The sequence below is a fragment of the Miniopterus schreibersii genome (genome assembly GCF_964146895.1).
Source record: "Miniopterus schreibersii genome assembly, chromosome: X".
Classification (NCBI taxonomy): Eukaryota; Metazoa; Chordata; class Mammalia; order Chiroptera; family Miniopteridae; genus Miniopterus; species Miniopterus schreibersii.
Window position 1 is genome coordinate 56,189,276 of NC_138104.1, and position 218,836 is coordinate 56,408,111.

A 218,836-nucleotide genomic window follows, 5' to 3' on the forward strand; every position below is an offset into this window, starting at 1 on the left:
TGAAGTTGCGGGATACAAAATAAATGTACAAAAATCCACTACATCCCTATATACTAACAATGAAATTCCAGAAAAATGAATGGAAAAATAATTCCTTTTTCTGTTGCCACAAAAAGGGTAAATACCTAGGAATAAACTTAACAAAGTATGTGAAGCATTTATACACTGAAAAGTATAAGACGTTATTAAAAAAGATTGAAGAAGTCACAAAGAAATGGAAAGATATTCCATGGTCATGTATTAGAAGAATCAACATAGTTAAAATGGCCATATTACCCCAGCCAATATAAAAATTTATTGCAATCCCCATCAAAATCCCATGGCATCGACCAAAAAATCATTAGAGTTGTATGTAACCACAAAATGTCCCAAATAGCCAAATCAATCCTGATCTGAGCCAGAGGTATCAGAGTTCCTGACTTCAAATTATACTGTAAAGTGACAAAAATCAAAACAGCATAGTATTGCCTTGGCTGGTTTGGCCCAGTGGTTAGAGCGTCAGCCCATGGACTGAAGGGTTCTGGGTTCGATTCTGGCCAAGGGCACATACCTTGATTGCAGGCTTGATCCCTGGCTCTGGTCAGGGCTTGTGCAGGAGGCAACCAGTTGATGTGTCACTCTCACATCAATGTCTCTCTCTCTCTCTCTCTCCCTCTCTTCCCCTCCCTCTCCCTTCCACTCTCTGAAAAGCAATGGAAAAAGTATCCTTGGGTGAGGATTAAAAAAACAACAACAGCAGAATATTGGCAGAAAAACAGACACACAGACCAATGGAACAGAACTGAGAGCCCAGAATTGAAAGCCCAGATGCATATGCGCAAATAAGTTTCAACAAAGGAGCTAAAAATATACAATGAAGAAAAGAAAGTCTCTTCAATAAATGGCACTGGGAAAATTGGAAAGCCAAATGTAAAAGAATGAAAGTAGACTGCTGTTTGTTCCCATATACAAAAATTAAATCAGAATGAATCAAAGATCTAAATATAAGACCTGAAACAATAAATTACAAAGAAGAAAACATAAGTACTAAACTTTTGGACCTTGGTCCTAGAGGGTATTTTATGAATTTGACCCCAAAGGCAAAGAAAGTAAAGGCAAAAATAAGTGAATGGGACTATATCAAACTAAAAAGCTTCTGCACAACAAAAGAAACCACCAACAAAACACAAAGGCCATCAACTGGATAGGAGAAGAGATTAGCAAATAACTCCAACAAGAGCTTATTATCCAAAATATATAAAGAACTCATACAACTAAATATTAAAAAAAAAAAAAAATCCAATTAAAAATGGGCCGGAGACCTGAACACTTTTCCCAATAAGACATACAAATGGCCAATGGATGTATGAAAAGATGCTCAGCTTCACTGGCTATTAGGGAAATGCAAATCAAAACTACAATGAGATGCCACCTGTTAGAATGACTATTATCAACAAGACCAGTAATAACAAGTGTTAGAGATATTATAGAAGAAAAGGTACCCTCATTCACTGCTGGTGGGAATGTAAACTGGTACAGTGACTAGGGAAAACAGTATGAAGGTTCCTTCAAAAATTAAGAATATAGTTACTTTGTGACCCAGCAATTCCTTTCTGGGTATCTTCCCCCAAAATTTGAAAACATTTATTCATTTATTCACAAAGATATATGCACTCCTATGTTCATTGCAGCATTAATCACAGTGGCCAAGACATAGAAACAACTGAAGCATTTCCGGGTAGATGATTGGATAAAGAAGCTATGGTACATGTATACAATGGAATACTACTCAGCCACAAGAAAAGATGATATATTGCCATTTACAACAACATGTATGGACCTTGAGAATATCATGCTAAGTGAAATAATTCAGACAGAAAAAGCTAAGAACCATATGATTTCAATCATATGTGGAATATAAAACTGAAAGCAACAAATGCACAAAGAAAAACAAACAAACAAAAACTCATAGACACAGACAACAATATAGTGGTTATCAGAGGGAAAAGGGGTGGGGGTAATAAAGGGTAAAGGGGGTCAAATATATGCTGATGGAAGAAGATTTTACTTTAAGTGGTGGGCACATGATGCAATATACAGATGATGTATCCTAATTATGGGTAAATGTGCAATATCCCTTTTAGATTTCTTTTTTTAAAAGTTAAAATCCAGAATACATAATTTTAAAAATTTCTATAAATCAATAAGAAAAAAGCCCAATAGAGAAATAACTAAGTATATAAACACTCATTAACCAGAAGAAATAAAATTTTTAAAATAATATAATAAAATAAAAATAAATATAAAAATATGCTCAATGAAGAGCTCAAAATTAAAGTTCAATAACACCAAGTATTTGTAAGGATGGGTGAAATGACTTCCACACAGTACTGGTTGGCACAGATAATTTGAATGGCTTTATCATTTAAATGCTTGTTTTACAGTTTTAAAATATATATATATCTTTATTGATTTCAGAGAGAGGAAGGGAGAGGGAGAGAGAGATAGAAACATCAATGATGAGAGAGAGTCATTGATTGGCTGCCTCCTGCACACTCCCCACTGGGGACCGAGCCCACAACCCAGGCATGTGCCCTGACCGGGAATCAAACCTCGATCTCCTGGATCATAGGTGGATGCTCAACCTCTGAGCCATGCTGGCTGGGCTGTATTAAAGTTTTAAATGCCTATTTCCAAAATATCTGCATGCATTCACAAGACATACATGTATGTTCACTAAAGTACTGTTTTCTAACCTGGAAAGAAACTAAATGCTCATCAATAGAGGAATGCCTACATAAACCATGGTGTGTGAGGTAGATGTCTATTTAATAACATGACTGGATCTCCATGACATAATTTTGGGTGAATAGGGCAATCTGCACAATAGTAGGTACAGTATAATATTGTTTATATTTAAATAATACATGGACAACTATTTTAAAAGCATCTGGAAGGATACAAACCAATCCCATAACAGTAGTTGCCTTTGGGAAAGAAGACAAAGGAGACTGTGATTGTGGGTGGTAGACAAAGGGAACTTTAACCTTATTGGTAACATTTTAACTTTTTTATGAAGAATATGTTCATATATTACTTATATAATTTTTAAAAATATATGAGCATGAATGGAAAATAATGAAAAGGAGCTAGCGTATGAACTATTTTCAAGAAAATTAATGATAAAAGATTTATTACAGTAAACCTCCCCATCGCCTTATCCACAATTTCCCTTTCTGGGGTTTCAATTTCCCATGGTCAACCGTGATTCCAAAAATATTAAATGGAAAATTCCAGAAATAAACAATTCATATGTTTAAATCATGTGCCATTCTGAGTAGGGTGATGAAATCTCAGGCAGTCCTACTCTGTCCTTTCCAAGTCTTGAATTATCCCTTCGTGTGGTGCATCCATGCTGTTTATGCTACTTACCCATTAGTCACTTAATAGCTGTCTCTGGTATCAGATCAACTGTCACAGTATCATAGTGCTTGTATTTAAGTAACCCTTATTTTATTTAATAATGGCCCCCAGCCCTGCCGGGTGTGGCTCAGCGGTTAAGCATCAACCTAGGATCCAGGCGATCAGGGTTCAATTCCCGGTCAGGGCACATGCCCGGGTTGCGGGCTACAGCCGATCAATGACTCTCTCATCATTGATGTTTCTAGCTCTCTCTCTCCCTCTCCTTTCCTCTCTCTGAAATCAATAAAGATATATTAATAAATAAAATCAGTTATTTAAAAAAAATAAAAAAGAAAAAAGAAATAATGGCCCCTAAACCATTCATATAACTTTTGTTCCAGTATATTGTTATATTTGTTCTATTTTATTAGTAATTATTGCTGTTAACCTCTTACTGTGCCTGATTTATAAATTAAATTTTATCAAAGGTATGTATGTATAGGAAAAAAAACATAGCATATTACTGTTCAGTACTACCTGTGGTTTCACCTATCCACTGGGGGTGTGTCTTAGAATATATCCCCTGTGGATAATTGGGGACTACTGTATTAATAATAAGAGAATAGTTAAGGAAACTATGGGATATCTACTAGAAAAAAAATATTAATTCAGACATTAGCATAAGATGTAAAACCATGGAAAATACTTGCAAAATGTAAAGTTTAAAAATTTTTGGATATTTGAAAATTAGTAATTAAAACTTCCAAGTAATATAAGGGAGCAATAATAAAACATTCCCAGGAACTTTGAATTAAAATTTTATTTGTTAAACTATAAAATTAATATACAGTGAATCAAATGGAAAAATCACCCTCAAGAAACAATGGCTTCTAGACTGGTAAGACTTGAATATGGCTTGATTGATAATTTTGACATATCTAAAGAAAGAATGTGTCAGTGAGCCATAGAAAAGGGAGAGTCACTGAAGCCAACATGTACAAAGCAGACTTGTTAGTTATTTAATCCTCAAGTACCTTAGTTTCTCCATCTGTGGACAAAAAAGGGGCCACATGCTACCTGACTAGCTCAGGGAAGACTGTGTGGCAGCCTTGCAAACTCAGAGACCTAAAGTAACCACAATGGATGGTCTGAAATTAAAACTTTTTAACTAAAAGCAGTTTATGGTGGGTAGTCATGTCCTAGGCCATGACAAAGGTATCTTCCCTGACAAAGGTCAATCTTTACCTTAACTGAGCCTACCTATTGTCTTTTTGCATCTACGATAACATATCATTGGAATATCAAAGTAATTTTCCTTTTCCTCCCTGGACCCCTCAAAGCACAGGCACCACTCTGTGGAGACCACAAATCCCCTTATTGTTATTGAATTAATTGCTGACTGTTAACTATCCTGCACCCACCCAAGTAAAAGAAGTGTCTATCATTTTACTTTTTATCCAATCCCCAGAGGTCCCCCCCTTTGCTTTCTCCCACCTCCCTAATCTATCACCAATGGATTTCATATAACCCACTTATGTCTCCCTCTTTGATTGTAATGCATAAAACAAAGTGCAAAACTAGCAAGGTGTTGACAGTTTGGCTCAAATAAACTCACAAAAATTCTTCACAGGTTTGAATGTTTCATACATTAACACATCTCTAAAATGGAGTTAATGACAGTATTTACTTCATAGGGTTATTGTATAAAACAGCACTTGGTAAAGAGTGAGGTTTATATATTATTAAAGTGAGGAATGTGGTGATCAGGCTAATATAAATTTTCACAGTTCTATTTCTTATTATCAACCAGTATGCTGGATTTCAGATAGTCTCTTGTGTGGTAATCTGCATGAGTCAGCCTCCTGAATCTGACCAGTTCTGGGGCCCTAAGGAGATCAAGTTTCTGAGATCGCACGACTGAAGGCCCAGCCTGGACTGAGGTTGAAAACACCAATGTAATGCCATCCAGCAAGGCCTCTTGATAGTCATCAAGTTACCTTTCTTTGTGACACCCTACCTCTGGCATTCCTATCTATTCATATTTCTAAATAACTTGGGGGGGTGGTCTGTACAGAGGAATAAAATTATTAGAAAAAATAAACTAAAATATTAACTGGTGGTCGTGTGTGTGAAGGAATTATGAGTGATTTGCTTTAATTTTCTAGACTTTCCAAGTTTTCCTTAGTGACCATATATATACTTTAATATTTTAAAAACATTTAAAAATGATGGTAAGGTAAAGAGAAGGCAGTAGGTTGAAGTGGACAAGGATAAAGGGCTTTTGAGGCTACAAACTGAGGGGAAGATGTCATGGAGTTAGGTGCAGAGCAGGGCTGGGGAAGTGTTCTTTCCTCCAAAATGAGCTAGCTTTCTGCTGAAAGACTTTTTCTCCCCCTGCGCACCCAGGCCTTGAAGTAGCTTGTTATGTACCAGTTACAGTATTTGCATAGCTAATGATTGCAATGGAAACTATTTGCTTGAGAATTCTATCACTGTGCCTAACTGTATCACTGAGCATTCCTTCCTTCTCCAACATCACCAGATCTTTATGGTCACCTCTGAGGTGGCTGCCTTTATGTTAATTTGGGAGAGGGTGAGGGTGGGGTTTGGGATGGAGTAAGCTTAGAAGAGACTAAATTTAGAGAAATAAAAGTATAAACAAAAATGCAAAATCACTGTGACCTGGGTGAGGTGGCTAGGGAAGGCTTAGGATCACAGATTATCAGAGTTGGAATTTGAAAGGTCTAATTCTCTTAATCCAACGATTCAGAGAGCAGGTGTTACTTAAACAGGGCCTCCCAAGACCTGCGGGGTCTTTGGAAGTGGAGCTCAAGAAGTGGGGTTTGGGGGCAGTGAAGCCAGGGAGCTACAGCTGACACCTGGCGCGGTGCGGAGTTACAGCGGGCTTCTTTTCTACCCTTCCTTTTTCCCCGTTATTTTCAGCTGAGTCTGTTGCCTGGGCCTTGTGACTGACGTGTGCACGACGGAGCCTTCCAAATCAGTTATAAAACGTCTTTCAGCTCCTCGCCGGCCAAGGCCATCCTGAGGCACCACTCCCCACCCTACCCCAGAGCAGATTTTCACAGTCACTGGTTTCCTCAAACAGCACCACTGCACACGCCTTCCCAGGCCCACGGATTCGCCAGTTTCTAAGGAAGTAAGTACCAGAGGGAGTTCTTTAGTGTTTGGTCGAGTGAGGAATGTAATCTGAGCTTTTAGTCAACAGTGTAAAATACAATAAAGACTCGGAAATTACCTTTCTGGAAATTTCAATTCTTTAGGCCTTCAACACAAATGTGTCCCTTTCTTTTTAGGTTTGAAGTCACCGTGGGTTCCTAAAAGTTCAACAGAAAAAAAAAAACACAAAAAAAACAGCCTCATCAACATCCTGACAGCACAGCAAGTGGGGAAAACAGAAATACTCATTCGAAGCGTCGAAAATAAACCTCTGAAATCACATCGCCTACGGTGACACTGTCTCCGCAGCTGGGCGGACTGGAACGCAGAGGGTGGACGCGGGGGGCGGTGAACACGGAGGGAACAGTGCGCAGCTGCCAGGATCCCAGGCGCCCGCCCCGCCTACTGCTCGCAGCTCCTCAGGCAAGGTGGAGGAGGCGCTGCAGCGGGTGACCAGCTGCCCGAGGGCCCAGAGGAGGGGCTGTGGGCCGCAGCTATCTCCTGGAGTTGAGCCGGTCTCCCGGAGTTGAGCGGAAGCTGCAGGAGCCACACGCGGAGGCCTGACGGGTGTAAGGGTGGGTGAAAGCGGCTCTAGGGCCCCAGACCGCGGGAGGCTGGGTGAGGCGGTGTGGTGAGCTCCAGAGGCCGCCGTGGCCCAGACAGCTGACCCAGGCCTGAGCGTTTGGAGCGCTCTGCTGGGGCCTGGCACTAGGGCTTCCCACAGCGAGGGTGCAGCTGCGTGGGAGCCTCCTTCCCGGGAGGATCGAAGGCCCCTGCGGCACCCCGGCCGTTTCTCTGAGGGGATTGGAGACGTGGAGCGATGAGGAGCCGGAGTAACTCGGGGGTCCGGCTGGACGGCTACGCTAGGCTGGTGCATCAGACTATCCTGTGCCATCAGGTAAATTAAGTGTCGCCTGTAATTACCGAGGATGTGTGTGGTGTGATAGCCTGGACGGAGACCCTCGGTGAACCTATGCTGTATGTGTGTCCGTGTCCCTCGGTGAACCCGTGTGGTGCGCGTGTGTGTTTCTCCTGCCCCTTAGCTGGGAGTCAGGCACCCTTAGCCACAGGCCCTGAGTCATGGTTTCTGAGCCCCGTGCCCGCAAGCCACAAATGGATTCCAGGGGACAGATTTGAAAGATGCGTTGAAGTTTGTTTACTGACAACCCGCCCCAGGTTTGGGCATCATTTCCTTCCCCTCCTGCCAAAGAAAACAGGGAACGTTTAGCCATCTTAAGACTAGACTATTGTGAAGATCTGAGGTACCTTGTATAGACTGTTAATTATATTTTTAATACTTCTTTAATGCTGGTTTATCGTTGGTAGCTAATTCTAACTGGAAAGTTAAAACAGGGCCTTTCTTTTCAAAAACCCACATTTCAGACTTCTAAGTTTTCAAACAGCTCTTCCCCCTTGTTCAAGGCAACGTTTTCTTGCACTTGTTCAGAAGAGGTGGTTGTAACTCTCAGGAGTGCGGAAGTAGAAATAAGACCAAAGTCCCCTAAGTGTGCCATTTGATAGATTGTTTCCTAATATTAACACCCTATGGTTACCTGCCTGTCCTCTTTTTCTTGGCATTGCAGAATCCAGTGACTGGCTTGCTTCCAGCCAGCTACGATCAGAAAGATGCCTGGGTCCGGGATAATGTGTACAGCATCTTGGCTGTGTGGGGTTTGGGCCTGGCCTATCGGAAGAATGCAGACCGGGATGAGGATAAGGCAAAGGCCTATGAACTGGAGCAGGTACTCAAAATAAAAATACAAAGAGATCTGGAGCTGTGTGGTGTGTATGTATGGGAGGGGAAATTGAAAGAAACTTGTAGCCTAGCCCACAGGAGTTAAGAGAACTGTATTTTTCCTTTTTCCCCTTTTTTTCACCTTCCTAAAATTACATTCCAAAAGTCTTTCCTGTATTGTACTGAATATTTTTACAGTGGAAACTTGAAACTTGCTGATTCAGGGCAGAAGGTACAGTCTGTTCTTTTACAGTGGAAAATACTATCATGAGATCTTTGCTAAAATGTATATCCTCTTTCTAAGTAAATGTCTTTTGTAGTCTCCAGCATATTTATTCTCATTAAGAAGAATGTTTGCTGGCAGGTACATACCATTTTACTTCATTTTTGAAGATGATAGTGATGTTTGTTTGAAGGTAAGCTTCTCAACTGAACACAAGTAAAGACTGTTTATTTGTTGATTTTTATACTTATGACCACTGTTTCAGAGACTATTCTTCACCCCATCTTCCCTGGAAAAATAAGGTCAGAGTCAACAGATGCCTTTAAGCCAACTTTTCAGGCTCTTCCCCTGAGTAAAGAAGCATCCTTTATAAAGCTGTTTAAACACAGGGTGCTTCGTCCTTTGAATGACCAAGAAAACAATATTCTGGGCTAATGGGACTCTTAATGTTGAGATACTCTGCTGTCAGTTGTAAGTTGTATGTAAATTCTTTTCCATAGTGGGTAAGATTCTCTTTACACCAGCCATTTTCTCAACTGCCATCCCCTCAGATTTAGATAATCTGAGCTCTAGTATTCATCTATAAGTCAGAATATTGAGATGTGGTTAATTTAAAGGCACCGACATGTTGTGGATTGCAGTCCTTGGCAATAGGGAGGTTTCATTGTGTTATCCTCCGCAATAGCGGGCATTTGTTATTCTTTCAAGCTACTAATGAGAAGTGCTTAGGTCCACCAGAAAAAATTGTTGGAGTTTTTGCTCTAGCTCAGAAAGTACAGATATCAATATTTTTATAACATATACATGACCATTGTATAAATTTGGGAAATGTAGAGGACTGTTAAAAAATTACCTGTAATACTATCCTTTCCTCCACCCAAATCCTATATCCTACTCTAATGTTTTGCTACATTGTTCTCAGTATTTTGTTTATTTTGTTTTGCTAGAAATTAATATCAGTGGAATAACACCCAAGATTCCGTACTTGGTACAATTTGACCAATTTTTTTCAGTACTATTAGAAGAAACCTGATGTCTCCTTGTCGACCAATCATTCTGCAAAGTTGACATTTTTCCTTAAGTGCCCCAGGTAGAAAGAATTTAACAGAGGAAGGGGTACAATTTAGGGAAACATCAAATTGTTCATTCTAAAATTTTAATGCTCTGTTAAATAATTTTTTACATAACCCCCAAATATTTTGCATACCACCTCAAAAATAACTTTGGAATGTCTCAAAAACATTATGGCAATAGGAAACATCTTCAAAAAAGAAACATATTCTCTGGGAATTGTAAAATTTTGATTTTTTTCTCAAACCTGACTTAATTCAGACCAGGGATTACAAAACCATCTCTGTAAAGGTCTAGATAGTAAATATTTTCAGCACTGTGAATCACATGTGTCTGCCCAACTACTCAGCTCTTCCATTAATGCACAAAAGCAGCCAGAGGCAATACATACATGAACGAGCATGGTTATGTTCTAATAGGTATTATTTACAAAAATAGGCAGTGACCTATATTTGTCAATAGTCTACATGAGTATTTCTAACCTCTGGATGTACAATGGAATCATGTGGGGAGCTTTTTAAGAAATATCCTTACTGCAGCCCACCCTAGAATAATTTAAATAAATCTCTTAAAGTGGAGTCCCAGGGACGCAAATATTTTATTTATTTATTTATTGTTTTTTTTCAAAACCCAAAATGTATTTATTTAATATATTCACAAAAGTGATGAATATATTAAATATATAGACCAGACTTAAATATATATTCAACCAGAGACAAAGCAAATATGACACCACAGCTGAAGGTACAGAGTCCTATACAGAAATCAAAGCAAGGACAGTCTATCTAAGGAAAAAATAAAAAGACAGCACAAGGAGAGAGGCTGGACAGCCCAGGTCAGGGCTCTTGGCTGGAGACCTGCTTTACGTAGGTTTCTTGTAGGTACTTCTTGAAGGCTGTCGGGTTTTTCCAGAGCTCCGTAGCATGTGTGTTCAATGGGCTATCGATGTTATTTTCTCCTAGCAGGCTCTGGATGAAGAGCAGGATGGTCCTGACATCATATAAGGCACACCACTTGTCCTTTAAGAAGTCCAGGCAGATGTTACTCTGTGTATCTGTGTTGGGGTGGTAGCAGAGTATGAGGAATTTTACCATGTGTGTATTGTGCGGGTAGCCACTGGGAAACTCTAGGGAGAGCTTTATACCTCAGGTCTTTGTATACTGTTCCAGCTGCTCCATGGATGGTCCCCACCCATTTGAAAAGGTTGTCTGATTCAGGGAAGGCAGAAGTTCGAGGGTCATCAGCTCCTGCTGTAACCTCTTGCACATGGGGCCCCGGCTGTGCCCCTGCTGGGTTCGGCTCCTTTATGAGCTGCGGCCAGGCTGGTGGTGTCTGGGTCGCCATTCTGGGAGGCCACCCAGGCAGCGCTGGCAGGGACACAAGAACTTGGAGAACACAACTGTAACTCATGAATATTTTAAATAAACTACCCAGGTTATTCTAAAGTACAGCCAGGGATAATAACCACTGATGTATGGACAATAAATGAGCATAGATTAAACCCAATAAATCCAAGGGTTAAATTCCCATCTACTGTCAATTTAAAGCAGATTTACCCATTACTGTGTGGATTTTCCCAAACCATTGATTGTTAACCATTTCTACCCTTCCTTCCAACTCTCACCTTGGTTTCACTCTGAGAAATAATGTCAGAACTAAAGAGAATTCTGGATGAAAAGGGCTCAAGGGTTTAGGTGACTATCTCATCCTAGATTGAGAATAGAATTATGCACATACATGTTTTCCAAATGTCCTTTTTTCTTAGCTGTAAATATTCACTCACACCCATAAAAATAAATAGTAAGACAAATAGAGATTGCTCTTTGGCTGACTTCAGTTCTACTTCTGCCTCAGTTTTATTCTCTGTGTAGTCTCTCATCTTTTGCCATGACTTTAACTGTTACCTTTATGAGAATGACTTCCAAAGCTTCATCTTTAACTCTGACCTCACTTCAGTGTCAAACCCTGATTTTCATTTGTCTTCTGATCAGTTGTCCCTGCATATCCTGTAGTTTCTCAAACTCATTATGACTGAAATGCCACCTTCCCCGCTAAAAACAAACAAAATGGACTATCAAACAACAGCAATTCACTAAACATTGCGTTTTCTTTTATTGGTGTCTTCAGTGTACTGGTCACCTGAACAACATTACTTAGAGTATTTCCCATAATGTGTTCCATGGAACACTAGGTCAGTTAAGTTTGGGGCTATGTTAAACAGCAGGTTTCTTTACTCCATAATTTCTTAGAACCTTTAATGTACTAAGGTGTAGTAAAGTGCATTTTGAATCTAAGATAGGAGTGAATTTTACAGCCTTTTAAGAATTTCCTAGACTAGTATTCTATAAAACAGTGTTTGAAAAGTGCTGCTATTAGAGTGATCTTTGACTTGTCCCTTTTGCCTTTTGATACATGCAGACCAAAGTCTGTTGATTCTTATAATTTTTCTTGAGCCCATCCCCTCCTTTCTTGTCCCTTCTGCCTCAACTCTAGTCTAAACCTTGATCATTTAACACTGTTGTAAAAACCACACTTAAGTTATATTATTTCCATACACAACAATCTTTCTGTGGCTCTCATTCCCCAACAAGTAAAACCTAAATGTTTTGGACTGATAGACAAGGCTCTCTAGGGTTTGGTCCTAGCCAGTATTATCTCATGCTGGTTCCCTGCATTATACCTGCAGTTCCAGCCAGATAGGTACCTTTATTACTCTAACAATTTCTTAATAAAAATACCTGACATTTATGTAAATACTTTTCATGTCCTACATACTTCCCCATAACTGCTAGCATTTATTCTCACAACACCCTGTAAATTAGTTATTATTTTCCCAAATTTACAAGTGAAGGGATTGAAGCAGGCTGGAATTTAGTGGTGATATGAATACAACCTCAGTATAATGACTTCAGATTGAGTCTTTTAAAACTTTTTCCCCCATGGAAGCCACCAAATCTTTTTATGAGTTTCTTCCATTTCTGATGCATGTTCCCTTCTGTCTGAGCTAATACTTTTCTTTCAAAGCCCATCAAGAGTGCTAATGTTGCTAAGGGTGGAAAGAAACAATTCTCACAGGCAATTGAAGAGATAGAAAAACCGCTGTTGATTTGGATAAATGAAGTAGTTAGCCAGTGACAGCAAGCGAAGATGCTACATGCTGACCTCCTGAAAGACACCCCTGGAAGGAGTGCTGAAAGTGATTCGTTTAAGGCTAGTAGAAGATGGTTTGATAAATTTAAGAAAAGAAGTGTTTGTTTATAGATTAAATAATACATTAGATGTGTACTGTATAAAAGAGAGGTTAAAACAGAATCATTTGGGGGTTTGGAATGAATTAATTCAATTTACATTATTTCTAATAGGAAAAGATGATTTGGTTTTCAAACAATTTGCTTCTTGAACAGCCTTCTAGGATGGATTGAGTTCGAGAACTGAGGTTCCACTGTATACCCTTATATAATCAACTCACAAATACATAGATATATAGCCTCAAAAAGAGTAGGTGAAAGGAAGGTATCACTTGGTATGGTTAGAAGCCCTGGTATATTAATAAACATGTATAATCAATGCCACCTAGTGCACCTGAATGAGAATATGGCCAGTTTCGGGGAATGCAAAGTACAGATACCTCCTCTTATTTTTACCTCCCCATGCTTCCTATTAATTTTATCCTATCCTGACTTGAGAGTTGGAACTTGAAATGGCTGACAGTGGCCATTTCAGGAGGACAAAAATGGATGGCAATCAGGAATCCTCTACTGGGTCCAGGACTCCCTAAGTTTTCTGTTTAAATTAAAGAAAATGTAGGTGGGAGTAGCAGGGCTGGATGGAAAAGAGATTTGAAAGGATGTGATAACATGTAGAAGATAATTCAGAGTTGAATGAAGTCTCCCCACAGAGTGGGGAGGGTGTGTTAAGTGCTTTCTGTAACGGTATATTAAAGGATGATATCTTTTATTAGGGTTAGAATAATGATAGAGCTTTTTTTACAGGAGTTACAATCAGTTTCATTACTTTATAATAAATGCCTCATGCTTTAAAAGGTGACAAGATCATGCACTGTGTCCCCCTTCTCTTTCTTTCTCTCTCCTTTTTCTTTCTCTGTTTTTCTCTGTCTCTTATTTCTTCATCTGTAAGGGGAGGAGACCATTTATAGATAGAAATTATTTTTAAAAGATACTCTCTCAAGAAAACACTTTTTATTTTTTCCTCAATAAAATACTTCATAAAGAGTTGGAGGATAATTAATAGGTACTTATCCTTATCATGCCTATTGCTTGAATGTTTTGGAAGAATAACAGAATGATATGTCTCCCAAGTAGATTATTTACAGAGGTGTCCTGAAGCCACCTCTGAGCCAGCATTCCCTAGAGTAACCTGGTGGTATTTCTTCTAGACTGTGACAAAGAAAGCTTAGAGAAATGGAGAAGCTATTTGGTGATGTTCTTCCAAAACATATTGCCTATCCATGCTACTGTTGATGGGCCCTTCTAGTTTCCTGTAGTATAACTAGTGTAGTATGTATAGTATAGTATAGTATCATATTGTGTAGTATCGTATTACTATACTATATTATAATTAAATATAATTATTATTACTACATTATAGTATACCAAGTAGTATAGTATATTGTTGGTAATCAGAATTTTGGAGTACCATGATTAGAAAACTACTTTAGAAATTGCAAGGCCCTAGTAAGAGAAATAATGATTTAAGAAGTTTGTGGTTTTTTTCTTTTTCATAGAAAAGGTGTTGAGTTGTATTAACAATTCCTCTTTACAGTTATTCTGAACTGAAGATCATTTTATTCTTTAGGGAAAATGTCCAAAAAAATATTGGTGTGGACTCTTGAAGATAAGAATTGGCTAGTTTAGAAAAAATAAAAGTGATAATGTTGGCTTTTCTAGGCCATAGGGTGTATTTTAGAATATCCTTATAGCTTTATGATTTTTGAACTGACTTGCCCATTTTCTCTAGGTGGCATGTCCTCTAATAGGATGGTTGGCTTAGTTTTATATAAACCTGTTGGAACCTGGAATTTTTAACTTGAAGGAGTAACCAGCTGCAGCTTTTGATTCTACTTTGACCTGCAATCTGCTCTTCTGTGTACTTATAAAGTAAATGCCATGTAAATAAGAACCCAGGATAGGGTTACTTGTTTTCAAAAGGTCATGTACCAACTGCAGTTGCTGAGTAAGTGTTCCTGCATCCAGTGATGTTTATAATAGCCTTGTTTCCATTTATTTCTGCAGAGTGTAGTGAAGCTGATGAGAGGACTGCTGCACTGCATGATCAGACAGGTATGCCATTGTTAACAGCTTCCTCTCTAATAAAAGCACATTGTAATAGTATCTTTACCCCTTAGGGAATGTTTATAGTATATATATATATATATATATATATATATATATATATATATATATATACACACTATATATATATACTATATATATATGTATTATATATATTATATATATATGTGTATATATATAAATTCAATTTCACAAATAGTACACACTAATTTTAGAAAAGTTGTAGAATCAGGGGAAATGTCACCCATGATTTTACCACCCAGTTACCACTGGAATGCTTCCTTATATTCCTTTTTAAACCCCTCTACAAATGATTTTTAATATACTTTGTCATTGCTGTACATGCAGTTTTGTATATTGAGCAAATATGATACAGTCCTATAAGCCATCATCTGAAACCCTTGGGACCAGATAAATTTTAGAATTCAAAATTTTTCAGATTTTAGAAAGTACTACAGTGCATATACCATGTAGTATGTTATGCCCTCAACAGGTCCAGAACAGCACTCTATTATGAGAAATATTAATCTCTCTTTAGGGAAGCAAGCATTTTTACACTAATAAAATTAATGAAAACTACAAATAGCCTCATATCACAATAAATTTTGGTTCAAAACTTAGGGATAAAAACCTTTACAAGTGTTTCATATTTTATGATTGGAGATAAAGCACTAAGGACTTACATCTCCTTGCATTAATTTGCATTTCCCTGATCTTGAGTTAAGTTGAACATTCTTTCATGTGTAGGTTAAAACTTTGCATTTCATCTTCTATTAAATTGTCTGTTAGGTCTTTTGACTGTTTCCTTTGGGCTATCTCTTTCTTGCCTATTCGAGGAGCTCCTGAACATTATGGATATTAATCCTTTGTTACATACTGCAAATAATTTTTATCAGTCTTTGATTTATCTTTTAGGTTGTTTATGATATTTTTTAATTCAAAAATGTTTTACTAAAAATGTGCTTTCCCTTTATCTGAGATCTTTATACAAGTTTCACACCTGAATCTGAACCGATTTTCTTGAAACCAATATTATATTTTATTAGAAGAAGAAATTGAAGCCCAGATTAATAAAATGACCATTCACAGGCATTCAACAAGTCTAAAATAAAATAAATCAACTCTAGACTTTTGAACTTTTGAACTTTTTTTACTTGTGCTCTCTCTATTGGGTTATCTCACAGCCATCATTTCTTTTTTTTTTTTCTCCCTTCTTTGTTACTTTAAAAAAATTTTTTTAGATATTTGCATTTTCTACCTTATCAAATAAGTTTAAAGTCACTAATTTAATGAACCATATTTAAAGATATAGTTACTATTGTATATCAGGTGCACACATAATCAAATCTAAGCTTCAGGAACTAAGCCTTTCATTTTCAGTTAGAGCACTACAGAAGTATGGCATATGGGTTGCTTTTTCTTCATAGCCGCCTTTCATTCTTTTTGTTTTCTTCAGGTGGATAAAGTAGAATCCTTCAAATACAGTCAGAGTACCAAGGATAGCCTCCATGCCAAGTACAACACCAAAACCTGTGCCACTGTAGTGGGTGATGACCAGTGGGGACACCTGCAGTTGGATGCTACCTCTGTGTATCTGCTCTTCTTAGCACAAATGACTGCCTCAGGTTAGTACAAGGACAGAAGTAGTGGGAGCCACAGCAGTGTGGAACACTTGCTCTATCACATGTGGTTTCTCCAGAAAACAACATAGCTCTTTACATTGCTAAAAGATGCACATTGGAAACAATATTTTGCCAGTTTTATAAAGAGAAACAATTTTTTGAGATTTAGTTGGTATTCTTTTCCATTGAGAAACAAATCTGGGCGTACTAATTAATATTTTTTCACTGAGAACCATGAAATCTGGGGTAGATTTTCTTTAGACGAGTATTTTTATCTTTTATGAATCCTCAGATACCATGAGATGGGAAAGAAAGACTAGAGTTTATTGCTTATTCTCATACTATGCACTGAGAAGTTTATTGTTAGTATTAACACAAATCGAATTACCTTCTTTATACTACTCTTTATCAATATATTATGAACAAGGTATCTGTCTATAGGCATCTAAATTGTATTAAGGGAATTAACTTAGGAATCAGAATTTAAATGTTTACTTTTTATTATTGAATAATATACCCTTTTCAGATGGTTTTGTTATTACTTTTAGATTCTTTACCTGAAAATGGAAAGCATAAGAACCAACATAATTCCCTTTTATTTCTCCTAAATTGGAGAAGACAATGAATCTGATTACATTCAATCTGTAAATTAAACAGGACCTTTGCCAGATTTTCCTGAGATAAGTAAATACACTTGTCATAATGCCACATTTTTGACATTTTTATTTATCTTCCTATCTGGTTACAGAGCTCCTTGGTGCTAAAAGCATTCAGGATGAGAATTACCCCCAGAATACTCTTCTTTTCCCTTTCTTGCATAAATATATATTTGATGATAAAGCCTCCCCCCCCCCCCAGAACAAACAGCTCAGAGGCTGAATAACCTTTTCTTAAAATTATAGTATGACTACCTATATATTCCCTTCTTTTGTAGGGGTGGTTTCTCCCTAAATAAATATATTTTTAGTTTCTATCACTTAAATAGAATGGCAGTTATAACTCTATTTCTAATGTTCTTTTAATGCCAACTCTGGAATTTTTTTTTTTTTTTTTTACAAAGAAAAAAGTGTCGAAATATTCCTTGTGGTTTTTCATTCTGAGCCCAGAAAAGAAGCAAAAACCTATGAAAGAAGCTTATAAAAGATATAGACATTCATCCAATACCTGTCATTTGTTTGTTCCTGACTTAACATTTGATTTTCATTGCAATGAGCTAACTTTGATAGGTGCTTGGAATAAGGTGGATATTTTTTATCAGACCTTTAAGAAATAAATAGGAATAGGTAGAAATGAACAAGTCGGAAAAGGGAAGGGAATAGCATGACCATAAGCACAGAAGTTTGAAAGGCACTTCTACATTTGGAGTGTAAGATAGATCTGGAAAAATGGCAAAAGGTGAAGCTAGAAAGTTGGGGCTAGCTGTTTAAGTGCCTATGTATTGTACTAAGTAGTTTAGATTTTATTCTATGGCCAGTAGAGAGCCACTTAAGTTAAATAGTTAGAAAGTTTTAGATAATTAGTTCCAGTAGAAGGAGGATAGATTGAATGGAGAAGAAAATTAAGATAAAGGACTGCTTAAGAAGTTAGTGAAATACTTTAGGAAAGAAATGATGGAAAACTTATGTAAGGCAGTTGTATTTAGGATGAAAAGGATAGATGTGAGAGAGAATTTATTGGTAGAATATGAAAGATCTTCATGGAAAATTTAGCAATTCTCTGTGCATTTTTGAATTCTTAAAAATCTCAACCTTGTTTAAAGGAGACGCTTAGATAGAGTTGACTGCAATTTATAGAATGGTAGCATGAAGAGATCCACAGAACCTGTCACCAGCAAAATAATCATAAGTAGTGAAAAAAATTTTTTTAGAAGAACAACCATTTAAATTCACTGGAAATTGTCCTAAGGACATAGATAGAGCAAGTAGAAAATCATTTATTCAAGAACATCTAAATTTTGGTAAAAGCAGCGAGAAAGTGTGGTATTTGGGCCCTTCTCCACCCCAAATACACCATGACAGAAGCAATACTCAAGGTGGATGCGGACAAGAGTACAAACATCCATCTCCCCCAGATCCCATTTTAGGGCTATGAGATCTTACTGAGAGAGGTAGGTTGCCAGCATTTTCCCCAACTCTGTGTTGCAGAAGCTGTAGTCTAGCCAAGAATAACTAAGTGGTCTGAAACTCCCTTCCTAGCCCCCAGTCCCACTCATAGAGTAGAAGTTTAACCCCATGTAGAACAGGCATGAAATACTAGTCCTGGCCCAACTTGCTAGTAGCATTGGGCGGAGAGTCAGGCCATAAGAACAGAAAGCTCCATTGCTGCCCTTCTGAAGAGAACTGACATTATTTGGAACATAGTGTGGAAAAGTTCAAGCCTAAGGGCACTCACAAAAAACAGGAGATTTTGGCTCGAAGAAATTAAGAGGAGGCTGATTGCTCAATAAGAGCAGGAAGCTAGCCCTGGCAGTACTTCTGGAAGGGGTTAGCTGTCAGGCACCCCAGGGTCAGAGCAGGAGCCCTACCACAAAGCCTGGAGGGCCCTGGCCGGGTAGCTCAGTTGGTTAGTACATCGTCCCTATACACCAAGGTTGTGGGTTCAATCCCTGTCAGGCACATACAAGAATCAACCAATGAATGCATAAACAAGTGGAACAACTAATTGATATTTCTCTGTTTCTGTCTTTCCCTCCTCCCCCTTTACTCTCTAAAACCAATAAATTTTTTAAAAGGCAACAAGCTAACCCATAGACTATCTAGAAGTTGTAACAGAGAACCAAGGAAAGGATCAGCCAAAAATAGCCTTTCCTAGGGCCAGAAGAAGTATCAAAGCTGGGCCTCAAAGATCACCTGAAATGGCGCCTGAATTTAATTAGATGAGACTGTAGAGCAATTTATGCCTCAGGGCACTATAAGATTTAGTAGAGCAGTCAGCTGGTAATTAGGGGAGATAAACAACTGGGTATACCAGCAGAGGCAGCCACTTAACAGATCAGGAAAAGAGACAGTTGCTAAAACTAAAACTTCTGTCTTCATGGGGTGACAGTGTGCATTCACAAGGCTGCATACTCCTCTGAGGAATAACATCAGAGGCTGCATACTGTGGAGAAAACAGATTTCACTGAAGTTGTCCAGCCAAGTCACTAACAAGTAAACAAGTAAAGAAAAGAAATCCCCATGAAGGAGAGGGTATCAATATCTATAGAGTTCCTATAACATTATCTACAATATCCAGTTTTCAAAAATTTATGAGACATGCAGAGAAACAGGAAACTCTGAGCCAACACAAGAAAAAAAAGCAGGTAACAGAAACTGTTACCTTGGAGAGAAAGAGTATGTTGAACTTAGGAGACAAAGATTTCTAAGCAGTTACTATAAAAATGTCCAGTAATCTAAAGGATACCATGCTTAAAGAAGTAGAGAGTGTATGATAAAAGTATTTCATTAAATAGTGAATATCAATAAAGAGATAAAATGAACCAAAATGAAATTATAGAGTTGAAAAGTATAACTGAAATAAAAAATTCACTCTAGTAGCTTAACAGATTTGAGCTGGCAGAAAAAAGAATTAGCACACTTGAACATAGATCAACAGAGATTATTCAGTCTGAAGAACAGAGAAAAAATAATAAAGAAAAAGTAACTGAGCCCCAGAGATAGGTAGGGCACCATTTAGAACACCAACTAATGTGTAGAGAGTACTACAAGGAGAGTAAGGAACAGAAAATATATTCAAATAAATAATAGTTGAAAATGTCCTAAATTTGATGAAAAACTTAATCTATACACCTGAGAAGCTTGATAATTTCCATGTAGGAAAAACAGAGATAAGCACCCTTCATAGTGAAAATGTTAAAAACCAAAAAGAAACGGGACATCTCAAGAGCAATATGAGAAAAAGTGAGTTGTCATGAACAAGGAAAATCAAGTAAGATTGTCAGCTGACTTCTCTTCAGAAAAAAAATGGAGGCCAGCAGGCAGTGGAGTGATGTATTCAAAGGACTGAAAAAAAGGACTGTCAACCAAGAATCTTATATCCAGCAAAACTATCTTTAAAAAATAAAGTGAAATAAAAGCATTCTTGGATAGACAAAAACAGAATTTGTTGCTAGTGAAACTACCTTACAAGAAATGCGAAAAGATTTTTTTTTGGACTTTAAAATTTTTTTTTCTTTCAATTACGTTCAATATTATTTTGTATTAGTTTCAGGTGTACAGCATAGTGGTTAGATAATCATAAACTTTACAAAGTGTTGCCCTCATATTTCCAGTACCCACCTGGCACCATACATAGATATTACCATATTAGTGACTGTATTCCCTATGCTGTATTTTACATCCCCATGACCATTTTGTAACTATCAATCTGTAACACTCATTCCCTTCACCTTTTACACCTAGTCCCCCAACTCTCCTCACCTCTGGCAACTATCTTAATACTGCAATCAGGTGACCCTAAACAGTATTTTTAATCCCCACAATAAATCCCCACTGTTAAAAGTAATTATAAAATAAAATATAATTTTATTTCTTTTTCTTAACTGATCTAAAAATCAGTTGTATAAAACAATATAATTGTATTGTTGGGCCTGTAGCACATAAAAATGTAATATATTTGATAATAACAGAACTAAGGAGGTGGGTGGAAGCAAAGCTGCATTTAATTAGAGAAATTATACCAAATGGTAACTCAAATCCACAGGAACAAATAAAGAGAACCAGAAATAGTAAAATAGAATGTTAATATAACAAAGTATAGATATATAATTTTTCTCCTCTTAGAATCTTTAAAAGATATAAAATTATGTAAAGTAATAATTATAACAATGTATTGTCAAGTTTGTCATGTACAAACATGTAAAAGTATTTTAAAAGTTTTATCATGCCTCAAACACCCATAAGAAAGCTGGAGTAACTAAGCTAACCTCAGAAAAAAAATAGACTTTAAAACAAAAAGGGTTGAAAAGGGACATTTTAGAATGGTAAAAGGATCAATCCATTAGGAAGGTATAGCAGTTGAACAACAGAGCCCCCAAAAAGCATGAAGGAAAACCTGTCAGAATTAAAAGCAGAAATATAATTTAACAATAGTTGGAGACTTCAATACCCCACTTTCAATAATGCATAGAACAGCTAGGCAGAAGATCAACAAGGAAATAGAAAACTTAAAGCAATTGGACCTAACACACATCTGTAGAACACTTCCTCCAACAACAGAATATATGTTCTTCCCAAGTACACTTGGAACATTCTCTAAGATATACTTTGTGGTAGGACATAAAACAAGCCTCAATAAATTTAAAAGTATTCAAATCACACAAAAGTATCTTCTATGACCAAAAGGGAATGAAATTTGAAATAAATAACAGAAAGAAACTTGGGAAACTCACAGATATGTGGAAATTAAATAGACTCCTAAATAACCAATGTTTCAAAGAAGAATCATAAGAGAAATTAGAAAAACTGAGCTGAAGGAAAAGAAAGTACTACACAACTTACAAAACTCATGGGAAGCAGGGAAAGCAGTGTTTAGAGGGGGAGTTTATATCTGTAAATGCCTATATTTTAAAAGTACCTCAAATCAATAATTTAACCTTTCATCTTAAGGCACTGGAAAAAGAAGAGCAAACTAAACCCAAAGCATGCAGAAGAAATGAAATAATAAGCATTAGAACAGAAATTAATGAAATAGAGACAGAAACAACAGTAGAGAACATCAGCAAAAATAAGTTTGTTCTTTAAAAAGATCAACAAAATTAGCAAACCTTTAGATAGACTGACCAAGAGAAAAAAAAGAGAACTCAGTGTACTAAAATCAGGAATAAAACATTAAGACATCACTAGAACCTTACAGAAATATAAAGAATTAATACTGTGAACAAATGTTTACCAACAGTTTAGATAACTTTACTGAAATGGACAAATTCCTAGAAAGATGCAAACTACTGACTCTGACTCAAGAAACAAAGGAAATCTGAATAGATGTATCATAATGAAAATGATAGAATTAGTAATATAAAAAGAAAAGCACAGGACTAGATAGCTTCAAGGATAAATTTTACCAGTATTTAAAGAAGAATTAATACTAGTTCTTTACAAACACTTCCAAAAAATAGAAGAGGAAGCAACATTTGCAAACTCATTCTATGAGGCCAATATTACTCTGACACTAAAACCAGACAAAGCCATCATAAGAAAAGAAAACTATAGACTAATATTTTTTATGAATATGTATTTTTAAATCCTCAACAAAATACTAGCAAACTGAATTCAGCAATATATAAAAAGGATTATACACCACAACCAAGTAATATTTATACACAGTTGTTTTAACATCTGAAAATCAGTTACTGTAATGTATCATGTCAATGGAATAAAGGAAAAAATCTACACAATCCTCTCACTAGACACACAAAAAGCATTTGACAAATTCAGTACTTTTTATGATTAAAAACACTCAACAAACAAGCAATAAAATAGGGAACATCTTCAACTTGATAAAGAGCATCTACAAAACCTACAGCTAACATCATATTTAATATTTTTTAAATATTTTCTCCTCCCCTAAGATAAGAACTAGACAAGAATGTTAATTCTTGTCATTTGTACTTAGAAGTCTATTGGCAGTTTTGGCTAGGGCAAAGAGGCAATATAAAGAAATAAAAAACATCAGATAAAGGAAGAAGTTTAACTCTCTGCATTTGTAGATGATAAAGGTCTTATATATAGAAATCTTAAGGAATCCACTTAAATGTACAAGTTCAGGAAGGTAGCTCGGTAAACTCAATATGCAAAAATCAATTTTATTTCTATACACTAGAAATTAAAGTGAAATTAAGAAAATAATTTCTATTTACAATATTATCAGAATGAAATACTGAGGGATAAATTTACCAAAGTAGTATAAAACTTGTACTTTGAAAGCTATAAAATGTTGAAAAAATTAAAGATCTAAATAAATTGAAAGACATCTTATGTTCATGAATCAGAAGACTTATTAAAATGGCAACATTCCCCAAATTGATCTATAGATTCAACACAATTCTTATCAAAATCTCAGCTGTCTTAGGACTTCACAGAAATTGACAAACTGATCCTAAAATGCGTGTGGAAATTCAGGGGACCCAGAATGGCCAAAAAAATTTTGAAAAAGAACAAAGTAGGATGATTAACACTCTTTGATTTCAAAACTTATTACAAAGCTACAATAATTTAAACTGTGTGGTTCTGGTCTAAAGATAGGCATATAGAGAAACAGATTAGAATTGATAGTCCAGAAATAAACCATCACATTATGGTCAGTTAATTTTTGACAAGAGTGCCAAGATAATTCAATGGAGAAATAATGGTGCTAGGAAAACTGCATATCTGTGTGCAAAATAATGAAATTGGACTTCTTCCTCACACCATAGACAAGTAACTCGAAAATGAATCATAGACCTAAATATTTTTAAAGGGAAAACTATAAAACACTATTATTCTGCTAGGGCCGCCATAACAGAATACCACAGAATCTGTGGCTTAAATAACAGAAATTTATTTTCTCACAGTCCTGGAGGCTGGACATCCAAGATCAAGACATTGGTAGGGCTGATTTCTGGTGGGCCCTCTACCCTTGGTTTGCAAGCAGCTGCTTTCTTTGCTATGTTCTTAGATGTCCTTTTCTTCTGTGTGGGTGCAGCTCTTATATCTCTTCTTATAAAGATACCAGTTCCTATTGTATTAGGGACTCACACTTGTGACCTCATTTAAACTGAATTGCCTCCTTAAAAACCTTATCTCCAAATACAGTTAGGTTGAAGGTTTAGACTTCAATATATGATTTTGGGGGTGGGAGACACAATTGAGATCATAAAATACACTTAGGAAAATACAGCAGTAAATCTTCCTGACCTTGGGTTAGACAAAGTCATTAAATATGACACAAAAAGCATAAGCAATTAAAAAATAAATAAATTAGAATTTGTCAAATTAAGAACTTTTGTGCTTCAAATTACCCTTTCCTTGCAATAAAGTAAAAAACAACCCAATATATGATAGAAAATATTTGCAAATTGTTTATCTGGTAAAGGATTTGTATCTAAAATGTATAAAGAATTCTCACAACTCAATACTAAAATGATAATTTGAAATGGGCAAATAACCTGAATTGACATTTCTCTAAAGGTATTCAAATTGTTGGTAAGTACATGAAAAAATGCTGGATATCATTAATCACTTAGGAATTGCAGAGTCAAACCCTAATGCGAGAGTGACATCAGAGGAATGGTGGTGTGAGAGATTCCCTTGGTCTCTCCCCATGAAATTTCAACAAGTTGATCAGCTATAACGCAACAAAGGATTCCCTCCTCAACATACAGGAACTCCTGAGTGATCCACACATTGAGGCATCTAAAGGTGGGCAGACAGGAACAAACACAGGAGGTGAGAAGGGAGGAGAGCTAAAACTGGCCACAGACACAGCCCTGAAGCTGGGAGCTTGCAGTGGGCTTGGTCCTGTGAGGGGAGGAAGCTGGCTTCCTTTGCCCAAGAGGAACAGAGAGTCTCTGTGGTCACTCCAGCAGGAGTGAGCAGTGTGAACGGTGACTGAACTAGCCAAGAGACTGGGACAGGGACACAAAGCAGGGGTTCTGCTGCCACTATGTCCTGTTTGGTGGTTAGTGTTCCAAACAAAGAAATGGAGCCACAGAGCCCTCCTGCCCCTAGACTCCTAAAACTCGCCTCCAGTTGCCCTTGGTGTTGGATCGAAGAACACATTATCTGCAAACCAAAAACTACTACCACAGGATCACTTTTTTCCTCTGTGACTGATTCCTTGTTGGGGCATGTGTGGGGGGACCCCGTGGAGGTCTGGGGTCACCATTACCAAGAGGGCAAAACAAATCGCACTCCCAAACAGTGAGGTCAGCTTTGGGATTTCACAGGGCTAAAAAACTTGTGATTCAGCACCATCTACTGGAAAATAGTAGAAAGACCTCTTCATAGAATTCTGCTAGAGAAAAACCAATATATAGATGCCTAAACCGAGAAGGAGCACAACCAACACCATGAATAAGCAATTAGTGAGGCAGCTCGGAAAGAAAATGAAAAATTTTGAGAGAGAAAACTGCAATACATGGAAATATGTGATATAGATGACAGAGAGATCAACATTGCAGTTTTGAAAATACTCAACAAGGCGTGAGAAAATTCAGACAGGCGATTTAATGCACTCAGAAAACAAATTAATGAACAAAATGAGTACTTTACCAAAGAGACTGAAACTTTAAAAAAGAATCAAACAGAAAACCTGGAAATGAAGCATTCAGTTAAGGAGATTAGTGAACTACTGAGCATAGGAAACAGAGCCAACCAGATGGAGGAAAGAATTAGTGATATCAAAGATAAGAATCTAGAAATGATGCAGAGGGGAAAAAAGAGAGACCAGAGTATAAAAGAAAGAATGAAAGAGAGAGAGAGAGAGAGGAAGGAAGGAAGGAAGGAAGGAAGGAAGGAAGGAAGGAAGGAAGGAAGGAAGGAAGGAAGGAAGGAAGGAAGGAAGGAAGGAAAAGAAAGAGAGAGAAAGAGAGAGAGAGAGGAAAGAAAGAAAGAGAAAGAAAGAAAGAAAGAAAGAAAGAAAGAAAGAAAGAAAGAAAGAAAGAAAGAAAGAAAGAAAGAAAGAAAGAGAAAGGAAGAAAGGAAGGAAGGAAGGAAGGAAGGAAGGAAGGAAGGAAGGAAGGAAGGAAGGAAGGAAGAAAGAAAGAAAGAAAGAAAGAAAGAAAGAAAGAAAGAAAGAAAGAAAGAAAGAAAGAAAGAAAGAAAGAAAGAAAGAAAGAAAGAAAGAAAGAAGAAAAAAAAAAAGCGAGCTCTACAAGAGCTATCTGACTCCATCAGAAAAGGCAATATAAAAATTATAGATATTCTGGAAGAAGAAAGGGAGAAGGGAACAGAGATTCTATTCAAAAAAATAATGGATGAGAACTTCTCAAACTTTTGGAAAGAGCTAGATCCTTGACTCCAAGAAGCAAACAGAACAACTAATTATCTCAATTCAAAAAGTCCTTCTCCAAGGCACATTGTATTAAAACTGTTAAAAATTACAAAGAAAAAATTCTCAAAGCAGCCAGGGAAAAGAAGGAAGTGACCTACAAAGGAAAACCCATCAGGTTATCATCAGACTTCTCAGCAGAAACTCTACAAGCCAGAAGAGATTGGAATCAAATATTTAAGTTACTGAAAGAGAGAAATTATCAGCCAAGAATAATACATCCAGCAAAGTTATCTTTTAAATATGAAGGAGAAATAAAGACTTTCCCAGACATACAGAAGCTGAGGGAATTTGTCACCAGAAAACTTCCATTATAGGAAATACATACAGAGGTCATTCTACCTGAAAAAAAAAGAGCAAAATGTCACAAAACTATGAGTAAGATCACCAAAAAACTTGCATCATAAAAAAGGGATAATTTGTGCCAAAAGTCTAACTTGGCAAAGGAGGATGGAGATCAGATGTATTCAAAAGAAAAAAAACAAAAACTATTGTATATATGCAACTTTCTTTTTCATAAACCTAATGGTGACCACACACAAAAACCCCCAAACTGAGACATATAGTTTTAAAAAAAGAGGAAAGAAGTATGAAACACCACCAAACAAAAACAACAGAAGCACACATGTAAAGAACCAATGGAGACACAAAGCTACCAGAAAAAAAAAAAGATCAAATGGCTATAGGAAATCCTCATACATCAATAATTCCCATAAATGTAAATGGATTGAATTCAGCAATAAAGAGGCACAGAGAAGCAGATTGAATCAAAAAACCAAAACCTAGCCATATGCTGCCTTTAAGAGACACATCTAAGCTGCAAAGACAAAGGCAGATTCAAAATGAATGGGTAGAAAATGATTCTTCAAGCAAATATCCACTGAAAAGCAGGTGTAGCTATACTTGTATCTGACAAAATAGATTTCAAGATAACAAAGGTAATAAGATACCAAGATGGACATATCATAATGATAAAGGGGACACTACACCAAGAAGACATAACACTCCTTAATATATATGCACCCAGTCAGAGAGCACTGAAATATATAAATCAGCTACTCACAGAACTAAAGGGAGACACAAACCAAAACACAATCATAGTTGTGGACCTTAATACCAATTGACAGCTCCAGATAGATCATCCAAACAAAAAAATCTATAAAGAAGTATTGTCTTTAAATGACACAGTAGACCAAATGGACGTAATTGACATTTACAGAGTCTTTCATCCCAGAACATCAGATTATACATTCCTCTCCAGTCCCCATGGAACGTTCTCAAGGGTAAATCACATGTTGGGTCACAAAATTAGCCTTATCAAATTCAAGAAGATTGAAATTATACCAAGCATATTCTCTGACCATGATGCCTTGAAATTAGAAATCAACTGCAAAAAGGAAGTAAAGAAACCCACAAATATGTGGAGGTTAAACAACATACTAAAAAATGACTGGGTCAAAGAAGAAATAAAAGCTGAGATCAAAATATAGAGAGAGACAAATGCGAATGACAGGACAACATCAAAACTTCTGGGATGCAGCAAAAGCAATAATAAGAGGGAAGTTTATATTATTACAGGCCTTTCTCAGGAAACAAAAAATCCCAAGGAAATAACTAAACATGACTTAAAGTACTAGGAAAAGAACAAAAACAACCCAAAGTCAGCAGACAAAAGGAAATAATAAAAATTTGAGAACTGAATGAAATAGAGAACAAAAAGAATATACAAAAAATTAATACAACAAAGAGCTGCTTCTTTGAAAAGATTAATAAAATTGACAACCCCCTGGCTACACTCACTAAGGAAAAAAGAAAAAAGACCCATATAAACAAAATCAGAAATGAGAGAGGAGAAGTCACCACAGACATCGCAGATATACAGAGGATCATACTAGAATACTATGAAAGACAATATGCCACCAAATTCAATAAACTAAAAGAAATGAATAAGTTCCTAGAAATATATAACCTTCCTAGACTAAATCATGATGAATTGGAAAATCTAAATAGGCTGATCAGCAGCAAGGAAATTGAAACAACCATCAGAAACCTCCCAAAAAATAAAAGTCCAGGACCAGATGATTTCACCAGTGAATTCTACCAAATGTTCAAAGAAGATTTAAAACCTGTTCTTCTCAAACTCTTCCAATAAATTGAAGAAGAGACAGTACTTCCTAATACATTTTATGAAGCCAATATAACCCCAATACCAAAATCTGGCAAGGATAACACAGAAAAAGAAAACTTCAGTCCAATATCCCTGATGAATACAGATGCAAAAATACTAACCAAAATACTAGCAAATCGAATACAACAATACATAAAAAAATAATAATAATATATCACAATCCAATGGGGTTCATTCCAGGGGCACAAAGATGGTTCAACATACATAAATCAATCAATGCAATACACCACATTAACAAAAGAAAGGATAAAAATCATATGATCTTATCAATAGATACAGAAAAAGCATTTGATAAGATATCCATTTATGATTAAAATACTCAATAAAGTAGGAATAGAAGGAAAGTACCTCAAAATAATAAAGGACATACATGAAAAACCTTCAACCAATATCACACTCAATTGGGAGAAACTGAAAACTTTTCCTCTAAAATCAGGAACAAGACAAGGATGCCCACTCTCGCCACTTTTATTCAACATAGTTCTGAAAGTCATAGCCAGAGCAATAAAGCAAGAGAAGGAAATAAAAGGCATCCAAATAGGGAAGGAAGAAGTAAAGGTGTCACTTTTTCCAGATGACATGATTTTTGTACATAGAAAACCCTAAAGTTTCCACCAAAAAACTATTAGAAACAATAAAAAAAATATATAGTAAAGTTGCAGTATACAAAATAAATGTACAAATAAATATCCACTGATTTCCTGCTAACAATGAAACTTCACAAAAAGAAATAAAAAACAACAACAACAAAAAAACGAAACACCACAATTCTTTTTGCAATTGCAACAAAAGAATAAAATACCCAGGAATAAACTTAACAAAGAATGTGAAAGAGCTATATACTGAAAAGTACAAATCATTATTAAAAGAAATTGAAAATGACACAATGAAATGGAAAAATATTCCATGTTTATGGATTGGAAGAATCAACATGGTTAAAATTGCCATGTTACCCAAAGAAGTATACTGATTTAATGCAATTCCCACCAAAATCCCAATGTCATTTTTTAAAGAAATAGAACCCAAAAAGCATCGGATTTGTATGGAACCACAAAAGACCCTGAATAGCCAAAGCAATTCTGAGAAAAAAGAATGAAGCCAGAGGTATCACACTACCTGACTTTAAATTAAACTTCAGAGATACGATACTCAAAATAGCATTATATTGGCACAGAAACAGGCACACAGATCAGTGGAACAATATAGAGCCCAGAGATAAAACCACATGTACATGGGCAGATAATTTTCTACAAAGGAGCCAGAAAGACACAATGGAGTAAAGACAATCTTTTCAATAAATGGTGCTGGCAAAACTGGAAAGCCACATGCAAAACAATGAAACTGGATTACAGTTTATCCCCATGTACAAAAATTAACTCAAAATGGATCGAAGACCTAAATATAAGATCTGAAACAATAAATTACGTAGAAAAAAACATAGGTACCAAACTTATTGACCTTGGTCATAGAAAACATTTTATGAACTTGACCCCAAAGGCAAGGAAAGTAAAGGCAAAAGGAATGGAATGGGACTATATCAAACTAAAAAGGTTCTGTGCAGCAAAAGAAACTGACAACAAAACAAAGATAATATTTGCAAACAGTAGCTCTGACAAAGGTTTAATTTCCAAAATATATAAAGAACTCATAAAACTCAACACCAAACAAACAACCCAATCAAAAAGTGGGCAGAGGACCTGAACAGACACCTCTCCCAAGAAGATATACAAACTGCCAACAGATATATGACAAGATACTCAACCTCACTAGCAATTTGGGAAATGCATGTCAAAACTACAATGATACCACCTCACACCTTTTAGAATGGCTATTATAATAAATCAAGTAATAACAAGTTATGGAGAGGCTGTGGAGAAAAGGGAACCCTCATTCACTGCTGGTGTGAATGTAGACTGGTACAGCCACTATGGAAAACAGTCTGCTGGTTCCTCAAAAAAATTAAGAATAGAGTCACCATATGACCCAGCTATCGCTTTTCTGGGTATCTACCTGAAAAACTTGAAAACATTTATTTGCAAAGATATATGCACCCCTATGTTCATCGCACCATTATTCATGGTGGTCAAGACATGGAGACAACCAAAGTGTCCTTTGATAGAGGATTGGATAAAAAAGATGTGGTGCACATGCACAATGAAATACTACTCAGCCATAAGAAAAGATGAAATACTGCCATTTGCGACAACATGGATAGACCTTGAAAATATTATGCTAAGTGAAATAAGTCATTCAGAAAAATCTAAGAACCATATGATTTTACTCATGTGGGATATAAAACTGAAACCCATTGACATAGACAGTGGTGGTTGCCAGAGAGAAGGTGGTGGAGGGTGGAGGGTGGAAGGGGCCTATATGATGAGAGAAGGTGGTTTGCCTTTGGGTGGTGAGTACCCAATGTAAAATACAGATCTTGTAACATAGAAATTTACACTTGAAACCTATATGGTCCTATTAACCAATGTTACCCCCAAATTTTAATAAAGGTATTGAGAAAAAAACAACAACATAATGAGATACCATGGCACACTCAGTAGGATGGCTATGATCAGAAAGTTGGAAAATAACAAGTGTTGCTGAGGATATGGAGAAATTGGAACCTTTATACGTTGGTGGGAATGTTAAAATGGTGCAGCCACTTTGGAAAACAATCTGTCAGTTTTCAAAAGGTTAAAGAGAGTTACGATATGGTCTAGCAATTTCTCTCTTAAGTATATACTCAAGAGAAATTAAAAAATATTCACTGAAGAGCTTGTGCACATATATGAGTGCTCATTTTAGCATTATTTATAATAGCAAAAATTCAAACTGAATGTCCATCATTGCATAAATGTGATACATCCACACAAAATATTTTTAGCAATATAAAAAATTTAAGTACTTATATATGCTACAACATAGATGAATCTTGAAAACATGCTATGTAAAAGAACCCAGACATAAAATGCCACATATTGTATGATTGCATTTATATGGATGTCCAGTATGACAAATCTATAGAGACATAAAGTAGATCAGTGATTGCTTAGTTGGCAGAGGCAATTGTTGAAGGGAAATGGGGAGTGACTTCTAATGGGTTTCTTTTGGGGGAGATGAAAATGTTCTAAAATTGTGGTGATGGTTGCAGAATACTGCATGCCCTAAATGATTAAATTATATACTTGAAATGGATGAACTGTATATGTGAATTATATCACAATAATGTAATTTTTAAAAATGAGGGAGAGACTTAATTTTAGGTGAGCGCAAGTCAATCTAAGTGGAGTAGACCATTTAGTTGGCCTTATTTCTGGAGCCCTGAATGTTTTAGTATGCTTTGTGTAGAACTGCCATCTTGGGCTTTGCCCTCCCTTACATGATTACACCTCTGTGTATTCACCTCTGCACCCTCTGTTCTGCAAGCAGTGCTTTGGCTCCACAGAAGGGACAGGACCCAGATGTCCTGCAAGTATTTCTTCAAGAGACAGGTTTTTCTCCTGTGGTTAACATAGTTGTTTCAGATCATTCAATAAATAATTATTGACCGTCTACTGTTCTATATTATTTAAAACCATTCACAATGCTATGAGATATTTTTAGGGACTATGTGAGATATGTTTGTGGACTGTAAATATAAATAAGACATGGTTCTTTTAATTGAGATACACATTTATCTGTAGTACAGACTAAAAACAAGTTAATAAGAGCAGGGAAATTAAAATTAAATGAAGCACAGAAGAGAGAAATCAATGACAGCATCATAGAGGAGATAGAATTTGAGCTGGAAGAACAGTTAGGATTTCAAGATGTGGAGAAGACCTTTTAGACAATATCATGAGCAAAGGGACATAGGGTAGACATGTGTGGCTTTTATATGATTGAGTGATTAGTTTGCTGTGATAACAAATTTACGACATAGACAAATTCAGTATCACACCTTTTGCCTTCTCTCAATCTCAGTAAAAGCACTTCGGCACACAAGGGTGACAAGATGAAGTTGTGAAGCTAATGTCCAATATTACTATTTTTCTTCTTTTTTTTCTATCTATTCAAGAGGTTAAAGTCACTACTGCTATAAGAAAGATCCTTTGCTGCTGCTGCTGCCCTGTGCTGTGCTTGCTGCTTTGACAAAGGCATGGATCAGGAGGAGCTTGCAATCTGATGATATGGATCATATGGTCCTTTTTTAATTTTAAAGTTACAGTTCTGATTTAAAATATCTGCCAATAGATCGAAGATTTAACTATTAAAAAAACGAACCTATAAAAGTACCAGAAACATTCATGGGATAAAAATTTTTAGTAAAAGTTTCTGAGAATAAAAATGTACTGTAAATAAAGTGAAGGTTCAAACAAACTAGGAAAAATACTTGTAACACATATGATGGGCAAAAAGCTAACTTCCTTAATATTGATTAATACACCAATAACAGAAAGACCAGCGATTTAATAGAAATTGGTGGACATGAAATTGATGGATACAGTTCATAAGAAAAGAAATACAGATGGCTTATAAACATATAAAAAGACGCAAAATCTTATTCATAATAAAAGAATTTCAAATTAAACAAGGAGATTCTATTTCTCATCGATTAGAGTGGCAAAGATACAACAAAACTTATTAGAGCAAGTGTTGATGAGGTGCAGGGAATAGGCAGGCAGTGCTGGTTGTTATGTAAACTGTAGAACTATGCAGAATAACTTGGTGATAATTATCAACATTTAATACACACATGGTGAAGTATTTATGAAGTATACTGATATTTGCAACTTACTTTGAAATGTATCAAAAATAAGGTGGAGCCTAGCCAGGCGTGGCTCAGTGGTTGAGTGTTGACCTAGGATCCAGGCGATTGGGGTTCGATTCCTGGTCAGGGCACATGCCTGGGTTGCGTGCTTAATCCCCAGTAGGGGGTGTGCAGGAGGCAGCTGATCAATGACTCTCTTATCATTGATGTTTCTATCTCTCTCTCTCCCTCTCCTTTCCTCTCTCTGAAATCAATAAATACATATTTTTTTTAAAAATTAAAAAAAAATAAGGTGGATTAATGGATGATAGATATGTGTTGAAAAAGTATAGTAAGCCCTGCCGAGTGTGGCTCAGTTGGATGGACTGTCATTCTGTACACCAAAAAAGGGTGGGTGCAATTTCTGGTCAGGGCACATACCCAAGTTTCAGGTTTGATCCCCAGTCAGGGCACATTTGCAAATATCTTCTTGCATTGGGTTAGTTGCTTTTTTGTTCTCTCTCTTGCTCTTGTTCTTACTCTCACTTTCCCTTCCTCTCTCTAAAATAATTTTTTTTAAAAGAAAAAGTATAGTAAAATGTTAATGGTTGAGTCCAGTTGATGTGTATACAGGTGTGCACTGTAAAATTCTCTCATTTCTTTTGTTTGTTGAAAAGTTTCATAATAAAATTTTGGAAAAATATGCATAAATCTGTGTCTTAGCAATTCTACTTCTAAGAATTTACCTTGATATACTGGTACATGTATACAAAGATATATAAATATACAGATATTCATTGCAGCACTGATTGTGGTGATAAAAGATTAGATACAACTTAAATGTCTTTCAATAGTGAACTGGTTATATGAGTAGCCATTCAGTGGAAAGCTGTGTAGCTGTTAAAAAAATGAGGCAGATATATTTAAAATTGTCTCCAAGTAATATATGAAAAAAGCAAGGTGCAGCATAGCCTGATATTACTTTTTGCATAATTTTTATATGTGCATAGTGTATATCTGAAAAGATATAGAGGAAACTGGTAAGATTTGTTTCCTCCAGAGAGATTTGGTAGAGTAGGAGTGACGTGAGTCCAAGTGGAAGACTTTCACTGTATACCTGTTGGAATTTCCCTCATTAAAAATAAGAGATAGGGGAACAGAGAGGAGAGAAATGTTATTTTTAGAACAAAAGTGGATTGTACTGTATATATTGGAAAACAGTATTGCATCTTGGAGGATCTTTGTCTCCAAAATGATGCAGAAGTTGATAGTCAATTGAGTCCTATTTATTAGTTATATGACCTTAGGTAAATAACCTCTCTAAGCCTCAGAAGGACCTGCCTCTTAGGGATGTTGTAAAAATTAAGTGGAAAATTCATATAAAACTCTCTATTGTAAGCTGTAACTATCTTTGTGTAGCTTACATTTAGAACAATTCTCATTTTTACTCCAAAAAATATGGTTTTAAATTCTCCTTAGAATCATAATATTTATCTACTTCTTGCTCAGTATTTAGACTCTCTCCAAATCTTTTATGAAATATTTGTCTTTTTCCAGATGCCTAGGTTTGTACATTTAAACACATTATAAATCAGTTACCTATAGAATTAGGAGTCTGAGACTTTCTACTAAAACCTACAAATAACAGCCCTGGCTAGTTTTGCTCAGTGGTTAGAGCGTCAACCTGTGGACTGAAGGGTCTCTGGTTTGATTCCCTGTCAAGGGCACATACATGTGTTGTGGGTTCATTCGCCACCCCTGTTGGGGTGCCTGTGGGAGGCAACCAATCAGTGTGTCTCTCCCACAACGTTTCTCTCTTCTCCTCTCTTTCTCTCTCCCTCCTTTCCACTCTTAAAAATCAATGGATAAATATCCTCGAGTGAGGATTAACAAAAAAATAAACCTATAAATAACAGTTAAAATTATTCCATGTTAAAATATGCTAGTATCTCACTTAGTTGAAGACTAGCCTAAAACTGATCTGTGATCTTATTTTTATGGTTTAAGAATCAAAGTACCTTCCATTATTCCTAAACAGAGTAGAATTACTTGGGAGTGGTAGGACCATCTCACCATTATGGGTGCTTGTAAAGCCTATAGTGATGATTTGTTATCCGTGGAAGTGGGGTTTCCTCCACTGGTGGAAGTAGAGGATCCCTTTCTCCACTGGGTGCTGGGTGTCAGGTTCTTATGATATCTTGAGAAAAAGAATTTTCTAAGACTTGCAGAGGAGAATGAGTGATTTTTATTTGCGTGCAGTTATATCCCTCGGTTTCCAAAGTACCACTTCCCTTAAACCAGTCCTGGAAAAGGTGCAGCTGGGGATTCAGCAAAGATAAAAGCAAAGCCAGTGTCCAGAGTTTCCATCCTATGGTGGAGTTGAGTCTGGTGTAGTATCAAACTAAAGTCCATTGGTCCATTGAGTGCAGAGCATGAGAGACCCACAAGCTAGGAGTCAGGAAGGAACAGCAAGGGAGAGAGAGCAAGAGGGAACCTCTTTGTTTAGGAGCTTAAATGTAAAATCTTTCTGTGCTTGCAGTGACTACTCCTATATGCCTCTTCTGGCCAATGCCCTGTTCCCAGATATGTCTGACAGGCAAACACCCTTTCTATGTCATTTTGACTTTACTGGGCATGCGTCTATTCTTTCTTTGCCCAGCCCCTTTCTTTGCCCAGGATTTGTGGGGAACAGACCTGGAGAGTGTTAAGCTGTAGCTTACTAGCACAAATGGCAAGTTTATATTGTCCGGCCTTCCCTTTGCTCCTTTCCTGTTAATTAATAACTGGGTTAATTATAACAGTATCACACTGACCAGCTCTATATCTTTATTCTCTTTTTCCTCAGGACTTCATATCATCCACAGCCTAGATGAAGTCAATTTCATACAGAACCTTGTGTTTTACATTGAAGCTGCATATAAAACTGCTGTAAGTACTCATTCGGTAATGCATTTTAAAATATGGTGTTTTTAAAATTCTAGACAACCCATTCTGTCTCTTATAACTGTCCCTCATAATGAAGTAATCTATAAGGCTTATTGCAGAAATTGCCTTTAGCCTCTTTCTTTGCTAAGCTCTGTCAACTTCTGTTTACCTTCTCCCCAAGGAAATTACAGAGGCGAGAGAGGCAAGATGCTATGCTTTCATTTCTTTCAAACTGTATAATATCTGATGGTATGTATTTGGCAATCTGGGGCTAAATTGTAGTCTTTTATTTTAATATATCTTTATTGATTTCAGAGAGAGGAAAGGAGAGGGAGAGAGAGATAGAAACATCAATGATGAGAGAGTCATTGATTGGCTGCAGCTTGCAACCCGGGCATGTGCCCCAATCAGGAATCAAACCCCGATCTCCTGGATCCTAGCTCAATGCTTAACCGCTGAGCCACACCCTGCTGGGCTAAATTGTAGACTTATTTAATTTTTTAATGACTTATGGTCTTAAACAGAAGCAAGATGGCTAGGGAATATTATGGGTCAATTAGCTACTTAGAAATAACATTTAGTCATGTGTAATATTATCTGTAGACATTGATTCAGTATTTACAGTACAAAATAGTTACTGTTTTTTATAACTACTATATGAGGTAAATTTATATTAAATCATAAAATATTTAACATCTCTTCTCCCACGGATGACTGTTCTTCATTACATGCTGTTCATTGTACGGAAAATGGATGTGTCATAAATAGCCCAGTTTTTTAACTTAACTGTTTAGTTTGGTTTTTTTTTCAGCTGTTTTAGGTGGGAAGGTAAATCTGGAACCTGACATTCCATATTTGCCAGAAGGATAAGTCTAACAGAGACATATTTGATGCAATCAGACATTATTTGTTGACTGATCACTTTGCCTTCTGATACCATAGGCCTGTTGTGGTCCAGGGTACAAGTCAGGATTCTCTGGCCTCTCCACTGCAGCTAAGGATTGCAGCAATAGAATTAATGGTATTTGTTCCTTCTGATACTCTGATCTTTGCTGCACAAACTAGGGTACAGTTGAGTTTAGGAGCAGGTGAGGCTAGCCATGGGATAAATATGGCTTACCTTCCTAAAGCTTTAACTCAGAGACTTGACATGAAAAGTAATTTAAGGTGCATACAGAAATAAATATAGGTGTGAGTATTGTGTGTATGAGTGTTTGTATGCACATGTATGTGTACAAATGGATATTTACAGGTTCTATTCAGTGAGAGGCCCTAGAAGCAGTGACACCACAGTGACAACGAGCACCATTGCTCAAGTCTTGGATTGTATAATTCTCTAATGAAAGAAACCAGGAATCCTTATAGAAGTGGTCAATTCCTGGGCTGGTGTATGAGAAATACAAAATGAGACTGGAGCATCATGCAGTGACAGAAGTGAAGAAGTGTTCAGAAAAGAATGGGGCATGTCAAACCTGGAAGAACTCCCTAAGACCAAAGTTGGAATAATTTGAGTAACAAAATAAATAATAACATTTCATTACAACCCAGACAATAACCTAAATATCCATAAGTTCATACTGATATAAACAACTGAATACATAAATGGAGGAGAAAGGTTAGTCTTCCTTAATGATGAATTGCAGAGGTAATGAAGAAACCAGAAAATCACCATTGAAACACCACTAATAATTGTTGCAGGCAAGAATCACACTAATGGATGCTATCAACTGATGGTTGTTGGCACCAATTTAACAACAGGAATCCCCAATTTAGGTGCAGTGAAGAAGTAAACTTTATTCAGTGTAAAACAGCTCAATTGTGATATAGCACGGCCTTACTGTGGGGCCAGGTCATCTCAGCTAGACAGCTGTGGTCCTCAATGGTCTGCTCTGCACTGCACTGGTCTGCTCTGCTGTGCTTTAGTCTGCTTTGCTCTGTGCCAGTCTTCCCTAGCCTGCACTAGTCTGCTATGCAAACTCCTGTGAGACATCTTTGGCGCGCCAGCTCAGCCAGGGAAACAGTCTTCAGTCTTCGGTGGAAAGGGAAAGTGCAATCCCAGAGCCAGAGGGGAGCTGGCTTATATGGACAGAAGTCCCCACCTCTAGTCTCTGATTGGTCTTTCCTCATGCAAATGAGGACTCAAAATTCTCACTGTTTAATTTGCCCAAAAAGCACTGTCCTGATTGGTCAGAATAGAGCCACTCTGGTTGGTTGGAGCTGTGTAGCTCCAATTGGATAGAGAAAGCCTTAGTCCTATTGGTTAAAATAGGATTCCAGGAATTCCTTTATAAGGGCTGACTCAGAAGGCAGAAACAGTCCAGGCAGGCAGTTCAGTGCAGGCTTCTCCCTGAAGTATAGAGTGAGGGGTCCCTGTGTAAAAATGGCTCCTAGGCTCTGATTTTGATTTTTGTTTTTAAATTTGAGCCTAGTTAGCCACCAGGAGCCCTTCTTAGTAGATATTTTCTTTCTCAGGGTTTACAATGCTAAATTAGTGGATGGGTGTTGGAGAAGAAACAGGATATTTGCAGGTGTCAAGTGTCTCAAGATATTTATTAATTACAAGGGAGAACACAGTAACAGTAGAATGGAATAACCCTGAAGACAACACCTTAACCAAGTGATGAAAGTTAACATCACCAGAGATAAGACATAACAACATCATGTACCCCATGATATAATGCACTGAGAAGGGCACAGCATAGTGTCTGTAGTATTCTTGCTCAAAATGCATAACCTCAATCTAAGTAAGAAAAGATATGAGGCAAACCCAGATTTAGGGAAATCTATAAAACTCTTGACAACTAATCTTCAAAAAGTGTCAAGATCATGAAAAACAAGACTGTAGGAATTGTAACTGATTGGAAGAGACTAAGGAGGCATGACAAATGTAGCCTGGTATTCTGTCCTGGATCCTAGAATATAAAAAGGCTATATTAGTGGAAAAAAGTGGTGAAATCCTAATAAAGTCGATAATTTGGTTACTAGTATTTTTCTGATGTTAATTTCTTAGCTTTGATAGTTGTACTATGGTTATGTCAGGTGTTAACATTAAGGAAAGCTGAGTGAAAGGTGTATGGAAACTCACTATACTAGTTTTGTAACTTCTTTGAAGTCTAAAGTTATTTCAAAATAAAGTTTATTAAAAGTAATTTTAGATAGTGCAAGTAGGGAGACCTGAAGAAAAATCATAGAGTCTGGTAAGACAGGGGGGTTGTAGAAAGGGGGAGTCCCCCCTGAAGCCTGTGCTGGGCTCCAAGCCCCAATGCTTGGAGGCTGCGAAGCTCCTTCCCCTCGGGAGTGTGGACCAGAATCCAAAAGCGGGGATCTCACACCTGGAGCACAGGAGAGGGGAAGGAGTGCCCCTCACTGAGAGCAGAGGGACCCAGGGGAGCGGTGAATCTGCTAGAAAGGGACAGCTCCTTCCTAGGAAACAAAGCTTTTAATGGCAGATGCGACCAGACCAGCATCTAATGCTCAGGGTGCCGACCATAAGAAAGGCTGTCCCAAAGTGTGTGGCACGCGAGTAGTAAGGGACCAGAGGTTAGGACTCAGCAGCAGCACACGGGGACACTGCCTCCTTGTAAGACAGTGTGTTGAGCCCCAGAAAGCATTGAATATGCGTGGTAGGGGGGACGGGAGGGGGAGAGCCCTCCCTCCCCGAGCTCCTGGTGCTAAGACTCGGATTTGTGACCAGCCCTGAGGGGCACCATGGTGGAGCATGGAGCTGCCCCAGCTTTACTGAGATCAGTGTGCAGAGGAGCTGCATGTAGCTGACTTTGGGTCCCCTCCTGATGGGTTCCTTGGCATGCGGGCAGCGGGACATTGCTGGGCAGACTCTCTGCCTGTGTATTGCTTTGTGCATTTTTGAGTTTTTGATCTCTGAACTGGCTCCCACCTTCCCGGAGTGCACTGGGCTGATAGGCCAGGGGAGGCTGGGATTGGTGTCTTCAGAGTAGACTCTTTGACGGGTGGGCCTGGTGAGGCCAGCCAACCAGAGCAGGGAAATAAGAGAAGCCTATCTGCCTCTCCTTCAGACTGGGAGCACCACCCCCAACAGGAAAGGGGCTTGTCCAGCTCACTGAGGCCCCAGATACACCCCACAGGACACAGTACTGAGAGGAAAGGGAGAACAGCTCACAGGAGGACATTACAAGAATAAAGCTCTCAAGGACTGTTGTTTGGGAACTGGAGGAAAAGCTGAAAACCCCTGCTGGGGGTGGTACAGGCAAAGAGCTCACTGGAATATTCTTTAATCAAACCCACTGATCGTAGGCTGCTAAAACGGTCCATACAGAAAAGGCAACAGACTGAAGTCAATCTGAAACTGCAGCAGGCCAGTGTATGGGCAACTAGAATCAGAGGACAGGGTAGGGACTGAGGAGCTGGCTGTGGAGCAGAGACTAACTCACTCACAGTGAGTGCCTGACAGTGAAACCTCTAAGTAAGGGGAGTGATACCCTGAGCTACACTAGCCATCCTGCACCCTAAAGACTCTACAGAGACTCTAGAGTAAGACCAGGCAACTACAAAGTTACAAAATAGCTGACAAGAGAAGGTGGTCCACGGAGAGCCTCAGGCCAACCATCTAGCTAAGGACACCAGAGCCAAACCTAGAAAGCTCCTCACATTGTCTGATACACAGGTACCTCCCAGGAGAACGGAAATCAGCGTACAAAACAGTGAGCCGCAGACAACACAAGTCTCCCAGAAGAAATTCACCTGATTGTCTTTTGTTGGTTTTGTTTGTTTGTTTTTTCTCTTTTTTCCTTAGGAAGAAGAGAAAGGGGGAAAAAATCATTTGTTTTTTTCTTCATTTTAAATTTTATAATAACTTTTAAATTTTTTTTTAAATTTTTTTAATTAATTTTTTTTATTTTATTTTTTTAAAGAATTTTGCTTAGCTTGTTTTTTGTTTTGTTTCTTTGCTTCATTTTGTTTATCCTTCTAATATCAGGACTTTCTTGATATTCCTGCTTAATGGCTACGACTTTATCATTATAACCAACAACTTTACTGCTTTTCTCTATAGTTTCCCCCAAATCTCTTACTGGACTCATTCCCTGCCCGGGTTTATCTCTTTCTCTCTCCTCTTGATCCATTCGTATAACTTTTTTTTTCTTTTTTTGTTTTATTTATATTTATTTATTTATTATTTATTTATTTATTTATTTATTTATTTTAAATTTATCTTTATTGTTGAGAGTATTACAGATATCCCATTTTCCCCCAAAATTGATCCCCTCCACTTCTCTCCTACCCGCTTCCCAGGCCTTCACCCCATTATTAACTGTGTCCATTGGTTATTCATATAACTTCTTCGGTTAATTTCTTCCCACCCTCCACCCCCCTTGTTCTTTCCTCTGAAATATCATCGTCTGTTCCATGTGTCAATGTCTCTGGATCTATTTACTTCATGAGATTCTTTTGTTCATTAGCTTCTTCTTAAAGAAGACCCTTCAATTTTTCCTGTAGTGCTCGTCTAGTGCTGATGAACTCCTTTAGCTTTTTCTTATCTGTGAAGCTCTTTATTTGACCTTCAATTCTAAATGATAGCTTTGCTGGGTAGAGCAATCTTGGTTGTGGTTCCATGTTTTTCATCACTTTGAATATTTCTTGCCACTCCCTTCTGGCCTGCAAAGTTTCTTTTGAGGAATCATCTGACAGTCGTGTGCGTGCTCCCTTGTAGGTAACTAACTGCTTTTCTCTTGCTGCTTTTAAGATTCTCTCTTTGTCTTTAACCTTTGGCATTTTAATTATGATGTGTCTTGCTGTGGGCCTCTTTGGATTCCTCTTGTTTGGGACCCTCTGTGCTTCCTGGACTTGTAAGTTGATTTCTTTCCCCAGGTAGGGGAAGATTTCTGTAATTATTTTATCAAATACGTTTTCAATTCCTTGGTCTCTTTCCTCTCCTTCTGGCACCCCAATAATATGAATGTTGGGCCTCTTGAAGTTGTCCCAGAGGCTCCTTATACTATCTTCATATTTCTGGATTCTTTTTTCTTTTTGCTCTTCCGGTTGGGTGTTTTTTGTTTTCTCATGTTCCAAATTGCTGATTTGATTCTGATCGTCCTCTACTCTACTGTTGATTCCATGTAAATTATTCTTCATTTCATTTCCTGTAGCCTTCATTTCAAATTGGTACTTTATTATGTTATCGATTTTCTGTTATTTTCCTAACACTATGCTTAAACATCCTTATAACCAAAATTCTGAACTCTCTATCTGTTAGCTTGCTTAGATCTATTTCATTTAGTTCCTCTTCTAGAGATTTCTTCTGTTCTTTCCTTTCTGACATGTTTCTTTGCCTCCACATTTTGGCTGCTTCCTGGTGTTTGTTTCTATGTATTAGGTAGAGCTCCTATGTCTCCTGGAATTTGTAGAGTGGATTTGTGCAGTAGGTGTCTTGTAGGGTCCAGTGGTTCAGCCTCCCCAGTCACCTGAGCTGGGCCTTCTAGGTGCTCCCATGTGTGGACTGTGTGCTCTGTCCTGTTGTAGTTGAGCCTTGGTTGCTGTTGGCATCCCTGGGAGGAACTGACCCCCAGGCCAATCAGCTGTGAGGACCAGCTGCAACTACAGCCAAAGAGCTGCTATGCTGGAGACACCCCTATGGAGCAGGATTTACTTCAGTGGAGCTTTGGTGTTCACCAAGTGGGCCCCATGAGTGTCACTCGTGGATGTGGTAGGGTTGTAATCCAGCTTGGTCAAGTCTGACCTCCAGGTACACTGTCTCTGGGGCTTCCAGGGAGGTGCAAAGTCAGCCTGTTCCAGTGCCTTTCCCAGGGCCACCCAGCATGAGCTACACAGCAAACCATAGTTGGCTTCTACTTGTGCTGGGCTTTGCGTTGTCCACGAGAGGCCAAGCTATGAAACAATGCAGGCTGCCGCTAGTGCCAGGCCTGGGGCCTCTTATCAAGCTGTATGGGGCCCACTGCTGCTTGTTTGAGCGATTTTAGGAAATTTCTAAGCATGAGGCTCGAGAGGCCACTTGCATAGAAAAGCCACTAGAAATGGCCTGGATGAGCTTGCAGTTTGGAGGGGCAGGGCCTTCGGGAATCACGGGGCAGGGCCAAAGGTGTGAGTCAGGTGCTGGTGATTCAAATATGGCGCTTGCTTGCCGGGTGTGTGAGGCGGACTCGCCACAGGAGCAATGGCCTCCGGCAGCTCTTCTGCCTGGGAGGAATCTGACCCTCCACCTCTCACCCAATTTCAGGCAGGTTAGTTCCTCCCCAAGTGTCCCAGGTTTGTGCAGACTGCTGCCCGGCGCTGGGGCTCAGAGGGAGTGCGTCTGAGTGAGTCTATGTGCGGTCCTTTAAGAGGAGCTCCCTGGGGCTCCTGCAGCCTCCGCATCCCTCAGCCACAGTCCCCACTGGTTTCACAGCCTGAAGTTGTGGGGACACCTCTTCCTGGTCTTGGATCCCTGGACTGGGGGCCCGCTGTGGGGCTGGGACCCCCCACTCCTCTAGGAAACCCCCACAGCCAAGATTCCCTCCTGGCTTTAAAGCGGGGAACCGGGTGTGGGCCCCTGGCATGCCTCCAATTCAGCCCCAATCCACCCGCATCTGCGCCCCTCCTACCAGTCTCGGTGCTTCTTCAGTTCCCTGGTTGTAGGGCTTCTGTTCAGCTGGATTTCAGGAGGTTCTGAGTGATGGTGGTTCTGTATTTTAGTTGTAATTTTGATGTGGTTGCGGGAGGCAGCGGGTGCAGCTGTTACCTATGCCACCATCTTGCTTCTCCCAGCCTTTTCCCTCTTTCTTTTGCTTTCCTCCCTTCTGTTTTCCTGTCCTTTTATTCGATTGTTAGTTTCTCTTATTCCCTTTAATGTATTTTTAGTTTTTCATTTTCAACTATTATCCTATTCCTATTCTTTCTCATAATTGTTTCCTCGCCCTTCTTTCAGAATCTTTTCTCTGCCTCTATTATCTCCCAGTAGTTTCTCTATTTTTTACATTTTAGTTTATTATTATTATTTTCTAAATTTTAGTCACTATTAACAACAAAATACTTTCTCTAAGCTTTACTTTTCTTTCTCTTTTTTTTAAGCTATTTTTTTCCCCTCTAGAACTTGTGTTCTCCCTTCAGTCTCCCAGTTCTCTTTTCACTTGAATTATTTTCATTTTGACTGTCAAGATATTTTGTGAGATAATTGTTGTTTCCTGGAAATTTAGTTGGGTATTGTACTGCCTTGCTAGCACCCATACAACAGCTTACACGGTGAGGTTGAGGCTGAGACACACAGTTAGCCAACCTGAAAGGAGAGTCCACCCAAGGACTGGTGAACAACACACTAGACCCAACCACAACAGGAGCACCCAAAGAACCCACAAAAGGGACACCCACAAAAAGGACATGCCTAGAGAAAAAAGCTCAAAAGTATAAGGAAAACACACCTCTGGGATCCACTGGTCTCACACTATGAAATCCCTTCCCACAAGACTGGGATACAGCAAATATACCTAATATATAGATACAAACACTAACACCTACCAAAATGGGGAGACAAAGAAACAACCGCCAAATTGAAGAAAAGGGAAAATTGCAAGAAAAGGACTTTGATGAGATGGAGTTAAGCAAGTTATCAGAAACAGAGTTCAGAGTATTGATTATCAAGATGCTCAAGGAACTTAAGAAGACACTAGATGATAAGATCGAGGACCTTAGTGCAAACATGAAAAGAGATACATAGCATAAACAAAAATCAGACAGAGATAAAGAATGCTGTATCTGATATAAGGAATGCACTGGAAAGAATTAAAAGCAGGCTTAATGAAGCAGAGGATAGAATAAGTGAGTTAGAAGACAAGGTAGAAATAATCAATCAGAGCAGCAAAAATAAAAACACTTAAAAAGCATGAGGACAGTCTAAGGGAGCTTTGGGAAAACATGAAGGAAAACAGCATTCTCATTATAGGAGTGCCAGAGGGGGAGTAAAGAGAGCAAGGGATAGAGAACTTGGTGGAGGAAATAATGACAGAAAACTTCCCTATGCTGGAGAGGGAGAAAGCTACACAAGTTCAGAAAGCACAGAGGGTTCCAAACAAGAGGGACCCAAAGAGACCCACTCCAAGACACATCATAATTAAAATGGCAAATGTCAAGGACAAAGAAAATATTAAGGGCTGCAAGAGAGAGACAAGCAGTGACCTACAATGGAACCCCCATAAGGCTGACAGCTGATTTCTCAATAGAGACTCTTCAGGCTAGAAGGGAGTGGCATGAAGTTCTCCAAGTAATGAAAAGAAAGACCATGCAACCAAGATTGCTTTATCCAGCAAGGCTATCATTTAAAATTGAAGGTGAAGTAAAGAGCTTCTCAGAGAAAAAAAGGCTAAAGGAGTTCAGTACCACCAAACCAGCATTGCAAGAAATGCTAAAAGCACTGCTCTAAGAAAAAGAAGGAATAGTGAGAGAAAGGTACATCAGCATAAAAGGGGAAAATGGCATTAAATAAGTTTATATCAATAGAAACCTTAAATGTAAATGGAATAAATTGTCCAATCAAAGACATAGAGTAGCTGAATGGATAAGAAAACAGGACCCAAATATATGCTGTCTACAAAAGACCCACCTGAGAGCAAGATTCACACAGGCTAAAATTGAAGGGATGGAATAAAATCTTCCATGCAAATGGAAAGGAAAAGAAACCTGGAGTAGCAATACTTATTTCTGACAAAACAGACTTCAAAATAAAGACCATAACAACAGACAAAGATAGTCACTACATAATACTAAAGGGATCCATCCAGCAGGAGGAAATAACCCTTATAAATATATATCCACCCAATATAGGAGTACCTAAATATATCAAACATCCCTTGGAGGACTTTAAGGGGGAAATTGACAGCAACAAAATCATAGTGAGGGACACTAACACCCCACTGTCAGCACTGGACAGATCATCAAGACAAAAATCACGGGGAAACACAGACCTTAAATGACCCATTACACCTAATGGATTTAATTGACATTTACAGAACATTTCATTCTAAAACAGCAGAATACACAATCTTCTCAAGTGAATAAGGGACATTCTCAAAAATAGACCACATATTAAGGCACAAGGCAAGTCTCACAAATACAAGAAGATTGAAATCATATCAAGCATCTTCTTGAAATTGAGCACTATAAAAATAAACCTTTAAAATATTCAAACACATAGAAGCTAAATAGCATGCTATTAAACAATGAATGGGTTACCAGTGAGATCAAGGAAAAAATCAAACACTTTATGAAAAAAATGAAAATGACCAGACAACCACCCAAAATCTATGGACACAGCGAAAGCAGTTCTGAGAGGAAAATTCATAGCATTACAGGGCTATCTCAAGAAATAAGAAAAACTCTAATGAACCATCTAGCACAACGATTAAAAGAACTGGAATGAGAACACCAAGAAAATCCCCAAGGAAGCAGAAGGAAGGGAATAATAAAGATCAGAGCAGAAATTAATGACATAGAGACTAAAAAAACAATACAAAATTCAATGAAATCAAGAGGTGGCTTTTTGAAAAGATAAAAAAGGTTGATGCACCTTTCACCAGACTCATCAAGAAACAAAGAGAGAAGACCCAAATAAATAAAATCAGAAATGAAAGAGGCAATATAACAACCGACCCAACAAAAATACAGAGGAGTGTAAGAAAATACTATGAGCAAGTATATGCCAACAATTTGGACAACATGGGTGAAGTGGACAAGTTCCTAAAAGCATACAACCTTCCAAAGCTGAATCAAGAAGAGGCAGAAAACCTGAATAGGCTGATAACAATTAATGAAATTGAAGCAGTAATAATAAAACTCCCAGCAAACAAAAGCCCTGACTAGATGGATTTACAGACGAGTTTTATCAAACATTCAAAGAAGAATTAACACCTATTCTATTCAAACAATTCGAGAAAATCCAAGAGGAGGGAAAACTCCCAAACTCTTTTTATGAGACAAGTATCATTGTAATCCCAAAACCAGATAAAGACACTACAAAGAAGAAAATTACAAGTCAATATCCCTGATGAACATAGATGCTAAAATCCTCACTAAAATACTAGCAAACTGGATCCAGCAATACATTTAAAAGATCATACATCACAACCAAGTGGGATTTATTCCAGGGATGCGAGGCTGGTATAACATCCGCAAATCAATAAATGTGTTACATCACATAAACAAAATGAAGGACAAATATCATATGATCATATCAATAGATGCAGAAAAAGCATTTGACAAATCTAGCACTCATTTCTAATAAAATCTCTTAGCCCAGTGGAAATAGAGGGACCATACCTCAATATAATAAAGGCCATATATGACAAACCTATGGCCAACATCATACTCAATGGTGAAAAACTAAAACCATTTTCCTTAAATCAGGAACAAGACAGGAGTGCCCACTTTCACCACTCTTATTCAACATAGTACTGGAAGTCCTTGCCACAGCCATCAGACAGGAAGAAAACATGAAAAGTGTCCAAATTGGAAAGGAGGAAGTAAAACTGTCATTATTTGCAGATGACATGATATTGTACTTAGAAACCTTAAAGACTCCATCAAAGTACTACTAGATTTGATAAATGAATTTGGCAAGGTAGCTGGATACAAAATCAACATCTAGAAATCAATGGCATTCTTATACACCAACAATGATATTTCAGAGAGAGAAACTAAAAAAACAATACCATTTACCATTGCAAGTAAAAAAATAAAATACCTAGGAATAACTTAACTAAGGATGTAAAAGACCTGTACTCGGAAAACTACGGTACACTGAAAAAAGTAGAGGAAGACATAAACAAGTGGAAGAATATACCATGCTCATGGATTGGAAGAATTAATATCATTAAAATGTCCATATTACACAAAGCAATTTATAGATTCAATGCAATTCCTATTAAAATACCAACAGCATATTTCACAGATCTAGAGGAAACATTTTGAAAATTTATATGGAACCAAAAAGACCCCAAATAGTTGCAGCCATCTTGAGAAAAAAGAACAGAGTGGGAGGGATCACTTTCCCCGACATCAAACTGTACCACAAAGCCATTGTAATCGAAACGACCTGGTATTGGTACAACAACAGATATGTAGATCAATGGAACAGAACAGACACCCCAGAAATAGACCCAAACCATTATAGTCAGTTAATATTTGGCAAAGGAGACAAGAGCATCCAATGGAGTAAATCCAGGCTCTTCAGTAAGTGGTGCTGGGAAAATTGGACAGCTACATGCAAAAAAATGAAACTAGAAAACCAGCTTTCACCACAAAAATAAACTCAAAATGGATAAAAGACTTAAACGTAAGTCATGAAACGATAAAAATCCTGGAAGAAAACATAGGCAGTAAAGTCACAGATATCCCACGTAGAGGAATTTTCACTGATACATCTCCTACGGCAATAGAAATAAAAGAAAAAATACACAAATGGGACTACTTCAAACTAAAAAGCTTCTGCACAGCAAAAGAAAACAGCCTCAAAATACAAAGGAACCCCACTGTCTGGGAAAACATATTTACCAAGGATGTATCTGATAAGGGGCTAATTTCCAAAGTGTACAAAGAACTCATACTACTCAGCAAGAGGAAGGCAAACAGCCCAATTAAGAAATGGACAAAGGACCTGAATAGACACTTTTCCAAGGAGGACATACAGATGGCCAAGAGACATATGAGAAAATGCTCAATGTCGCTAATCATCAGAGAGATTCAAATTAAAACCACAATGAGGTATCACTTCACACCTCTCAGAATGGCTACCATCAACAAATCAATAAATGAGTTGCGCTGGCAAGGATGTGGAGAAAGGAGAACCCTAGTACACTGCTAGTGGGAATGTAGACTGGTGCAACCAGTATGGAAAACAGTATGGAGGTTCCTCAAAGAATTAAACATGGAGCCCAGCTGGGCATGGCTCTGCAGTTGAGCGTCAACCTAGGATCCAGGTGATCGGGGTTCGATTTCCGGGCAGGGCACATGCCTGGGTTACAGGCTCGATCAATGTCTCTATCATCATTGATGTTTCTATCTCTCTCTCCCTCTCCTTTCCTCTCTCTGAAATCAATAAAGATATATATATATAAAAATTAAACATGGAACTTCCTTTTGACACCGCAATCCCACTTTTAGGAATATGTCCTAAGAATCCTGAAACACTAATCAGAAAGAAAATATGCACCCCTATGTTCTTAGCACTGCAATTTACAATAGCTAAGACCTGGAAACAGCCCAAGTGCCCATCAGTAGATGAGTGGATAAAAAAGCTGTGGGACATATACACCATGGAATACTACGCAGGTATAAAGAAGAAGGATCTCATATCATTTTGGATAGTATGAATGGACCTGGAGAAAATTATGCTAAGTGAAATAAACCAGACAAAGAAAGAGAAATATCACATGATCTCGCTTATGTGTGGAATCTAAGGAGCTTAATAAACTGATGAACAGAATAGATTCAATGACATGGAGGCATAGATCAGACTGACAAATGTCCGAAGGATGGAGGAGAGTGGGTAGGTGGAGGGTGAGAGATTAACCAAAGAATTTATATGCATATATGCACAACCCAACGACAGGGGCAATAGTGGGGAGCGGGACTGGGGAGAGGGATGAGACGAGGTGGAATGAGTCATTGTGGAGAAAAAGGCACATTTGTAGTATTTTAAACAAAAATAAAAAAAATTAAAAAGTAATTTTAACTGTTATCTGTATATTATAAAGAGGCCACAAAGAGCTATGGTTAAAAATGTAAGCTTTGGAGTGAGAGTACTTGAATTGTAATCCTAGCTCTGTCACTTATTAGCTGTGTGTTCTTGGGTGAATCACATAACCTCTCTTTGCTCCTCAGTTTTGTCATCTGTAAAATGTAATGATTAAGGAAGATAATAGTGTAAAGTGCATTGGTTAGTGCATGGAACATTTTCAATGCCAATATGAAGTAAAATTAGAATGGAAATTTTAGATAAAATATCTGGGTGTGGTTTCGGCTTCATTTCCTAGACCCCTTCGGTATCTGCTTTAATGGAAATTTTTGAGAGGTACCTCTCTAGATGGACTGAACTAGAGGTTTTAGTACAGGTCAACTGTCCAGGAGTCCTCCAACTTCTTGGAGGCCCCACTAGAATTCAAAGTTACTTGAAAAATATCTATGGGGTCAACTGAACTCATTTGCATATCCTTAGTGAGCATTGTGGGTACATATAAGTATGGCAAATTAGCTATTATGTGTGCCTTTTATTCAAGTGTTGTGCATCTGTTAAACATTTAGTAGTGATGATTTGCTAATGGTATATTGGTTATTTTATGCCAGGACTTTGGAATATGGGAACGTGGAGACAAGACCAACCAAGGAATCTCAGAATTGAATGCCAGTTCAGTTGGAATGGCAAAGGTAATTTTCCTTGCTTTGTTTCTCCCATGTATGGGGTAAGGAATTCTGGTACACCTTTGCCATAGATAAAAGCTTAATGGGAATATGGACAATCTCCAAATTAATTGTTCTTTTAAACTACAGGTAAAATTCAGATTCTCCCATAGAACTATGAACATGTAGGTGAAGACTTCTTTCATAAGCTCCAGGTTTATATGTCCAAACTAGTTTTGTACCATATTTCTACTTGCATACCCTACAAGGACATCAGAGAACATATCTTAAACTAAACAAATCATCTCTACCTTTACAAAAACAAACAAAAGAAGGTCTTTGGTTTTTCTGTATACCATTTGACAAAGCCTGATATCATGAAACCATTTCTCTTTTTGTTGTTATTGTTGTTGCTGCTTTAATCTTTATTGTTGAAAGTATTACAAATGTCCCCGTTCTCCCCCCAGTGACCACTCCTCCCTATTCCTTCCCTCCTGAGGCCTTCACCACATTATTGTCTATGCCCATGGGTTATGCATATATGCATATAAATTGTTTGGTTAATCTCTTCCTGCCTCCCCCTGCCTTTCCCTATGAGAATCATCAGTCTGTTGCATGCTTCCATGTCTCTGGATCTATTTTATTTGCCATTTTATTTCGTTCACTAGATTTCTCATATAATTGAGATCATGTATTACTTGTCTTTCTCTGACTGGCTTATTTCTCTTAGCATAATAATCTCCATAAGGTTCCTTCCATGTTTTCTTAAAGGGTAAGAGATCCCTCTTTTTTATAGCTGAATAGTATTCCATGGTGTAAATGTACTACAGCTTTTTTATCCACTCATCTACTGATGGGCACTTGGGCTGTTTCCAGATCTTATCTATGGTAAATGACACTGCTATGAACATGGAGATGCACATATTCTTTCTGATTAGTGTTTAAAGTTTCTTAGGATATATTTCTAGAAGTGGGATCACTAGGTCAAATGGCATTTCCATTTTTAATTTTTTGAGAAAAGTCCATACTGTTTTCATTCACACCAGGAGTGAACGAGGGTTCTCTACATCCTCACCAGCACTTGTTGTTTGTGGATATTGATAGTATCCATTCTGAAAGGTGTGAGGTGGTATCTCATTGTCATTTTAATTTGCATCTCTCTAATGATTAACGACATTGAGCATTTTTTCATGTGTCTCTTGACCATTTATATGTCCTCTTTGGAGAAGTGTCTATTCAGGTCCTTTGCCCATTTTTTAATTGGATTGTTTGTCTTCCTTTTGTTGAGTTGTATGAGTACTTTATATATTTTGGAAATTAACCCATTATCAGATGAACCATTGTCGAATATGTTCTTCCATACAGTGGGTTTCCTTTTCATTTTGATGCTGATTTCATTTGCTGCACAGAAGCTTTTCATTTTTATATTTTTTATTTTTTAAAAAATACGTCTTTATTGATTTTAGAGAGAGGAAGGGAGAGGGAGAGACAGAGATAGAAACATCAATTATTAGAGAGTCATTGATCTGCTGTCTCCCACATACCTCCTACTGGGGATCAAGCCCGAAACCTGAGTTTGTGCCCTGGGAATCGAACCACGGTCTCCTGGATCGTAGGTCGGTGCTCAACCACTGAGCCACACCAGACAGGCAGAACTTTTTATTTTGATGTAGTCCCATTTGTTTATTTTTTCCTTTGTTTCTCTTGCCCTAGGGAATGTATCAGTGAAAATTCTGCTACATAAGATGTCTGATATTTTGCTGCCTATGCTTCCTTCTAGGATTTTTATGGTTTCACAACTTACACTTAAGTCTTTTATCCATTTTGAGTTTATTCTGGTCTATGGTGTAACTTGGTAGTCCAGTTTCATTTTTTTATGTACCTGTCCAGTTTTCCCAACATCATTTATTGAAGAGACTGTCTTTACTCAATTCTATGCTCTTGCCTCCTTTGTCAAATATTGATTGAGCATAATGGCTTAGGTCAATTTCTGGGTTCTCTGTTCTGTTCCATGGATCTATATGCCTGTTCTTGTGCCAGTACCAGGCTATTTGGATCACAGTGGCTTTGTAGTATAACTTGATACCTGGTATTATGATCCCTTCAACTTTGATCATCTTTCTCAAAATTGCTGCAGCTATTTGGGGTCCTTTTTTTTTTTGGTTCCATATAAATTTTTGGAGTATATGTTCTACATCTGTGAAATGTACCATTGGTATTTTAATAGGGATTGCATTGAATTTATAGATTTCTTTGGATAGTATGGACCTTTTAATGATGTTAATTCTACCAATCCATAAACACAGTATATTCTTCCACTTGTTTGTATCTTCTCTGTCTCTTTTTTCAACATTCTGTAGTTTTCTGAGTACAGTTCTTTTAACTTCTTGGTTAAGTTTATTCCTAAGTATCTTAATTTTTTTTGTTGCAGTGGTAAATGTTATTGTTATTTTTAGTTTCTCTTTCTGAGAGTTCATTATTGTTGTATAAAAATGCCATTAATTTCCAGGTGTTAATTTTGTATCCTGCTACATTGCTGAATTTATTTATTTATTCATTTATTTTTAAAATATATCTTTATTGATTTCAGAGAGAGGAAGGGAGAGGGAGAGAGAGAGATAGAAACATCGATGATGAGAGTCATCATTGATCAGCTGCCTCCTACATGCCCCCACTGGGGATTGAGCCCACAACCCTGGCATGTGCCCTGACCTGGAATCGAACCACAATCTCCTGGATCTTAGGTTAATGCTCAACTGCTGAGCCATGCCTGGCCAGGCCTGAGTTAATTTATTAAATCTTATAGTTTTTTGGTGGAGTTTTTAGGGTTTTTTATGTATAATATCATGTCATCTGTGAATAATGAAAGTTTTTCTTCCTCTTTTCCTTTTTGGATGCCTTTCGTTTTTTCTTCTCATCTGATCGCTACGGCTAGGGCTTCCAGTACTATATTCAATAAGACTGGTGAAAGCAGACATCTCTATCTTGTTCCTGTTTTTAGGGGAAATGGTTTTAGTTTTTGCCCATTGAGTATGATGTTGGCTGTAGGTTTGTCATATATGGCCTTTTTTATGTTGAGGTATGATCCCTCTATTCCTACTTTGCTGAGAGTTTTTATCAAAAATGGGTGTTGGTTTTTGTGGAATGCTTTTTCTGCATCTATTGATATGATCATGTGATTTTTGTCTTTCAATTTGTTTATGTGATGTATCACATTTATTGTTTTGGGAGTATTGTACCAACCTTGCATCCCTGGAATAAATCCCACTTGGTCATGGTGTGTGATCTTTTTAATATATTGCCAGATCCAATTTGCTAATATTTTGTTGAGGATTTTAGCATCAATGTTCATTAGGGATATTGGCCTGTAATTTTCTTTCTTTGTAGTGTTTTTATCTGGTTTTGGAATTAAGCTAATGCTGGCCTCATTAAAAGAGCTTGGAAGTATTCCTTCCTCTTGGGTATTTGGAATAGTTTGAGGAAGGTAGGCATTCATTCTTCTTTGAATATTTGGTAAAATGGCCCTGTGAAGTTGTCCTGACCAGGGCTTTTGTTTGCTTGGAGTTTTTTGATTACTGCTTTAATTTCACCTGTTATTGGCCTATTCAGATTTTCTGATTATTCATGATTCAATTTTGGAAGATTGTATTTTTCTAGGAATTTGTCCATTTCATCCAGGTTGTCCAGTTTATTGGCATATGGCTGTTCATAGTATTTTCTTACAATCCTTTGTATTTATGTGGTGCCAGTTGTTACTTCATCTCTTTTGTTTTTTAATTTTATTTATTGGGGTCCTCTCTGTTTCTTGATGAGTCTGGGTAGTGGTTCATGAATCTTCTTTATCTTTTCAAAAAAACAGCTTTTGGTTTCCTCAATCTTTTGTATTTTTTATTTATTTATTTTTAGTCTCTGTGTCATTTACTTCCACTCTGACCTTTATTATTTCCTCCCTTCTACTTACTCTGGGCTTTTATTGTTGTTCCCTTTCTAATTCTTTTTTTTTTTTTTTTAATCCTCACCTGAGGATATTTTTACCATTGCTTTTTCAGAGAGAGTGGAAGGGAGAGAGAAAGAGAGGAGGAAAGAAACATCAATGTGAGAGAGACACACTGATTTGTTGCTTCCCACACATGCCCCAGACAGGGTCGAGCCTGCATCTAACCCGGGACCCTTTACTCCACAGGTGGACGCTCTAACAACTTAGTCAAACTGGCTAGGGCTCTTTCTAATTCTTTAAGATGTAGTATTAGATAGTTTATTAGAAGTTTTTCTTGTTTTTTGAGGTAAGCCAGTACTGCTATAAACTTCCCTCTTAGGACTGCTTTCACTGTGTCCTGTATATTTTGAGTTGTTGTGTGTTTGTTTTCCTTTGTTTCCAGGGAGTTTTTGATTTCTCCCTTGATCCCTTTGGTAACCCATTCATTGTTTAATAATGTTATTTAGCCTCCATGTGTTTGAAAGTTTTTGAGTGTTTTTACTGCAGTTTATTTCTAATTTCATGGCATTGTGATCCGAGATGCTTGATATGATTCCAATCTCCTTGAGAAGGATGTATATATATCCTGCAGCTTTGGGGTGGAATTTTCTGTAAATGTCCATTAAATCCATCTGATCTAGTGTGTCATTTAGGGTGACTGTTTCCTTGTTGATTTTTTGTCTGGAAGACATATCCAGTGAAGTCAGTGGGGTGTTAAATCCCTACTATGACTGTATTGCTGTCAATCTCTCCCTTAAAGTCCTTTAGAAGTTTTTTTTATAAATTTATGTGCTCCTATATTGGGTGCATATATGTTTGCCAGGGTTATATCCTATTGTTGGATCAATCCTTTCAGTATCATGCAGTGACCTTTCTTTTTGTCTTCTTCTTCTTTTTTTAATATATCTTTATTGATTTCAGAGAGAGGAAAGGAGAGGGGGAGAGAGAGAGAAACATCAATGATGAGAGGGTCATTGATCAAGCCTGCAATCGGGCATGTGCCCTGACCGGGAATCGAACCTCGATCACCTGGATCCTAGGTCAACGCTCAACTGCTGAGCCACGCCCGGCTGGGCTGCAGTGACTTTTCTTGTCTCTCGTTATGGTCTTCATTTTGAAGTCTGTTTTGTTAGATATGAATATTGCTACCCCAGCTTTTTTTTCAATTCCATTTGCATTGAAAATTTCCATTTCTTCACTCTCATCCTGTGTGAGTTTTTTGTTTTGAGGTGGGCCTCTTGTAGACAGCATATATTTGGGTCATGTTTTCTTATCCACTCAGCTACCCTATGTCTTTTTATTGGAGCATTTATTCCATTAACACTTAAGGTTATCATTGATAGGTATTTAACTATTGCCATTGTAATTCTTTATGCCTGTTTCTCTCTATATATATTTCTACTTATTAAAGTGGTCCCTTTAACATTCTTGCAATGCTGGTTTGGTGGTCATAAAGGTTAAATTCTTTAGCCTTTTTTAGTCTGAGAAGCTCTTTATTTCACTGTCTACCTCGAATGTTTGCTGTGCTGGATAGAGCAGTCTTGGTTTCAGATCCTTGCTTTTCATTACCTTTAATACTTCATTCCATTCCCTTCTTGCCTGTGGCGTTTCTGATGAGAAGTCAGCCTTATGGGAGCTCCTTTGTAGGTAGGTGATTGCTTTTGTCTCGCTGCCTTTAAGATTGTCTCTTTTTCTTGAATTTTTGCATTTTAATTATTATGTATCTGGGCGTGGGACTCTTCGGGTTCTTCTTGCTTGGGACTCTCTGTGCCTCCTGAACTTGTGTCACTTTTTCCTTCACCGGGCAAGGGAAGTTTTCTGCCATTATTTCTTCAGAGAAATTCTCTATCACTTGCTTATTCTCTTCCCCTTCTGGCATTCCTATGATGAGAATATTGTTATTTTTCATGTTGTCCCACAGCTCCCTTAAACTTTCCTCCTGTTTTTCAATTTTTTCTTTTGTTTTTGAATCTCTTTTTGAGTGATTTTTTCTACTGTTTCTTCTTATTCACTGATCTAATCCTCAGTTTACACTAATCTGCTATTTTTTCCTTCAAATGTACTCTATATTTCTGCTATGTCATTCTTAATTTCCTTCATAATTTCCCTATCTTTTCTCAGCATCCTTACAATCAGTATTCTGAACTCTATATCTGATAAATTGCTTATCTCCATTTCACTTAGCTCTTCTTTTGGAGAATTCTCATTTTCATTTGGGGCTTATTTTTTGTCTCCCCATATTGGCTGCCTATTTGTTTCTATGTATTAGATCTGCCAGGAACTTCAGTCTTTTTTAAGGGGTCTCTGGTGAAGGCCAGTGTCAGCTACTGTTTGTGACTGGCCTTGAATGCCTTGCAAATCAGGCAAAGAATCAAAGCACCCAGAGGCTGATTGTTATTCAGTCTCTTTATGAGGCTCAGGCTGTACAAACTCCACAGGGTGGGGATGTTGATTGTTATCAGTCTCCTAATGAGCTGCAGCTGTGGAAATTCCACAGGATGGGGTGAGAAGCTTTCCAACAGGGTAGGGCTGTTGCTTTCCTCTCCAGGCAAAAACTGCTTGGACAGTAAATGTCTACCTGAGAAAGATGTCCTGTGCTGTATTGGGGAATGACTGAGCACAGAAATCCACATGGCTGCCCTTTGAACTCCATCCCCCAAGCCAGCATCCTTAGATTCTCCTCACACATCTCTATTCCACTCTGCCCGCCCTCTGCCAGAGCCCAAGGTGAATGGCTACACACAGACCTTTGTGCATTGTCCCTTTAAGAGCATGCCTGAATTTCCAGCCATCTCTCCTTGGCAGATAGAAACCCTGCTGCTTTTCACAGCCAGATGTTATGTGGGCAGCTTTCTCAGTTGTGGTGCTCTGCGCTGGGAAGCCCAACTTGGGGTTTAGGCTCCAGAGTTCTCAGTAGAAACCCCTCATCTGAGATATCTCTCAGGAACTTTAGCTTCTGCCTCTTGGTGCCCAGCCTGCCCTCTCGTGTCCACACACTTCCTACCAGGCTCTATGCAGTCTTGGCTTTATGTCCTGGGTTATTAGGGTGCTTTCCAACTAGTCTTCAGTTGGTTATTCAGGATGGTTTTTCTATATTTTAGTTATAATTCCAGCTTAGTCCTTGGAGAGTGTCAGTGTAGCTTTCATTCAATCCACTGCCATCTTGGAATCCTCTCATTTGTTTATTTTTGCTTTTACTTCTCTGGTCTTTGAGGTCAAATTCACTAAAACTCCTCTATAATCAAGGTCCATAAGTTTAGTGCCTGTTTTCTTCTATGTATTTTATTGTTTCAGGTTTTATATTCAAATCTTTAATCCATTAGAGGTAATTTTTGTGTATGGCATCAGATAGCAGTCTAGTTTTATCATTTTGCATGTGGCTTTCCAGTTTTCCCAGTACCATTTATCGAAGAGACTTTCCTTTCTCCATTGTATGTTTGGGTTAACTTTTTTGAAAATTAGTTGCCCATACACCTCTGGGTTTATTTTTGGCCTTTTAATTCTGTTCCATTGGTTTGTGTCTGTTTTTCTGCTAATACCATACTTTTTAAAAAATATATATTTTCTTTTAAATATGTCTTTATTGATTTCAGAGAGACTGAGGGAGAGGGAGAGAGAGAAACATCAATGATTTGAGAGTCATTGACTGGCTGCCTCCTGCACTCCCCCCAATGGGGACTGAGCCCACAACCTGGGCATGTGCCCTGACCAGGAATTGAACCTTGATCTCCTGGATCATAGGTCAGTGCTCAACCCCTGACCTACACCAGCTAGGTTAAATATGTTTTTACTGATTTTTAGAGAGAGAGGAAGGGAGAAGGATAGAGAGATAAAAACATCGGTAAGAGAGAATCATCATCCATTGGTTGCCTCCTGCACGCCCCCCACTTGATATGGAGACAGAAACCTGGGTATCTGCCCTGAATGGGAATCAAACAGGTAACCTCTTGTGTCATGGGTCAATGCTCAACCACTGAGCCACCTCGACCTAGCATACTATGTTTTTTTAAAATTTAGAGGCAAATTTTATTTAAGATCTTTTTTTTAAAAATATATCTTTATTGATTTCAGAGAGAGGAAAGGAGAGAGAGAGAGAGAGAGAGAGAGAGAGAGAGAGAAACATCAATGATGAGAGAGTCATCGATCAAGCCCACAACTGGGCATATGCCCTGACCAGGAATCGAACCCCGGTCACCTGGATCCTAGGGTGATGCTCAACCACTGAGCCACACCTGGCCAGGCTTATTTAAGATCTTTAATACAGTTCCTAAAATACCAACTTCTCTAGAAAACCCTGGCTACACAGTAATGCACTACCTCTGTCATATTAGAATGTACATTAGACTCAAATCCCAAAACCATCAAACAAGCCACCATCCTTCAACAATTTGAGCAAAGATTGAATGCCTGAAGAACAACAGAGCTGGACTTGCAGAGGATAGGCTGTTTTACTTCATGCACCATTAAAAGGAGCATAAATGCATGCGTTTTCAGTATATACATTAAATTGAACCTTTGGCACTAGGAATCAGTGCATTTTGTCATGTGACATTAACACATAATTAGAAAACTGTGTAGTGTCAAAGTGATAAAACCAGCAGCATTCAAGCAACGTTGTCAAGGAGGAAAATGTTCTACTGAATCTTTCTTCTTTTTCTCATTACTGCATACACTGGTAGCAACTTCGAAATGAGAAAAGGAGCTTGCGCTCCTTTTATTTTCTGTTTAAAACAAAGCAGAAAACAAACAGAAGCATAAGCCCTGATATACATTAACCATTTTAAAGAACATCAATTATAGAAGAAAAAACAGAGTGTTTACAGATACCAGACATAATAGTGAGCGGTCAGTAGACCCTCATAGGGCATTGCTATGATATTCAGCTGAAGCCACTTGGTAATCACTGCCAGTAAACAGAGACACAGCATTCTTTGCCAGATATTTTAGGAAATCATGCAAGTAGCCCAACAATCATCTAAGGCTCTTCCTGTCAAGGAACATATACACTAACATTGTTCTGATTCTTATGAATAATCTCTTTAGGTATGAATGGCTCACCATAATCCTGGAACATCAGCACATTGAGGATTTTGCCATACTGGAGCCTCTCAAATTTGTAGAGCAGCTGAGTCCCAACATCACTTTGAAGTATTCTTTCATTTCTGCCACAACTTTATTCACTGCAAATTCCTTATTATCAACATTCCTTGCTATTTCCTGCAATTTGCATAGTCTTCCAGAATGGCATCTACATTTTTTTTTTTTTAGCAGGGAGTGGAAACAGCTGCTTCTGCCTGGTAAATAAGTCTTAGTTCTCAACAAGTCATGGTTTGCCCTAGCTAGTTTGGCTCAGTGGTTAGAGTGTTGGCCCATGGACTGAAGGGTCCCAGGTTCAATTCCGGCCAAGGGCACGTACCTTGATTGCAGGCTTGATCCCTGGCCCTGGTCAGTGCATGAGCGGGAGGCAACCCGTCGATGTGTCTCTCTCACATGGATGTTTCTCTCCTCCGCTTTCACTCTCTCTGAAAAGCAATGGAAAAAATGTCCTCAGGTGAGGATTAAAAAAAAAAGAAGAAGAAGTTATGGTTTAATTCTTCAGAAATCTTCACTTTAACTTTCATTCTGTTCTTAAATACCTCCTCACTTTCAACAGTGGGGTCTGCCTAGGCCATTTTCTTCTGAGCTGGCTGAAGGGCCTCACTGCTACAGTCACCATCTCCATTTCTAGGAGTCTTCTATTTGGTATTTCTTGTCTTCTTCACAGATCTTGAAGGGGGGTTCACATTGCAACCCCCCCATTTGCCCAGGAGGGCTGGTTCCAGATTCTTCTGCTGTGGGCCAGCTGTCTTCTTTCCTGAGGAGGCTCCTCTCATCTTACTTCTCTGCATATTTCTTCCAGTTGGTATTCTGAAATTGTCATTTTCTGCAGATGTCCAGGAGTTTGAGAGCCCTGCTTTCTGGTACTCATCCAACCCTATTTTTATTTCAATCCACAATCCTCTAACTTCTTGCTCTTCCATGAACTACCAGTATTTTCCCAGATGGAATCTTACAGTTCTTCTGGGATGATCGGGAAGGATGAAGTGGGAGACACAGTCCAAGATTCTGTAATCAGGATCAGATCTTCTGATCCTTACTATACAGCAAACTAAGCATTTCTGATAGTGGCCTGAAATGAAAATCCAGCTCCTTCCAGCAGCTTACGTGTGATTACTGCTGTCCCTCCAACACTGTAGTCAATGACATACTGTTTTTTATTTTATTTTAACAAACATTTATTCCTTTAATTGAACAACTTCTACATGCAAAATAGATTGCTTAAGATTTTTGAGTGGAAAGGAATTTAGATCTCAAGAGGGTTTATGAGTCTGCAACATGTTTTCTGGAAATCATATAACTGAACCTTTTAAGACCCCTGAAAAAATAAGAAAAATTGGTTTAAAAGGAAACCAACAATTTGATTTTAAAACCTATTAAGTCATCAAACCCAGAATTGGAAATTGGGGACAGTTCCTCTTTTACATTTTCTACATGCTCAAATTTACCCTGGAAAAAGAAGCTTAGTCTACTGGAAGACAAGAGGCAAACAAGATGTGGTGGTATACTGTAACATTAAGGTGGACACAATTTAAGGCCTGGAAAGTAATGTGGAATGGTATGGATTTTGAGGCTACTTTGAGCAGGGATGAGAAAAATAACTAGACAATGCATAAGGTTAGACTGGAAACTATGAACTTGTATTCACACCAACTGCATGACATTTCTCGGTAGCCTTATAAGAATAATGGATATAGTGGGCTGACTTGAGAGGACTGATTGGACTAAGCAATAAATTACTTTTAAATAAAGCCAACCATATTCTACCCCCTCAAGGTGGCTAGAGGGTTCATAATGGTTACTAATTAACACAACACACCTTAAAGTTAATTCCATTTTCATTTACTTTATGTACAATTTCCATCAGTTTCAATATACACCAGTGTAATTACCATTACTACTTTGCATGAAATTCAATATTCTACACATCCCATGAGTCATGGGATTGAAGTGGGAGCGTCCACCTTTTATGTGAAGGTCAATGGTACTGTGGAGACCAAGGCTATTTTGTTTAGGTAAACCAGGATGTTTAATTTTTTTAAAATTATCTTTACTGTTGAAAGTATTACAGGTGTCCCATTTCCCCCCCCCCACAATTGACCCCCTCCACCTCACTCCCACCCCCGCCCCAGGCCTTCACCCTGTTATTGTCTGTGTCCACAGGCTATGCATATATGCATATAAGTTCTTTGGTTAACCTCTTCCCACCCTCCACCCTCTTCCTTCTTTCCTCTGAAATATGATCGTCTGTTGCATGCACCAATGTCTCTGGATCTATTTACTTCATAAGATTCTGTTGTTCATTAGCTTCTTCTTAAAGAAGACCCTTCAACATTTCTCGTAGTGCTGGTTTGGTGGGGATGAACTCCTTTAGCTTTTTCTTCTTTGTGAAGCTCTTTATCTGACCTTCGTTCTAAATGATAGATTTGCTGGGTAGAGCAATCTTGGCTGTAGGTCCTTGTTTTTCATTACTGAACATTTCTTGCCACTCCCTTCTGGACTGCAAAGTTTCTCTTGAGAAATCAGCTGACAGTCTTATGGGTGCTCCTTTGTAGGTAACTAACTGCTTTTATCTTGCTGCTTTTAAGATTCTCTTTGTCACACGGCCAGGTGTGGCTCAGCGGTTGAGCATTGACCTAGGATCCAGGCGATCAGGGTTCGATTCCCGGTCAGGGCATATGCCCCGATTGTGGGCTCGATCCCCAGTTGGGGGCATGCAGGAGGCAGCTGATCAATGACTCTCTCATCATTAATGTTTCTCTCTCTCTCTCTCCCTCTCCTTTCCTCTCTCTGAAATCAATAAATATATATATATTTTTTAAAATATCCTCTTTGTCTTTAAGCTTTGGCATTTTAATTATGATGTGTTTTGCTGTGGGCTTCTTTGCATTCCTCTTGTTTGGGACTCTCTGTGCTTCCCGGACTTGTAAGTCTAATTATTTCACCACGTAAGGGAAGTTTTCTGCAATTATTTTTTCAAATAGGTTTTCAATTTCTTGCTCTCTTTCTTCCCCTTCTGGAACCCCAATAATATGAATGTTGGGCCTCTTGAAGTTGTCCCAGAGACTCCTTATACTATCTTCATATTTCTGGATATTTTTTTCTCCTTTTTCTTCTGGTTGGGTATTTTTTGTTTCCTCATGTTCCAAATTGCTGTTTTGATTCTCAGCGTCCTCTACTCTATTGTCAATTCCCTGTAAATTATTCTTCATCTCAGTTCATGTAGCCTTCATTTCTGACAGGTACTTTATTAAGTCATCGATGGTCTCACTTATTTTCTTAATAGTCTTACTAATATCCTTGAGCATCCTATAACTGCAATTCTGAACTCTATATCTAGTAGCTTGCTTGGTTCTATTACATTTAGTTCCTTTTCTGGAGATTTCTTCTGTTCTTTTCTTTGTGACATGTTTCTTTGCCTCCACATTTTGGCTGCTTCCAGGTGTTTGTTTCTATGTATTAAGTAGAGCTGCTATGTCTCCTGGAATTTGTAAAGTGGCTTTGTGTAGTAGGTGTCCTGTAGAGTCCAGGGGCTCAGCCTCCCCAGGCCTCTGAGCTGGGCCTTCTAGGTGCTCCCCTGTGTGGTCTGTGTGCACTGTCCTATTGTAGTTGAGCCTTGATTGCTGTTGGCATCACTGGGAGGAATTGACCCCCAGGCCAATAGGCTGTGAGGACCAGCTGCAACTATAGCCAAAGAGCTGCTGTGCTGGAGACACCCCTATGGAGCAGGATTTACTTCAGTGGAACTTTGGTGTTCACCAAGTGGGCCCTTGAGCGTGTCACTCATGGATGTGGTAGGATTGTAATCCAGCATGGTCGAGTCTGGCCACTAGGTGCACTGTCTCTGAATCCTCCCGGGAGGTGCAAAGTCAGCCTGTTCCAGTGCCTTGCCCAGGGCCACCCAGCATGAGCTACACAGCAAACTGTAGTTGGCTGCTACTTGTGCTGGGCTTGGTGTTGTCTAGGAGAGGCCAAGCTATGAGCCAATGCAGGCTGCCACTATTGCCAGGCGTGGGGCCACTTATCAAGCTGTATGGGGCATGCTGCTGCTTGTTTGAGAGATTTTAGTAAAGTCCTAAGCATGAGGCTCGAGAGGCCACTTGCATAGAGAAGCCACTGGAAATGGCTTGGATGAGCTTGCAGGTAGGGAGTGATAAGCTCTGCAGGAATCACCTGGGCAAGGTGAAAGGTGTGAGTCAGGTGCTGGAGATTCAAATATGGCACCTGCCTGCTGGCTCTGTGCGGGGAGGGCTTGCCAAAGGAGCAATGGCCTCTGCCAGCTCTTCTGTCTGGGAGAAAGCTGCTCCTCCACTTCTCTCCTCTATTTCAGGTAGGTTAGTTCCTCCTCAAGTGTCCCAGGTTTCTTTCAAGCTGCTGCCTGGTGCTGGGGCTCAGAGGGAGCATGTCTGAGTGAGTCCGTGCTCCTGCCCTTTAAGAGGAGCTTCCTGGAACCCCCCCCCCCCCCCCCGCACCCTCCACAAGCCTCCTCTCTAGTTTTTATAGCCCAAAGTTGTGGAGACTTCCCCTCCTGGCCCTGGAGCCCTGGGCTGGGGAGCCTTATGTGGGGCTAGGACTCTCACTCCTCCTGGAAACCTCCATCGCCAGGATATTCTTCCCAGGTTTAAACTGTGGCTCTGGGTGTGGGCCCATGGCCGCATCTCAGGGATTCAGCCCGATCTGCCCACATCTCCACCTTTCCTACCGGTCTCATTGCTTCTTCAGTTCCCTTGTTTTAGGGCTTCTGTTCAGCTAGATTTTAAGAGGTTCTAAGTGATGGTTCTGTGTTTTAGTTGTAATTTTGATGTGGCTGTGGGAGGCAGCTGGTACAGCTGTTACATACGCCGTCATCTTGTTTCCCTGACCTCCCTCTCCAGGATGTTTAATTTTAAGAGAACCCTCTTGCACAGGATCATTCAGTTCTAAAAAATGTTGGTATTCTTTTAAACTTTTATCATTTCAGAAGCAGCAGTTATACTGGGTTAATCTGAAAATGTGAACCACCTAAGTTAACTTTCATTTTTCTGCATGGGGTCATGAGAATGGATTAGGATATATTTTCATTCCAAGCAAAATTAAATTTAAAAATGTTTGTCCTTGCCAAACTCCAAAAAACAGCCCCTTGAGAGTAAACCAGGAGAGCATTGTATTACTCCAGTAAAGCTATAGGTTTTATCATGTGCACCAGCAAATCTACTTGGCTAGCTCTGCACTCCTCTTTAACAGAATTTACCTTGGGCCTATTATATCAAACAGCATTTTTTTTTTAAAGTTATATCTTTACTCATTTCAGAGAGAGGAAGGGAGAGGGAGAGAGAGAGATAGAAACATCAATGATGAGAGTTATCATTGATCAGCTGCCTCGTGCACACCCCCAACTGGGGATCAAGCCCTCAAACCAGGCATGTGCCCTGACTGGAAATAGAACCATAATCTCCTGGATCCTAGGTTGACACTCAACCACTGAGCCAGGCCCAGCTGCGCCCAAACAGCATTTTAAACACTGACATAGAAAACCCTCTAATATGAAAAAGCAAAGACAAAAGTGTTTATCTTATGACAAATGAACTACACCATCACTTATAGTCTTCAAATGTTATTGCACTTTAACTTCCATAATTTCATAATGGATTTATGAAACAATCTGCAGACAACTAGTTTTAACAAATTAATTAACACTTTTAAGCAGACATGACTGTCCTAAGTTGTTTTATTAGGTGAGAATTTTACAAACTTTACTTATATTAGCAGTAACAGTGGAGCTGGAGAGTATTGAGCCTTCTCCAAGCTGCAGGGCAAGAACCAACAATAGTGTGGTGGAACTTGTGGCCCTTGCCAAGGCCACAGCTCTCACTGCCTGCAGATGTCAGCCCTCTCATCTCCTTGTGCTTGTGGACTGTTTGGTGGTCCACTGGATGTCAGGATTCTTTCTGATAGCTTTATAGAATGGATCAATGAGGATAACCTCAAAGAACTTGTATGTGGAATCTTCACCAACCCAGTAAGAATTCAGGACACTCAGAGCCCCGCAGTGGTGTTTGTCTCACTCCTTCACAACAAGACTGAAGGCTTCAAGCAAACCTTAGATGGTTAACACTATGGTGGACAGGTTTCCGTAGGTTGCACCCTCAGGTCATCTTAGGCCACCACAGTGCACACAAATCTGATATATGACATAACCTTTTTTGGCCTTGTATCCTGGCCTGTGCATTTTATTGGGCCAGGTGAGGCAGGGGGCCCTGTGGAGCTCAGAGAGCTGGTGGTACTGCCAGCAGTGCACCCTGAGAAGGAAGCACATTACATTGGACTTATTCTTTCTCCATAGCTCCTGGATTTACTTGTATGCACCCATCTTAGTTTACCTGATGGCTGTGGCTAGACAAAAAGAAAGAGCCTTTCTCCAGTGCCATACTGTTTTGATTACTGTAGCTTTGTGGTATAGTTTGAAGTCAGAAAGTATGATGCCTCTGGCTTTATTCTTTTTTCTTGGAATTGATTTGGGTATTTGGGATCTTTTGTGGTCCCATATGAACTTTGGGATGTTTTTTGTTCTATTTGTGTGAAAAAATGTCATTGGGATTAAGGTAAGGATGGCATTATATCTTTATATTGCTTTAGATAATATGGCCATTTTAACAGTGTTAATTGTTCCAATGCATGAACATGTAATATCTTTCCATTTCTTTATGTCTTCAATTTCTTTTAACAATGTCATGCAGTTTTCATATACTGCTTCTTCACCGTCTTTGTTCAGTTTATTCCTAGGTATTTTATTTTTCTGTTGCAACTGTAAATGGGCTTTCTTCATTTCTCTTCATTGTCATTATATAGGAATGTAACAGATTATTGTACATTGATTTTTTTTTTAAATCCTACACCATTACTGTATTTGTTTATTGTTTCTAATAGTTTTTGGTGGAGTCTTTAGGGTTTTCTATATATAGAATCATGTCACCTGCAAATAGTAACAGTTTCACTTTTTCATTCCCAGTTTGGATGCCTTCTATTTCTTTTTCTTGCCTAATTGCTCTGGCTAGGACTTCCACTACTGTGTTGAGTAACAGTGGTGAGAGTGGTTATCCTTGTCTTGTTCCTGATTTTAGAGGAGAAGTTTTCAGTTTTTTACCCTTGGGTATAATTCAACTGTTAGTTTGTGATTATATATATATAGCATTTATTATGTTGAGGTACTTTTCTTCTATACCCATTTTGTTGAATGTCTTAATCATAAATGGATGCTTTATCTTGTCAAAGGCTTTTTCTGCATCCATATGATGTGATTTTTATCTTCTATTTTGTTAATGTGGTATATCAAATTGATTCATGGATGTTGAACTATCCTTGTATCTATGGAATGAACCTCATATGATCATGATGTATGGTCCTTTTAATGTTTTACTGTATTTGATTTACCAGTATTTTGTTTAGGATTTTTTATCCATGTTCATCAGAGATATTAGCCTGCAATTTTCTTTTTGTGTGTTGTCCTTGCATGATTTTTGTTTCAGGGTAATGTTGGCCTCATAAAATGAGTTGGGAAGTAGTCCCTCTGCTTCAGTTTTTTGGAAGAGGTAGAGAGGACTGATATTAAGTATTTGAATGTTTGTTAGAATTCACTGGTGAAGTCATCTGTGCTGTACTTTTGTTTTGGGGAAGCTTTTTAAAAATTTCTTATTTTTATTGACAAGGTTTATAGGAACAAATTAAATATTTAAAGTCAAAGGCCAATTCTTAGGTCTCATTTAGTTTAATCCATTCATTTGTACTAAGTGTAACTTTCTCTAATATCTTAACTTTATCAAGAAGCAAGTCAAAACTGTGAAAATACCTGTTCACAGTCAACATAGTTTTACATATTTGTTCCATGGTGCAAAGATATTTTTATTTTAAACACAGGAGGGTTATTTTTTATTTTTTTAAATTTTATTTAAGAAAAAATTTTTTTACTTAAAATATTACAAATGTCCCTTTATCTCCCCAATGACCCATTCCACCCTGTCCCACCCCCCTCCCCAGTCCCCCTTAGCACCATTGTCCGTGTCCTTGGGTTGTGCATATATGCATATAAATTCTTTGGTTACTCTCTCCCTCTCCACCCACTCACCCCCCTCCCTCCCTCTGACATTCATCAGTCTGATCTATGCCTCCATGTCATTGAATCTATTCTGTTCATCAGTTTATTAAGTTCTTTAGATTCCACATATAAGTGAGATCATGTGATGTTTGTCTTTCTCTGCCTGGCTTATTTCACTTAGCATAATTTTCTCCAGGCCCATCCATACTGTCCCAAAGGGTACTAGAACCTTCTTATTTACAGCTGCGTAGTATTCCATGGTGTATATGTCCCACAGCTTTTTTATCCACTCATCTACTGATGGGCACTTGGGCTGTTTCCAGATCTTAGGTATTTTAAACTGTGCTGCTAGGAACATAGGGGTGCATATATTCTTTCTGATTAGAAAGCATGGGAGGTTTTTAATTAGTTTCAATTTCCTTACTAGTGATCCATCTATTTAGGTTTTCCACTAATTCTGATTCAGTGAAGGAAGGTTGTATACTTCTATGAATTCGTCCATTTCCTTTAAGTTATTGAATTTGGTGGCATATAGACTTTCATAGTATTCTTATCTAATCCTCTGTACCTCTTGATGGTGGTGTAACTTCTCTTTCATTTCTGTTTTTTTAATTTTTTTTTATTTAAGTCCTTTTTAAGCCTATGTTTGTCTTTAGAGCTGAGATGAATCTCCTGCAGGCAAATTAGAGGTGGGTCTTGTTTTTTAATCCATCCCTCCACTCTGTGCCTTTTTATGCGTGTGTTCAATTAATTTACATTTTGGGTGATTATTGATGTATGAGGATTTCCTATAGCCATTTTATCTTTTGTTTCCTGGTTGCTCTGTATTTCCATTGTGTTTTTTCCCCCCTTGTGATTCTTCTGCTATTTATTTTGATGGTCTTCTCTGATTTTTTTTTCTCTTTCATCTCTTTTTCATGTTCTTGTCTCAGCACTGATTTTGTGTGTGTGTGTGTATGTGTGTATGGTACCATTAGCTTTGTGTAAAATGTCTCATATACAGGGGTGGGCAAAGGTAGGCTTATAGTTGTTCATATGGAAGATAATTCAATAACTGATAAATAATAATACAGAATAATCTTTGTTTTATGTACTTGCAACTGTAAACCTACTTTTGCCCACCCTTATATATAATAGTCCTTTTTCTTCCAATTCCCCCTTTATTAACCTGTACACTTTCAGATAATTTCTTCCTCCCCTTTTATGATTTTGTTGTCACAAATTATCTCTTTTTTATGCTGTGCATTTATTACCAACTTACAGTATAGTTATTTTTACTGTCCTTTTCCCCCTTTAACCTTTATGTTATAATTAAGTGTTTAATGTTATTCTAAAGTAGAGCTGTAATCTCCTGCTTCTGTCTGTGTTACTCATCTTACTCAAAGTTTTGTATACTTTTGTAATTTTGTTTCTGGTAGAAGAGCTACTTCCAACATTTCCTGTGATGCAAGTCTTATAGTGGTAAATTATTTCATCTTTTATTCATCTTGGAAAGCCTTTATTTCTCTTTCATATCTAAAGGACATCTTTCCTGGATATGTTACCCTTGGCTGATAGTTCCTCTCTTCCAATATTTTGAATATCTCCTTCTACTGTCTCCTGGCTTATAATATTTCTACTGAAAAATGATTATTAGCTAATGGTGTTTCCCTTGTAGGTTAGTCTTTTTATCCCTTGGCTCCTTTGAGAATTTTTTCTTTGTCACTAATTTTTGACAGTTTGAATAATATGAGTCTTGGAGAGATCTTTTTGAATTAATATAATTAGGTGTTTTGTTAGTGTTCTCTATTCTAAAGTCCAATTCTTTCCATTGGCTTTCCATCCCCTCCACCCTGCATCAGCCCCACCCCAGGCCTTCCCTATACTATTGTCTGAATTCCATGGGTTATGCATTTAAGCATATAAGTTCCTTGATTAATCTCTCCCCACCAACTCCCACACCCATGCCGTCTCTCTGAGATTCCTCTTAAAGTCCTCCAGAAGTTTTTTTTATAAATTTAGGTACTCCTATATTGGGTGTATATATGTTTATCAAGGGTTATATCCTATTGTTGGAATGATCCCTTTAATATTACGTAGTGACCCTTCTTGTCTCTCGTTATGGTCTTCATTTTGAAGTCTTTGTTGTCAGATATGAGTATTGCTACCACAGCTTTTTTTTCATTTCCATTGAATGAAAAAATTTTTTTTCCATTCCTTCACTCTCATCTTGTGAGTCTTTTGTACTGAGATGGGTCTCTTGTGGACAGCATATATTTGGATCATGTTTTCTTATCCACTCAGCTACCCTATGTCTTTTTATTGGAGCATTCAATCCATTTACATTTAAGGTTATTATTGATAGGTACTTATCTATTGCCATTTTAATTCTTTATGCCTGTGTTTCTCTCTCTGTTTCTTCTTATTATTACAGCAATCCCTTTATCATTTCTTGCAATGCTGATTTGGTGGTGACAAACTCCTTTAGCCATTTTTTGTCTGGGAAGCTCTTTATTTCGCCATCTATTTTGAAAGATAGCCTTGCTGGACAGAGTAGTCTTGGTTTCATATCCTTGCTTTTCATTACCTTGAATACTTCATGCCATTTTCTTCTGGCCTGCAGAGTTTCTGATTAGAAATTAGCTGACAGTCATTGTAGGTAACAGATTGGTTTTCTCTTGCTGCCTTTAAGATTCTCTCTTTGTGTTGGATTTTTGGCATTTTAATTATGATGTGTCTGGGCGTGGGCCTCTTTGGATTCTTCTTGCTTGGGACTCTATGTGCCTCCTGAACTTGTGGGACGTTTTCCTTCACCAGGTGAGGGAAGTTTTCTGCCATTATTTCTTCAAACAGATTCTCTATTCCTTGCTTATTCTCTTGCCCTTCTGGCATTCCTATGATGTGAATATTGTTGCATTTCATGTTGTTCCACAGCTCCCTTAAACTGTCCTGTTTTTCAATTGTTTTTCCTTTTTGGTTCTCTGATTGACTGATTTTTTTCTACCCTGTCTTCTAATTCACTGATCCGATCCTCAGTTTCCACTAATCGGCTGTTTATTCCTTCCAATGTATTCTATATTTCTGCTATGTCATTCTTAATTTCCTTAATAGTTTCCCTATCTTAGCATCCTTACAATCAGTATTCTGAACTCTATATTTGATAGGTTGCTTATTTCCATTTCATTTAGCTTTTTTTTTTTTTTTTTTCTGAAGACTTGTCTTGTTCTTTCATTTGGGGCTTGATTTTTTTTGTCTCCCCATATTGGCTTTCCATTTGGGTTTGTTTCTATGCATTAGGTACATCTGCTAGGACTCTTAGTCTTTTTGAAGGGTCTACAGTGCAGGGCAATGCCAGATACTGTTTATGATTGGTCTTGAATACCCTGTTTGGAGCTATCAGCAATTCATGTTTTGTGGTTCCTTCTGCTGAGGTTGGTTGCATTTGGACAGGACCAAGATGCACACTAAACTCTGCTTTTCAAAAGCCAAGGTCTATAAGCAGATCGGGAAAAGACTCAAAGCACCCAGAGGTCCTCCTCTGCCTGCAGGCTGATTTACCTGGAACTCCTGAATTCTATTTGGTTATTTTTTATAGTTCCAGTCTCTTTCATAAAGTACTCATTTTGCTTGTTAATTTTATTCCTGCGCTCATTGAACTTTCCTTCTGAGTTCTCTTGTATCTTGTTGAGGTTCTTTATAACTGCTACTTAAATTCTGTCAAATAAGGCACAGTCTTCCGTGACTATGATTTTGGTTTTTAGATACTTTTCCTTTTCTTTCTGTACTCCCATGTTACCTGGTTGTTCATTGTATTTGATGAATTTTTTTCTCTGCCTGCACATTTCAGGTAGGGAGTTCTGTTTTTGTTTAGATACTGTTTTTCTCTTGACAATTCAGTAGATTGATAGGTAAGGTACTTTCCTTTGTTTTCCAGCAGATGGTGGTATAGCACAAGGTTTTGTTTTATCTTACCTGTACTGGAATCAGGGTGGAGCTGCATTGCTTCAGTTAAGGAAAATGCCATGTACCCACTGGGATGGTGGATGTCCCTTCTATGACCACTTTCCATGATTATTGTGCACTACCATTTTGGTTGGGGAATGTGGCTGGTGGTGTAGAACTGTTTTTTCAAACTCCCTGTGCTACCTTCTTTTTACTAATAGTTACTAGCTCTGCTGTGTTTTCGGAAGTGTCTCCACTACCTCTACTGGGCTCTGCCAGGTTGGGTGGGTCAACGGAAACAAGTGCATCATCTTGTTCCAACCCCTGCCAGCAATGACTGTCAGCATCACTACACTGTTAAAGTCCCAGCCACCTCTACCGGGATCTGCCATGATGGGAAGGGGGAAGGGAGATACCTTTTCCCAAGAGACCACTTCTTCTGCCGCTCTTAAAATCCAGGAAATAGTGTGAGGGCTGCAGCCCTACTTCTCCATAGCTACCACCATCTCACTGGAGCTGCATTGTGCACCCAGTTACATCCATGGCCACCATTCCTGATCTTGTTCTTCATGCCACCTTCTCACTTGTCCCAATCTGCTCACATTCAGATGTTCCAATGAATGTATTTTTCAGGTGTGTTTTTGTGTTGAGCAGGGTATCCTTTGTTGAGTTATAGTTGTCCAACTTGTAAATTTAAGGGGTGAAACAAAAGAGTCTTCTCACTCCACCATGATATGGACATCATTCCAATCCCTTAAATTTATTTTCATTAAAATTTAATTGACATTTATCATTGTGTATATTTGAGACATTGATTTGGTACATATATTTATTACAATATGATTACCACCAAAGCATTAGCTAGCACCTTTATTACATCATATAATTATCATTTCTTTTTTGTGGTAAAAACAATTAATATTTACACTGTTAACAATTTTGGAGTTTTTAATACAGTGCTTTTCTCTTTAATCATTGTGTTGTGAATTAGATCTTCAGGACCTATTTATCTACTGGTTGTAAATTTGTATCCTTAAACAACATCTCCCAAATTCCCCCACCCTCCAGCACATGGTCTCAACTATTCTATTCTGTTTTTATGAGTTTGATTTTTTTAGCTCCCACATTGAGTGATATAGTATAGTACATGTCTGTGTCTGACTGACATCTCACTTAACATAATGTGTTCAAGGTCTGTCCGTGTTGTCACAAATGGCAAGATTTTTATTTCTCATGGCTCAATATTTCATTATATATATACACACATATATATATGTGTGTGTGTATACATATATATATATGTATATAACATCTTCTTTATCGATTAATCTGTTGACACTCAGATTTTTTCTACATTTTGGCTTTTGTGAAAAATGTTGCAGTAAACAAAGCATATATCTTTTCAATGTCTTGTTTTCATTCCCTTTGGACATATACCCAACAGTAGAATTACAAGATCATATAGTAGTTTTATTTTTAATTTTTTCAGGAACCTTCATATTGTTTTATATAGTGGATTAACCAATTTGCATTTCCACCAAGAGTGTACAAGTTTCCGTTTTCTTCACATCCTCACCAACACTTGTTATTGTCTGTCTTTTTTATGATACCATTCTAACAGGTGTGAGGTGATATTCTATTTTGGTTTTGATTTGCATTTCCCTGATGATTAGTGATGTTGAACATATTCTTATGTACCTATTGGCCATTTGTATGTCCATGATTTTTGCTTTAGTTGCTTGTGCTTTTGGTGTCATCTAAAAAATCATTGCAAAAACCAATGTTTCTTCTGGGAGTTTTATGGTATCAGATCTTATGTTTAATCATTTTTAAGTTAATTTTTATGAATAGTATAAGGTAAGGATCCAATTTCATTTCTTTGCATGTAGTTATCCAATTTTTCCAGCACCATTTATTGATTTGTTGAAGATACTATCCTTTCCTCATTGAGTGTTCTTGACTCTCTTGTCAAATATTAATTGACTATAAATGGAGGGGTTTATTTCTGAGCTCTCTATTCTGTTCCATTGATCTATGTGTTTATTTTAATGCCCATACCATACTACTTTAATTACTATACCTTTGAAGTATAATTTGAAGTTAGAGAGTGTGATGCTTTCAGCTTTGTCCTTTTTTTCCATGATTGCTTTGGCTGTTTGAGGACTTGTGGTTCCATACAAATTTTAACATTTTTTCCTATTTCTTTAAAAAATGTCATTGGAATTTTGTTAGGGATTCCATTGAATCTGTAGATGGCTTTGGGTAGTATGGACATTTTAACAATATTACTTCTTCCAATCCATGAACAAGGAATATCTTTCCATTTGTTCATGTCTTCAATGTCTTTCATAAAAATGTAGTTTTCATTGTACAGATCTTTCACCTCCTTGGTTAAATTTTTTTTTTTTTAATATGTCTTTGTTGATTTCAGAGAGGAAAGAAGAAGGAAAGAGAGATAGAAACATCAATGATAAGAGAGTCTTTGATTGGCCACTTCCTGCATGCCCCCTGCTGGGGATGGAGCCTGTATCCCTGGCATGTGCCCTGACCAGGAATCGAACTGTGATCTCCTGGATCATAAGTCAATGCTCAACCGCTGAGCCACACTGGTCGGGCAAATTTATTCTTAAGTATTTGATTGATTTTGATACTATTGTGAATGGGATAGTTTCTTTTTTATTTCTTTTTCAGATGTTTTGTTAGTGTGCAAAAACGCTACTGATTTCTGTATGCTGATTTTATATCCTTCAACTTTATTGTATTCGTTTATTAGTTTTTGGCTGAGTCTTTATATATAAGATTGTATCATCTGTAAATAATGACAGTTTTACTTCCTTTCAAAATTAGACGCCTTTTATTTCTTTGTCTTGCCTAATTGCTCTGGCTATGACTTCTAGCACTATGTTGAGTAAGAATGGTGAGAATGGGCACCCTTTTCTTGTTCCTGACCTTAGAGAAGAAGTTTGCAGTTTTTACTGTTGATTATAATGTTAGCTGTGTGTTTGTCACATATGGCCTTGATTATGTTGAGGTGTGTTCTTTGTATATTGAACTTATTTAGGGTTTTTATCATGAAAGGATGGGTACAACCTTCATCTTAACTGCCTCTGGGACAATATGGAAGCAAAGAACAACTCAGAGGCCCCTAGCAATAAAGGACATTACTGTATTTTATGTTCTGCTGAACATATTCAAAATGACATTGTGTGCAATGATATGATACTGAGGTACAGGGAGTAGAAATATATATCTTTATAATAATAAACTTGGCCTTTCCTTCTTTGTTCCTCACAGGCAGCCCTGGAAGCATTAGATGAACTGGATCTGTTTGGTGTGAAAGGTGGGCCTCAATCAGTTATTCATGTCCTTGCTGATGAAGTACAACACTGCCAGGTAAGAAAATAATGGACCACATTATAGAAAATTTTATTCTTATCCAGATTCAGACTTAGTATGGATTTTAGAATAAAGAGACCTGATTGAGACTAGATAATCTTATTTATTACTATGTGCACAAAATATCTTATCAAACATCCTATACTAAGATAAGCCTGATATAGCATTAGCTGTAACATAGATCATAGTCCTGTTCTCTCATCCAAGGTTATAAAGGGATCACATCCTAGTATATGGAATTCCTCATTGTTGTCATATCAAGTCTATGGACTATGCTCTTAAGTATCTCCCTTTCTAAATATAGCAAGAGAGCAAGGGGTGATTGATTTTGAGTGTTGATAGTGGCTCTGAAACATTCACTTTTCCCAGGTTGTCTGTAGGGTTAAATGTTTGGAGTTTAGACTGTTTAAATGGTAAATGCCTATCTTTAGTTTTGTATAGGATTACTCTGTGTGTTGAAAGATTAAGATTCTTCTCATTGGGAAGATTTTATTCTTTTCTTCAAACCCTGATTATGTATCTATATTGTTATAGTGAATATGAACTCATCTTCTAATTGTAAAAACGAAATTTTTCATGGAAAAGATAAATATCAAGGACATATGAGCTGGATCTTCCATTTCCTACTTTTCTTTTTTAAATTTATCTTTATTGTTGAAAGTATTACAGATGTCCTCCCCATTGATCCCCTCCTCCCCACTCCTGCCCCCTCCCCAGGCCTTCCTGGCACTATTGTCTGTCCATGGGCTATGCATATATGTATATAAATTCATTGGTTAATCTCTTCCTGCCCCCCCTTCCCTCTGAATTACCTCACTCTGTTTCATGCTTCCATTTCCTACTTTTCAGCAGCTACATTTTCTCTTATCTTTATGCTTAAATAGTTACTCATGGAGCAATGGGAATGTGGATGGGATAATGATGTTAAGAGTATTCTGTATCCATTAGCAACTGCTTAACAATCAGGATTGGAAAACATTAAGAGCGGGATTGAAACAAGGGATAATTTACAGAAATAGCTAGTTTTTAAAGCTCTCTATTGAGTGATGTTTAGATTTTCTTCTGAATGATCCTCTTCTACATAAATCTTTGGAAACTAAATCTGTTAGTTTTATAACCGCGAGTTATTCACTGATGTGCTACATTTGATTTCCTTTCTTTTAGTCTATCCTTAATTCAATACTCCCCCGGGCTTCAACATCCAAAGAGGTTGATGCTAGTCTACTTTCAGTTATTTCCTTCCCAGCCTTTGCAGTAGAGGATAATCAGTTGGTGGAGGTCACAAAACAGGAAATCATCACCAAGCTTCAGGTATGTCTACATGTGCCTTTCTTTCCTTTAGGGTTCTTATTTTAAGGAGAAATTATTATCTTTTTGGGCCTTCCGTATGACCTGTGTCAGTGATTTAATCAAGTGATCAGGGTTAATATCACCAGTAATAAGGCATATTGACATCATGTGCTCCCAGTACAGTGCAATGAGAAGTGCACAGCACCTCTGTGACATCCTTCCCAATAATGCATAACCTCAATCTAATCATGAGAAAATATCAGACAAAATCAAAATCAAATTGAGGGACACTCTACCAAATAACTGATGCACATTTCAAAAGTGTCAAGGTGACATTTTTTAAACAAGGAAAGACTGAGGAACTGTCACAGATTCAAAGAGAGTAAGGAGACATGACAACTAAATGCAGTGGGATCCTGAAATGGCTACTAGAACAGAAAACAGCCATTACTGGAAAAACTGGTGAAATCCAAGTAAGTTCTATACTTTGGTTAATAGTGTTGTACCAAGGTGAATTTTTTTAGTTTTTGATGAATGTTCTACAGTTATATAAGGTGATTAATATAAGGGGACAGTGATTGAAGGGTATATGGAGACTCTCTATACTGTTCTTGCAACTCTTCTGTAAGTCTCAAACTATCACAAAATTTTAAAAATATGTTTTCTTTTTTTTTAAGCCTAGGGTCTCTTATGAGCTCTGTGAGCAGGAACAAATAGATCAATAATTGGGCTATCACAGACTTCCCTAAGGTGGAAAGCCATGGAGAGGATAACATTAGGAACTTTGCTTTAGGGAAGAGCCTGTAACGTAGCCCTCCCTTAAAATCACATTGTTAACATCAGTTTCTGCTTCTGGGCTGTTATCAGGGTTTTTATGATTATTATTTTTTAATTATTGTGTCTCTATTGATGATAGGTTGGCACATGTACCTGTTACAAGGGATGTATTTCTTTTCAATTTTTCTCAACTGTAGTTCACATTCAATATTATTTTGTATTAGTTTCATGTGTACAACATAGTGCTTAGACATTAATATAGCTTAAGAAGTAAACCCCCAATAAATCTAGTGTCCACCTGGCACCATGCATAGTTATTACAATAGTATTGCCTCTGTTCCTTAGGCTGTTCTATACATCCCCATGACTATTCTGTATCTATCAACCTGTTTTTCTCAATTACTTCACCTTTTTCACCCAGTCCCCGAAAACTCCTCCCCTCTGGCAGCCAAAAGTCTATTCTCTATGTCTATGAGTCTGTTTCTAATTTGTTAGTGTATATTTTACTTTAGAATTTACATATAAGAGAAATCATTTGCTTTTGTCATTCTCTGACTGAATTATTTCACTTAGCGTAATACTCTCCAGGTCCATCCATGCTGTTACAAATGGTAAGATTTAATTCTTTTTTTATGGCTGAGTAATAGTCCATTGTGTGTGTGTGTGTGTGTGTGTGTGTGTGTATACATACCACAGTTTTCTTCTGCTTATATTTTTTAAATTTACTTTTTTTATTGTTAATACTATTGCAGGTGTCCTCAATACCCCCACTTTGCCCACCTCCACTCAGCCCCATCCCCTCTCCCTTGGCCCTGCCCACTCTATTGTCTGTGTCTGTGGGCTATGCATATATGCCCTTTAGATAATCCCTTCATCTTTATCCAGCACCCTCCACCCCACTCCCCTATGACATTTGTCCGTCTTTTCCATGTATCCATGCCTCTGGTTCCATTTTGTCAGTTTATTTTGTTCATTGGATTCCATATATAGGTGAGATCATGTGATACTTCTCTTTCTCTGACTGGCTTATTTCACTTAGCATAATAACCTCCAGGTCCATCTATGCTCTCAAAAAGGGTAATAGTTCCTTCTTTTTTACAGCCACATAGTATTCCATTGTATAAGTGTACTATAGCTTTTTATCCAATCATCTACTGATGGGCACTTGGACTCTTTCCAGATCTTGGCTATTGTAAATAATGCTGCTATGAACATAGGAGTGTATATATGCTTTCTGATTGATGTTTGGGGATTCTTAGGATTATATACCCAGAAGTGTGATGGCTGGGTCAAAAGGCAGTTTCATTTTTAATATTTTAAGGAAACTCCATGCTGTTTTCCACTGTGGCTGCACCAGTCTGCATTCCCACCAACAGTGCACTAGAGTTACCTTTTATCCACATCCTCGCCAGCATTTTTTGTTTGTTGTTTTATTGATGGTAGCCATTCTGACAAGGGTGAGTTGATACCTCATTGTAGTTATAATTTGTATGTTCCTGATGAGTAGTGACCTTGAGCATTTTTTCATGTCTATTGGCCATCTGTATGTCCACTTTGGAAAAGTATCTATTCAGGTCTTTTGCTCATTTTTATTTTATTTTTTAAAAATTTATCTTTATTGTTGAAAGAAGTACAGATGCTCCCTCCCCTCCTGCATTAACTCCCTCTTCCCTACTCCCTCCCAGGCCTTCACCACACTATCGTCTGTGTCCATGAATTTTGAATATATGCATATAAGTTCTTTAGTTAATCTCTTCCTGCCCTCCCCACCCCTTGCCTCTGAGAATTGTCAGTCTGTCGTGTGCTTCCATGTCTCTGGATCTATTGTTTGTCAGTTTATTTTGTTCATTAGATTCCACATATAAATGAGATCATGTGGTATTTGTCTTTCTCTGCTTGGTTTATTTCACTAGCATAATAATTTCCAGGTCACTCCATGTTGTCTCAAAGGGCAAGAGATCCTTCTTTTTTACAGCTGGTAATATTCCATTGTGCAAATGTACCGCAGCTTTTTTATCCACTCATCTACTGATGGGCACTTGGGCAGTTCCCAGATCTTAGCTATTGTAAATAACGCTGCTATGAACATAGGGGTGCATATATTCTTTCTGATTTTTGTTTCAGGCTTCTTAGCATATATTCCTAAAAGTGGGATCACTGGGTCAATGGCATGTTTTGGGTGTTTATTTTCTACCCTGCTACTTTACTGAATTTATTTATCAGTAGTTTTTGGTGGAATCTTTAGAGTTTTCTGTATACAGTACCATGTCATCTGCAAGTAATGAGTTTTATTTCCTCCTTTCCAGTTTGGATACATTTTTTGTTTTTTTCTTCTCTCATTGCTGTGGCTAGGACTTCCAGTACTATGTTGAATAAGAGTGGTAAAAGCGGATATCTCTGTCTTGTTCCTGATGTTTTTTTCTTTTTTTTTTTTTAGTATATTTTTATTGATTTCAGAGAGAGGAAGGGAGAGGGAAAGAGAGGTAGAAACATCAATGATGACAGACAATCACTGATCGCCTGCCTCCTGCAGGCCCCCTACTGGGAACTGAGCCCACAACCCAGACATGTGCCCTGACCAGGAATCAAACCGTGATCTCCAAGTTCATGGACCAATGCTCAACCACTGAGCCTCACCGTTTGGGCTTGTTCCTGATCTTAAGGGGAACACTTTTAGTTTTTCCCTATTGAGTATGATGATAGCTGTGAGTTTGTCATATATATCCTTTATTATGTTGGGGTATGTTCCCTCTTTTCCTATTTTGCTGAGAGTTTTTATTATAAATAGGTGTTGGATTTGGATTTTTGCTTTTTTTGGAAGTATTGCTTGAAAATATGATTTTTTTTTTTTTAATCCTTACCCAAAGGTATTTTTTCCATTGCTTTTCAGAGAGAGTGGAACAGAGAGAGAGAGAAAGGGAGAGGGAGAGAAAAAAATGTTGATGTGAGAGGGACACATAGATTGGTTACCTCCCACACGTGCCCCAACTGGGGCCGGGGACAAGCCTGCAACCAAGGCACTTGCCCTTGCCCAGAATCAAACCCAGGACCCTTCAGTCTGCAAGCTGATGCTCTAACCACTGAGCAAAGCTGGCCAGGGCTGATAATATGATTTTTATCCTTCATTTTGTTATTGGTGTATCACATTTATTTATTTGCTTATATTGTACCAACCTTGTGTCTACTGAATAAATCCTACTTGATCATGGTGTATGATCTTTTCATGTATTGCTGGATTTGGTTTACTAATATTTTGCTGAGGATTTTTCCATCTATTTCATCAGGGATCTTGGCCTATAATTTTCTTTCTTTGTCATGTCTGTATCTGGTTTTAGAATCAGGATAATGCTGGCCTCACAAAATGAGCTTGGGAGTCTTCTCTCTTGAATTTTTGGTATAGTTTGAGAAGGGTAGGTGGTAGTTCTTCTTTAAATTTTTTGAAAATTCTTTGAAAATTCAGCTATGAAGCCATTCAGTCCAGGACTTTAGTTTTTTGGAAGTTTTTGATTACTGCTTCAATTTCATTAGTCATAATCGGTCTGTTTACACTTTCTTTTTCTTCTTAATTCAGTTTGGAAGATTGTATGTTTCTAAGAATTTATCCAGATTGTCCAATTTGTTAGCATATAGTTGTTCATGATATTTTCTTACAGTCCTTTGTATTTTTGTATTCTATTTTTTTATTTCTCATTTTATTTATTTGGGTCCTCTCTCTTTTTTTTTTTCTTGATGAGTCTGATTAAAGGTTTATCAATCTTGTTTTTCTTTTTAAAGAACCAGCTCTTGGTTTTATTGATCTTTTATATTGTTAATTTGTTGTTGTTGTTGTTTTTCGTCTCTATGTCATTTATTTCCACTCTAATCTTTATTATTTCCTTTCTTCTACTCACTTTGGGATTTGTTTGTTGTTCCTTTTCTGGTTCCTTTAAGTGTGTGGTTATAATGCTTATTTGGAATTTTTCTTGGTTCTTGAGGTAGTCCTGTAATGCTGTGAATTTCCCTCTTAGTACTGCTTTCAATGTGTCCCATAGATTTTGGATTGTTGTGTTCCCATTTCGATTTTTCTCAAGGTGTCATTTGATTTCTTCCTTGATCTCATTGTTAACCCATTCATCACTTAGTAATATGTTATTTAGCCTCCATGTCTTTGTAGGTTTTTCACTTTTTTCTTGTGATTGATTTCTCAGTTCATACTGTGATGGTCAGAGAAGATGCTTGATATGATTGCAGTCTTCTAAAATTTATTGAGACTTGTTTTGTAGACTATCCTAGAAAATATTCCATGTACACTTGAAAAGAATGTTTATTCAGCTGCTTTGGAGTGAAATGCTCTGAAGATATTGGTTAAATCTATCTGTCCTAGTGTGTCATTTCAGGGCCCTGTTTTCTTGTTGATTTTGTCTGGAAGACCTATCCATTGATGTCAATCAGGTGTTAAAATCCTCTACTGTAACTGTAGTATTGTTGATCTTTCCCTTATGTTCATCAAGATTTGCTTTCTATATTTAGATGCTCCTATGTTGGGCGTGTAAATGTTTACAAAGGTTATAGAAAAGGATGTATTTCCAATTAATTATATGGCTGGACCAATATGCATACTTCTCACCTTTTTTCTCTGCATTCCCAGGGCCGTTATGGTTGCTGTCGCTTTCTACGAGATGGATATAAAACTCCTAAAGAGGTAGGTTCCTTCTCTCCAAAATGATTCCAAGGTAGAATATTTACTACTATCTGTAGCTTTATTCAGAGAAAATACTTACTTCACTTGTGGTAAGTGAATAATCACTAAATAGGATAATAACTGATGTTTGCTACTTTTGTTGGTCTTAGTAGCTAAGTTATGTTTGTCAGCCTTCCTGGATAAAATAAAATAGAGGAAGTGTAATCCTTCCACCTTTTGCAGTTGGTTACTTTCAGGTTGTGTGATTAATCAGTGGATGAAAATTTAGGCAGAAACAGAATTTTAAAATTTTTTTATCTCTATTGTTGAAAGTATTACAAATGTCCCCTTTTATACTCCCATTGACCCCCTCCCCTTGCACCCCTCCCCCCAGGCCTTCACCACATTATTGTCTGTGTACATGGGTTTTGAATATATGCAAATAATGTCTTAGGTTAATCTCTCCCCACCCAACCACCCCTCTGAGATTTGTCAGTCTGTTCCATTCTTCTATGTCTCTCGATCTATTTTGTTCATCAGTTTATTTTGTTCATTAGATTCCACATATGAGTAAGAACATGTGATACTTGTCTTTCTCTGTCTGGCTTATTTAGCTTAGCATAATACTCTCCAGGTCCCACCATGCTGTCTCATAGAGTAAGGGATCCTTCTTTTTTACAATTGCATAGCATTCCATGATATAAATGTCTGAGAAGATGCTTGATATGATTTCAGTCTTCCTGAACTTGTAGAGACTTGTTTTGTATCCTTACATGTGGTCTGTCTTTGAGAATGTCTCATGTGCACTTGAGGAGAATGTGTATTCTGCAGCTTTGGGGTGAAATGTTCTGTGAATGTCAATTAAATCCATCTGATCTAGTGTGTCATTTAGAGTCACTGTCTCCTTGTTGATTTTTTTGTCTGGAAGATCTATCCAGTGATGTCAGTGAGGTGTTAAAGCCCCGTACTATGACTGTATTACTATCAATCTCTCCTTTAAAGTCCTCCAGAAGGTTTGTTTGTTGTTGTTTTTCAGCCTGTGTGTCTTTTGTTCTGAGGTAGGTCTCTTGTAGACAGCATATATTTAGGTGATGTTTTCTTATCCATTGTCTTTTGATTGCAGCATTTAATCTATTTATGTTTGAGATTATTATTGATAGGTACTTATCTATTGCCATGCTTATGTTTCTCATTCTATTTCAACTTATTACAGCAGTTCCTTTAACATTTCCTGCAACGCTGGTTTAGTGGTGACAAACTCCTTTAGCTTTTTTTTTGTCTGGGAAGCTCTTTATTTCACCATCCATTTTGAATGTTAGCTTTACTGGATAGAGTAGTCTTGGTTTCATATCTTTGTTTTGCATTACCTTGAATACTTCATGTCATTCCCTTCTGGCCTGTAGAGTTTCTGATGAGAAATCAGCTGACAGCCTTATGGGAGCTCCTTTGTATGTAACAGATTGCTTTTCTCTTGCTGCTTTTAATATTCTCTCTTTGTCTTGAATTTTTAGCATTTTAATTATGATGTGTCTGGATGTGGGCCCATTTGGGTTCTTCTTGCTTGGGACTCTATGTGCCTCCTGAACTTGTGTGACTTTTTCCTTCACCAGATTAGGGAATTTTTCTGCCATTATTTCTTCAAACAGTTTCTCTAACCCTTTCTTACTTTCTAGATCTTCTGGCACTCCTACGATGTGAATATTGTTACATTTCATGTCCCACAGCTCCATTAAACTGTCCTCCTGTTTTTTAATTGTTTTTTCTTTTTGTTTCTCTGCTTGAGTGATTTTTTTTCTACCCTGTCTTCTAATTTGCTGATCTAATCCTCAGCTTCCTCTAATCTGCTGTTTATTCCTTCCAATGTGTTGTGTTTTTTTTTTATTTCTACTATGTCATTCTTAATTTCCTTCATAGTTTCCATTTCTTTTCTCATGCTGTTGAGCATCCTTATGATCAGCATTCTGAGTTCAACTCCATATCTTATATACTGCTTATCTCCATTTCACTTAACTCATCTTCTGGAGAATTCTTTTTTTCTTTCATTTGGGGCTTATGTTTTGTCTCTCCATTTTTGCTGCTTCTTTGACTTTGTTTCAATGTATTAGGTAGATTTGCTAGTACTCCCAATGTTTTGGAAGGTCTCTGGTGCAGGCCAGTGTCAGACGCTACCCTGAGTCTTGTGACTGGCCTTGAGTACCCTGTTTGAAGCTTCCCACACTCCACAGCTTGTGGTTCCCTCTTATGTGGTTGGGAGCTGGGCGCATTTGGACAGGACCAAGACGTGCACCAATTTGTACTTTTCCAAACCCTGGGTCCAGAAGGAAATCAGACAAAGACTTAAAGCATCCAGAGGCTGATTGTTATTCCGTCTCTTAATGAGCCTCAGGTTGTAGAAATTCCACAGGGTTTTCCAACAGGGTGGGGAAATTACTTCCCCCCTCAGGCAAAAGCCGTTTGGACAGTAAATGTCTGCCTGAGAAAGATGACCTCTGCCACATGGGGGAATGACTCAGCGCAAGAATCCAGATGGCTGCCCTTTGAACTCCATCCCCTAAACCAGCATCTCTGGATTTACTTCACACAGCTTTAGTCCACTCTGCCCTCTGTCCGCCATAACCCAAGGTGAGTGGCTGCACATGAAGCTTTGTGTGTTGGCCCTTTAAGAGGGTGCCTGCATTTCCAGCAGTCTCCCCCTGGCAGACAGAAACCCTGCTGCTTTTCACAGCCAGATGTTATATGGCCACCTTTCTCAGTTGTGGTGCTCTGGGCTGGGAAGCCTAACTTGTGGTTTATACCCCAGAGTCCTCAGTGGGAACAGCTCACAGCTGAGACATCTCTCCAGAACTTCAGCTGCTGCCTGTGGTGCCAGGTCAACCCTTCCATGCCTCCACACTTCCTATCAGTCTCTATGCAGTCTCTGCTTTATGTCCTTGGTTATGAGGGTTCTCTCCAGGTAGTCTTCAGTTGCAGTTCATTATTCAGGATGGTTTGTCTATATTTTAGTTGTAATTCCAGTTTTGTGCTGGGAGAGTGTCAGTGTAGCTTCCACTCAATCTGCTGACATCTTCCAAATTGTCAGAAACAGAATTTTTGCATAGCCTCAAATTAACTTTCCTCCTAATTATTTAATAATGATACAGTGAAAAATATTTCCATTAGTAAATCTTTCTGTCCCCCTTCTACCTTTTGCAGTTTGTTAGCTGTAAACAATTATCTTAAAAATTAATTTCCTTTTCTTACACTTGTGAAAAATTCTCCTTGGAAATATCAGTGGAGAAAATTAATTATTATTACAGGGAATGAATGATCAATAAGAAGCACTTTCATTGGGACTATAAACATAATTTAAGTATTAGATTTGCTGGTTGAGAGCCATTATAATAATAATTTTTTAATTATTGAGCTCAAACTCTTCTGGTCTACTTCCTCTCTTTAACTTTATTCTTTAGCCCTGTCGACTTCCTCCCCTACCAATCTACTAAAATTATGCTCTGAAACATCATCATAGTCATCTGAGTGACCAGTCCAATAGCCTTTCCTCAATCCTTATTCTCCTTAACTTATCACTGTTACCTATCCCTACTTTTTCTTGAAATTCTTTTCTATTTTAATTTCTACAACACTATACTATCCTAATTCTTTTCCTCTTTCTGTCTTTCACTCACCCAACTGTGAGGGTTTTCCAAGATTCTGTTCTTGGGCCATTTGTTTATTATATATAGGTACTACATCTATAATTTGTCCTTCATGTATCACTCATGGGAATGATTCCCAAACCCTCATCTCTTACTGTCTTCTAAACATTTCTGTTTGTTTTCTCCTGCTACCTAAAACGTATAAAATCAAACTCAAGTATATTACAGATTAATCTCACTTCTTCATACACCTACCTATAATGTCATCATTATCCCAGTTCTAGTAGTTAGAAGTCACATCACAAAGTTCTTGCTAAGGCAGAGGAATATGTACGTGCTCTGCCTTCTCTGAAGCACACTATCAATAGTGAAAGGCTATAGTGTAATACCTCTGCTCTAAAGATGTATATCTGTCTTTGGAGTGATAAGACAGACTGTGTTTATTATCCTTTTACCAGGATCCCAATCGTCTATACTATGAACCCGCTGAACTGAAGTTATTTGAAAATATAGAGTGTGAATGGCCGTTGTTCTGGACATACTTTATCCTTGATGGGGTCTTCACTGGAAATGCAGAACAGGTAATGCACTGAGGAAAGAGCCTTTTAGCATAATGTTCTTATTATGTCTTCCTCTTTCAGTTAATGGTTGTGCCAACCCTGTGGAACTCTTCCTTAATAGGGAGGAGATAAAGTTCTCTCCTAGAGAATAATAGTTGAGGGCACTAGGTTAGGATTTGGAAGACCTGGTATTGCCATGTCTAACATTTTGCTTTTAACAAACATAGAAAGCAAAATAGCAAGCTCTGTCCACTTGCCACAGTAATTAGAGGTACTCAGATTTATTTCCTGACTTTGTATATCTTTTAAAAAATAAATCTTAGATATGATGGTCTTCAATTTAGTCTCCTCCCCCCCAAAAAAACCAAAAACCCCAACAATCCACTCATTCCTGTCCTCACCCCACCCCCCAAAACATGGTCATCATTGCTTTTTTGGCTACATGAATAAAGTAGTTTAGAAATCATTAGAAAACGGTGAGATTGGGAATCTTAGTCAAGTAAATTTAGTGTCTGGCACCAAAAATTGGCTATAGTCTAAACTTGGACATAAATCCAATACATTTGGAAGTCACTTATACTTGGCTACCTAAAATACAATTTCGTGTAATTTGAATGCTTTGGCCAATATTAATCTGTAACTGCCAATATGAGTTTAAATAATAGAGTTTCACCAAAGTTTCTGGGACCACAAAGTGCAATTTTACTCTAAATTTTAGTAAATTATAAAGTATCCATTTTTGAGCAAGCAAATAAGATAAGCTATAATAAAAATAACCTACCCTATTTTGATCACACTGATTTGATTTTAGTATTTTTCTCAGTCCTCCTGAAATTTCACGAAATGGTTTATTAAAAACTTTGCTTGCTCAAAAAGAGATTTATTTATCAAATATGCCTACTAAGTATAAAGCACATTCAGGTTATTTGAACTTGGAAGGGGGAGGAGTTGGAAGAGCTGGAATTCTTTTGGGAGGGCTTCACTACTGACCATTGAATAATCCAAGTATTGTCATTGGATTGTTCAGTTCCTCTGTGCATATGATAAAAATAGATTTTCTCTATTAATTAAAGAAGAAGATATATCTAAAGTTCTTTGAATTTCACAGATAAAGACATGTTGTAAGTGCAAGGTAGAGTCAGTTAAACTATAATGAGACATATATGTTTCTTAAAAATTACCATGCTCTGCATATTTGAGGAATAAAAGCTATAGGGCTTGTGGGAAAATAGGGTTGGGGCACAACACTTAAAAAGTTGGTTAGAAATACATATAAAATGTTAGGACCCTAATAAAAACACTATCACAGCTTTATACAAGTTAAGTGGTTAAGAAATACAATAGATATGACACTTGTACCTTGGAAAAGACTTGGAATTTGCTTTTGGATATGTGCATCTACATTCCCACCAGCTTACCCTGTCTCCCATGCCTACCACCTTGTGTGCTGTAGGAAGATAAGACAGCTATCAAAAGAGTGAGAGAAAAGACAAAAGCATAGAACAGAGCAGAAGAATGAAAATAGGGTGAGAAGAAAGAGAGGGAATTAAACAGAAGGGAAGGCACAGAGCCATTCAGCTAGGGTGGCCATGGAAAAAGAGCAGCCAGAAGTGGTGGATAGGGAATTATCTGAAATCAGATAGAAATCTGTAATACCACATGTGGAGGGTGTGATTTATTGTCCTCCTGAACTATGTGCACGTATATGTTTTGTGTAATCTTTCATGGCTTACTTCAGCTAAATGTATTCTCAGTTGAAATGGTGCATGAGTGTATGTGAAATCCATTTTATACTAAAATTTTTCCCTAATATATCATATGCATTGAAATAAATTTTTGTTTTCAAAACAACTGTTATAGTAAAACTGACTATATATTTTTTCCACCATAAATTATAGTGTGTTTTTACTTTTTACATATTACTAATCTACAGCAAATTGTTAAGCAAAAACATGTAAACCTGACCATAACAGAAACTTAATCTGGCAGGGAAAATACAGTATTAAAAGCCAGTACATGGAAAGTGAAGAAACTATCTTTAGGGTAGTACATAGTGAATAAAAATAGGCCTGTGGAGGCAGGCTGACTTGGACTCAAATCTGGACTCAACGTTGCTCTCACTGTGTGATCTTCCACAAGTTCATAAACTCCTAGAGCCTTAATTTCCCTGTAAAAACTCTGTAATTATACACACCTCCTAGGATGGTTATTAAAATTAAATGTTTTAAAGCATGCAAAACTCCTAACATAGTATCTGGTCTACAATAAGCATGTAGTAAATGCTACTTCCCTTTTTTCTCTCTTTTACTAGGTGAATACGTTCTTTTTAAATAGGACCATCTTTGACAACAGCCTTCCCCTAGGTCTCCAAAGGGAACTCTCTACAAATTATTTTCTCCCTTTCTTATACCTACAGGTTCAAGAATATAGAGAGGCTCTTGAAGAAGTCCTCATCAAGGGCAAAAATGGAGTCCCACTTCTGCCAGAGCTGTACAGTGTTCCCCTTGACAAGGTGAGCTAGACACTGCTGGGAAAGAAGAGCAGTACCTCGATAGGACTGCCTTGTTTCAGTCAAATAATTTTTACCTTCTTCTGATTTTCATGTTCTAAAAGTTTGTCTTTAGGTATAAGACAATAAAAATAAAATTTTGTTCCCTTGAAAATAAGTTTTTAAGGCAGTTATGACATTGTTGCACAGCAAGACAAGGGTAAGACCAAACCTTATGGTGGTAGTTTCAAGGGTGTATACCAAGATGCATATATTAAGTATGTATAGCCCTTTGTATATCAACCATAACTCAATTTCAAAAAAATAAAATTAATTGTTCAGAGGTTGATTTTTTTTAAAAAGACCAAACCTTAAGGTTGAGAATGATGTGGAGATCATTAGGCAAAGCCAGAGTGATGTTCTTTCTCTGGGAACTCTCAGAATTTGATATTCTTTGCTCTGAGGCCAGTAACCTGGGATTGTTTGAGTAGATCAGTCTTGAAAAATAAAGTAGGTTTGCATTTTTCCAAAATGCCAGTTGGGAATACTGTTGTTCTTCTCCATTGCAGAAGAGTATTAGCCATAGGAGAGATGCAGTCTTCAATTCTGGTGGGGATGGGTGGAATAAGCTCCCAGCAACATCAACAGCATTACCTGAGAGCTTGTTAGAAATGCAGATATCAGGCCTTCCCCCACACCTACTCAGTCAGAATCTGCCTTTGGACAAGATCCTTAGGGGATTTGTATCCACATACAGTTAGAGGAACACTGCCCTACATTGTAATAATAGTGCTTGACTTTTCAGTATATGGCATATGTGACTATTTTATAGGGTATAGCCCTGCCGGGCATGGCTCAGCGGTTGAGCGTCGACCTAGGATCCAGGTGATCAGGGTTCGATTCCCTGTCAGGGCTCAGGGTTCGATGCCTAGGTTGCGGGCTCAATCAATGACTCTCTCATCATTGATGTTTCTATCTCTCTCTCTCCCTCTCCTTTCCTCTCTCTGAAATCAATAAAGACATATAAAAATAAATAAATAAATAAATAAATAAATAAATAAATAAATAAATAAATAAATATAGGGTATAAATAACAATCCAGACTCAGCCTTTTTGTTGTCTGGTATTTTAAACATTCTATTACCCTTCATGTGGCCCTTTTATCTTTTCTTTTAGGTTGATGAAGAATATCAAAATCCTCACACTGTGGACCGAGTCCCTATGGGCAAGTTGCCTCATATGTGGGGTCAGTCTTTATACATTTTAGGAACCTTGATGGCAGAGGTAAGGAGAAAACTCAAGGCTCTTTTTCTGCTTTAGTCACCATAGTAATCAGATTTGTGAGTAACTCATTAAGTCTTTTGTCTTTTGTATTCTGCCTTAATTATATATTTTCCTTCAGGTCATTAGAATGGGAGCATGACCAATCCTTGACAAAATCTTTCCCCCTGGCAACCGTGTCCTTCATGTTCCCCAGGGCTTCCTACCTTGGCACTGTACCTGCAGCTGCTCTGGGATCAGGCCCTAGATCTTTCCCTTTCAAAACGCCCCCTAGTGCTTTGCCTGGTGACTGACGAATGAAGTTGTGCTTAGACAGTATGATTGATAATGGATTTAAGTGCTAATTTTTCTAAGCAACATAATGCTTCATTCTTTAATTGAATAAACTGGTAAGATAATTATAGGAACCATGACATGGTTTGGAACACCATAGTCTTTATTTATTTTTTTGTTTGTTTTTTGGTAAGGGGCTTTTTAAATGTTTCATATATTAAATTCTGTTGAGACAGCTCTTAATGGGGCACTTGGGAATTTCTGTCAGCTTATTTGTGACATTTTGAGTATATAGGAAGGGTTATCTTTCTCAAAGTTTTTCAGACAAATATATTTACTGACAAATATATTTCTACATTGTAGGTTACTATGGTGAGCCATAACCCAGGCTCTTAGAGGATATAGGGTGGGACTTAGGTATTCTTTCTGAGCCAGACTCTATGACCTGTTTACATATGACTGTTGATTTTCTGCAGCTATTTTTGTTCTGTTTTTCCCAGTTCTATTGAGATATGATTGGCCTACATCACTATGAGTTTCAGGTCTATGGTTTTTGGTGCCAATTCAATGCCAACAAGAATCCCCAATTTGGGGTATTGTGAAGAACGTAACTTTATTTAGTACAAACAGCTCAATTGTGATACAGCACAGCTGTGTGAATAGTATGGTTGTGGACCAGCTGAATAGTGTTATAGCTCAATTATGGAGTAGCACAGCTGTGAAACAGCAGGCGGCCCTAGGGCAAGGCAGACAGCTCCTGCTAGACAGCTCCGCTCTGCTCTGCCTGCTTTGCTCCTTTCTACACTAGTCTTCTTCACTCTGTTCTGCTCTGCCTGCTCTGCTCCTCTGAGATGTCTTCAGTGTTTAATTTTCAGTGTTTCAGCTCCAGTCAGGGAAACACGGTCTTCAGACTTCCTTGAAAAGGGAAAGTGCACTCTCCTAGTCAGAGGGGAGTGACTTACAAAGAGAGAAGTCTCACCCATGGTCCCTGATTGGTCTGTCGTCAGGTGAATGAGGACTCCAAATCCTTAGTTTGATTGGTCCAAAAGGCACTGTCCTGATTGGTGAGAATGGAGCCACACTGATTGGTCAGTGAAGGTGCTGATGGGGGATATAGCTGTGCAGCTCTGATTGACTAGGTAAAGTCTCAGTCCTATTGGTTGAAGTACAATTCCGGGAACTCATTTCTAAGGGGTGGCTCAGATGCAGGAACACAGTGCAGGCAGGCAGGCAGGCAGTTCAGTGAAGACTTTTCCCTGAAGTGTGAAGGGCCCCTATTTAGAAACAGCAGCTAGGCTCTACTTTTACATTTAAGCCCAGTTAGCCACCAGGAGCCCTTCTTGGTAGGTATCTTCTTTCTCAGGGTTCACAAGCATGAAGGTTTGATTATCTATAGTTGACATTATGTAACAATAACAGGTGATTTTCTCATTCAAATCGAATAAAATAAATAGTATGAAAAAAGGAGATGGTTTTTTTAAGGGCAAAACAGGTGAGTTCACCCCATTTCATTAAAGACAGAAACTCAAATCAAGTGAAAAGACATCTGGTGAGCAGAAAGCATTGCAAATACATGAATAAATGAGAAATCAACAGGACTAATGAGTTAAAATATTGATAATAAGCATTGTGGTCTGATTGTCTAATCATATAAATCCAGAGATGGTAGAAGTGGAACTAGAAAACTTTGTTTATCATTTATACCCTATCTGTTTCCAAAAAAAGGATTTGTGGTGGCCACTAGAAATTAACTCCAGATAAAATTAATTTGGATAAGAATTCAGGAGTTCAAACATTTTCATAGTGTGAAGATATTTGTTTCCATCTCATGACTGCTTCTTACCCGTTATGGTACAGGGTTGTGGCACTGGTCTGTTGTTTCTCCTCAACCATTAGCTTTTTGAAATATAATAATTTGTATTTTTATGGTTTTTCTTTAGGGATTTTTAGCTCCTGGAGAAATTGATCCCCTGAATCGTAGATTTGCAACAGTACCAAAGCCAGATGTTGTGGTTCAAGGTATGTATCCTTATTCTCAGCAACAGAAACTTTATATTAAAGATTTGTTTTGGCCAGTAAATGGTGACTTTATTCATTTTTTTTTCTTTATTGAAAGTATTACAGATGTCCCCTCATTAAACCTCTCCACCAGGCATCTACCCTCCCCCCCCCAGGTCTTCACACTATTGTCTGTGTCCATAGGTCAGTTATATATGCATCTAAGTTCTTTGATTAATCTCTCCCCCCACTCCCTACCCACACCTTCCCTCTGAAATTTGTCTGACTGCTCCATGGTTCTATATCTCCGTATCTATCTTGTTCATCAGTTTATTTAGTTTATTACATTCCACATATGAGTGAGATCCTGTGGTACTTGTCTTTCTCTGACTGGCTTATTTCACTTAGCATAATCCTCTCCTGGTCTATCCATGCTGTTCCAAAAGGTTAGAGATCCTTCTTTTTTACAGCTGCATAGTATTCCATGGTGTAAATGTACCACGGCTTTTTTATCCACTCACCTACTGATGGGCACTTGGGCTGTTTCCAGATCTTAGCTATTGCACTGCTATGAACAGGGGTGCATAAGTTCTTTCTAATTGGTGTTTTGTGTTTCTTAGGATATATTCCTAGAAGTGGGATCACTGGGTCAAATGCCAGTTCCATTTTTAATTTTGTAAGGAACCTCCATACTGTTTTCCATAGTGGCTGCACCAGTCTGCATTCCCTCCAGTAGTGTACTAGGGTTCCCTTTTCTCCACATCCTCACCAGCACCAGTCATTTGATGATTTGTTGATGGTAGCCATTCTGACAGGTGTGAGGTGATATCTCATTGTGGTTTTAATTTGCATCTCTCTGATGCTCAGTGGCTTTGAGCATTTTTCATCTGTCTCTTGGCCACCTGGATTTCCATTTGGGAGAAGTGTCTATTTAGGTCCTTTGCCCATTTTTTGATTGGATTGTTTGTCCTCATTTGTTAAGTAGTATGAGTTCCTTATATATTTTGGAAATTAACCCTTTATCAGATGTATCATTGGCAAATATGTTCTCCCATACAGTGGGCTCCCTTTTTGTTTTGCTGATGGTTTCTTTCGCTGTGCAGAAGCTTTTTATTTTGATGTTGTCCCACTTGTTTATCTTCTGCTTTGTTTCCCTTTCCCTAGGAGATGTATTGGCAAACATTGGTATGAGAGATGTCTGAGATTTTGCTACCTACGTTTTCTTCTAGGATCTTTATGGTTTCACAACTTACATTTAAATCTTCTATCCATTTTCAGTTTATTATTGTGTATGGTGTGAGTTGGTAGTCTAGCTTCATTTTTTTGCATGTACCTATCCAATTTTCCCAGCACCGTTTGTTGAAGAGCCTGTCTCTACTCCATTGTAAGCTCTTGCCTCCTTTGTCGAATATTAATTGAGCGTAAAGATTTGGTTCAGTTTCTGGGTTCTCTGTTTCTGTTCCACTGATCTATATGTCTGTTCTTGTGCCACTTGTTTTGTCTGTTTTGGATACAGTGGCTTTGTAGTATAACTTGATATCTGATATTGTGATCCATCTAAATTTGTTCTTCTTTCTTAAGATTGCTGTGGCTATTCGGGGTCTTTTTTTGTTCCTTTTAACTTTTGGAGTGTTTGTTCTAGATCTGTGAAGTATGCCATTGGTATTTTAATAGGAATTGCATTGAATTTATAGATTGTTTTGGGTAGTATGGACATTTTTATGATGTTAATTCTACCAATCCATGAACACAGTATATTCTTCCAATTGTTTATATCTTCCGCTATCTCTTCTTTCAACGTCCTATACTTTTCCATGGACAGGTCTTTTATCTCCATGGTTATGTTTATTCCTAAGTATCTTAATTTTTTTTTTTTTGCAATGGTAAACGGGATTGCTTTTTTAGTTTTCCTTTCTGTGAGCTCACAGTTGGTGTATTAAAATGCTAGAGATTTCTGGGTGTTAATTTTGTATCATGCTACATTGCTGAAATCATTTATTAAATCTAGTAGTTTTCTCATGGGGTCTTTGGGGTTTTCTGTGTACAATATCATGTAATCTGTGAATAATGATAGTTTTACTTCCTCTTTTCCAATTTGAATTCCTTTTATTATTTCTTCTTTCTTATCGCTGTGACAAGGACTTCCAGCACTATGTTGAATAAGAGTGGTGAAAGTGGACATTCCTGACTTGTTCTGATTCTTAGGGGAAATGGTTTTAGTTTTTGCCCATAGAATATGATGCTGGCTGTAGACTTGTCATATGTGGCCTCTGTTATGAAGAGGCATAGTCCCTTTATTCCCACTTTGCTGAGAGTTTTTATCAAAAATGGGTGTTGGATTTTGATGAATGCTTTTTTTGCATCTATTGATATGATCATGTGATTTTTGTCTTTCAGTTTGTTTATGTGATGTATCATATTTATTGATGTGCAAATATTGTACCAGCCTTGCACCCCTGGAATAAATCCTACTTTGTCATCACGTATGATATTTTTAATGTATTGCTGGATCCGATATGCTAATATTTTGTTGAGGATTTTAGCATCAATGTTCATCAGGGATATTGGCCTGTAATTCTTTCTTTGTAGTGTCTTTATCTGGTTTTGGAATTAGGCTAATGCTGGCCTTGTAAAAAGAGCTTGGAAGTGTTCTTTCCTCTTGGACTTTTTGGAATATCTGGAGGATAGTTGTTATTTCTTCTTTGAAAGTTTGATAAAACTCCCCTGTGAAGTTGTCCGGACCAGGGCTTTTGTGTGCTGGGAGTTTACTGATTACTGCTTCAACTTTATCAGTAGTTATTGGCCTATTCAGGTTTTCTGACTCTTCCTGATTGAGTTTTGGAAGGTTGTATTTTTTTAGAAATTTGTCTATTTCATCCAGGTTGTCCAGCTTGGTATAGTTGTTCATAGTATTTTCTTACAGTCCTTTGTATTTCTGTTCGTTCAGTTGTTAGTTCACCTCTTTCATTTCTACTTTGTTTATTTAGGTCCTGTCTCTTCCTTTCTTGATGAGTCTGGCTAAAGGTTCATCAATCTTGTTTATCTTTCCAAAGAACCAGCTCTTAGTTTCATTGATCTTTTGTATTGTTTTTTTAAGACTATGTCATTTATTTCTGCTCTGACCTTTAGTATTTCCTTCCTTCTACTTACTTTGTGCTTTTATTGTTGCTGTCTTTCTAAGTCTTTAAGTTGTAGGGTTAGATAATTTATTTAGAAGTTTTTCTTGTTTTTTGAGGTAGGCCTGTAGTGCTATGAACTTCCCTCTCAGGACTTCTTACATTGTGTCCCATAGATTTTGGGTTGTGTGTTCATTTTCAGTTTTTTTCCAAGAAGTTTTTTATTTCTTCCTTGATCTCTTTGGTAACCCATTCATTGTTTAATAACATGTTACTTAGCTTCCATGTGTTTGAATGTATTTTAGTGTTTATATTGTAGTTGATTTCTAATTTCATAGTATTGTGATCTGAGAAGATGCTTCTTATGATTTTGATCTTCTTGAAGTTGTAGAGACTTGTTTTGTGTCCTAACATGTGGGCTATCTTTGAGAATGTCCTGTGTGCACTTGAGAAGATTGTATAGTCTGTATCTTTGGTGTGGAATGTTCTGTAAATGGCAATTAATTCCATCTGATCTAGTGTGTCATTTAGGATCACTGTGTTCTTTTTCATTTTTTGTCTAGAAAATCTATCCAGTGATGTCAGTTGGGTGTTAAAATCTCCTACTATGATTGTATTACTGTCAATCTCTCCCTTAAAGTCCTCTAGAAGTTTTTTAATGTATTTCAGTGCTTCTATATTGGTTGCACATATGTTTACCAGGGCTATAGCCTCTTGTTGGATCAATCCCTTTAGTATTATGTAGTGACCTTCATTGTTTCTTGTTATGGCTTTCATTTTGAAGTCTATTTTGTCAGATATGAGTATTGCTAACCCAGTTTTTGTTTTGTTTTTTCATTTCCATTTCATGGAAAGTTTTTTCCCATCCTTTCACTTTCATCCTGTGTGAATCCTTTGTTCTGTGGCGGGCCTCTTGTAGGCAGCATATATATGGGTCATCTTTTCTTATGCATTCAGCTACCATATTTTGATTGAAGCATGGATGCCATTTACTTTTAAAGTATTATTAATAGGTATTTATTTATTGGCATTCTTTCTTTATTTCTGTGTTCCTCTCTTCCTCTTCATTTCTTCTTCTTACACCAGCCCCTTTAGCATTTCTTGAAGTGCTGGTTTGGTTGTAATAAACCCCCTTTAGCCTTTTTTGTCTGTGAAGCTCTTTATTTCACCTTCAATTTTGAATGATAGCCTTGCTGGGTAGAATAGTCTGGAATTCAGTCCCTTATTTTTCATTACTTTGAATACTTCATGCTACTCCCTTCTGGCCTGAAGTGTTTCTGTTGAGAAATCAGCTGTCAGTCTAATGGGTGCTCCCTTGTAGGAAACTTCTGTCTCTCTCTTGCTGCTTTCAGTTCTTTCTTTATCTTTAATGTTTGCCATTTAAATTATGATGTGTATAGATGTGGGTCTTTTTGGGTTCATTTTGATTGGGACTCTCTGTGTTTCCTGAACTTGAGTGACTTTTCATTTCACCACGTTATGAAATTTTTCTGTCCTTATTTCATCAAACACGTTCTCTAATCCTTACTTGGTTTCTTCTCCTTCTGGCACCCCTATGATGCAGATATTGTTACGTTTTCATGTTGTCCCAAAGCTCCCTTAAACCATTTTCCTGCTTTTTAAATTTTTTTTCTAATTGCTGCACTGATTGGGTGATTTTTTTCTACCCTGTCTTCTAATTCCATGATTCAGTTCTCAGCTTCTTCTAATCTACTGTTGCTTCCTTCCAGTGTTTTCTTTATTTCAGCTATGTCATTCTTCATTTACACTTGATTCTTAAGTTGCTTTAGCATCCTTATAACCATTATTTTGAACTCTATATCTGATAATTGCTTGCCTCCCTTTCATTTCATTCCTTTTCTGGCGATTTCTCCTTTTCTTTCATTTGGGTGTTGTTTCTTTGTCTTCCCATTTTATTGTGCCAGTTGTCCGGGGGTAGTAGCTCAAGGCTGCAGGGCTTGAACTGGGCCTCTTTCCGGTAGTCCCAGGGCACCCAGTCCATCAACCAAGTCCTAATGCCAGGCCTGTGTGTTTGGGAAGTGTTGGGTCACAATGGCAAAGCCAGATGCCCTACATCAAGGCTGTAAGTCAGGTACTTGTCACGCTGTCAAGGAGTCATGGAGGCAGGTAAGCAGGCAGGCAGGGAGGCTGTGCACACCCTGTCAAGGAAGCACAGCAGGCAGGCAGGCCATCAGGCATGCCCTGAGTGCCTCCTGAAGGAGGTGGGTCAGGCCAAGAGGCAAGCAAGCCTTACACCATGTCAAGGAAGGCACTGCTGGCAGGGAGGCAGGCAAGCTGTGCACCCCTGTCAAGGAGGCAGGCAGGAAGGCTGGTGGTGTGCCCCACCTCAGGGAGGTGCCACTGGCAGGGAAGCAGGCAGTGCAGCTCTGCGACCTCCTCAGGGAGGCAGGCAGTCAGGTAGTCAGGCCGGCTGATCGACCCTGTGAAGGAGGCAGGTGGGCAGGCAGGCTGGCCAGCTGAGTGACCCCCTCAAAGTGACAGTCAAGCCGGCAATAGGCACTTTGTCAGGGAGGCACCCCTGGCAGGGAGGCAGGCAGGGAGGCTGTGTGCCCCGCATCACTGAGAAGCAGTGTGTTTGTCCAGCGGCCCTAGTTCATGAGCACCAGGTCACCGCGTCAGGCTCGTGGGGGTAGTGCTGAGTCTTCACCTGCGGGTTCCATGCACCGATCTGTGGCCTCAGGCGCTGGGTCGGTGCTCCCCGCAGCCTTCTCCCAAGGAGGACCCTGAGGATCCTCCAAAATGGTGTACTCTCTACTCTCAATCAGAGAGAAGCCCCCGGTTGAGCAGCGCTGCAGCAACGGCAGCTCCTCTGCCATGAGCTCCCGAACCCCTGGGAGCTCTTGCACTGAAGGACAGATGCCCCACACACACTCACCCACTCACACTCTCAGCCTCCATCAGGTCTTGTCAACCACCATCTTGGAACCCTCGACTTTATTCTTTATCATGTATTTTGTTAGGCTTCAAAAAGTATAGAATGAACTTGGTTCAGTTTGGTTTCAAAACTGCTATTAATCTTAATTATGAACAAATGCTTAATAAATGATGTTATTTGACACTTAACCACTCCTTACTTCTGGAAGCACTTTTCATTATCATGATACTGCAGCCTCCTGATTATCTGTGCTTTCTTTCTGAACATCCCTTCTGTTGTTTTTTCTGCTAGTACTCCTTTCTTCTCATACCCTCCTAAGGCTTGTGTACTTAGTCTTATACTCTTGTCTTTCTGTATTTACACCCTGTGTTAGTTTTCTAGAGCTGCCTCCTTTGTAATAAAATTATTTATATGGCTGCAATTATTGCCTCTTTGGAAAATACTCCAAACCTTTACTTTTTGTTCCTAACAATCATAAAAAATTTTAAGGTACCTACTCTATAAAAAACACTGGGCTAAGCTCTAAAGAGGTATTAAGAATACTAGTCTCAGTATCTATAAAACATCTTTATCACTTCCACTTCCAATGCAAACCTGACCTCTTTTTGTTTCCATCCCTTCGTTTTACCTCTCCCAAGAAAAGCAGATCTTTCCACCTTCCTTATATGTCTCAATTACTTCACTGTTATCCTAGTGTCCTAGGATAGAAAGTCTGAGGTGATTTTTGACTCTCCAATAACACAATCCAACATGGCACTAAGTCCTGCTGTGAAGCTTCTCTGAAAGGTCTCCAGTCACTTGACTTTGGGGTTGGTTATATATGGAAAATAATCTCATGTGTGTTATAAACTTTCTTATACTTGACACCCTATGTGGTCATACAGATAGTCTCTGCTTATCAATATATATAGCAAGCATAAAATAAAAAAATAAAATAAAATAAGACCATTCCTCTTCCCCTCACATGAGAAAGCTTATTCTCTTTTGAGGCTTATGCCGTCTGGCTATATTGATCTCCCAGGAGCTCTAATTCATTCATTGAAGACTTTGATGCTTGGCTCACAGCCTTCTTCTTCTTCTTCTTTGCAAACTCCTGCTAGAGGGCTAGATTTCAGCATGGAGTAAGTGCCCTGAAACATTTTAGCCTCAAATTTCTTTGATATCCATAGCACCAGTAATATTTCCCTCCACCTCTACTTTAGCCTGTCAATTTGAAGAGCGAGGACCAAACTTTAGAATCACCTGAGATATGCTCCATTTCAAAAAATCCCAATCTCTGGTCATAGCTACATATTACTTCAGTTCTCTTTTTCCTCCCATTACACTTGTCTCTATTTTCTCCTGGTCTCCCCTTCCCTACCTATTGGTTGATCATCTAAATATCTTAATCACTAGTGTACCATACTTCTGCTATACCCACCAGAAAAATCATAGGTCCAGATCAATCTTACAGTGTGCATTTTCTGATCCTATACCTGGTCTTCTAAAGTCTACTGGGAAAAAGTCACACAAATGAGCAGAGTAGTAGCACTGTAAATCTATGGTTTCCAACTCAGCTAGATACATAGTGCCTTATTCTCATTGTTAGCCAGCATTTTCATTCTTCTCAACCACTATTCCAAAGCTTCTCTGTTTTCAACACCACCCCTTAATTTCAGCCTCATTTTTGGCCTCTTACTTCATGCTGGATAATCTTAATATTCTGATCTTTGTCAGTTTCCCAACCTTCCACCACATTCTGACTTATAACTTTACCAATGCTTGCCCGTTACCCTCCAGTCTCAGAAAAGGTGTCTCTTCTCATCTTTAAGGCCATTTTTTTTTCTGATGCTTGATTTTATTCTCTTCCCTATCCTTCCTAAAATACTACTCTTTTCTTTAATCTTCAAAATCTTTTTCTTAGTTGGTTCTCCTTATTAGTCCAATGACATATTCATCTCCCTCTAGTTATCCTATCCTCCCTTTCTTATCCAAACTTCCCCTTCTTTATATTTCATTCATTCTGCAGTCCTTTAACGTCTAGCTCATTATTTCTTGGAAAATTATTTTCCTTATGTTATTACCAAACTCCATAGATCATTTTCAATTTATATCTTAGTAGATCTTTCTGTTTCAGTTGTTTATCTTTTTGGACACTCTTAACTGTTCTGTGATGCCAATACTATCTTAGATCTCCTTCAACCTAAAATTTGCACTTTTTTTGTCTCATTCTTGGCTTCCTTCTTCTCATTGTCCCCTAATTGTTGGTCTTCCTGGGAGTTCTGCCTGTAGCCCACTGTTTTACTTACTGAAAATATTCATTCTTGTCTCTCAGGCTCTTCCTATTTCAAATGCCTTTCCTTTTCCTATCTCCTTACTTTTTCCCTCTCAGAACATTACCTCACCTCCTGTAAAAAAGGAAATAAAAACCATGAGACAAAACCCCTCAGTCCTACCCTAAGCTTTTCTTTATCTTCTCATTTCTTATATGTTGAACATTCTCATGGTTGCATCCTAGGTCCTCTTCTCTTCTCTATATGTTCTCGACTCATCTCATCTCTTTGTATACTAGTGCTCTTTAATCTATATCAGTGTCTTTTAAGAAAGCCCCACTTAGATGTCTCACATGCACTTTAAAATCAAAATAGCTAAAATTAATCAGCTGCACCCTCTTACTACATCACTCATGTCTGTTTTTCTCCTTATGTGCCTATGTCATTAGATGGTACAACATTCTCCCAGCAAAACACATAAATACCTGTAGAATCATTTTCAATATCTCTCCCTCTCTCATCTCCTACATTCAATCAGTTAACAAGTCCTGATTTCTTTACCTCATAAATAATTGTGAAATCCATATAGTTGTCTCCAGTACCAATGGCAAGATTCTAATCTCTGTAATTAGCATCTCTCCCTTACATTACTGCATTAACTTTTTTTTTTAGTTTAAAATATGACAGATGTCCCTTTTTCTCCACAATGACCTATTCTACCTTATCCCACGCCCCTCCCCAGTCCCTCTCCACACCATTGTCTGTGTCCTTGGGTTGTGCATATATGCATATGAATTCTTTGGTTAATCTCTTCCCCTCCACCCACCCACCCTCCTTCATCTATCTGAGATTCGTCAGTCAGATCCATGCTTCCATGTCATTGAATTTATTCTGTTCATCAGTTTATTAAGTTCCTTAGATTCCAAATAAAAGTGAGAGCATGTGATACTTGTCTTTCTCTGACTGGCTTATTGCACTTAGCATAATATTCTCCAGGTCCTTCCATACTCTTCAAAATGGTACGAGATCCTTCTTCTTTAGAGCTGCCTAGTATTCCATAGTGTAAATGTCCCACAGCTTTCTTATCCACTCATCTACTGATGGGCACTTGGGCTGTTTCAAGATCTTAGATATTGTAAATTGCACTGCTATGAACATAGGGGTGCATATATTCTTTCTGATTAGTGTTTTGGGATTCTTAGGATATATTCCTAAACGTGGGATCACTGGGTCAAAAGGTAGCTGCATATTTAATTTTTTGAGGAACCTCCATACTGTTTTCCATAGTGGTTGCACCAGTCTGCATTCCCACTGGCAGTGTACTAGGGTTCCCCTTTTTCCACATCCTCACTAGCACATATCGTTTATTGATTTGTTGATGGTAGCCATTCTTACAGGTGTGAAGTGATACTTCATTGTGGTTTTAATTTGCATGTCTCTGATGATTCGTGACATTGAGCGTTTTCTCATATGTCTCTTGACCATCTGTATGTCCTCTTTGGAGAAATATCTATCCAGGTCCTTTGCCCATTTTTTAATACGATTGTCTTCCTCTTGCTGAGTAGTATGAGTTCCTTGTACACTTTGAAAATTAGCCCCTTATCAGATATACATCATTGGAAAATGTGTTTTACCAGACGGTAGGGTTCCTTTGTGTTTTCAGGCTGTTTTATTTTGCTGTGCAGAAGCTTTTTAGTTTGAAGTAGTCCCATATGTTTATTTTTTCTTTTGTTTCTCTTGCCCTAAGAGATGTATCAGTGAAAATTCCACTACATGAGATGTCTGTAACTTGACTGCCTATGTTTTCTTCCAGGATTTTTATAGTTATATTACTTACATTTAAGTCTTTTATCCATTTTGAGTTTATTTTTGTGTATGGTGAAAGTTGGTGTTCCAGTTTCATTTTTTTTGTATGTACCTGTCCAATTCTCCCAGCACCATTTATTGAAGAGACTGTCTTTTCTAGATTGGATGCTCTTGCCTCCTTTCTCAAATATTAACTGATCATAATGGCTTCATTGTGGTTTTAATTTGAGGTCTCTGTTCTGTTCCACTGGTCTATATGTCTGTTGTTGTACCAATACCAGGCTGTTTTAATTACAATGGCTTTGAAGTAGTTTGATATCCAATAAGGTGATCCCTCCCACTCTGTTCTTTTTTCTCAAGATGACTGCAGCTTTTCAGGGTCTTTTTGGTAGCATATAAATTTTTGAAATGTTTGTTCTAGATCTGTAAAATATGCTGTTGTTATTTTAATAGGAATTGCAATGAATCTATAAATTGCTTTCGGTAATATGGACATTTTAATGCTCTTAATTCTTCGAATCCATGACCATGGTATATTCTTCCATTTGTTTATATCTTCTTCTATTTCTTTTTTCAGTGTCACGTAGTTTTCCGAATACAGGTCTTTTACAACTTTGGTTAAGTTTATACCTAGGTACCTTATTTTTTTAGTTGCAATGGTAAATGGTATTGTTTTTTTAGTTTCTCTCTCTGAAAGTTTATTGTTGGTCAATAAGAATGCCACAGATTTCCATATGTTGATTTTGTATCCATCTACCTTGCTGAATTTGTTTATCAAATCTAGTAGTACTTTGGTGGAGTCTTGAGGGTTTTCTACATACAATATCATGTCATCTGCACATAATGACAGTTTTACTGCCTCCTTTCCAATTTCAATACCTTTAATGTTTTCTTCCAGTGTGCTGGCTATGGCAAGGACTTCCAGTACTATGTTGAATAAGAGTGGTGAAAGTGGCCTGGCCGGGAGTGGCTGAGTGGTTGAGCGTCGACCTAGGATCCAGGCCATCGGGGTTTATTTCCCGGTCAGGGCACATGCCCAGGTTGCAGGCTCTATCCCCAGTCAGGGGCATGCAGGAGGCAGACTCTCTCATCATTGATGTTTCTATCTCTCTCTCTCCCTCTCCTTTCCTCTCTCTGAAATCAATAAAAGATATATTTAAAAAAAAAAAAACTGTGGTGAAAATGGACACCCCTTTTTTGTTCCTGTTCTTAGAGGAAATAGTTTTAGTCTTTGCCATTGAGTATGATGTTGGCTGTAGGTTTGTCATATATGGTCTTTATTATGTTGAGGTATGTTCCCTCTATTCCCACTTTGCTGAGAGTTTTTATCAGAAATGGGTATTGGTATTTGTCGAATGCTTTTTCTGTATCTATTGATATGATCATATGACTTTTGTCCTTCATTTTGTTTATGTGAGGTATCATATTTATTGATTTGTGGATGTTATACCAGGCTTGCATCCCTGGAATAAATCCCACTTGATCGTGGTCTATGATCTTTTTAATATATTGCTGGATCTGGTTTGCTAGTATTTTTGTGAGGATTTTAGCATCTATGTACATCAGGGATACTGGCCTGCAATTTTCTTTCTTTGTAGTGTCTTTATCTGGTTTTGGAATTAGGATGATGCTGGCCTCATAAAAAGAGTTTGGGAGTTTTCCCTCCTCTTGAATTTTCTGGAATAATTTGAATAAAATAGGTATTAATTCTTCTTTGAATGTTTGGTAAAACTCACCTATAAATCCATCTGGTCCAGAACTTTTGTTTGCTGGGTATTTTTTATTACTGCTTCAATTTCATTAATTATTATAGGCCTATTCAGGTTTTCTGCCTCTTCTTGATTCTGCTTTGGAAGCTTGTATGCTTCTGGGAATTTCTCCATTTCATCCATGTTGTCCAGTTTGTTGGCATATAGTTCCTCATAGTATTTTCTTACGATCCTTTGTATTTCTGTTGGGTCGGTTGTTATATTGCCTCTTTCATTTCTGATTTCATTTATTTGGGTCCTCTCTCTTTGTTTCTTGGTGACTCCAGCTAAAGGTGCATCAATCTTATTTATCTTTTCAAAGAACCAGCTCTTGGTTTCATTGATTTTTTGTATTGTTTTTTTAGTCTCTATGTCATTAATTTCTGCTCTTATCTTTAGTGTTTCCTTCCTTCTCCTTCCTTGGGGCTTTTCTTGCTGTTCTCGTTCTAGTTCTTTTATTTGTTGTGTTAGATGGTTCATTAGAGCTTTTTCTTGTTTCTTGAGATAGGCCTGTAATGCTAGGAACTTCACACTCACAACTGCTTTTGCTGTGTCCCATAGATTTTGGGTTGTTGTCTGGTCATTTTTGTTTTTTCATAATGTGTTTTATTTCTTCCTTGATCTCATGGGTAACCCATTCATAGTTTAATAACATGTTATTTATCCTCCATGTGTTTGAATATTTTTGAGTTTTTTATAGTGGTTGATTGCTAGTTTCAAAGCATTGTGATTTGAGAAGATGCTTGATATGATTTCAATCTTCTTGAATTTCTAGAGACTTAACCTGTGCCCTATCATGTGGTCTATTTTTGAGAATGTTCCATGTGCACTTGAGAAGAATTTGTATTCTGCTGCTTTTGGGTGAAATGTTCTGTATATGTCAATTAAAATCCATTAACTCTAGTGAGTCATTGAAGGTCTGTGTTTCTCTGTTGATTTTTTGTCTTGATGATCTGTCCAATGCTGACAGTGGGGTGTTAAAGTCCCCCACTATGATTGTGTTGCTGTCAATCACCCCCTTGAAGTCCCCCAAGAAATTTTGTATATATTTAGGTGTTCCTATATTGGGTGCACATATGTTTATAAGGGCTATTTCTGCCCATTGGATTGATCCCTTTAGTAATATGTAGTGACCATCTTTGTCTCTTTTAATGGTATTTATTTTGAAGTCTGCTTTATCAGAAATAAGTATTGTTACTCCACCTTTTTCCCCCCCATTTACATGGAATATTTGATTTCATCCCTTCACTTTTATTTTGTATGAGTCTTTTGCTCTCAGGTGGGTCTCTTGTAGACAGCATATATTTGTTCCTGTTTTCTTATCCATTCAGCTACTCTGTGTCTTTTGATTGGACCATTTATTCCATTTACATTTAAAGTTACTGTTATATATCCTTATTTGATGCCATTTTCCCCCTTTATGCTGATGTACCTTTCTCTTACTATTCTTTCTTTGTCTTAGAGCAGTCCTTTCAGCATTTCTTGCAATGCTGGTTTGGTGGTACTGAACTCCTTTAGCCTTTTTTGTCTGGGAAGCTCTTTATTTCACCTTCAATTTTAAATGATAGCCTTGATGGATAAAGCAGTCTTGTTTGCAGGTTCTTGCTTTTCATTACTTTGAGAATTTCATGCCACTCCCTTCTGGCCTGAAGAGTTTCTATTGATAAATCAGCTGTCAGCCTTATGGGGGTTTGCTTGTTGGTCACTGCATGTCTCTCTCTTGCAGCCCTTAATGTTATCTTTGTCCTTGACATTTGCCATTTTAATTATGATGTGTCTTGGAGTGGGTCAATTTGGGTCACCCTTGTTTGGAACCCTCTGTGCTTCCTGAACTTGTGTGGCTTTTTCCCTCTCCAGGACAGGGAAGTTTTCTGTCATTATTTCCTCCACCAAGTTCTCTATCCCTTGCTCTCTTTACTCCCCCTCTGGCACTCCTATAATGAGAATGTTGTTTTCCTTCATGTTTTCCCAAAGCTCCCTTAGACTGTCCTCATGCTTTTTAAGTGTTTTTATTTTTGCTGCTCTGATTGAGTGATTTTTTCTACCTTATGTTCTAAGTCACTTATTCTATCCTCTGCTTCATTGAGCCTGCTTTTAATTCCTTCCAGTGTATTCTTGATATCAGATATAGTATTTTTTATTTCTACCTGATTCTTGCTCATGATATATATCTGTTTTTTCATGCTTTCACTAAACTCCTTGACCTTACCACATAGTGCCTTTTTTTCATTAATTTCCTTGAGCATCTTTATAACCATTACTCTGAACTCTGTTTTTGAAAACTTCCTTAACTCCATCTCATTGATGTCTTTTTCTAGCGATATTTCCTTTCCTTTAGTTTGAGGGTTGTTTCTTTGTCTCCCAATTTTTATGGCTCTTAGTGTTTGTATCTATATATTAGATATATTGCTGTTTCCCAGTCTAAATGGGAGGGATTTTGTAGTGTGAGTCCAGTGGAGACAGAGGTGTGCTTTCGTTATACTTCTGAGCTCTTTGCTCTAGGCATCTCCCTTTTGTGGGTGTCCCTTTTGTGGGTTCTTTGGGCTCTCCTGTTGTGATTGGGTCTAGATTGTTGATGACTGATGCTTGGGAGGACTCTCCTCTCAGGTTGGCTAACTGTGTGTCTGATTCCCAGCCTCGTCATGTAAGCTGTTGTACGGGGTGCTGGCAAGGCAGGACATGACACAACTAAACTTCCAGGAAGCAAGGGGTATCTTACTAAGTGTCTTGACGATTACAGTGAAAACAACCCAAGTGAAAATAGTACTGGATGAGTGAAGGGAGACCAGAAAATCTAAAGGAATAATAACAATAATAAAGGTAAAAAGAAAAAAAAAAAAAGAGAGAAGGAAAAGTAAAGCTAGAGGGAGAAAAGTTCATTGTTGTTAATAGTGACAAAAATTCAGAAAATAATAATAATAAACTAAAACTTAAAAAATAACAAAGCTACTGGGAGATAAAAGGGGCAGAGAAAAGAATCTGAAAGAAGGGCAAGCAAAAAATTAAGGGAAAAAATAGGAATAGGATAATAGTTGAAAATGAAAAAATAAAAGTACAATAAAGAGAATAACAGAAACTGTCAATTGAACAAAAAAACAGAAAGGAAGGAAGGAAGGAAGGAAGGAAGGAAGGAAGGAAGGAAGGAAGGAAGGAAGGAAGGAAAGAAAGAAAGAAAGAAAGAAAGAAAGAAAGAAAGAAAGAAAGAAAGAAAGAAAGAGAAAGAAAGAGAAAGAAAGAAAGAAAGAAAGAAAGAAAGAAAGAAAGAAAGAAAGAAAAAAGAAAGAAGAAAGAAAGAAAGAAAGAAAGAAAGAAGAAAGAAAGAAAGAAAGAAAGAAAGAAAGAAAGAAAGAAAGAAGAAAGAAAGAAAAGAAAGAAAGAAGAAAGAAAGAAAAGAAAGAAAGAAAGAAGAAAGAAAGAAAGAAAGAAAGAAAGAAAGAAAGAAAGAAAGAAAGAAAGAAAGAAAGAAAGAAAGAAAGAAAGAAGGAAGAGTTATGCCAATGGATTGAGAGATAGAGCCAGGGCAGTGAGGGAGTCTAGTAAGAGATATGGGGGAAACTATAGAGAAAAGCAGTAAACTTGTTGGTTATAAGGATAAATTCCCAGAAATTAAGCAGGGAATATCAAGAAAATCTTGATAGTAGAAGCAAGGATAATACAAAACAAAGCAAATAAACAAAACAAAACAAAGAAACAAAACAAAAAACATGCTAAGCAAAACAAAATTCTTTTAATGAAAAAATGAATTAAAAATTTTAAAGAAATTGTAAAATTTAAAAAGAAGAAAAATAAATAAGACTGTCAGTCACGTGAGTTTCTTCTAGGCACTTATGTCATCTACATCTCCCTGTTTTGTATGCTGATTTCTGTTCTCCTGGGAGATACTTGTGTATCAGCCACTGTGAGTTGCTATCTAGGTTTGGTTCTGGTGTACTTAGGTAATTGGTTGATATGAGGCTCTCTGTGGACCACCTCCTCTTGTCAGGTATTTTGTAACCTTGCAGTTGCCTGGTCTTATTCCAGAGTCTTCTGTAGACTCTTTAGGATGCAAGATGGCTAGTGTAGCTCGGAATATCACTCCCCTTTCTTAGAGGTATCACTGTCAAGCACTCACTGTGAGTGAGTTAGTCTCTGCTCCACAGCAAGCTCCTCAGTCTCTACCCTATCCTCCAATTCTAGTTTCACATACAATGGCCTGCTGTAGTTTCAGGTTGACTTCAGTCTGCTGCCTTTTCTGTATGGACAATTCCAGCAGCCTGGGCTCAGTGAGTTTGATTAAAAAACATTCCAATGAGCACTTTTCCTACCCAGCCCCCAACAAGGGTTTTCAGTTTTTTCTCCAGTTCCCAAACAACAGTGCCTTAGAGTCTTATTCTTGTAATGTCTTTCTGTGAGCTGTTCTCCCTTCCCCCTCAGGACTGTGCCCTGCTGGGGGTATCTGGGGCTGCAGTGAGCTGAACCAGCCCTTTCCTTTTGGGGGTGGTGCTTCTCAACTGCAGGAGAGGTAGGTGTGCTCTGTTCCTTCCTTCCCAGATCTGGTTGGCTGGTCGCACCAGGCGCCCACCTCAAACACTCTACTATGCAGAAACAAATTCCAGCTTTCACTGTCCTTTCTGTCCAATGCAAGCCAGGAAGGTCGGAGCCAGTTCAGCGACCAAAAACTCAAACATGCACAAAGCAACACACAAGCAGAGAATTTACCCTGCAAGGTCCCAACACCCATATGCCAAGGCACCCCGCAGGAGGGGACACAAAGTCAGCTCCACTCAGCTCTCATACAATGCTGATCTCAGTAAACCTAGGGCGGCTCCACGTACTCCACCACTGCATCCCTCAGGGCTGGTCAAAAAATCCCAGAATCTCCCCACTAGGAACTCAGGGTGGGAGGGCTTTCTTCCCCTTCCCTGCTCCACTCAGATTAAATGCTTTCTGGGGCTCAACACAATGCCTTGCAAGAAGACAGAGGGTCCCTGTATGTGGCTGCTCATTTCAGAGTTCTGGTCCCTTACTACTTGGGTGCCACACACTTTGGAACTGCCTTTTCTATGGTCAGCACCCTGAGCATTAGACGCTGATCGTGGGCCGCCATTAGAAACTTTGTTTTGCTAGGTAGACACTGTCCCCTCCTTGTGGGCACACCACTCACCTGGGCCCACTGCCCTCTGCACAGAACACTCCTTTCCTTCTCCTCTGCTCTGGGTTTGGGATCCCCACTTTTGAATGCCAGTCTGCACTCCCAAGCGGAGGGAACTTTGCAGCCTCTGAAGCTTGGGGGTTCAGAGCCCAGCAGAGGCTTCAGGGGGTGCTCCCCCTTTCTGTGCCCCCTTCTCTTACCAGACTCTATGATGTTTCTTCAGTGCTCCATACTCACAATATCTTAATATTTTTTTAAATTTATCTTTATTGTTGAAAGTATTACAGATACCTCCCTCCCTTTTTTTTCCATTGATCCCCTCCACCCACATCAGTTGCCCCCAGGCCTTTAGCACACTATTGTCTGTGTCCATGGGTTCGGCATATATGCATATAAGTTCTTTGATTAATCTCTCCCCACCCACTCCCCCATTCCCGCCTTGCCACTGAGATTCATCAGTCTGTTCCATGCCTCTATGTCTCTGGATCTATTTTGTTCCTCCATCTATTTTGTTTATTAGATTCTACATATGAGTGAGATCATGTAAAACTGAATAAGGAATAATCAGAACACCCGAAAAGGTTAACAACAACTGAAGAAATTGAAGCAGTAATAAAAAAAACTCCCAGCAAACGCCCTGGTCAGGACACCTTCACATGGGAGCTTTCTAATTCTTTAAGATGTAGGGTTAGATAGTTTACTAAAAATTTTTCTTGCTTTTTGAGGTAGGCCTGCAGTGCTATGAACTTCCCTCTTAGCACTGCTTTCTTGGTGTCCCATAGATTTTTGGGTTGTTGTGTCTTCAGTTTCATGTTTCCAGGAAGTATTTTCTTTCTTTCTTGATCTTATTAATAGCCCATTCATGCTTAATAACATGTTCTTTAGCCTCCATGTATTTGAAATTTTTTGAGTGTTTTTAATATAGTTGATTTCTAATTTCATGCCCTTGTGATCTGAGATGCTTGATATGATTTTAATCTTCTTAAACTTGTAGAGACTTGTTTTACATTTAAGGTTATTATTGATAGATACTTATCTATTGCCATTTTAATTCTTTATGGATATTTTTTCTCTCTCTCTATTTCTACTTCTAATTACAGCAGTTCCTTTAACATTTCCTGCAATGCTGGTTTGCTGATGATAAACTCCTTTAGCCTTTTATGTCTGGGAAGTTCTTTTTTTTTTTTTTTTAAATATATCTTTATTGATTTCAGAGAGAGGAAAGGTGAGGGAGAGAGAGAGACAGAAACATCAATGATGAGAGAGCCACTGATCGAGCCCACAACCCGGGCGTGTGCCCTGACCGGGAATCGAACCCTGATCGCCTGGATCCTAGGTCGACACTCAACTGCTGAGCCACTCCTGGCCGGGCAGTCTGGGAAGTTCTTTATTTCATCATTTATCTTGAATGATAGTCATGCTGGATAGAGTAGTCTTGGTTTCAGATCCTTCTTTTGCATTACCTTGAGTGCTTCATGCCATTCCCTTCTGGCCTGTAGAGTTTTTGATGAGAAGTCTGCTGACAGCCTTATGGGAGCTCCTTTATAGGTAACAGATTGCTTTTCTCTTGCTGCCTTTAATATTCTCTCTTTGTTTTGAATTCTTGGCACTTTAATTATGATATGTCTGTGCGTGGGCCTCTTTGGATTTTTCTCGCTTGGGACTCTATGTACCTCCTGAACTTGTGTGACATTTTCCTTCATCAGGTTAGGGAAGTTTAATGCCATTATGTCTTCAAACAGGTTCTCTAACCCTTGCTTATTTTCAACCTCCTCTGGCAGTCCTATGATGTGAATGTTGTTATGTTTCTTGTTGTCACACAGCTCCCTTAAACTATCCTCCTGTTTTTCAACTGTTTTTTCTTTTTCGATCTCTGATTGTGTGTGTTTTTTCTACCTGTCTTCTAATTTGCTGCTCTGATCCTCAGTTTCATATAATCTGCTTTTTATTCCTTCCAATGTATTCTTTATTTCTGCTATGTCATTCTTAGTTTCCTTCATAGTTTCCATATCTTTTTTCATGCTGTTAAACATCCTTACAACCAGTATTCTGAACATTGTATCTGGTAGATTACTTATCTCCATTTCATTTAGCTCTTTCTGGAGACTTCTCTTGTTCTTTCATTTGGGGCTTGTTTTTTGTCTCCCCATTTTGGCTACCAGTTTGTGTTTTTTTTCTATGTATTAGGTAGATCTGCTAGGACTCTCAGTCTTTTTGGAGGGTCTCTGGTGCAAGCCCATGTCAGATACAATTTGTGACTGGCCTGAGTACCCTGTTTGAGCCATCAACAACCCTCGGCATGTGGTCTCTTCTACTGGGCCTGGGTGTGGTTGGGCAGAACCAAGATGCACACCAGAGTCTGCTTTTCCAGGGCCCAGGTTCAGAAGCAGATCAGGCAAAGACTCAAAGCACTCTGAGATCTGCCTCTGCCTATAGGCCAATTAATCTGATTCTCTTAAAGAGCCTCAGGCTGTAGAAACTCCATGGGGTAAGGTGAGAGGTTTTCCAGCAGGGAAAAGCAGCAAAATGTCTGCCTGAAAAAGATGTCTTCTGCAGTCTGGGGGAATGACTTGGCATAGGAACCCAGAGGGGTGCCCTCTGAGCTCTATCTCAGAGCCCACAAACCTAGATTCTCCTCACACAGCTCCAGTCCACTCTGCCTTCCCTCTGCTGGAGCCCAAAATGCGTGGCTGCACATAAAACTTTGTGCATTGACTCTTTAAGAGGGTGCCTGCATTTCCAGATGCTTCTCCCTGCTAGACAGAAACCCAGGTGCTTTTCACAGCCAGATGTTATATGGGCACCTTTCTCAGTTCTGGTGCTCTGGACTGGGAAGCCCAGTCTTGGTTAGGCCCCAAAATCCTCAGTGGTAACCCCCAAAGCTGAGATATCCTCCAGCACCTTCAGGTGCTGCCTGTGGGAGTCCAGTCAGCCCTCTCGTGCTTCTGCACTTCCTACCAGTCTCTATGCTGTCTCCACTTTGTGTCCTTGGTTATGAGTGTGCTCTCCAGCTCATCTTCAGTTGCAGTGGATTATTCAGGATGTTTTTTCTATATTTTAGTTGTAATTCCAGGTTGGTCCCAGGATAGTATCAGTGTAGCTTCCACTCAGTCCACCTCCATTTTTAATCTCCCTGCAATAACTTTTTAAGTGGCCTCACTGACTTCAGTCTAAACCCACTATAGTCTATCAGTTTATTCTGTAATCATCAATGTGAACATGTTCTTTTTAAGATTGAGATTTGTATATGTTATTACCCTGATTCAACTCTGCAGGGGCTTCCCATTGCCAACCTCCTCAACATGGCTTACCAAGCTCTTTATGATCTGTTCCCTGACCCTATCCCCACTATCTTTTCTCACCATTGCCCTTTCACACTCCATGCCCCTCCCATAAAGAACTTTTTATAATTCCTAGATCTGCCTTGTTTTCTATTTCCCTTGAACCTTTGTCTATGCTGGTTCTTCTGTATGGAAAAATTTCTCCCTTACTTTTACCCTCACCTTTATCAGATTAAGTCCTATTAATCCCTCTAGCAGGACACAATGTCAGTGTAATTTTCTCCAGAGATCATGATGTCTATCTTTGTATCCCTAGCTTTTTTCAGTGCCTAGCAAGTGGTACCAAAACGGCATTTTCTAAATGTTTTGTAAAATATAAAATAAACAAAAAACTGAGTTTTGGGGTTTGGAACTATTCCTGGGGCCCCCGAGTGTTGTTCAGTTGCCTCTCCTTCTGTCCCCTATACTCCTGCTACCAACTGCATTGCCCTGTGCAGACCCCTGAAGCTCAATAAAATGCAGTTTGAAAATCATTGCCCAAGAATAAAATTTTTAAAAATCCTTAAAGTGACACATATGCCCTTCATGTTGTCTGCCTTCTAGATTCTTTTTTTCCCCTTTTGCCGCTGTACAAGGTACTTTATACTACAGCAGTATTGAAGTGCATGTAGTTCCACTGTGATCCCCTTCCCCAATACAACCACCTTCTTTTCCATTTCTATGCTTTATGATCATTCTGGAGTTTCTACCTAAAATGGCTTTTCCATTCCTAGTCCCTTCTTTCTCCTGGCTAACTTATTCATTCCTTCAAACTCAGTTTAAACATCAACTCTTTTGGGACGTGCTTTCTGAAAGTACTTCCTACCAATCCCATACTTCATAGGTATCACTCTTGGGTGGTCTCATAATGTTTTGTGCATACCTCTATTTACCTAGCAGGCTATTTTAGAATCAATTTATGTGTGTGTCACTTTCATTATACTATAACCTCCTAACAGAGAGAGTAATTTATTCATCTTTATATCCCTAGTGCTAAGCATAGTACTTCATCCATTTATGTGCTTAGTAAATGTTTATTAATGAATGAATGGATGACCACATGTGTTTCCCTGGACTTTTCTCAGCCTATTATTTTTCCTCCTCTGTACATTTTCCCTGGAGAATCTTTGTCCTTTTCATGTTTCTAATAAATTCAATAAAATTTTTTCACAAAGAAGTAATCAAGGCCAACTTGTGAGGCTCAATGGTTGAGCGTCTACTTATGAACCAGGTCATGGTAGGATTCCTGGTCAGGGCACATGCTCACGTTGTGGCTTTGATCCCCAGTAGGGGGCATGCAGGAGGCAGCTGATCAATGACTCTGTCATTTATTGATGTTTTTCTCTCTCCCTCTCCTTTCCTCCCTCTCTGAAATCAATAAAAACATATTTTTTTTAAAAAAGTAATCAAGATGATGTTATATCCAGGGGCCTCTCTAATCACAATATTCTGCATATCCTGTCCCAGACCACAGCAGTGGAACACCATGATGTTCCCAAGCTAGAAAAATACACAAAAGATAATGGCAAAGGAGATCCCTTGAACCTTTGTCTATGCTGTTCTCATCTTCTTTGTTAACTATGTTTTTGCCCCCAAAACCCATAAAGAATACCTGTAAGCTAGAATGAACCAAGTAGTATCTTCATTTTCCTATTAACCCAATTCAACACATATACCAGCACTAGAGGAACAGGAATTAGATGCCTGTTTGCCCCTGGTACTTAATGTCAAATATCTGTCTCATAGAGGGAGAGTGAACAGAAGATTCAGGGAGCCAGCCTGGTCCCCTCCCTTATAAATATGATTACCACTTCAGAGTGATGAATGTAAGCCCAGCCAGGCATGGCTCAGCTGTTGAGCGTCCACCTAGGATCCAGGAGATCGGGGTTTGATTCCCGGTCAGGGCACATGCCCGGGTTGCGGGCTGCAGCTGATCAATGACTCTCATCATTGATGTTTCTATCTCTCTCTCTCCCTCTTCTTTCCTTTCTCTGAAATCAATAAAAAGATATTTTAAAAAATAAATAAATAACAGAGTCATGAATGTAAGAGGAACAAAACGGAGCTGTGCAGGCTTGGCAGGCTCTGAGTCTAGAAAAGTATTTATCCCTACCCCCCTTCACCAAAACAACCACACACAAGTTCAACTATGGTACCTCAATTCTTTATCTCCAATTTACTTGCCTTCTACCATTCTCTAGCTATAGGGTAATTCATTTTTTTTTAAATTTATCTTTATTGTTGAAAATATTACAGATGTCCCCTTTTTTTCCCGATTAACCTCTTCCACCCCCCACCCACTCCCCACCCCAGGCCTTCACCGTGGGTGGGGAGAGATTAACTAAATAATTTATATAGATCAATTTTTATTAGTGTGTTCTTTACTACCCTTATAATCCTAGCTGTGGTCTTAAGAGTAAAGATATGAAATAGCTTTGAGGAATTATAGCATACTGTGTGTTGGATTTTTTCCTTATTTTCCAAGTTTTTTCCATATTTAAATATGGAATCCCAGATATAAAGAGAGTGTGGCATTCTCTAGGAACACATAGATACTTGACCAAAACCAGAATATGATACTCTCTGGTCGTGAAATCTTTTTCCTTTTTCATTTAGATAACATCATTATGTACCTAGCATGATAATTGTTTCATCATGGTTCTCCAATAATTATTAATTTCCTCTCTTATCCTTTTTCTTCCCTTCAAAAAAATTATGTGACTTGAGAGATTTTAAGTTCTTACTGAAATAAAATTTTCTGTTGATCCCATCTTCTTTCTTTCTTACAGTTTCCATTCTAGCTGAGACAGAAGAAATTAAGGCCATTTTAAAGGACAAGGGAATTGATGTGGAGACCATTGCTGAGGTGTACCCCATCAGAGTACAACCAGCTCGCATTCTCAGCCACATTTATTCCAGCCTAGGTAAGGAGATTGACCAGCCTGCTAGAATCAAAGCATTATTTGAACAAGCGGGGGGTTCTTTCATTTTTATTTTTTCTTTACCTTGTATTGCTTTATTAAACTGGATCTTAGAAGGAATTTAGAGTCTCTAGAATCTAAGTTTCTAACGCTATATATACTGAGTAGGCTTGATCATTTTAGCTGTGTTTTATGAACTCTTTGGTATATAGGGTGTGACTGTTACCAGGCAATATTGTATCTTCATTCCAAGTGTGTGCTTAACTAACATGTTCTTCCCTTTCTAGGGAACTATATATCAGTGTTGAATACATGCTAACTTTATGGAGAGTAGTAGCCAAAGAACTTGTTTTTAGGTCTTTTATACTTTGTCATGTAATGAATTGGTTGACAATAAAAAAAAATTCTACTTCTTAATATAATACTTATTTTTAATTAGTACTTATTTTTATTTAATTTATATATTAAGCTTAGTGATGGACACATTAAACAAATTACTACAAATTACAAGTTTATACAACTTATTACAAAGTTCACATTAAACAAATTACTGCACTATTAACTTAAAAAAAGATATGCAGAATTTTTAAACTACTCTTGGAAGGCTGAATAATGGCCCCCAAATATACCCAGATCCTAATTCTTGGAACCTGTGAAGATTACCTTATGTGGCAAAAGAGACTTTGCAAGTATGATTAAATTAAGGGGCTTGAGATGAGGAGGAGGATTCTGTATTATCCAGGTAGACCTTAAATGTAATCTCAAGTGTCCTTTAAAAAGGAAGGCAGAGGGAGGTGAGACTATAGAAGTAGGAGATGTTACAACAAAAACAAGAGATCAGAGTGATGTAGCTGTGAGCCAAAGTTTTCCAAGGAATACCCATAGCCTCTAGAGATTGAAATTGGCAAGGAACAGCTTCTGCCCTGGAGCTTCCAGAAGAAACCAATCCTGTTGACACTTTGATTTTGTTTTGGTCCTATAGACTCATTTGAACTTCAGACCTCCAGAACTGTAAGAGAATAAATATGTGTTGTTTTAAGCCCCTTAAGTTTGTGGTAATTTGTTACAGCAGAAATAGGGAAGTGTTAAAGATTTTGGTACTGGGAAGTGGGATGATGCTATAATGAATATCTGAAACTGTACAAGTGGCTTTTGAATTGGGTAATGGATAAAGGCAGGAAGAATTTGGGGTAACATGAGCAGAAAAAGTCTAGATTGCCTTAAATAAACTGTTATAAAGGCATTGCTGGTAAGGGTTCAGAAGGAAATGAGGAACATGTTATTGGAAACTTAAAGAAAAGGATCCTCGTTATAGAATGACAGAAAACTTAGCTGAATTATGTCGTATAGTTATGTGAAAAACAGAACAATAAATGATGAACTTGGATATTTAGCTGAGGTGGTTTTCAAGCAAAGTGTTGAAATCATGGCCTGATTTTTCTTGCTGCTTATAGTAAAATTCAAGAAGAAAGAGATAAATTGAGGGAAAAACAGTAAAGCAAAAAATTAAAACCAGGACTTGATAAAATTTTCAACCTTTCTAGATTGGAAAAGATGATAAAATTAGGAGACTTGCTGTCAGGAAAGCATGCTCTGGAAAAATGGTCAAGGGTATGGCTGGAAAACCTTTTGCTAGGGTTTTGGAAAGATAAAAAAATCAGAGTATTCATTCACACAGAGGACTTTTTGAAGAGGTTAGGCCTATGACGAACAAATTCCCTCAACCATCTCAGCAGAATTCTCCTAGGAACAGAGATGGGATTATCCAGGAAAGATCTTAGGGAGGACCCTCTTGTCTAATGGCTTGAACCCCCATGATGTATATGCAAGACCTACAATGTTTTTTAGAATGTTTTACTAATGGAAACACTGCCAGCGTGGAATGAAAGGAACAGAGGGAGGACAAGATGAAAGAAGGGTGTTGGACTCCTAAAATTCTACAGTCAGGAAGCAGTAATAAAACTATCCAGCTGTAAACAAGTGCTACCCCTTCAAGAAAAAGAAAGGATGACTTCAAGGGAGGTGCCTTGGGCCTAGAGGGCAGAGCCTCAAGCCACAGATTACTACTACTCCTTGAAACCTAATGGAGTTTGCCCAGTCAAAATTGCATGGGGTCCTGATTCCTTTCTTACTTCCATTTTCTCTTTTTCAAAATGAGAATGTCTATAATTTATATTCTACACCTGTATTTTGAATGCAGGTGACTTATTTTCTAGTTGAAAGGTCCACGGATGGAGAGGACTTTTGCCTCAGTGTGGATCATACCCAGATTCTCACTTATACCTGATTTAGATGATGAGATTCAGGACTTTGGGGCTAATGATATTTAGAAGAGATTTTGGACTTGAGTTGATGCAGTAATCTGTTGAGAGTTTAGGGGATATTGGGAAGCGATAAATATACTTTGCATGGGGAAGGGATGTGAATCTTTAGGGGCCAGTGGAAGGCTGGTAGACTGTGGAAGGCCCCCCAAAGATATCTAAACCCTAATTCCTTAAACCTGTGAACCTTATCTTACATGGCAAAAGGGACTTTGCAGGTGTGACTAAATTAAGGAGACTGAGATGGAGAAGATTATTCTGGATTACCCTAAATATAATCACTAGTGTCCTTATAAGAGGGAGCCAGAGGGAGATCAACGTATAGAAGAAGTAAGTGATGTGATCACAGAAGCAAGAGATTGGAGTGGTTAAGACTATTAGCATTATCCTCTAGTAATTGGAAGAAGCAAGAAGGAATTTCCCCCTGGAGCCTCCAGAAGGAATGAGCCCTGCTAACACCTTGGTTTTGATTTTTACCTCATAATAGCCAAAGGCTCATTTTGGACTTCTGACCTCCGGAACTATGAATATAAAACTGTGCTGTTTTAAGCCACTAAGTTTGTGGTAATTTGTTTTAGCACCAATGGCAAATTAATACAATGTTAAATCAAGCCACAAAGGAGTAAATGTGTAAGTAAAGATTGTATCTTAATGGATTGCCACTTACCAATCCAAAGCCTAGTTTGTGTATATGTTTGTGTTTGTGTGTATACTCTTTTTTCTTCACCAAAAATTGTCTGTTAGTAATTACAGCCAAGCCAAATCTTGTCCAGCTCAAAACCATCCTCCTTCTCTTTTTACTAATACCTACTCCAGACACTCAATTTCTATAGTAATATAGATCTCAGTAGTAATCTAAATGAGAGGGAATCAGCCATAGAGGGAAGGACCAACAAGTCAGAGCTGACTTTTATCTGTCTCCTAGGCATACATATTTTATGCCAGCAAGGCCTGAACTCCCAGAGCTATTAACATTACATCTGGCTTTAGGAATATATGGATTTCCCTTCTCTTCCATCCTAGTCATAATATTGAAGTGCAAGGTTAGAATCTTCCAAAGAAATTTTACCAAAAAAAATGGAAAACTAAAAATATAAACACATAGAAATTAAAAAGTTTATTGAGTACAGGTCTCATATCCTAATTGACTTCTAAAATCTACCCACAAATTAGCTTGAATATTATAAAATTCTGAGCACTCAGTTCCCTCCCCTTACTCAACCCTTTCTGAGGTAAATGCCAAGTTAAGACTCTGAAACTTCTGAGATTGATTTGGGTTGATACTTAACTAGGTGGTATGGGTACCTCAGTTTTTCTCAGAACCTGCTTCCTGTTGTGTGTGGTTTTTTAAAAATCTCCTTGACCATTCTTTCCAGCCTCAGGCTATAATGTGCTCCTAGTCTCCAGATACCAGTCCATTAGTATTAAATCCCTTGATATAAGGAAGATATTTCTCTATGTAGCCCAAATCTTACTCCCTAAGTATTAGTTGATCTTGTAGTCACCTTCTTTGCCCCTCTAAGAAGTTTCTATAGTTTGGGATTCATGCAAGTCCTATTGGTACCTTTGACCTGATTCTCTCTGACTCTCACACAGGAGTGGATAGGCTAATTTTACCCTTTGCTTTTTCACATCCTTGTTCAAAACTCACAACAATCTTACTAGGATATAGATAACTTTCAAGATCTGGGCCATCATTCCTGGAATCTACCTGCATCACATCAGACCTCTCCAACAAACAGAAGCGAACTCCTTACTGATTACTTTTCAAAGTGTACACTCCATTTTGGGGCCTCTTACTACGTTATTATTTCCTAGTCAAAAGAAATAAGGACTGATGGATGTTAGGTTTAATGAATTATCAAACATTTCAGAGACTCAAGTAACAAACTACATTTATTTTTCAAATATGGTCCTTCATTCACTCTTTCATAAGGATCTATTGCTCACTTATTATGTACCAAGCACTGGACTAGATGCTGTAAGAGGCATAGACATATAATCAAATAATTATAGTACAATCTTATAAATGCTATAACAGTGGTGTTATGTACAGAGTACAGGAGAAACAGGATAGATTTCCCTGGGAAAGTCAAGAAAAGTATGATTTGATGGCTTATCAAATGATTGACTTCAAAATTCTATTATTGCATCCATTTCACAATAAAAAAATTGGTTTAAGCATACATTGAATGATAGCTTTAACTCCACCAAGGGAAATAACCAAAGTTATTTTTTCATCAGATGTGTTTACTTATATGTTATGTAAATTGGATTCTCTACTTCACCTCCAACACTCATTATTTCATATATTTCAGTTCCCTAATGTCTTTTTACTTTTTAAGTTATGAGATTAAACAACTTTGGGAACTTAAGAACTTTATAAATATTAAACTCAAATCTTTATATAGTGCTAATTCTTTTCTAATCTGTTAGTGCACATAGGTACATTTTCATGCATATATGTAGAGTGTACATATTAACTTGTGTTCTGTTTTATTCACTTATTTTTTATGTAAATATTTTTACATATTGAAAGAACTATGTGTTATTCCATAAAATTAGGGTAACTGTTCCCTTATTATTGGGTACTTGAATTGTTTCCAAAAATTTTATCCTTCTATGAATCCCTTTGTACAGGCATTCATACATGTACTTCTGTTTCCTTGGAGTATATTCTCAGAAAAGAAATTATAGATAAGAGTATGAACAACTTTTAGCTCATTTTACCTGTTGCCAGGTTATACTTTAAAAAGACCAACCCATTTTTAGTGACATCAATAAAAACAAAATATACCTTTTTAAAAATTTTACTACCCATGCAACATTGGGTTTTTTTAATCATTTTTGTTGGATTAATAATTTTAATATACCTAAGTTATTTTAATTTCCTTTCTTTAATTCCCGGTGAGAATATGTATTTTTTCATTTTTGCTTTACTTTTTATGAAATTATGTCTCCTTATTACTTGCATATCTAGCAGGTTCCACACATTTTCATATATATTTATCAATTTTAGGTATATTTTATGGTAAACTTTAATCCATGAGGTTTATAATGTATATATGTCGTACTCTGTAACTTTTTTTAGATATTTATTTTCTTGCCTTTGTGCAAATTTTTAAACAGCAAATATACCTATTTTATTGGATATATCTTTCTTCAGGAGTTGTTGAATTTATCTCATTTTATTTTAATAGATATGCTATTCTTGTTCTCTCCAAGTTTCATAAATAGTAAGTTATCTGATTACAAATTGAAATGTACATTTTAACTTCAGGGAACTGGAAAATAGAGAAGAGTACAAAGGGAAAAGATAAAAATCACCTATAATTTTACCACTCACAGGAAGCCACTGCTTTTGCTTTAGGGCTTTTGCTTCCAATAAATCTTTATAAAATAAATACATACTTGATTTTTAAAAAATGGTGTCAGAAATAGCAGTATTTGTAATGTTTTTTGCAACATAATAATACATCATAAACCCTACTGCATTTTCTTAAATCACCTCCTACAATGTTATTTTAATATCTGTATTAGCATTTCTTCAGTTTTTTGACATGGATGACAAATTTTTTTTCATAAATTAAGTAGCCTTTTTTCCTACTTATTTTGCAAATTACTTATATTCTCACCATTTTTCTACCGGAAAATTGTCAGTTTCTTACTGGTTTATATAAGGTGTTTTTATATACTGGGAGTGCTAACACTTTGTCTTCCACATATTATTGCAATATTTTGCTATTTTTATTATTTCCCTTTAATTTTATATTTTATTTTTATATATATAGAATTTTTATATTTTTATGTAGGAAAAGTTTCTCCTTTTTGGTTTCTTTCTTTGCTATTATACTTAGAGAGATAGACCCCATTCCTAGGTCAAATACATATTCACTGAATTTTTTTTTCTTTATTGTTATATTTTTACATTTAACTCTTAGTCTAGAGTTTTAATTTTAGTTTATCTTATGAGATAAGAATTGTAACTTGTTTGCCAAATAATTAGCCAGTCTTTTTAGCACAGTTGACTGACTAGTTTATATAAACCCTGTTTTGAAATGCCACCTTTATCATTTATTATACACACATAGACTGTCTATGTATGTGTGTGTATGTTTCTGGTTTTACTTCATAGTGCTGTTGATCACAGTTTCTTCTTTCCTGGTACTACACTTTTTAACTTATCATACCTTCAGCTTCACCAATGATTAAGGAAATGTAAGGCAAAGCAACAATGAAATACAAGTTTTTGCCCATCAATTTTACAAAAGCTAAGATTAATAATATCCATGCTGTTTAATATGTGGAGAAATGGACACTCTTAGCACTCTGGGTAGTAGTGTAAATCAGAGGCAATTTGGCATTACCTATAAAAAATTTAATTCACATACCTTTGACCTATAGCCTTAATTCTAGGACTCTATCCTATATAACACATATACAAGTACACAAGGATATATGTACAAAGATGTTTGTTACAACATACTTTGTAATGGCAAAACAATTAGAAGCAACCTAATGTGTATGGATAAGAATGGTTAAATTATGATATATTGTGCCACAGTTTTAAAAAATAAGGTAGACTTTCAGCTTCCAGCTATGATGAAATAGCTAGTATCAGACTAACCTTCATAATAAGAACAACTACAATGGCTGAATTTTAAAAATAAAGGTGATGGTGGCATCAAAAAGTAATTAAGAGAGCCAGGACTTGAGAAGCCAAAACTGAGGAGAGAAGTAACCTCACCACTCTCTGTGCAGTTTCCCTTTGAGGCATTTGCTTATTCTTAGACTGTGCTTGCTTGGGCTGAGGGGGCCAAGAAAATAAGTATTAAATTCACTGCTAGGAAGAAAAATTCAATTTCAGGACCTTTCTATGTGGAAGGGGTTGTTATAAACACCTTGGGCTTTCAGTTAAATGCCTGAAAGATGGGGTACACCCAAATAGAAAAGGCAAATCAGGAATAGACCAGTTCTCAGAAAGCCTGAAACACAAAGCCTAAAACACAATCTTCTCAATCTGTGATTGGACTAAGGTGATCTGCTTGTAATGTATCTGCCTACCAAAATACACTAAATCACTTCTTGAAGGAAATAATATCATCTGGAGCCTCTATAATTCTTTATACCATGTGTTCAGCATTGAAAACACATAATATGACACACTAGGAAACTGAAAAAACAAAAGCCAAAAGAAAAACTGCGATCAAAACAGACACACTATTCAACATAGTACTGGAAGTTCCAGCCAGAGCAGTTAGGCAATAAAAAGAAATAAAATGTACACAAATCAGAAAGGAAGAAGTAAAATTGTTTGCAAATGACATGATCTTACATGAAGAAAACCCTAAAGAATCAACTAAAAAAATCAGAATAAACAAATTCAACAAAGTTACAGGATACAAAATTAACATACAAAAATCAATTGCATTTATGTACATTAACAAAAACAATCCAAAAAAGAAATTAAGAAAACAATTTCATTTACAGTTGCATCAAGAATAAAATACTTTGGAATAAACTTAATCAAGGAGGTGAAAGATTTGTACATGGAAAACGACAAAATGTTGATGAAAGAAGTTTAAAAAGACACAAATAAATGGAAAGACATGATGTTCATGACTTGGAAGACTTAATATTGTTAAGATGTCAAACTATCCAAGATGATTGACAGGTCCAATGCTACCTCTATCAAAAACCCAAAGACAGCCTGGCTGGGTGTGGCTCAGTGGTTGAATGTCAACCCATGAATCAAGTGGTCACAGCTGGATTCCCGGTCAGGGCACATGCCCAGATTGCGGGTTTGATTCCCAGTACAGTAGTACAGAAGGCAGCCAATCGACGATGTTTCTCTTTCATTGATGTTTCTATCTATCCCTCTCCCTTCCTCTCTCTCTAAATATCAATAAAAACATATTTTTAAAAATTAAATAAAACCAATGACATACTTAAGAGAAATAAAAATAAATTCATCCTGAAATTCATATGGAATCGCAAAGAATCCCAAAAACAATCTCTAAAGAAAAACAAAGCTGTAAAATACACATTTCCTGATTTCATAACTTACTATAAAGCTACAGTAATCAAAAGAGTATAGTATTTGCATAAAGACAGATATGTAGAAAAATGGAATAGAATGGAAATCCGAGAGATGAACCCTTGTAGATATGGTTAAAATGACCTTTGACACAAGTGCCAAGTCCATTTAATAGGGAAAAGACAATCTTCTTAAGACATGTTGCTGGGAAAACAGGATATCCGCATGCAAAATAATGAAGTTGGATACTTACTTTATACCATATACAAAATTTAACTCAAAAAATATCAAACAGCTAAACTTAAGAGCTAAAATTATAAAACTCTTAGAAGAGAATAGAAGGGGAAAGGTTCATAACATTGGATTTGGTGATGATTTCTTGAATATAAGCCAAGAGCACAGGTAACAAAAGAAAATTTAGGTAAACAAGTTCATGAAAATTAAAAAGCTATGTGATGGACACCATCAACAGAGTGAAAAGGCAAACCACAGAATGAGAGAAAATATTTGCAAATCATATATCTGATAAAAGATTAATATCCAGCATATATAGAGAACTCCTACAATTCAATAACAACAACAAAATCCCCTAAAACCATCTATAAATTAGGCCTTGGCTGGTGTGGCTCAGTTGGTTGAGTGTCATGCCATGCATTGAAAGGTTGCCAATTCGATTCCCAGTCAGGGCACATACCCAGGTTTTGAGTTCGATCCCCGGTCGGGGTGTGCGGGAGGCAACCAATCAATGCTTTTCCCACACAGTGACACTCTCTCTCTCTCTCTCTCTCTCTCTCTCTCTCTCTCTCCCTCTCCTCTTTCCCTCCCCCTTCCTCTCTAAAAAAAAAAATCAAGAAAAACATTTTGTTTTAAAAAAATTCTATAAATTCAATGTAACCCCTATTGAAATGCCAATAGCATTTTTCACAGAAATAGAAAAAACAATCCTAGCCAGTCTGGTGTGGCTCAGTGCTTGAGCATCAACCTATGATCCAGGAGATGGAGATATGATTCCTGGGCATGGCACATGCCCGGGTTTTGGGCTCAATCCCCAGCAGGGAGTGTACAGGAGGCAGCCGATCAATGACGCTCTCTCATCACTGATGTTTCCATCTCTCTCTCCCTCTCCCTTCCTCTCTGAAATCAATAAAAATATATTATTTTTTTAAAAAGATAAAGGAATCCTAAAATTTGTAAAGAACCATGAAAGACCCCAAATAGCCAAAGAAATCCTGAGAAAGAAGAACAAAGCTGGAGGCATCACACTTCCTGATTTCAAACTACATTGCAAAATTCTAGTAATCAAAACAGTATGATACTGGCATAAAGAAAGGCACATAGAGAAATGGAAAAGAAATGAGAGCCCAGAAATACACCCACGTATATGTGGTCAACTAATATGTGACAAGAGAACCAAGAGTACTCAATAGGGAAAGGATAGTCTTTATCAAATAGTGCTGGGAAAACTAGATATCCACATGCAAGCAAAAGAATGAAATTGGATCTCCATCTTATACCATTCACAAAAAATAACTCAAAGTGGATTAAGGATTTTTTTTAATTTATTAATTTGAGCGAGAGAGAGAGAGAGAGAGGAGAGAGATCAATTTGTTCCACTTATTTATGCATCCATTATGACCAGGGATCTAACCCACAACCTTGGTATATTAGGACGATGCTCTGACCAACTGAGTTACCTGCCCAGTGCATGGGTTAAGGATTTAAATGTAAGATCTGAAACCATAAAACTCTTATAAGAAAAGATAAGGAAAAAGCTTCTTAACATCAGCCTTAACAATGAGTTTCTATATACAACACCAAAAGCACAAGCAACAAAAGCAAAAATCAACAATTAGGACTACATCAAACTAAAAGGCTTCTACACTGAAAAAGAAACAATAAAAAAGAAAAGAAAAGGTCGAGCAGAGAGATGGCAGCACTGTGAGAAGCAGCAGAGCACCCCTGCTTCCAGCCAAGGACTTGAATTACTCTAAAAATACTATGTAACCAGCTTGGAAAAACCAGAGCAATATACCTGAGTGGACATATTTCAAGTAGGGAGCACTTAAGAAACATCACAGAGTCCAGTAAGAGAGGGGGAGCATATAAAGGGGGAGTCCCCCCCTGAAGCCTGTGCTGGGCTCTGAGGCCCTGAGGCTTAGAGACTGCAAAGCTCCCTCCACTTGGGAGTGCAGACTGGCATCCAAAACCAGTGATCTCAAACCCAGAGCTGAGGAGAAGGGAAGGAGTGCCTGCATGGAGGGCAGAGGGACCCAGGGAACAGTGTGTGCGAGGAGGGGACCGGACCTTTCTAGTGAAACAAAGCTTCTAATGGCAGCTGCGACCAGAGTCTTATGCTTAGGGTGCTGACGATAGGAAAGGTAGTCTCAAAGTGTGTAGCACCCAAGTAGTAAGGGACCAGAGGTCTGCACTGAGCAGCCACATACAGGGACCCTCTGCCTTCCTGTAAGGAATTGTGTTGAGACCCAGAAAGCATTTAATCGGAGTGGCACGGGGAAGATGAAGAGAGCCCTTCCACCCTGAGCTCTTAGTGGGGAGATTCTGAGATTTTTTACCAGTAGTGAGGGGTGCTGTGGTGGTGTGCATGGAGCAGCCCCAGCTTTTACGGAGATGAGTGGTGCAGGGGAGCTGCATGGAACTGACTTAGTGTCCCCTCCTGCTGGGTACCTTCGCTCAGGGGCACAGGACCTGACGGGTTGAGTTCTCTGCTTGTGTGTTGCTTTGTGCATGGATGAGTTTTTGATCACTGAACTGGCTTCCACCTTCCTGGCTTGCATTGGGCAGAAAGTCCAGCAGAAGCTTGGATTTGTGTCTGCCGAGTAGAATGTTTGAAATACACACCCCTTGTGACCAACAAACCAGATCTGGGAAGGGAGGAACAGAGCATGCATGCCTCTCCTGCAGCCTAGGAGCACCACCCCTAGTAGGAAGTAGGCTGCTTCAGCTCACTGAAGTCTTAGATACCCCCTGCAGGGCACAATCCTGAGAGAGAAGGGAGAACGGCTAACAGGAGGACATTATAAGAATAAGGCTCTAAGGGACTATTGGTTTGGGAACTGGAGGAAAAGCTGAAAACCCCTGCTGGAGCCTGGGGAGGCAAAGTGCTCACTGGAATGTTTTTTAATCAAACCCACTGAGCCCAGGCTGCTGAAACTGATCATACAGAAAAGGCAACACACTGAAGTCAACCTGAAACTGCAGCAGGTCAGTGTATGGGGAACTAGAATCAGAAGATAGGGTAGAGACTGAAGAGCTGGCTGTGGAGCAGAGACTAACTTCCCTACAGTGAGTGCCTAACAGCAAAACCTCAAAGTAAGAGGAGTGATACCCTGAGCTGCACTAGCCATTCTGCACCCTAACGACTCTACAGAAGACTCTGGAGTACGATCAGGCAACTACAAGGTTGCAAAATAGTTGACAAGAGGAGGTGGTCCATGGAGAGCCTCAGATCAACTAACTACCTAAGGACACTAGAGCCAAACCTGGACAGCTCCTCACATTGGCTGATATACAGCAGGTACCTCCCAGGAGAATGGAAATCAGCATACAGAACAGTGAGCCACAGATAACATAAGATGCCCAGAAGAAACTCACCTGATTGATCTTTCCCCTTCCCCCTTAGAAAAAAAGAAAACAAACCAAAAAAAAATTCTTTTTAAATTTTAGAATTTTTTTTTTAATTTTTAAAATGTTTGGTTTTTTTTAAGAATTTTGTTTTGCTTAGCTTTTTTTTTTTCTCTTGTTTCTTTGTTTTGTTGTGTTTATTTCCTTTGTTTTGTTTTCTCTTTGCTCTAATATCAATACTTTCTTGATATTCCCGGCTTAATTGCTGGGGCTTTATCATTATAACCAATAAGTTTACTGTTTTTCTCTACAGTTTCCCCCATATCTTTTATTGGACTCCCTCCTTACCCAGAGTTTATGTCTCTCTCTAATCTCAATCCATTGGCATAAATTTATTTTTACTTTTTTTTTTTTTAATTTTCTTTCTTTTCTTTTTCTCCCTTCTGTCTCCCTGTCTTTTTGTTTGATTGTCAGTTTCTCTTATTCTCTTTATTGTGTTTTTATTTTTTCATTTTCAACTATTATCCTGTTCCTATTTTCTCCCTTAATTTTTTGCTGGCCCTTCTTTCAGAATCTTTTCTCTGTCCCTTTTGTCTCCCAGTAGCTTTTCTATTTTTTACATTTTAGTTTAGTTTATTATTATTATTTTAAAATTTTTCATCACTATTAACAAATTACTGTTCTTCTAGCTTTACATTTCTTTCCTTTTTTACATTATTATTATTATTATTTTTTATTTGGTTCAGCATTTGTGTTCTCCCTTCACTCTCCCAGTTCTATTTTCATTTCGGTTGTTTTCATTGCGATTGTCAAGATATTTTGTAAGATACCACTTCATTCCTGGAAGTTTAGTTATTTTTGTCCTGGCTTGCCAGCACCCGTACAACAGCTTACACAACATGCTTGAGGCTGAGACACAAAGTTAGCCAACCTGAGAGAAAACTCCTCCCAAGGACTGGTCAACAACAATCTAGACCCAATCATACCAGGAAAGCCCAAATAACCCACAAAAGGGACATGCACAAAAGGAAGACACCTAGAGCAAAGAGCTCAGAAGTATAAGGAAAACACACCTCTGGGCTCCACTGGCCTCACACTACAAAATCCATCCCCATAAGACTGGGAGACAGCAAATATATCTAATATATAGATACAAACACTATGAGCCACAAAAATGAGAAGACAAAGAAACAACGCCCAAACTAAAGAAAACGAAAAATTGCTAGAAAAATACTTCAGTGAGATGGAATTAAGCAAGTTTTTAGAAATAAAGTTCAGAGTAATGGTTATAGAGATGCTCAAGGAAATTAGTAAGGACAACAAGGCACTTGGAGGTAAGGCCGAAAAGCTTAGTGAAAACATGAAAAAGGTACATATCATAAACAAGAATCAGGCAGAGATAAAAAATACTATATCTGATATCAAGAATTTACTGGAAGGAATTCAAAACTGGCTCAATGAAGTACAGGATAGAATAAGTGACTTAGAAGACAAGGTAGAAAAAAATTACTCAATCAGAGCAGCAAAAAAGAAAAAGCACTTAAAAAGCCTGAGGACAGTCTAAGGGAGGTTTGGGAAAACATTAAGTGAAACAACATTCTCATTATAGGAATGCCAGAAGGGGAGGAAAGAGAGCAAGGGGTAGAGAACTTGGTGGAGGAAATAATGACAAAAAACTTCCCTATGATGGTGAGGAAGAAAGCCACACAAGTTCAGGAAGTACAGAGGGTTCCAAACAAGAGAAACCCAAAGAGACCCACTCAAAGACACATCAAAGAGAAAAGATTAAGGGCTGCAAGAGAGAGACAAGCAGTGACTTACAAGGGAACCCCCATAAGGTTGACAGCCGATCTCTCCACGGAAAATCTTCAGGCCATAAGGGAGTGACATGAAATTCTCAAAGTAATGAAAAGCGAGAACATACAACCAAGACTGTTTATCAAGCAAGGCTATCATTTAAAATTGAAGGTGAAATAAACAGCTTCCCAGAGAAAAAAAGATGAAAGGAGTTCAGTACCACCAAACCAGCATGGCAAGAATTGGCAAAATGACTGCTCTAAGAAAAAGAAGGAATAGTGAGAGAAAGGTACATCAGCATAAAGGGGGAAAATGGCATTAAATAGGTATATATAAATAGTAACCTTAAATATAGATGGAATAAATGGTCCAATCAAAAGGCACAGGGTAGTTGAATGGATAAGAGAACAGGGACCAAATATATGCTGTCTACAAGAGACTCACCTGAGAGCAAAAGATTCACACAGGATAAAAGTGAAGGGATGGAATAAAATATCCCATGCAAATGGAGAGAAAAAAAAAGCTGGAGTAGCAATACTTATTTCTGACAAAACAGACTTCAAAATAAAGACCATAAAAGGAGACAAAGTCTCCTTTGTCACTACATAATACTAAAGGGATCCATCCAATGGGTGGAAATAAGCCCTATAAACATGTATCACCCAATATAGGAACACCTAAATATATAAAAAATTTCTAGGTGGACTTTAATGGGGAGATTGACGGCAACACAATCACAGTGGGGGACTTTCACACCCCACTGTCAGCATTGGACAGATCATCAAGACAAAAAATCAACAGGGAAACGCAGACCTTAAATGACACACTAAATCCATTGGATTTAATTGACATATACAGAACATTTCATCCCAAAGCAGCAGAATACACATTCTTCTCAAGTGCACAAGGGACATTCTCAAAAATAGACCACATGTTAGGCCACAAGGCAAGACTCTACAAATTCAAGAAGACTGAAATCATATCAAGCATCTTCTCAAATCACAATGCCATGAAACTTAAAATAGAACACTATAAAAAATATCAAAAATATTCAGACACGTGGAGGCTAAATAACATGTTATTAAACAATGAATGTGTTACCCATTAGATCAAGGAAGAAATAAAACACTTTATGAAAAAAAGGAAAATGACCAGACAACAACTCAAAATCTATGGGACACAGCGAAAGCAGTACTGAGAGGAAAGTTCATAGCATTACAGGCCTATCTCAAGAAACAAGAAAAAGCTCTAATGAACCATCTAACACAACAACTAAAAGAATTAGAACAAGAATGGCAAGAAAAGCCCTGAGGAAGTAGAAGGAAGGAAATAATAAAAATCAGAGCAGAAATTAATGACATAGAGACTAAAAAAACAATACAAAAAATCAATGAAGCCAAGAGCTGGTTATTTGAAAAGGTAAATAAGACTGTTGCACCTTTAGCCAGACTAATCAATAAACAAAGAAAGAGGACCCAAATAAATGAAATCAGAAATGAAAGAGGCAATATAACAACCAACCGAACAGAAATACAAAGGATCGTAAGAAAATACTGTGAGTAACTATATGCCAACACACTGGACAACATGCGTGAAATGGAGAAATTCCTATAAACATACAATCTTCCAAACCTAAATCAAGAAGAGGCAGAAAACCTGAATAGGCCGATAACAACTAATGAAATTGAAGCAGTAATAAAAACAACAACCTCCTAGCAAACAAAAGTCCTGGACTAGATGGATTTACAAGCAAGTTTTAGCAAACATTCAAAGAAGAATTAACACCTATTCTACTTAAACTATTCCAGAAAATTCAAGAGGAGGGAAAACCCCCAAACTCTTTTTATGAGGCCAGCATCATCCTAATCCCAAAACCAGACAAAGAAATAAAATTGTAGGCCAATATCCCTGATGTACATAGATGCTAAAATCCTCACTAAAGTACTAGCAAACTGGATCAAGCAATAAAAAGATCATACACCACGACCAAGTAGGATTTATTCCAGGGATGCAAGGCTATTACAACATCTGCAAATCAATAAATGTGATACATCACATAAACAAAATGAAGGACAAAAATCACCTGATCATATCACTAGATGCAGAAAAAGCATTTGACATAATACAGAACCTATTTCTGATAAAAACTCTCAGCAAAGTGGGAATAGAGGGATCATATCTTAACATAAAAAAGGCCATATATGACAAACCTACAGCCAACATCATACTCAATGGGAAAAAACTAAAACCATTTCCCTTAAAAACAGGAACAAGACAGGGGTGTCCAGTTTCACCACTCTTATTCAACATAGTACTGGAAGTCCTAGCCACAGTCATCAGACAGGAAGAAAACATAAAAGTTATCAAAATTGGAAAGGAGGAAGTAAAACTGTCATTATGTGCAGATTACATGATATTGTATATAGAAAACCCTGAAGACTCCACCAAAGTACTGCTAGATTTGTTAAATGAATTTGGCAAGGTATCTGGATACAAAATCAACATTGGAAATCGGTGGCATTCTTATACACCAACAATGAACTTTCAGAGAGAGAAACTAAAAAAACAATACCATTTACCATTGCAAGTAAAAAAAAATAAGATACCTAGGTATAAACTTAACCAAGGATGTAAAAGACCTGTACTCGGAAAACTACAGGACACTGAAAAAAGAAATAGAGGAAGATGTATACAAGTGGAAGAATATACCATGTTCATGGATTGGAAGAATTAATATCATTAAAATGTTCATACTACCCAAAGCAATTTATAAGTTCAATGCAATTCCTATTAAAATATCATCAGCATATTTCACAGATCTAGAACAAACATTTTGAAAATTTATATGGAACCAAAAAGACCCCGAATAGCTGCAGCCATCTTGAGAAAAAAGGACAGAGTGGGAGAGATCACTTTACTGGATATCAAACGGTACTACAAAGCCGTTGTAATCAAAGCAGCCTGGTATTGGTACAACAACAGACATATAGACCAGTGGAACAGAACAGAGACCCCAGAAGTAGACCCAAACCATTATAGTCAGTTAATTTTGGCAAAGGAGGCAAGAGCATCCAATGGAGAAAAGACAGACTCTTCAATAAATGGTGCTGGGAGAATTGGACAGGTACATACAAAAAAAATGAAACTAGACCACCAATTTTCACCATACAGAAAAATAAACTCAAAATGAATTAAAGACTTAAATGTAAGTTCCAAAATTATAAAAATCCTGGAAGAAAACATAGGCAGTCAAGTCACAGACATCTCACATAGTGGACTTTTCACTGATATGTCTCCTAGGGCAAGAGAAACAAAAGAAAAAATAAACATATGGGACTACTTCAAACTAAAATGCTTCTGCACAGCAAAAGAAAACAGCCTCAAAATACAAAGGAACCCCACCATCTGGGAATACATATTTGCTAAGGATGTGTCTAATAAGGGGCTAATTTTCAAAGTGTACAAGGAACTCATACTACTCAGCAAGAGGAAGACAAACAGCCCAATTAAGAAATGGGCAAAGGACCTGAGTAGACACTTCTCCAAAGAAGACATACAGATGGCCAAGAGACATAAGAGAAAATGCTCAATGTCACTAATCATCAGAGAGATGCAAATTAAAACCACTATGAGGTATCACTTCACACCTGTCAGAATGGCTACCGTCCACAAATCAACAAATGACATGTGCTGGCAAGGATGTGGAGGAAGGGCAACCCTAGTACACTGCTGGTGGGAATGCAGACTGGTGCAACCACTATGGAAAACAGTATGGAGATTCCTCAAAAAATTAAAAATGGAGCTTCCTTTTGACCCAGTGATCCCACTTCTAGGAATATATCATAAGAATCCTGAAACACTAAACAGAAAGAATATATGCACTCGTATTCATATTAGCTCAATTTACAATATCTAAGATCTGGAAACAGCCCAAGTGCCCATCAGTAGATGAGTGGATAAAAAAGCTGTGGGACATTTACACTATGGAATACTACACAGCTGTAAAGAAGAAGGATCTCGTACCATTTGGGTCAGTATGGAAGGACCTGGAGAATATTATGCTAAGTGAAATAAGCCAGGCAGAAAAAGACAAACATCACATGATCTCACTTAGATGTGGAATCTAAAGAACTTAATAAACTGATGAACAGAAATGATTCAATGACATGGACGCATGGTTCAAACTTTCAAATCTCGGAGGGATGGATGAGGGCAGGTGGTTGGAGGGGGAGAGATTAACCAAAGAACTTATATGCATAGATGTACAATTCAAGGTCTTGGACATTTGTGTGGTCAGGGACTCGTGAGGTGGGTAGGATGGGGTGGAATGGGCCATTGGAATGAAAAAGGGACATCTTTAACATTTTGAACAAAAATTTTCAAAAAGGTATCCTATGGAATGGAATGGAAGAAAATATTTCTAAACCATATAGCTAATCACTGGTTAATATCCAAACTATATAAGGAAGTTGTGCAACTCAATAACAGACATGCAGACAATTTGATTTATAATGGGCAGAGTACTTGAATAGACATTTTTCCAGAGACGATATACAAATGGCCAACAAGTACATGAAAAGGTGTTCAACATTACTAATCATCAGGAAAATGCAAATCAAAACCACATGTGATATCTCATGTGACACCTGTTGGAAAGGCTATTATTTTTAAAAAACACACACACACAAAAAACACACAACCAAGAGATAAATTCTTGAAAGAATGTAGAGAAAAAGGAACCCTTATGCGCTGTTGGTGGGAGTGTAAATTGGTATAGCTACTACAGAAAATAGTATGGAGATTTCTCAAAAAATGAAACATAGGACCAACAATTCCCACATGTAAGTATGTATCAAAGGAGATAAAGTCACTCTCTCAAAGAAATATCTGCACTCATATTTATTGAGGTATTTAAGTTAAACAGAGAAAGATAAATACTGTATGATATCTCTTATATGTGGAATCTAAAAACATCAAACTCACAGAAACAGAGTAGAATGGTGGTTGTCAGGGGTTGGGGGGTGGAGGAAATAGGGAAATGTTGGTCAAAGCGTACTAACTTTAAATTATAAGATGAATAAGTTCCAGGGATCTAATGTACAGTATGGTGACTATAGTTAATATCGTGTTGTGTACTTAAAAGTTGCTATGAGAGTAGAGCTTAATGTTCTCATCATAATACCCACAAAATGGCAATTACATGAAGTAAAGAATGGGCTAACTAACCTTATTGTGGTAAACATTTCCCACACCTTAAACGTACACAATGTTATATGCCATTTACATCTGAATGCCACTAAAAGATCAAAGGGTTGTTGCCAGAAGGTAATGGAGAGTTATTGTTTAATACATATGAAGTTTCTATTTGGGATGATTAAAACATTCTGGATGTGGCTGGTGGTTATGGTTGCATTACAATGCGAATGTACTTAGTGCTACTGAACTATATATTTAAAATGGTAACTTTTGTTATATATATATATTTAATATAATAAAATTTAATTAAAATTTAAATATATCAAACAATACAGATAATTCACATTTTTTGAGATATTAGACAGGACTTTTATAAACTATGTTAATATACCCAAAAATAAATTTAGAAGATGAATTTCACTGGAAATCTGGAATGTAAAAAAGGATCAAACAGAATCCCCAAACTAAAAAACACAAAACCTAAAATTAGGAATGTAATGGGTGGGATTAAAAGCATATGAGATACAGCAGAAGAGAGGATTAATAAACTGAAAAGTAACTCAGTAGAAAATATCTAAATTAAATCACAGAAAATAAAGGATGGAAAATTGAAAGAGCATTAAGAAACAGATATAGCCCAGCTGAGTGTAGCTCAGAAGCTGAGCATTGACCTAGGATTCAGGAGATTGAGGTTGGATTCCCAGTCAGGGCACATGCCCAAGTTTCGGGCTTGATCCCCAGTGCGAGGCATACAAGAGGCAGCTAACCAATGACTCTCTCATTATCGATGTTTCTCTCTCTCTCTCCCTCTCCCTTCCTCTCTCTAAAATCAATAAAGATATATTAAAAAAAAAAAGATATAGTGAAAAGTTCTGTAACCTAAGAACAAGAGGAAAAGATGAAACAGAAACTGTATTTGAAGAGATAATGATCAAAAATTTTTCAACACACAAAGGCTAAAAATCTGTGAACAAGATAAATACAAAGAAAACCAAATCTAAGTGTTTAATAATCAAACTTCTGGAAACCAAGATAAAGAGAAGATCTTTAAAATAGCCAGAGTTTCTTGGGCATAGAAAGGATAAATGGTGATGGAAAAAATTAAATTAAATTAAATTATTTTAAAAATTGGTAGAACAACAGGGAATTTGAATATGAAAATTAGATAATCTTGCCTGGCTGGGCATGGCTCAGCGGTTGAGAGTCGACCTAGGATCCAGGCGATCAGGGTTCAATTCCCCGTCAGGGCACATGCCCGGTTGCAGGCTTGATCAATGACTCTCTCATCATTGATGTTTCTATCTCTCTCTCTCCCTCTCCTTTCCTCTCTCTGAAATCAATAAAGATATATTTTTTTAAAAAAAGAAAGAAAATTAGATAATCTTAAAGAATAATCATTAATTTTAGCCATGATAATAATATATAATTTAAAAATAAAATAAAATAGCCAGAGTTAAGGAAAGACAAGTTACTTTCAAAAGAACAATGATGAAACTTACAGCTGACTTTTCAAATAAAACCAATGAACTCCCTGGAACAACTGAATGATGCTTACTGGAAGACAATAACTGCCAGACTACAATTCTGTATCCAGTGAACATACCCTTCGGCAATAAAGATGATGTAAAGTCACGTTTCAGATCAATAAAGACTGAGGATACATCACTAGCAGATTCACACTAAAAAAAATACTAAAGGGATTTATTTTATTTATTTATTTTTATTTCAGAGAGAGGAATGAAGAGGGAGAGATAGAAACATCAATGATGAGAGTCATTCATCAGCTGCCTCCTGCACACCCCCTACGAGGGATCGAGCCCGAAATCTGGGCATGTGCTCTGATGGGGAATCAAACCGTAGCCTCCTGGTTCATAGGTTGATGCTAAACCTATGAACTGAGCCATGCCAGCTGGACTAAAGGGATTTCTTTAGGCAGAAGAAAAATGATCTCAGGCAGAAATATAAAAATGTAGGAAGGAACCAAGAGAAATGGAAAGTCTAAATATAAAAGACTGTTGACTGCCTAAAGCAGTCAACACTAATAACAATGCCTTGTAAACAAAATAACAAAGTGAAACAAATGACAAACAAAAATAGAAAAATATAGATTCATGTACTTAACTTCATGTATATTCTAAGAAATCACCAAAAAAAGACTTAGTGTCCAATGATGGATGAAAAGATAAGCAAAATATGATGTATATATACAATGAAATATTATTCAGCCTTAAAAAGAGTAAAATTTGGACACATATACAAAATGGATGACCCTTAAAGACCTTATGCAAAATAGAATAGATCAATTACAAAAGGACAAATGTTGTACAATTCCACATATATGAGTTACCTTAAGTAAGCAAATTCATAGGGACAGAAAGAATGGTGGTTGGCAGGGACTGGGGGGAGGGGAGCATAGGGAGTTATTGTTTAATGGGTACAGTTTCAGTTTGGGAAGATGAAAAAGTTCTGGAGATAGGTGGTGCTGATGATTGTACAGCATTGCAAATGTACTTAATGCCACTGAACAATTAAAAATGGTTAAAATTATAAATTTTATGTTATGTATATTTTACCATAATAAAAAAGAAACAAAATGGAAGGAGCAGTGGATAAACCTGGTTGTGATATTAATCTCAGGTAAAATGTGTACTTTACAAAGTGGAGCCTGGAATATGACCAAGGCATTCACAGCTCTCTGGTTCTATTCCTAAGAGTTAAGCAACACTAAAAATATGACCTGTTTGCCCTAGCCAGTTTGGCTTAGTGGTCAGAGCATATGCCCTCAGACTGAAGGGTCCCGGATTTGATTTCAGCCAAGGGCACATACCTCAGTTGCAGGCTCCAGCCCAGTAGCCCCTCCTTCAGGAGGCAACCCATCGATGTTTCTCTCTCTTTCCCTTACACTCTCTCTGAAAAAGCAATGGAAAAAAATATCCTCAGATGAGGATAAAAATAAATAAATAAAAATAATAAAAAATATGACCTATTTGATAAGTATCATACTTAGGATAAAGCAGGGCCAAAAATAAAATCCCCAAGAAAAATGTGTTCCAGAAAAAAAGTTGTTCTGACATGAAGGGATATTCAATATATATTTTGGAGAAAAATATTTGAGAACAATGTGTATAGTGTTATCCTGTGTTATAAAAGGAAAATAATGTGTGTAAATGAGTGAACTATTTCCTCATTGTAACAGGTATTGATGTAATAGTAATTGCCTTTTGAAAGACAAAAAGAAATTCAACTACATTTAACATATCAGATAGATTGTAATTTCAAAATGCTAAACTAAAAATGGCATATGTACTAAAGGAAATCAGGTGGCTGTGTGTGTGAATGTGCATGTGTGTGTATATATACATACATATATACACACATACATGATATTTTTAAATTTTATTTTTTAATTACAGTTTACATTCAATATTATTTTGTTTTAGTTTCAGGTGTACCACATAATGGTTACACAATCATATACTTTAAGTGATCCCCTGGATATTTCCAGTATCCCAACTGGCATGATACATAGTTATCGCAATATTATTGACTATTCCTTAAGCTTTATTTCTATCCCTGTGACTATTTTGTGACTACCAATTTGTACTTTTTAATCCCTTCACCTTTTTCACTCAGTCCCCCAACCCGTCTCTCCTCTGATAAGCATCATTCTGTTCTCTGTATCTGTCTGTTTGTATTTTATTTATTTTGTTCTTTAGATTCCACACGTAAGTGAAATCATATGGTATTTGTCTTTCTCTGTCTGACTTATCTAGGTCCATCCATGTTACATGCATGATATTTAGATACATGATGTATACATATTCTATTTAAATTTTCATTAAAATTATGCCTTACTTTGTAGTTGTCTGATAGTTTAAGTCTCCCCCCCCCCCACGCCTTTTTTTTTCTTCAGAGAGAAAAAGAGAGAGAGAGAGAGAGAGAGAGGGGAGAGAGAGAGAGAGAGAAACATCAACTATAAGAGAGTCATTGATCGGCTGCGTCCTGCATGCCCCCAACTGGGGATCAAGCCTGCAACCTGGACATGTGCCCTGACAGGGAATTGAACCTCAATCTCCTGAATCATAGGTCAATGCTCAACTGCTGAGCCATGCTGGCTGGGCCTTCCCACCTTTTTAAGTTTTCAAAAATGTTTTTTCTGCCAAAACTCCCAATAGGAACAGCAAAAGAAAAAGGAATAAAAAATGAGGATAGTTTAAGGGACCTCTGAAACATCAAGCATAACAACATTCGAATTATAGGGGTCCCAGATAGAAAAAAAAAGAGAGAGAAGGGGGACAGAAAACCTATTTAAAGAAATGATGTCTGAAAAGTTCCCCAACCTGGTAAAGGGAACAGACATCCAGGTCCAGCTAGCACAGAGAATCCAAAATAAGATGAACCCAAAGAGGCCCACGCCAAGACACATCATAATTAAAATGCCAAAGGTTAAATCAAGAAGGATTTTTTAACTTCAAAGTTGGAAACAAACAGAAACAAATAAACTTAGCTATACACCAAATGGGTAACAACCATATTAAGAAAAGTGGAAAAGAAAGTATCCATGTAACTTTTAGCTACAATACTTTCACGCCCCTCAGTCTGAAGATAAAAGGACCAAAAAGACTGCAAAGAAAACTTAAATAACTGAGTAGGTTAGTAGGTTTATTGTTAATAGTCATGTGGGTGTAGTAACTCTGAAACAAGCTTACATGTATTGTAGAATTGAGCAAAGGGGTAAATATATTGATTTTTTTAGGAGCTAAGTTTCTCACGGTGAAAGAAAGGAGCTACAAATATAAAATAGTGAAAGGCAAGAATGACATGAAGTGGCTATTTTCCCCAGTCTGTTCACTGGAAGGACATGAGCAATGACACCTTAATGGCAGTGAGCACACATAGTTCCAGATCTCGGAATCTAATATCACTCCCCACTACAAAGAACCAAGAGTCCTTAGCAAAAATGGCTGAGTACAGGGCTGCAGCTGAGAGAGTGAGCCTGGATTGTCTTGTGCCAGAAATGAGAATGTGCTCAAAGAATGACAGGCATAGAAGCCAGATTGAAGGAGCTTTCACTGGCTAAATCTGGGACAAGCTGAGCATCAAAATAAGTAATGATAGTAATGGTTTATAGCCCATTGAATAAAATCAGAATTCATGGATCCATATTGAGAGAAGTAAATAAATAAGGGAGAAGGAAAGACCCATAGAGTAAAATGTTAAGTAATAAATGCAGAAGGAATGATAGAATTTAAAAATCACTATCTGGCAATTATAGTAATTTGACTCAGGCAAGAACCATCAATTACTATAAGGAACAGAATATTCACATAACTTCAAGTAATCGCCCCATAGGTTACTTATTTGTTATCACAACAGGCAAATAGTAACTTTACAGTAGAGAAACTTGAAGGACATGTCCAGGCTTGTAATCAAAGTTAGCATCACCAATATGGGAACAAGTCACAGTCAACTGCCACCCAATAAGATCAGTGAGAAAAAAGCATCACTTTGGGGGTACTTCTTCCACCTTGTAATATCCTGAATCTAATGATGTAGCAGACAAACTCCAATAGAGGGACATCCTACAAAATAATTGGCCCCATCTCTTCAAAGTGTCAAAGTTGAGAGGACAAAGAAAGGCTAAGACTTGTCCAAATGAAGGAAGGCTAAAGAGACATGACAACTGAAATGCAACAGGTGATCTTGGATTGGATCCTGAACCTGAAATATTCTTACTACAGAGGACAAGTAGGAGAATGGGTGAAATCTGAATGAAGTCTGTGGGTTGGATAACAGTGTTTTATCAATGTTAATTTCCTGATTTTAGCTCATTTGCATTGTAGTTATATAAGAGAATGTCTGACTAAAATATTTTTAATTTTTCTTTATATATAATATATATAATATATATTTAAATTGTATTGTTGAAAGTATTACAGATGTCACCCATTTTCTCCCCTTTGCCCTCCTCCATCCATCTCCCACCCCACCCCAGGCCTTCACCTGTCTATTGTCTGTGTCCATGGGCTATGCATATATGTTTATAAGTTCTTCGGCTAATCTCTTCTCACCCTCCTTCTCAGTTGTCATTCAATATTTTTTAAAAAGTTCCTCTACCAAGTGAATTTTACTGTGTATAAGGTTGCACAATTTTTTATCACATACAAGAATATTGGAATATTTTGACTTATTTGGATAAAATGTGTTGTCCCATTCAATAAAGTTTTTCAGTACTATGCTATTGAAGGAGATCAAGATACACTCTTTTTTAAAAAATTTATTTTATTGTTGAAAGTGTTACAGATGTGTCGCCCATTTTCTCTCCATTCAGTTTCTCAGTTTAGCATACCATCTTTAAGTTGATGAAGTTTTTGTTCAGCTTTGTTGCGTAATAGTTTACATTAAAAAGTTTGACAACCAGTATATCTTTTGCACTTTTTATGGGCTTTAAAGAAATTTAGTGCATGACAGTTGGTAATAGCATTTTATCACTCACATACTATTAATTTTATGAGCATTCTTGCCTCTTATGTTTAGATGATGTGGATTCTTTATAACAGAATAAAATTCTTTTTTATTAAATTTATCTTTATTGTTGAAAGTATTACAGATATCTCCCCTTTTTTCCCCCATTGATCCCCTCCACCCCACATCTGCCACCCTAGGCCTTCACCACACTATTATCTGTGTCCATGGATTATGCATATATGAATATAAGTTCTTTGATTAATCTCTCCCACTGAGATTCATCAGTCTGTTCCATGCTTCTATGTCTCTGGATCTATTTTGTTCCTCAGTCTATTTTGTTTATTAGATTCCACATATGAGTGAGATCATGTAAAACTGAATCAGGAAGAATCAGAAAACCTGAATAGGCCAATAATAACTGATGAACTTGAAGCAGTAATAAAAAAAAAAAAACTCCCAGCAAACAAAAGCCCTGGTCCAGACACCTTCACAGGGGAGCTTTCTAATTCTTTAAGTTGTAGGGTTAGATAGTTTATTAAAATTTTTTCTTGCTTTTTGAGGTAGGCCTGCAGTGCTATGAACTTCCCTCTTAGGACTGCTTTTGCTGTGTCCCATAGATTTGGGGTTGTTGTGTTTTCATTTTCATTAGTTTTCAGGAAGTTTTTTATTTCTTTCTTGATCTTATTGGTAGCCCACTCATTGTTTAATAACATGTTCTTTAGCCTCCATGTGTTTGAATGTTTTTGAGTGTTTTTACTGTAGTTGGTTTCTAGATTCATGATATGATTTTAATCTTCTTGAACTTGTAGAGACTGGCTTTGTGTTCTAACATGTGGTCTATCTTTGAGGATAACCCATGTGCATTTAAGAGGAATATATATTCTACAGCTTTGGGGTGAAGTGTTCTGTAAATACCAATTAAATCCATCTGATCTAGTGCACCATTTAGAGTCACTGTCTCTGTGTTGACTCTTTGTCTGGAAGATCTATCCAGTGAAGTCAGTGAGGTATTAAAGTCCATGACTATGACTATATTGCTGTTGACCTCTCCCTTAAAGCCCTTAAGGTTATTATTGATAGGTCCTGATTTATTGTCATTTTAATTTTTTATGCCTATGTTTCTCTCTTTGTTTCTTCTTATTATTACAACAGTCTCTTTAACGTTTCCTGCAATGCTGGTTTGGTGGTGATAAACTCCTTTAGCCTTTGTTTTGGTCTGGGAAGATCTTTATTTCACTGTCTATTCTGAATGATAGCCTTGCTGGACAGAGTAGTCTTGGTTTCATATCCTTGCTTTTCATTACCTTGAATACTTCATGCCATTCCCTGTGGCCTGTAGAGTTTCTGATGAGAAATCAGCTGACAGCCTTATGGGAGCTCCTTTGTAGGCAACAGATTGCTTTTCTCTTGCTGCCTTTAATATTCTCTCTTTGTCTTGAATTTTTGGCATTTTAAATATGATGTGTCTGGGCATGGGTCTATTTGGATTCTTCTTGCTTGGGACTCTCTGTGCCTCCTGAACTTGTGTGACATTTTCCTTCACCAGGTTAGGGAATTTTTCTGCCATTATTTCTTCAAACAGGTTCTCTAACCCTTGCTTACTTTTGACCTTTTCTGGCACTCCTATGATGTGAATATTGTTATGTTTTATGTTGTCCCACAGCTCCTTTACACTGTCCTGTTTTTTAATTGTTTTTTTCTTTTTTGGATCTCTGATTGAGTGATTTTTTCTACCCTGTCTTCTAATTCGCTGATCCGATCCTCAGCTTCCTCTAAACTGCAATTTATTCCTTCCAATGTATTATTTCTGCTATGTCATTCTTAATTTCTTTTATATTTTTTCATGCTGTTGAGAATCCTTACAGTCAGTATTCTGAACTCTATATCTGATAGAATGCTTATCTCCATTTCATTTAGCTCTTTTACTGGAGACTTCTCTTTTTCTTTCATTTGGGGCTTGTTTTTTGTCTCCCCATTTTGGCTGCTTAATTGTGGGGGGGTTTTTTCTATGTATTAGGTAGATCTGCTAAGACTCTCAGTCTTTTTGGACAGCCTCTGGTGCAGGCCAATGTCAGACACTGTTTGTAACTGCCTTGAGTACCCTGTTTGGAGCTATCAACAACCCATGGCTTGAGGTCCCCTCTGTTGGGGCTGGGTGTGTTTGGACAGGACCAAGATGCACACCAAAGTCTGCTTTTCCAAGGCCTGGGTCCAGAAGCAGATCAAGCAAAGACTCAAAGCATTCCGAAGTCTGCCTCTACCCACAGGCTGATTAATCTGATTCTCTTAATGAGCCTCAGGCTGTAGAAACTCCGTGGGGTAGGGTGAGAGGTTTTTCAGCAGGGTGGGGCAATTGCTTCCCCCTCAGGCAAAAGCTGCTTGGAAGGTAAATGTCTGCCTCTGCAGTCTGGGGGAATGACTTGGCACAGGAACCCAGAGGGGTGCCCTCTGAGCACTATCTCCAGAGCCCAAAAACCTAGATTCTACTTACACAGTTCCAGTCCACTCTGCTCTCCCTCTGACAGAGCCCAAGGTGAGCGGCTGTACACGAAACTTTGTGTGTTGCTTCTTTAAGAGGGTGCCTGCAGTTCCAGCCTTCTCTCCCTGGTAGAAAGAAACCCAGCTACTTTTCACAGCCAGATGTTATGTGGGCACTTTTCTTAGTTCTGATGCTCTGGGCTTGGAAGCCCTGCCTGGGGTTTAGGCCCCCGAGGCCTCAGTGGGAACCCCCCACAGCTGAGATATTTCTCTGGACCATCAGCTGCTGCCTGTGGGAGCCCAGCCAGGCCTCTCACACCTCCACACTTCCTATCAGTCTCTATGTGGTCTTCACTCTTCTTCCTTGGTTATGAGGGTGCTCTCCAGCTCGTCTTCAGTTTCAGTTGATTATTCAGGATTGTTTTTCTATATTTTAGTTGTAATCCAGTTTGGTCCCAGGAGTGTATCAGTGTAGCTTCTACTCAGTCTGCTGCCTTCTTTAACCTCCCCGCATAAAATTCTTTAAGGGCTCTACAGTTCTTAGTATGGTCCTCTATATGACATGAACACTAACTTTGAGACACAGAACTTAGCTTGTTCAATCAGAAAGTGTTTACTAATACAATAAAAATGTTTGCTGATTGGATTTGTGCACTGAAAATATCTTGATCTTTCCTCAATTCTACCTCAGGGTGTAACAGTAGAATGAAACTCAGTGGCCGACCCTATAGACACATGGGAGTCCTTGGAACTTCAAAACTCTATGACATTCGAAAAACTATCTTTACCTTCACTCCACAGGTGGGTGGAATGAGCTTTACCATATATAGAGATGAATGGAAATAAAAAAGAAACATTAGAGAAATAAAGCATTTACTGGGGTTTTGACAAATGTCAGAGTTCCACATGCCTTGTACATATTAAGTTGCTCAATAAATATTTGTTGAGTTGCACTGAATTGTATTTCTTGCATAAAGTTTTGCCAAGTGACTATGGCTACCAGAAGTAGTCCTGGGTGTTGCAGAATTAGTGACTAGGGATTTTACAGATGTTTGAGTACTTTAAAAAGTACACCTTACTTTAAAAAATTAAGAATAAGATTATTCTTATTTGTGTTTGTATTCTTTATAAATAAAATGGAGTCTTTTTTTTTTTTTTTTCATTTACCAAATTATGTGTTCTCTTTGTTTGAAGGAGGGGCCCTTTTAACAAGCCTGGAGATCTTTGATATCCTCTTTTAAACAAAAATGTCAGTATTGTTTTAACCATGATTGTTACCCTGATGTTTATTGGCCACATTATATTAACAAGCCTGATTATTTGTTTATACGGGGAGGAGAAATTATTTTCTGGAAAGAAAGTTAAGCTTTCCATTTGTCATCTTACATCTGAATTAGTACAGCTGAGATATAGACAAAAAATATTGGACCATAGATGATATTTTTGATCTTGCCATTTGCTAGCCATGGGACTTTGCTAATCCACTTAATGTCTCTTGGCCTTATTTTTACCTCTAAAAGAAGAAAAGCCCTTACTGGATTGTTGCAGAATTAAGTAAAATTATGTACTTAAAAACACTTTGTAAATTATAACACACTGTAAAATGTCAAAATTATTATATGTATCAATGGACCACCAGATGCTTTGGGAAGAATTAGGAATTACATTTGGAGGTATTGTTGCCTTTGTGACATCATATATATCCTTGTGAATATGTGATTACTTTAAAATATTATTTGATAGTTGTAAGAGTAAATTACTCTAAGCTGTTATTTTAATTTTTCTCAGTTTATAGACCAGCAACAGTTCTACTTGGCTCTGGACAACAATATGATAGTGGAAATGCTTAGAACAGACCTTTCCTACCTCTGTAGCCGTTGGAGGATGACAGGCCAGCCCACCATCACCTTCCCCATCTCACACACCATGCTTGGTAAGGTGGTATGATGCAAGGGATGAATATTTATTTGGAATAAGTCATGTGGTTAGTCCTTTAAAATCTTAGGGTCACTAGAGAGCTACTTCTTATTTATTCTTTCAGCGGTTATTTATTAGCTCCTACTTTGTGCCAGTAAGTTTTCTAAGCACTGAGGATACATGAAGTGAATAAGGGAGATGAGGTTTCTACTCTCATGGATCTTATGCTTTAGAATAAATATGTTACAAATATAAACTAATACATAAGAATATTTTAGGTGGTTAGAGAGCTATAATTTTTTTTTTTAATGTAGTAGAATAACTTGGTTGAAGGTTACTTCAGATAATTGGTTTCTAGGTCAATTTGCAGAAACTTCATAAATACAATTCATATTAAGTAAGTAATACTACATTTTGCATCTGTCTTACTCCAGTGGAGCATCAAGATTTTATAGATAAATTCCCAGGCATCTCCCTCCAAGGCCTGTCTAACTGAACCAGTAAAATCTAGCAGGGAAAAGTAAAAAGGCTTTCAGTTTCTCTTTCCTTTATTATCTGGGCTTCCTGAAATTACTTACTTGAAACTGGGTGATAGGCTTTATTTTTCTCAGTTCCTGGAGGACTACAGCCAATGCTGAAGCATTGCTTTCTTTCTGTGTCTCTGTTGCTTCCAAAAGCCTGTTTGTACCGCCAAAGTACATAGAATTCCTTTTCATTAGAGAAGAATCCTTTGTGATAAACCATTCAAGGTTCGGACAGACTGTTAGGGATTTTGCTAATACCTCTTAAAGTGCTTCAAAAGCACAAGAGTTGAAGAAGTAGGGTAGTCCTTCATTTTATCTTTCTTATTTATTTAAGACAATTAACAAGTACCCACTTAATAACTACTGTGTTCCAAGAATTTTCTTCAGAAAGTGTAAAGTCTAATTGGAGAGGCAATGCTAATACTCAAAGTAATAGAAAATAATTCAAAACAGTATATAAAGAAGCACTAAACCCTTATATTAGTATTTTACAGTGAAGGTGATCAAATTGTCAAAGAAAATTTCTTGACTTAAGTGGGACTTATTCAAGTTTTTCAGATGAGCACTGTTCATGTGGGAGAAAAGAAAAAGGAAAGGTATTTTAAGTGAGGGAAAAAATGCCATGAGTGAGATCTGGAGGCAGGGATGAGCTTGACTTGTGAGTGGGCAGTGAAGAGGCCAGAATGGGCTTTGCGTGTTAGAGTATAATTATCAATAAAATTGGATAAGTAAGTGGGGTCAGATTATGGAAACCTTGAAAATAAGCAGATATTTAAAACATAGTTTTCTCAGAAGTCTGAAACTAAAGTTTTTGAGTAAGCAGTGACATGATGAAAATGATGTTGATTTTATGACAGTATATACTGTAGTGAGGACAATCTGATATCAAGGAAACTAATCTAAGTATGAGGAGATGAGGAGATACACTGGATTGGCGGTAGTAAAAATAGAGTAGGAAATAAGGATACAAGAGTCATTTTAAACAACACCTGCAAGTTAGGTGTTGGCTAACTAGATGAGGTATGAATCAAGATAATGCCAAGATTTAGAGACTAGGTAAGTAATTCTGCCATTGAAAGAGGCAAAGAAGTTCTATAGGAAGATGCCAGTTGTAAAGGGACATGTTGAGTTTGTGCTTACAAAGAGATTTCAAAATAGAAATACCTAATGCAGTCATGTGCCACATAACAATGTTTCAGTCAATGACAGACCACATATACAATGGTGGCCCCATAAGATTATAATGGAGATGGAAAATTCTGATCACCTAGTAACACCATAATGTCATAGCACAAGGCATTACGCACGTGTTTGTGCTGATGCTGGTGTAAACAAACCTGTGCTGCCAGTCATATAAAAGTGTAACACATACAATTATGTACAGTGCATAATACTTGATAATGATAATAAATGACTATGTTACCAGTTTATGTATTTAATATACTATACATTTTATCACTATTTTATACTATACTCTTTCTACTTATAAAAAAATTTTGCTGTAAAACAGTATGTCACGTTATTCCAGGAGCAGACTCATATAGCTCAAGTTTACCACATCTCTTGATTGCCCTGGGGTGTTTTTTGTGTGTGCTTGATTTAATCTCCTGTTATTTTGTACGGTAACATGCTATACCGGGTTGTAGCCTAGGTGCAATAGGCTATACCATAGACCCTAGGTATGTAGGAGGTTATATTATATAGGTTTGTGTAAGTGCACACAATGATATTCACACAAAGATGAAATTGCCTAACAACACATTTCTCAGAACATACCCCCATCATTAAGTGCCACATGACTGTAGTTGGGATGAGATACACAGCCATAACTTGGGAAAAAGAATAAAACTAAATATCTAGATTCAAATCACAAAATTTTTTATCTTAGTATGTGGTCACACAACAAAAATAGTAGTAATAACAGCAATAATAACTACAATGTTTATTGAACACTTTCTCTGTGCCAGACACTGAGCTAGGTGCATTCAATAAATTATTTTGAAATCTCCACAACAACCCAATTCAGGTAGGTACTATTAATAGCCCTATGTTATAGATGAGAAAGGTGAGTCATTGTCAAGAGTCACAAAACTAGTAAATGAACAGAGTCAGGCTTCAAACCATATCTGTCTCCACAGCCTACATTACCAATAGTGTGTTTTGGTCAGGGAAAATTTTGTGCTGGTGAAATGAGAACAAACATATTAGTAATCACATTAAAATGTGAATTACTGAAATTCTCATGTAAAAAACAAAGGTTCCCAGAATATGTAAAAGAGCAAAATCCATCTTAGATGTTAGTTACAAAAGATATCCATAAAATAAAATTATATTGGAAATAAAGGAATGTGTAAAGAGATATCATGCAGTTGCTAACTAAAAGAAAGCAATGAGGATCCAAGATGGCTATGGAATAAGTGGAAGCTATACTCACCTCCTCCCAGCACCAAACTGGAATTACAACTAAATTATAGATCAATCAACCTGAATAACCAACTGAAGACTAGCTGAACATAAGTCTTATAACCAAGGATTTACAGAAGCCACATCAAGACTGGTAGGAAGGGTGGAGACATGAATAGGACTGGCCCTGCACATATGTGTCGAAGCTGAGAATCCAGAGGGATATCTCAGCTGCAAAGGTCCCCCTTGTGAAGCAAGAGGTCTCAACCCCACACTGGGGCTCCCCTGTTCAGAGCACCAGAGCTGGAAAGAGGTACCCACGTAACATCTGATTGTGAAAACCTGCAGGGATTCTGTCCAGTAAGGAGAGACAGAAGTCTGCTAGAAACTGAAGTGCCCTCTTAAAAAGCCAGTGCACAGCCCGGCTGGGCATGGCTCAGCAGTTGAGCGTCGACCTGGGATCCAGGCAATCAGGGTTCAGTTCCCAGTCAGGGCACATGCCCGGGTTGCGGGCTGCAGCCGATCAATGACTCTCTCATCATTGATGTTTCTATCTCTCTCTCTCCCTCTCCTTTCCTCTCTCTGAAATCAATAAAGATAAATTTAAAAAAAAAACAAAAAAAAACCAAAAAAACCAGTGCACAAATTCTAGTTCTCAGACACTCACCCAGGGCTCTGGCAGAGGGAAGGCAACTCAGAGAAAACTGGAGTCATACAGAGAAGAACTGGGTTGTGTGGCCCCAAGGAGAGATCTGGAGGGTCAGCTGTCAAGGTCCATGGGCTGAGTCCCTATCCAACACCACCCACAGGTGCCAACTTCCCTGGGTTGAGCACTCTTATCCATACAGAGCCAGCCTGGAGCAGGGCACTAATCCTGTGCTCCCAATTCTGTCACCCTATCCTGCCAATCTTGCTCTCTGTAGAAAAGTCTGCTAGCTGTGCCCAGCTTGGGCCTGATGTGTGCTCTTTTGTGGGGAGCTCTTAAGGGAGACTCAGGCAAATACTGAGTGGTGTGGCTCTGTAGTGGGGGCCACTAACCCCCACCAGCCTGACTATGGTGTACTATGCTTTGTGGAACACTTGAAGAGATCCTGATGAACCCAAGAATTGTTGAATGCTCAGGCAGAGACTAAGTGGTGTGGCTGTGGAGCGGAGGCCATTTCCTCCCCTCTACGCACCTGACAGGCACTGCCCTCTAACAGGAGATAAACGAGCTTTGTCCTCCCAACTCCCACTGGTCCTGCCTTGCTGAGCTCACACCCTGCAGAAAGGTCTGCTGGCTGCACATAGCTTGGGCCCCTGGTGCACTCTTTTGAGGGGAACACTTGAGGAGATCTGGATGGTCTCAGGGACTGTTGGATACTTGAACAGAGACTGAATGCATGACACTGGAGCAGAGGCCATTTCCTCCCCTTGTGCATCTGACCAGCACACTCCCCCCCCCCCCCCCCAGGAGATCTGATAGCTCCATCCTCCCAACTCTGGGTGGCCCCACTCAGCCAAGCTCACACCTTGTGGAGGAGACTGTGGGCTGAGGCCAGCCTAGGCCCACTCTACAGACTTATTTTGGAAGGCTCTTGATGAAGTCCAGGCAGCTTCAGAGAGTAGCAGAGCATCCAACAAGCAGAGGTAAATCTTGGAGTGCCTTGGACCTTTTACTGACCTGCACCTGGGCTCAGAGCTGCTGGAAGCTGACCTTGGTTTACAGCTTGGCTCCTCCCATGCACACCCAGGCTCAGAGGCAGCCACGAAATGTGGAACACTTGGTAGCTCCAGACAGGTAGCCCAAGGTCTGTTATAGGCAGCATCTGACATTGGCCTGCACCGGAGTACCTCCCAAGAGTCCCCAAAACAAACACAACCATTGGCAGGCTTTATACCACATCTGAGCACGGCCCAATTAGCCACACAAGTGACACACCCAAAGGGAGATCTTGGAAGGCACCAGAACTTGCTGGGGCCAATTCTCCTTCAGGGGTAAAGTCCCCGCATAACAGCTTGTGCACTGTGTTCAAGGTCAAACCTCATAGTCAACCAGCCTGAGGTTCATCACCACTCAACGACAGTCCAACAACAATGAAGACCCAACTACAAAAGGAGGGCTCACATAACCCCAAAAAGGGAAAGTTCTGGAGCACCTATCCCAGGTGATCAAGAAGATTACACCACTGAGACCCACAAGACACCTACTATATAAGGCCATCATACCAGGACTGGAAGACATAGCAGATCTACCTAATACACAGAAACAAATGCAAAGAGGAAGCAAAAATGGGGAAACAAACAAACAGGTCCCAAATGAAAAACAGGAGAAATCCCCAGAAAAAGAATGAAATGAAATGGAGGCAACCAAGCTAACAGATGCAGAGTTCAAAACAATGGTTATAAGGATGCTCAAGGGACTTAGGGGAAGAATGGATGAACCCAGTGAGAACTTAAACAAAGAGATAGTAAGCATAAAAAAGACATAGAAACCATAAAAAAAACTAGGAGCTCCCATAAGACTGTCAGATGATTTCTCAACAGACATATTTCAGGCTAGAAAGGATTGGCACAAAATATTCAAGGCGATGAAAAACAAGGACCTGTACCCAAGACTATCTTACCCAGCGAAGCTGCTATATCAAATTGAAGAAGAAATAAAGTGCTTCCCAGACAAGAAAACGCTAAAGCAGTTCATCGCCAAAATCCAGTATTACAAGAAATGTTAAAGGAACTACTTTAAAAAGAAGAAATTGAGAAAGAGGAATATACAGTGGTACCTCGGTTTTTGAACGTTCCCATTGACAAACATTTCGGTTTATGAACTCCATAAACCTGGAAGTAAATGCTTCCATTTTCGAACACGCTTTACAAGTCACACATGCCACATGGCTTACACTGAGTGCAAAAGGAGAGGCCTAGCTGTCGGCTGTTGATCCCTTGGTTTTCAAATGTTTCAGAACTCAAACAGTCTTCTGGAATGGATTACATTAGAAAACCGAGGTACCACTGTAATTATAAAGAATAAAATGGCAATAAATATATACTTATCAATAATCACTTTAGGAGAAACAAGATGGCGACGTAGGTAACAGCTGCACCCATCGCCTCCTGCAACCACATCAAAATTACAACTAAAATACAGAACCACTAGCACTCAGAACCTCCTGAAATCTGGCTGAACAGAATCCCTACAATCAGGGAACTGAAGGAGCACCGAAACTGGTAGGAGGGGCACAGACACAGGCAGATCGGGGCTGAATGGGGGCTGAATCAGAGACGTGACACGGGCCCACACCCAGTGCCATGGTTGAAACCCAGGAGGGAATCTCGGCGGTGAGAGTTTCCTGGAGGAGTGAGGGGTCTCAGCCCCACAGCAGGCCCCCAGCCCAGGGCTCTATGGCTAGGAAGAGACGTCCCCACAACTCCAGGCTGTGAAACCAGTGGGGAATTGTCGCTGAGGGTCGCGGAGGCTGCGGGAGCCCCAGCAGCTCCTCTTAAAGGGCCCGTGCACGGACTCACTCAGATCCACTCCCTCTGAGCTCAGCTCCGGGCAGCAGCCTGAAAGGACCTGGGACACTTGGGGAGGAACGAACCTGCCTGAAATCTGGGCAAGACGTGGAGGGGCAGCTTTCTTCCAGGCAGAAGAGCTGGCAGAAGCCATTGCTTCTTTGGAGAGTCCTTCATGCACACAGCCCGCAGGCAGGCACCATATTTGAAACGCCAGCACCTGACTCACACCATTGGCCCCACCCCTCCCCACCTGCAGGCTCATCCAGGCCATTTCCAGTGGCTTTTCTGTGCAAGTGGCCTCTCGAGCCTCATGCTTACGACTTTGCTAAAATCTCTCAAACAAGCAGCAGCATGCCCCATACAGCTTGATAAATGGCCCCAAGCCTGGCACTAGTGGCAGCCTGCATTGGCTCACAGCTTGGCCTCTCCTGGACAACGCCAAGCCAAGCACAAGTAGCAGCCATCTATAGTTTGCTGTGTAGCTCATGCTGGGTGGCCCTGGGCAAGGCACTGGCAGAGGCTGACTTTGCACCTCCTGGGAGGCCCCAGAGACAGTGCACCTGGTGGTCAGACTCGACCACACTGGAAACAATCCTACCACATCCACGAGTGACACTCTCAATGGGCGCACTTGGTGAACACCAAAGTTCCACTGAAGTAAATCCTGCTCCATAAGGGTGTCTCCAGCATAGCAGCTCTTTGGCTGTAGTTGCAGCTGGTCCTCACAGCTGATTGACCTGGGGGTAAATTCCTCCCACTGATGCCAGCAACAACCCAAGCTCAACTACAGCAGGATAGTGCACACAGTCCACACAGGGGAGCAGCTAGAAGGCCCAGCTCAGCTGACTGGGGAGGCTGAGCCACTGAACTCTACAGGACACCTACTGTACAAAGCCACTCTACAAATTCCAGGAGACGTAGCAGCTCTACCTAATACATAGAAATAAACACCAGGAAGCAGCCAGAATGCGGAGGCAAAGAAACATGTCACAAAGGAAAGAACAGAAGAAATCTCTAGAAGAGGAACTAAATGAAATAGATCCAAGCAAGCTGACAGATAGAGAGTTCAGAATTTTGTTTATAAGGATGTTTAAGCATACTGTTAGGAAAATAACTGAGAAAATAGATAACATAATAAAGTACCAATTTGAAATGAAGGCTACATGAACTGAAATGAAGAATAATTTACAGGGAATCAACAGTAGAGTAGAGGACACTGAGAATCAAATCAGCAATTTGGAAGATGAGGAAACAGAAAACACCCAATCAGAAGAGCAAAAAGAAAAAAGAATCCAGAAATATGAAAATAGTATAAGGGGACTCTGGGACAACTTCAAGAGACCCAATATTTGTATTATTGGGGTGCCAGAAGGGGAAGAAAAAGACTAAGGAATTGAAAACCTATTTGAAAAAATAATTACAGAAAACTTCCCCTACCTGGGGAAAGAAATAGACTTACAAGTCCAGGAAGCACAGAGGGTCCCAAACAAGAGGAACCCAAAGAGGCCCACAGCAAGACACATTATAATTAAAATGCCAAAGGTTAAAGACAAAGAGAGAATCTTAAAAGCAGCAAGAGAAAAACAGTTAGTTACCTACAAGGGAGCACCCATATTACTGTCAGCTGATTTCTCAACAGAAACTTTGCAGAACAGAAGGGAGTGGCAAGAAATATTCAAAGTGATGAAAAACATGGAACTACAACCAAGATTGCTCTACTCAGCAATGCCATCATTTAGGTTTGAAGATCAAATAAAGAGCTTCACAGTTAAGAAAAAACTAAAGGAGTTCATCACCACCAAACCAGCACTACAGGAAAAATTGAAGGGTCTTCTTTAAGAAGAAGCTAATGAACAAAAGAATTTGATGAACTAAATAGATCCAGAGACATTGGTGCATGCAACAGATGATCATATTTCAGAGGAAAGAGGAAAGGGGGGTGGAGGGTGGAAAGAGATTAACCAAAGAAGTTATATGCATATATGCATAACCCATAGACACAGTTAATAATGGAGTGAAGGCCTGGGGAGGGGGCAGGAGTGAAGTGTAGGGGATCAATTGGGGGTAAAAAACGGGATGCCTGTATTATCTAAACAATAAAGATTAGTTAAAAAAACAAAACAAAACAAAAAAACAAAGAACTAACACCCATCCTTCTCAAACTATTCCAAAAAATACAAGAAGTGTGAAAACTACCAAGCTCATTTTACAAGGCCAGCATTATCCTAATTCCAAAGCCAGATAAGGACACTACAATCAAAGAAAGTTGTAGGCCAATATACCTAATGAATATATATGCAAAAATCCTCAAAAAATATTAGCAAACCAAATTCAGCACACATTAAAAAGATCATACACCATGATCAAGTAGGATTTATTCATGGGATGCAATTTCCTATTCTAGAGGTGTATATCATATCTTTTATGAACACTAAGACAATAAGAGCATGTTTAGGGGAGATATTTAAAATTGATTTTACTTTACCCATTTTTAAAGTATTTTGTGAAAGCAAAATATATGCATACATATATTTTCTCAGTTAAAAAAATAAATTGAATAGAATGAAAAAAAAGAATGGTTCAACATCTGCAAATCAGTAATCACCACATAAAATGAAGCATAAAAATAATTGATCATATCAATACATGCAGAAAAATCATTTGACAAAATCCAACACCCATTTATGGTAAAAATTCTCAGGAAAGTATGAGTAGAGGGAACATATATTCAACATAATAAAATAATAAAGGCTATATATGGCAAACCCACAGCCAACATCATATTCAACAGGGAAAAACTAAAAGCATTTCCCCTAAGAACAGGCACAAGACAGGGGTGTCCACTCTCACCACTCTTATTCAATGTAGTACTGGAAGTCCTAGCCACAGCAATCAGACAAGAAGAAAAAATAAAAGGCATCCAAATTGGAAGGGAAAAGGTAAAACTCACATTATTTGCAGATGATATGATATTGTATATGTAGAAATACCACTACTTATCAAAACTTAAGAGATTTGACCAAAGTCATATTCAGACATTTTGATGTCCTTAAATACTTTTACTTAAAAAAAAAAAAAAATCCAACTTCCATATAAAACAGGATACACTCATTTTAACCTATTTCCCCTGCTAAATACAAATAAAATAAAAGCCCTGGGTATTATCTATAAAACAAACATGGGAAAACTGAAAACTTGTAAAAAAGAAGGGAGCTTGCACCTGAGAAGTTTACTGGGTTTTCCTTCTGCCTAATATATCCTGGACTCGGTGCTGGAGAAGCTATTATTCTACCAGTGGGTACTGATTTTTTTTTAAAGGCCCCCAAAAAACTTTATTCCTCTAGCCAATGGAACAGGAAAAGGGCAGCCTAGCCAAACAGAAAACTTTTAGTCAATAGCTGTTCTCCTCGATCCAAAGACTACAGAAAAAAACTTCAGCCCCACTGCTACCCCTGTCATCAGAGGCTGAGTGGGGATCCTAGACTTCTACCTTCACATAGTTGTGAAGAAACATCCATCTATTTCCCTCCTTAGGGGTGGTGGTCAAGAAGTGCTAGTGAGAGCTTAGGTATTCATACTTATCCAACAGTAAAGGAACTCCTTTCACACCCATCTAGCAATAACAAGATAGTTCTCCCTTCCTTGCTGTACAGTGTGAGAGGAGACCTGCTGAATCAGAAGATTCGGGAAGATCCAGAATCTCATAAGATGACAGCCCAAATTTGGAGAATACAATAGAAAATCACTCATATCAATGTCCAAGAAAATCTCAACTTCAATGAAAAAAACGTGATCGACAGACACCAATCCAAGATAACAAAGATGTTAGAATTATGACAAAGATTTTAAGGCAATCATCATAAAAAATACTTTTACAAGCAATTATGGCCACCCTTGAAATTTGAAAGTAGGAAGTCTCAGCAAAGAAATTGAAGATATAACGAATGAAATGAAAGTTTTAGAACTGAAAACTACATTTCATAACTGAAGTGAAAATTTCACTACATAGGCTCAATAGCAGAATTAAAATGATAGAGTGAACTTGAAGGCAGAACTATAGAGATGACCGATTCTGAACAAGAGTAAAAATATATTGAAGAAATATGAACAGAGCCTCAGGGAGCTGTGGAACTAATAATAAAAGATCTAACAGTTACATTATAAGAGTCCCAGAAGGAGAGAGAAAAGAATATGGGCCTGAAAAAGTATTCCAATTAATAATGACTGAAAAATAGTCAAAAGGCATAAAGCTGGAGATTCAAAAAACTGTGAAAGCCCCAAACAGGATAAACCCAAAGAAACTCATGCCAAAACACACATAATAATCAAACTTCTGAAAATTAAACAAAAAGATTAAATCTTGAAAGTAGTAATAGAGAAATTATCTTTTGCCCATATGGGAAAAACAATTTGAATGACAGCAAGTTTCTAATTAAAAACCCTAGAGAAAATGGAGAAGTGGAACAACATTTTTCAAGTGCTGAAAGAAAGGAATTAAAGACTAAGAATTCTAAATCCAGCAAAAATGTACTTCAAGAATAAAGGGGAAAATACATTCTCAGATGAAGGAAAACTCAATGAATTTGTCTACAGTAAATGTGTCCTAAAAGAATGGCTTAAAGGAAGTTCTTGAAATGAAAAGGAAATAAGATAGAATATTGAAACATCCAGAAAGAAAAAAGAATAGTGTAAAGAGTAAGAATATGGGTAAATACAGTAGATATTCTCCGCTTCAGTTTTGACAGTTGTAACAAAAATTGTAACACTGTCTAATGTGGCTCTCAAAGTATTTAGAGGAAATCTTTAAGGCAATTATATTATAAACAGATGAAGGTAAGGGACTGAAAGGGAGGTAAGGTTTCTAGATATCACTTTAACATTGATACTATTAGACAGCGATGTATGTATAATGCATGTTTATATGTATAATGTAATACCTAGAGTAACCACTAAGAAATTTGTACATGGAGATAAAGTTAAAAAGACTATAGATAAAAGAGAACAGACTTACAGATACAGAGAACAAACTGATGGTTTCCAGGGGATAAGAGGGCAGAGGGATGAGTAAAGGGGAATAAAAGGAACAAACTTCCAATTATAAAATAAGACACAGGGATGTAGTTTACAGAACAGGGAATATAGCCAATAATATCATAATAACTGCACAGTGACAGAAGGTGATAATATTGTAAGGTATATAAATGCACACTTGAAACTAATATAATATTGTGTGCCAACTGTACTTCAATAAAATTTTAATTAGACAAGTCCACACCACGGTCTATTACACAGTTATTTTTAAAATGTGTCATAAAAAACACATAGATAAATCAAAATGGAATTCTTGTAGGTGTTTTGGAAGGCAGGAAGAAGAAAATAGAGAAATGAAGAGCAGAGAAACAAACAGAAAACAATAAGTAAAATGTCAGACTTAACCCGAATATATCAACAATTACATTAACTATAAATGAAAAATTAAATACACCAATTAAAAGACTGAGATGGGCAGAGTAGGTTAAAAAATGACCCACATATATACTGTCTCCATGAAATTCACTTCATATATAACAATATAGGTAAACTGAAATGAAAAGAATGGGAAAAGATATACCATGTAAAATTAATTTTTAAAATTCAGTAGTGGTTTTGTTAATATTTGGCAAAGTAGACTTCAGAGTAAAGAGGAGAAAACATAATGAAAACATTAGGAATGAGAATGGTAATATAACAACAGAAATGGAGGAAACTATAAAAATTATAAAAGAATACCAATTACAATTTGTAAATCTAGATAAAATTGAAAAATTTTTTAGACAAGTAAGTAATATAAGAATAAGCTTAAGAAACATGCATGAAACTTTGTGAGAAAATTATAAAACTAATGAAGAGCAAAAAGAAGATTTTAATTACTAGAGAGAAAAACTACCACGTTGCTAGATGGAAATGGTTAATATTGAGAGGATGTCCATTCTTATTAAATTAATCTATCAATCCAGTGCAGTTTCAAATCAAAATAAAAACACAAATTTATATGAACAAACTGAATCTAAATTTCATGTGGAAATGAAAATGTACAAGAATACCCAGACTTTTTAAAAACTGAAAACAATAAGAGACTATAGATCCGTCAAAATTAAAGCATTCATATGATAGCAATCCAAATACTGTGGTCCCCACCTTATCTACAGCTTTGCTTTCAATGGCTTCAGTTACATGCAGTCAACCATGGCCCAAAAATATTAAAAATTTCAGAAATAAATAATTTATAAATCTTTTTTATCCTTACCTGATGATATGTTTATTGATTTTAGAGAGGGAGAGAGGGAGAAAGAAAGGGAGAAAGGGAGAGGGAGGAAGAAACATCTATGTGAGAGAGAAACATTGATTGCCTCCTGTATGTACCCTGACCTGGGATCAAACTCACAACCTAGGTATGTGCCTGGGAGTTGAACCTGCAACCTTTTGGTGTACAGGATGATACTTAACCAACTGAGCCACCCCGCCAGGGCAATAAATAATTCATAAGTTTTAAATTGTGCACCATTCTGAGTAGTGTGATGAAATCTCAGGCTATCTCGCTCGGTCCTGCTTGGAACGTGAATCATTCCTTTGTCCAGCATATCCAATGCTACCCACTCCTTAGTTACTTAGTAACCATAGCAGTTATCAGATATTTTGAGAGAGAGAGAGACCACATTCACATAACTTTTATTACATTGTATAGTTATAATTGTTCTATTTTAGTATTATTATTGTTAATCTCTCGTATAATTTATAAATTAAACTTTATCATAAGTATGCATGTATAGGGGAAAAACATGGTATCTATAGGGTTTGATACTATATATAGGCATCCACTGGGGTCTTGGAACATATTTCCTGCAGATAAGGAGGAACTACTGTGGAGGCAAAAGAATATAATAAATACATTTGGGGAAATAATTTATTTAGGTCTGCTACTTTACATTTTATGAAAAATTAAATTCTGAATATATTTAAAAGCTAAGCAAAGACACCTATGAAAGAAGAAAATATGGGAGAATGTTTTTGTGATCTTGGACTGAAGAAAGCTGCCCTTTGTAAGACACAAAAAGACACAAAAAGGAAAGATCAACAAATTTTAAAACACGAAAATTTAAATAAAATTTTTATACAAAAATGAACTGTGGTTGAGGTTGAAAGACAATAAAGTAGACAATAAAGGATTTGCCATACATATGATAGAAAAAAAGGGTGATATTCACAAAATGTATGTATGGAGCCCTTCAAAGTTGATTGAAAAAAAGATAAATTATTTAATAGAAACATGGGGAAAGGACATGAACAAGCAATTCATAAAAGAAATAGAAATGGTCAGCATATACTTGAAAACATGCTCAATCTTACTAGTAATAAAATTAAAATAATATCTTTTTTTAATGCATTAGATAAACAAAGATTTAAAAGATTATTAATGCCTATTGTTATTAAAGGTGTGGGGATACAGTCACTTCCTATACTGATGATGGAAATATAATTGACTCGACTTTTTTAGTGGGCAATTTGGCAATCTCTATAAAATATTTTGTAAGTGTTCCCTTTGTCCTAACAGTTCTACTTGTAAGAATTTCCCCTAAGGAGATAATAGAGTAAGTGCATATAGATGTAGGTGCAATAATCTTCATCACTGTGTGCTTGTAATGCAAAAAACAGTCTAAATATCTGCTATGGAATAATTTTTAGTTTTTACAAAGGATAAGTTAGAAAAAAATGGATCATAAAAAATATGTGTAGTATTAACTCCTTAACATAAATCAGATAATTGTTAGCCTTCTAAATATTTTTATGCCTACATACATAAACCAAGGCTCATTAGATGGCATAATATTATATGAAATATTTAGCACAGTGCTTGGCATATAACATTCAATGAATGGTTACTGTTATTATTGTCAGCATTCAGTAGTCAAGTGTTCTGCCATTGGGCTCTGTGCTAAGTGTTTATGATAAATAGGATACAGACTATCTTTGAGGAACTCTGTCCATTGGTCATCATCCCTTAGCAAGTGCCCATTCTGCAGTACTGTTGGCTCTCAGATGAACTGTTGAAATACAGGGTGGTCAATGAGGAGTGTCTCATTTGTACCATCCTCACCAGACTATTGGTTTGAAATAATTGAAAGATCCCCCTTATTTAAAAGTTAAAACCAAAAAGATTGTTTTTAAATTCTCTTCAAGATGAAGATGGAACCAGCTTGAATTCAAGTATCCTGGCAGCACTCCAAAAAATGCAGGATGGCTATTTTGGTGGGGCAAGGTAAGTGACCTCTACATCTCTTTAGTGAAATGAAGTGAAATTTGGAAGCTGGGTACAGTAGTCATAGACTTGTTATACCTTTCTGTGTATCATTTTTTATAGCTGGGTTTTTATGTTAAATTTATTGGGGTGACATTGGTTAATAAGATTATATAGGTTTCAAGTGTACAGTTCTATATACATCATCTGTATACTGCATTGTGTGCCCAACACCCAAAGTCAAATCTCCTTCTGTCACCACATATTTGACCCCCTTTACCCTTTAGTAAGCCCCACCCCCTTACCCCTCTGGTAACCACCATACTGTGGTCTGTGTCTATGAGTTCTTGTTTTGTTTGTTTTTCTTGTTTGTTCATTTGTTGCTTTCAGTTTTATTTCCACATATGAGTGAAATCATATGGTTCTTAACTTTTTCTGTCTGACTTATTTCACTTAGCATATTCTTTCTGTGTATCTTTAACAACAATCTCATCGTATTCAGAGAAGCTTATATTTGATAGATTGAATGACAGAACTTAGTGTTATAGAGAAGCACTGGAATTGTTCCTCATCCTCACCTTTGCCTAGTTATCTTAACAAATTCAATGGATAAGAAACTTATTATTAAAGAATAAAAAAGGTTGCTGGACTATTCAATTCTGGCTGCTTTTCTTTTCTTTTTTCCCCTAAGTTTTTATTTTGAGAAATTTCAAGCTAACAGAAATCATATGGAAAATCTCTCTCCCCCTCTTCCCTTCCTTCCACTCCTCCCTCCCTCTCTTCTTCCCTACCCTCCTCCCTCTGTCACACATACATATGTGTAAGCATACTCACACACACACACACACACACACACACAGACATTTTTTGCTGAACTATGTGAAAGTTAGCCAGAAGTATCACAACTCTTCTTCCCTAAATACTTCAGTTTCTGTCTCTAAGAACAAGAGTGTTTTCATACATAACTGCTTTGTAATCATTAAACTCAGAAAAATTATGACTGATAAAACTCTATTGTCTAATACAGAGCTCATATTCAAAATTCTCAATTTGTCCCAATAATATTTTCCCATAGCTTTTTTCCCCCCACTCCAGGATCCAATCAAAGATCACACATTGGCATTTAGTGATTATATCCCTTGATACTTTTTTTTTTTTTTGAGAGAGAGAGAGAGAGAGAGAGAGAGAGAGAGAACAATTTGTTGTTCCACTTATTTATGCATTCATTGCCTGATTCTTGTATGTGCCCAAACTGGGGATTGAACCTGAACCTTGGTGTATTTGGACAACGCTCTAACCAACTGAGCTACCTGGCCAGGGCAATGTCTTTTAATGTGTAACAATTCCCTAGTCTTTTGTTAGCCTTTCATGACAGTTTTCATTACAGTTTTGAAGAAGGAAGGTCAGTTATTTTGCAGAATGCCTCTCAATTTGGTTAAAGTGGTATCTGTCAGGTTTTTCCATATCCTTTGTCCAACAGTCCTTCACCAAATAGTCTTACCTTCAATTGATAATCAGTCATTATTAGTGGAGTTGTAAAATGATGATTCTGTGTTTCTATCATTCCGTGTGTGTATATTTACTATTTGGAACCTTTCTCTTAAAAAAACGGCTATCTCCTACCCCTTTTATTTTGTAGTTTTAGTGTCAGCATAGATTCATGGATTTTTATTTTATTCATTATGTCATCCTCCATTCCTGTCATTATTTATTTCAATGTTCAAATTAGACAAGATTTGGCCATTGGAAGCCCTTCAAACTGGCTTCTTTAGAAAATCAGTACTATTGACTTTCCCTTTGGTCTCTGCAATTGGCTTTATAAGTAGGGGAGGATATGGTTTACAGTCTACTATAATTCATAAAATTTTCAAATACCATTTTTTATTTTCAAAGTGGTCTTTTTGAGTATTTTTAAAATGATGTAATGGATTTGTGATAATTTTTCTTTATTCTGTCCTAGCTTCTCTGGTAGCCAAATGGAAATGTTGGCCAAATATTTGGCATAGTTTTCAAAAGAGCAGCATAGCAGTGAAAGAAAGCAAAACTGATTTGGTGGATTGTGAACTCATAATTGTAGTTTTTATTAACATGGTACCATCACCTATAATGCATCATGCCTAAGAGTGCAGTAAAATTTTACTTTTACAGAATTTATACTAATGTATAAACATTAGTAATCCCCCAATACAACATTCTGGGTGTCCTTTTTCACTAAATTGTGTTGCATTTTCTCTGATTTCCTGTTTTCTGTTTACCCTCTAATTGTCAGGGTTCAAACAGGTAAATTGTCAGAGTTTTTGACAACATCTTGCTGCACACATTTGAGCTTCATGGACCCTAGACCTGAAAGTAAGCTGTACAGTGAAGATTACAATGACAACTATAGCGAGCTAGAATCCTGTGACTGGATGAATGGCTATGATTCAACCAGTAATGGTAAGGAGGCTTCATAAAGGCACTGGCCTTGCTGGACAAGAATACAAAGTATTGTTGACTATCCTCCTTAATGTTTCTCACTGCCAGCAGTCTTACTCCTACTAAATACACCTACTTTTTGTTTGGCTTTACTTTTCATCCTCTACTTACCTTTGGTTTCTGGACTAATATCCCTGTTGTGATTGTGGAGTATGGAGTTGGGCTATCCCTTACTAAGTAAGGTTAGGGAAGAGTTCTCTGCTGGACATATAAAATGGTTAGTGATTTCCATGGTTAGTGACAAGAAGCAGTGATGAGTGAGAGATATTTAGTGAAGTATATACAGTAGTAAGAAAACTATACATATACACTACTGCTTTTTGACATTAAAATATAAAATATGAAATTAAATTGCTTTTTATATATAATAGTATATAGGCACTTCAGAATCTCCTGGAGGACTTCACAGTTTGAAAAAAAAAACTATTCGGTATGCATGTTGCTTTTATATTACAAACTGGACAAATAAGGCCCAACAAAGTCTAACTAGTTGTTAGGAATACTAAGATGACAGTGAGATAACATCATGGGGGCATACATTAAAAATGGCTACAAAGAACCCTAAAGTGTTAAAATACTGACCTACGCAGAGCAAGCATTACAGTGCTTGAATCCCAAAGAAAGAAGGGCGATAGGAGCAAATTACTCTTCTAACTATCTATCTAAAACATGGTTTGCCTGCTTTCATTGTCTGGATATTTAACTGTTAGCCTATATATTAAGGCAGCCAGTTTCTTTATTTTAAGAGTGGTGTGTTGGAGAAAAGAAAAAAATAAATAAATTAGCTTTCCTTGATGAGGTAGCATGCATAATCTCATATATAATAGACCAACATGTTAGCAGTAAGAATGAATGTTTTCTTGTTTGGGCTCAGAATTTACTCACTTAAGTACCATTTATTCACTCTGTATTGTTTTTGTAAGATCTAAAATAGTGTGATTTTCTTTGTTGAGAAATTGCATTAAATATGAAGTTATTTCCAAATATCAATAATAACAAAAGTCATGATATCTAGCTTGGCATACGCTGAACTATTTTGAAAACCAGACAAGAATGATAATATATTGAGGTTGATTGTTATTCCATGGGTAATTGTGATTTTCATCTGTAGGAGTCGTTCGCTTAGATTAATTTCTAAAACATGTTTTTAATAATATGTGTCACTGAATTTGATATGCATTCTGAGTCACTTTTCCCTCTCTGGATTTACTCATCCGTGGTTTCACAATGGATGTGTCTATTGCTTGCCAGCCCTTATATGAGGAAAGCACTTCTCCCCATATTCTTTTTTTAAATATAGTTGGTATACAATATTATATTAGTTATATTCATTTCAAGTCCATATTCTTTAGAATCCTCCACCCAAGAATCTAGATTGTACTCAAGGTTAAAATTTTTGCCATTAGGATATCAATGAGTATGAGTTCCATTTTTACAGCTTTTTTAGTTCCCATTAGTCACATCAAAGCACCGAAAGACATCTTAGAGATCACCAAAGATGATTTAAAAAACAGTTGATGCATGGCTGACCTAGTAGACTTCAGTATTGATCCAAACACTGTGCTTTTCCAATTATAAATGTTGCAAATGTTCATGTAAAGTTTGAGATGTTAAGCATCCATAGGGCATATGTTTATTTTTGCTTCCATTATCCATAACCAGAGGTAATGCCATAGAAGATATGTGGAAGAGAATAGGGACCACACCTGTCTTCTTCACCATTGAAACCTCAGCATCTAGTACACCTCCTGGTACATAGTAGGCAGTAAATATTTGGTGAACAGATGAATGAGGTGACTAAAAAGACGAATGTGTGTCCAGTAGTCCTTTCAACACCAATGCCACATGGAGACTGTTTTTTGTTGTTGTTGTTAGCAGTCATAGCTTGCCATTTGTGGAATATGTTTTCAGCTAGTCTCAATGTTTAGTGGAAGATTTTTACCCTTCCTCACAAAAGTCTCATCATACCAGTGACATTCAAAGGGCCCTGTTCTGTTCCTTCTCCATTATCACCATCACCACCATAATCATCATATGCTTGCATATGAAATGTTTGCACCATCTTTCCTATGTTAACCTCATACTGCTTCCAAGGGCCCTAATATTGTCTCAGAAAAGTTGAAGAACAAGTGGGTCCTGCTAATGACCATAGTTTTTAAATGGTAAAGCTATGAGATTATATAATGATCACATACTTTTTCCTCATGAGCTAAAACAGCCTACTTCTGGTACTGTTGTGGTCACAGAATCTGGTCATTCTGTTTGGTGGGTTAGATTGTGATGTAACTAAAATGTTCATTCTTTTCTTTTCACCCCCCGCCCCCCACTAACCTTTCAGCTCACTGTGGTGATGAAGTTGCTCGTTATTTAGATCACCTTTTGGCGCACACTGCTCCCCATCCTAAACTAGCCACTACCTCTCAGAAGGGAGGGCTAGATCGGTTCCGAGCTGCTGTGCAAACAACCTGCGATTTAATGTCCTTGGTGACCAAGGCCACGGAGCTGCATGTACAGAGTGAGTAATGCCAGGATTCACTGGAGTCAAGCACAGGATGACGTGAAACCCAGAAGGGGAGGGCATTTATTACAGTGTAAGCAGGAACTTTGTTTTGTTCGCTGCTTTATCCCTAGCACCTTGGATAGTACTTAGAACATATTAGACACTCAAATACTTGTAAAATTAATGAATTGGGTATAATTTTGCTATAGATAGTGCTATGTACTCTGGTTTTCCCCTTTGGGAATAATTTTATTTAAAGAGAAAGCATTGTAAACTATTACAAGAGTGCCTTGCAATGGAGAAGGAGATATTCTCCCTTAAGTAAGCTACATCTGGTTCCCTTATGCCAGCTGTAACTTTTATAGTCAGTTGTTCCAGAAGTGTAGAACTGTTTGTCAACTATAGCACTCATTCTTCAACAACTTTGCCATTCACCTCTCCATGACCACTACCTTCCTTCAGCAGTATTTGTAGTGGAAGATATCTTCTAGACACATTGCCAGGAGTAGTCATCGTCCCCAAGAGTGTTCAATGCCTCTATAGTAGCTGCATGTGAAGGGACAGAAGGGATCCTTGGCCACACCTGGAGGACCTAAATGTTAACATTTACAGATGATGAGAATGATTGAGATGCATGCTCTTGCTGTCTAAAACTTTATTGATCATTACTAACCAAATATATTAAACATGAACATTGGAGAATCACTTAACATTTAGAATAGGGGAAAGCTTAGCATTCCCTTCATGTATGCTTCTTTGACAGAGGGCTTATATGAAAAATAAACTTTATAAAGTTAGACTTTTAGATTATGAATCACGAAACTTGAGCTTAATTTCCAGCTCTGCTACTTACTTGCTTGAACAGTTATTTGAGCTCTATATCTCTATTTCTGTACCTGTAAAATGGTGAAAATGACAAGAAAGCCTCTCCTTAGAGGTTATGGTAAGTATTTCAACAATGGACTGTAAGTAAAATTCTTAAGAATATCTCAAAGTTGGTCTGCCACTACATTTTTTGATTCCCTAGATAGGATCATCCACTTATCTATTCTCAAGAAAATCTAACTGTGAGCAGCCAGATATTCTCCGAGGGAATTCCAGAAAATATAAAACATAACTGGGTTCTTTCTGTAATACATGGTATTCTATCAGAGCATCAGTGATAGTACCATTGTGGTATTGGTTACATTTTTAGACTTTAATATCAGCTGATGCTACCATCCTATGCATCATTCAAAAAATGTCTTTTGATTGATTGAACATTCTTTAAATTATTTTTTGATATTTATATTTCTTTTCTTTGATATTACCCAGAAAAGATAAACTTCTTTAAATAACCAAACATATATAACTTCGTTGTTGAGATCAACTGTTCCATTTTTGTTAGTCTCTTGATTATCTAACCTTTATCATAATGTCAACCTTTTGCAGATGTTCACATGTATCTTCCTGTAAAGATAGTTCAGGCTTCCCGGCCTTCATTCAACTTACTTGATTCACCCCAGCCCCCACAAGAGGATCAGGTAAACTTGCACATGAGGTATTTCTATCAGCTTTTTGCAAAACTGCCATCCTTATGGAAAATAATAGAACTAGCCATTATGGTTTCTGCTACTAACTGGTGGTAGGCAAACTGCTACCCTGGTGAAGATGCATGACCTTTTCAGTTCACTTTTAAAATGGGCAAGTTTTTCTAGCCAGGCTTTATGAAATCTAGATTGCTGTATCATACATCTTGAAGGTTTCATTGTTTTTGGTTTACTTTTCATTAAAATGTAACAAATTCTTATGGAAAAAGTTTAGAGATCAAAAGATCAACACTGTAAGGCATTATTTAAGTTGAGCACTGTGGACTTAATTTTTTTATTCTTTTTCAAATTAAAGGTTCCCTTGGTTCATGTAGAAATACATCTTCCTAGAGACCAGTCTGGGGAAGTGGACTTCAAAGCACTGGTTTTACAGTTAAAGGAGACCTCCAGCTTCCAGGAGCAAGCTGATATCCTCTACATGCTGTATACTATGAAGTAAGTAGTGGATATTATCAATCTACTTTAATGTCCATATGGAGAGGAAGAATAGTATAATAAATATAGCATAGCTTTGGAGTCTCACTGATCTGGATTTGAATACAGTTTTGCAACCTGTAATTTGTCTTCATTTATAAAAGTTGGATTATACCTACCTCATTGTAAAGATTAAACAAGATATAATATCTGCAAAGTCTCTAATACAATATCTTATACATAGTGACCAATAACACAACTATTATAATCATTATTATGGTTATTTTAAGCTTTCATTATTTGGTAAAATCTACAGATAAATATATTCTTAACTCAAAAGGAGTAAGATAAATGGAGGCTTACATGAAAAAGAAACTAGCATTTTTGAGTGTTTGCTATGTGCCAAGCACTCTGTTAGGTATATTATATCTAGATACCTCACACTCAGTAGGCTCAAATTGAACTCCACTCTCCTGTCCCCTACACTCCCCCCACAAAAATAACCTGTTCTTTTACATTTCTTCATACCAAGGAGGTAGAATGGACACCCCCCAAAATTTGGTTTGGATGTTGAGACTGATGATGCCACACACATTACCAAAAGGGTGTGGAAAGTATTCCTCACATAATGAGACTTTCTATGGAAGAGCAGAACAAGTTCCTGAGTTGGTCCCCCCAAAAAGCTTGAGCGAGCAGGGAAAGGAAGCTGGATTTGGGATTGTATTATGATTAGGAGGTGAGACTGAGACTGAGATGAGAGTCCCCAAAGGAGGGAACACTCAAACTTTCTTATCAGCTTGCCCAGATGTAGGTGGGAAGGGAAAGAGGAGTAGCGGGACTTGAAAGCTGTCAGCAGTCAAGCATCCAAGGTGGAGTCAGACTCTGAAATTCTCCATCTCTGTTGTTGAAACCAACACCTACTTAATAATCAAGCTTCTCCCCATATCCAGTTAATCACCAAGTGTGTCCAGTTTTACCTCTAAATATTTATCTTCTGCATTTCTGATATTACTGCCTTCATTCAGGCCTTTGTCTCTCACCAGGACTATTGTTACAGCTTCCTAACATGTCTTCTTATTTCCATCTTGTTCTCCTCAAGCCCATCCTCCACAGAGGAGGGACAGTAACATTTTTTTTCTTTCTTTTTATGCTAGAAATGTTCAAACTTACATAAAAGTAGAGAGAATAGTATAATGAACACTATTGGGCCCATGACTCAATCTGAACAATTATGAATACATGTTAATCTTTTCACATTTATATTCTTCTCACCCTCTCATCCCCCTGAATTATTTTGAAGAAAATATCAGACATTTTATCATTTTATTCCTAAATATTTTAGTATTATTTCTAAAAGACAAGGAATCTCTTAAAATATAACCACAAGGAAACTTCTAATTCCATATGAGATACAGTAGGTGCATTTCTTTCTATTCCTCCTGCTAAGTAGAGGAAGACATTTTTATAAAACAAACATAACAAGATGTTGAAAAGCAGACAAGAAGACACTAAGGACCTCAGAATCTAAAGAATGACAATGTGGTGAGGTCTCTGGGTTTTCTTTGTTGCCTTGTGTATCCTGCATTGAGTACTGGAGAGGCCAGCAACCTGAAAATGACAATTGCACAGACAACAAAGGAATCTAAGGAACAATATAAATGAACAGACAAAACAGAAACAGACTCACAGATACAGAGAACAGACTGATGGTTGCCAGTGGAGATGGGGATTGAGGGACTGGGTGAAAATGTGGAATCTAAGGAACAAAATAAATTGACAAACAAGATAGGACCACAGACGTGGAAACATGAAACAGACTGACAGATCTCAGAAGGAAGGCAGGAAGGAGGGCGGGAAAAGATTGACCAAAGACTTATAAGCACATATGCATAGCCCATGGACAGACAATAGACAGGTGAAGGCTTGGAGTGGGGTGGGAGATGGGTGGAAGGGGGCAAAGGGGGGAAAACAGGGGACATCTGTAATACTTTCAACAATAAAATAAATTTTAAAAAAGAGAAGAAGTACAAATTGGTAGTTACAAAATAGTCATGGGGATATAAAGTACAGCATAGAGAATATAGTCATTAATATTGTAATAACTATGTATGGTGCCAAGTGGGTACTTGACATATCAGGTTCTTGAAGTATGATTGCCTAAGCACTATGCTGAAACCAATACAAAATAATATTGAATGTAAACAATCCCTAAGAAAACCTGTTCTGTGGCAGATGCTCTCCTAATTCCAGTGAAGATGGAGAAGTAGGTAAATGCTGTGCTTGCCTCCTCCCACAGCCACATGAAAATTCCAACTAAATTACAGAACCACCTGAAGACTAGCTGAACAGAAGTCCTATAAATAAAGATATAAAGAAGCCTGTGATAAGACTGGTGGGAGGGACAGAGACACTGAATGGGCAGGACCCACACCCAGTGTCACAATTAAGAATCAGGAAGGATATCTTGGCTGCGGAGGTCCCCTTTGAGGATCAAGGGATCCAGACTCCCCAGCCCAGGGCACCAGAGCTGAGAAGAGGAGTCCCCATAACATCTGGCTGTGAAAACTAGTGGAGATTCCATCCAAATGAGATGGAGGGCTGCTGGAGTCCCAGGTGTTCCACTTGAGAGGCCACGCATAGACTTGATCGTTTACAAACACCCTTGCTCTGGGCTTCAGTGCAGGGGCAGCATCTCAGAAAGTACCAGGGACATATGGAGAGTTGCAGAGGTCAGGGCAGCTCTCTTCAGGGATGGAAGTGCTGGCAGGCACCATTGCTCCTGTGTTAAGCACTCATCCCACCCAGCAGGTGCAGGCAGGCACCAAACCTCAGTTCTCCATTAACCTGGCTAGCACCATTCTTCCCGCCCTGGTGATTCCCTGAAACCCTGCCCCATCCACCTTGCCTGTTCAGCCTGAGCCACTTCCAGCAACTTTTCCACAGGTACAGCCTGCCTCAGCTCCCATTGTGGACTTTCCTAAAATCTCTCAAAGGTCCACAAATCCCAAGCAAGCAGTGGCTGGCCTCAGCACTCCCTGCACCTCTTGCTAAGCAGCCCCAATCCTACTACAAATGGTGACTGGTCTCAGTTTGCATTGTAACTCTCATCGGAAGGCCCCAAGCCTGGCATAAGCTGAAGTCAGTGATGGCTTGGAATGTAGCTTCAAGTAAGTGGCTACAAGCCTGGCACAAGTGGAGGCTGACCTTAGTTCCCATCGTGGTGCCCACCAAATGGACACAAACCCAGTACTAGTGGCAGCCACCCTCAGCTCACAGCATAGCCTCTCCTAAGTGCCTCCAAGCCCAGCACAGGCAACTACCAACTGCAAATGACTTTGTAGGTCCCACCAGGTAACCCCCAGTGAGGTACAAATGGCACCTGAACTCTAACTCTACCAGAGTTCCTCCTAAGAAGCTCTAGAACCAACACACTTTCCGGCTGACTTCAGACCACACCAGAGCACCACCCAACCAATTCCACAAATCACGCACCTGAAGGGCAGACTCAGCTGGTACCAAAGCCCCACTAAAGTGACCCCCACTCCATGGGTTCAGGCCCCACACAACAGCTCATCTACATCCAGCCCTCACAGCCAGTTAACATGAGGTTCAATCCCACCCACAGACATGCCAACAGCAATCAAGGCTCAACTACAATAGGAGGGTGCACACAACCCACACAAGGGACACCACTGCATCACCTGGCTCAGGTGAAAAGGGAGACTGCACCACTGGGTCTCAAAGGATACCTGCTACATAAGGCCACTCTGCAAAGACTGAGAGATATAACATCTCTGCCTAGTACATGGAAACAAGCACAGGGAGGCAGCCAAAATGGGGAAACAAAGATACATGTCCTAAATGAAAGAACAAGACAAAACTCCAGAAAAAAAATAAACAAAATGAAGACAAGCAATCAGATACAGAGTTTAAAACATTGGTTATAAGGATGCTCAATGTACATCCACCAACTATAAAGTTAATACAAAGGTTAAAATGCAAAAGTAGGAGTTTCATGTATAATTACAACAATAGTTTAAGCGTGTTATGACAAAAACATTAACCCAGGGGAGAAAAATTGTAGTGATTTTAGAATGCATTAGAAGTTAAGCAACCATCAACTTAAAGTATATTGCTATAAACACAGCTTGGTATATATGAAGCACATGGTAACCACAAACCAAATATCGACAAGAAATAAGCAAGAAATAAAGAGAAGGGAATACAAACACAACACAACAGAATATCATCAACATACAAGAGACAAGAACAAGAGAATAAGAAAGGAACAGAGAACTACAAAAAACAACTAGAAAAACAGTTAACAAAATGGCAATAACTACATGCCTGTAAATAGTTATTTCATATGTGAATAGACTAAATGCCCAATCAAAACACAAAGTGTGGCTGAATGGATTAAAAAAAAAAAAAAGACCTGTATGTATGTATGTATATATATATATATATATATATATATATATATATATGTGTATATATATATATATATATATATATATACTGCCTATAAGAGGCCTACTTCAGACCAAAATAAACACACATACTGAAAGTAAAGAAATGGAAAAAGATACTTCATACAAATGGAAACAAAAAAAATGGGGCAAGTGATGTCAACAGAATGGCAGCGTGAGAGGTCCTACAGTTCTCACTCCTTGAAGTTAGAAGTTGGACAGCTATGATTCAACAAATTATTCCCTGCTCAAAATGCAAACACGTCTGAGAGATCCTCACCTTGAAACATCTGAAAGTGGGCATATCTGAGCAAAGAGGGAAAGGGGGAAAGGGGAGCACAGAGATAGGTGCCACAGACATACCCCGGAGCTCACTGCAGGACTTGGTAGCAGGGGAAGAGTAAGCTTACAGCACACACACCCTGCAGCCTTAAGGAGCAGAGGGGTAGAACCAACATTCCTGCCTAGTGGTCAGCACATACTGTGGCTGAACCCAGTGATAGGGCCAGAGACTGAACACGTAAGAACTGCAGCTGTGGTCTAGCAGCCACCATTACCAAGTAGAAGACAAAGGAACAGACATGTAGCTGCCTCCCCTCACATTCCCAGATCTCTCAGCAGCCCCAGCAGCTGTAGCAGTGTAAGTGGCAGGTTACAGTGTGCATACTCTCAGCAACCCTGAAGACCAGGGGGCAGAAACATTTCTGCCTGAGAGGCAGGTACAAACTGGCTAAACCCAGTGACAAGGATGGAGATTCAGAAGTGTGGCAGCTGAGGTCTGACAGCCACCATTACTGGGAGAGAACAAGGCCATAAATGCACAAAGAAGCCTGTTCCTATGCACGCCACCCCCACCCATCCCATTGGAGCCTGGTGAAAGCACCTGGACACCTTGGATAGTACAGCACTTCTGGCATCTAGTTGCAAGAGGCAACACTGGGCCAGAAACCCATTACCCACCACATTTCTCCACAGGGGTGCTGCCCTGAGACTGAGGTGACCTGGTCACAGAAGGGATGCCCATCTCCCCAGGGAATATGGGGGCATATTTAACAGCCAAGGCAACAGGCCCCACACAGACCCCAGAAGCCTTAGCAGGGCAATAAGAGAAAATGAAAACTTGCACTTCACCTACTGGAAAGCAAAAGAAAGAACTTTCCTCACCTGCTAAATAGTGAAGTGTCAAATGCTTTTCTTAAAAAACAGGTTTTATACCATATGACCCAGCAAGCCCTCTTCTGGGTATCTACCCAAAACTGAAAACATTTTTTTTCCATGAAATGTTAAAGGGTCTTTTTTTTTTCTTTTTAATTTTATTATTGTTTAAAATATTACAGATGTCCCTTTTTCTCCCCAATGACCCGTTCCACCCCGTTCCTTCCTCCTCCCCAGTTCCTCTCCCCACCATTGTCCATGTCCTTGGGTTGTGTATATATGCACATAAATTCTTTGGTTACTCTCTCCCCCTCCACCCACCAACCCTCCTCCATCTGTCTGACATTCATCAGTCTCATCTATGCTTCCATGTCATTGAATCTATTCTGTTCATCAGTTTATTAAGTTCTTTAGATTCCACGTATAAGCGAGTTCATGTGATACTTGTCTTTCACTGCCTGGCTTATTTCACTTAGCATAATATTCTCCAGGTCCATCCATGTTGTCCCAAAGGGAACGACATTCTTCTTCTTTACAGCTGGGTAGTATTCCATGGTGTAAATGTCCCATAGCTTTTTTATCCACTCATCTACTGATGGACACTTGTTCTGTTTCCAGATCTTAGCTATTATAAACTGTGCTGCTATGAACATCGGGGTACATATATCCTTTCTGATGAATGTTTCAGGATTCTTAGGATATATTCCTAGAAGTGGAATCACTGGGTCGAACGGCAGCTCCATTTTTAATTTTTTGAGGAACCTACATACTGTTTTCCATAGTGGCTGCACCAGTCTGCATTCCCACCAGCAGTGTACTAGGGTTCCCCTTTCTCCACACCCTCGCCAGCACATGTTGTTTGTTGATTTGTTGATGGCAGCCATTCTGACATGTGTGAAGTGATACCTCATTGTGGTTTTAATTTGCATCTCTCTGATGATTAGCGATGTCCAGAAGTGTCTATTTAAGTCCTTTGCCCATTTCTTAATTGGGTTGTTTGTCTTCCTCTTGCTGAGTGCTATGAGTTCTTTGTACACTTTGGAAATTAGCCCCTTATCAGATTCATCCTTGGAAAATATGTTTTCCCAGAACAGGGGGTTCCTTTGTATTTTGAGGCTGTTTTCTTTTGCTGTGCAGAAGCTTTTTAGTTTGATGTAGTCCCATATGTTTATTTTTTCCTTTGTTTCTCTTGCCCTAGGAGATGTATCAGTGAAAAGTCCACTACGTGGGATGTCTGTGACTTTACTGCCTATGTTTTCTTCCAGGATTTTTATGGTTTTGTGACTTACATTTAAGTCTTTTATCCATTTTGAGTTTATTTTTCTGTATGGTGAAAGTTGGTGGTCTAGTTTCATTCTTTTCCCAGCACCACTTATTGAAGAGACTGTCCTTACTCCATTGGATACTCTTGCCTCCTTTGTCAAATATTAACTGACCATAATGGTGTGGGTCTATTTCTGGGGTCCCTGTACTGTTCCATTGATCCATATGCCTGTTGTTGTACCAATACCAGGCCATTTTGATTACAGTGGCTATGTAATATAGTTTGAATTCCGGTAATGTGATCCCTCCCACTCAGTTCTTTTTTCTCAAGATGGCTGCAGCTATTTGGGGTCTTTTTTGGTTCCATACAAATTTTCAAAATGTTTCCTCTAGGTCTGTGAAATATGTTGTTGGTATTTTCATAGGAATTGCATTAAATTTATAAATTGCTTTGGGTAGTATAGACAGTTTAATGATATTAATTCTTCCAATCCACGAGCATGGTATCTTCCTCCACTTGTTTAAATCTTCCTCTATTTCTTTTTTCAGTGTCACGTAGTTTTCTGAGTACAGGTCTTTTACATCCTTGGTTAAGTTTATTCCTAGGTATCTTATTTTTTTAGTAGCAATGGTAAATGATATTGCTTTTTTAGTTTCTCTCTCTGAAAGTTCATTGTTGGTGTATAAGAATGCCATTGGTTTCCAGATGTTGATTTTGTATCCAGCTACCTTGCCAAATTCATTTATCAAATCTAGTAGTACTTTGATGGAGTCTTTAGGGTTTTCTATGTACAATATCATGTCATCTGCAAATAATGACAATTTTACTCCCTCCTTTCCAATTTGGATGCCATTTATGTTTTCCTCCTGTCTGATGGCTATGGCAAGGACTTCCAGTACTGTGTTGAATAATAGTGGTGAAAGTGGACATCCCTGTCTTGTTCCAGTTTTTAATGGAAATGGTTTTAGTTTTTGCCCATTGAGTATGATGTTGGCTGCAGGTCTGTCGTATATCGCCTTTATTATGTTGAGATATGATCCCTCTATTCCCACTTTGCTGAGAGTTTTTATCAGAAATGGGTGCTGGATTTTGTCGAATGCTTTTTCTGCATCTATTGATATGATCATAAGATTTTTGTCCTTCATTTTGTTTATGTGATGTATCACATTTATTGATTTGCGGATGTTGTACCAGCCTTGCATCCCCGGAATAAATCCTACTTGGTCATGATGTATGATCTTTTTAATGTATTGCTGGATCTGGTTTGCTAGTATTTTAGTGAGGATTTTAGCATCTATGTTCATCAGGGATATTGGCCTGTAATTTTCTTTCTTTGTAGTATCTTTATCTGGTTTTGGGATTAGGGTGATGCTGGCCTCATAAAAAGAATTTGGGAGTTTTCCCTCCTCTTGAATTTTCTGGAATAGTTTGAATAGAATAGGTGTTAATTCTTCTTTGAATGTTTGGCAAAACTCTCCTGTAAATCCATCTGGTCCAGGACTTTTGTTTGCTGGGAGTTTTTTGATTACTGCTTCAATTTCATTAGTTGTTATTGGCCTATTCAGGTTTTCTGCCTCTTCTTGATTCAGCTTTGGAAGGTTGTATGCTCCTAGGAATTTGTCCATTTCCCCCATGTTGTCCAATTTGTTGGCATACAGTTGCTCATAATATTTTCTTACAGTCCTTTTTATTTCTGTTGGATCAGTTGTTATATCGCCTCTTTCGTTTCTGATTTCATTTATTTGGGTCCTCTCTCTTTGTTTCTTAGTGAGTCTGGCTAAAGGTGCATCAATCTTCTTTACCTTTTCAAAGAACCAGCTCTTGGTTTCATTGATTTTTTGTATTGTTTCTTTAGTCTCTATGTCATTAATCTCTGCTCTGATTTTTATTATTTCCTTCCTTCAACTTCCTCGGGGCTTTTCTTGCTGTTCTCCTTCTAGTTCTTTTAGTTGTTGTGTTAGATGGTTCATTAGATCTTTTTCTTGTTTCTTGAGATAGGCCTGTAACGATATGAATTTTCCTCTCAGGACTGCTTTCGCCGTGTCCCATAGGTTTTGGGTTGTTGTCTGTTCATTTTTGTTACTTTCCATGAAGTGTTTGATTTCTTCCTTGATCTCCTTGGTAACCCATTCGTTGTTTAATAACATGCTATTTATCCTCCATGTGTTTGAATATTTTTGAGTTTTTTTATAGTGGTTGATTTCTAGTTTCATGGCATTGTGATCTGAGAAGATGCTTGATATGATTTCAGTCTTCTTATATTTGTAGAGACTTGCCTTGTGCCCTAACATGTGGTCTATTTTTGAGAATGTTCCATGTGCCCTTGAGAAGAATGTGTATTCTGCTGCTTTGGAGTGAAATGTTCTATAAATGTTAATTAAATCCATTAGGTCTAGTGATTCATTTAAAGTCTGCGTTTCCCTGTTGATTTTTTGTCTTGATGATCTGTCCACTGTTGACAGTGGTGTATTAAAGTCCTCCACTATGATTGTGTTGCTGTCAATCTCCCCTTTGAAGTCCCTCAAGAGGTTTTTTATATATTTAGGTGCTCCTGTATTGGGTGCATAAATGTTCATAAGGGTTATTTCCTCCTGTTGGATTGATCCCTTTAGTAATATGTAGTGACCATCTTTGTCTCTCGTTATGGTCTTTATTTTGAAGTCTGTTTTGTCAAAATAAGAATTGCTACTCCAGCTTTCTTTTCCTTTCCATTTGCATGGAATATTTTACTCCACCCCTTCACTTTTAGCCTGTGTGACTCTTTTGCTCTCAGGTGGGTCAGTTGTAGACAGCATATATTTGGGTCCTGTTTTCTTATCCATTCAGCTACCCTTTGTCTTTTGATTGGACCGTTTATTCCGTTTACATTTAAGGTTACTATTGATATCAACTTATTTAATGCCATTTCCCCCTTTTATGCTGATGTACCTTTCTCTCACTATTCCTTCTTTTTCTTAAAGCAGTCCTTTTAGCATTTCTTGCAATGCTGGTTTGGTGGTACTGAACTCTTTTAGCCTTTTATTGACTGGGAAGCTTTTTATTTCACCTTCAAATTTAAATGATAGCCTTGCTGGATAAAGCAATCTTGGTTGCATGGTCTTGCTTTTCATTACTTGCAGAACTTCATGCCACTCCCTTCTGGCCTGAAGAGTCTCTGTTGAGAAATCAGCTGTCAGCCTTATGGGGGTTCCCTTGTAGGTCACTGCTTGTCTCTGTCTTACAGCCCTTAATATTTTCTCTTTGTCCTTGACATTTGCCATTTTAATTATGATGTGTCTTTGAGTGGGTCTTTTTGGGTTTCTCTTGTCTGGAACCCTCTGTGCTTCCTGAACTTGTGTGGCTTTCTCCTCCGCCAGCCTAGGGAAGTTTTCTATCATTATTTCTTCCACCAAGTTCTCTATCCCTTGCTCTCTTTCCTCCCCCTCTGGGACTCCTATAATGTGAATATTGTTTCGCTTCATGTTGTCTCAAAGTTCCCTTAGACTGTTCTCATGCTTTTTAAGTGTTTTTTTCTTTTTGCTGCTCTGATTGTGTGATTTTCTCTACTTTCTCTTCTAAGTCACTTATTCTATCCTCTGCTTCATTGAGCCTGCTTTTAATTCCTTCCAGTGCATTCTTGATATCAGGTACAGCATTCTTTATCTCTGTCTGAGTTGTATTTATGGTATATATCTCTTTTTTTTCATGTTTTCACTAAGGTTCTCGATCTTATCATCTATAGTATTCCTAAGTTCCTTGAACATCTTCATCATCAATACTCTGAACTCCGTTTCTGATAACTTGCTCAACTCCATCTCATCAACGTCTTTTTCTGGCGATGTTTCCTTTTCTTTAATTTGGGGGTTGTTTCTTTGTCTCCCAATTTTGGTAGGTCTTAGTGCTTATATCTATATATTAGATATATTTGCTGTGTCCCAGTCTTGTGGCGTGGGATTTTGTCTTGTGGGTCCAGTGGAGCCCAGAGGTGTATATTGTTGTTAATACTGGTGAAAACTTAGAAAATAATAATAAACTAAAATGTGAAAAATAGAGAAGCTACTGGGAGATAACAGAAGCAGAGAAAAGATTCTGAAAGAAGGGCCAGCACAAAATTAAGGGAGAGAAAGGAATAAGATAATAGTTGAAAATGAGAAAACAAAAATACAATAAAGAGAATATGAGAAACTAACAATCGGACAGGAAATCAGAAGGGGGAAAGTGAAAGAATGAAAGAAAAGTAGAAAAAGAAAGAAGAAATAGAAGAAAAAAGTTATGCCAATGGATTGAGAGGAGAGAGACAGAGATAAAGTCCAGGCAGGCAGGAAGTCTGGTAAGAGATTTGGGGGATACTATAGAGGAAAGCAGTAAACTTGGTTATAATGATAAAGTCCCAGTCGTTAAGCAGGGATATCAAGAAAGTCTTGATAGTAGAAGCAAGGATAAAACAAAACAAAGCAAATAACCAAAACAAAACCAAAAACAAGCTAAGCAAGACAAAATTCTTTTATATAAAAAAAAAATTTAATTAAAAAAATGTTTAAAAAAAATTAAAAAAGAAAAATAAAAAGATTTTTATAAAGTTTAAAAAAGAAGAAAAAAACAAATTTTCTCCCCTTTCTCCTCTTCCTAAGGAAAAAAGAGAAAAAATAAACAAACCCACAAACAAAAAACAAACAAAAAAATCCCCAAAACCAAAAAAAGCCCAAAACCAGACAAAACAAAAAAACAGCAGAGAAAAAGGTAGTCAATCAGGTGTGTTTCTTCTGGGCAACTTATATTGTCTGAGGGTGACTGTTTTTTGTGATTTCATTTCCCCTGGTAGGTACTTGTGTATCACCCAATGTGAGGAGCCGTCTAGGTTTGGCTCTGGTGTCCTTAGGTAGATGGTTGATCTGATACTCTCCGTGGGCCACCTCCTCTTGTCAGCTATTTTTCAACCTTGTAGTTGCCTGGTCTTGCTCCAGAGTCTTCTGTAGAGTTTTTAGGGTACAGGGTGGCCAGTGTAGCCCAGGGTATCACTCCCCTTAGAGGTGTCGCTGTCAGGCGCTCACTCTGTGGGAGTTATTCTCTGCTCCACTGCCAGCTCCTCAGTCCCTACCCTGTCCTCTGATTCTAGCTCCCCAGGCTCTGTCCTGCTGCAGCTTCAGATTGATTTCAGCCTGTTGCCTTTTCTGTATGGGCCGTATCAGCAGCCAGGGCCCAGTGGGTTCGATTAAGAACACATTGTGGTGGGCCCTTTGCCTGCCCAGCCCCCAGCAGGGGTTTTCAGTGTTTCCTCCAGTTCCCAAACAGCAGCCCCGGAGAGTCTTATTCTTGCAGAGTCCTCCTATGAGCTGCTCTCCCTTCCCCCTCAGGACTGTGCCCTGTGGGGGTGTCTGGGGCTTCAGTGAGTGGGACCTGCCCCTTTCCTATTGTGGGTGGTGCTCCTGGCTGCAGGAGAGGCTGGCAGGCTCTGCCCCTCCCTGCTCAGCTCTGGTTGGCTGGTCGCACCAGGCCCACCCCTCAGACCATCTACTGCGCACACCCCAATGGCAGCCTCTGCTGGTCTGTCGGAGCAGTGCATGCCGGGAAGGTGGGAACCAGTTCCGCAAACAAACTCGCAAAAGCACAAAGCAACAGGCAGGCAGAGAGTCCGCCCTACAAGGTCCCACTGCCCTTGCTCCAAGGCACCCAGTGGGAGGGGACCCAAAGTCAGCTCCACGCAGCTCTCCACACTGCTGGTCTGAGCAAAGCTGGGGCCGCTTCACGCGCCACCACAGGGCCCCTTGGGCCAGTCACAGATCCCAGCCTCTTGGCACCCAGGAGCTCAGGACGGGAGGGCTCCTCCCCTCCCCCATGCCACGCAGATTCAGCGCCTTCTGGGGCTCACCACAGTGCCCCACAGGGAGGAAGAGGGTCCCCGTGTGCGGGTGCTCAGCGCAGTCCTCTGGACCCTCACTACTTGGGTGCCACAGGCCTTGGGACAGCCTTCCCTATGGTCGGCACCCCGAGCACCAGAAGCCCGGTCGCAGCCTCCCCTAGAGGCTTTGTTTCTTAGGAAGGCGCCATCTCCTCCCGGACTCACCATTCCCCTGGGTCCCTCTGTCCTGTGCGCAGGGCGCTCCTTCCCCTCTCTGCTCCAGATGTGGGATACCTGCTTTTGGATGCCATCCGCGGGGCTTTGCATCCTCCAAGCCTTCAGGCTCAGAGCCCAGCACAGGCTTCAGGGGGGAGTCCCCCTTCCTACAGCCCCCCCTCTCTTACCGGACTCCGTGATGGTTCCTCAGTGCTCCCCCCTCACACTTTGTCCACTCAGGTATGTTTCTCTGGGTTTTTTTCAAGCTGGTTACGTAGGATTTTAGGAGAAAATCAAGTCCATGGCTGGAGTGGGGCCGCTGCTACTTCTCACGGGGCTGCCATCTTCCTAAGCCTCTGAAAACATTTATTCATAAAGATATATGCACCCTTATGTTCATCGCAGTATTATTCACAGTGGCCAAGACATGGAAATAACCCAAGTGTCCTGTGACAGAGGACTGGGTAAAGAAGATGTGGTACATGTACAGAATGGCATACTACTCACCCATAAGAAAGGATGAAATATAGCCATTTGCAACAACAGGGATGGACCTTGAGAAAATCATACTAAGCAAAATAAATCAAACAGAAAAAGCTAAGAACCACATGATTTCACTTATATGTGGGATATAAAACTGAAAGCAAGAAATCAACAAATAAAACAAACAAACAAACAAAAACTCATAGACACAGATAACAGTATGGTGGTTCCCAGAGGGTAATGATGGTGGGGGAGTAAAGAGTAAAGGGGGTCAAATATGTGATGGAGACTTGACTTAGGGTGGTGGGCACACAAGCACAATATACAGATGATGTATCATAGACTTGTACACTTGAAATCTATATAATTTTATTAACCAATGTCACTCCAATAATTTTTTTTTAAAGCAGATTTTATTCCCATAAATACCTAAGCAGAGAAATAATCCATCAGACACCATGAATAATCAAAGTAACAATGTAGCTCAGGTAAAAAAGTGAAATACCTCCAGGAATTGAACTTAAAGACATGGAAATATGTGGTTTAAATTACAGAGAATTCAAGATTTCAGTTCTAAACAAACTCGATGAAAGAAAACTCAGAAAGGTAGTTTAATGAACTCAGAAATAAAATCAACAAACTAAAGAACTTTACCAAAGAGACTGAAACTATAAAAAAAACAAATGGAAGTTCTGGAGGTGAAGAACTAAGAAACAAAGAGTGAACTAGCAAGCTTCAGGGGCAGAGCAGAACAGATGGAGAAATGATTCAGGTGGAAGAAGAGAGATTTGAGAGTAAAAAAAGAAAGAACTCTATGAGAACTATCTAACTTCATCAGAAAGAGCAATGTAAGAATAACAGACATACCAGAAAAAGAGGAGTGGGAAAATGGAACAGAGAACCTAGTCAAACAAAATAACCAATGCAAACTTCCCAGACCTTTGGAAACAACTGAATTATTTTTAAAATACAAACATCACATGATCTCACTTATACGTGGAATCTAAAGAACTTAATAAACTGATGAACAGAATAGATTCAATGGCATGGAAGCATAGATGAGACTGACGAATGTCAGAGGGATGGAGGAGGGCGGGTGGGTGGAGGGGGAGAGAGTAACCAAAGAATTTATATGCATATATGCACAACCCAAGGACACGGACAATGGTGGGGAGAGGGACTGGAGAGGGGGAAGGGACGGGGTAAAATACATATTTTTTTTATTTCAGAGAGAGGAAGGGAGAGGGAGAGAGAGAAAGAGATAGAAACATCAATGATGAGAGTCATTGATCGGCTGCCTCCTGCATGCCCCGCACTGGAGATTGAGCCCACAATCCTGGCATGTGCCCTGACTGGGAATAGAACCACAATCTCCTGGATCATAGGTCGACACTCCACCGCTGAGCTACGCCAGCTGGGCACAACTGGATTCTTGAATCTAAGAAGCAATTAGGTGTTCTGTATACCTAATTATCTCAAGCCAAAATGGTCTTCTCCAAGTCACAATATATTAAAACTCTCAACAGTTAATGAAAAAGAAAGAATTCTCAAGGCAGCCAGGGAAAAGGATGGGCTCCCTGTCCATAATGGGAAAGATGTGGGTAAATACCCCTACTAGTCTGCTAAACAAGACAAAAATGGCCTGGAGGGCAGCAGTTGCCCCTTCTGGACAGTCTTAGTTGTGCCAAAGCAAGCCCAGCCTCCAGTTCTTTCTGGCCATCAGTGTGTCCTTAGCTGCTACCCTCTTGGTCTGGTGCTACGTGTGAAGTACCCATCATACAACATTGGTGCCCTGCTCCCAAATGACCACTCACCCACTTCCACCTTCACTGTGATCAAACCACCAGCTCAGGTGACTTTTTTAAATGCTAGATTTGACAAAACAACAAATAAAAGCCAGAAACTAAAACTTCTGCCTGTTAGTATCCTCTGTGGTCCAGATACTGAGCTGGGTGCAGGCCCACCCTCCCTGCAGCCCCCAGGCTATAGCACAGGTAGCAGACTGGCCTGGGCCTTTGGAACCAGCTCTGCTCCTGGGATACCCACACCTCTCACCCCAGGGCTTGTTTCCTTTGTTCTTCCTGTTATATCAGCATTTAGGTTGGTATCTTTCACTTGCTGGGAGAGAGCAGACAGCAAAACCAGACTGCAGTAGCTCAATGGGAGGAAGGGGGACCTCCCCAGATGCTTCTGTTCTACTGCAGTGCCTCTCCTGGGTAGAGGGGGACAGAAGCCAGGCTGGAACCCTGCCTCCAAGTCCCTGGGAGCTCCGCCCTGGGCAGCCAGTCCTCATCCCTCTCCAGCAAAATACCCCGAGAGGGGTGTGTCTAGCCATGGCCTGTCTTCTCTTCTGACCTGTGTCATGCTACAGAACTCAGTAAAGTGGATCCTGACATTTGCCTCCCTCAAGGATAGACTATACATTGGGACACAAAACTAGCCTGAACAAATTCAAGAAGATTGAAATCATATGAAGCATATTCTCTGCCCACAAGACTTTGAAATTAGAAATCAACTGCAAAAAGGAATTAAAAAAACAAAAATATGTGGCAGTTAAACAATATACTACTAAACAATGATTGGATCTAAGAAAAAATAAAGAAGAGATCAAAAGATACAAAGAGATAAATGAAAATGACAATATGACATATCAAAACAGCAAAAGCAGTAAGAAGAAGGAAGTTTGTGTCATTACAGGCCTACATCAAGAAACAAGAAAAATCTCAAATAAACAACCTAACATTTCACCTTAAAGAACTAAAAAAAGAACAAACAAAGCCCAAAGTCAGTAAAAGGAAGAAAATTATAAAAATGAGAGCAGAATTAGACAAAATAGAAAACAAAAAGACAATAGAAAAATTAATGCAACAAAGAGCTGGTTCTTTTAAAGGATTAATAAAATTGACAAAGTTATAGCTAGAATCACTAAGGAAAAAAGAAAAAAGACTCAAAATCAGAAATGAAAGAGAAGTTACAACAAATACCACAGAAATACAAAAAAACATACAGGAATACTATGAAAGACTATCTGCCACCAAACTTTAAAACCTACAAGAAATGGATAAATTATTAGAAATATATAACCTTCTTAGACAATCTCCAAGCATTGGGAAATCTAAATAGACCAATTAACAGTAAGGACATTGAAACAACCATCAAAAACCTCCCAAAAAGTAAAAGTCCAGGACCAGATAGGGCTTCACTAGTGAATTCTACCAAACATTCAAGGAAGATTTGAAAACTATCCTTCTAAAACTCTTCAAAATTTTGAAGAAGAGACAATACTTCCTAACACATTTTATGAGGCCAACATTTCCCCGATAACAAAACCTGGAAAAGACAACACACAAAGGAAATTACAGACCAGTATCTCTGATGAATCTACATGCAAAAAGCCTAAACAAAATACTAGCAAATCAAATACAACAATACATTAAAGAAATAATACATCATGAACAAATGGGTTCATTTTAGGGTACAAGGATGGTTCAACATATGCAAATTGATCAATGTGATACACCACATTAACAAAATAAAAAATAAAAATCTTATGATCATATCAACAGATGCAGAAAAAGCATTTGACAAGACCAAAATCCATTTATGATTATAACAATCAATAAAATAGATATAGAAAGCACCTCAGCATAACAGAGGTCATATATGATAAACCCTCAGTCAATATCATACTCAATGGTAAAAAACTGAAAGTTGGAAGCATAGATCAGACTGACAAATGTCAGAGGGAGGGAGGAGGGTGGGTGGGTGGAAGGGGAGAGGTAACCAAAGAATTTGTATGCATATATGCACAACCCAAGGACACAGATAATGGTGGGGAGAGGGACTGGGGAGGGGGGTGGGACAGGGTGGAATGGGTCATTCGGGAGATAAAGGGACATTTGTAATATTTTAAACAAACAAACAAACAAAAACAATGCAAAAAACTGAAAACTTTTCCTCCAAAATCAGGAATAACACAAGGATGCCCACTCTCACCACTCTTATTCAACATAGTTCTGGAAGTCCTAGCCAGAGCAATCAGGCAAGAGAAAGAAATAAAAAGCATCCAAATTGGGAAGGAAGAAGTAAAAGTGTTACTTTTTGCAGATGATATGATTCTTTATATAGGAAACCCTAAGGACTCTACCAAAAACTGTTAGAAACCATAAAGAAATACACTAACATTGCAGAATACAAAATCAGTGTACAAAAGCCCATTGTGTTCCTATATACTAGCAATGAAATTTCAGAAAAAGAAGTGAAAACTACAATTCCATTTGCAAGTGCAACAAAAAGAATAAAATACCAAGAATAAACTTAACAAAGGATGTGAAGGACCTATACACTGAAAACTACAAGACATTATTAAAGAAATTGAAGATGACAGAAAAAAATGGAAAGATATTCTATGTTCATGGATTAGAAGAATCAATATTGTTGAAAAGGCCATATTACCCAAAGTAATATATAGATTTAATGCAATCCCGGTTAAAATCTCAATGGCATTTTTCAAAGAAAGAGAACAAAAAGTCATCACATTTGTATGGAATGAAAAAAGACCCCAAATAGACAAAGTGATCCTGAAAATAGAGAACAAAGAGGTATCACACTCTCTGACTTCAAATTATACTACAAAGCAACAATAATCAACAGCATGATATTGTCAGGAAAACAGACACACAGACCGATGAAACAGAATTGAGAGCCCAGAAATAAACCCACAGATTACATATGGGCAACTAATTTTTGACAAAAGAGGCAAAAACATATAATAGAGAAAAGAAAGTCTCTTCAATAAATGGTGCTGGGAAAATTGAAAAGCCACATGCAAAAGAATGAAACTAGACTGCTATTTGTCACCATACACAAAAGTTAATTCACAATGGATCACATACCTATATATAAAACCTGAAACAACAAAATGCATAGAAGAATACATAAGTACTAAACTTATTGACCTTGGTCTTAGGATTATATTATTTGGACCCCAAAGGCATGGGAAGTAAAAGCAAAAACAAATGAGTGGGACTATATAAAACCGAAAAGCTTCTGCACAGAAAAAAAGAACACAAAAAACACCATTAACAAAACCAAAAGGCAACCAACTTAATGGGATACTTCTGATTAGCGGCTAATCACCAAAATATATAAAGAACTTGTACAACTCAACAACAAAAACACAAAAGGACCCAATTAAAAATGGCAGAGGACCAATCAGTCACTTCTCCCAATACATACAAATGGCCAACAGAAATATAAAAAGATGCTCAACTTCACTATCTATAAGGGGAATGCAAATCAAAACCAACTTACACATGATAGAATGGCTATTATCAACAAGACAAGAAATAAATGTTGGAGAGTTTGTGGGAAGAAAGGAACCCTCATTCACTGATGGTAGGAATTTAAATTGGTATAGCTACTATGGAAAACAGTATGGAGGCTCCTAAAAAAATTAAGTATAGAGTTACCATATAACCCAGCAATTCATCTTATGGGTATCTACCCCAAAATTTTGAAAACATTTATTCATAACGATATATGTATCCCTATGTTCACTGCAGCATTATTCATGGTGACTGAGACCTGGAAACAACCTAAGTGTCCATTGATAGAGGATTGGATAAAGAAGATGTGGTGCATATATACAAACAGAATATGACTTGGCCATAAAAAGGAACAAAATCTTACAATTTGCAACAACATAGATGGACCTAGAGGGTATTATGCTAAGTGAAATAAGTCAGACAGAGGAAGACAAATACCATATAATTTCACTTATATGTGGAATCTAAAAAAACAAATAAGCAGAACAGAAACAGACATAGATACAGAGAACAAACTGATGGTTGCTAGATGGGAGGGATGTTGGGAGCTAGGTGAAAAAGTTGAAGGGATTAAGTACAAATTGGCAGTTACAAAATAATCACAGGTGTGTAAAGTACAGCATAAAGCATATAGTCAATAATATTGTAATAACTATGTATGGTGTTAGGTGTGTACTAGACTTATCGGGGGGATCGGTTTGTAAGTTATATAAATGTCTAACCACTATGCTCTACACCTGAAACTAATATAATGTTGAATGGCAATTTAATTGGGAAAAAATTTTTAAAGAAAAAACAATTTAACAGCAAGAAAACAATCTGTTTACAAAATGGGAAGAGGACTTGAATAGACACTTCTCCAAAGAGGACATACAGATGGCCAAGAGACATATTAAAATACGTTCAACATCACTAATCATCAGGGAAATGTAAATTAAAACCACAATGAGATATCACCTCACACCTGTCAGAATGACTAACATCAATAAATCAACAAAGAACTGTTGTCGAGGATGTGGAGAAAAGGGAACTTTCTCGCACTGTTGGTGAGATTATAAATTGGTGCAGCCACTGTGGAAAACAGTATGGAGAGTCCTCAAAAATCAAAAATAGAACGACCATATGACCCAGCAATTCCACATCTGGATATTTTAAGAAATCCAAAACACATTTTGAAAAGATATATGCATCCCTATGTTTATTGCAGCATTATTTACAACAGTCAAGATATGGAAGCAACCTAAGTGCCATCCATAGGTGAATGGATAAAGAAGATGTGGTACATATATACAATGGAATATTACTCGGCCATAAAAAATAATGAAATCTTGCCTTTAGCAACATCATAGATGGACCTAGAGGGTTTTGTGCTATATGAAATAAATCAGACAGAGAAAGACAAATACTGTATGATTTCACTTATATGTGGAATATAAAAAAACAAACTAAGTGAACAAACAGAACAGAAACAAACTCGTAGATACAGAGAACAAATTGATGATCTCCATATGGGAGGGGGTTTGGGGGCCTGGATGAAAAACTTGAAAGGATTAAGTACAAATTGCCAGTTATAAACACAGTCATAGGTCAAGAGCAGACCCCAGAGAGCCCTGAGCAGCCCCACCACCGCCTCTGGCCTAGTTACCATCACACCCCGAGAAGAGATCCACTATGGCAGGCTGCCCCAGTCACCATCACTGCAACCATGAATAGTGAGGCTGAGACCCAGCAGTCGCCTGCCACTACACTCCCTGCTGCTCCCACCATCAGCGCTGGCAAGACCAATCCCCGCACCATGGGCAGCAGCCATGGTGGCCTCACAATGGTAGCTCCTGCCAGCAGGGACAAAAAGCTCACCACAATGAAGGTTTGGGGAAGAATAAAATGGTTCTATGTAAGAAACGGATATGGTTTCATCAACAGGAATTACACCAAGGCAGATATATTTGTACCCCAGACTGCCATAAAGAAGAATAACCCCAGGAAGCACCTTCAGATGTAGCAGATGGAGAGACTGTGGAGTTTGCTGCTGTTGAAGGAGAAAATGGTGAAGAGACAGCAAATGTTACAGGCCCTGGTGGAGTTCAGGGCAAGGCAGGAAATATGCAGCAGATGTAACCATTATAGACACTATCTACATCGCAGGGGTCCTCCATGCATTTACCATCAGAATTACCAGAATAGTGAGAGAGGAAAAAGAATGAGGGATTGGAGAGTGCTCCCAAAGGTGAGGCCCAACCCCACTGGCCATATTGCAGGTGATTGTTCCCACCTTACTACATGCGAAGACCCTATGGGCATTGACCACAGTATTCCAACCCTCCTGTGCAGGGAGAAGAGATGGAGGGTGCTGATAACCAGGTCATAGGAGAACAGGGTAGACCAGTGAGACAGAGTATGTATCAGGGCCACAGACCACGATTCTGCAGGGGCCTGCCTCACCAAAGATGGCACAGAGAGGACAGCAATGAGGGAAAATCAAGGAGATGAGACCCAAGGTCAGCAACCACCTCAACGTTGGTACTTCCTTAAACTTCAATTACCGATGCAGTTGCCCAGAAAACCCTAAACCACAAGATGTCAGAGACAAAAGCAGCTGATCCACCAGCTGAGAGTTCTTCTGCTTTGCTCCTGAGGCTAAGCAGGTAGGGCTGAGTAAATGCTGGCTTACCATTTCCACCATCATCCAGTTTAGTCATCCAACAAGAAGAAATGAATATGAAATTTCAGCATTAAGAAATGAACAAAAGAGTGAAGCTGAAGACCTTGAGTGCTGGATTTTTGCCCATTGACCAGATAACTAGAACTAGCTGCATTATCTATTCAGTGTGGGGTTTTTATTTTACCCAAAGACTTCTCTTTTTGTTGATGACAAACATGTTTTGTTTTTTTTAAATCTGGTTTTTCTCAATATGCCTTTAAAGATTTTTAAATTGTTTCATATCTTGTCAAGTTGAGATTTTTACGAACTTCATTTTTAATTTGTAATAAAAGTTTACAATTGGATTCTTTTCAAAAAAGTCAACAAACTGCAAGCACCTGTTAATAAAGGTCTTATTTTTTTTTAAAAAGTCATGGGATGTAAAGTACAGCATAGGGAATATAGTCAATAATACTGTAATAACTATATATGGAGTCAGATGGGTACTAGACTTATTGGGGTAATCACTGCATAAGTTATATAAATGTCTAACCATTATGTTGTACAACTTAAACTAATATATTTTATGTCAACTGTAATTGAAAAATTTAAAGAAAATGTTTTAAAAGAAAAACCTTTTGTTTTTAGGGAAAGGACTAAGAAAGGAGCAGGCTAGCAAGACACAACTTTTAGACAATAACCACTCAACTCCAGCCAAGCACCACAGAAAAATCTTTTGGCCCCACCTCTGTCAAAAAAGGCTGACTGAGAAGCCCACACTTCCAAACTCTTACCCAACTGTAACTAGGCAGGCACTGTGGTTCTACCTTCCCCACTGTTAGGAAAGTTTCAAAGAAGGCCAACAAGGGATCTTGGACTTTCATTCCCTCAGGGTACTAACCTTGTCCCCTGGTCAGTCTGACTCCAAGGCCCATGCTGTTTCCATCAGATAAATGGTGTTTAATGAGTAATTGAATAGATAGCTGAAAAGCTCGCCAGCACCAAAGTCAAATTTTTACATATCCAATTGTATTGCAAGTATTCCAAGCATATTTTTAGCCATTTAGGGCCTGCATGCTTTGCATACTCCTCAAAACCCACCCCACACCTGCTAGCAAGAGATGAGCCCTAGGCCATGAGTACCCCAACTCCTGCTGCCATTCACAACTCTCTAACCTAGAGACTCCCCACAATGCTATTGAGGCACATCACCTAGACATGTAACCCTGTCCTGCCCTATCCCCTGGGAGTTACCTTGCCCTCCTCTCCTTCTGGATGGTAGGTAGTGTACCATACATAAGCCTCCAGATGGTCTCAGGCTATGAAGGACTTCCCCTCTCATATAACCCTATCTGAGTGCCACTTGATAAAGCTTGTTATATCTACTGCCCCCCCCCCAAAAGACATGGGTCTTACTATTTTGATACCTTTGTTTCTATGTTCTTTTCCTTTATATAAGGTACTTTATTCAACAGGTATCTGTTGGGTACTTATTATGTGCCAGGAACAATGCTAAAAGGAGAGTAATAAAAAATCAGAGATAAAAAAGATAGGAGTAAGGACAAAATGACTGTTTTAGAATTTTTAAATATTTTAAATACCTTTAATTTTTTTTTAAAAATAACACTTAGGTGTTTAATCTACTTGGAATTTATTTTTACTTATTTTTATATATGTCTTCTTACTCAACATGTCTAAAATCAAATTCAATATCTTTACCAGAAAGCTACTACTTCCTGACCTTGCTTGTGATATCATCCAGACTTGAAATTGTGTCATCATCTACAACTCATCCTCATCCCCTGCCTCTCCTTATGACATCACTAATACTCTTGGGAATCAGTGCTCAAATCTACATCCTCTATGATCTGACATTCAACCTTTATCTACCATTGCTCCCTCCTCACAATATGAATACTCCCATCAAAACAAAGTACTACTTAGGTTCAAAATAGTCTATACATGACTACTTTCACACCTTGGTTCATGTTTCTTCCTCTGCCTCGACTACTTTCTTTTACTACATCCCATCTCTTCTTGTCAGAATTCTAGTTATACATCAAAGCCTAGTTCACCCATCACCTCCACGGACTGTTCTCTGATCTCTAGAAATAAAAAGGATCTTCCCAAAATGTGAGCTCTCATAGCACTTCTTTTCATATTATTTATTTATGTTTATTTTGATCATTTCAAACTTAGAGAAGAATTGTAAGGATAGTACAAAAATTTTTCTGGATATCCTTCACCCAGATCCCTCAGATGTTCACACTGAATCATTGAGTCTTGATCTCTCTCTCTCTCTCTCTCTCTCATCATCATCATCATCATCATCATCACACACATATATATTTTTCTGAACCATTTGAGAGTAAGTGGCAGACACCTGTTCTACCCCTAAATACTTCAGTGTGTATTTCCTAAAGAGTAGGAATTCTCTGACATAAGCACAGTACAATCACCAAAGTCTGAAAATTAATGTTAAGACAATACTGTTATCTAATCTGCAGACATTACTGAGATTTATCAGTTGTCCCAATAATGTCTTTACAGCAAAAGAAAATATAAATTATACATTTCATTCAATTCTCATGTGTTCCTAGTCTCCTTTATGTGGAACAGTTCCTGAGTTTTTATTTTTCATGTTATTGACATTTTTGAAAAATACAGACAAGTTATTTTGCAGAATCTTCCTAAATTTTGGTTTAGCTGTTGTTTCTCATAATTAAATTCAAGTTTATGCATTTTTGGCAGCAATACCACTGAAGTGATGCTGGTAACTTTGATCACTTGGTTCGATCACTTGGTTAAGGTGGTATCTTTTACATTTCTCCACTGTGAAGTTATTATGTTAAACTTTGTAATTAAAAATTATCTTGTTGAGATATACATTGAGACTGTGTAAATATCCTGTTAATCTTTAGACTTTCATTCACTAGTTTTTTAATCCATTGATGATTCTTCCTATAGCATTTTTAAAAATCCTCACCTGAGAATATGTTTTTATTGATTTTTAGAAGGGGGTGGGGAGAGAGAGAAACATCAATTGGTTGCCTCCTATACATGCCTGACCAGGGACCAAACCTGCAACCTGGGTATGTGCCCTGAACAGGAATTGAACCCACAACCTTTTGGTGAACAGGATGATATTCCACCAAATAAGCCACCTAGCCAGGGCTTCCTATAGCATTTTTTTATTTCATGTTTTAAGAAATTAACATGTTAAATGTATCTAGTATAGTTATTATTTTAAATATATAATGCAATTATATTAAAATATACATAATATATATTTAATATAATTAACTATATTGAATAGATAATACATTATCATGGTTCAAACTTTTTAAATACAAAATTATACATTGAAAGGGTAAAAAAAATGTCTTTTTCTCACCTTTGTTTCTCAGATACCTGGTTTTCTTCCTCACAGGCCATCAATGCTATTGATTTTTTGTGTATCCTTCTAGGAACATTTTATGCATATATAGGTAAATACAGACATATATGTGTATACTTTTTACCTGTTTACTCAAATGGTAGCATAGTATATACACTGCTCTGTACCTTATTTTTTTCACTAAAACTATATATTTTGAAGATCATTACATATATATTTCATCTATCAGTCACTGCTTAAAAAATCACCCCAAAATTCACTGGCTTACAATTAAAAAACAAAAAGTGTTCAAATTATCTGTCACAATTCTAGGGCTTGCTCAGGCTCAGCTAGGCAGTTCTCACTTGGTGTCTCTTTCAGTTGTGATCTAACGGTGTCTGGGGCTGAAGTCCTCCTAAGGCTTATTCACTTATATATCTTGGGGTTAGTACTGGCTGTTGGATGGAACCTCAGCTGGGGCTGTTACCTAGAATATGCACAAATGACCTGTCTCTCCACTTCCTCACAGCATGGTGTCTAGATTCCAAGAGTATGCATCCTATGAAAGAACCAAGTGGAAGCTGCATTACTTTTTATGACCTAGCCTCAGAAATCATATAGCATCACTTCCACCTTAGTCATAAGCATGCCTGGGTTGAAGGGGAGAGAATAATGCAGTCTTGATGGGAAGACTGTGAAAGTCACATTGTAAGAAGAGCATGTGAGATGGAGTATTGTTGCAGCCCTTTTGAAATGTACAATCTGCTGTAATCTAAATCTACATTATAATTTCATAATAGTTGCATAGCATTCCACTGTTTGAATATGTCATCATTTGTTTAACCAGTTTCCTATTGATAAACATTTGGATTGTTTTCAGTCATTCACTGTTACAAGCAATGCTATAGTGAATAACCTCATAGCATATATCATTTCTCATGTTTAGAATTTATCCTACAGATATATGAGCAGTAGAATTGCTAGATCAAATAATATAGGTATTTTAATATTGATATATATTTCCAAATAGCCATCCAAACTGATTGTCCTAATTTTCACTTCCACTGGCAACATATTGAGATTGCCTATTTTCCCAAAGACTCATCAATGCATTGTTATCAAATTTTGAGATTTTTGACAACATAAGAGATGAAAAAACTATTAGCTTGGTTAATTTGAATGTTTCTTATTATAAGTGACATCAATCACCTTCTCCTGTGTTTAAAAGTGATCAGTATTTGTTTTGCCAGATTTTCTTTTGTTGTTTTTATTTTGTTATCTATTTGTTGGAGTTCTTTATATATTAGGGAAATTAGCCTATGAATTGCAAATATTTTTATTAGTTAGAAATTTATCCTATGACTTTGCTTTCAGTGGGTTTTGCAATAAGAATTTTGTTGTTTTTATGTATATAAATGTATCAATCTTTTGTTTTATGGGTTCTGGTGTATAGTTCATAGTTAAAAAGTCCTCTTGCCTCCAAAGTTATAAAATAGTTCTCCCATATTTTTTCTAGTACTTTTATATTTAAGTATTTTATACATTTGGAATTCTGGCATGGATCCAACTTCTTTTTTAGATGGCTACTTAACATCATTTAATAAATAATCTACTCTTATCATATACTAAATTCCCAATTTCATAGTGCTTTATATATCTTTTATGGTATTTTACAGCTGATTTGTATTATAGTAATTTTTACAACAATAACATATATGTGTCCTTTAAAAATAAGCACTCATCCTTGTTATTTCTTCATTAGTCCCTAAGTGGCTACTATCTGAACTTTCAATAGTTAAATTAAATCTTTGACTTTATTTTCAGCACCCTTGAAGCCCATGAAGAGGGTAAAATAATGCATTTTGTCAAAACACAGCTGAAACTAAGATTTATTCTTGTCTAGACAAACTATTTGACTAGACAAACTATTAAGCAGAGGTTTACAAGGATTCTTAGTTAATAATAGCATTCATTTTCTATTGAAAGAGAGACCTATAAAAAACAGGTATATCCATTCTAACACTGAAACGAAAGATTGTTGCTGACAGCTTTACTTACCATTAATGTAGGCCTGTCTTTAATATTCCAGAGGACCTGACTGGGACACTAGATTGTATGATGAAGGGAATACAACAGTCAGAGAGCTGCTTACTGAACTATATGGCAAAGTTGGAGAAATCCGTCACTGGGGCCTGATCCGGTACATCTCTGGAATCTTAAGGAAGAAGGTGGAAGCACTCGATGAGGTACTATAATTTTTTTAAAAATTGACACCAAATCTAGATGGAGGGTGTTTTATTATTTTTTTTAATATGTCTTTATTGATTTCAGAGATAGGAAGGGAGAGGAGAGGGATAGAGAGAGATAAGAACATCAATGATGAGAGTCATTGATCGGCTGCCTCCTGCACACCCCCTGCTGGGGATCGAGCCCACAACCCGGGCATGTGCCCTGACTGGAATCGAACCACGATCTAGATCATAGGTCAATGCTCAACCTCTGAGCCACATCCGGCGAGGCTAAATGGAGGACGTTTTTAAAAATTGGTGTCCATACTTCTTTTAAAGCAACCACAGCCTCTAATCATTTGAAATACTGTCTTTCCTACATAAAGTTTCTGATATTCAGTTAGTTTTTTTGTTTGCAAATATACTGATGCATGTAAACTGTAGACTTATAGAGATGTTATAAACTATAAGAATTCTAGATCTTAAGAATGAATTTACACTAAACCAAGAGTTTCTACCCCTTAGGAGATAAAATACCTCACTGTTCCTTCCTAGAAATCTCTCTTTTCTGATCTTCATGGTATTTTCTGAGAAATACACTTTGGTGTGTCATTAAATTAAGGGGGAGCAAAGTCTTCTAGGCAGAAAAAAGTAATTTTCATGGAAGTCTGAGGTGTTATGGGAAGGATAATGCTGTTATGTTGTCTCTCCTTAGGCCTGCACAGACCTTCTCTCCCACCAGAAACATTTGACAGTGGGACTCCCTCCAGAGCCTCGAGAGAAGACTATCTCTGCGTGAGTATGGTTTTTGACTGGATTTGTTCATGCTTCTCTTAGTCTTTAAGGAGCTGTGTGAACTGACCCCAATTCTCTTGCCCTAACCTGCCAATGGGTGATAATGTCCCACATGCATGAGTTTCTCAGGATGAGAATGTTGATAATAACAGGGTAGAGTAAATGAAAGAGGAAACTCACAGTAAGTAGCATTCAAATGTATTTTTGTATTTTGCTTTTTTTTTTTTTTTTTTTTGGTTTGATGGTTTTTTGTTGTTTTTTGTTTGTTTGTTTGTTTGTTTTTTCTTATTGGTTTTCCCAAACCTTTCATTAAAAACAAAAACAGCCCAGCCGGGCGTGGCTCAGTGGTTGAGTGTTGACCTAGGACCCAGGCGATCAGGGTTCCATTCCCAGTCAGGGCACATGCCCAGGTTGCAGGCTCCATCCCCAGTCGGGGATGTGCAGGAGGCAGCCGATGAATAACGACTCTCTCATCATTGATGTTTCTATCTCTTTCTCCCTCTACTTTCCTCTCTCTGAAATCAATAAAGATATATTTTTAAAAAAACAAAAACAAAAAACAGAGCAACTGGAATTAGCACCCACAAAATAATCAACTATTCTTTTGACTTTGTTCCATTCCTCTCTCCTTGGCTTATAGATGGCTGTTTTCTCCCTGTGCCTCTTTATGTTTCTTTCCTCCGTGTGTGTGTCTCTGTGTCCAGATTTCCCATTTATATAAAGACCCTACTCCTATGGGATTAGGGCCCACACAATAACCTCCAAATAAGGTGACATTCCGAGGTACTAGGGGTTAAGATTTCAGCATATGAACTTTGAGGGGACACAGTTCAACCCATAACACCTTGCTCCTGGCAAACAGAACCTTTTCATCACAAATCAGATTAATTTTGTCACGGCAGACATACCTTGGAGATATTGCGGTTCAGTTCCAGACCACCGCAATAAAGCAAATATCACAATAAAGTGAGTCACACAATTTCTTTTTAATTTCCTAGTACATATAAAGGTTATGTTTATACTATACTGTAGTCTACTGAATGTCCAATGTCATTATATCTAAAAAATGTACATACCTTAATTTAAAAAATACTTTATTGTTAACAAATGCTAACCATCATCTGAGCCTTTAGTGAGTCATAATCTTTGTGCTGGTGGAGAGTCTTGCCTCAATGTTGATAAAAATGCAGTATCTGTGAAGCACAATAAAGCAAAGTAGTATAATAAAACTTACTGCAGGCAGTCCCAAAGAAGAAGATGGCATGGTCCACACCTCATGCCTCCAGAGTGCTTAGTATCAACAGGAGAGTTAGAAGTGTGGGAGGAGGTGTGTATACCCGTGTGTGTGTGTGTGTGTGTGTGTAAACTGATGAAACTGTAGAAAATCAATATAACTCTATAAGGTATGATTATGAAGTAATAAAATGGCTTCCAAAAGGCACAGCTTAAATTTAGTTTATTACTTTCTAGCCATAATAGTTAATTGTCAAAAGTTAATTCTTAACCATGAAAGGCTAGTCTGGAAGGACATCATAGAGTGAGTTTTACATAAAATGTTGTAGGGGAAAGGCACTCCAGGTTTAGATAGGAGAGAGCAGAGCTCTCTTGTGTTGATACGGGCCAGAGTGTTTTGGGGAGGTAATGAATTCTGAAGGCTGAAAAAACCAGCATGCCACCAGTAAAGACACTGAGGCAGTGGCTTGTACTTGGGAGGAGCATTTTTATTTTCTCCGTATATTTAGGCTTAAGTAGTTGCAGAATTTTGTCTGTCTTTGCTGTCTTCTTCCTCAGACCTCTGCCCTATGAAGTACTCACTCAGCTGATAGATGAAGCCAGTGAAGGGGACATGAGCATTTCAATCCTAACACAGGTGAGCAGAATTATAAAGCCTAATCTAGTGATTGATATTTTAAAGTTTGTTTTCAATTGATATGGCACTTGACCACCAAATAGTCTTTGTGAGGCCTGGGCCATAATTTTTGTCTATATCCATTCCATGCACAGGAAATAATGGTATATCTAGCCATGTATATGCGAACCCAGCCTGGCCTCTTTGCTGAAATGTTTCGACTTCGAATTGGTCTGATTATACAGGTTATGGCAACAGAACTGGCCCACTCCCTTCGATGCTCAGGTATTCAATTTAGTAACTATTTCAGGCAGAATTCACTTTTAATGTAAGTCTGTTGAGTTGAGATCAGGAGGAGAAAGAAAGCTAAAGCATTTTTATGAGTAGTGCAAAAGCTGCATATAGCAATCTTGTTCCTAGGTTAGTCAGTCTCTATACAAGTAAAAAGACTGATATTATGACAAATTTAATTAGTTCTGTAACTTCAAAACTCCACCTCTTGGGGCCTCCAAATTACTACATTCCTCTTAATTCCTAGCATACATGGAACTTGGGTGTGAAAGACCGGGTTAGATTCTGATTCAGTCAGTGCAGCTTCTGGACACCACACTAAGTCACGACATCAGTTTGATCATAATGTCAGTATTCTGTCTAGCAACATCAAGACTGAATAAAGGAAGGCAATATTTCTGTTAATATTTATCTGACAAGACTCTCTTTGAAGCTGTAGAGCAGAATTATATAAAGTGTGAAGGGGGAAACGGACCCCCATGGCATGACTATTTTTTCCAAGGATATTTGTGTTAATTCAACAAGAATTACAAGAAATAGGGATTGCTTACAAAAACAATATCACAGTGGCTAAACTCAATTTTAGCCATTTTCTCAGTTAAATTTACGTAAAAGGCTTTTAATTGAACTGTTAACAAAGTACCTAAATTTATTGGTTTGAATCTAACATAAATTACATGAGATAAATTATATTTAAATAACCCTTTAAAGGAAGAGAGCTAATGATTAATTTATACTTACCATATTCCAGACACTCTGCTTTTTCCTTTATATTTACATATATTATCTCATTTAATCTTTACAACAACCCTCTCGAGAAGGTATCTTTGTCCCACTTCTGCCGATAAGGAAACAAGCTCAGAGAGGTTAAACAATTTGCTCAAAGTTACATAGCTAGTAAGTAATAGAAATTGATTACAAGTCTGCCTGATTCCAAATGATTTCTAGTTAATATATATTACATGTATTATAAATGTATATCCTCTAGCTTTGGGATCAAAGGATGTTTTATGAGGGTCTGATTATTCAATAACAAGCCCCAATGAGGAATAAACCTGCAAACATTTTTTCACTTTTCCTTAATTGCCTGCTGTGGAAATTTTTTCCTGTGGATTCATCAAAACCATGGCTATTTATTTCTTATAGGATAAAGTTAAGATCCCTGAGTCTGATATTCAAGATCCTCATACTTCAACAGAACTTCCCACTAATTTAATCAACCCTCATTTGGCAGTTTTAGTATTATTTATCTTGTTTAAATATCCAGTCTCTCCCAAATAATTGCTCAGCCTCTCAAGGTTAAGTACCATGTCATACCTATTAGTACTAACATTGCATAAAATCATTGCCCACATGTAGAAAACTCTTAATAAGTGTCTGATGCTGATGAACAAGTTTAAGTTATCTTCTCAGTATTCTTTATAATTTTATATCCATTCTCTTTTAAGTCTCTGCATTTCCAGGCTGACAAGTTTTGATTATTTTAGTCCATCTGCATATATACATTCATTGCCTTTCTCTGATTAGTTCCAGCTCCATTGTTCTCCTTTCATTCTTTCCACCTTCAAATAAAGATCCTACTGAATACCCTAATGGTGTGGAGAGAGGTGAAAAAGAAATCAAGGACCTGACTAATCCATAAACTGGGTAGTCAGTCCTTAAATTATTATAAATCTATTACAGTCTTAATATCTAAGCAGTATGGTGCTAGAAATTTGTTTTGTTATTTTATTCTTCCAATCAAATGACTCAGAAATTCTAAACAAGAAAGAAATAGGGAAAAATACGCTGGGTATGGCAGGCCAATTAGAAATCTCTCTGCCCTAACATTTCTGCTGACTAGCTGAGGAAGCCACAGACGGCCTGATGAATCTCAGCCCTTCAGCAATGAAGAGCCTCCTGCATCACATTCTCAGTGGCAAAGAGTTTGGAGTAGAAAGAAGCGGTAAGGTTGAATTTGCATTTCAGAGCTTTTCAGTATCTCATTGATTTTAAAATGTTTTTCTTTTATCCAAGGAACCTTTTCCTCCAAAATAAATAAAACCCCAATATATGAAACAGTTAAAAACAAAGCTGTCTTTTGGAATAAGATTTGGAAACCACTGTATGTCTCATTTTTCCCCCTTAAATGATAATATCAACTAAGTAGATTACTATCATGTTTTGTTTTGAATAGCTTTATCCATTCCCTTAAATTATGCTAAATTGAAGCCTCTATTTTAGGACAACAAACAACCCACATGTGCATATGTATGTAGCTGCTACAGTACATCTTTAAATTCAAATACATCTAGGTGAAATTAATCTTTCACCTGCACTTGGTGGTTTGGCAGTGGGATTTGGTGTTGAGTACCTAAAACATCAGAACAAATGCAAAAGGTTACTTCCCATGCTCAACTTTTAGGCTTAGGACAAATAAATATATAATGTCAGATGGATGGATACCAGAACTTAGATTGGTAAAAGAAAATTTTAAAGCAGTGCTCCTCAAGCCTTACTGTGTACCTAGGGAAGTTGCTAAAATGCAGACTGATTCTGGACCAAAGGTCCAGTGTGAGGTCTAAGATTCTACTAAAAAGCTCCTAGATGATGCTAATGCTGCTGGTCCATGGACCACACTTTGAATAGCAAGGTTATAGTTGTTTGTTTGTTTGTTTTTTCAAGTATTGTGAAAGGAAGACATGCATTGAAGTCTTTGAAATGTGGTGGAGGAAAAACCATTGAACCTGATTATCCTCTCTATCTTTAATCTGTCGTGCTATATAGTGCTTCCCACTGATTCAAATATCAGCCCTGCCATTTCTATCCATGAGATTGGTGCTGTTGGAGCAACCAAAACTGAACGAACTGGGATCATGCAGTTAAAAAGTGAGATAAAGCAGGTAAGGTACTATTTGGGAGATTAGCTGAGATATTGTCATGTTTAAGAACATTCTTTGGAAATTAGACTTTGTTGGGATTATGTATTTTGTTCCATATTCTGAGTTTAATTTGAGACACATGTTTTTCAGGTGGAATTTTATAGGCTCTCTATCACAGCTGAGAGTCAGGTGAAACAACTAGGGATCCTTTAACATAGTTTAGCCTGCCTTTAATTCTATATAACATTCATGGGCTCATGGCCTTTTAACAAATAAGATGACATGAGCCACAGAGTAGCTTGATTGATTCTCTTTTATAGCAGTCATTTTCTAGACAGCTTCCTTTTTGTCTGGGCCAAACTATTTTGCTAATTTTAGGAGAAAAGTAATTTGTTTCTGATAGCCAGATTTTAAAACTCAGAGTTCCTCTTGTTAGGATCAACATGTAATTTTGGAATTGATTTTCTTTATGAAACTAGATTTAGGTTCTTACTTTTAAGAAGAGATGCCAGCAAGAACACCAGATTAGGTGTGGGCCTTTTTAAAAATCTGTTTTCAGGTATTGTCCTGAAATTAGATTTTTATCATTGTCTTGATAGAGGTGTTGTGGGCACATAAAGGAAAAGCACTTAAATTAGTCTGAGAGTTGGTGGGAGTCAACAAACATCATATTGTAGCCTCTTACTCATTTTTTCCTGCAGATGAGAATAGATGAGTTACTGTATTATAAAAAGAAATAATTAACACAAACTTCCAAATCTTCTTTCAAAATTCTGAGAAATAATGTGACTTTAAAGTTCAAGTTGAGAAGGTACTAATTTGATCTTAGTAGCACTTTTTATGAAAATCTTAAATCTACTGTTCCTGCTTTTAAAATATATTTGTGCTAGCTTGCACTATGAAAGCACATACAGAAGAGGAGAGACAGAATAGAATTTTTTTAGGAGTCACAAACTATTTAGGAAGAAAATGAGCCAATGCTTGAAGTTTAATTTGAAGTAAACTTAATTTGAGTACATTTATCAGATACCCTTTCCAATTTATGTTATACGAGAGCAAGAACACTTATCAGATAGTCTTTCACATTTTTATTATGCAATGGAATAAGAATGGGCCTTGTGATAGAAAAATGTTCACTTTACAGGTTTTTCCCCCAGATAATTTGGGTACTTTGAACATTTTTTTATCTGAAAAGTGAAAGAGCTATATTTCATACTGAAGAGTTAAACTGATGTTGTTGGTAAACAATTCTTGTTATGGTTGAAAGTGATTGGCTCAACATTTTATGGTTGTTTGCAGTCACACAGTATTACTTACAAGTCCATTATATATTTAGAACTTGAAGTCCATGTTATATCATTTAATTCTTTATTTCACACATTCACTACCTATAGGATTTCAAGAAAGCCAAAATCATTAGGACTGTATTTTAGACTATGGGGAGCCATAAATTTTCATTATTTTCTTATTTCTAAATATTGATTTCTGTCGTCACCTGCCTGTCTGGTAATTTTGTATTGTTCTTAGCCATTTTCTCTACCACTGACCAATGCCCTCTTTTCTTATGGAAAAATATTTTTCAGGTAGTTTTCTTTGTTTTATTCTTTACCATGACTTCTAGAGTAAGGCTATTTCACCAGCTTTTTAAATGATAACATGCTGGCTAGTTACTTGAATAATCTTTTATTTTACTCTAATAACTTAAAAATGAAAATAATGGTTGCTTTGCCTCATGTCTTTTAAAATTGTATTTTCTCAATTTTTTTATAGTCCAATGGTGGTCATGCCCTGGGTATAGATTTGATGTCACCGTCTTTTCTGGTAATGGCTGTTATCTTGTATTATATACCATTCACAATTGCTTTGAATATCATGACATATACTGATTGATTGAAAAGAAAAACAAAATGAATTAAGAACTAAAATAAATATAAATCAAGTTTATATATGAAGGTGAAATCTTTCCATTTTTGTCCCAAAAAGGCAAGAAAGGGTGTTCAACTCCAACCTTTTTTCCATTTCAGAAAACAAAATCCAATTTTATAAGTATTTGTTAAGTATCTGTTTATTTGTTTATTTTTTAATTTATAATTAATTGCATGTCTACTATGCATCAGGCAGTGTACCAGACAGCATCAGCATTCTCTGGGAACTTGTTAGAAATGTAGTATCTTGGTCCCCACCCTAGGCCTGAAAGTCTGGGTAGAGGCCCAGTAGTTTGTGTTTTAATAATCTTTCTAGGTGATTCTGACTTTTAATTTTGAAAGCCACTGGAGTAGCTATTCTGATTATTGATTTATTTAGTAAATATTAAATGAGTGCCAATTTCATGCTAGGCATTGGAAATATAGTAGTGAAATTTCCTTGGTTTAATCAGGAGTGAGGAATGTCTGGCCCACAGGCTATATATGGCCCATGAAATCATTTGGTCTGGGCCTTCCAAGGCAACTACAGGCGGGACTTGAAATTCAATAAATCTAGAAGCTTTTTTCATAGCTAATTTTTAAGTTGATAATTTTGTATGGCCCACAAATGATGTTATAAATATCCAAATGGCCCTTGGCATAAAAAAGGTTCCCCACCCCTGGTTAAAATCAGTGATTCATACTGGCCTATAATTTCAGAAGCAAGCAAACAAAAAAAATGGAAAAAAGTATTGGACACAATATTGACATTTCTATTGACCTTAACCAAATACCCTGTAATTAATTAGTATAGTAAGTTTGACCAACTCTGTCATATGCACATTAATACAGGAGGACATAGGTATAGAGGAAAAGTTAATCTAAAAACTCAAAACTACTATTTGGTTTTAGAAAATAGTCTGAATGCCCTTTATGGGTTGACCCCACTATCAGCAGCCTAGGATCTTGATGGTAGAGACAAAGTCAATGAAGATAAATCAAATGGCAAATCATCTACTTAGTGCACTAGTGTGTTAGTCACTGGCCAATACATGTCTTGGGGCACTTTTCTGTTTTACTTAGTGGTTGGTGATATAAGTATTGGCCCAAATTAAAATGTAAGAAGTTTTTTCTCAGAAAATATTTCCATTATGTTTTCTGTGTTTATTTCTGAATCGAAACTGTCAAAGAACCACTTTCCCCAATGTATTTTCTTTACTTATAGCTTTCCAAAGTTCATTATGTTGCATGTGTCAGTACTTCATTTCTTTGTATTAGTGAATAATATCTTGTACTGATATATACCACATTTTATTTATCCATTCATAGTTTGATGGACAACTGGATTTTTTCTGTTTTTTTTTTGTTGTTGTTGTTTTTCTTTGGCTGTTGGGAGTAATGCTGCTATGAACCTTTATGTACAAGTTTTTGTGTGGACATATGTATTCATTTCTCTTGCATATACACCTAGGAGTGGGAGTGCTAGGTTATTTGGTAACTGTGTTTAGCATTCTGAGGAACTGCCAAACTGTTTTCCAAAGTAGCTGCACCATTTTACATTCCCACCAGCAATGTTTGAGGCTTCCAATTTCTTCATATCCTCACCAACCCTTGTTATTTTTTGTCTTTTTTATTCTTGCCATTTTAGTGGATATGAAGTGGTATCTAATTGTGGTTTTGATTTGCATTTCCCTGGTGGTTTATGGTATTGATCATCTATTCATGTACCTATTGACTATTTATCTTCTTTGGAGAAATTTCCATTCAGATTATTTTCCCATTTGTTAATTGTGTTGCTTGTCTTTTTATTGTTGAGTTGTAAAGGTTCTTTTTATATTCTGACTACAAATCCCTTATTAGATATGTGATTGGAAAATATTTTCTTCCATTCTATGGGTTGTCTTTTCACTTTCACTTTCATTTCTTTTCTCCTTTCTAGAGAATATCAACCTCTGAATTAGTTTCTTGATAGTGTCATTTGAAGAACAAGTTTTTTATTTTGATGAAGTCCAATTTACCTATTTTTTCTTTTAGTGTCGTATCTAAGAAGGCTTTGCCAAACCCCAGGTCACAAAGATTTATTCCTGTTTTTTGTTTTAAGACTCCTATAGTTTTAGCTCTTAAAATTACATCTATGATTATGTTGGAGATCCCCAAGACCACCCCCAGGTTTTATGATTCACTAAGAGGACTCACAGGACTCAGCATATAGTCATACTCACAGCTAAGATTTATTACAGTTAAAGGATACAAAGCAAAATCAACAATGGGAAAAGGTGAATTGGACAAAATCTAGGGAAAACAGCCACCAGTTTCCAGAGTACTCTCCTGACAGAGTCACACAGGATGTGTTTAATTTCCCCCAGCAAATGAGTTGTGATATATATGCAATATTGCCAAGCAGGGAAGCTTATTAAGACTCAGCACCCAGGATTTTTATTGGGGGCTGCTCACATCAACAGCCTCTGTCTGGCACATACCAAAACTCCAGACTCCCAAAGGAAAAGCAAGTGTTCAACAGAAACCATAGTGTTTGCACAAACAGTTTAGGTGCAGTAAGCCACTGTTTTGGGAATGATGGGAACCCTCCCCAAACCTAGGTTTCCAAATGCCAGCCAGGGGTCAATCTGTAAGCAGGCCTTTCCAAGAATAGCACTTCTGGCCTGCTGTGGTAACTTTTCTGTACAATAACCCATTTAGACTTAAATTTTTGTGTATGATGTGAGGTAGGGGGACCAACTTCACTCTTTTGCATGTGAATATCCAGTTTTTCCAGCACCATTTTTTGAAAAAACCTATCTTTACTCCCATTTAATTTCCTTGGCACCCCTGTTGAAAATTAATGGCTTATGTCTGAATTCCCAATTCTATTTCATTGATATGCATCCCTAGCCTATGCCTGCATGACACAATCTTGATTATTGTAGCTTTTGTAGTAAGTTTTGAAATTGAAAATAGTAAATCCTCCAACTTTGGTCTTCATTTTAAAAATTGTCTATCATCGATCCCTTGAATTTCCATTTGTTTGTTTGTTTGTTTTTTTTAACTTTATTTTTATTGTTGACACTATTACAGATGTCCCCATTTCCCCTCCCCCCAATAAGCTTATTAGTTTCTGCAAATAACCCAACTGGGATTTTGATAAAGATTGTATTCAATCTCTAGATCAATTTTGAGAGTATTGCCATCTTAACAGTGTTAACTAATCCATGGGCATAGGACTTTTTTCCATTTATTTAGGTCTTTAATTTCTTTCAACACATTTTGTGTTTTCAGAGTATATGTTCTACACTTCTTTTGTTAAACTTATTTCTAAATATTTTCTTCGTTTGGATGCCGTTTTAAATGGAATTGTCTTTTATTTTATTTCCAGATTGATGATTGCTACTGTTTAGAAATACAAATGATTTTTTTTAATTTTATTTATTATTTTTTATTTAAAAAATGTTTTTAATGTATCTTTATTGATTTCAGAGAGAGGAAGGAAGAGGGAAAGAGAGAGATAGAAACATTGATGATGAGACTCATCATTGATGAGCTGCCTCCTGCATGCCCCCCGACTGGGAATTGAGCCTGCAACCCAGGCATGTGCCCTTACCGGGAATTGAACCGCAATCTCCTGGATCCTGGGTCAATGCTCAACCACTGAGCCATTCCTGGACGGGCACAAAATGTTTAATATTGACATTATTGCAGGACTCCACCTTCTCCCCTTTTTGTATAGTGATCTTCTGTCATGCAAATTTACTGAACTTATTTGTTATTGTTTTTAGTGAATTTCTTATATACAAGATCATGCCATCTGCAAATAGAGATAGTTCTACTTCTTTCTACACTGGATGACTTTTATTTCTTTTATTGCTTAATAGCCCTGGCTGGAACCTCCAGTACAATAATTAATAAAAGTAGCAAGAGTGAACATCTGTCTTATTTTGATCTTAGGAGGAGAACAGTCCATCTCCAACCATTCACCACGTCAGCTGTGGATGCCCTTTATTAGATTGAAGAAGTTTCCCTCTGTTTCTAGTTTGTTGAGTGTTTTTATCATGAAAGGGTGTTAGATTTTATTAAATGCTTTTTCTTAATCTATTAGGATGATGTAGTTTTAATGTTTTATTCTTATTCTATTAATGTAATGTATTACATTAATTGATATCTGGATGTTAACCTTGAATTCCTGGAACAAATCCTATTTCATCATGGTGCATAATTCTGTTTATACGTTGCTGAATTTGGTTTGCTAGTGTTTTGTTGAGGATATTTGTATGTGTGTTCGTAAAGGATGTTGATCTGTAGTTTTCTTGTAATGTTTTTGTCTGATTTTGGTATAAAGGTAATACGGGCCTCATAGAATAAATTGGGAAGTTCCTTCCTCTTCTCCTTTTGGAAGAATTTGTGAAAAAATTAATAAAATTAACCAGTGAAGCCATTTGTACCTGGTCTTTTCCTGTGTGGGAAGTTTTGTAATTACTTATTTGATCTCTTTGTTATAGATCTATTCAGATTTCTGTTTCTCCTAGAGTCAATTACGGTAATTTGTGTCTTTCTAGGAATTTGTTCATTTCATCTAAGTTATGTAATTTGTTGACAAATGGCTGTTGATGTTATGTCCTTATAATCATTTTTATTTTTTTAAGGTTGGAAGTGATGTCCCCACTTTTGATCCTGATTTTAATACATTGAATTTATCCTCTTCAAAAAATTTTTTTGGTCTGTCTAGCTAAAGATTTTTCAATTTTGTTAATATATATTTTCAAAGAAGCATTTTTGTTTCACTGATTTTCTCTGTTTTTCTATTTTCTATTTTACTTCTTTCTGCTATAATGTTTATTATTTTCTTCTCCTTGCTTTCTGTTTAGTTTGCTCTTCTTTTTTTTATTGTCTTAAGGTGGAAGATTTCATTCTTGATTTGAGAACTTTCTTTTTTAGTACAAACATTCATAAGTTTCTCTTTGAAAACTCTTTAGCTTCATCCAGTAAGTTTTGGTATGTTGTGTTTTCATTTTCCTTAATCTTAGAGTGTTTTCTAATATTCTTTTTTATTTATTTCATAACACTGGTTATATAGAGGTGAATTTTCAAATTTCCACATATTTATATATTTCCTTCCCAATTTTCTTTCCCAAATTTCCTTCTGTTATTGATTTCTAATTTGATGTCATTGTAGTCAGAGAACACACTTCCTATGATTTCAATTCTTTTAAACTGATTGAGGCTGTGTTACAGTTTGTGATTGCAGCAAATTAACCCATAGACCAGTTAGAAGTTTAACAGATAACCAGGGAAAGAGACAGCTAAAAACTTTCATGTATTAGTGTTTGTATAGCTCTTCATATGTATTATTAAATTGCTTTCTAGAAGGGTTGTACCAGTTTACATTGCTGCTAGCTACTCATAAATCTACCAGCTTCACCGTAACCTCTTTATCTTGGGTGTCACATATAATACGTGGTTTATAATTCTGCAGAGTGTTTATTATTCACTGTGCTATAATACTTTATCAGAGGAACAGAGATAACTTTTGATTTACATTCTTTCCTCTTCTTTTCTCCCAAGTCACCTGGAACCTCTGTGACTCCAAGTAGTAACTCCTTTCCTAGTGCATATGATCAACAGACATTTAAAGATAATCGTCAAGGTCAATGGCAACGTCGAAGAAGGCTGGATGGAGCACTGAACAGAGTTCCAATTGGATTTTATCAAAAAGTATGGAAAGTTTTGCAGAAGGTGAGTGTAACACATTGCAGATGTCTCTTTATTTTTCCCCTTGAACTTCTTATTCTCCTTGGCTGAGATATGACATGACTGTGACATCGCTACAATTATATAGAAGTGAAATGCTACATGACAAAACCTAGAAGAAAACCTAAAAATGAAAGAGTTGATTTGTTATTTTGACAGCACTGATAATTTATTCTCTTTCCACTGTTGTTGCTATAGAGTTGCTTATAAATTATATTTCAAAAATCGTCACTTCTCTGCTTTTGTCCACAGTTAGACATTGTAATACATTTGCTGCTAATCAAATGAATTTGGTGATAAAAAAACACACCTCAACTTTCTTTGTAGCTGTTGTAGAGTGGAAATGTTATCTGTGGCAATGTGGAGTTAATAACTAAATGTCACTATAGTAAAATAACTGCAGCATCTGAGGAGTTTGTATAAAAGCTCTTATCTGTGTTTTGTGTTTTTTGTTTTGGATGAAAACTACTAAATAAATGCAAAGTGATGATGATGTTAATAGTCCAAAGACTTTGTTGATATGACCAATTTTGTTTTTCTTTCAAAGGCTTAGTTTGCCAAAGACATTTAAGGGTACATCATACCATTATGTTTGTGACAGATTTAGAGGGCCAAGAAGACCATTGTACTCATTCATAGGCCTCATTCACAGTCTCTTAGGTATCACTTTTTTACTTCATTGCCCTCGGCAAGAACCTAAAGATCCAGGACTTCAAAACCTTTAATTATGTTTCTCCCCTTAGCACATTAATTTTCTTCTTCAGGGACAGAATCATGTGATCTTTTGGAAATGTGGAAGTTGATCCCTTAGACTATCAGCCCTGGCAATCTTCCTTTCAAATAGTACCTAAAACTTGCTTTTCTTCCATCTAACTTCTCTAGCACAGTGGTAGCAGATATGCACTTTATCTCTCCAGTTACACCTGGCTTATAGAAATTCAGTTTCACAGACGTGTAGTAGGTACTGTTCTACTCCAAATACCATGGAAGGTATCTGTTCTTGTCACCAAGGAATTTAATCCAGTTATCTTAATTAGCAACTATAATGCAAGGCCAAAATATATTATGATAAAGGTGTAAAACCACAAGGCTGTGAGAATACAAGAGAAGAAACATTTAAATCTGACTAGGAAGATTGGGTATTTTGTGGCAGAATCAAAACCTGGGCTTGGAATCCTGATCTAAGAAGGAAAAAAGATGCCCTCTATTTTTTTCATTCCATTCTTTTCAGACTATGAATGTGACATAATCACAGTGCACATGTGCTTGAAGACTAGTAATTCTCTGTACAAAGACTGTTACTTGGCTTATGGAACATGGGATAGAAGTGTCAGTTGCTAAACCCATTGGATTGAAATCTTTATCTGTGGTGTAATATATAATGTTTTGATTTACTTAAAATCTAAAATGGCAAGTCATTAGTTCTTACTGGTTTTTAGTAATTGAGTTGATGGTGTAGAGGAAGATAAAGTATCATTCATTTATATAGTATGTCTTGAGCACCTCCTATGCATTAGGCAATGTCCTAGGTGCTAACAGTGATACAGCAAAGAACAAAACAGACAGCAATCTCTGACCTTATGGAATTTACATTCTACTAGAGAGAGACAAACAATAAACAACAAACATAAGAAATAAGTAAATTATATAGAATGTTAAAAGATGACAAATACTATAGAAGAAGTAGAGCAGGAGTGCTGATGAGGAGTGTTTAACTAAAAAATGTAGTAACTGTGCATGTCCATTAAATGTATATGTTAGTTTTTTTCTTCAGCCTAAAAACCTTTCTGAAAGCCTATTTGTGTTGGCTCTGAGACTGAGTATGTTATCCTCCTATGTAGTCTCTGAATCTTTGGGGCCAGTCTATTGCCAAAGGTAGACCTTCCTTATCCCTTCCATTCCCCTAAGTAGAAGATGAACCTTAGGTCTCCTATAGTCCAACCCTGCTTCTTGGTACATAGTAATCATAACCTCTTGGCAAGAACACTTGAGCTGCAGGGCCTTTCACTGGCCTGTGATTACTCAGCATCTACCCTGTGAGGTACACTCAGAAATACTAAGTGTCTCCTTACGGCCTCCCAGTTGTCAGCATATCCTTAGTGACAACATATTTTTGCTGTTTTGCAGTGTCATGGACTTTCGGTGGAAGGTTTTGTTCTTCCTTCTTCAACCACTAGAGAGGTAAGATTCTCTGTTGTTCACGTTTATGTGATTGATAGCTTGTCTGACTAAAGTGTCTCAGTGATCACTTTTCAAAATAACAGATCTATGCTTTTATAAATCAACCGAACATGAAATGCATTTGAAGAAAGGAGAGAATGTTTTTAACAAATAGAACAGGAATATTAGAGAATAATTAGGTATTATATTAGTTATATAAGGACAGCTTGTTTAATGATTAAATTAGGCTGATTTATGTGAATGTTGCCAGAGTTGGAGAGGTCAGACAAGATAAAAACCTAAGGATGAATGACTTCTCATGTCCCCATCATTCTTAATCCCACCACTCTCTAGTAGGATGCTTGTAGACTATTAGATCATAAACCAGTGGTCCTTAGTTCCAACTATATGTCACAGAAACCTAAGTTCTCATCTCCAATTTAGTGGATTGTATCTCCAGGGATGGGGCCTGAGTATCTGTAATTTTTTTTGTTTTTGAGCTTCTGCACCTTTTAAAAATTCTTAGAACAACTCTGATATGTAGCCATGGTTGAGAAACATTGCCATGAACCACAGACATAAATTATAAGATGCTTTCATATTTTACTTTTTGCCCAAATGTATGGAAATTTTAAGGAAATAGCTTTTATGAGAAATCAACAAAGAAGTTAGAATTAAAAAGCTAGAAATAATAAGATTGGACAGTAAAAAATTCTCAAAAATACTGGAAATGTTACAGATAATGTCCACAGGGGCAGGCACAGAAAGTTGATGCTATGCTTCAAAGCTTCACTCTTGCCTATAGGCCTTCCCTCTAATAAAGAACACTGTGTCCTTTTTGTCTTTTCTCTGTCTTTAAGCAAGATTGAAATGTTAATAGAATTAATAATAATACATAACTGAATGGTACCTTTAAGAGTCTTCAAAGCACCTTGACACATTCTTTAATTTGATCTTCAACACAACTGTGTGAGATAGCTAAGGGATTGTAGTAGAACTAGTAACTGACAAAGAGAGGACCTGAACCAAGGTTTTTAGATTCCAAATCTACATTGCCACCCTAAAATGTATACTCAATACAATTTTGCCAAAAATTATTCCTCAATCCCCTTCACCTTAAAATAACTTTGTATTTCCTCAGGCCCATTTAAACCTAACAGTATATTAATGCTTTACATACCTCTAATCATCATGTATCTATTATTTTAAGTTATATTTAGATGTTTCTTTATTCATAGTCATATTTATTCTTTTAAATGATTCTGTAATAACTCATGAAGTTGCTATACCATGATATGCCATTATTTACACAACCATTCCCATGTTTAGATTCCTTCTAGTTTCACACTTGTGACTAATGCTGCTATAAACACTTGTACATAGGTTTGTTTGTTTTTCTCTTTTGAATTATTTTGTTAGGATGAACTCTCAGAAATAGGATTTTGGGTTAGAAGGCATAGACACTTGTACGACTCATTAGGCAATGCCAGATTGACTTCCAAAAAGATTGAACCAATTTACTCAATCACTTTAAAAAATACTGAAGCAGTACTCAGGGCTACTGTGTTTTTACTACCTTTCAGAATAGGTGATTGATGCTTCCTGATGATGGGTTCTTCAGAAATGACTTTCTTTTTCTCCATCACAGATGACTCCAGGCGAGATTAAATTCTCTGTTCATGTGGAGTCTGTCCTAAATCGTGTACCTCAGCCAGAATACCGCCAGCTTCTGGTTGAAGCCATCCTTGTCCTCACCATGATGGCAGACATTGAAATTCATAGTATTGGAAGCATTATTGCTGTGGAAAAAATAGTGCATATTGCCAATGACTTGTTCCTTCAAGAACAGGTATGCAAACCTGTTGTTTTCTCAAAAGGGAATGTCTGACACTAACCTGACTGCATTCAGAGCTCTTCAGGAAGCCATGGCCACTTTCTTGTGCCCTCTTCTTCACAGCTCTTTTCTGGGCCCCTTTTGTAGTGGCTCTGAGCTGATTGCAAAGGAACTAGGCTGCGAGATGACCTGTCTTTCACTATGTATTTTGTGACTGTGTTAGATTGTAAAGTTGCCTGAAACTCAGGAGGCTTTTGTACTTTTCATTGTATTTCAAACTTTTTATCATACTACTCTTTGTTGTGATAAGGAATTAATAAGACTATTGGGTATCATATCCTTTCTGAACTATTAAGGAAAAGAAAAGATTTTATTTAAAACTTTTAATTCTACATTTTTCTTAATAAATTTTCTTCTAGGAAATTAACCATATTTTTAAAATGTAAACTATTTATTGAAAGCTTTCCAAATGTTTCCTAGATTAAGTGTAGGAACACATAAGGTGACGGACATGCACTGTTGTCAATGGGAAATCTCTAAAACATGTAACAGGTGTTTTATTCTATTAGGCACTGTGGAGGAATGCAAAAAAAAAAAAAAAAAAGTAAAAGTATCCAGGATTTTCTAGGATAATCCTAATTTTAAATATTCTGGATTGCAGTTACTTTGTGTATCAGAAATGCAATCCCTTTTAGACATAGACTCTAGATTAGAAAGCTATTGTTCTACTTGAATTAAGTTGACCTAGAAAGAAATAATGATCAAATGTAAGATAAAATAATGCACAACTGAAATCAGTAGTATTAGAAAGACTCAGACAAAAGTCCCTCTAGGGTGATTTGTAAGTATTAACATTTGAATTTTAATAGGCACAGCTCATTTAATTAACAATTATATTTAGCTTTCAAAAATTCTAAACAGCTAATACTTTAAATATAATTTCATATGATTTTTGGATCTAGTGAAAAATGCATGTTTAGAACATATTCACTGCTTTGTGCATAATTCTGATCCCTTCCTGGCTAAACAGCCTAAGATCCAACTAGTTGGTGATAGGGAGAAGGCTCTGAATTATCCTAACCAGGACTTTAATTAGTAGGATTAGTAATTTTTCCTTTCCCCTGTGTTCTCCCACCTTTAAAAACCAAACAGAAAACCCTCGGCGCAGATGATATCATGTTGGCAAAGGATCCCGCATCTGGCATCTGCACTCTTCTGTACGACAGTGCACCCAGTGGCAGGTTTGGCACCATGACCTACCTCTCCAAGGCAGCCGCCACCTACGTGCAGGAGTTCCTGCCCCACAGCATCTGTGCCATGCAATGAGGCCTTTGGGCTCTGGCTACTAGGAGCCTTTTGACAGCTGGTTCCTGCCTCGGTTGATTGTGCATGGAACTGAAATGTGATGGCCTGATCACTCCCACCCTGCCCCATTCCAACTCATCACTCCCAGGAACAGTGGACTTTTCTGACAAACTAACTACTTTAGAAGAAGTGAACCCTTGCTCACCCAGGCTTTTCATTGTGGGCCTTAATTCTTTCATGGATCACAAAAGTATGCATGTGTTTTTATTCTCTAGACCTGTTACACACTTAGTTTTCTAACTGCTGTTTAGGGAGCAGGTATTAATAATAGCTTATTCAAGTTTGGTTTTCCTTATGTGTGGTTTCCTTGTGTGAATGAGTGATGGGTACTTTGGGACATTATTTCAAGTGAGTAAAGCCTAAATTGTTCCATTTTATGCTGCTACAAATTGCAAATATTTATTCTAAGTGCCTTTTCTTGGAAAAAGAGGGTAGCAGATTATAGTTTCCTTCTTTACTCACATATTGCCTCACATGGAATGATAAACTCCTTCCTGTGCAGAATTAATGTTTCTGCTTTTGCCTTTTCTGTATCCACACACATGATTTCTGGTCTCCCTTTGGTGAAATGTCAAAAACTGCAAGTCCAATGTGTATAGTTTAAGATTTGTGCATTAACACTCGAAATCACTCTTGTGACGACTGCTGGGTGGGACTCAGAGAGTTATTTGTAGCGGAAAATGCAGAATGACCCAGAGAAATGAAGCCAGGAGCCCAATTCCAGAGAGGAAGGGGGCAGAAGAAAAGATGCCTGGGTAGTGTATTATACCTAGGAAACAAAGAGGGAATCAGAGGTGGGTAAGTGCCCTGAAGAGAGCCTTGTGCACCTAATCCTGGCTCCTGAAGAGGTGCCTGGCACACAACACAGAGACCAATTGAAGCCTATGTCTTTGCCAAAGAGGAATCCAGCAGTCCAGTCTCTGGATGCCTTACTGAGAGCACTCTTTCCTTGTGTTCGCCTAGTCTTGGTCTCACTCACCTACTTAGTTTCTACAGCATCCACCCCACCCCCAATTCCCTGCCCTCTCATCTATTCTTAAACTCTTTCACTTACATTTTCACTTGCTGATTCTAGTGTTGGTGTATAGCTTGCTATCTGTGGGCATATATCTGTTTCTTACACACAACTGCATTTGTGTTTGTCTAAGCATACATGGGAAGTTTTCTGAATGTAAGTAATTTTATGTTCCTGAATATCTGTAGCTACATTTGACAGAGTAATCAAGTATGTAAATATAAGTGTTACTTGTGGCCAGGGGTAGGGGGTGGGGCAGTGACTGGCTTCAGGCTGACACACAAAGGGTAGTGGAAGAAATGTTAAGTCCTCTTCCCTGGTCCCATGTTTAGGTAGCCTTGTTTGAAGAATGTTTTTTCTAACTTTCTGTCTTAGTTCAGGCTACTATAACAAAAACCATAGACTGGAACATTGATATAGCACACATTTATTTCCCACAGTTCTGGAGGCTGAGAGGTCCAAGAACAAGGTCCCAGCAGATTCAGTGTCTGGTGAGGGCCTGCTTCCTGGTTTGCAGGCAGCTGCCTTCTTGCTGTGTCTTCACATGGTGTGGAGACAGACCTCTGGCCTCTTCCTCTACTTATAAAGGGTATTAATCTTGTCATGGGAACTCCACGCTCATGACTTCATCTAATCCTGATTAGCTTTGAAAAAGGCCACCTCCAATTACCATGACACTGGAGATTAAAACTTCAACCTATGAATTTGGAAGGGACACATTTAGTACACAGCACTTTCCTTCTGATTTATGTGTAAAAGCTCTCCTAATTTTCCCACTTTCACTCAGAGAACTTCCTACTTCAATCCCCACTTTTCCCTTCGATTTTTCCGGTTTTTCCCCAAGAATGGGGATCGAGATGGGGGAGTCTCTAAATAATTCTTACAGAACCAGTGACAATCTTATGAGTACACATGAATAAGTGAGCAGAGTAGGGTGATAGAAAACATAAAAACAGAGAGGATGGTCAGCCTTCTCAATACCTCTTAGAGCAAATGAAAACACACAGTAAGTAACTTCCTGCTTACATGATTTTCTGGTCACTTGTAAAGATAGTATACAACCTATTCTGAAACTTTGTCTTTTCACTAGCTACAAGTGCCCCAACATTTGGACTACATCTGTAGTAGCACAGGTGAAAACCACCACTCCCTCCCACACTAATTTGCTTGAACTGACACTGATGGCTGCATTTCTCTGAGTTGACTAAGTTGTCTAGCACTGTGCTCCCCTCTAACTATGCTTCACTCTTAAACCAATCTTTTAGAAAACTTGATTGTATTTAAGCATGTGATACTAAAAGAGACGGATTTTTAAAGCACTTCTGTTTTTAAAATAAAATAAAAAATAGAATTTCCAATTAAATCATGTCTGGTGCCAATCTGTAAAACTTAACATGTGTTTTTGTGATTGGAATTTATTTCATGGCTCTATTTTATGTATTCTAATTACACACTACAGTCAAAGCTCATTAGTTGGGTCAAAGTAGAATAATACTAATATATAAATCACATAGTATGCATTATATAATATGTTATATAATTTATGTAAAGAAATGCAGTTTTACCATTCAAATACATACCCACTCAAATGAGGCTCACTAAATTCAATTGGGTTTATTGACATGTTTAGGGAACCTGTTCTGATGAATGAATAAGACTGATCTTTATTCAGCATTGACAATTGTGTACAAATGGTACTTCGGTGCTACTGGAAGGTACCAAGAACAATTTGTTCTCTTAAGTTTTACAAATATTCAGCAGAATCTTCTTTGTACTACTTATTAGCCTTTTGTGTAACAAAAGAGGGTTTACCCAGTAAGGATGAACTGTTGCTATAGTCCCATCCTGGTTAATTAGGTTTCACTACATTCTGGGAATTCTATGCAGCTGTTAGGGCAAAAGTTGTTCTTAGCCACAGCTCACAAAATCTCTACCATCCCTTTTTTGCACTTGCCAAATACCTAGTACCTGTACTAATGCAGTAGAGATTCAGTTTTCCACATTTAGTCTTCATTTTCTAGTAAACTTGAGTAACCTTAGGTCTTGGTTTGCCTGAAATAGTCCCCATTTGTGCCTGTTGTCCTGGCATAATTATTAATAGCACTCTCTGTCACTCTCAAAAGTGTCCCAGTTTGGATGATATGGGCATCCTATATTTAGCAGAAGTCTGATTTCTTTTAAGGTTAGGCCTAAAATCTCAAACCACTAGCAGAACTCATGCAGTAGTGCTATGGGGGTGAGGACAATAATAGAGGGAGATTTTCCTAAAAATTAAGAACTATTTTGCATAATGCCAGACATTGTTACATGGGCACTTGGCAAGGACTGAGGTTAACTTTAAGCAAATTGTTCCAGATCAAACAGCTAGTAAGTGGTAGAGCTGGGATTTGAGAAAATGTCTAAAGAAAAGACATTAGAAAGTGGTGTTAAAACAAGGGTCAGTCTGTTAAATACAGTTGAAGTATCAGTAGGCAGATTGTGAAATGCACAGAAGAAGGTGACCAAAGGGGTGGGTGCCTTTATAATGTGTTTGCTTTCCCATCTCCCTGCTTCTGCCAACAAGTAAAGGCAGCAGAGATCACCAAAAGTGGCACAGCCCAACCTGACCTGGTAGTTTAAAAACTACCTTTAGCAATAATACCTGAGGAAAGTCAGTCAAGGAACTTGCTCATTGTCACCACACAGGTAAACTTTGGATCCATGATTCAAGCTACTTCCTCTGAACTCAAGTACTCTGGCTACAGATCCAGCACTCTGAGACAGGTTTTCTTCTCAACTTAAGGACTGTATGGGTATTAAGCATGTGGAAAACTGAGGTTAGGGACCTGTGGCATGGTTTGTGCTCTGTCTTAATCCTAAACAAGGGTCCAGCCTCCCTGTGAGATTTCCTGCAGGAATATGCTGCCAATCCCATAGCCTCCTGCAACAATTTATCTTTCTCCTCAGTTGAATCATCTTGCTACATTGTGTACCGATTGAGGATACTGTTTTCAGTTTAAAAGTAAAGTTCCTGCACTGAGGTGTTCAGCTACCTGTTTGTTTGCTAGATCTGAAAGAACACATAAAGCAATCTTTTTTCATGTCATCTGATTAGAGTCCAGATTTTAGGGTGTCGGTTGGCCAACCTGAATCCTGCCCTCTCCCTTTCACTGCCTATCCAGTAAGGTCCAGAACAAATCCATTTCCTCCTTATAGTGCCCACCTGTCATGATCTCACCTTTCAGTCAACTCTTACAGCCCCAGGGACTCCTTCCCCTCTGTCTATAAACAGATGCATTTCTCCCTTATCCTAAAAACCATTCCTGGGCTCTGATATCACCCCCCCACCAGGCTGATATACTAACTCCTTTCTTTCAGAATCACATTTCTTCATTGGAAACTATACTTGGCAGTGTTGGCCTCACTCCTGAACCCCTTGAAATCTGGCTTCCTCCCCTACCTCTCATTTTTTTCATGGGGTACCAGTGAGCTCCTAATGATAAAAGGATTCTTTGATTCTTTTGCAGTACATGACATTGTTACTACCTCTCCCTTGTAAACCTCTCATCCCTCGATTTCTATGAAACTACTATACTAGTTATCACCCAACTATTCGTTTTTTGTCTCCTTTCTAACCCCTACAAACAGGCATTCCCAAAAATTACACTCTCTTCCTAGCTCAAAGATTCTCACCATGGTGTGGGGCAGGTTTTAAAATGTGACACCTGATTGAGTTGTTGTTGTTTTTTATATATCTTTATTGATTTTAGAGAGAGGAAGGAAGAGGGAGGGAGAGAGAGATAGAAACATCAATGATGAGAGTCATTGATTGGCTTCCTCCTGCACGGCCCTTGCTGGGGACTGAGCCCACAGCCTGACCGGGAATCGAACCCTGATCTCCTGGATCCTAGGCCGACACTCAACTGCTGAGTCACGCCCGGCCGGGCGAGTTTTTTTATTTTTATTTTTTTTAAAGCTCACTCTGATGGCTGCTAAAAAGAATGGATTGTAGGTCAGCAGGAGTGGAATAGAAACTAGTTAGATATTGCTGAAAGTACAGGTGAGAGATTAAAGTGGCAGGACCGGGGTAGCAGCAGTGTGGAGGGAGAGAAGTGGATGTACAGTGTTTAAGACATGTCTTGAAGGCAGAACCAATGGAAATTGCTGATAGATTAGATTTGAGAGTGAGGGGAAAAGAGGGAATCAGTTCCCAGGTTTCTGGCTTAGGCAACTTGATAGCTGTTGGTCTTGTTACTGAGCTATGAAAGATGGGGAAGGGGTGGGAAAGACTTGGATGGGGAAATAAGGAATTTGGTTTGGAAATGTTAAGATGTGACTATTAGCTATTCCATTGTAGCTCCCTTGACCATCTCAGCCACTCATGACTGTAGCTATCTCTTTCTTATGTATGAAAAAAAGGGTAAGCACCTGCTTAACCCATTGATTTATGAAACACTTTTAACATTTTTAAAATAAAACTCATGTTTGTTCTGCTCCACTCTTCCTTATATTGATACTACTAGCTATCTCTTCACCTAGACTTTAAACTTAAAGAGTTTTCAGTGACTCTTTCCCATCTCCCTCTCTCTCACCAATATCCAAGTAGTCAGGAGGTCCTATTGAACCTACCCTGTGCATTGTTTCTCCCTATCTGTTCCCATTGCCCCTACTGTAGTTTAAATCATCATTACTTCTCATCTGGACCATTGTGGCACTCTCTCTGCCTGTAGTCTTTCAATAGTTCATCTTTCCTCCACACCACTGCTATAGAAACCTTTTTTTAAATGTTTAAATGTCTCCCCATTTCCCACAGGATAAATCTTTAGCCTGGCATTCAAAATCCTTCATGATCCAGCCCCTTCATCTGAAGACTAGAAATATTCTCCTTTGTATTTTCGCTTATGCTGTTGATTCTAGACTGCATGCCCTCCCCTGGCTCCCATCTTCACCAAGTAAAATCCTGTCCATCTGCTAAGACCCCCTCTAACAACACTGGATAAGACTCCCGGTTGCCATTTAAGGACCAGTTATTAGGTACTTGATGCTTATTGATTAAGTAATCTAAGCAACCTATGTTCATTATCTGACTCTGCGTTGCATATGTTTTTTGTGTATTTGTCTCTTCTCTACGAGAATGCAAATTCCCTGGGAGCAGACATCATATTGCATTATAAGCTGTACCATACTTAGTTGATGTCAGATAAATGTTTTGCAGAGCTTTGAACTAGTTGCTATGGGAAAA

General features: G+C 37.8%; 1 protein-coding gene, 1 long non-coding RNA gene and 4 pseudogenes across 6 annotated transcripts; 2 read left to right on the forward strand and 4 right to left on the reverse strand.

Moving 5' to 3' along the window:
- Positions 1 to 6,444: 6,444 nt before the first annotated feature.
- Positions 6,445 to 6,887, reverse strand: LOC308551342. The gene is made up of 3 exons (XR_013998008.1): positions 6,828 to 6,887; positions 6,638 to 6,716; positions 6,445 to 6,530 (listed from the first exon to the last, which is right to left on the reverse strand). It is a non-coding gene; the product is annotated as an uncharacterized lncRNA (long non-coding RNA).
- PHKA1 (phosphorylase kinase regulatory subunit alpha 1) lies at positions 6,451 to 214,996 on the forward strand. Its single transcript, XM_081125812.1, has 33 exons — positions 6,451 to 6,538; positions 6,696 to 7,456; positions 8,142 to 8,300; positions 14,840 to 14,887; positions 16,356 to 16,524; positions 36,304 to 36,386; positions 50,685 to 50,765; positions 75,098 to 75,196; positions 76,364 to 76,510; positions 81,894 to 81,947; positions 86,020 to 86,142; positions 88,538 to 88,633; positions 89,786 to 89,893; positions 92,104 to 92,182; positions 115,220 to 115,354; positions 143,922 to 144,031; positions 145,019 to 145,163; positions 159,787 to 159,865; positions 162,114 to 162,280; positions 164,658 to 164,834; positions 166,251 to 166,342; positions 166,704 to 166,843; positions 193,661 to 193,817; positions 194,515 to 194,594; positions 196,386 to 196,464; positions 196,599 to 196,728; positions 198,578 to 198,679; positions 199,501 to 199,616; positions 201,366 to 201,416; positions 207,056 to 207,226; positions 209,369 to 209,422; positions 211,050 to 211,250; positions 212,388 to 214,996. Exons 2-33 carry the CDS (start codon positions 7,379 to 7,381, stop codon positions 212,559 to 212,561), a joined length of 3,684 nt encoding a protein of 1,227 aa, XP_080981938.1. The 5' UTR covers positions 6,451 to 6,538; positions 6,696 to 7,378; the 3' UTR covers positions 212,562 to 214,996.
- On the reverse strand, positions 10,424 to 13,239 carry LOC308551652 (ubiquitin-conjugating enzyme E2 C pseudogene; annotated as a pseudogene). The gene is made up of 2 exons: positions 13,232 to 13,239; positions 10,424 to 10,954 (listed from the first exon to the last, which is right to left on the reverse strand). The product of its transcript is annotated as a ubiquitin-conjugating enzyme E2 C pseudogene (transcript).
- Positions 59,572 to 60,682, reverse strand: LOC308551148 (mortality factor 4-like protein 2; annotated as a pseudogene). Its single transcript has 2 exons — positions 60,299 to 60,682; positions 59,572 to 60,021 (listed from the first exon to the last, which is right to left on the reverse strand). The product of its transcript is annotated as a mortality factor 4-like protein 2 (transcript).
- On the reverse strand, positions 65,553 to 66,160 carry LOC308551653 (large ribosomal subunit protein eL15 pseudogene; annotated as a pseudogene). Its single transcript has one exon. The product of its transcript is annotated as a large ribosomal subunit protein eL15 pseudogene (transcript).
- On the forward strand, positions 187,260 to 188,203 carry LOC308551654 (Y-box-binding protein 1 pseudogene; annotated as a pseudogene). The gene has a single exon. The product of its transcript is annotated as a Y-box-binding protein 1 pseudogene (transcript).
- Positions 214,997 to 218,836: the final 3,840 nt, after the last annotated feature.

Coding starts and splice junctions, on each gene's coding strand:
- PHKA1 (XM_081125812.1), top strand. CDS start 7,379: ATGAGGAGCCGGAGTAACTCGGGGGTCCGGCTGGACGGCTACGCTAGG. Junction 89,894..92,103: donor TAGGAACCTTGATGGCAGAG/GTAAGGAGAAAA, acceptor GTTTTTCTTTAG/GGATTTTTAGCTCCTGGAGA. Junction 211,251..212,387: donor ACTTGTTCCTTCAAGAACAG/GTATGCAAACCT, acceptor AAAACCAAACAG/AAAACCCTCGGCGCAGATGA.